Source organism: Chionomys nivalis, chromosome 22, assembly GCF_950005125.1.
Source record: "Chionomys nivalis chromosome 22, mChiNiv1.1, whole genome shotgun sequence".
Classification (NCBI taxonomy): Eukaryota; Metazoa; Chordata; class Mammalia; order Rodentia; family Cricetidae; genus Chionomys; species Chionomys nivalis.
In genome coordinates, this window is record NC_080107.1 from 1,000,385 (window position 1) to 1,281,446 (window position 281,062).

General features: G+C 45.8%; 12 protein-coding genes and 2 non-coding genes across 30 annotated transcripts; 8 read left to right on the top strand and 6 right to left on the bottom strand.

Annotated features, from left to right (window-relative positions):
• Positions 1-9,382: 9,382 nt before the first annotated feature.
• Positions 9,383-12,517, bottom strand: Timm10 (translocase of inner mitochondrial membrane 10). 2 transcript variants are annotated; one of them, XM_057755404.1, is made up of 3 exons: positions 12,384-12,517; positions 11,911-12,023; positions 9,383-9,810 (listed from the first exon to the last, which is right to left on the bottom strand). In XM_057755404.1, exons 2-3 carry the CDS (start codon positions 11,979-11,981, stop codon positions 9,609-9,611), a joined length of 273 nt encoding a protein of 90 aa, XP_057611387.1. In that variant the 5' UTR covers positions 11,982-12,023; positions 12,384-12,517; the 3' UTR covers positions 9,383-9,608. The 2 variants fall into 2 exon arrangements, with proteins under 2 accessions (XP_057611387.1, XP_057611388.1); XM_057755405.1 differs by lacking the exon at positions 12,384-12,517 and adding an exon at positions 12,143-12,309.
• Positions 12,518-18,613: 6,096 nt separating this feature from the next.
• Smtnl1 (smoothelin like 1) lies at positions 18,614-30,326 on the top strand. Of its 2 annotated transcripts, none has more exons than XM_057755526.1 (8): positions 18,614-18,692; positions 22,676-23,301; positions 24,390-24,522; positions 24,625-24,676; positions 25,496-25,651; positions 25,815-25,929; positions 26,095-26,246; positions 30,115-30,326. In XM_057755526.1, the coding sequence occupies exons 2-8, from the start codon at positions 22,678-22,680 to the stop codon at positions 30,257-30,259; spliced, it is 1,377 nt and encodes a 458-aa protein (XP_057611509.1). In that variant the 5' UTR covers positions 18,614-18,692; positions 22,676-22,677; the 3' UTR covers positions 30,260-30,326. The 2 variants fall into 2 exon arrangements, with proteins under 2 accessions (XP_057611509.1, XP_057611510.1); XM_057755527.1 differs by lacking the exon at positions 18,614-18,692 and adding an exon at positions 21,320-21,375.
• Positions 30,327-31,315: 989 nt separating this feature from the next.
• Ube2l6 (ubiquitin conjugating enzyme E2 L6) lies at positions 31,316-42,533 on the bottom strand. 3 transcript variants are annotated; one of them, XM_057755453.1, is made up of 5 exons: positions 42,443-42,533; positions 41,205-41,332; positions 38,633-38,728; positions 35,360-35,546; positions 31,316-32,117 (listed from the first exon to the last, which is right to left on the bottom strand). In XM_057755453.1, exons 2-5 carry the CDS (start codon positions 41,247-41,249, stop codon positions 31,966-31,968), a joined length of 480 nt encoding a protein of 159 aa, XP_057611436.1. In that variant the 5' UTR covers positions 41,250-41,332; positions 42,443-42,533; the 3' UTR covers positions 31,316-31,965. The 3 variants fall into 3 exon arrangements, with proteins under 3 accessions (XP_057611436.1, XP_057611437.1, XP_057611438.1); XM_057755454.1 differs by lacking the exon at positions 42,443-42,533 and adding an exon at positions 41,783-41,800; XM_057755455.1 differs by lacking the exon at positions 41,205-41,332.
• Positions 42,534-55,816: 13,283 nt separating this feature from the next.
• On the top strand, positions 55,817-55,923 carry LOC130864981 (U6 spliceosomal RNA). Its single transcript, XR_009056025.1, has one exon. It is a non-coding gene; the product is annotated as a U6 spliceosomal RNA (small nuclear RNA).
• A 3,167-nt stretch (positions 55,924-59,090) lies between these two features.
• Positions 59,091-71,139, top strand: Serping1 (serpin family G member 1). Of its 2 annotated transcripts, XM_057755191.1 has the most exons (8): positions 59,091-59,161; positions 59,653-59,727; positions 60,758-61,358; positions 62,867-63,001; positions 65,356-65,559; positions 65,720-65,856; positions 68,520-68,739; positions 70,658-71,139. In XM_057755191.1, the coding sequence occupies exons 2-8, from the start codon at positions 59,677-59,679 to the stop codon at positions 70,909-70,911; spliced, it is 1,602 nt and encodes a 533-aa protein (XP_057611174.1). In that variant the 5' UTR covers positions 59,091-59,161; positions 59,653-59,676; the 3' UTR covers positions 70,912-71,139. The 2 variants fall into 2 exon arrangements, with proteins under 2 accessions (XP_057611174.1, XP_057611173.1); XM_057755190.1 differs by lacking the exon at positions 59,091-59,161 and having other exon boundaries at positions 59,531-59,727.
• A 25,610-nt stretch (positions 71,140-96,749) lies between these two features.
• Ypel4 (yippee like 4) lies at positions 96,750-101,110 on the bottom strand. The gene is made up of 5 exons (XM_057755196.1): positions 100,882-101,110; positions 98,208-98,532; positions 98,014-98,057; positions 97,637-97,745; positions 96,750-97,452 (listed from the first exon to the last, which is right to left on the bottom strand). The coding sequence occupies exons 2-5, from the start codon at positions 98,346-98,348 to the stop codon at positions 97,363-97,365; spliced, it is 384 nt and encodes a 127-aa protein (XP_057611179.1). The 5' UTR covers positions 98,349-98,532; positions 100,882-101,110; the 3' UTR covers positions 96,750-97,362.
• Positions 101,111-106,354: 5,244 nt separating this feature from the next.
• Positions 106,355-110,963, top strand: Clp1 (cleavage factor polyribonucleotide kinase subunit 1). 2 transcript variants are annotated; one of them, XM_057755335.1, is made up of 4 exons: positions 106,355-106,454; positions 107,347-107,488; positions 107,991-108,615; positions 109,902-110,963. In XM_057755335.1, exons 3-4 carry the CDS (start codon positions 108,010-108,012, stop codon positions 110,571-110,573), a joined length of 1,278 nt encoding a protein of 425 aa, XP_057611318.1. In that variant the 5' UTR covers positions 106,355-106,454; positions 107,347-107,488; positions 107,991-108,009; the 3' UTR covers positions 110,574-110,963. The 2 variants fall into 2 exon arrangements, with proteins under 2 accessions (XP_057611318.1, XP_057611317.1); XM_057755334.1 differs by lacking the exon at positions 107,347-107,488.
• A 6,252-nt stretch (positions 110,964-117,215) lies between these two features.
• Positions 117,216-142,944, top strand: Zdhhc5 (zinc finger DHHC-type palmitoyltransferase 5). Of its 3 annotated transcripts, none has more exons than XM_057754850.1 (12): positions 117,216-117,539; positions 120,848-121,956; positions 129,818-129,939; positions 133,970-134,127; positions 135,744-135,916; positions 136,064-136,166; positions 137,205-137,296; positions 137,881-138,013; positions 138,328-138,451; positions 139,515-139,627; positions 140,213-141,072; positions 141,461-142,944. In XM_057754850.1, exons 2-12 carry the CDS (start codon positions 121,853-121,855, stop codon positions 141,624-141,626), a joined length of 2,148 nt encoding a protein of 715 aa, XP_057610833.1. In that variant the 5' UTR covers positions 117,216-117,539; positions 120,848-121,852; the 3' UTR covers positions 141,627-142,944. The 3 variants fall into 3 exon arrangements, with proteins under 3 accessions (XP_057610833.1, XP_057610832.1, XP_057610834.1); XM_057754849.1 differs by having other exon boundaries at positions 117,216-117,528; XM_057754851.1 differs by lacking the exon at positions 117,216-117,539 and adding an exon at positions 117,564-117,581.
• Positions 129,095-129,197, bottom strand: LOC130864990 (U6 spliceosomal RNA). The gene has a single exon (XR_009056034.1). It is a non-coding gene; the product is annotated as a U6 spliceosomal RNA (small nuclear RNA).
• Positions 142,945-143,086: 142 nt separating the features above from the next.
• On the bottom strand, positions 143,087-151,331 carry Med19 (mediator complex subunit 19). The gene is made up of 5 exons (XM_057754852.1): positions 151,103-151,331; positions 145,658-145,914; positions 145,474-145,570; positions 145,156-145,250; positions 143,087-144,292 (listed from the first exon to the last, which is right to left on the bottom strand). The coding sequence occupies exons 1-5, from the start codon at positions 151,317-151,319 to the stop codon at positions 144,224-144,226; spliced, it is 735 nt and encodes a 244-aa protein (XP_057610835.1). The 5' UTR covers positions 151,320-151,331; the 3' UTR covers positions 143,087-144,223.
• Positions 151,332-151,678: 347 nt separating this feature from the next.
• Tmx2 (thioredoxin related transmembrane protein 2) lies at positions 151,679-159,001 on the top strand. 2 transcript variants are annotated; one of them, XM_057755461.1, is made up of 8 exons: positions 151,679-151,914; positions 154,852-154,912; positions 155,150-155,263; positions 155,578-155,654; positions 156,940-157,046; positions 157,221-157,286; positions 157,373-157,502; positions 157,968-159,001. In XM_057755461.1, the coding sequence occupies exons 1-8, from the start codon at positions 151,726-151,728 to the stop codon at positions 158,112-158,114; spliced, it is 891 nt and encodes a 296-aa protein (XP_057611444.1). In that variant the 5' UTR covers positions 151,679-151,725; the 3' UTR covers positions 158,115-159,001. The 2 variants fall into 2 exon arrangements, with proteins under 2 accessions (XP_057611444.1, XP_057611446.1); XM_057755463.1 differs by lacking the exon at positions 157,968-159,001 and having other exon boundaries at positions 157,221-157,275; positions 157,373-157,465.
• A 114-nt stretch (positions 159,002-159,115) lies between these two features.
• On the top strand, positions 159,116-161,675 carry Selenoh (selenoprotein H). Its single transcript, XM_057755464.1, has 4 exons — positions 159,116-159,873; positions 159,962-160,107; positions 160,221-160,351; positions 160,812-161,675. Exons 1-3 carry the CDS (start codon positions 159,776-159,778, stop codon positions 160,319-160,321), a joined length of 345 nt encoding a protein of 114 aa, XP_057611447.1. The 5' UTR covers positions 159,116-159,775; the 3' UTR covers positions 160,322-160,351; positions 160,812-161,675.
• A 16-nt stretch (positions 161,676-161,691) lies between these two features.
• Btbd18 (BTB domain containing 18) lies at positions 161,692-169,132 on the bottom strand. The gene is made up of 2 exons (XM_057755460.1): positions 169,009-169,132; positions 161,692-163,990 (listed from the first exon to the last, which is right to left on the bottom strand). Exons 1-2 carry the CDS (start codon positions 169,130-169,132, stop codon positions 161,976-161,978), a joined length of 2,139 nt encoding a protein of 712 aa, XP_057611443.1. The 3' UTR covers positions 161,692-161,975.
• Positions 169,133-180,275: 11,143 nt separating this feature from the next.
• Positions 180,276-230,405, top strand: Ctnnd1 (catenin delta 1). Of its 8 annotated transcripts, none has more exons than XM_057754589.1 (20): positions 180,276-180,463; positions 203,862-203,979; positions 205,212-205,501; positions 207,846-207,917; positions 208,975-209,127; positions 209,423-209,955; positions 213,778-214,241; positions 215,671-215,854; positions 217,220-217,337; positions 217,952-218,105; positions 218,463-218,480; positions 218,886-218,954; positions 220,039-220,166; positions 220,256-220,406; positions 221,341-221,533; positions 222,086-222,200; positions 222,747-222,834; positions 225,722-225,784; positions 227,307-227,410; positions 228,265-230,405. In XM_057754589.1, exons 3-20 carry the CDS (start codon positions 205,307-205,309, stop codon positions 228,274-228,276), a joined length of 2,814 nt encoding a protein of 937 aa, XP_057610572.1. In that variant the 5' UTR covers positions 180,276-180,463; positions 203,862-203,979; positions 205,212-205,306; the 3' UTR covers positions 228,277-230,405. The 8 variants fall into 8 exon arrangements, with proteins under 8 accessions (XP_057610572.1, XP_057610575.1, XP_057610580.1 ...); XM_057754592.1 differs by having other exon boundaries at positions 228,268-230,405; XM_057754597.1 differs by lacking the exon at positions 228,265-230,405 and adding an exon at positions 227,890-228,246.
• The last annotated feature ends 50,657 nt before the right edge of the window (positions 230,406-281,062 follow it).

The window sequence follows — 281,062 nt, forward strand, 5'->3', positions numbered from 1 at the left end:
CCTGAACTTGGGAGGCAGAAGTCTCTGAGTTCCTGACCAGACAGCCTGCTCTGCAGAGCCAGTTTCAGGATGGCCAAGCCTATGTAGAGAAACCCTGTCTCCAGAAAAAGAAAAAAAGAGAGAGACAAAGTGTAGGGCTGGGGACATGGCTCACTTGGTAAAGTGCTTGCTTAGTATGCCTGAGCCTCGAGGGTCCATCCAAAGCACAACATTCACCAGGTGCAGTCTCTAATCCTAACAAAGGAGACGTGGAGGCGGAAGGGATCAGAAGTTCAAGGTCATCTTCAAACTGCAGGTAGGGCCAGCCTGGGTTACCAGCCTGGGTTACGTGGAGCCCTGTCTCAAAACACAAACAAGTGAAGACTGCTGTGGTTGCTATTCACAGAGCTCTGAAGGAGCATGGAAAACTGCTGAGTTCCACAAAGGTAGGTGATGGGGAGTCCCTGAACCCCTGAGCAGCTGGACCGTGGCACCAAGAGAGGAGCTAACATCCCAAGCGACCACGATGGGCTGGGCTCATCTGTTACTAACCATTCAGCTCATCCCAGTGTGCTTCAAACCTCACAAGTTTTTACACAGAGAGTAGGCAAGGTTTGCAGCTAGACCGCAGTGGTTGGAGGCAGGCCTGGCTGGCTGGTACTTTTTTCTGATGTTTTCATTCCTGCGAGCCAGGTGAAGGAACAACTAAGCAAAAGCTTGGCAGCCGAAAGGCACAGGGAGTTCTCTGGCAACAGCACATGGCGGCTTTGATGGTGGTTTTACTTCTTAAAATGCCTTGCTGGCTGCAGGGTGGGAAGTATGGCTGAGCAGTAGAGCTCTTGTGTATGTATGTGTTTCAGTCCAGAAAGACGCACACGTGCACACACACATATACACATATGCACATGTGTGCATGTGCACGTGTACATGTGGACACACACATATGCACACACGTGCACACGTGTGCGTGGACACATGTAGACACACACATACACACGTGCACACGTGTGCACGCACGCACACGTGCACACACACATGCACACGTGCACACACACGTGGGCACACACATACACACACGTGCACACACACATGCTTCCAGACCTTTTACCTCAGGCTCAAATTCCTTAGCTCAGTACAAGGAGCCCCACAGGAAAGGTTCTAACTCAAGAGCATCGTGGTTCCTCTTGAGACTACAATGAAATATGAATCCATTATCTAGGAAAACGTTTCATGAAGTGAGCACAGACATGCACACTGAAGTCACAATGGGGTTGTGAGCCCCATCCTTGAGACTTTAGTGTCCATGAACTCCTGTATCTGGAAAGCCTGCTGCTCCTCATCCTCTCCGATGTTCCCATCTTCCTCTTGGGGTCTCTGAGCTCTGTGAAGTCAGGAGCCTTTGCTGTGTTCACCCAGGAGGAGCTCCTTGAGCAGATGTGCAGTGAAGAGCCCGGCCAGCTGGCTTCGCACCTTCCTGTCTCCGTACCAGTTCTTGTGGTGGGAGTGGCAGATTCACGTCTTCATTTTGGATTCACGCGTCCTAACAGCGCTGCTCAAGCCTCACCTTTGTGTGGAAGCTGCCCACGTCTATTCCCAAACTCTCTGCCGACCTCTTCAGAAGCCCCCTGCTCATCTCAAATGATCAGTTTCCTTCCTCCTTCCCCACTCTGTGGGCTGGAAGCCTATTGTGGATACAAGAACAACCGTGTTGTAGGTAATTTTTACGGCTGCTGCCTATCACAGACCTGGCATACAGTAAACTGCTAGTCAACATTTGCTGAAGGGATGAGAAGGGAGTGGCAGGAAATAACGCTGGGAAGGAAGGATAGGATGACTTTGAACTATAAAATATCCTGGGTTTTACTGTTTTCTTTGATTTTGTTTGAAGGGAACAGACATGGTTAAGCTTGTATGGTTTTTTTTTTTTTAAGATTTATTTACTTATTATTCATACAATGTTCTGCTAACATGTGTACACACCAGAAGAGGGCACCGGATCTCATTACAGATGGTTGTGAGCCACCATGTGGGTGCTGGAACTTGAACTCAGGAGTTAAGTCTGTGCCCTTAACTGCTGAGCCATTTCTCCAGTCCTGTATATTTAATGAAAAGAGGGTATGTTGGGAAGGAAAGCTAAGTAGGAAGCCTCTGTAACAGTTCAGACTGTGAGGGGTGGAAAGGCCTGTAAGCCCAGCACTTGGGAAGCAGAGATGAGGCAGGATGACAGGTCCAACTGCAAGGCCAGTTCTAGGCTAAGGCGACAGAGAAAGGCTAAGACCAGAGAATGGGGGCTCTGGAGACATGACTCAGACATTAGGAGTACTGGTTGCTCTTGCAGGGGACCTGAGCTGCATTCCCAGTCATCCACATGGTGGCTCCCGGTCAGGTACGTTAATTCAGCGGAACTCGGTGCCCTCTTCTGGCAGCCACAGGCACTGCACATACATGGTGCACTTGGATGACTTTTGGCGAAACACTCAAAACACATAAGATAAAAACAAACAAATCTTAAAGATTCTACTCCAGAAGCACACGTGAGTCTCAGGAAACTGAACAGGGTATGAGCACAGTGTATGATATGCCACTATGGGAATGTATAATAGGGGAGAGTTGGATCTAGTCAGGAGCTCAGGGAATGATCTTTAAGGGGGATGGGTAAACTGAGATCTGAGATAGCTTTAGGGGACAGAATCAGCAGGATCTGTCAGTCCCCAGGAGAAAGAAACCTTACATGAAAGGTCAGTTCCTAGAGCTGGAGAGAAACATACAGAGGAAGGGATCGCAGCACAGGTTGCTTCTGAAAACTGCTCTTCAGGCCTGTCCTGTTGGGTCTTCTAAGACTGTGGGTCACTCAGCAATTTAAAGTGACCATTCTCTAACCTCTCTTGCCTATGTCAACAGCGGCACCAACTCCTCCCTGGGCTTAAGTGACAGAACTGGAGACACCGGATTCTGCTCCCTGCCTCCGTCTTCACGTGCAGCCTGCCAGCAGCCTGTAGTTCCCACTCTAAAGACTCCTTGTCTGCATGCACCGGCCTTCCCAGCTCCTACTGCTCACAGAACTCAGGGTGGACCCCTGCAGCCTGGCCTTCCCAATCCCACTCCACTTAACCCCACATATAACCAGCGTAAGCTACCGGAAAAGGAGCTTTATCTCTTGAAATGTTGTCTGTGTCCTTTTGTTACTGGCATTGGGGTCAGTGGTTATGCTTTGATAATCCAGGCTCAGCCTCCCGTCTACAACAAGTCAATCAGAAGAACCAAATTCACAGTGAAACACAGAAGCAATTTATTTTTTTAAATATTTATTTATTTATTTATTATGTATACAATATATGCCTGCAGGCCAGAAGAGGGCACCAGACCTCATTACAGATGGTTGTGAGCCACCATGTGGTTGCTGGGAATTGAACTCAGGACCTTTGGAATAGCAAGCAATGCTCTTAACTGCTGAGCCATCTCTCCAGCCCCAGAAGCAATTTCTTTAATGTGGCCACATAGAGAAAAGGAATAAAGAGATGTAGTGACCCCTGTGGGAGTCCCCTCTGTGTGCTGTGATTACCATAGCAAGGCAGAACTTAGGTAGGCAGGGAAAGCTAGGCTGAATGCTGGGAGAAAGAAAGGCGGAGTCAGGGAGATGCCATGGATCCACCAAAACTTTGCTGGTAAGCCACAACCTCATGGTGATGCACAGATTAATGGAGATGGGTTAAATTAATATGTAAGAGTCAGCCAATAAGAAGCTAGAGCTAATGGGCCAAGAAGTGATTTAATTAATACAGTTTCTGTGTGATTATTTCGGGTCTAAGCTAGCCGGGCAGCTGGGAGCCAAACAAGCAAGCCCCTCCTACAGACCCCTGTGTCTCAAGTCCATCTTTGGGGTCCTGGCATAAGGTTTAGGCTTAAGTAGAGAACTAGAAGGATGCAAAGCTAGGCAGTTCTGGTCAGGGTGTGGTTCTGCCCATCACTGACCCATCATTGCTTGGACAAGGTGGTCTGACCAGTTGTCAGAAGCCTGTGGTCACCTTCCAAGAGACAAGGTTCCCCTCCAGCTGGCACTCATTTTCTCTCCCCCAGCGTGAGGGTACTGAAGAAATTCCAGTTTGTTGTTGGCTGTGTTGGAAGTTATTTTAATACTATCCCAACAAGGAGCTTTAGGGTACCTCTATTCCTTTTTGGGGGAGGGGTCCCTCTTGCTTGGGCTTGAACAATGACTCTGTGTCATCTGTGCCTCTGTGTGGCTTTCAGCCCCTCTTCCTCCCTTCTCCTGTCTCTGTGACTTGGCCCTGATAACCTCCCTCACACTGTTAACACTTCATGCTTTCACTTCAAGTTCTTCTTGGGCCTAGAACATTCTTCTGACCTGGCACAGTAAACTAATCCTTCAAATCCGAATTAAAGGTGATTTCCTAAGTGCCCTGTTCTTTGCAATAACTTGCCGGACCCAATTGTAAATCCCTTTGCTGTGTGGCCTATATAACACTTGACTTTTCTTATGGTAAACTCATCACAGTGTGCCTGTTTCCTCTGATGGAGTGTGTGCCTCTCAGGACAGGTGCCTGCATGTGCCTTCCCTCTGGATGCCCACCCTCCGGGCCTACTGTCTGGCAAATCCTACTCTTCCTCTGAACCTTGCTAGTCTACCACTTTTACCTGATGCCCAGACCATGAGCACATTCCTTCCTGGAACCACATAGCTCCTTGGACACCTTTTATAACACTTATTGAAGGGTCTCTGGATTATAGTTCAAGGAGGGCACTGGACACAGACTGTCCTTCTGGGCAAGAGATATATTAGGAGAAATAGCAATGCCTTGAAAAGTGGCTTCTAGGGGTTCTGAGAAGAGCACAGACCCCAACACTGTAGACAGTCAGCAGTAAGGGGTCCCTTCTTACAGGTTTCAGAGGAAAAGGAAAATTCCATGCACCATTAATTGAAAAGTGTCCACAGCACAGGCCTGCCTCTGATTCCCAGGGATTGTGGGTAGAGGGTATTGCATAAAGCAAGCAAGAAAGGAATCTTGCTAGTGTGTGACTTAAGAGGATATGGGGGGAACTGGGGAGGAGGGGCATGTTTACTTACGGTGAACCCATTACCTAGGTGGGTATGGGGTGCCACTGGTACCCTCTGATATCTTGGGAATCTAGTAGCCTCGATCTATCCTTGAGGAAGTAAGAATAAGGGTGCCAGGAACAGTGAGATGGCTCAGCAGATAGATGCTTGTCACCAATCCTGTGTTCGAGCCCTGGAACCCACATGGCGAAAACTGATGCTTGCATGTTTCTCCCTGACCTCTGACATATGTGCGCATACGTATCCACTAGATAATTCTTTTTAATTAGGGCACTTCTAGCCCTGCCCTTCACTGGCTGGGGGAGAGCTGCCCCGCCCCCCCAGAGCTGCCCCTACCCCATTGGCATGGGAGAGCTGGCTTCACCCCTCTCCTGAGGGGGGTGGTCCCAGCTACCACGATCAGACCAACTCAGCCACCACCCAGGCACACATCTAGGGCCTGGATGGTGAGTGGGTGCTCCCCAACATCCACCCCATCTATGACCTGCTGGAGCACGTGAAGGGACCAGTCCTGTAGAACCCGGCTGCAGGATCTCCATGACTCAGGACAGCAGCAGGATACCCCAGAGAAAATTTGGTGAGGGTCCAGTATTGATGGTGTACCAGAAGCCAGAGGGCTTGAACCTGGCCAACAACACATTACACAATGCACGTTTGCAAGTGAAGCTGTGTGGACCAGAGTCTACAGCAGAGCACACAGCAGTTCCCAGTGCCACCAAGACAAATGAAGAGGGGATAGAGAGGCAGGAATGATGGAGGAGCCAAGTGGGGTATTTTTGTTTGTTTTGGTTTTTGTTTAATTAATATTTTATTTACATTTTTTATTTTTATTATTTCTTTTCAAGTTTCACTGGGTGGTGCAGATGCTCCAAGGGTGAAGGGTGGGTATGGAGGGACTGGGAAATGAGTAGCATTGGGGTGCATGATGTGAAATTTCCAAAATCTCAATTTAAAAAAAAATATATGTTTAAAATTAATAAATTAGGGCACCTGCTATTCTTCTGGAGTCCAGGCACCTGGGGAACCTGCTAGAGGGGAAAGAGAGGCTAGAGGAGGGGCAGGCTTGCCATTTCCTTTACAACAGCTGTGGAAAAGAGGCTGCTACACATGGGTGTGACTTGCTCAGCTCCTAGTTCAAAATCTGAAGATTTTCACAACTACAAAACCACCTGGTTTTCGTGTTTGTCCCGCCAACTAGCTTCCAGACCCTCATTCCACCGTGTCCTACCACCTAAGATGATGCTCAGACAAGACCCTCTCAGCTTAGCACTCCTGTGCACATCGAGAAAGCAGCTCTTAGCTTTTGGCAGAGCCTAAGAACCTTCCCTAGATGGTGAAGGGTCTGCCTGCCCTTCAGAACAGCGTCCCCCACTGCAATAGATGCTCTGAAAGGGCAAGTGTCTTCTGTCTGATCTGATGTATCCCAAGGGCCTAGAATGGTACCCAACGCAGTCTCGCATAGGTCCAGAATAACCAAGAGTCTCAGACAACTTCTTGAGGTACATAGATACCATGAGTATGAGTTGCCTGTGGCTGAGTTACCCCCAAAATATAATGCTTAAAGCAAACATTTATTATCTCAGCTTCTCCAGGTTAACAGGAGATAAAGAGTGGCTTGGCTGGGTCCTGACCTCCAATATCTCTCCCAGGCCGCAAAGTATGGCTCAGCGATGCTCTCAAAGCTAAGCAAGGGCAGACTCACTCACATGGAGGGGCAGAGGGGCGTTCACCATGTGAGGGTGAGGGTGGATTACCTCAGGGGTCTCTTCATAGGTCAGCTCACAGCATGGGTGCTGGCTTCATCAGAGTTAGCCAGGAAGAGAAGTAGAGTGTGCAGTCCTTCCTAACCACAGCCTTAGCTAGGGCCTTTTTATAAGAAGTCTCGTGATCTTGTGCACTTGTGCACACTGCACACAGGAGGTGACCCATCTAAGAGCACAAAAACCAGGTGGTATCCCGAGGCCCCAGTAATCTTAGAAGTTGCCTGCCACAGGATGCGCTAACAGCAGAAGGCATAGGCCAGAGCCCACCGAGTCAGGCCAGTGAGGAGGAGGCAGAAACTAGAGGTGAGAGATTTGGGGAGAGCTGAGGCTTTGACTGCCTTCCAATAGGCTGCGATCAACCTGTAGCGCAGATTTACAGATATTCTGACTTTTAAAAAGTAGCCAAAGCCTAGAATTTTGTGAGGTGTTTCCTGATTTTTGAAACTGGGAAAAATCAAACCAAACCACATCTGGGCTTATACTTCCTCCCGGAACAGGAAGAATCTAATTCAGTCATTTTCCCCACTCTTTGAATATGTCTACTGTCTCTCCAACCTTCCATTCCACCCCACTTGTTCACCGGCAGCAAGAACCTAACCAAGGCATTCTGTGCCCGGCCCACAGAAAATACTCTGAAAATGCAGACTTGCTGCAATCTTATCTCCTTAGGGAATTGCCCTTAAGCCAAGAACAGCAGCTTGAGCAGCCTTGGGTCGGTAACTTAGAATCTCAGCTCTGCTTTGAACAAGTGATTAACTCTTGAGGGCCTCAGCCTCTTCATCCATAACATGGAGCACCTGTACCTGTTTCCGAGTAGTTCCGACACTGAGTAGTCCATGTGAGGAGAGTTTAGCTAAGGCAACTCAACTGCAGGAGTCTTCTCCCAGCAGCCCTCTCTCCTCGCTGTCTGCACCGCGCCCCTCCTGGATCCACTATCTTCTGTCATCTAACACTATCTGGCTGGGAAAGTGAGCCTTTGAAAAGCAGAGCTGTCGCTGACACTGAAAAGTTTAAATCCTCTAAGTCTGTTGATGCCCTTAGCAGGTGAAAATCCACATGGTTTAACACAGCCCACTCCCTAGGCTGTTCTGGAGCTGAGCCTGCCCAGGCTTCTGGGCTCATCGCTCAGCTTTTCTCTTCACACTCGGTGTTGCCACCACACTGTGACTGTTTCCCAGCGCTCCACACTTCCCTGCCGCATTGAAGCCTGAGCGTCATCCCGAGCTGGAACCTCTTCTCCGTCTGAGCACCAGGCCTCGTTTGTTCCAGCTGTGCACTATCAAGAGAATACTCTTGTCCCTTTTAGCCCTGATGGCAGATACAGTATCTCTTTTCCTCACAGTGACTTCTCTCTTCCTAGCAATGGGCATTGCTGGCAGAGCACAAGAAAATGCAGTAACTTTGTGGCGCTGGCCCCAGCAGTTCGGACCTGAGGGCTGACGGCGCCATCTGCTGGCCTAAATTTGTACTTCGGCATTTAGAAAGCCTTCAGTGTCTTCCCACCCAAGAGACAAGTTTTGAAATTTTACATTAGTCCATCCAGAACAGTGGTTCTCACACAGGACTGTATTAAGCGGTGCTGTGACCCTTTAATACAGTTCCACATGTTGTGGTGACCCCCAGTCATAAAATTATCTCGTTGCTACTTTATAACTGTAATTTTGATACTGTTATGAATTGTAATATAAGTATCTCATATGAAGGTATTCAATATACGACAGAGGCCACGACCCACTGGTTGAGAACCACTTACAGTGTCTCCACTTCCCATAAAACTTAGCAGATTATTTAGTACTTGATGTATTTTAGATACTTTTCTAAGCGTTTGAGTTATTAGTTGTCAGAGGCAGTAGGACATTACTGAAACTTTTACAGTTAGGGTAACTGAAGCAGCCAAATGACTCTCAGGCTACGCAGCTAGAAAACCTCTGCCAAGACCCAAGCCCTGTTTGGACTGGTAAGCTCAGCAAAGCCCCCGCCTCTGTTGTCCTTTACTCCACACCAGACACCTGCCATGACCCACACCATGAAAGCTGCACTCCTCCGAGGACACAAGTCAGGCTGCCTCTCTGAGCCGGTTTTCTCTCAGACCACCAGTGTGGCTGAGTGGACGCTCTAGGACACGGAAGGGACTGAGGAGCGGTCTGAATCAGATGGACACAGATGGCGAGAGTCATCCAAACCACTTTCTGTGACGCTCGGCCAGCCTCATGCCTTGACACCACCATCCTGGGCTACTTCTTCCTAAATCCATCCACTGTCATGTCTTCTAAGCTATTTCATTTTAGTGTGTGCCATGGGGAGAAAGGACTGCTTGCCTCCACTTGATATCAAATTAAAATCAAATTTCTAGAGCTTCCTACCTGAGTCACCTGCTAAAGCGCAGAGATCTGTTACATTCAGGGCTGCACAGCAAACAGCACATCCTGAACAGAAACCCATTAACCTCACCAGTCTATGGTCCTACACAAAACCCCACCCCAAATCACACAGAAAGACCCAGAGCATCAAATGCCGTCTACTGCTGGATGTTTTAACTGAGCCATTACTCCAAATACTAAAGACACTGCTTTGCACAAATTTATTTAATACAGATATATACATATACACAACGTACACAGTCACAAACCAGCGTGACAAGTTCCCCTCTTGAGCCAGGAGGGCTCTCCACATCCAGGGGTTCTAGAGATGCTCTGGAGAGCCTAGTCTGACAGTTTTCACATAAACACCTACTAGGGACACTTTAATCAGATTAAATGGCAAGGTGTATCCAGGTGTGCACTGCCTGGGCCTCACGCCGGCCCAGAGCTCTGCTGGACCCTCTTCATCAGCTCTTCATCCTGCATTGACAACTCTGTCAACTTCTTGCCCATCCTCTCATGGATGTCCAAGTACTTGGATACACATCGGTCCAGGCACACAGACTCGCCTTTGGACAGCTCTGCTTCCTTGTAGTGGGGAGGCACACACTTCCGGTGGCAGGCACTGGTCATCCTGAGATTAGAGAGGGGCAAGGTTGTATCAGTACCTTTCTGTGATGTCCCAGGAACCTTCAACAACTCCAACCCCGCTGTACTGATTTTGCCTCACCCTCTCCCCCATGAAAACAGTGGAAATCCTGTTTTCACTTCAACCACCTTGGAAGGTTCTTCAGACTAAGAACCTTGTTTGAGTCATGTATAAGACTAGTTAAAGAGCAAAGACTTGCTGGATGCTGGCTGTGTGACAGGCATCATGCTAACTACTAACACAGACTGTTATGTAACTAACCCTCACAGCAGCTAAATGGGGTGTGCACAATCAAACCCCCATTTTACAGATGAGGACATTAAGACAAAAGTGCTCAGTAATTTGCTAAGGATCACACAAAGCCAAGTAGTCTGATTTCACACTGCATTTTAAAAACCATTCCAGCCAGGTAGTGGTGGTGCACACGCCTTTAATCCCAGCACTGGGCAGGCAGAGACAGGCAGAGCTCTGAGTTCAAGGCCAGCCTGGTCCACAGAAGGCATTACAGGACAGTCAGAGCTAGATAGAGAAACCCTGTCTTGGGGGGAGGGTTAGGGTGGGGGAGAGAAGAATTCTAATTTGTAGCCTCCAAGATAAATCAACCAATGAAAAGAGCTTCTGCTGACTCCAACCAGCAGGTGTCTCATTGGTTCCTGACAGGCATGCCTGATGCTAACGGCTTTCATGTTCAACACTGGCAACTCCTTCAGAGCAGTGTCACTATGCCAGTTTTACTGATGATACAATCAGTTAAGAAACAACTTCTCCAAAGATACTCAGCAGGTAACGGGTTTATTTCCAAACAGCTACAAGCAACAGTTGCGAAGTCAGTTCTAAGGATTGGCTCTGACCTTGCTACTCACCAGCTCTGAACATTACTAAGCCCCTTGATACCTCAATTCCCCTATGTTAAAATGGCACTAATAAAATTAACCCAGATTTTACTTACTTTCTTTCTTTTTCTAAACTGGTGTTACTTATCCCAGACTGGTCTCAAACTCCCTGTGCAGCCAAGGATGACCTTGAACTATTGACTCTCTGGCTCCACCTCTGGGCGCCGTGATTACAAGCACTTCAACGTCAAAACAAGGGCTTCCTGCATTTTAGACAAGCACCCTACCAGGGAAGTTATAGCCCCTTCACCCAGTGAGTTATTTAACATTAAAGATAAAAAAATGATAATGGGGGGTTAGAGAGACAGTTCGGTGGTTAAGAGAACTCACTGCTCTCGCAGAAGACCTGGGTTTGGTCAGCACCCACATGGTAGCTCCCGACTGTCTGTAACTCCAGTTCCAATGGCTGATACTCTCTTTGGCCTCTTCAGGCACACAGTGTACATACATACATATATACATGCAAGCAAAATATCCATACATGTAAAATAAAAACAAATAAAGACTATAAAATGACCATGTATATAAAATGCTATGCAGGTGTCTGACACGGAGTTAAAATTCAATGAAGACTATGTGTGCACACCTTTAATCTCCAGCACCCAAGAGGGAGAGGCACCTGGTGATCTCTGTGAATTCAAGGTCAGCCTGGTCTACACAGCATGATCCAGGCTAGCCAGGGTTACACCAGAGACCCCATCTCAAAAAAAAAAAAAAAAAAGTTTAATGAATATTAGGTACTATATGGTGTTAACCACTAACTGAATTTTCAGGCGGCTCAGAAGGCAAAGGCACTGGCTGCCAAGCCAGAACTGAGTCCAATCCCTGGGACCCCTGGTGGAAGGAGAGATGGACTCCTCGGACCTCGCTAGTGCGCGTTGTGGTGTGCACGCTGGCGCTCATAAACAAACACAAAATACAGAAACAAAATCAATTAAATGGGTTATTAAAAAAAGGTTAAAACTAGTTGATTTTAAAACTGGACAGGAGATCCTCCTTCACGTCCCTTTTACTCCTTTTCAATAGCCAAGTCCTACCAGTGACCTTAATTTACCCTAGCCAAGCACACGGTGAGGGTGGGGCACAAGGCGGGGGTGGGAAAGCAATTGTAGCAAGCCCTTCTCTCTGTCCCGGTAAGGATGGCTCGGGCTCAGTTTCCAAGACAAGGGTATCGTGGAGCGGTTCTCATTACCTGTTGTACATGTCAGCCATCATCTCCACCTCCAGCTCCGCAGCCAGCTGCTGGGCTCTAAGCGGATCCATGTCAGCCGAGCACGGTGGAGAACGGCCTCCGGGTCTTCGGTCCTAGGAGCAGACACGATCGTCAGCACCGACCCCTCCCGCTTCGCCCTAGCATTCGGGGGCTGCAGGTTTCAGACCAGGACCACTGCCCCCAGCAAACGGAAGTGGAAGCGAGGCCCTGCCAGGGGACGGTGCCAGCTCAAGGTCACCCAGGATGTCACCAGCAGAGCCCAGGGTCGGAAACCGAGGCCAGAGGATCTGCGGCAACCACGGGACACCCGAAACCGTGGGCCTGGCCGGCGCGGCCCTGAGGATCCGACCCTCAGCACCGCCGAGGCTGCTGTAGCCGGCGCGGAAGCCGCGCCCGCCACGGCGAGGGCATCATCGGGGTCACTCCGGGGTCCGACACCGCGGCTCACTCACCCCCGCCTGCGGCCGCTCACCAATCCCACGGCGCCCCCAGCTTCGGGTCAGCGGCGAGCAGCTGCCGGGTACCCAGCTAGGAACTGAGAAGCACGTGGGTCACTTCCGGGAGGGAAGTCCAGCCTCCTCTGTGATCCGGAAGAAAACACCCTCCGGGAGGCTCTGGGAAACCGGCTAACATAGAGACGGAGTCACCGCCGGGGGCTAGAGAGGACTCCGAGGGACCATCGAGGCTGGAGCGAGGGGCAGAGCGCCAGCAGCTCTGGAGGTCTCCGCGTGGTTGCAAATGTGCAAAGGGAGCTCACGCCTGAGCTCAAACAGTTCTTTCTCCAAGGGAGCCCGTCGGTTTTGCATGCTCACACCACCTGGAGCACTTTTTAGGAAAAAACCTCAATTCCCAGACGTTACCTCATACCCGTGAAGTCAGAATCGCTGGGAGTAGGACCCAGATATTAGAAAACAAACGAGCTGGGTGTGCGCCCTTAACTGGTGGGGTTTGAGAGAGAATACAAGATTGCTGCTCGCAAACCGGGTGGTGGTGGCGCACACCTTTAATCCTAGCACTCAGGAGGCAGAGGCAGGCGGATCTCTGGGAGTTCGAGGCCAGCCTGGTCTACAGAGCTAGTTCCAGGACAGGCTCCAAAGCTACAGAGAAACCCTGTCTCGAAAAAGAAAAAAAAAAAAAAAAAAAAAAGATTGCTGCTCGCAGGAAGAAGAAATGTGTACAGAGTTTTTTGCTTGCTTGGTTTTTTGAGACAGGATCTCAACCCAGGGTACGCTCTAATTTGTTGTGTGGTCGAAGATGAACTACAACTTATGATCCTCCTGTCTCTACCTCACTAGTACTGGGTTACAGATGTGCGCCTCTGTGCCTGATTTAACCTAGGACCACATGCAATATAGGCAAGAATTCTACCAGCTGAGCTGTTTTCCCAGCCCTAGAACGTGTCTTATTGTACTTCTCTATTAAACACACACATAAAACATGAACAATACAAATAAATAATAATAAAAGCATTGGTTTTTAGTCTTTTAAAATACTTTTATTAGGACGCATCTACAACACACAGAAAACACAGTCTGAAAATCACAATAACGGGGTGCAGGCACAAACACTGCCCCACTCCTAGCTCCTAACTGATGAGTTGTGGGCAACTGGTAGATTCTGGGAGAGGGAGAATCAGCTCTCCGAATTTCTAATATAAACGTTTAAAACTGTTTTTTAAGAAAGGAAGGAAAAGAAAACACAGTCTAATGAACATCAATATAGCTATCACCAGAATGTGTTTTCTTAATCTCTTGTTGTCTTTAACAATGAAGTCTTTTTTTCCGAAGTGCTGTTTCCACATCTTCAGTTAACAATGATTTTTTTTCTGTCTCTGGCAGTGCTGAAGGTTGAATCCAGGGTCTCATGCGTTCTAAACAAGCCCCCCACCCCTGGACTAAACCTCTCATTTGTTGTAATTTTAAACTTTCAAATTTATTCACAAAAGCACGGGTCATAGGCACGTGTTGAAGCCAAAGGACAACGTGTGGGTGTTGACTCTGTCCTTCCACTGTAAGGTCTGAACTTCCCCGTTTTACAACTAAGCCTGAGCTTCGGTTTCCTAAAAGAACAAGAGAGATAGCACGCACCCAGAGACAAGGAAGATAACACCTACCAGGCCTGAGCCAGTCCCACAGTATCTCAGCACAATGACCAAAAAGGACAGTTCCTATAATCTCCCTAAAACAAACCCTGTCTTGCCCAAGAATGCCCCCAAATGGTAAAACTATAACCACGGCCAATCAGGAACATACTAATGTAACCGATCCTTACTTAACCAATTACGTTTGGGATAACCTGTCTCTGAAAGCACATGAGCAGTGCTTAAAAGGAACCAGCGTGCTCCTCTCATGGTCACCATTTAGCCTTTGGGTTTGATGTGTGGCCCCAGCATGCTGGAATGTTTACTCTCGAGAGGATAAACACTCTTGCTGATTGCATATGTGTCTAGTGGTCTTTCGTGTGACTTCTCGAGGACCCTAACACCACCACATGGGTCCAGAGTCATCATACCAAAGCTATCAGGCATCATGGTAAGCACCCTCGCCCACCAAGCCATCTCAACAGCCTGCTTGTTTCTTAATGCAATCTATTGCAGATTTTAAAAATTAGTTTTCGGGCTGGAGAGATGGCTCAGTGGTTAAGAGCATTGACTGTTCTTCCAGAGGACCTGAGTTCAATTCCCAGCGACCACATGGTGGCTCACAACCATCTGTAATGAGATCTGGTGCCCTCTTCTGGCCTGCAGGCATACATGGAAGCAGAATGTTGTATACATAATAAATAAATAAAATATTAAAAAAAAAATTAGTTTTCTTTCTGTGTCTGTGTGTGGAGGTCAGAGGATAACCTCAGGTTTTCTTTTTTTTTTTTTTTTTTTTTTTTTTGGATTTTTCGAGACAGGGTTTCTCCGTAGCTTTTGGTTCCTGTCCTGGAACTAGCTCTCTTAGACCAGGTTGGCCTCGAACTCCCAGAGATCCGCCTGCCTCTGCCTCCCGAGTGCTGGGATTAAAGGTGTGCGCCACCACCGCCCGGCAACCTCAGGTTTTCATCCTTAACTTCCACTGTTTGGCACAAGGGCTCCTGTGTTTGCTGCTGCCTGTGCCTGGCTCGCTGGCCTGAAAACTCCCTTCCTGACTTACTGTAGGAGTCCTGGGATTGGGGAACCCATCCTAACACATCCGCTGTTACATGGGTCCTGGAGATCTTAGCTCAGGACGTTACTATTGCAAGCCATTTCCCCAGCCTTATTGCAAATATTTTCTCCAGAACCTCTCATAAGAGTCTTTTTAATTTAATTAGAACATTTAGCATAACGATATTTTCTTGTACAGTATAGTAGTGCTATTTATGTGCACTGTATTGCACAGAAGACCTCTAGAATATATTCATCTCTAGAATTATTCTTCAATACGTTTCAATCATCATAGAAAATTTCTGTATTTGCCACTCATTCTGGGACATTACTTCCTTGAATGGGACTCCAGGCCCAAAGAAAGGGATGCAGGATCTCATTGGGACCTGCCACCCATAAGAAACCCAGAGAACACAAAGATAGATGGCTCCCTGACTGTCCTGAGAGGAGCAGGAGGTGAGAGGAGGTGAAATATACCCAGATTTCACTGCTGTCCCTTCTATGGCTGTTCCTCATCCCTTTTCCTTGCCTCTATTGATGATTCTCTGGCCCAGGTCACCACAAACTGTACCGAATCACCAAGTCAGCCCCCCCCTCTAGGGCTGCCCTCCCCTCTCCTGCCGATACTTCATGTCTGACTGTTCTCAAAAGAGCAGCCAGAGTGATGTCAAAAACTAAAATTAGATCGCGTCACTCACCCCCTAAATACTGCAGTGGCTCCTCATCACAGAGCAAAAGTCAACGTCTACTCAATAGCTTGTAAAATCTTGTATTATTTTTCTCTGTGGTGTGAACCATTACCTGAGAACAGCAGCCTAAAGGAGGAAGGGTTGACCTCGGCTTTCAGTTCAGGAGAAACCTTCCATTGTGGCAGGAATGGGCAGCAGCTAATCACATCAATGACCACAGTCAAGACACACAGAGAGAAGGCCACTGATACTCAGCTCACGTTATTTTATATTCAGCCAGCTATTCCTGTCCAAGGGAAGTTGCTACAGACTTTCAGCATGGGTCTCCCACCTCGGTTAACCCCATATAGAATTAGCTTGTGGACATGCTAAAAGTTTATCTTCTGGGTGCTTCTAGGTCCTCTTAAGTAGATCACCAGTACGAGCTAGTACAAATCCCACACGATCTGCCAACCCTATCTTCTTCCTCTTCTCTCCAGCTGCTCTCCTGCCCCAGTACTTTGCCCAGCCATGCCAATATCCTCTCTTTTCATCATACACATAAATCATATCCCCTTCTTCCTAGTTACTATTCTATTTGCCAGGGATGCTGATGGTCCTCTCTGTCACAAACTTCAGTCCCAAACTTACTTGAGATCTTCATTCCTATATCATTTTCCTTATCTACAAATATATTCTCCTCCCTAAGAAACAAAGCAAAAACACAAAACTCTATCATTTGCCCTGATTCACCTTGTTTTATAGAACCTGTCGCATCCAATATATCACACATTTTACTTATTTTAAGGTGATCACTATCTCCCCATACTAAAGTCATCTTCTGCTAGATATTTTCTTTCATGCCCAATGTTGTTGTCTCCAGCATTTACTTGGTGTTCGCTAGCCACCGCGTCAAAGAATGAAAGGACTATCTGAGAGAAGTTGTGATGACTGATGCCACAATCTTCTGGGGTTTGTTGTTCTTATTGTCTTGTGACAGCAGGACAAGAAATGAGCTAAGGTAAGAAAAAAACCATCAAGCCAGAGAAATGTGGAAGAATTCATCTGTCTTTGGCAGATAATTTTTGGATGGATAAAGGAGACATAGTAGGGACAGATGTTACACTTTTGAACATCGGTCCCCAAACCTGGATTCATGCAATAACCTCTCTTTCCTATCATCCCAGACACTGACCCCAGCTTATTTTCTTTTTTCTGTTTTCCTTGATTGACTTCCCAACTCAATATGCATTTATCAAGAGCCTAATAAGACCCAGGCAAAGCTCTAGGTCTATATCTGTGAGCATGGAAAACTGATTCCCTGTCCTCATAGAGGAGGGGAGATTCACAATAAATGTTAAGATCTGCACTGTATGCATGCCTTTGGAGGTCGGATAAGGGCATTGGATCCCCTGAAACTGGAGTTCCGGAGGGTTGTGAGCCATTATGTGGGTGCTGAGAACTGAACTGCATACTAGGTACTCTGTAAGAAGAGTAAGCGCCGTGCTCTTCAACAACGAACTATTTCTCCAACCCTAAGAATGAAATTTATTGTGATTTATCAAAACAGCATTTCTCTGTGTAGTCCTGACTGTCCTGAAACTCATTCTGAAGACAGGCTAGCCTCAAACTCAGAGATGACCTACCTCTGCCTCCTAAGCGTTGGATTGAAGTGTACCCACCATGCTTGGGTAAGAATGTTTTGGTTTGAATTGGTTTTGTTTTTGTTTTTTTGTTTTTTTTTTTCAAGACAGGATTTTTCTATGTCCTGGAACTCGCTCTGTAGACCAGGCTGGCCTCAAACTCAAAGAGATCCGCCTGCCTCTGGCTCCTGGGTGCTGGGATTAAAGGCGTGCACCACCATACCTGGCTAAGAACGCAATTTCTGATTCCAGTGAACATTATGAAGTACATAAGCAGGCAGAAGTGATGGCAAGAGCTTGACAATCTCGGAGGACCTCGCTGAGGGAAAGAAATTTGAGCTGGGTCCAGAACACTGAGAAGGAGCCCGTCTCACAAAGAGCAGAGGGAAAACCCAGTCCTGAGTCCTGAAAGCGCTGGTTGGATTTATTTAAGGAACAGGAAGCAAACCAGTGTGACTGAGTGGAAGGGGCTGGGGGAGGGGAGTTGGAGGAGCCCACACTCTCCAAATGGTACCCTCCTTAAGTTGTGGGACACACAGCCAGGATAAGGATTTGTTTTGTTTTTCTGAGCAAAATTTCAATTCATTGCGCTCACACACACACACACACACACACACACACACACACACACACACACACAGAGCTGATCAACCAATCAATCCTGCTCAAAACAGAACCAATGAGTTATGTATGCTATAGATGCTAAGACCGGTGTTTCATTGGCTCTCTCCATTCCTCTCTCTTCTTGGCCCCTCCCCTTTCAAGTTTCCTAGTCCGGTGCAAGCCCACTGTTGGCAGCTGCCTCATTCGCCACCTCCTGAGCCCACCCCTCAGCAGCTGCTCTGTCTAGGCAGGAGTAAAGGAGGCAATTAGAGGAAGCCTGGCGGCAAGGGGCTGAGGGAGCCCAAAGGTCTAGCCTGGCTGTGAATGATCACAGGCGACCAGAGACCGTGTTCTAAACAGGCTGTTGCTTGTCCGGGTCTCCAGGGCCAGAGCACCTCAGGAAGGAAGGTGATCACAGAAGAGATGCTGTTAGGTTCAGGCCAGAGGGACGCGCATGATTGAAAGGCGCCACCTGTCAGATCTTCAGGGGAAATTCGAGCCTCCCAGTCTAAGAGAAAGTGTTGTACCAACAGGGCAGTAAACAATGCTCTTCCCGAAGCCCAGGCCTTGGGGGGGGGGGGGGAATGAAAGCAAGGAGGCGGGACTACAAGCTGGGGGCTCGAAGCCTCCAGAACTTAAAGGATGGTCAGAGTGAGGCCGGCCACTCAGATAGAACGAGGCAGGAGCTCCTAAACTGCAGGCAGAACCCCACAGGTAGGAAAAGCCCTGGGCCCCTTTCTTATTAATCCCGTATCTTCCAGCCCCTCCTCTTTCATCCAAGAGCCGGATCTTCTAACGGGGATCCTACAATGAGAAATTCAGACTGCTTCTTTATTCTCTCCCCTCTATCAACTGTTTTTAGCTGCCCAAAGGAGTTGAGAAGCTTGAGGTTGGGCATAGAGTAGCCTGCAAGCAGCCATTTATGAAGAGGGCTTAGCAGGACAAATAGAGATTTCCGGGGCTTAGGACGCAATGACCTCTCCGAGAAAAGGCTGAGGTGGTAAGGTAGGGAGGGGCCTCAGAGCTACCGGGAGAGGGATTAGGCGGCAGTGGGAGATAGAGGCATCACAGAAATAGCCAGCATCTCTCACACTGTTCAAGGCTCAGAACTTGGGTTCTCCTTCTGGACTGGGGCAGCTGAACCGAAGAGCTGAACTGGACACAAGATAAGGATAACGGTTGGGGTTCAGGGGGACAGGGAACAAGGAGTCAGGAGTAAAGCTGGGAAATGAAGCGTGTCTAGGATGCCCTGAGGGGAACTCTACTGATTCAGTGGCTCCTCCCCCAGGTGCTGGGACTACTCTTCTGATCTGGGACATTGAGAGGACACTGGGCTGAGGAAAGTGGGGAAAGTGCACTAACCCAGGACTCAGGAGACCTAGGTTCTGGATATGGTTTGGCCTATTTAATTCTCCAACGACGTTAGTCATAATTACCATAATCCCTAAGCCAGACCCCTAAACTATAAAATGGGGCTAGTCACCCCTTCTGAGGGGTCAGTCGAGGAACTAAGGTAAAACAGAGTGCTTCAGCATACTCTGTAAAGTGGGGGCAGAATCGTGAGTGCTGGGGCAGGGTGCTATCCTGCTCCTCAGTATTCAGGTCTTCTCTTCTCTTCCTATTTATGACAAGCCTAGAGGGCAAAGCGGAGGTGATGAACTGGCAAAGTAGCTGAGGTGTGCATGTTCCCATGCATACCGTTGCCTCCCCCCACCTCAAGGTAGCTGAGGTATATGCGCGTGTTCCCATGCATACCGTCTCCTCCCCCCACCTCAAGACAGCTGAGGTATATGCGTGTGTTCCCATATATCACATCGCCTCCCCCCACCTCAAGACAGTTGTGTGTGCATGTTCTCATACTGCCGTCACCTCCCCCTACCGCAAGTGTGTAGCCTGCAGCTACAGGGTGGTTTAAACAATCAGCCATGTCTTAGCCAAATATGCCTCACTTGGAGACATAAAAAAGGGTTTGCTGTCATCTTACTGACTTCAGTTCTCTCTGTCTGTGTCATTCGTAATGCCCTGGGAACCAGGTCAGATCATCACCCTGGCCCAGGAATGGCACAGTCAATCTTCAGCGGGCAAACTATGGGCTAAGGACTCTCCTTCCAAATCCTGCCCACGTGCTAGTGGCCTGAGCCTTCTGCCATCCATACGGGTGAATGGATATTTCTATTTCTATCCAGAAAAACGAAAAGACGGAGCAAGCATCGCACAGTGAGCAGTGGGAGCTGGCATCCTCCCATCACAGGACCACAATGCCGTTCACCACTGGCGCATGCTACCTTCCCCACAAGGGCAAAGAACAGAAAGAGAAGAGGGTGTGTGGCTCATTCAGATCTTGAGCTTGGTTTTGTCAAAGGGATCAATAGGACTGCCTCATGAAGGCATTCCAGTAAGAAAAGAGGGCAAAGAGAAAACCCGTGGACAGGTAGGCTTAGGGAAAGGTGAATTCAATGATTTTCGAGCTAAGTTTTCAGTATTTTTTTTAAACTCAGTGACACCTGACACCTCCTTAAGTGTGATACCTTAATGTAACACCTCCTTAATAATGATGCTGTATCTCTCTAGGAGAGTGAAAAGCTGGCTATATTTGGAACAACCTTGGTCAGTGAATAAATACATCTTCCTCTTACTGTCAAGAGAACCTTTGTTTTGTTTTTCTTTTTTCTTTTCTTTCTTTCCTTCCTTACTTCCTTCCTTTCCTTCTCCTTCCTTCCTTCCCTTTCCCTTCCTTCCTTCCTTCCTTCCTTCCTCTTCTCTCTCTTCTTCCTTCCTTCTTTCCTTTCCTTTCCTTTCCCCTCTCCTCTCCTCTCCTTTCCTCTCCTTCTTTCCTTTCCTTTCCTTTCTTTCCTTCTCTCCTTCCTTCCTTCCTTCCTTCCTTCCTTCCTTCCTTCCTTCTCTCTTTCTAGACATAGCCTCAGCTGGCCTCAGGTTCATCATGGGCTGAGACTGACCTCCCCCTCCTGCCTCACAGATGCTGGGTTTGCAGGCACATACACTACACCCACTTTATACCATGTTGGAGTTTGAGTTTAGGGCCTTGTATGTTTCAGGAAAGCACTCTGCCAGTGAGTACATCCCTTTTGTTTGTGCCACGCCTCCACAGACTATCGTCTAGAAACTCTGCTCTGAAGCTGGGACACGGAGGGAATGAGCTGAGTGACTGAAACGCCGGGGTCCCTATGCCACGACCTCCTGGCCATCACCCTTGCATGCTGCCACACAGGCACTTTCCTCTCTTGCTAGAAGATATGGCTGGAGCTGCTGCACCACCAAGGGGCTGTGGTGGTGAACGGTCTTCGTATCTTTACGAAATCCTGTCTGCTTCCTAGAAAGTGAAGGGCACCAAATCCAGAGACCCTAGGACTTTTGTCTGGAGGAACAGAAGACTGAGGTGGGTGGCTGTCTTCATGCCGCCTGAGCTCTGTCCCAGTTTACCAAGGTGTCCTAGGTGCTCTCACCAAGAAAGAAAGTACTGCCAAGAGCAGGCGGTATTTTTAGCCAGTGACAGGAGCGTCCGCTTTTCTTACGGTCTGAGTCATGCCCTGAACCCTATCTGGGAACTGTTTTCCTTGTAAACAGACCCCCCCCAACAAGAGCAGGTAGTAAAGGAATTGGCCCTGTCCCCAACACCAAAACTATACAGACTCAAAGAGGAATCTCCAAGTTAAGGAAGGATCTTCTCCACATATATCCCAGAGCAGGTGGAGGCCAGCTTTGCAGACCAGGGAGGGTGTGATTCTAGTCTCTCACCAGAGCAAACTCTTCTCATTGACTTTCTCAAGAACTGCGCAGGTTCAGAAACGAGCCTGCCCGGGGCTGTCGAGTCTGGAGAGTTTTTACAACACCTCTGCCATGTGACATCTGTACTTGCTTTGCTCAAATGTCCGCGATGCCCATCTTGTTTTGAATTAAGTTATTTTTAAATCCAATAATGCATTTTTAAAAGACATTTCAGATCACTGCTGGAGATGGAAGCTCAATATCACTCACCAGAAATAGAAGATAACTGAGAATCCATGTCAGGGAAGTGAAGCAGGGTTGTTCAGTTCTAAAGGCTGGCCTGCTTTAGGCTCTAGGGGGTGAGCAGCGATTGTTCCTTCCTTTTTCTGGAACAATGGCAAAAAATTGTGACCACTTCATTGAGCTAATCAAAACGAGGCAAAATCATTGAAAAGGCAGTATGTGAGCCTGGACACTTCATTCGGTGGTAAAGTGATGGCTTGCATGCATGAAGCCCTAGGTTTGATGATAATTAATAATAATAATAATAATAATAATAATAATAATAATAATAATGGTCAAGTGTAGTGGTGCGAGCCTGTAATTCCAGCACTCAGGAAACAGAGGCAGTGGGATCAGGAGTTCAGAGAAATCCTCTACTAAAAAGCAAGTTTGAGACCAACCTGGGCTACATGAGACCCTGCCTCACAATAATAATAATAAAGTCATAGCCTACAGAAGGGTATTGGATAAAAATCATCCAATATCAAGTCAATATGGCCCCACTTTAGCAAAAGAAGATCTGTATCCTTTATGTTACCACAGGGAACATGGGTATGTGATATCATGCTCAACTAGGAAGGGGAACAGGACAACAGATTTCTGACTCCTGGGCCAGCGCACTCAGAGGGCAAGGTCTGCATCTCATGCTGGGTAATGTGTGACCAAGTCTTCATGTCTTCCCTTTCTAGACATGGAACAGACAGAAGGGAGTCCCTCTGAGGACGGGACCACTGTCTCTCCAACTGCAGGGAATCTTGGGCCACCAGGAAGCACTACAGAGGAGGTGGCCGAAGGCACAGCTGGGACAAGTGTGCAAGAAGGGTCTCCAGGTGAGGCAGGACAGCAGTGTGAAGCCACATCTGAGGGTACCGTGTCAGGGCGGCACCCCGAGGACAGAAACAGATCAGATGAGCTCATGGTAGATGCTCAAGAGGAGGCCAGTAGGAAGGAGGGAGCCAAGGCTGATCTTGCAGAGGAGGAGGAGGGTGGGAAGGAAGAGACCACCATAGCTTCTGAGGGAGAGACTGGCAAGAAAGAAGAGATAACACCAGAACCCAGCGAGGTTAAAGAGAAAGAGGAGACCACGCCGACCTCCGAGGCACAGAAGGCGGATGGAAAGGAGGCCGATCTGGACATTAAGGACAAATCAGATGTGAATGATAAAGTCAAACCTGAAGCCAAGGAGGGTGTTGGGGCAGAGGCTACTGTCGAAAAGGCTGAGACAGAATCTCAGCAGAAGGCTGACGTGAAAGACCAGGCTGAACTTGAGGCAGCTGATGGGACAGAGACCGGAAGTGACGCAAAGGAGCTGCAGGTGAGCAGGAATGAACGAGGGTCTCAAGTCTCCTCTTCCCCGGAATCAAAGCCTCCCTGATTCCCTTGTTTGTCTGAGGTGTTGTTGTTGTTACTAAACAGCCAAGTAAATCCATTTAAAGAGGGGGGATTATTTTGGCTCATGGTTTCAGAGGTTTCAGTCCTGGCTTCATTGCTTTGAGGTTTATGCTAAGGCAGAAAGACGGTGAAAGGGCACCAGGACAGAGAAAAACTGTTTTCCCCATGGCAGTCAAGGAACAGGAGACAGGGAAAAGAAATCTCAGATCATAAGATATTCCCCTTGCTGGGGAGATGGTTCCTTGGGTAAAAACTCTTGCTAAGTGAGCAAAAGCACCTGGGTTCAAATCCTCAGAACTCATGGATGAGCCAGGCACAGGGGCACACATCTGAAATCCCAGGGTGCCTGATGGGAGGCAAAGATAGAAGAATCCTATTATGCACTGCCCAAGAACAAAGAGAACTTGTCTCAAAGAAGAGGAAGAAAGGATTACACCTGAGGTTCTCCTCTGACCTATGCACGCATGTGCATGCACACACTGTGGCTTGAGTGTGCCCATATTCACACATGTAAATGCATTTACACACACACACACACACACACACTGTGGCATGCCCATGCCCATACTTACACACATAAATGCATTCACATACACACACACACACACACTGGCATGCCCTTGCCCATACTCAGACACATAAATGCATTCACACACACATACACATCACAAACACACATGCATCACATGAAAGATATGCCCTCCAAAAGCACACCCCTTGTGGATAGATCCTTCTCACTAGGTCCCTACCCCCTGTAGTAGCTCATTCAATTACGAACTTGTTGCCAATATGATAGTCTATTGGTGAGATTAGCACCCTCATGACTCAAGTACCCCTCAGTACTTTCTATCCAAACAATACCTCGGGAAAGCACAGTCTTCCTCCAGCAGGTACCAAGATCCTGGGAGTGGGACTGGGGGAAGGAGACTGTGGCTCAGACTGCCTTCCGAATCTTTCTGAAGTTCTTAGAAAGCCTTGGGTAGCTGCCCACACAGATCCCGTTCATCCCAGGAGCCGGAGAGTCCCATGGATGAGCAGGAGCAGGGAAAGGAGAAAGAATCAGAAGAGAGGGCAGTGGTGATTCCCAGCTCCCCCGAGGAGTGGCCTGAGAGCCCCACAGACAAGGGACCCAGCCTCAGCCCAGGTAAGGGAGATCCCAGCATGCCTCACAGCTGACCTGAGGAAGGAAGCTGCAGGGAGCCATGACAGAGCCTCAGCTACCTCCTGCTCTGTTCCATCCCTCCAGATGACTTGGGTCCAGACTCCACAGCATCTGGAGAGACCAGTCCTTCGGCCAGGTAATGCCAAGCCCCAGAACTCTGACCCCTCCTATCTCCTGCTGCCACTTCTCTCTGGGCCTCCCCAGAACCTGATTTCCAGATATTCCAGGATTCCTGGCCCTCAGCCTTGTATCCCAAACAGATCCCAGGAAACAAAGAGTGAGAGGCATGGGAGACATCTGGTCCACCTCCTACTCCATGGCTGAAGCCTCTTCAGGCCCCATGACTTCAGCTCTCTCAGTGTTAGCCAAAGGAATGACCAGAAAGCCTGAGTTTGGATGAGGGCTCTGCCACTTACCAGTCATGTGACCTTGGCTGTGTCACTAAGCCTCTTCTCATCTGTGAAGGGGACATGACAATTGTAAGGACCTCCCAGGGCTATTGTAGCTCCAGTGATGTGTGAGCAGAAAGCCCCTGATGTCCAGGAAGTGCTAGACAGCCAGGCTTGTTCTCCCACGGCACCCAGTCTCTTCCTTGTCCCCATTTTACAGACGGGAAAGCCGAGGTTCAGAGAAGTAAGGGAACAGCCCCAAGATCACCCAGGAAATAAGAACAAAGCAAGGCTCCAAACTCAGGTCAGAGCCCAGGTGTACTCTAGTTCTGTCTCATGTGGGCTTGACAGACCACAAGCTCCCCAGAATTAGCCTGAGTCTGCTCGTTGCTTCTTGGACCATCCAGTGCTAGGCACAGGATGAGTGTGTGTACCAGTTAAGCACAGGTCTGTCCATAGCAGAGACCTCTGCCCGGTCAGCCAGCCAGCCCCCACCCCCAGAGCTGCTCTGGACTCGGTGGTGTAGGTTCAATTCCCGTTCGTGCTTCTGCAACCTCTCCACGTAGTGAGTCTTCGCCCAGTGATGTGCCCCAGAGCCCCACAGAGCCCCCACCCCCGGTGGAAAAGAAGGAGAGAGCACCAGAACGCAGGGTGTCGGCCCCTACTCGGCCCCGGGGACCCCGTGCACAGAATCGCAAAGCCATCGTGGACAAGTTTGGCGGGTAGGATGCAAACCAGGAGCCAGGGTGGGCTGAGATTTTCCCTGGGATCTGTGAATGGGGGCTAACGGAGGGAGGGAGGCCTGGGGGCCAGTGGAAACCATTACCTGTAGCCTGAGATTCCTCACAAAGGACTGTTTATGGTGCCTCACCTGTCCCCTCACAGGGCAGCCTCGGGCCCCACTGCACTGTTCCGGAACACAAAGGCAGCTGGGGCAGCCATTGGTGGTGTTAAGAACATGCTTTTGGAGTGGTGCCGGGCCATGACAAGAAACTATGAGGTGGGCACGGGCTGGGGATACAGAAGGGGCAGGGGACATTTTTCCCCAGGGCAAGTGTGCGGCTGAGAATCTGAGGGTCCAGATTCCAAAGGATGGGAGAGGCAAAGCCCAGGCTCTCCAGCCCAGGATCACTTAGGTCTTTCGTTCCCTGTCGGTCTATCTCAGCACGTGGACATCCAGAACTTCTCCTCCAGCTGGAGCAGCGGCATGGCCTTCTGCGCCCTCATCCACAAGTTTTTCCCAGACGCCTTCGACTATGCAGAGCTGGACCCAGCAAAGCGCAGGCACAACTTCATGCTAGCCTTCTCCACTGCAGAGTAAGCCCCAGTCCTGGGATGGCAGAGTCAGGAGGGAAGTGGGTGGCCTCAGAGGGGTCCAGGGGGCACACAGGATGCGTGGGGGTAATCAACCTTATATCTGAGGGGGTTTAAAGCGCCTTTAGGTCAATGGCTCAAACAAAGAAAACTATGCTCCGTTGTGACTTCTGTTCTAAATGAAGAGACAGGTCCTAAGAACATACATGCAGGTAACATATAATGACAGGCAGCTACAGGTGCACTGAAGAACATTCAGGGGTCCAGGGAGATATTTCAGTCTGTAAAATGCTTGCTGCACAACCTCGAGGACCTGAGTTCCACCCCAGGACCCGTGTAAAATGCCAAGTGTGCAGATCTCTGGAACTTGTTGACCGTACTAGCCTAATTGGTGAGCCTCGGGTTTTGTGACGGCCCAAGACTCAAATAGCTTGGTGGGTAGCTCCTGAGGTGCAACACTCAAGGCTGATTTCTGACTTCCACAAACCTGAACCCACATGTGCACACCAACACACACATTGACAGAAAATTTGAAATTCAAGCAGAATAAAAAAGAGAAGACAGGTAGGCCTTCTGGTTTTGGACAGGGGGATACAGAAACCTGGGGTCAGATTTTAACTCTGTGTAACCTTGGACATGTCCAAGGTCCCCCACATCCCATGATGTTTCCCCCTTGTATAGAGATAAGAACTCGGTAACATAATTAAGTTCCTGGAACCCGTAACAGGGCCAAACCCACAGCGAGCCCTTCAAAAGCTCCTGACTGCATTGCTATCATTATAATGAATGATAGGGTATCATGATAATCACCATTCACTTTGGGTCCTGGAGGGGTGTTATTGCCGAGGCTCGCAGAGCCACACCTCAAGGACAGTGTAAGGAAGCGTAAGACTGAAGGGGGAAATTGGGTCAAAGATAAGACTTTGAACAAGGGGTGTGGGGACACATGGCTATATTCCCCACACTCGGGAGGTGGAGGCAAGAGGACCTCAAGTTCCAGGCCCAAAACCAACCAACTAACCAACCAAACAAACATGGTTGCCAGAGTAGCAAAAAGGGGTTGGGGTCCCTGCCACCTTCAAACTCCCTCCAACCTGGGAAATGACCCAGAAAGAAACTTCTAAGTCACTGGTGGGGACAGGATTGTGTGTAAGGAAGTGTAGGGGTGGGTGTGTGTTCAACAAGGAGCAACTCAGGCCCCTGATAGACAGCCAGGGGCTTTTTCTAAAGCTCACTCACAGTGGTGTATGTCTGTAATTTCAGCACCCTAAGGCTGCAGCAGGATGGCTGAGAATTTGAGGCCAGCCTCATTTAAGGTTCAATCAATAAGGTTCAATCGATCTCAATCAGTCAATGTCTATGGGTGTTACTTCAGTTTACAGAGTGTGCGTTTCCCGTGCACAAACTCCTGTGTTTGATCACCAAATGTGAGGGCGCACTCAGGAGCTGGGGGCATGTGAATCCCAAGTTTAAGGTCATCCTTGACTATCACACAGAGTTAGTTGGAGATATACAAGAACCTGTTTCAAATAAATAAACAAATAATCCCTAGGGATGGGAGTGCTAAATTATCTGGCCTGGGAAGCCAGCCCCTCGAGTCTAGCCCAGGCCTGGCCCCCCACCAATGGGGAAGAATGTGTTTTCTTTTTTTTTTTAATATTTATTCATTTATTATGTATACAATATTCTGTCTCTGTGTATGCCTGCAGGCCAGAAGAGGGCACCAGGCCTCATTACAATGGTTGTGAGCCACCATGTGGTTGCTGGGAATTGAACTCAGGACCTTTGGAAGAGCAGGCAATGCTCTTAACCTCTGAGCCATCTCTCCAGCCCAGAATGTGTTTTCATCAGGAAAATTAGAGTATGTTGATCCATAGTTCTCAACAACTTCTTTTACAACACATTTTCTCAGACACTGGTTGAACAAGCTATATACTATATATATATTAAGGGAAGACCTTCCTTCTGAGGGTCTCTGGGGCATGCATCTCCTTAGGGCTATGGGACACAGGGATGTCATTTAAAAGCCAGGGTGTGGTAGTTTGTGCCTTTAATCCCAACACTTGGAAGGCAGAGGCAAAGAATAACAACAAAATTCCAGCCAGACTCCGTATCCCTGGCGATCTTCCATTTTGATGTTTTGCTGTAGGATGAGATGGGTGGGTATCTTAGTTGGGGAGAAATGGACAGGAACATCGAGCTGCATTTCAGCTCAGCAGGAGGGACAGTTGTGTGAACCAAGTAAGCATCTGCCACGTGTTTGTCTGGACCCATTCATTTATTCCTCACGGGTGGAGGCGGGCAGAGGACTTAGGGTCTTTCCAGGTCCTGCAGGAGGCTTGCGGCAGGGTAGGGATTATAGACATTCCTGGTCTAGCTAAGCTTGGGGGCAGCAAAAGAGCAGACAGGTCTGCCCCAGCCACACATCATCACTAACCTAGAGAGTGCAAGCCTGGTTTCAAGCGAGGCAGAGCCACAGAGAGGCAGAGGATGAGCCGAGGATGACCACTGGCCTCGGGAGGCACCAGGCAACTAAACTGGAACAAGGCTAAGGAGAATAACGGAAATGGAGTGTGGAAAATCATACGCGAGGGGCCAGGGTTTGGATCCCTAGCCTTTTTCCTAGCTCCGAGGCCTCTCTGGAAGCCAGAGGTGAAGGGGGAGGGGGGGGCGGAGATATGTGATTCCCTGATTCAGAACTCTCCTCTAGTTCTCAAAGTTTTGGAAGAAATGATCTGTCCACAGCCCCGGTGGAGCCTCTTGAGTTACACTGTTGGAGGAGCCCTGCTGTTCCAGGCTCCGTTGCTATGAAGGGTTTGCCAGTGTTGATAGGATAGCACTGGTCCGTGGGACTGAGGTCGAAGCCTTGGATGCAGTGAGCTTGCTTGTCCCATTCTTCAAACCCTCCGATCTGTGTCCCTCCCCCAGTTCCCAACCCAGTGGCTTGCGCTTCGGCCCAGCTGTGGCAGTCCCAAGAGAGGATTCCCACTGGGGCCTTCTCGCTCCCACTGCCAGCATCCCCGGTTGGCTGGTTCTGGCAGCCCAGACTGCTGAGAGCCAAGGTGCCAGAAGCACTGGGTAGCTTGGGGCTGAGTTCCAGCTGTTACACCTTGGGCAAAGCACCAAACCCTCTGAGCTCAGTTCCTCCTCTGCTTGTTAGAGATAAAGAGGAGTAACCGAGACCATCTCCCAGGGTCACCCGATAAGACACTTGGCACCGGGCAGGGAGGCCCCAGCCGTGATTAACCCGGCTTATCAGCCCCAGCAGAGCCAGGGCTATCAAGTAGCCTCCAAATGCAGCCGAGATGTTAGAAAATGAGGACTTGCTGGGTCCCCTGCCGCCTAGACACACACCGAGAGGTCACACAAATGTTCTCTGTCGACTGCTACTGAGCACCCTATTAAAAACGATCGGGGGTCCTCTCTAGCGTGGAGTAGCCCTTTTCTGCTCTCGCCGATCTGATAGAGCTTCTGTTTCGTGGGCTTGGTTACTGTTGGCCCCGTGAGAGCAGAGTTTTGGCTGACAAACAGAAGACTGTTAGCACACAGTAGGTGCTTACAAAATAGGTGACCTCACTGATGGGAGCTGTTACGGTCGCTGCAAGCCAGCACTCTAGGGAGGACTCATGCTCTGTCCCTAATCCACAGCGCAGCTGTGCTCATGTTCAAGAAGGAAGATAATACAGACTAGAAAACGTGAGGGTCTGGAATCCCAGGCCCATTGAAACTGTAGGTTCCCTGCAGGGATCTCAGGTACCACACTCAACGCACACTGGGCTGGCTGACCCGGTGGCCTTTACTTGCCTGGACCCGTCTCCTGGGCTCCCTCTTCACCTTTGACCCTATGCCCCTCCTTCTGCCCTCTCCTCAGGAAACTGGCCGACTGTGCCCAGCTGCTGGAAGTGGATGACATGGTGCGGCTGGCCGTGCCCGACTCCAAGTGTGTCTACACCTACATCCAGGAGCTGTACCGTAGCCTCGTGCAGAAAGGGCTGGTGAAGACGAAAAAGAAATGAAGGGCAAAGCCGTGCGGGTGGAGGAAGTGGGGGGCCCAGCCGACAGCCATGGCCTTGAGGTGCTTTTGAGGTGCTTCACGCCGCCAGGCACGAAACAGGTGGCACCAGTCCCAGTGTCATTAAAAGTGCTTTTGTAAAGTTCCTCTCGTTCCTTGATGCTCCCCGCACCCCAACCAGCCACACGTGTGTGCAATAGGCAGTGGCCAAAAATAAAAAGAAGTCTGCATTTGGAACTGTGGGTGGCAGTTTGCTAGTCTCTGTCTCTGTCTCTGTCTCTCTGTCTCTCTCTGTCTCTGTCTCTCTCTCTCCCTCTCCTCCTCTCTCCCTCTCCCCCTCTCTCCCTCTCTCCCCACTTCTCCCCCACAGTGAGGGTATTTCTAGACAGGAAGTAGACCATCTCTAGAAATCTCACCCAACTGGGCTGCCGCAGTCGGCCAGTAGGTGGCGCTCTTAAGATGGACGGCAATTCTAACTCGAAGGTTTTCAAATGAAACAAATCCCTCCCAGTGTGGCTTAAGTTTCGCCTTTTGTCAACTCCACTGTATTGAAGCTCAGTGGGTGAGAGAGCACTGGTCTGGCATCTATGAAGCTGTGGATTCATTCCCTAGCACCAGGGAGGGGAAATCAGACATGCTGCCCAGGCTATAGGAAGAAATGGGATCTCCGCTGATTGACATGTCCATTGGAAGGCATCCTGAGGATGGTCCACTCAGGGCCAGCATTCCTGATCGTGCATGGAGAATAGCCACTAGAAGCAGAATCATACTCTTTGTCAGGCCCCAGCCAGCCCTCTTTCTAATGAACACTTAACCCATGCAGCTCAGAAGGTAAAAGGCACAGGCCACCAAGCCAGATGGGTGGCCTTGGTTGAATCCTCAGGACCTACATAGTGAAGGAGAAAACTCTCTCCCAAGAATTGTTCTTGTACCTCTGCTCCCAGGCCTTGGTGTGCTCACCCACCATATACAAACACTCAAAATAAAAATGCAACAAAAGTTTAAAAAAAAAACAAAAAAACAAAAACAAAACCTTTCCTCTCATAGAAAACTTAGCTGAACTCTGGGATTCATCTGTGAAGTCAATGGCAGACAAGCACACACATTTTGTGGAGTCCCTGGACTAGAGGTTAGAGGTAAACAAACCCCTTCTTGAGGCCTAGCCCCCAGAAACATAGCCAGTCAGAGAGCAAGCCATCTAGAACCCTGAAGTCTGATTCCTGGATGGAGTTTAAATTCTTCATTTTGAGATTCATCACCACAAACACAAAATGATTAACACTTAAGTCGGGGCATGCTTATAACAAGTATGGCTGATTCCAATCACTCAGCAGTGAATTTGGCTCCTTCTGTCTGCCCAGCCTTCTAGCCATAGTCCTGTTTTCCTTCCTCCTTGGTGCCTGGGCCCTGAGGCATTCAGTTTTCCGCCAGATGGAGAACGGGAAAGCAGGCCCAAAACTGTGCGGACCTAACTTGCACTGGCGTTGGGAGCGGCCAAGCATGTGGGAATGGCACCTCTACCACCAAATGACTTGGGGAAGGAGCACACACCACACAGGCCCCCCCCCACACACACACACACTAGGCACATTTACTCATAATTAGCAGCCACGAAGGAAAATGTGATCAGAGGATAGGCCTCCAAAGGCCTCTGGTGCCAGTCCTGGTACACACTAAGCAGATCTAGGCAGAGAGGCCTGAGAAGGAGAACTAAGAGGGTCGGTCCTCTCCAAACTGAAGGGTGAAGTCTTCTGCATTTCTCTTGAACATCTCTGGGTTCTGAGTCAGGAGCTCGGCAAGTTCCAGCCTCACAGGCTCTTCTAGATTGGGTTTACCCACCAGCACAATGAGGGCCTCCAAGACTGGGGAGAGAGAACGGGGGGGAGGGTCAGTACCAAGGAGGAGCATGGAAGAAGGTCAGGGGTGCTCATACCCAGATTCTCCTGAAGCCCTACAGACATTACTCAGGGGACCCCAAGAGGTTTCCATCATTTAGGATGGCTCCACAGCCAAAGATGATGTCTCTCATTTTATACCTGCCCTGAAACCAGAGCTCCTCCTTCTCCCGGGTACCATGACTACTAACACGCACCACACCTGACTCTAGATCTGTAATTTCAAAACATTTATTTGTCATGACTTCAAAGAAGTTTCTCACAAGATAAGTGAGATTTCTGGTCTTCATCTCACTCCTTTCCCCCCTTTTTATTTATTCTTCTTTCATACGACACATCCTGACTACAGCCCCCCTCCACTCCTCTCAGTCCCCACCCCATACCTACCCTCTCCCCCAGATCCACTCCTCCTCCCTTTCCCTTCAGAAAAGAGCAGGCTGCCCTGGGATACCAACTGAACGTGGAATAACAAGATGCAATATGATTGGGCGCAAACCCTCCCTCATATCAAGGCCGGACAAGGCAACCCAGTTGAAGGAAAAGTGTCCCACAAGTAGTCAAAAAAGTCAGAGACAGCCCACTCCCACAGTTAAGAGGAGTCTCACAGAAACCCAAGTTAAACATATCCAGCATGTACGTTGGCAAAGGACCTGGCATGGACCCATGCAGGCCCAGTGATTGTCACCTCAGTCTCTGTGAGCCCCTGTGAGCCCCCTCAGACTCTACAATCCTTCCCCCTGCCTTCCACAGGGTTCCTCAAGCTCTGCCTAATGTTTGGCTGTGGATCTCTGCCTCTGCTCCATGGAGGCCCAAAACGGGAGCCAATTGCCACCCTGTCTGATAGAGAGTTTGCAGGTTCCTCTAAATATGACAAGTGTAGCTACAGGTCCAGACTCAGGATGTGACTACTTGGTTCTTTTGACATTAAGATGGCTCATACAGGTAGATCCACTCCATCCTGACAGATGGTCAGGATATGCAAGTGTACTCCTGCTCCTTCTTTTGTAATATGAAGTTACCTGGGTAACGGCTGCCTTCACGATACTTGGTCTAGGGTGGCTTCACTGCCTAAATAACAGAATGCTAATAATTTGATGTCTTAAAGTGTTAAAACAAGTAACAGTTCGAGCTGTCATTTCTATCATGTTAAAGAAATCTTTTGTTGCCTTCTTCCCCTTTTGTATTGGGTATAAATGTGTATGAGAAACTAAGTACGCAGGCTATTTCAGTACTCACTGGAAAATCCTCCCAGTACTATTCTATGGTTTCTGTTTTATTATTTTTCACACATCTTCGTATTCTTTACTAATTTTTCTAAATCCCCACGCCCCTACCCTGGCAAGAGGTGTTTTCATGGAGCTCGTCCTGACACTGCTCCCTTCAGCTACAGGAGGGAGCATCTCCGAGGACAGTTGGGTTAGGCTCTAATTTCTAGGTCTCAATCTCAGTCTTCGTAAGGGTTCCTGATTTTCTGCAGCGCACGGCGCCCCCGTGTCTGTGCTCTGTGCGCTGGCACCCAGTTACCGAGCTTCGGACAAGAGACTGGAGGTTAAAATACACAGACACACACAGACAGAGAGACAGCGACATGGGTCATCCTTGAATTCCCCATGAATGCCCTTTTATTGTGTTCAGGGGCAAATTGTATAGAGATAGCCACGCCCCAGCCAAACCCACCAGAAACCACTCTCCTGCCATCAGGAACTCCTGCAGGTCTCATGCTCAGAGCAGCTGTAGGCACTCAGATCAGGGGATTACAAGAAATTCAGGATCTGGGGTCTCACTGCTCCCAACAATTTTCTGTTTTGTTTTTTAGGTCTCTCTGTGTGTGTGTGTGTCTGTCTGTCTGTCTCTGTCTCTGTCTCTCTCTCTGTGTGCCCATACATGTGCAGATGGTCTTGGAGATCAGAACGGGGAGTTGGATACCCTCGGGCTGGAGTTACAGGGCGTCGTGAGGGGCCCAATGTGGGTGCTGGGAACTGAACTGTCATCAGCAAGAACAGCAATCGTTCTTAACTGAAGAGCCACGTCTCAAACACCCTGGTTTTCTGTTAGGTTGGAATTTTAAAGAAACTTTTATTTGAGGTGAAGGAGTTCTAAACTAAAGACTGAAAACCATTCCCACCCGAGTGGCTTTAAATCTTTCTCAGCTGCGCACGAACCATGGCTCAGTTTCTCGGTCACACCTGAAGAGCAGAATCTTGGGGAGCATCCCTTCATCCCACAGGCTCACCTAGACTTTATTCACCTTTAAAATGTGCTTGCGTGGGAGAGGTGGCTCATCAGATAAGAGCATTAACTGCTCTTCTAAAAGTCCTGAGTTCAATTCCCAACACCCACATGGTGACTCAACTCTCTTCAACTGTAGTTCCACGGATCCAATGCCCTCTTTTGATGCGCATACACGCAGACAAAATATCCACATATATAAAATACATAAGTAAATAAATGTATTTATTTGGACCGTGTTGGTGACTTGGCAGTTAAGAGCACTACACTTGATCCCCAGCCTTCACATGGCACCTCACAACTGTCTGTCGCTCCAGTCCCAGGGTTCCAATACCCTCTTCTGGCCTTCACGGGCACCAGACATGCATATGGTGCAGAGACATACATGTAGACAAAGTATACATACATATTAAATAAATAAATGGTTAAACATTTTTATTTATACAGTCTTAAGTTTCTACGCATGAGTATCTTGCCTCTGTGTGCATGTGTGCCACATGCATGCAGTACCCGTGACGGCCAGAAGAGGGCACTGGACCGCCTGGAACCGGAATGACGGATGGCTGGGAGCCACCGCCTGAGATCCAGAACCAAACCCAGGTCTTCTGCAGAGGCAGCACACCCTGCGCTTTGGAGTCCCCTCTCCAGCATCTATTTATTTCCTTTTGACTCAGGGGCTAATGTTGTCCAAGTAGACCTCAAATTTGTTATGCAATTAAGAATGAGCTTTTGAAGTTAACTTATTTGTGTGTAGGTGACATGTGGGAATTTGACACACACACACGCCACAGAGTTTGTGTAGAAGCTTATGTGGCATGGAAGACTGACCCTAAGACCTTAAAGACAAGCACTCCACCAACCGACTTACACCCCTCTCCCTATCTCTTCTCTATAAGCCTTTAACTCAAACTAAGTCCCAAACATCCCCACTCAATGGCTCCCATCTACACTAACCCTCTTCTGGGCAAGGCCAGCCCTACCTTGGTAGGTCTTGGTGTAAGGCTTCCAGTTCCCGATGCTGATGAGGGGCAGACACACCAGCCCATCCTCGCTGACGTTGGGGTGGTAGATCTTGGTGATGAATTTCAAAGTGGGAGGCTTTAATGGATACTCCCTGGGGAAATCAATCCGTAGACGGAAAGCCTTGAGGTTATAGGGAGGTTGGTCCTGGTCAAAGAGAAGACATTGAGTTCTGTTCTGATGATGCAACCCCCTGAAAGATGGATTTTCTCCAAGGGCTTTGATCTGCTTCCCTCCCTTTCCCATCCCAGGATCCTGGGTGTTCTCTGTTCTGCTCCCAGGAAGATATGAGCGTTTGGCAACTACCTTATAAATGAGAGGAAGGATAGACTTACACAAGACCATTGGACAGAAAAATCTGACCCTGGGTTTCACCCTGATGTCCTGTGTGAGCCACCTCCCATCCTGAACCTCAGTTTCCTCAAATAAAGAATGGGGCAGAAGCCCAGAAGGTCACACAGACAGACCTGGCTAAGCTCAACGGGTCACAAGAGAAAACAGGCAGACACATGGGAAGGAAATGCCCAGGGCAGAGAAGAGGCAGCCATGAGAGCAGAATGCGTGAGTGTGTGTATGTGTGAAATGGTCGAAGAGCAAAGTTATCAATTGAAAATGGTGCAGATGCTACGGAAAACCAGAAAGAAGTTCTCCAAAAATCAAAATGTGATCCATCAATTCCACTTTGGGAGATATTCCTCAAAGAATTTTTTTTTTATAAGATTTACTTATTTTATGTGTGTGAGTGCCCGCATGGAAGTCAGAAAGTGTTGACTCTCCCGAGATTGGAGTTATAGACAGTTGTGGGCCACCGTGTGGGTAAAGTCAGGTCCCCTGCAAGAGCAACCACTGCTCTTAGCAGTGCTCTTAACTTCTGAACCATTTCTCCAGGGCTCCCCAAAGATTTTTTTTTTTTTTTTTTTTTTTTTGGTTTTTCAAGACAGGCTCTCTCTGTGAAGTTGTGGCTGTACTGCAACTCACTATGTAGCCTCGAACTCACAGAGATCTGCCTGCCTCTGCCTTCTGAGTACTGGGACTAAAGGCTTGTGTCACCACTGCCCAGAGGCTGAAGCAAACAGGGATTAGGCAATAGCCAAAAGCTAGCACAAGAAGAATTCAGATCAAGTGACCTGAAGATTCTCCTGGGCACCTACACTGGGCCACCTGTGCCTAGGAATGGCCTATTCACTAAAGACCCTGAAGCTACAGGATCAGTCTTGACTCTTTCCGTTGCTAGCAGTGTCTCTTAGGCAAGTAACCAGACCTGTCTAGCTTTCCCCACAGGGACAACAGTAGATGAGGATTAAATAAGCCGGTTTATTTCAAAGGCATAGGACTGGGTGTGGCAGCACACATGTGTGCCAGGTACTGGTAAGTGTGAAGGCCATGCCTCTCAGCATAAGGAAACTGTAGTTCCGTGTGTATATGCAATGTTCAGGCCACGGGGACTCTGTGGAAGTGGAAACTCAGCATTAGATTCTACAATCCATGTATGACCACTACTCCAGTTTTCTGAAGAAATTTCAGGGGCTGGGAATGTAGCTCAGTAGGTAGAGCATTTACCTAGCATGGACAAGACCCTGGGACCAGTTCCCAGCACCACATAAAACAGGCTGTGATGGGGCACACCTGGAATCCCAGCGCTTGGGCAGCAGATAAGAAGTCCCACGTCTTTTTCCGCTATATAGGGAGTTTGAAGCTAGCCTGGGATACATGAGACCCTGTACCCCAGGCAAAGGGACTGGAAGGGAGACCAGGATGGTCCCAGCACAGAGCTCAGGGTCCTTCATGCTGGCGCCCAAGCTCCAAATCCTTCCAGAAGTTGCATTATTGAAAACACAAGGCTAAGAGAGCTATGACCACAGCAGTGGCTGGTAGCAGAGTCAAGTGTTGGGTTTTGTTTTGTTCTCTTCTGAGACTTGAGATGGACACTGAGGCCTCCTCACTCACACTAGGCTCAGCCACTATTACTGAGCCTGTCTGCAGCCCAGAGTCAAGATTCTGCCTGATAGCCTGTCCCCAACAGATGCAGAACGGAAACTGGGCTTGACTGTGCTGAACTGTGGCAGGGAGCAACTCCTGGGCAGATAAAGACCATGCCCAGCTCATGGTCTTGATGACCAGGAAAGCCTGGGCCTGGAAAGCAGAGATAAGACTGATGCAGGACCCTCAGGGCAGAACTGGGTCTCTTTGCATCCTGTCTCCTGTAGACTTCTTTTTGCTGAGCTCCCAGGTCTTACTTAGCAATGGATGAATGTTACAAACAGCTGAGGCCTTGGGCCTTCTACAGCCTCATGCTGCTGTGTAGCTCTGAGCTCCTCCAGGACTTGATGTCTCCTCTGGAAAGAAGGTGGACCCGACGAAGGATTTCACACCGCATCTCATGCTGGTGGAAAGACTGTCACTGCTTTTCAAACTCTGGGTTAAATAAAATTTTTGACTGAAGACCATCGATGCAGTGGAAATGTAGCTCAGTAGCAAAATGCATGCTTTGCGCGTGTGCTCTGGGTTCAAATCCTAGCACGGCAAACAAAACAAACACGTGAGAGTCCAAGGCAGAAGAATTGCCATGAGCTCAAGGCCAGCCTGAGCTACACAGTGAGGACCTGTCTCAACTGAAGGAAAACTGAAGGAAAAAGGGGTGGGGGGTCAGGAGGATAGTTGAGTCCGAAAAGTGTTTGCCTTGCAAGTGTAAAGACCTGACTTGGGTCCCCAAAATCCCTGTATGAAAAAAAAAGGTGGACATGATGTCACCCCTTTATTACCCTGATGCCCAAACAGGCAGATCCCTAGGGGCTGGCTCCTTAGCCTACCTAGGCTACTTAGAAAGTTCCAGACTAAAGTCTAAAAAGCAATAACAACAACAACAACAAAAGGAGACAGCGCTTAAACAGGCCTCTTGCTTCCACAGGTTCATAAAGGCAAACATAGAGGAGAAGGGACAGACGCAGGAGATGAAATGAAGCTCTAGATCCAGATGAACTCCTGCCATGCTTTCCACCTTACTCTGTGGAACTATGGGCACATTCCTTGCCTTCCTGGCTTCCCAAATCCCCATCTGTAAAAAAAAGATGTCTTTCCTTAAGGTGTGAGGGCTCTCAGGGTAACCTCAGGCCGTGTTCTTCAGACCACAACATCCAGAAAGAGATCTCAGGTCAAAGGACGGTCTCACCTAGGCCTGACCCTCCCTGCCCATGCTAGCCTACATCACCCCCCACCTAAGAGGGGACACTCACAGGCAGCAGGAGCATGTTCCACACCAGCACATTGTCATCATCGCCAGACAGGTCCCGCACGTACGGTGGAAGTTGTTCCAAAAGATCCTCCAACTCCTGTAGGGGTTACATGGGGGACAGTGGGCCAAGTGCCCATAACCCCAGCCCCCCACCGGCAGCCATGCAGCAAGCCCAAACAGGATATCCCAAGACAGAAAGCAAAAGGTCAGAGCCTGTTGTGAAATAGTTGTTTACACTGTGTGAAGATGTGTCACTGTGATTGGTTTAATAAAGAACTAACTGGCCAATAGCTAGGGGGGAGAGAATAGGCGGGATTTCTGGACAGAGAGAGGAACTCAGGATGAAGCTAGGCGTGCAATAGACACCAGTTAGACATTGAAGAAGTCAGACATCCAATACAGAAGAGAGGTAACCAAGCCACATGGCAAAACGTAGATTAATAAAAACAGGTTAATTTAAGTCATATGAGATAGATGGGAAATGCCTAAGCTAAGGCCAAGCTTTCATAATTAATAAGTCTTCATGCTGTTTGTGAGCTGGTGGCCCAAAGGAAAACCCAACTTCGAGAGCAACCACTTAGGGAGCACGTGGTGTGATCAGTCAGCACAGCTGATTTCGGCCTCACCCCAGCCCCGGAGGCCCCAGTATGAGAATCAGCTGATCACTGCTCTCAAATATTGAGAACTTGGGAGTAAACTCTCCTAGAAACCTTCCTTTCTGAAAGAAAGGTACCTAACTCTGTCCTCTTGCCCGCTTCCTGGAAAGTCATGGAGTCCCATTTCCTCTCTCCATCTTAAGTGATATCTGCTGAGTTTCCAGGACCATATGCACTGGCAGAACAAAGACAAGGACATCACTCATCCATGCCCTCCACCACACCACTGCAGGGGAAAGGAACTGACCCAGGCTGCCCCTAATAAGGACCTCTGCGTGACACATGGTAACCAGGGGTTCTCAGAAATGTGGCTCAGTCAATCGAGCATCCCTGATTCTCCCAGAAGCAGTATCCTGAGTATCCCCTGTGGACCCTTGATGAAGACAGGGTGCAGCCCCAGGAACATCTTTGGGGTAATGAAGGGAACTCAGATTGGAGGGTGTGGATGGACACACGATCAGGAAGGAGGGAAGGGGGGGAACAGGAGCGCTTCAAAGAGGTCGCCTGCCGTGACATGGGCCTTGAGGAGCAGATAGGAGCCCACCAGGTGGAAAAGCAGACCACCAAAGCCGAGGGCCCAGACAGAACAAGGTGTGAAGGTGCCCCTGGAATATTAATAGTTATTACAGCAAAAGGGCTTCATGGCTAAGTACATTTGGGAAAGTTGAGCTAAACAGCTTCATCACTACAGAACAACCCGAAGTTTTTGGGTTTGGTTTGGTTAGTGCTGTACTGGGGATGGAACAAAGTGCCTTGAATATACTAGGTGGTACCCTACCACTGAACCACACCCCCCAACATGCCCAGAGTCTCCAGTTACCAGAGTGCATGTGACCAAGGAACCTCACCCACGGAACTCCAGAGCTTCTCATTTTATGTGTGTGTAGGGAGGGGATGATGACACACGGGATGTTGTAAAACACACATTCAAGGCAGCTCAGTCCTCTGGGACAATGAATAGATACGAACTGGTGGTTCTCGTGCAGGGTTGCCTTTACCCACTAGGGCACATTTGCCAATATCTAGACACATCTTCCCTTCTCCCGAATGGCAGGTTAGCAGGTAAAGTCCAGAGATACTGAGGAAACTTCCTGCGAAGAATTATCTGGTCCCAAGAGTCAACAGAGATAAGGTTGGGAAATGCTTGTGTAAACACAGGCAAAGAGAAAGTTCCCCTGCCCAGGGGGTTGGAGGTGGGGTCCTTCCCTGAGGTAAGCCTTCTGTGCTCCTGCTCCCACACACACAACTTCCCACACTCCCTTCTATCTCTCAGCCTCTCTGCCATGTCTAGTCACACCAACAATTTGCTTCCTGTGCCTCCTACTTAGAACCATGACCATGCATTTGCCTCTTCTACCTAACTATAACTGTCTTCTAGAGCTTGGGCAAGAAGAGAGGCTTACGTAGAGCACAGATCTTGAGCAGACATGTTCTGGGCTGGAGATGCAGCTTAGTTGGTAGAGTGTTTGCTTGGCAAGTGTGAAGCCCTGGGTTCAATTCCCAGCCCTGCATAAAACTTGATCGTGTTACACATCACTGATCCCAGGACTTGAGAGGTGGAGGCAGAAAAATCAAGAAATTAAAGGTTCAGCAGTTAGGTGCCACTTATTGCTCTAACCCAGAAGACCTGGGTTCAATTCCCAGCACCCATGGTGACTAACAACTATCTCTGTAACACCCAGTTACAGGGGATCTGATATTCTCTTTTGCCTCTGCTAGCACCAGGCATGCAAGTGATTCGCAGACATACATGCAGGCAGAACACCCATACACATAAAATAAAAGCAATAATTTAAAAAAGAAATTAAAGCTCATTGTCAGCTATATATCAAGTTTGAGACCAACCCAGACTACATAAAACCTATCTCAAAAAAAAAAAAAAAAAAAAAAAAACCGAAGGGGAATTTTCTCTCTTACCACTGGGAATACTTTGATCTCATGTGTTTTGGTGAATTCTGCCATGCCTTTCCCATAATTGCTGAAATCCAAGCTGGGGCACACAGCTCCTCCCAAAGCCTGCTAGTAAGTCACCTGACTTAGAGGAACTGAAAGTGAAAACACAAGGCCATTAAAAGCCCTTTGAGTTAGAGTCTCTTCAGTCTGGGCTCAAATTCCAGCCCAGTCACTCCTGCTGAATACCTGAACAGCACTATTCAGCCACATTCTCTCTGATATCTCAGTTTCCTCCTCTGAAATGGCAAGACACAATTATCTCACAGAGCCGCTATAAAAACTAGATTAAAAAAACTGCCTGGCTCTCAGGGTTCTGAAGCACTGAGGTAGCAAAGACCCTCTGCCCCATTTTGCGCCAGCCTTCAAATTTTAGTTCTGGAATGAGCCTGCTCTGGACTTCTCCAACTTAAAGAATTTCCCTTTGTAGAGCTGACGACAACGGCCACCCTTTTTCTCTCGTGAAACAGCCTTTCCCTAAATTCGGCGGACTGGAGGGGCGGTTGGGGAAGACGTAAAGCCTGAGTGTGCCAGCCCCAGCTCACCAGCGTTTCTCCTCTGCGATCTCCAACCGCCGCTCCCTTCAGCCCTCTAGACAGTCCTAAGGAAACTACCCCCTTCCCATTCTTCCAGATCGTACTCAAACAGTGTCCCAGAAAGAAACGAAAGCTCAAGGGGAATACGATTTTTGTTCGTTTTCTGCCCCCTGCCGCCTGACTGGGCTTGTACAAAATAGGCATTTAGCATCTGTAGCGAACTGCGTGCGAACCTAACAGGGCATAAATTGGAATTTCTCGTCCAGGGACTATTCTGGATACATTCTTTCCAGGGACAGCCCATCCCGTCTGCATCTCTAACAGTAGGTGGCGCGACAGAACCCTTCTGTGCCTGAGATAACGCCCCACTAATAAATTTCTAGCAGAATTGAAACTAAAACCACTTTGGGGAGCTAGTTCATTCTCACCCTAGTACAACTCGGAAAGCTAGTGACAGCTCTTGTCTTGTGTGTCCATCCTAGCGCGCGCACACACAGATACACACACACACCTACCACCTCCTCTCACTCCTTCATTGGGAAAGGGTGCAGATGCCTGGGTTTCAGCCCACCCTAATAAGCAAAAGCGCTCAGAGGTCAGCCGGAGGAAACGGAAGGCTCAGAGCGTGAGGCGAGGGCACTAGAAAGGAGTCGTCTTCAATGCGCCTACCTTCGCTACTCGCTTGCTGGCTGTCATCTCGAGTCCGAATGTGGGGCACCAGCAGACTCTCGCAGGTCCCCGCTCTCTGAATCACAGGTCCCGAGCCACACCCACGCCCCGCTCCACCCACACTACCCTAGCTGCTCCCCACCCCTTCGGGAGATACCTGGAGGGCACGTGGTCGAGTGCCCAGATCTGTGGCCTTGAATCCCAGGAACTCAGCCCTCGCAGGGGGAGACTAAGTCCTCGGAGCACACGGCTTTCCCTTGGTTCCTGAGTCCCACGAGGAACGTCGCGCAGGAGCAGGGATGGAGTTCATCCCGAGCCTTCACCAGCCCCCTCCACGCCGAGAATACTCGCCGTGCAAACTTAGCTCTGCTGCAGGGTTCTCTGTGACCTCTGCAATGGGATAGCCGGCCTAACCCCCACCTCAGAGCCCTGGGCCACGTCACTTTGCCTTTTGGGGCCCAGTGCCCCATCCTAAAGGCGAGTAGGGGACCAGTGTAAACTGATGCCCTCCAAGGAACGCTCCCTTCGCTGTGTGGGATCCCAGTGCAGCCCAGCAGTTGGGCCTAGACGTCACAGCAGAGGCTTCTTTTAGGTTGCTTGGTGCTGAGCACTGCATGCGGTGCTGTTGGACCGATTCGCTTTTAGTTTGGGGTACTCTGTCGCCCTGCAGTCCTTTACTCCGCAGAACACCTAGTAGGTCGCTGCTGGATGCGGTTTGGAAAACGGATGGTGGGAGAAGGTTCAAGATAGATTTCAGGAGCCTATTATATTTTATTACCAGCCGATCACAAACTATGTACCTACTGTGTGTTCTCACAAACAGTCGAGAGTTCCCGCCCCTCTGCGCAAGGGCAGAGATTCTTGTACTAGCCCAAGTTGAGCCATGGTGGATTAGCAGCAGCACCACCACCACCACCAAAAAAATATTGAACAACATCTGGAAGAAATTTTGCTGCTGTGATGGGCTGGTGAGGAGCCCACTCTCCCCACTTCACCCAGACATTAGTATATTTTGAACCCCAAGTTTTGACCCAGTATGCCACATAATTTTTTATTAATCTGTCTGGGAACCAAATGTCTGCTTTGCTTCGCTTGCAGATAATTCTGCTATTAATTCAGTAGCTTTTACCAGGTACCTCCTAAATGATGACAATAAATAGGTCACCATCAGCAATCCCTCAGTATAGGTAGGGGATGAGGAAGCAGGGCATTTGTACCCATTTCTAGTCAGTCTTAGTTAACAAGCACTTACTACTGAGTGCCAGGGACTGTCTAGGGAACACAGCAGGCTGAGAAAGTGTGGTGTCTGTCCCCAAAGAAGCTCTCAGGCAGTTGAAACACAGAGAATCCAGACTCTGAATTTTTGTGTGTTTGTAGTTTTTGGTTTTGTGTTTTGTTTTGTTTGTTTGTTTTTGTTTTTTGAGATAGTCTTTTCACTTTGTAGTCCTGACTGGCCTGAAACTTGGAACTTGCCGTGGACCAGGCTGCCCTAGAACTCAGAGATCTGCCCACCTCTGCCTCCTGAATGCTGGGTTTAAAGGCCTGCACCTCCACACCCAGCTAAGTCTCTGAATTTTTATTAATAATAACATTAAGAATCACTCAGTCCTCTGGAGGTAGGAGGAGACTCACTTGATCTCCTGTGGAGGGGGCAGAGGCTTTCTGGATGACAGAAACTAGTTAGCTAGTAATTAATATTCGCATGACAAACATTCTCATTTTTTTTTGTGTTTGGGTCCTAGGGACTCTTCTATTTCCTTATGAAATAATAATGAATCATTGTTAATGAAAATTTCCCTACCGTGCTACAGAATGTAAAGACCCAGGGCTTCTGGGAGCCAGGAGAGGCGGCCCAGCAATTAAGGGCATGTGTTGCCCTCCCTCCCAGCAACCTTAGTCCAGTTCCTAGGATCCACATGGCGGTTCACAGACCATCCATAATTCCTGGAGATCAGACATCCTCTTGTGGTGCACAGATATGCAGGCAAAACAATCATGCATATAAAATAAAAAAAAAACTTTTAAGAAAACATAAAAGAGAAAAGAAAACTCAGGGTTGGAGGGATGACAGAGCAAGAAAAGTTGTTGGCTGCCAAACCTGGCTTCCCGGAATCCACATGGCAGAAGGGGAAAGGAGAGAGCTGAATGCTTTGGGTTGTTTTCTGACCTCCACAAACAAACACCACAGTATGTTCACGAACATACACACACTAAAGAAAACCTAAGTAGGAAAGCACACTCGAGTGCCTCCATTTTTATCTAACCATATTTTGTATCCATTACCCATCTCCCTCCGTCCTTCCTGTCTGCTAGTCTTGCTCATTATTTCCTAGTAATATCTATTCTGTTCTCTGCTTCCGCGGGAACTCCTTCAAGCTTCCACACAGGGAGCGAGCTGAAGGTGGTGGCTCACACCCTACTGCTCAAGATATGGAGACAGGAGAATCAGGGGTTTAAGGCCAGTTTGGGCTAATATGAAAGTTGGAAGCTAGCTTGGGTTACATGAGACCCTGTCTCAAACACACAAACAGATCAGAAACCCCACATTTGAGTTACAATATGTAGTGTTTGTCTTTCTGTGTCTGACTTATTGCATTATGACACCCAACACCCGTGGGATAAAATTTAAGTAGAAATTTTGAATAAAATAGTTACCCATTCAGAACTATGCACTAATACTCATTTTGAACAGTTACAGATGAACATTTAAATTTTTAAACTCCATTGTATTTCACGTGCATGAGTGCATTTTATGTGACTGTATGTGTGAGTACCATATATTGCCTGATGCTGGAGGAGTCAGTGTAGAGCATTGGATCCCCTAGAAAGGTTGTGAGGCTCCTGGGTCCTCTGTGAGAGCAGTACATGCTCTTAATTGCTGTGCCATCTCTCCAGCTCCTAAATATGCTCTTCCAAAGAAAATTGTTTTTAAAAGAGGAAAATTTAAAAAAATAGAAAATAGACATAAGTAATTGATAACGTATGCTTTAAAGCTCTGACATTATGGACTATCTCATTAGCGCCCCTGAGCTCTCTTAGGAGTTGGTACATGAGATCATAATAACTTGCTTAAATACAAACCTTTTAACCCAGGGCCTGATATAACAAACGTAGACCACAACAATATAAAACTCAACATGTTGTCGGGGGTGATGTTTTATTCCAGCACTCGGGAGGCAGAGGCAGGTGGATCTCTGTGTTCGAGGCCAGCCTGGTCTACAGAGTGAGTTCCAGGACAGCCAGGACTACACAGAGAAACCCTGTGAAGGGAGGGGGAGAAAGAAAGAAAATAAATCAACATTGTCATTGTTGTTTTCTTTATTATCATCATTCAGTTCGGTGACTTCCAGTGCGGGTGAATCCCCCAAAGGGATGCCAAACATCTTTAAAGGGTTTAAGTAACAAAGCAAAACTGGAATAGCAGTTCAGTAAATAAGTAGAGAGCTCATTTAATAGGAATAAGGCTGGGCTTCCATCTCCAAGGCTCCAGAATGCACAATCATGGATTGAAAAGGCATTTTCTGCTTTTGATTTGCTCAATCTTGGTATGTGATGTTTATTATTTAAAAAAAAAACCCTTCAAGTATTTTTTTAAACAATAAAGGTTTGTTTTGGTTATTGGGGTTCAGTTATGGGTTTTCTTTGGTTTTTTCTTTTCTTTTCTTTTTTTTTTTTTTGCATTCTCTGGGGCTAGAGAGATGGTCCAGTGGTTAGGATCACAACCACCTGCAACTCCAGCTCCAGGGCATCTGATGACCTCATCCAGCCTCCACAGGCAACTCTGCTCACATGGATATACACACTATTAAAAATAAAGTACAGGAGCCGGGCGGTGGTGGCGCACGCCTTTAATCCCAGCACTCGGGAGGCAGAGGCAGGTGAATCTCTGTGAGTTCGAGACCAGCCTGGTCTACAGAGCTAGTTCCAGGACAGGCTCCAAACCACAGAGAAACCCTGTCTCGAATAACCAAAAATAAATAAATAAATAAATAAAATAAATAAATAAATAAATAAAGTACAGGGGGCTGGAGAGATGGCTCAGCGGTTAAGAACATGGACTGTTCTTACAGAGGTCCTGAGTTCAATTCCCAGCAACCACATAGTGGCTCACAACCATCTGTAATGAGATCTGATGCCCTCTTCTGGGGTGCAGGTATGCACACAGGCAGAACACTGTATACATAATAAATAAATAAATCTTTTTTTTTAAATATTTATTTATTATGTATACAATATTCTGTCTGTGTGCATATCTGCAGGCCAGAAGAGGGCACCAGACCTCTTTACAGATGGTTGTGAGCCACCATGTGGTTGCCGGGAATTGAACTCAGGACCTTTGGAAGAGCAGGCAATGCTCTTAACCTCTGAGCCATCTCTCCAGCCCCTAAATAAATAAATCTTAAAAAAAATAAAAATAAAATAAAATAAAGCTTTTGATTACAAAAGCCTTTTGTGTTCTCAAGTTCTTTTGTTTCTCTTTGATTTCTCAGAGATAAATAATCAGCCTAATGCTCACCATCTTTGTTTGTTTTCTGTTTTTTTGAGACGGAGTTTCACATCCTTGACTGTGCTGGCACTGCTCTTTGCATCAGGCTGGCCTCAAACTCACAGCGGTCCTCCTGCCTCTGCTTCCCAAGTGCTGGGATTAGAGGTGTGCGCCGCCGCCACCACCCGACAGTCTTTAGTATCTCACACATGCAAATTTCCTTTATTTTATTTATTTTATTTTTTTTTGAGGCAGGGTCTCCTATAACTTGATATTTAGGTAAGGCCGTGATCCTTTGGCCTCAGCCTCCTGTATGCTGAGATCCCAGGCATATGTCATCATGCTACTATGCTGTCTCTACTTCCCATTTTTAACAAGGAGGGCAGAAAGGCTTCACTGCACATTTCGCAGGGAGACTTTAGTGACGCCGTTTTGCATTCTTTATGTTGGTTTTGACAACATTCCCTTTAGGGCTGCGTTTTGATTTTCATGGCTGTTTTTTGTCTTGTTTCCCTTCCTCCTTTAAAAAAAAAAAATCTAAATTGGCTGAGTGGTAGTGGCACACACTTTTAATCCCAGCACTCAGGAGACAGGGGCAGGAACATTTGTGAGTTTGAGGCCATCCTGGTCTATGAAATGAGTTTCAGCATAGCAAGGCTGTTACATAGAGAAACCCTGTCTTGAAAAACCAAAACCCAAACAAACAAGAAATCTTCAGTTTAAAAAAATTATTGAATCAAAATAAACAAGAATACAATCTATGCCTGGGCATGATGGTTTAGTGGGTAAACACGTGCCGTGCAGACGTGAGAACCATAGAGTGACCACCTAGAACTCCAGGGCTCCTATGGGGGTGGGGAGTAGAAATGGGGATGCAGGATGTTCCTCTGAGGCTCAGGCCAGATAACTTCCTGGGAAGTGGAAAAGAAGAAACCTCACGGGGCTGGAGAGATGGCTCAGAGGTTAAGAGCATTGCCTGCTCTTCCAAAGGTCCTGAGTTCAATTCCCAGCAACCACATGGTGGCTCACAACCATCTGTAAAATGGGGTCTGGTGCCCTCTTCTGGCCTGAAAGCATAAACACAGACAGAATATTGTATACATAATAAATAAATAAAAAATAAAAAAAGAAGAAGAAACCTCACTCATATATATGAGGTTGTCCTCTAATCTCCACACAAGCTTGCAAACACACACGCACACATGCACACATACACACACACATGCACAGGTACACACACACACATGCACACAAGCACACTAATCCAATCCAGGCAAGGGGTATGAGTAACAATACTGACTGTTACTGTCTTTAATTCTTCTATTTTTGAAAGAAATGAAAGTTAAAGCATATTCATAGGCCCCTAAAAGTATCATGGGCTAAAGGCCCTGAGCCTCACTGGCCCGGATTCATTCTATTTGTGGTGAGTGCTATTGATTTTCCATTTACAGAGACAAAGCCCTGCTCTGTTCTCATATCAGGGTAGCCAGTAAAGAAAATGAACCCATCAAACAATATGAAAGCAAATAACCCTGCGGAACTGGGCAGATGAGAATACGGCCGAATCAGAGACCTCTGTATCCTAGAAGGGAAGACTGAGGTCTAGAGACCCGCATCCTCACGGGGCTGAGGCAAGAATTCCAGAGCTGGGCCGTCCCAACCCTCCAGACACCCTTGTGTGATGAGGTAGCTCAACTGCCCCAGAACATTCCGGGAAGGGCTGACCGGTCCCCAGTGGCTCATTTTCACGGGATTCGGGAAGTTCCTGAATTACCCCATAGCCTGCTCTTGCCAAGCCCTGGGGCCTGGGGCCTGGAGAGTCATCTTCCCAGAGGACTCCGTGAGGAAACTGTTCCAGAAGGCCTTTGTTTCCAGAGGACAGCAGTTTGTAAACTGCTCAGAGGCAACAAGCCGGAGACTGAGTGTCTTTATATTCACACGGTCACGTTTTGTTGAAGAAGAGAAGAAGGGGGAGGGTTAGGGAGGAGCAAACTAATGGGGCTGCAGTGAAGGCTCAACATTTTTTTTTAGATTATGTATTTATTATGAATAAAGTATTTTGTCTGCATGTATGCCTGCAGGCCAGAAGAGGGTACCAGGTCTCATTATGGATGGTTGTGAGCCACCGTATGGTTGCTGGGAATTGAACTCAGGACCTCTGGAAGAACAGCCAGTGTTCTTAGCCTCTGTGAAGACTCAACACTTTTTAAGAGTGCTCACTGCTCTCTTAGAGGCTCAGGGTTGCATTCCCAATACCTCTTGCCCACATATGAAATGTAAAAGGGTAAAATGAACTAGCTGCCCTGCCTTGGAGGAAGGGAGACCGACTTCTGTCACCCAGGTAACCAATGCTGGCCAGAGGACCCACCCACAGGGAGGAAGATTGATCATCCCGTGCCCTGAGAATTTTGTTCCCTCCTGTTTTCTTTTCCTTTTTGGTTTTTCGAGACAGGGTTTCTCTGTAGCTTTGGAGCCTGTCCTGGAACTAGCTTTGTAGACCAGGCTGGCCTCAAACTCACAGAGATCCGCCTGCCTCTGCCTTCCGAGTGCTGGGATCAAAGGTGTGTACCAGCACAGCCTGGCCTACTTGTATGGACACGAGGAAAAGGAAACAACCACAATGAGCAGTAAAACCGACAAACAAAACAGTCAATAAACACAAATGATTGCCTGACTCATTTGTTAGCAAGGAATTAAAAATTAAGACCACAATGAGATATCAATAGATTGGCTAAGAGTATTCATTATGGCACTAGCAGAAGTTAGTGAGAATTTAAAGAAACAGTAACTTTTTTATTTTTCACTTACCAATCCCAGTTCCCCATTCACTCCTCTTCTTCCTCTCCTTCATCGCCTCCCCTTTCCCCTGCACCCCCATCTGTTCCCTGGAAACTCAACTAAGCCAGTTCCATCACATCACATTTTTTGTTTTTGTTTTTGTTTTTTTTGGGGGGGGGGTTGAAGTTTTTTGTTTTGTTTTGTTTTTGGTTTTTCAAGAGAGGGTTACTCTGTGTAACAGTCCTAGCTGTCCTGGAACTAGCTCTTGCACACCAGGCTGACCTCGAACTCAAAGAGATCCACCAGCCTCTGTCTGCTGAGTACTGGGACTAAACCACCCGGCTCACCTCACTTTTAAAAAAAAAATATTTAAATCGGGCGGTGGTGGCACAGGCCCCTTTAATCCCAGCACTCGGAAGGCAGAGGCAGGTGGATCTCTGTGAGTTTGAGGCCAGCCTGATCTACAAAAGCTAGTTTCAGAACAGGACCCAAAGCTACAGAAAAACCCTGTCTCAAACAACGAAAATACATATATTATTTATATGTGTGTGAAAGAAAATTCCTGAAAAGAAGCTGTGTCTGGTTGTGAGCAGCAGCCAATAAAAACCTCCTAGAAGGAAACTGTGTCTGCAGAGATGGATTGGAATTCAGTAAATTCAGAAGCTAATTACCTTATCTGGAGATAGTCTTAGCCTTTCAGAACAGCCAGTCCTTGCCCCACTCTGTGGCTGAACTAACGTCTTGTGATAATAAACGAAAACACGGGCTTCCAGCAGTCCCCGAGCGAAGGACGCCATCCGATCACACCTTAGGCCTGTGAAAACAGCTTCCCCGTTCTCCACGTGTCTGCCGCTCTGGTGTGTGTAAGTGTTGGCGTATTCGATCGGTACACTAAATAACCAGACCAGCTCAAAACAACAGATATAATTTAATAATTGAAAACGGGCAAACTCACGCTATCTTAGTAGAAGGTCCAAAGTCCAAAAGCACTCGCACCTACCTACCCCCTTTTATCTACCTGGCTCCAGGCGGCCACACCCTAGCCAGATGTGATTGGCTGAGCTTCCCCATCAGATGTGCTCACCAGGGCAGCTTGATTGACGACCTTCTCTGCTCTGTAAAACTATAAAGAACTTTGTGAAACTACTTCCACGTTAGAACATGTAATTTGCAGTATTTTAAATCTGCATTCCAGGGCCGGAGAGATGGCTCAGAGGTTAAGAGCACAGGCAGCTCTTCCAGAGGTCCCGAGTTCAATTCCCAGCAACCACGTGGTGGCTCACAACCATCTGTAGTGAGATCTGGTGCCTTCTTCTGGCCTGCAAGCATACAGGGAAACAGAATGTTGTGTATATAATGAATAAATAAATCTGTATTCCACTCAAAATGGCACCAGAATAAGCTATCTCTGAGGTGTGGTTTTTATGCCGACATGTGTGTCTTACGTGTGCACATGAGCACTGGTGCCTATGGAGGCCCAAGGAGAGCACTGGAACCCTGGAGCTGGAGTTACAGGTGGTCATGAGCACCTAAAGTGAGTGCAGGAAACTGAGTTCAGCAAGTGCTTTAACCACAGAGCCGTCTCTCCAGCCCCAAGAAAGAGCAGCTTTTGGCCCAGTCATTTCTTGTTCACCCTGGGGATGAGAGATTCTCACCCTATACTTAGAGGGTGCTCTAACAAACACTACCAGACACCGGACGAATAAGATGAGCAGTGGCTGATCAGCTACAAATAGGCTGTTCCCAAGGATGAGACTAACACACATCACAGTGGACCACACAGGGGCAGGGCTCTCGGGAACAGAATAAATGTGAGGGGCAGTGGGATTCAGACATCATAACAGGAGTCTGGGATGGTTCTTATTTGACTGATTCTGCAGGCTGCCAGGGAACTGAAATCCAGCGCTCAGTGATAGGCAGGAATGTACCTGGTACCTTTGACAAGGAAGGTTATCAGCTAAGGCCTTACCCGAGGGGGCAGAAGGGAGGGGATCTTGCCACAAGCTCTCTGATAGTCTCCAGCTGTCGGGGCAGCACATAATATTGAGCCTGAGTGTTTGGCCTGTATTAGTCATGTTTCTCCAGAGAAACAGAGCTAACAGGATGTGTATATATAGAAAAGAATTTTATTTTAAAGAATTGGCTCACGTGACTGTGGAAGCTAACCCAAAAGCAGTCTCCTGGCAAAATTCCTCTTTGCTGGAGAGGTGGGGGTGCAGGAATTGTTAGTACCTTTGCAGACCGGATGAGACGGTCTCACATCATGGAGGGGCAACTCAATGTCCTCCAATGCGACGCTTATCTCAAAACCACCTGGACTGGATGGCTCAGTGGGTGAAGTTCCATCCCTGTGATCCACATTTTTTGCATGCTTTCTTCTGGCTTATACGTGTACACATGAATAAATAAATAGTAGGGCCGGGCGGTGGTGGCGCACGCCTTTAATCCCAGCACTCGGGAGGCAGAGGCAGGCGGATCTCTGTGAGTTCGAGACCAGCCTGGTCTACAAGAGCTAGTTCCAGGACAGGCTCCAAAACCACAGAGAAACCCTGACTCGAAAAACCAAATAAATAAATAAATAAATAAATAAATAAATAAATAGTAGGGGCTGGAGAGATGGTTCGGAGGTTAAGAGCACTGACTGCCCTTCTAGAGGTCCTGAGTTCAATTCCCAGCAACCACATGGTGGCTCACAACCATCTGTAGTGAGATCTAGTGCCTTCTTCTGGCCTGCAGGCATACATGCAGACAGAAAACTGACATGATAAATAAATAAAAGTCTTTTAAAAGAATAAAAAATAAAAATAGTAAAAAAAAAATTAAGAGGCTGGAGAGGTGGCTCCGCAGTTCAAAGAACTTTGTGTTTTCCAGAAGTCTGGATTCCACTCCTAGGACCCACATGGGGCAGCTGACTGCCTCTGCAGCTCCAGGTCTGGGGCGATTAGGATCCTCTTCTGCTCTCTGTGGGCACCTGCACACACACACACACACACACACACACACACACACACGTGCATAATTAAAAATAAATAAATAATCCTGGCATGATGGTGCACACCTTTAGTTCAAGCATTGTGAAGCAGAGGCAGGTGGAACTCTGTGAGTTTGAGGCCACTTTACTATACATAGCAAGTTCCAGCCAATTAGTGCTCCACAGTGAGACACTGCCTCAAAATAAATAAATAAATAAATAAATAAATATAATTTTTTTAAATCACCCTGATAGACTCCTCTAGAATGCTTGACCAAATAGCAGAACACGGTCACAACCAAGTGAATATATAAAATGCACCATCGCTAACAACAGCTGTAGTGGCAGACAGCGGTAAGCCCAATACTGGAAAGGCTGGAGCAGGAAATTCTCCATTTGAGAGTAGCTTGACACCCAGGGCTCCACAGAGAAATCCTGCCTTGAAAGAGAACTCAAACTACGAACAAATTTAGCTGGGAGTCGTGATAGACTACAAATATTGTAGCACTTGGTGAGCAGGGGCAGGAAAATCAAGGGTTCAAGGCTGGCCTGAGACAATACATAAAAGAAGGGAGGGAAAAAATAAAAAGAATGGTCACACGACTTTTAAACTGGGAGGACCCTCACTGGTAGACACGTTGGAAATGTCAGTGGAGCTGATGCTACATACCATCTCTTAGCCGTGATGCTCCTGTGGGTAAGCCCCAAAGAAACAGACTGAAGACAGTAATGTCCTGAGTAACATTGCACAAAACAGGCTGCACCTGCCAGCAACCCAAATATCTGTCAACGGTAGAAGAGATAAAATTGCAGAGCGCTGAGATAACTGAAAACTAACAAGGTGTAGGCGTGCATCCACAGCCCAGCTCCGAGGTAGTTTCATCCCGGTGAGCCACAGGAAGATGAAGCAGGCAGACTGACTGAGCTCAGAAGCTGAGGGCCAGCCTGAGGAACATAGTGAGACTCCACTTTTTCAAAGCTAAAAAGAAGAAATGTAACTGCAAACTATGCAGAAATGAAAATAAACTGCGGCCACATGCCGTAATCGCTGATTTTTTTTTTTTTTTTAAGACAGCCAGGCTAGGGAGATGGCTCAGTTGGTAAAGTGCTTGCCTCGCAAACATGAGGGCCTGACTTTTTAAAAGACAGGCATGGGGCCAATTATGGATCACTGGGGTAAAGGAACTTGCTGCCAAGACTGATGACCAGAGTTTGATCCCCAAGATCTGCCTGGAAGAAGAGAATTAACTCCCTCAAGCTGTCCTCAGCACCCAAGTCCCAAATTTGGTCCCCAGCATTCATGTTGGGCAACTCATCCCTGTAGCTTCAGTCCCAGGAGATGCTGGTGCACTTTTCACATCTCTGCAGGTGCATGCATGCACACGTGTTTTTTTTAATTATTTTTTAAAAAGAAAAGTTAGAAAACAATTTAAGAGCAAACCCCGTTTGGAGGCACATGCACTAGGGAGGAAGAGTCGAGGCGGTCACAGGGCTCACTGGCCAGGCGGCTTAGCTAGAGAGCTACAGGCTGGCAGGGAAGGGAGCATGGTTCCTTAGGAACACGACCTGAAGTTGTCCTATGGCCTCAATGTGTCCACCCACACACATATATGCACATGAACATGCATGTACTAATGTGTAGTTTTCGGTAAAAGAAGTCAGATATTTGGAATGTACTTTGTGGTACAAACCTCAAAGCAGAGGCTGGGAGTATAACTCAGTGGACAGTACTTGTTTAGCATTTATAGAGCCCTGAATTTGGTTCCTGGCACTGCATAAACTGGGTACGATGGTGCAGTCCTGTAAGTCCAACATTTAGGAGTCAGAGCAGGAGGCTTGAGAAGTTGAGGCCAGCCTGCCTACATAGGGAGATCCTGTCTGAAAAAACTCAAGGGCCAAACCATGCATAGTGGTGTCTACCTGTACTCTCGGTGTGGGGGAGTGGAAGAGAATCAGCTCAAGGTCAACCTGAGTTGAAAGTCAGTCAGTCTGAGGACCAACCAGGGTTACTGACGATGACTTTGCCACAAACATCCAAGGGCTGGGAATGTAAATCAGTGGTGGCATGCTTGTCTACCACACAGGCCCTGGATTTAATCTCCATCACCATGCAGGGGGAGGGGGGAGAAGAGAGAAAGAGGAGAGAGGCGGGAAAGAAGGAGGAAGATATTCACAATAGCATTAGGATGGTAGTGGCCTACAGCACTGGACACGGTGACTGACAGGAACTGTTGGAGTGTGGATGACATCCTGCTCGTTAGTCAGAGTAAGGGCTCACGATGTCACCTTTATCGTTTTGATTAAACCGTATGTTCATTCCATGGAATTTTCTTTCTGAACGTATTTCCCCGTAAGTAGTTTTAAATGATGGAAGTTGAAGGCTCTAGACAGCCATCGCAGCACTGTTTCTGCCAGGGCCCTCAGATGTGAGTCTGCTCCACATTGACTAAAGGTAGGAGAGTTTGAGCTTACTCTTGCTCAAAGTTGTTCCCAACAGGTGTGGCTACAAACAAGACAACCTGACCGAGGGTGTGGTTGATTAGTATTTGGGGTATAGAAGTGGATTCGCTCTACCTTGACCTAGGGCTGGAGAAATCAAGTCTGTTGTGCTAGTGAGGCCTGTTGCCCCTCCCCCCCCACCCCGCCCGTCCGGTTTTGGAGTGGAGTGTATAAGCATGTGGAAGATAAACAAACTCAGTATTCACTGAATTCCCTCCCGATGTTGTTCTGTGCTTCTGTCTCTTATTTCTCTCCTATCTCTGTTCCTTTTGCTTAATAATTCTAATCCTCACACTCCTATCCTGGACCGTGAGAATTCTGTCCAGGCTGGACCCCAACAGATGTTACCTTAACATGTGACCTATGACACAATTCACCAGAAAACAAAACAATTTCTAAGTGATTCCACAAACATGCTTAGTTTCAAAAATAAGCTCATGAGTCAGGCAAGGAGGTATACAACTATAAATTGAATTGATTGTTGGGTTTTATCACAACTATAGAAAATAAATACAAAGTATAGTCAGACTTTCTTTGGACCACCAGCTCCCAAATAATGACACAAAGACTTGTTATTAAGTATAAAGGTTTGTCCTTAGCTTAGGCTTGTTCCTGACTAGCTCTTAAAGCTTAAATTAGTGTGCTTGCTTCGGCAGCACATGCACTAAGGTTTGAACGATACAGAGAAGATGAGCATGACCCCTGCACAAGGAGCACACGCAAATCTGTGACGCATTCCATATTTTTTATAAACTTTTATTAGCCTGTTTCCATTAATCTGCATTCTGCCACATGCCCAGTTACCTCTCCTTAGTATTGTACAACGACTTCAGCATATCTCACTGGCAAATTCCCCACCTCTCAGATTCTTCCCCAGAGTTCCTCCCACCTATCTCTCCTCTCTTACCTAGCTATGGGTTGTTCAGCTCTTTATTAAACTATCAGAAGGTACACATCTTCACAGTGTACAAAAACGTTATTCTACAACAAAGACTAAAACAATGGTATTCACAGCATACAGAGGGGAATCCCACATTAAGAAATCCTGGAAGAATACACTTGAAGTGGTTAAAAGGCATCTGCAATGACTTAATTTTGTAAATGTCTGGCTTGTTTAAAGTTTTACAAGGCACATACATACATGATACCATGCTGATAACTTTGAAAGACTAAAGTATCCTTAGAAAAATGAATGGGCCAATGCAAAATGTCTACACAGGGAGTCGTCAAAGGCTTCTCTTCTACTCTGAAAAGTTTTGTGCTACAAACGAGGTCCTTTGGGGCTTTCAATATTGGAAAGCTTGTGTCTCCACAAATATTTGGGTCTAATTTCCAGTCTTCACTCCTCATCTCTGTCCACCTCCTGGTACCAGTTGGAGACTGCCAGGAAGAAAAGAATAGGAGTTTAGCAGGAGGGTTGTGGATGAGCACTCAAGGGTAAGGGTTCCAGGCTCAGTCTCTGTGGAGCTAAGGAGGAAAACACCCATGTGCGGAGAGAGTGGTACATGAAAGTATTAAGTGCCGATATCATCTGTGGTAACAGTGACACCAGGAACCCACATCAGACTTTTACTTGTGGCTGTCAACACCACGGCTTCCACAGAAAGAAGCGTGTGGTAGGAAATCAGAGACAAAGCTCCACCATACAAAGCACAGACAAGTACGGAAGGCATAAACACCTGCCTCTTGTAGGGAAGGACTGAAGTCACAACTTTACACCAGCTGGATAAATGCTCATCCACACTAGGAAGAAATTCCGTAAACATGGTGACTTAGCGGCAGCTCCTGCTTCATCAGACAAGAACACGGTTGCAATGCAGAAACCCTGTGAACGCCCAGGGTACACAGACAGTGGTGGCCAAAATATTCCAGCAAAGAGATCTGCAACCAGAGAAAACCTCTCTGCTTCTCCACTGTAACTTCAGCCTGAAAGTGTTGGGGCATCAGAACTGACCCCAGGATCTGATGGCTGCTATAGACAGGCCCTAGCATGGGCTAGTAACTCCAACGATTTCACCAGCCAGATGTGGCTGACACATGCCTTTGACTCTTACTAGCTGCGTATATCTGTTACTTTTACTTAATAGTGACCAAATTCAACAAGACAAAACGACAGCCTACAGAATGGGAAAAGATCCTCACTAACCCTACATCAGACAGGGGTCTGATCTCCAAAATCTACAAAGAACTCAAGAAATTGGACACCAAAAGATCACATAATTCAATAAAAAAAAAATGGAGTACAGACCTAAACAGAGAAAGCTCAACAGAGGAATCTAAAATGGCTGAAAGACACTTAAGAAAATGTTCAAAATCCTTAGTCATCAGAGAAATGCAAATCAAAACAACTCTGAGTTCCATCTTACACCTGTAAGAATGGCCAAGGTCAAAAACACTGATAACAACTTATGCTGGAGAGGTTGTGGGGTAAAGGGAAAATGGCTACATTGCTGGTGGTAATGCAAGCTGGTACAACCCCTTTGATGTCAATGTGGCGATTTCTCAGAAAATTAGGAAACAACTTTCCTCAAGACCTAGCAATACCACTTTTGGATATATATCCAAAGGATGCTCAATCGTGCCACAAGGACATGTGCTTAACTATGTTCATAGCATCTTTGTTTGTCATAGTCAGAACCTGGAAACAACCTAAATACTTCTCGATCGAAGAATGGATAAGAAAAATGTGGTACATTTACACAATGAAGTACTACACAGCAGAAAAAATAACGACAGCTTGAATTTTGCAGGAATCTGTTCAAAGGATGGCACTTATATTATAGAACTTCTTTAAGGTTTAGGAGCTCCCCAAGAAAATGAAGCGCAGAGCCAGGTCAAACTTGGGGTCTTTTCTAAGGTCCCCTGGGAGCCATACAAGCCACACGAGCCACTCTCCTGTTCCTGTCTTTCGAGTTTCTGCGAGCAACAGATCTGGTGCCCACCACAGACTTTCCTAAAGAAGGCAAACCCAGGTAGGGGTCAGGCCTGTAGTTAGATGATCACAGAACTTCATATCTATATCATGTTACCAGAGAGAACAGCCCTGCTTTGCAGAGGACATAGGACTGCCAGATTCAGCATATGAAATACAGTCAAATTTAAATTTTAGATACACAACAATGGAAAAAAGTTTTATCTTAAGCATATTCCAAGATTGCATAGGATTTAGTTAGAATTCATATTTAACTGGGTTCCTCCTTGCCAGGGTCTCACAAAACTGGCTTATTGTGACAACCCAACCATAAATACATACAGGTCAGGATTTGAGTTTTGTTTGCTGGTTCGGGATTGTTGCTGTGTTTGAGTTGTCGGTTTCTGTGATTGTTTCGCTTTGTTGTGGTGATAGGGACAGAAACCCGGGCTCAGCTAGGAGCCTCAGACTCCTAGCTCTCAAACTTGGAAGGACTCATGATGTATATGGATAGGGTGGAGGCCAGAGCCGGGACTTTAGGACACTTAAGCCCAAGCCTGGCATATCTCCAAATGACGGCAATGGAAAGGTCAGACATTAACTGCTTCTAAGACTTGATGTCTTAACTATCAAATGGCCTATTTCCAGAGTTACTTTGTCCATTTATCCAAAAAAAAAAAAAAAAAAGCTCATTTCTTGTAAAATGCGGGGCAAGTTTTGCATTTCTTCTGCTTTTTTATCTTGCTCCATGAAACACAGGAGCACGGTTGGTTTTGCACCCCTGTGAGCTGCGTCCCATCGCATCCTATCCCCACTTCCACCCCACTCCGAGAGGGGAGATCAGGCTAAACTACTAGCTGGCCCACAGTGCCAGACCCAGACTGTCCCAGGCCTTTCCCATCCTGATTTACGGGAACTCGCACTAGTGATCAATCATCCTTAATTTTTAACGGGGCAGTGTCCTGAACCAGCCAATAGCTGAGACTGCCCCCCGACACCCCACCCTCACTGACCTTCTGCGACTGTCCACTCAGTCTGCCCTGAAGCTGCCTAGCGACCAAGAAGTTGAACCAGGTTTTGTAACGGGACCTTTGGGGGAAGAACACAAAGTCAAGAGGGCTTGGCAGGGTGGTCTCCAGCCTCCCTCTCCCCTACTTTCTAGCCCCCTGTTTGTTATCGCTGCAATTTCCATAGGCTTGCTTCCCCTTGAGCCTTCTGCCTCCTCTTCCCTCAAAGCTGTGCTGCCCAGCTCGCCCTGGCCCTCCTCTCGGCTGCCCCTGGCTTATTGTTTAGTTAAGCGGGACCCGGGACCCTGGAGATTGAACAGATGGGCCGAGACCTGGGCGTGATGGGAGAAAAGGGCCAGCCGGTGCCGGGAAAGGGAAACGGTTTGGGGAAAACAAAACAGAGGGCGGAGCCAGGGAGAAGGTGGCCCCAAAGGGAGGAGGCGGGAGCACACCAAGAAGGGTCGAGGCCTGGAACGGAATGGGGGCGGGCCTGGAGATGGGTTGGACCCCCTGAGCTCCTAGGCTCACGGCTGCCTCTGAGGCTAACTGGCTTCACAGGTCGCAGCTGACGTCGCTGCCCAGATGGCCTCCAGGCTGACCCCGCTGACCCTCCTGCTGCTGCTGCTGGCTGGGGTAAGTGGTCCCTCCGAGGGGGAGTAACCCCCTTTGGGCCCTGGGGAGGGAGGGAAGCTCCTCCTGGGATTAAGTTCGAGCCTAGCCCTACCGTAGGAGGAGGGACTTGAATTCTATATTAGAAGATACACTAGCTGAATGACCTTAGGCCGGATCTCCAAGCTTCCTTAACCCAATGTATAAAAAGCAGAATACATAGACTCCACCCAGCTCACCATCCAAGCTTGGTGGGGTCATAGGAAGCAAGACAAGACCCAAGTTACAACCTGCCCCCTCTTTGATGCTGTGACAGGCTCTTCCAGGTCTGGGTCTGTAGAAAGTGGGGTGCAAGAAGAAGGCTGGTAGACAGACGTGGGCCGGCGCCGAGGTTAAGAGCACCGTGGCCCACGTGGTCTAGGAGGACAGGGATAAAAAGTAAACTCATGAAAAGAGTGAGTGCTTGCTTCCCGTAGATACAGGACGTTATTCTGGAAGCTGGCATCCTAGGTGACCTTGGGGAGTCACCACCTGACGTCCGATTGAGCAAGGGATCTGGATTTTGCAGACTTTCCTTCCCACTTCTGAAAACACTGTCACATAAGGAGATCCTCCTGGCGTACCTCTCAAATGCCTAGATGCCCAGGGTTACAGGTCGCACCGTTGCACCTAATTCCCACAATTCTTCCTTTCCTTTTGGTATACTAATTGTTTTCAATACTCACTGGTATACCACACCCACTCTGAATATCCACAGTCCTAAAATAAGGTTCACAAATGCAAATGTCTATACTACCCTGGCAAGTGAGTCAAAATGAGAAAACAGCTTCTTGCATGGTGGTCGCTGAACACAAATACTTGATAACCAAATTGGAATCACCCTATGTTTCCTGCAGAGAATTCCCCTGGCATTGCCTATTTCTGAAAGAATAACCCTTCACCTGCCAGGCTACACCAAAAGCAACTGGTACAGTGTGCTCACAGTCTTCAGACCTGGAGTGGTTTAGGGAACTGTGGCTCACTAAGAAATGAGACCCTGTTTCTTGAACCACAGGATAGAGCCTTCTCAGATTCAGAAGCTGCCAGCCAGAGCATCCAGGACCCATTGGTCACTCAAGAGGAAAACGAAGACATCGTCCCTGAGAGAGATGGCCCCTGGAGTTCGAGTAAACATACAGTACAGTCTACCTGGCCAACGACCAATGCACCAACCAAAACCACAACTGACACCACCCAGAACACCCAACCGATGGCACAACTACCCACGGATTCTCCCAGCCAGCCCCCCATGAATGCTTCTGGCCAGCCCCCCATGAATCCTTCTGGCCAGCCCCCCATGAATGCTTCTGGTCAGCCCCCCATGAATGCTTCCAGCCAGCACCCCATGAATGCTTCCGGCTCCCCCATGGATCCCTCCAGTCAACCGTGTACAACCACAGATTCTCCTACCCAGGCTCCCACCAAACCCTTCTGCTCAGAGCTGCTTGCTCAGTGCTCTGATTCAGACAGAAAGTCCTCAGAGGCTACACTGGCGGAGGCTTTGACAGAGTTTTCCATGAAGCTCTACCGCGCCTTCTCATCCACCAAAAAGGCTGAGACCAACATGGCCTTCTCCCCATTCAGCATCGCCAGCCTCCTGACGCAGGTCCTTCTCGGTAAGACTCTGGCTTCCATCCAGGCTGTACGGGGGGACCCTCCCACCCCTCTGCGAAGCTGTGTCTCTGAGAAGAAGCTGTAAAATGGGCTACGTGACAGGGATGGTAGGTCTTCATTCTTGAATGCTGCTTTATTTAACAATGATTTAATAAGGTCCTCTTGCTTATAAAAGCCCGTGGACTCATTAACAACATATAAAGTAAGGTCCCAATCGTGGTTCAAAGCAATGGAAGCTGATAAGGGAGATGAAGTCATCGGAGGCAGACCTGAGAGAGAGTCGTGGTCATGCATTTTCTGGCTGTGCAGCCATGGGCAGTTCACTTAAGCGCTCTTTTTTTTTTCTTTTTTTGGTTTTTCGAGACGGGGTTTCTCTGTGGCTTTGGAGCCTGTCCTGGAACTAGCTCTTGTAGACCAGGCTGGTCTCGAACTCACAGAGATCCGCCTACCTCTGCCTCCCAAGTGCTGGGATTAAAGGCGTGCGCCACCACCGCCCGGCACTTAAGCGCTCTTGAGTGTGAGTTCTTGACTTAAGTAGAGATTGTAAGATCTCCCTTCAAAGACCAAGACTCAGACGATGTGGTGCCTTGACTCCCTGGGAGATTAAAAAAATAAAACTTCTACAACCATGAGAGTGATTTCCCTAGGAGAGAGAGAAAGGTGACACCCCTCACACCCCAGCATAGAAAATTCCAGTAATGCTCATAGAGATTGCACATACAAGATCCCTCCTCCTGACTTCTCCAAATCCTAACATCTCAGCATAGTTGGTAAGATGCTGGTAGCACCTGGCTCTCCAGGTATGACAGCAAGACTGTCCTGAGACATCCTCAGAGTCTCCTGGGGGTCCTTTCTAGTCTGTTGGTTCCACTTTGTTCATTTCAGTTCCAGTACTGCATCCATCTTATTATTAGCTCTGGGACCTTAAATGCATTAATAACACTATCTCTGAGAGTTCACGCCCCCTTTATATACTAGGAAAGTGAGTATACTATGTAAAAAGGCTTGGTGGTAACTTAATAAGATAACATAGCAGAAGCATTAGAATGCCTGGACTAGACGCAATGCTCTTGACAAGTTTTGGCTGTTGCCGTGGAGAAGATACGCACGGTGTTTAATAATGAAGAACACCCACCTCTTTTACAACAGGGGTGTAAGGCCTCTACTTATAGGATGATTCTGTAAACCCAAACCGTCTAAGTCAGGATTAGTGTGGAGCAGTGCTCAGAAAGATACGTGCGTGCAACTTACAGAGGTGGAGACCAGTGGAGGAGAATGTTTGAAGCCGGGGGTGGGGGGTGGGGGGGGAGAGCCTAGCAGGACGATTCAGCACTGCCTGCCACCCTCTTCCTGACACACAGCTGTCTTCCAGAGTTCTGTTCGATGCTCTGAAGCCCCACCATGGCGGGACACACCCTCCATTCTAGCCAGCCCACAGCCCTAGTCCCAAGTAGTGGGTCTCTCGTTCCTCCCCCAAAGAGCTCTTATCTCTCCCTGTCCTCTGGTGTAGGGGCTGGAGACAGCACCAGGAGCAACCTAGAGGAGGTCCTTTCCTACCCCAAGGACTTCGCCTGTGTCCACCAGGCTCTGAAGGCCTTTTCCTCCAAAGGTGTCACTTCTGTGTCGCAGATCTTCCACAGCCCAGGTGAGTGTGCTGGAGTCTGGAAGAGGGGAAGGAGGGACGGTACTGAGGATGGGTAAGAGCGCATGGGGAAGCAGCAGGAGTTTCAGGTGGCTCCAGGGGCGGGACCCTCCTCCTTGTGAGACTCGACTAAGAAATACTGTGTATCTGTTAACAACAGGGCTAGAGGTTAGAGGTTAGAAGCTGAAAGTCACCAAAAGATACTTTTTGCTAAGTTTTAGGTCAAGTGAGTCTTCTGATTCATCCTTAGTACTTTCGTACTATATGAATTTGTTATCATTTACATGTTTATGGTAGGTGTATAATACCAGTGAATAATATAATAAGAATAAATAATCAAAGCAGTAGATGATAAGAAGGAACCTCACAAATGATCTGACGCAGTTGTTCGTATCCCTCAAGCTGGCGATTTCTGCAGAATTGCTCAGGAGTGGGTGGGGATGGAGCATCAGAATGGCTGGTGGGGGTGGGAGGCACCCTTCACTTCCAAAGGTTAAAAATCACAGAATTCGTCTAACGCCTCCCTTTTAGGTTTTTTGTTTTGTTTTGGTTTTGGTTTTTGTTTTTCAAGACAGGGTTTCTCTGTGGTTTTGGAGCCTGTCCTGGAACTAGCTCTTGTAGACCAGGCTGGTCTCGAACTCACAGAGATCCGCCTTCCTCTGCCTCCCAAGTGCTGGAATTAAAGGCGTGCGCCACCACCGCCCGGCCCCTTTTAGGTTTTTGTTTGTCTGGTTCGTGTTGGTTGTTTGAAATAGGGTCTCGCTATGTCACCCAGGCTGGCTTCAAACTCCGGTTCTCCTCCGGCCTCAGTCTCTTGAGTGCTGGAATTCTGCACTACCATACGTGACTTCATCCCTATGCCCACTTTCTCTCGCATGCTTTTCCCTTCTTTCTTTTGTAAGAAAGCGTTTTCTCCCATTTTCCCCTTCTCCTTTGTGGTACCAGCGCCACCACTGGGCTGCATTTCCAGTCCTCCTCCTCTGCTTATTTATTTCCTGAGATTGCCCTCTCTGAAGCCTCAGGTTTTGGTTTTTGTTTTTGTTTTTCCAAGACAGGATTTCTCTGTGCAACAGTCCTGGCTGTCCTGGAACTCGCTCTGTAGACCAGGCTGGCCTCAAACTCACAGAGATTAGCCTGTCTCTCTGCCCCTGAGTGATGGGATTAAAGACTAGGGTTTTGGCAATCTTCTGGTCTAGGTTGCCGAGATTATAGCCATATGATATTGTGCTTGGCTTTTCTTCTCCCCGCCCCCCACCACAATGAAAGCTATAGTTATAGAAAACTGAGAAAATACAGGGAAGGAAAATAAAATAAAGAAAAAAGGAAAAGAGGTTGCCTCAAATCTCAATTTCCTCTCCTGTCTCTTTCTCTCTCTCAACAAGATCTCACTCTGTGGTCATAGCTAGCTGGACCTCCCATGTGAACTATGCTGGCCTTGACATCACAGAGATCCTCATACCTCTGCCTCCCAAGTTTCTGGGTTAAGGGCATGCTCCACCATGGTATTAAAATGTATCTTTTTGATATGAAAAAAATATGATTCAGAGGTTTTGCTACATACTGCATTCCTTACCTACTTCCAACCAGTGGTGTCTTTTGTCCCATTCAGCTATGGACTGTTCCACTACATTCAGTATTTTAGTGCTGCCTGTATCCTGTCCACCAATATCCATAGTTCTGCTAAGGTTCTGGGTCTTAGGCTGCGTGAAGCACCAGCCAAGCCTGGGGAAATGCTTTGATCTGTTTAGTCCAGTGCAACAGTCTATTCTTCCAAGCACTCTTATTTTCTCCAGTGGACTTGGGCGGGTGAGAGCAAGAGTCAGAAGTCTCATCATGAACTTCCCCTGAGGCTTGAAAGTAGGGTCTATTCCAGCATACAGAAAGGACAGAGGTGCAAGTCAGGTGCAGGCTACTTCACAGGGGGCTGCCTAGCCAAGCTCTCCTCACCAGCAAGCGGAAGCAGCAGGGGTGCCTAGGAATAGTTTTGCTGTTCTTAGTGCAGGTGTTCTCTTAAATCTGATTTGCATAGAATACATTTGCATACAGTAGAGGCATGGGCTGGTCCCTGGGACAGTAAAATGCTGGAGTGTTCATTGGAATGAGCAGGAAGAACCATGGGAACTCCACCAGATGTGCAGATTAAAATCCCTGTGCCCAGAAGGCAGAGGCAGGCAAATCTCTATTAGTTCCAGTCTGGTCTACCTGAGTTCTGGGCTAGCCAGAGCTCCGTAACAAGACCCTGTCTCCAAAAACACAAACAAAGTGAAAACACATGAGAAGTGTGTCCACTCTCAGACTGGCTCTTTGAAGGTGGGTGGGATTGTTCGGGCAACTCACACTTCCGTCCTGCCCCTCAGACCTACCCATCAGGGACACCTATGTGAATGCCTCTCAGACCCTGTATGGAAGCAGCCCCAGAGTCCTGAGCCCGGAGAGTGATGCTAACTTAGAACTCATCAACACCTGGGTGGCCGAGAACACCAACCACAAGATCAGCCAGCTGCTGGACAGCCTGCCCTCTGACACCCGCCTTGTCCTGCTGAATGCTGTCTACTTGAGCGGTAAGGCAGGCAGTGGGCTTCATGGGGTTCTACCTCCCATCTCATCCTGTCTTTATATCCCACCAGCTCAGAGTTGTGTGACTGTCCTACCCTGCCCTAGCAGGGTCTTTAGCGCCTTTTTTGTTGCTACCTGCATTACAGCCACCCTTTCTTCCTTTAGCCAAATGGAAGAAACCATTTGAGCAAAAAAGTCAGAAGTCACCTTTCCTCTACAAAAACTCTGTGATTAAAGTGCCCATGATGAGCAGCAAAAAGTACCCTATGGCCCACTTCAGTGACCAGACTCTGAAGGCCAGGGTAAGTTCCTGACTCCTCCCATCCCGGACTTCCTTTCTGCAATGGCCCTGTCATGGTGGAGTGCCTGCTTGCAAAATCCCCATTTCTATTTCTATTTCTCCCACCCTCTTTTCTCCTCCTCCTCTCTCTCGTTTTTTGGAGGCAGGGAAGTTTAGGCTGGAAGACATGAGTCTAGACATGGTTCTAAAGTCTCTTCATTCATCTCTACTGCACCAAATGGCAAAAAGTAAGTCTTTTAAAAATTCTGTGCATCTCTCTCTTAACCCCCTTCTGGGTACACTGGTAGCTTGCTGTGTCCTTTGTGTGTGTACACTTTTGTGCGGTATGCATAATCATGAGTATGCTTATAGAGGTATTGCTCTGTGTGTGCAGATATGTGTTAAGTATGTGTATACACAGGTGTTGAATTTTTTTTTTGTTCTGTTTTTTGGTTTTTTGGAGACAGTATTTCTCTGTGTAGCTACTGGCTGTCCTGGAACTCAGAGGTCCTCTTGCTTCTGCCTCCCAAGTGCTGGGATTAAAGGTATATGTCACCACGACAGGCTAAATTAAGTTCTTTAGCAGAAATTGAACAATATAATTCTAGTGGGTAGGGAAAGAGAAGGGACAGAATATGGAGCCCAAGCAGGGCTTGATGGTTCATACCTTTAACCCTAGCTCTCTGGAGGAAAAGACAGATAGTTTCTGTGAGTTCCAGGCCAGCCTACTCTATATATAGAATTCCAGGACAGCCAGAGCTATATAACAGAAAGATACTGTCACCAACAGAAGAAAAATATGGAGCCATAAGATTCTAGGCAGTAAATTCTCCCATGCCCAGTACCTAAGCATTCCTGTATCTCTATGTCTTGGGGTTTTCTGAGACAGCATCTCATATCCATGGTACATCCATGGACAGAAAACAGTTGAGGAAAAAAATTATACTGAACATGCACAAAGTTTTTTCTTGTCATTATTCCCTAAACAATATGGTATAGCATCTATGGGGCCTGATTATACAGGCCAATATTCCTAATGGTATGGTAGTCAAAATTCTGAGCAACCTGCAAGGCACACTTTGCATCTTCCACACAGAAGGTGGTCACCTAGCCTTTAATAGTGAGACAAACTAACACCACCCTAAACAAATGGTCAGGATATGCTAAAGTCATTCTGCTCCTTCTACTGTAACTTAGGAGGTTGCCTGGGGAAGAGGTGTTTCTTAGTCTGTGTGACAGAGCGGGCATAGTTAGTTATGGACGTGACCTAAGTTATTCTTCCCCACTCCCCAGGAAACAGAATGCTAATGAACTTCTCCCTCAGTTTACCTTTTGATATAAAAGTTGTTTGGATGATAAAAGCAGGTGATTTTCAGAATGTAAATTCAGGACTTCATAAAGGATCCCTAAAATTATAATAGTTGTGTGAGTTGTGTTTTTATTCCCATACCTCCACCCTGGTACAAGAAATAATTTAGGGGGGCCTGGAGAGATGGCTCAGCGGTTAAGAGCAGTGACTGTTCTTCCGGAGGACCTGAGTTCAATTCCCAGCAACCACATGGTGGCTCACAACCATCTGTAATGAGATCTGGAGCCCTCTGGCCTGCAGGCATCCATGGAGGCAGAATGTTGTATACATAATAAATAAATAAAATCTTAAAAAAAAAAAAAAAGAAATAATTTAGGTCCAGGCTGGTCCCGGACTCTGACATCATATTAGAAACAAGCTAGAGATAATTTGAAGTATAAAAGAAACAGGACTTAAATAAACTGCATCTCAAGCACAGTTGGTAGAGCGCTTTGCCAGGCTATGGGTTTGATTCTCAGCACCTCATAGAACTAACTGTGGTGGTATAGAACTGTGATCCTAGCTTGTAGGAGGTGAAAACAGAAAGATCCAAAGTTTAGGGTCAGCTGGGCGGTGGCAGTGCATGCTTTTAATCCCAGCACTCGGGACACAGAGGCAGATGGAAGTCTGTGAGTTCAAGGCCAGCCTGGTCTACAATGCATGTTCCAGGGCAGCCAGGGCTGTTATACAGAGAAACCCTGTCTGGAAAAATGAGGGGGTAGAGAGAGAGGAGGAGGATGAAGAAGATATTTCAGGATCATCTTCTGTTAATTTTTTAAATATTTATTTATTTATTTATTACGTATACAATGTTCTGTCTGTGTGTATTCCTGAAGGCCAGAAGAGGGCACCAGACCTCATTACAGATGGTTGTGAGCCACCATGTGGTTGCTGGGAATTGAACTCAGGATCTTTGGAAGAGCAGGCAATGCTCTTAACCACTGAGCCATCTCTCCAGCCCCATCTTCTGTTAATTTAAACCCATTCAGGATTACATAAGACTCTATTGAAGGAAGGGAGGGAGGGAGGAAGGAAGGGAGGGAGAGAGGGAGGGAGGGAGGGAGGGAGGGAGGGAGGGAGGGAGGGAGGGAGGGAGGGAGGAAGAGAGGAGTTGGGAACCAAATCCTACTCTGTTATTACATAGATAGTCAGGGTATGATCCAAAACTTGTGCTCATCCCTCGGGCTCTCACCAGGACTGGTGCACTTTAGTCTGACTGACTGGCATCCCCACTTGATGGCACATCATGGCAGTCAGGTTTGGCTGGTGCTTGTTGAAACAGTCTTGAGAAAGAGCTGGGGCGGGAGAACTCATACAACATATCTCATTCTCTCCAGGTGGGACAGCTGCAGCTCTCTCACAACCTGACATTTGTCATCATGGTGCCCCAGAGCCAGAAGCACAAACTTGAAGACATGGAGGAGGCTCTCACCCCCACTGTCTTTAAGGCAGTCATGAAGAAGCTGGAGCTGTCCAGGTACCAGCCCACCTATCTAGTGATGCCTCGGATCAAAGTGAAGAGCAACCAAGACATGCTGTCAATCATGGAGAAGATGGGTGAGTCCTGGCCAGAAGCAGGGGGAGACGGTGCTACAATGTTGCCATCATGCTAGAGTGTTTCTTCTTCACTTGTATCAGAAACTTACTCAGTAACTTACTCCTGGGGAGACGGTGCTACAATGTTGCCATCATGCTAGAGCGGTTCTTTTCACTTGTATCAGAAAGTTACTTCGGGGGAGACGGTGTTACAATGTTGCCATCATACTAGACATTCTTCTTCACTTGTATCAGAAACTTACTCCTGGGGAGACAGTGCTACAATGTTGCCATCATGCTAGAGAGTTTCTTTTCACTTGTATCAGAAACTTACTTCCGGGGAGACGGTGCTACAAAGTTGCCATCATGCTAGACGTTCTTCTTCACTTGTATCAGAAACTTACTCCTCAACCACGTGAGCTAAAGGACCAGGCTTTATTCCATGAGGTCACTGAGAAAACTGAAGCTCAGAAACTATCTGTGACTTACCTAAAGTGTGTATGTCTCACCTGTGAACTAATTGGAGTCAAGCCCAAATAGCAGTCCAGATCTCTAGCTCTCTGGGATATTTCTACTAGGTTTCACTGGGACAGGTGACCCAGATGGACTGTGGACATTCACTTCTTGGTCACATTCACTAATTTGTTTGTTTTTCGAGACAGGGTTTCTCTGTGAAACAGTCGTAGCTGTCCTAGAACTCACTCTGTAGACCAGGCTGGCCTTGAACTCACAGAGTTCTGCCTGCCTCTGTCTCCCAGAGGATTAAAGCTGTGCACCACCACTGTCTGGCCACATTCACTAATCAGTCACTTCACAGAAGAAACTCAGATTCATCAAGATATGTATGAGTCTGGGGTTTCTGAGTTTAGGGGAGACTTTAGAAACACCCCTTTCTAACCTTTGACGTCATCCCTAGCTAGATCTGTCGCTTATTTCTTGTTTTGACAACTTCATCAACTAATATATAACCTGATTTCCTAAAACCAGCATCAGAAGCCAAATAACAGACTGACAAAGATGCCTGTTGCTCCTGCTTCTGAGAAATTGCGAGGGCTTTAGAACAGAAATCAAAAACCAAATATCAGCTGGGTGGTGGTAATCCACACCTTAACCCCAGCACTTGGACAGAGGCGGGAGAAACCCTGTCTCAAAAAAACAAAATTAACAAACAAACAAACAAAAACCTTAAATATTAAGACAAAATGTGCTGCCAGCACGTCCATTGCTAAGGAACTGTTAGGGTTCTAGGAGTTCTTTGTCAGGAATTTAGGGCAGTATATATTTCTGTCAGTATATATTTCAGATCAGTATATAATTCTGTCAGTATATATTTCAGTATATAGCATTTCTGTCCGTATATATTTCTTTTTGTCAGTATATATTTCAGTATACAGCATTTCTGTCAGTATATATTTCCATCAGTATATATTTCAGTGTATAGCATTATACCCTCACATGATCTAATTTTATAGCATATTATCCATCTCTATTTCTCAAAATCCTTGGAGACAAGGAAGCAATATGCCATTTTTTCAGGGGAGAGTTGGTGGGGGGCAGAGAGTGAGGCATCTTGACTCTTGAGAGTGGTTAATGGTTGGGCCTGATAACAGGGGTTCCCGCTTAAAAGACCAGGAAGCAATGACTTAGAGACTGAGAAGATGCTGGAGGAATTTGAGACTAACCCAGGAAATTTAAGAACAGAATTTCCACCGACCAAGAGTTCCCTGCTTATCCCCAGTTTGTTTGTTTTGTTGTTGTTATTCCGAGACAAGGTTTCTCTGTGTAGCACTGGCTGTTCTGGAACTAACTCTTGTAGACCAGGCTGGCCTTGAACTCACAGAGATCCACCCTCCTCTGCCTCTCTGGGATTAAAACTGTGTGCCACCACCTCCAGGCTCCTACTGACCTCTGATTTTGCTTTTCTCTTGTTTCATCCTAGAATTCTTTGACTTCTCTGACGATCTCAACCTGTGTGGGCTGACCGACGACCCAAATCTTCAGGTGTCTTCCATGAAGCACCAGACGGTGCTAGAGCTGACAGAGACGGGCGTGGAGGCCGCTGCCGCCTCAGCGGTCTCTGTAGCCCGAAACTTACTCATCTTTGAGGTTCGGCAGCCCTTCCTCTTCCTGCTCTGGGACCAGCAACACAAGTTCCCGGTCTTCATGGGCCGGGTGTACGACCCCACGGCCTGAGACAGGCAGGAGTCGGGCTGGAGTCAGCCAGCCGGGCCACCCGGGCTTCCACTTACCCCGTGATTGCCTCGCCACTGCCTTCCCCAGCCACTTCCGCCTTAGGACCGGGCAGAGGGAACTGTTTTCATCCACAGCCCACGGCACCGACATGCTCTCTAAACCACTTTTTGCAGCTTTATGGATCGAGTTTACCAGACTCTACAAATAAAACTTGCAGACATTTCTTGCCTCTGGGTATTTAGTCGCCTGATATCAGCGCACAGGAATCACCATGCTTCTTGCATCGCCTACTTGCTACTGTGTAATAACCCACTCTACACTTAGGGCTTAAAACCGGGGACCATTTCTTACGTCTCCCGAGTCTCAGGATTGCCCAGGGACCTTGCAGATCTGGCTAGATTAGTTTCCCTGGGCATATGGGTGCATCTCCCATAGTTAGCAGGTTAGTTGGGGAATGACTGGTTTTGATGGTCTTCAATGACACTTTTTGGCACGTGTCTCTTATGTCCTGCCACCAGGATGACTTCTGTTGTAAGAGCACAGTCTCTTTCTCTCATGTCTGCCTGCACCAAGCTTAGTATTTTCCTGTCCGCAGTTGGCATGGTGAAATCTCAGATTTAGAGTGAAAAACCATTATGAAATTATGGGATAGACAGCTGTTAATTGAGGACCACAAATGCAGTTTGTCCGCCATAATCCTTATCTTGATTAGTTGTCTGCCAAAAAAAAAAGGTGCTGGAGAGATGACTCAGCAGTAAAGAGCAATGACTGCTTTTCCAGAGGACCTGGGTTCAATTCCCAGCAACCACAGAAATTTCAGTTCCAGGATGCCTGTGACACCTTTCTTCTCCACAAGCAATGGGGGTACGTACCTGGAGTACAGACTTACCTGCAGGGAAGCCACCAACACACTAAACAGAAAATTAAAATGTAAGATGTGACAATAGCAACAGCAATGAACAAGGTGGGGGAATGATCGTAGGATTCTGCCAGGAGTTTTACAGACATGTAATTGCTCCAGCAACTTGGCGTGGCTTACTGGGGCTGTTCAAAGTCTTTGTGAAAAGTTTTCTCCTGGGCATGGTGGCACAGACCTCTAATTCCAACACTCCCTAGGCTATCCTGGGCTACATAACAAGACTGTCTAAAACAAAAGCACAACAAAAACATTTCCCCTCTCTGCCTCCAAATTTGGTCTCATTTGTTTTGTAGGCTGTACACATCAACTCCTTGATGTCTCAGTTCTCACCTCTTCATGTGTTCCCCTCCCACATCCTTCCTCATTGCTTCCTCTTTCTACCTCTGTGTCTCTCCACCCCTCAGTATGTCTCACATTCTCTCCTCCCTGTCTCTCCCTTCTCTCCTACATGCAGACCTTAACTCCGGGATTGAGCTCATTAGCTTCCCTGGCTGATGAGGTGAAGGACCCAGACATCAGCCTGGTCACAGCCCCTCTCCCCAGCTCTGTCCACACACACCTTCGACTTCAGGTTCCGATCCATTAACAGCCCAGAGGTCATGTATTTCCTGGCGTCTCTGCACGAAGCTGTCACTCCACAGACATGGATTGAGCATCTTCCACACATGGTGAAGATTTAACCCTAAGGTTAAGCCAGGCTTCTTGAGATAGTTCTAGGTATGGAACCGTAGCAGATAGCCAGGACACACACACACACACACACACACCGCTGTTGCCCCACATTCCAGAAACTTCTGCCATCTGCAAAATCCATCTTCCCCATTTCCCCCCTTCCAGAAAATCTTCTGTAAGAAGCTGAGACACTTGGGAAGGAGCTGGCAGGATAGCATGTCACCTAACCTAACGGTGCTGTACTCAAGCTTGAAGCTCTTATCCTTTGGGCTTGTCCCTTTCTCCATGGTGCTGAGCGGGGATGCCAAGCTCATGGCTAAATGCAGGACATAAGGTCGCCTAAGCTTCTAGTAACCCTTGGCAAGTTAAGTTTAGCATGGGTTTTGGTAGCTGTCTTTGATTTTTGATTAGTTTGTTTTGCTTTCCCAGATAGGGTTTCTCTGAAATCATTGTATAAACCAGATTAGTCTCAGACTCTGAGACCTGCCTGCATTGCTGGAACTAAAGGTGTATGCCACCACCAGCTTTCAAGGCCTCTTGAGTATGAAGTCAGGAAGAAAAGTAGCAAACTCCTGCTTAATTCCACTGATCAGCTGGTCGACAGGCCAGCTCAAATTCATGGAATAAGGACAGAATCTCTGCCTCTTAAAAGCAAGACCCCTAAAGTCACTCTGCAAAGAGTGTGGATATAAGAACACATAAATCATTCTCCCACATTTCCTAAATTCAATCCCCCAATTCCATTGTAGAAAGAGAGAACCAACTTTCAAAAGTTGTTTCATAACCTGCCCACACCACACACATACACATACCATATATACACATACATACACACTATACATATACACATATACACACACAATACATACATGCACACGCATGCCATACATACATACACATAAACATACCATGCATGTGCACACACCATACACACGCTATACATATATACATACACACGCCATACATACACACACACACACTCCACATATACACACATACACCAATGATGATAATAACAGAAAGAATAGCAATAATATATTTTTAAAAGCACCAAGGAGAAATCTAGGCTTGGTAGCATGTCTATAATAACAGTACGGAAGGGGTTGAAAGAGGAGAATTATTGAGAGTTTAAGGCCTATATGGTCAAGTGTAGGCCAACCTAGGCTATAGTGGGACCCTGTCTCAAAAACACAAAACAGCCCTCAGGAAGCAGGTGCAGATGATCTCTATGAGTTCAAGACCAGCCTGGTCTACAAAGGATGTTCCAGGACAGTTGGGGCTACACAGAAATTTCCTGTCTCAAAAACAATAAGTAAATAAATAAAATCTAAAATATTTGTCTATATCATAATACTAGGAACAAATTTATTGCAAGCTGCTGCAGGATGATTTGCATTTAACTTTATTTTTCTCCTTTTGCTGACTCTGTGGCACCCTTAACCCCAGTTACTCTAACACACATATCTCTTGAAAAAGACAGAGGGCTGCAGAGAATGACAGACACGAAATCTGCCTGAAGCCCTGCTCTAGGGCAAACCTCCTTTCTCTATTCCTCCTCCTATGGCTCCACCTGTGTGAAATTCTAGTGACCATCAGGGATCATGGTTCTCCTACAATTAGCATTTTGACCACATGGGGGCGCTATTGAAGCTTTGTCTCGCATAGCCACATGGACATTGTCCTTGAATTTTTGGTGGTCCAGACTTTCTTCCCTCTCTCTCTCCTTCCTAATGAAACATCTCAGAAATTTGCATGCAGCCTTTGCATGGAGCCGTGACAATCTTCACCATGCAGTTTGATATTTTTTAAAATGTGCGTGGGTATTTTACCTGCATGCATGTATGTCTGTATAACCACTTGCCTGCCTGGTGTCCACAGAGGCCAAAAGAGGGTCCTCAATTGAATAACCAGCCTGCCTCCATCTTAGGATTAAAAGTCATCATATAGTAAAGACAAATTAAGCTCATTACTGTTTATGATTAAACCTCTGTTTCTCAAGGATTGGGCTAGGCCCTACCTGTAACTTTAACTACATATGGTTTTGTACTGCCTGTTCCAGGAATGACAACCATGTCTTTGTTTCAGGAGGTCATTATGACTGACTTGTTAGCTTAGGTTCTGCTTCTGTAACCCCACCTCTTTTGCTTGCCAAATCCCCCATTTGGAAACCGGCTGCCCCTGAGATAGAAAAACCTTCTCTTTCTCCACAGCCAATGCTGACCCTCTCAGACCTCACCTTAGTAGGAGGCAGCCTGTGTAATCAAGAGGGGAAAAAAACTAAAATAAATAAATAGTTGGCTTTAATTAATTGTTCGTCTTAATTTGATTTGGGTGGTGGTCTTGATGATTTAGGTCAGTGGTCTTTATCCTCCCATCTTTGATCTTAACAGGATCCCCTGGGACTAGAGTCACGAAGGTGTGAGCTGCCCTGTGGGTGCTGGGAGTCAATCCTGAGTCCTATGGAAAAGCAATCAGTGGTTTCAACCACTAAGTCATCTCTCTAGCCCCTACTTCTGATATTTCTATAGGTTACTGAAAATAACAGTGATCCAATATCATAAGTTGCCCGATTATGGATTTAAACTTTGATTCCTGGACAAGGTATGGCTCAGTAGCAGAGCGCTTTTCTAGAACACAAACACAAAAAGCTAGGGCTGGAGAGATGGCTCAGAGGTTAAGAGCACTGGCTGCTGTTCCAGAGGCCCTGAATTCAATTCCCAGGAACCACAGGTGACTCACAACCATCTGTAAGGAGAACTGGTGCCCTCTTCTGGCCTGAGGCATACAGGCAGGCAGAACGTTGTATATTGTGTATATAATAAATAAATAATTTTTTAAAGGTAAAGGGAGGGACTGGAGAGACGGCTTAGTGGTTAAGAGCACTGACTGTCCTTGCAGAGGTGCTGGCTTTGATTCCCAGCACCCACATGGTGTCTGTCATTGCCTATAACTCCAGTTCCTGGGGATCTGGTGCCTTCTTCTGGCCTCTATGGGTACTTCAAATGCATGCAGTTGCACATACATGCAAGCAAACAAAATTACAACCACACACTGGACCAATGAGGTTGTTGGGTTGGGAGAGCACCTGCTACCAAACCTGAGGACCTGTGTTCAATCCTCCAGACCTACAAAGTGGAAGAAGAGAACCAAACTCTTCCCATCTCTGACACCACACTAGTGTCATAGCACACATGCCTACACATAGGCATAGTAAATGAATATGTAATGTAATAACAATTTTTAAGACACCTACACTCATGAATATAAATAGAAATTGTCAAAAAATTTAGGTAAAGGAAATGAATGTAGTCACTCTTTTTTCTAGAGCTGGGACACACTTCTATTGCTGGTCATCAGAATGCTAGATTTTCTGGAATTTAGAGTCCATTACTTTTACTGGCAATTCCCAGTTCTCAGACCTTTGACCTTTGATGATTACACCACAAGCTTCCTTGATTCTGAGACCTTTGAACTTAGACTGTGCTGTATCACCAGTTTTCCTGATTGTCCAGTTGATTAATGGCCTGCATGGGCCTTCTCAGCCTCCGTCATCGTGAGAGCCAATCCTTTAGTAAGTACCCTCTTGGCACAGTGTGGTAGCAGATGCCTCCAGTTCCAGTCCTTGGGAGGCAAAGGCAAGAAGACCAGGAGTTAAAGGATGTAGTTCAGCTACGTAGCAAGTTCCAGGATACTCTGAACCCTGTCTCAGAAAAACCACCTACCAACCAGAAAAACAAAAACGAAACAATAACAAAAAACAAGCAAAAAGCCGGGCGGTGGTGGCGCACGCCTTTAATCCCAGCACTCGGGAGGCAGAGGCAGGCGGATCTCTGTGAGTTCGAGACCAGCCTGGTCTACAGAGCTAGTTCCAGGACAGGCTCCAAAACCACAGAGAAACCCTGTCTCGAAAAACCAAAAAAAAAAAAAAAAAAAACAAGCAAAAATAAAAACCTGAATCAGTTGTGGCGGTGGTACATGCCTTTAATCCCTGCACTCAGGAAGCAGGGGCAGGAGCAGGTAGATCTCTATGTGTTCCAGGCCAGACAAGGCAACATAGGGAGACCCTGTCTCAAAAGATCAAAACAAACAAACCTTATTGATTTCTCTCTGTTTCCCCCTCCTCCTCTCCCTCCTGGTGCTGGGAGTCATACCTTGGGCCTCACACATGCCAGGCTAGTTCTCCACCGCTGAGCTCCAACCACAGTCCTGGTTCTATTTCTCAGGAAAGTCCAAATTCAGGTTATGCCATTTCCGTAACAGGAGACCACACTCATGAAAAGAGAACATTGAGCCGGGTAGTGGTGGCACACACCTTTAATCCCAGCACTCGGGAGGCAGAGGTAGGCAAATCTTTGTGAGTTCGAGACCAGCCTGGTCTACTACAAGAACTAGTTCCACGACAGGCTCCAAAGCTACAGAGAAACCCTGTCGAAAGAAAGAAAGAAAGAAAGAAAGAAAGAAAGAAAGAAAGAAAGAAAGAAGAAAGAAAGAAAGAAAGAAAGAAAGAAAGAAAGAAAGAAAGAAAGAAAAGGAGGAGGAGGAGGGAGGGAGGGAGGGAGGGAGGGAGGGAGGAAGGAAGGAAGGAAGGAAGGAAGGAAGGAAGGAAGAAAGAAAGAAAGAAAGAAAGAAAGAAAGAAAGAAAGAAGGAGAAAAGAGAACATTGCTGTGATTTTGGATAATTCAAAACCTATGTGATTTAACAATATAATTTCCAGAATAATAACTGGAGAGGAAGTGGAACAAACCTTCCACCCCTGTTGGAAGGTTTTACTACATTTTGTTCTTTAATCTATTAAATGCTAAATTTGCTATTAGTTTGTACAGTGGGCATTGCAAAATTCACTTCTTGGCATTACTACTATTTCAGCCAGGCTTTTTGGTGTCATTGTTTTCAGTGTGTGTGTATGTGTGTGTCTACCAACACAAACCAGAGCGGGCCTTGTTTGTACAAGCAGAAAGCTCTCTGAGCTCCTGAGCCACCTCCTGACTCTATTTCGGTTTTTTTGTAGCTTTTAAAAATGATCATCTCTAATTTCCATCACAAAGTTATTGATTTTGGAGGTGGATTTTTTTGGAACTGACACTTTCACTGAATGAGCTGAGATAACATCAACCCAGGATGCGGAAGATCTCTTCAATGGTTTCTCTGGGTGGTAAAATCACACACCACATCATCATTAATGCCACCGTCAGAAGTTATGACATTCTCAAACAACAGCTCAATCCCACGTAAGACGAGTGTTGGTGGAAGTTATTTACTGTTGCCAGCCCAAGTAGCCCTGTCATCAGCAATAACTGTAAGTACAATTTACAACCCCTCAGCCGACAGCTTTGAAATTATGCAATCCTTGATGATTTTTATAATTGTGGGAGATTTGCAGTCTTTCAAATTTGTATCACTAAAATTTACATAATATACAAGGAACACCAGTCCTTATTATCTACTTTCTATAGATGAAAAAAACGAAGCTTTTATTAAACTAATGTACTTATTCAAAGTGTCTCAGCTGACAAACAGTGGGGTCAGGAGTAGACGCCGGTGTCTAATTCCAGTACTTGGTGCTCAATACACCAGATCCCTTCTTTCCCAAGGTAGGTGTCTCTTCTAGAAGAAACTGCCATTCCTTCTCCTAAGCTGTAGCTACAAACACACCCAGAAGCTCGGCATGATTTTGGATCTTAGAAAGAAATGCTGTGGAAAAATATGAGATTCCCTATTTTCTATAACACGGACCTCAGGTGCCACCCCCATGGTGGGGACATATGGGGATTGGGGACGCAGGACGGATAGACTACCATCTGTATCACTGAGACAGACCAGACTACTCTAAATCTCTTCATGCGACACAGATGTCTAATGTTTCAGCGACTCCTCTCATGTCAGATCATGTCTTTGACTTGCAATTTGACATGCATTCCCGCTTACACACATGTAAGCATGTGCCACTCGTGTTTACCTACATGCACACACATCCATGGATGGATAGGTACAGATGTTCTCATTCACACGCTTGTACCATATGCGCATGCGTACACACTGTCATCTGGAAAGGGGAAAACTTTACAATCGAGCCCCAACCCCTGAGGGTCTCTTGAGGGAGAAGGGTGCATCCATGCCCCATGAGCTTCTTGTCACTAATTACAAACCTTGAATTATCCTCATCCATCATTCTGAAGTGACAGGCAGGCCCCACAGCTCCCTCCCCCGTTGCACTCGGCTTCTCCTTGAGTGACCGCAGATCTGTTCCACAAAGCAAAAAGCATTTTAGCCCGATATTCAATCCTTTCCAAAAGCATAAATGTGGGCACGTTCAAGGCTCAAACCTTAGTCTTCTGCTCCTCTCCCCGCCACCTAGAGAACTCACAGCAGACTCTCCTGCCCCACCGCCAATGCCAAACTCCCTTTCAGCTGGTTCGTACGTGTACCTGTATTTCATTGCCACTGTCCTGAGACTTCAAATTGATTTTCACCACATATAAAAATAAGCTTTTAAGAAATAATTTGTGCAGGGTCAACCAGTAGGGAAGACTAGAAATGTCACTCATACCAGGGTCCTAACTGCTTCTGTCGAAGCCCAACTCTCTGCCCAACACACAAGCTCAGACTTGAGAACTAGTAGAGGTGTCTGTGGCTCAACGTTTGCGCGTGGAAGTCCTACAGGGACCTATCTCTTCTATCGCAGCTTAAAATCCCAAAGCTGTATTGACCCCACAAGGAAAGACCAGATACGAGCTTTCAGGGTGCCAGATCAGCGCCTGAGCAGAAAGTGCACAAGCGGAGCCCGTGGGCCAAGGGTTCTTCCAATGAGCTGCAGTCACTGCTCTTTTGACTGACTCCAGGCTTGACCAGAGTCAAGTCTCGGACTCTGCTGTCTCAACCAGACGTCCAGCCCTGCAACCCCAATCCCTTAGCCAAGAAATTCTGCTTTGTGGGAGCAGGCTGGTTTCCTAGAGCATCCCAGTGGCTCCTTTGCAGAGTGAAGTTAGGACTGGCCACATGAGGGAAACTTGCACTGATGCTGATGCTGAAATGATGTTGTAAACCTCCCAGAAGGCACATATATCTTTTACCATTGTCCTTAGCTCTAAGCACAATGTCTGCCACTTTCCAAGTGGCACTGGGAGCATATTGCTTAAAGCAAAGCAAAGAGAGGAAATCCTTTCTGTACACTTAAATGTTTCTGCTTCTGCATCTAGTGCAAACCTCCTCCCACAACGTATTCTTGCCTTCCTCCAAAGAGAACCCTTCCTACACTGCAGACACTGTCTTATCAAATTGGTAGCATGCTCAGGAATATTTGAGTCTTTTCATTTGCAGCCAGTATTAAGTTCATTGGTTTGGGTTTTTTGTTTGTTTGTTTGTTGTTTTTTGTTTTCTAGCGCTGGGGGCTGAGCCTAGGACTTCATTCTAGGTAACTGCTATCCCAACATTAAGAACCCCTTTGTGAACCTAATTCAAACTCTACGTCATTACTTTGGTGCTACTTACTCTTTCTTCTTCTTCTTCTTCTTCTTCTTCTTCTTCTTCTTCTTCTTCTTCTTCTTCTTCTTCTTCTTCTTCTTCTTCTTCTTCTCCTCCTCCTCCTTCTTCTTCTCCTCCTTCTCCTCCTCCCCTTCCCTTCTCCCCCTCCCCTCCCCCTCTTCTTCTTCTTCTTCTTCTTCTTCTTCTTCTTCTTCTTCTTCTTCTTCTTCCTTCTTCCTTCTTCCTTCTTCCTTCTCTGTTGTGGGAACTCCTTTCGCTCCTTCAGCCAGTAGCTGCTGAGATACCAGCCCACTGGGGCGTGGTCTCCCTTCTTGATTGACCAGAGGGCTGTTGTCTGGGACGGTGACCTGTAAGTTTTTCCCCTTTAAATAAATAGCTTCTCTATTGGTCAATTCCAAACTGGTGTGGGATTGTTTGTGACTTACGCCTTCACTTCTCCTCCTTCATTTTGGCTTGTTTGCTTCTCTGAGTCAGGGTTTCTCTATGTAGATCTGGTTGCCCTGGAGCTTGCTCTGTAGATCTTTCTGCCTCTCCTCCCCAGTGCTGTCTGTCACCATGCCTGGTGGCGCCACTCATTCTTATGAAGATTTAGTAAGGTAGCCCAGAGTGTGCTCACCTGTAATCCCAACATGTGTCTGGGGTATTTATTTAGGAAGACTGCAAGTTTGAGACCTAGCTAAGCTAAGAGTGAATTTGAGGTCAGTCAGGGTAAATAATAAGACCCCGTCTCAATACACCAAAGCCAATTACAAAATAAAAAAAAAAAAACAAAACAAAAAAACGAAAAACAAAAAAACAAGGCCTTAATCATTAGAAGCACAACTCTTATTCTATAATTACATCAACCAGGAGAGTTCAAGGGAGAACTGAGAGAGTGGAGTAGGAGGATCAGCAGTTCAAAGACAGTTTCATCTATGTAGTGAGTCATAGGCCAGCTTACGTCTCTCAAGACTCTGTTTCAAACACACAAACAACAGACCAAAAAAAAAAAAAAAAAACAGACTTGGTGAAAGTGATTGACATTTTAGAGTAAAGTGGAGAGGTGACTGAGAATATCACTCTGGAGGGAAAAAATGGACCGAGTCAGTCATGGTGGTGCATGCTTGCAATCTCAACACTTAGGGATACTGAGGCAGGAGTGCTGTGAACTTGAGGCCAACCTGAGGTACATTAGAAGACCTCATCTCAAACAAACAAGATTCATATTGGCCCTGAGCAGTGAGTCATCAAATCGGTGGCTGAATGAGCTGCTGCTATAAAGCATGCTCACCCAGCTTTGGTGGCATGCACCTTTAGTCCCAGCACCCCGGAGGCAGAGGAAGGGAGATCTCCAAATTTGAGACCAGCTGCTGCTATAAAGCAAGCTCACCCAGCCTTGGTGGCACGCGCCTTAGTCCCAGGACTTCCGAGGCAGAGGAAGGGAGATCTTCAAATTCGAGACCAGCCGGGTCTGTAGATCAAGTTCCAGGATGGCCAGGGCTACACAGAGAAACCCTGTCTTGACAAACCAACAAAAAGAGCAAGCTTGGGACTGGAGAGATGGCTCAGAGGTTAGGAGCCCAGGCTGTTCTTCCAAAGGTCCTGAGTTCAATGCCCAGCAACCGCATGGTGGCTCACAACTAGCTGGTGCCTTCATCTGGTGTGCAAGCATACACACAGGCAGAACACTATTACAAAATAAATAAATTAATTAATTAAAAAACCCATCAGGTCCAAAAGCAACTTGAGGTAGACAAGGTTTTATTTCAGGTTATACTTCCAGAGAACGGTCTATCACTGAGGGAAGTCAGGGCAGGAATCTGGAGGCAGGAATTGAAGCAGAAGCCATGGAGACACAACGCTTATTGGATTGCTCCTTCTGGGTTGTTCACTTTCTTTCCTTCTTTCCTTCTCTGTCTTTGTCTCTGTCTCTCTCTCTTCTTTCCTTTTTGGTTTTTCAAGACAGGGTTTCTTTGTTTAACAGCCCTGACTGTCCTCAAACTTGCTTTGTAGATCATTCTGGCCTCAAACTCTCTAAGATCCACCTGCCTCTGCCTCCCACGTGCTGGGATTGAAGGCGTGCGCCACCATCATCAGGACTCTTTTTTTTTAATATTGTATATATTTCTTTTATTTTACATGTGAGTATCTTCCTTGTAGGTATGTGTATCAAATGCATGATTGACAACACAGGACCCCCGGGACTGGAGTTACAGATGGTTGTGCAACACAACGGAGGTGCTGGGAATCACACCCAGGTCCTCTCCAGCCTCTGTGGAAGTACATGCCTGTTATGTCAGCATTAGGTAGGCAGAGGTAGGAGAAGCAGAAGTTCAAAGTCATCTCCAGTTACATAGCAAGTTTGGAGTCACTTTGAGCTACATGAGACCTTGCCCCAAATGTGAGCTGCAGGAGTGGTTTAATCGTGTTCCTCTCCATCACTCGCCTCTGGTATTCTCCACAACTTTGTCACTTTTTTCAGTTTCCCACACGTGACGGCAGCCATAACCAGCAGTAGCTTCAAGTCTGCCTTCTACCAACCGACTGACCCTAGCTCTGTGGCTTTCCCAAAGATTCATGTCAAACCTCTCAAGCCAAAACTATTGCTAACTCTGATTGGATACTCATCCTTCAATCAATCGTTATGATTTGACTAGGCTAAGACTTGCGTGATTGACAACCTTTGGGATGGCCCCCAGTGATCCCATCTCCTGGCATTCAGACTCTTGTGTAATTCCCTTCTCTTGAGTAACTGGTTTCTGACCAATAGGCTGTCAGTGTCGAGGGGCTGTCCCTTCCACGATTAGGTTACCAAAGCCTGTGACCTTCATCTTGCCAGCAGGCTCTCTTTCTTGTTGGCACGGATGATGCAAAGCTACTGAGTTGGAGAGCCCCACGTTACAAAGAGCTTAGCAACATGGTGAAACGGAGGCTCTCAGTCCATTTGCCCTGGAGGAATTGAATCTTGAAACAAGGGTGACAGTGTGCATGGAAACAGATCCTTCCTTTATGGAATCCCAACCGGAAAAGACACTTTGATTATGGCCTCATGAGAAACCCCATCAGAGGACCCAGCTGAGCCTCACGACGCCCGAGCCACAAAACCTGTGAGGGGAAGAAATGCTGCTCTAAGCCATCAAGTCTGGACTAATTTGTTACTTAGCAATGGACAACGAATGCTTTGCAGCTAGCTATGGAGCTGCCCAAAGGGGCGGATGGGTCCAGTCTCCTATGAATCATATTGACGAAAAGTAAAGAGTAGGTTCTCAGGCTGGAGAGATGACTCAGTAGTTAAGGACACTGGCTGCTCTTCCCAAGGACCACGGTTCAATTCCCAGCACCCATATGGCAGCTTACAACTGTCCCTAACCTCAGTTCCAGGGGATCTGACACACTCACACCAACGCACATGTAGGCAAAACAAAGCAAAACACCCAATGCATATAAAAATAAATAAATCTCTCTAAAAAAAATAATAGGTATCTCAGCACTCGGGAGGTAGAGAGGCAGGTGGATCTCTGAGCTTGAGGTCAGCCTGGTCTACAGAGTTCCAGGACAGTCAGGGTTACACAGAGAAACCCTCTCTTGGGGTCGGGGAGGAACTTCCTGAAAACAAAATGAAAATGCCGTTCGTGGCCAGAGGCGTGGTGGAATCCACTCAGCTGTTCACCTCCCACATCTGTTGGCAGTGTAAGGAGACAACTGGTAACACATGCAGAGATGTAGATTTGGCAATGATTGTTGAAGTTAAGACTAGATAAAATCACCACTAAAGATGGAGGAGTCAAGAGCAGCTCCCTTGGGAATAGCAACAATTAAACGGCAGATGGAAAAGGAGCCCAAAGGGATAGAGACAAAGGCAGAAGTGCAGAAAGACATGGGCTTGATGTGAAACCAATTGAGGTTGTTTGGCAGGTGAGACGTGTCTAAGGAGTTGTAGTCCGCTGTTGTAAATCTGAACCTACAACTCAGAAGTTACATGTTTGCAACTGTTGTTACAGAAGTGACTGGAGGACTGGGCATGGTTCTGCACTGCTGTGACTTTATTAGCATTTGAGAGGTTGAGGCAACCTGATGGTGAGAGCAAGACCAGCCTGAGCAACACTGCAAGACCTTGTCTCAAAAAACCAAAACAAAGCCAGGCTGTGGTGGCATGTGCCTTTAATTCCAGCGCTTGGGAAGCAGAGGCAGGCGGATTTCTGTGAGGTCCAGGCCAGACTGGTCTACAGAGTGAGTTCTAGGACAGCTAGGGCTTTACACTGTGAAATTCTGTCTCAAATAAACAAACAAACAAAAATTACACACAAAAGTGAAATTAGGCACATGATGGTCTTACCCAGTGAAAGTATGGGAAAGCGGGCTAAAGATAAATTCCTGCAGTGTCTGCAAGAATCAGTGTGCTGGACTGGAGAGATGGCTCAGTGGTTAAGAGCATTGCCTGCTCTTCCAAAGGTCCTGAGTTCAATTCCCAGCAACCACATGGTGGCTCACAACCATCTGTAATGAGGTCTGGTGCCCTCTTCTGGCCTGCAGGCATACACACAAACAGAACATTGTATACATAATAAATAATAAACAAATATTAAAAAAAAAAAAGAATCAGTGTGCTTAGGTGCGAGAGAAGAAAGGCAGACCTGCAGAAAGGGAGTTGAGCAACAGCTGGAGATAAGAAACAATTTGGGAGGGACTGACCTCCCAGATACCACGGACATTTCAAGACGCGTGCAGTTAACACGGAGAGTGAAAAAAAAAAAAGGCCCTGCGTGCTGGGAACTGAAATGAGAAGAGAGGACCAATAGCAAGGAGGTCTTGGGAAGTAATGTTTGTGTTAGTGGAACTCTTTCAGCAGGAGTTGGGGCTGGAAGCAGACCACATGGATTTCAAAATGGTCACACACGGCTGGTAAGATGGCTCAGTGCCTAAAAATACCTGCTGCCAAGTCTGGAGACCTGAATCCGATGCCTGGGACCCACGGGGAAGAAGGAGAGAACTTCCAAAATGTTTCCTCTGACCTCTGCTAGAAGACCATGGCATGTGTGCACACATGCACAGATATACATAAACAATAATATATAATTTAGAACATTTAAGATAGTGCCTCTATATATCTCTGGCTGTCCTGGAACTCACTATGAAGAGCAAGGCTGGCCTTGAACTCTAGGGGTTCTGCCCGCCGCTGTCTCCCAGATACTGGGATTAAAGACGAGCGCCACCACACCTGACTGTAAAAAGTCTGATAATTTCAATGAGCGAGCAGGGCTGGAGAGATGGTTCAGGGCTTAAAGGTGTATTTAAGGACCTGAGTTTGATTCCCAGCACTCACATCAGATAGCTCACGTCTGTTTGTCTCTTCAGCTCCAGGGAATCTGATGCCTCCAGTCTCCTACATACCTGCATCCATGTGTCCATACCCACTCCCCACATGCACAGAAGTTCTGAAAAATATATATTTTTAAAATGGGTAGGTAAATAACTCTTGCCTGACATACTGAAATAGATGCCATGCATTCTTTGAATGTAGGTGAAATTCATGTGTGGAAACTGAGAAGCTTGGTCTCAGAGTAGAAGGAAGTAGAATAATGATAGCTAGATGATAGGAAGGCTGGGGGTGTCCACAGAGAAAAACACAGGGTGGATAAATAACGGACACTGAGAGGCTTATCTAGAAGGGAGAAGTCCTAGTGTCCTACAGCATGACAAGGGCCTACGGGTCATAGCCACTGGCATAGCGTGTGGAAAACTAGAGAAGAAGGAGATGAGCATGTTAACTATCCCAATTTGACCATATATACACTATAAACCATGTGACTGACTGGCATCCCACACAGAAAAATTATGCGTTTGTTTGAAGTAAAAATAAATGAGCTGGACACAAAGGAGAGATAGAGAGTAAAGATGATGGTACTACAGAACGTAAGGTCTGGGGACAGGTTGGGAAAGATCTGAGTGTAATGTATCTAGGCTGAGCTGAACAGTGTGTGCTCTGCCATCCCTTCCACCGACATTCCCAGACATCTGTTGCCTGTTGGTGTTCCCTTCCTTTCCTCTTCTCCTGTTCTTTGCCTTTGCTCCTTCTCCTTCAGTTTTGTTGTGTTGTTTGAGACAGGGTATTCCTGTGATGTGGTTCAGGCTGGCCTGGAACTCATTATGTAGATCAGGATGGCCTCAAACTCATGACAAGCAATCAACCCTGCCCTCCGAAGTGCTGGGATGACAGGCGTGGCCATCTTTCCGGGTCCTTCTTAGTTGCCTGTCTTACGTTCTAGTGCCTTTTTCTAAAATAAACAAAGTCTAACACTTCTCAAGAGATAGGTATATGGCAAACAGTTTACTGTAAATTGCCAGGCGGTAAATATGCTAGACTTTTGCCAGCCACGTTTTCTGCTGTAATCACCCAGCTTGGCGATGCCACGGCTGTAGAAAGTAGCCAGGGGCAGTACAGTTGCATTCCAATGAGCTTTATGTACACAAAGACAGGCAGACACAGGAGTAGGGCTGTGAACCAGACCCGGCTGACCCTTCCCCTAGCTTAGGGAAAGGGCTTGAAGATAGATTGCATCCCTAGGGATTGATCACTATTGCTGAAAAGCAAGGATGGCATCAAGACCTCAAAGAAAGGAATGTACCTCGGAACGAAGACTCTCCTGTCTATTTGAACGCATCCCTCTCGCATGCCTGCTATGTGTGTCTCTACTCTGCACGCCTACGCACCAGTGACCTTGCTGAGGTCATGATTCCAAAGCCTTTCATACAGTCAGTTGCCAGGCACAAATGCACCGAAGAGAAGCAAGACCGTGAAGGTGAAAAGGCACCTTATTTAAGGAGGACCTCAATAAGCAACTCTGCCCATTTTCAAGTGAAGAGGCTTCTACCAACAAGCCTCCTTCAGTGAGTCCAGAACCATGGTAATAACAGCCAGCTCGTTACCTCTGCCTATATTTAAGCAGTGAGGTGGCTCTCATTCCAAGATTTCTCCTTCCAGAAGGCAGAGGGCTGGCACACATAGCATATTATTGTGTCACATTGAGAGGTTTGATTTGTTGTTACTGTTGTTTTGAGATGCCCAAATCCTGATAGGGTGATGGGGACTAGGGGCCAAAGGAAGAGAGAGCACGCAGCCAGGTGTATTCTGAAACTCCTATGGGAGAGAGACTGGAGATGGTGTAAGGTGGCTAGGAGCCAAGCGACTCCAGGATACATTGCTTTTGTTGCTGTCTACACTTCCATAATAAGTAGGGCCGGTCTCTTTTCTGAGGCTGGACGTGGCCAAGCAGGCTTTGGAAGGCTGCAAATGGAACAGGAAGCCCTTCACGCACATTAAACCTGGGCACTGGGCATGCAGAGCAAAGAAAAGCAGTCCTCTAACGAGGAACGAGAGACTCCCGTGTCTGCAGGGAGAACTTCTTATTCAACTTCTTGTTGAACAGGGAACTTTCAGACCAAGACAAATGCACTTGAGAGCTAAGGACAGAGGTGCTAGGCCAGGGAGATGGGCAGATGGGCAGAGTTGCTTGGTAAGGGGAAGGGAAAGAGAACTTTCAAGGAAAATGATGTCATTGCAACCGAGCAGTGGCTACAAAGACATACTCTAGGGTCTGCTTTTAGCTTGCTTTTCCGCTGCTCCTGCTCTGGGTTTTTTGAGTAATATCCATACAGTCCAGAGCACACACTACCATATACAGTCCAGAACACACACCACCATATACAGTCCAAAGCACACACCACCATATACAGGCCAGAGCACACACCGCCATATCCCCACTGCTCGGCTTTTATGCTGTCCCTTCTCCTTTGGGGTGCTCTGGGCTTCCTTGGTCATCATCTTCTGACTAAATGCTTTGGATGGTCAAGTCTCAGGTGCTACTTCCAGGCAGCCTTCCTTTTTTTCTTTCTTTCTTTTTTGATTTTTCAAGACAGGGTTTTTCTGTAGCTTTGGAGCCTGTTCTGGAACCTAGCTCCTGTAGACCAGGGTGACCTTGAACTCACAGAGATCCACCTGCCTCTGCCTCCTGAGTGCTGGGTTAAAGCCGTGCACCATCACCACCACCACCCGACAAGGCAGTCCTCTTAAATTGTGTTCCAAGTCTTCCCTTCTTTGCAGCTGTCTGCCTTTCATCAAAGGAATCCAATAGCAATCTCGCCTGGGAGCAAAGGAATGTTGAAGACAGAGCCATTTCCTAGGTATCTCTTTGATTTCTGACACACAGTGTATTATCCGGGAAGAACCCTCTAGAAACAGAAATTGGACAAATAATCTACAAATTCAGACTGGTGTAACTCTCTTCTTTATGTGTAGTGGTCCTAGCTTATAGCTATGTGAATACTTGGCATCCTATACATAATGGTCTGTCCTGTTCCATCCCGTTAAGAGAGAAGCCCCACTCACTCCCTTCCCCAGTCCACCGCTAAAGCAGGCCGACCTTCCTTCTTCTTCCAGCCTGAGCTCTCTTCCTTTTCAGTCTCTCTCCCTTCTCCCCACTTCTTCCCTTCCCCCTCCCCCCTCTATTTCTCTCTATTTTTTTCTCTCTCTCTCACTCTCTCTCCTCTTTCCCATTTTTCCCTTCTCCCCTTCCATAACCCACAAAATAAACATCCAACCTCACTCTGCATGGCGTGCCTATCCGTCTGTCTCTCACCAGCCTCGGCTGCAGCTCTTCGTGGGACCCAGCTGCTGCTCTTCATGGGACCCGGCTGCCTTCATGGCCCACCATGGTCTTGTGCCCACTACCCACTGCCGCCACTCAGGGAACGGCACCCTTTTATTTTTACCATAATGCTATCTCCCCACTTCTCCACAAGTCCCAGCCAGTCTTATTTCTGCATCAGCTCAAGAATGAATGAATTCAGTCATTCCTTCATTCCCTCAGAAGCTTCTCCTCATGGTAGGAGATGCCATGAGATCTTTCACTAACATTAATGGAGGAAGCAACTGCTGAACTCTTTCCTTCCTTTCTTCTCTCTTCTTCATCCTTCTTTTTCATCCTTCTTTTTCTTCTTCTTCTTCTTCTTCTTCTTCTTCTTCTTCTTCTTCTTCTTCTTCTTCTTCCTCCTCCTCCTCCTCCTCCTCCTCCTCCTCCTCCTCCTCTTCCTCCTCCTCCTCCTCCTTCTTCTTTTGGTTTTTTGAGACAGGGTTTCTCTGTAGCTTTGGAACCTGCCCTGGAACTAGCTCTTATAGACCAGGCTGGCCTGAACTCACAGAGATCCTCCTGCCTCCCGAGTGCTGGGATTAAAGGCGTGTGCTGGCTGTCCCTCTTCTTCTTTAATAGTCTTGCTGTGTAGCCCAGATTGATCTCAAACTTTTGACCATTCTCAGGTCTCAGCCTTTCCAGTACTGGTATCGCAGGTAGACACCACCATATGCCGCCTTTTTTCTCGTAGCTCTGGCAGGACCTGGAACTCGGGGATTTCATATGCTGGGTAAAGGAACTATTGCATTTTCCCACAACCGACTGCCCTTGAACATCAGCCACTGTGGTTAACACCAGCTCCCACATGGCCTGGGTTTAAAAGCACATATTGAAAAACTTAATGGTGTGTGTGTGTGTGTGTGCTGTGTATGTACTGAGAAAGGTAGGCTTGATTTGGTGGATGTTAACTCATGAACAACCAATCATCCTCATTGCCTGTGCCCTTACCTTCAAGTGACAGGCTCCATCTCCATCCCTAACAATGTCTTACTTTTTAGCTGTTGAAAACGATTCTCACATAGCCCAGGCTGGCCTCAAACTCATTATGTAGCCAAGAATGACCTGAAACCTCTGATCTTCAGGACTTTGTCTCTTAAGTGCTGAAATCCCAGGCTTGTTTCAACCATACCCAGCAACATCTTCATCTTTAGAATTGTAAAGAACAACAATCAGTCCCTACATGACGGGAGGACAAAACCAATCTCAGTAAATTCTCTTCTGACCTCCATGCCTGCCCCCCATATATATTTCATAGTAGACAACATTAAAAAAAAAAAAAAGTATCCATACAGAATCAGCTTTCGACAAGGATTTTGAACTTCTTTTCCTATGCATTGACGTCCTTGGTGATCTGTAACGTAAGTCTGGAAAACTGCACAACTTTTGACAAAATAAAAGGATTTCTTTAATGCGCAGGGGGGGTGGGTGAGGGGAGAGGGGATGGGAGGTGCGGGGGGAGGGGTGGCACCTAGTGGGTGTAACCACAGCATTCAGAAGGCTGAGCAAAAAGGACTGCCAGAAATTTGGGGTGGATCTGAACCACACAGAAAGACTGTCTCAAAAACCACCCAAACAACACACACGCACAAAGAAGCAAACATCCAAGAATATTCTGTTATTCACCAGGACAAAGATTCTAGACACCTACTATGCTGTCAAATAAAGTTGCCACTGTATGGAAGCAAAGGGCTAGCCTCAGGTTTTCATAGCAAACCTGAGGTTACCACACACGGTCTCAAAAAGAAACCGAACAAAAATACGCATAATACAAACGTAAATAGCAAAAAGTCGTAAAGAGACTCGTCTTACAATGACTATATTCTGATGAAATTTAGAGTGATATTAAACTAAATTTAAAAGCCAGGTCCTCTACTCTAGCCAGACTTCAAGTGTTCAGTAGCTGTGTAGGTCAGGGTGGCTACCATCTTGGATGACACACGTGTAGAACCATTTCCGGTTTTACCCAGAAAATTCCATATAACCGCTCTGCTCAGGATCACTCTTTTACAAAATGCAGAGACTGAGGCCCAGGAAAGTAATGCAAGCTTGTTACGGGAAAGTATGGGTCTAGACCCAAGCTAGCCTACTTCGTGATATATCCCCTTTCTCCCGAAACTAGGATCCCCCTCCCAGCTCAAAGATTCTAACTGGTGCTGGGGGGGGGGGGGGGGGGCGGGGAGGGGAGGAGGGATAGGGTGGGGGCAACGCTGGTTCAGAGAGAGGTTTGTGACTGACCAGGGCTTCAGATGCTGCGCATTCCTGATCGGGTCAGGCCTGCCCTGCGGCACTAGGCACTCGGGATTAGCTCTTCTGAACAGCCCCACCTCTTCGTTCTGGAGTTGCCAGCTTCCTGCCCAGCCCAGGGGCGCGTATATCAGGAGGCTCCCTCACTGCTTTGGGTGAAGCTAAAACGAGAAAAAAAATCCCGCTAGGGAAGAACTTCTGGTCAGAGGGGGCGTTGAAGGTAGGCAGGAAATTGACCCAGAGGTCTCCAAGTCCAGCACCAGGGGCATCTGGGAACCGGGCTTCTGCCAGCCCACCAGAGAGTTGCATTTGGCGGGAATTGCATTTGCCTTCACCTGCACACCTGCAGTGTGTGTGTGTGTGTGTGTGTGTGTTTATGTGTGTGGAGGTGCTCAAGGAATTGGGTTGGAATAGGGATCAGGAGGCGAGAGGCCAGGGGAGGGGGCGCCCGGGAGCGCCCTGACCTCGAGGGCTGTCGAGAGGCGGGGAGAATGGGGGTTGGGGGGGGGGGGGAGAAGAGGGGAGCCTGGCAGCCAATAGGAGGGAGGATCTCGTTTCAAAAGGGTTAACCCACAGCCAATGAGCGCCTGGGGGAGCGGATCCTGCTCACTCCATTCAAGAATCCCAAGTATTCAAGATGGACGGCAGGGAGTGTGGAAGGAGAAAGGGGGCGCGGGGGGGAAGAACCCGATCTCTAAAGGAGCGGAGCGCCGCGGCCAGCCCATCCCGGAGCCCCGGTCCCGGCCGGCGGGTGGAGGGGCAGCTGGCGGGGGCTCGAGTCCGGCGGGGACGGAGAGAGGCTGGCGGGGTACGAGAGGGCGTGAGAAGGGGAGCGAGGCCAGGAAGGGGAGCCAAAAGGGAGGGAAAGGCAGAGAAAGAGCCCGGGAAGAAGGAGGTGGCGGGCAGAGGAACCTAAGAAGAGCGATGTGTAGGTATTGAGAGCTCGGCGCTTTCCGGTTTTCTCTCGGTGAGGGGAGGGGGTGCTCCGGCCTTTTTCTCTCCTCCTGCTTTTTCCTCCCCTCCTCATTCTCCACTCGGAGGCATGGTCTCTATTTTTCCTTTCGAAACACTATCTGGGGAGCACCAGGCGTGTCTTACCGAGGTGGCCTCACTGTCATTTTCCAATGGGGGCGTGGTGGGAAAGGGTGGGGGGCTCTAAGCCTGAGCCATCTGCCTGTCCCTGGGCTTGGGAGGGTGTGGGGACGCGGGGGGAACTTGGCGTGTGTGTTCCGAGAGCAGCCAGAGCATTGCAGGGAATTCTTCACCTCTAGAACTTGTAGGGTGAGCCCCACTTGCTGTAGGGGTATAGGGCTGGCTTTAGCTAGTAGCGGTGGCGTGTGAGGATGTGGGTATCTGTGCCCCCACCCTCCAGTAGGGGTGAGTGTCGGCTGAGGGGCGAGTTGTATGGCAAGTATGGCTGAGAGTTTGCGTGTGCGTGCAAGCGCGTGTGGTCCAGCCTCGAGGTGTGGCAGGGGCACAGTTGGGTGTCGAGGGGAAAGCGCCCCTCACCCCACACTTCCCAGCTGCCTCTCTCATCCCATTCACAGAACAGGGCTTTCAGGACCCTCCTGGTCTCCTCCTCCCGTCGCCATGGTTGCGGGAGGAGGTGGGGGGATTGCAGGAGGAGACAGTTAGAGCCAGCCCCTTGCCCCTGCTGCTCCAGCTAACCCCCCACCTGCCCTTTCTCTCCTTTCCACAGGCTGGGCCCCATCCCTGCTGCTCTGGCGGGCAGGGGCCGGAAGATGGTGGCCAATGAGGAGGGGGAGTGGAGAGAACTTGAGCCAGGGCCTCCCCTCCCCCATTTCCTCCTCTGTTTCTACACCCGCTTCTGGAAGGAGCTGGGGGGGGGCTCCTAGGCCCAAGGTGGGGGAGGGGTCCTGCTGGCTGTTGTATCGCTGGTCTCCTCTCTCAGGAATGAGTTGGGCACGTGAGTTCCTAGGGACTCAGTATCCCTGCTGCCTCTCCCCTCACTCCTTTAAGGAAAGATCTGGGGACTGCTTGATGAAGAATCTTTGGCTACCCTGAAGCTTACTGGTTAGTCTTGTCTTTGTCCTTTTGCCCCATGTTGGCCTGGTCCAGTTCCCAACTGGCTTGCCCAACTCCAGGAGCAGAGAGGCCTGGCGACTGACCCAAGCGGGGCCTTGGTTTCCGTCCATTGGAACTGTGCAAACTGGGGCAGGGCCCCCGTGTTTGCAGATTATAAGAACAAACTCTGTCTGGGAAGGCGGGAAAGAACCTCTCCTGCTTCCTGAGGGGGTGGGAGGAGGCTGGAGGGGGAAGCCCAGAGCTCCCAATGGAATTCAGTCCTCCATTTTTTCCCTGCTTGTTGCAGTGGAAAGTGGGGGGTCTCCCTGAGGCTGCTCCACCATCTGAATGGATCCACAGAGGAGTCGCCTCTCAGTCTCTGTCCCTTTGGTCCAAACTAGCTGGTTTCTGGTCAGTAGCTCTGGCTGGCTCCCTAGTCCTGGGATTGAGTGTGAAGACACCCTGAATGTGGAGGTAACAGGAAATTTGTCTTCTAATCCCACCATCAAGGAAAGCTTGTCCTTAACTCAAGAGCCAAATCACTGACCATTTGGCTTAACACCATAGATTAGCTTAACATCCATAGATTGAAGACCTCGGAAAGGAAACGGTGCTTGCACCCCCAGATCTGGGAGTTTCTCCTGCCTCGGTACCTGTAGCTGTAATCCCATTCCTCTGGTCCTGGAGGTCCACCACCTGAGACATCACCTTGAGACCTCCAGGGCTTCTTTGTCGAAAATTAAGAAGTTAACTTTAGACTGGAGACGACTCGGAAGGTGCTGTGCTTCTGGGTGGCAGGCGTCCGACAGGCAGACTGCTATGGTCATCTGGACTACTTAGAAAACAAGCCAGTTTTTTCCTTTGAGGAAGAGAGGAAGGCGGAGCCAAGGGGCAAGGGGCCCGGAGGAGGCAGGGGCCGGCATGCCTTCGCTGCTGGCCGGAGCTCTTTTCACATTGTGCTACTGTCCTCACCTGTAACGAGCAGTGCAATGTTAAAAGGGCATCGGCCTTGTAGTGCTACCCAGTGCCGGCAGCCTCCTCCACATCGCTGTCTTCTCTCCCGTCTGGGCACCAGTCAGCTACCCTGGTGAAAACTTGGGTTAACGAGCCATTTACATGTGCGATCCCTTGGCTAGACATGGCAGGTGTACCCGTAGCAAGGGCGCTAGAGAAGTTTAAGCTGTCTGACTAAGGCTATTGCGCTCATAAGTTAGGACTCTGTCCAGAGCCCAAGAAGAAGGTACCCATCTATTTTGTCAGGAGAGATTTGAACTGAGGGGGTGAAAGATTTTGATGCCACCTGCTGGTTGTGTGACGGTGTCCTCCAAAGTCTTCCGCTTTAAGGATAAGCCTGGGAGCAGCTCCTTAAGTGAAGAAGGTCTGAGTTTTCAGATAAAGCTTAGGGTGGACAGTTGGTGAACTAGGGGGAAGTGTCATGAGGCCCACAGAAGACCTCTGGGAATGAGGGGTACACAGGAAAGGAAAGGACCAAGAAGAAAGGAGAGTTGCCTAGGCAGAGGCTTCAGTATCCTTAGTGTCCTCTGCCTCTTGTTATGGGAAGGAGGTCTCTGCATCTGAAGTTTTCAGCATGACCTCTGGACCATATCACTTGATGGTGATGACTCTTGGGGGCAGACCTGCCTGGGCACCCAAGATCTGGACAGCATTAGTTAGGTCTTAAAAGATTAATCTCCTGAGCCAGGCCCAGAGTCTTCACATGCTCCACAACCATGCCATTTACTTTTCTGTCTTTCACAGGACTCTTCAGCAGTTTTGAGCTTGCTCTGGTGCAGGAAATGCAACCAAGAGACGGAATTGAGTCTCTACTCATGTTTAAGGACAGAAGATAATTGGTATCAGTGAAACCGCACAATGGGTCAGACAAGCTTTCTTTGGCCCCAGCACTCAGATGTTTCTGGCTTGTGTTTGTCCAGTTCTTTGTCCTGCCCACGGTCTCTCCAGTCTGTTAACAGTATTTAAGATAGTATAGGTAACTCTGAATCCATGAGTTCAAGCTGTTAAAGTTATCTGAGTCTTCCTGGGCATAGTGGTACATGCCCTTAATACCAGCACTTGGGAAGCAGGTAAAACCAAGTGAGCCAGAGACTAGCTTGCTCTAAAAAGGAAATTCCAGGCAAGCCAGAGCTATATAGTGAGACCATTTGCCTGTAGGCCCTTCCCCCAAACAACAGCTTCTTGTCTGGCACAAAACAAACAGCTATTTGGCAGTATCTACTTTTTAAGTTTTGGGGTACAGGTGTGGCTCAGTAGAGAGAAAGCTTGTCGAGCATGCACAACATAAAGCCAGATATGGTAGAGCAAACTTGTAATCCCAACACTATCAAGGTGGAGGCAGGAGGATCCCATGTTCAAAGTCACATAGCAAGTTAGAAGGCCAGCCTAGACTATAGAAGACAGTCATTTGTCCGTGCTTCCGTGGTGTCCTTCATCAGCCTGTGGACCGTGAGCCCCTTGGCAAACCTATCTTCAAAAAATACATTATCGTTCATAACAGCAAAATTACAGTTATGAAGTAGTAACGAAAGTAATGGTCGGGGTCACCACAACATGAGGAACTGCATTAAGACTTTGAGAACAACTGATACAAGGTTGCGGTTCTCCCATTTTGAACTTTTAGGTATCGTTCTCTTGCACTTCTAGCCATGTAGAAACACAGTTTCCTCAGAGTAGCCAAGTGTGTGCCACATCACATGGTTCTGTCTGAATCTCCCTGGTCTTGTCCTTTGCCTGCCCATCTTTCCATCATGGTCTCTACAGCAAAGCTATCCCTGACCCTTCAAATCTAGGCGAAGTTCCTCCTCAGCTTCCTCTGTACTACAGTCCTTATCTTCTGTTGAGGTCACCTAGCTTCCTTCTAACCACTAACCAAAAAAGAAGTTGTCAGGCCATGGTTAGCTTTCTTGTGCAACCCTGGAGATCAACACAATGCCTGGCAATTAATACGTACCTATAAGTATTTGCAATACCCATGGGGTGATCTGGAAATAAGGATGCAACTTAAGATCTTTACCACACATATATAGTCTTCCCTGTGGGGGCTGAGCGCCTCCAAATCAACATTTCACTTTAGTGCACGCCAACCACGTTCCTTAGATCACACTTCTGTGTTGATGGTATAGTTTTGAGCTATATCCCACTCCTGTTCCACTACCAGCCGAGTCTCAGCCCATAGATTTTCATTTTAGCCTCAAGGGTATCCATGAGTTGATTAAAACATTCTAGGACTAGGCATAACAAAACAAGGAGATGCAAGAAACTGGAACCCACCAAGTTGTGGAATAAGTTTGCACTAGCTGCTTATCCTGAGTCCAGATTAAAAAGTAGCCTCGTTAGGGGGAAGTCTGGGGATCCGGAAACAGGTGCTACCCATGGACAAGCTCACCAAAACCATGCCTCATGATGCCCTGCTTGTGAAACAGGTGGAGAATCTTGACACAAAGTAACTACTGCCTCCTAGGGGGTGTTTTAAAAAAAAGAGACCCTTGCTGGTGCCTGCTGGGACAGGACAGGGCCCACACCTACGGAAGGAAAGCCAGCACAGCACCTCAGTTGCTTTTCCCCTTTTTATTAAAAATAGACCCAAACACTTTATGTATCATACAAAAGTTTCGTTCGCTGGTGGCAGTCACTGGAAAGACTGGTCCCGCAGCGCCGATGATCCACTTCCTCCAAGGGACTGGGTCCCAGGGAGCAGTGGCTGAGCCTTGGGGAATTCCCGTAAAGACTGCTCTCTCTGGCAACAGCCAGCCGGGGGTGGGGGCTGTTCTTGGGGCAGCTTTCCCCACCCCACCCAATGGCAAAGATTAGATACTTAAAAGTGCCTCTGTAGTGCCAAGGTAAACAGCGGAGTGAAATGGGAACCCCTGCAACTGATTTCCCAGGGTCTAGGGTTTGTGTTTTTCCTTCTATTGGCCCCATCTCTAGTCTTTTTTTTTTTTTTTTTTTTGACCAAGAATGGGGTTGAGTAAACTACCCTCAGACTCTGGGGCCCTGATATCTGAGACCAAAATTTCACTCCAACCTAAGTCTTTGCTATTCTGTGGTCTAGCCCCACCACCAGGGGTTTGTCCTGGTTATTCAAAAAAAGGCGGATCAAAGTTTGATAACTCCTAGTCCTATCTGCCTGAGTTCACACCCTGCCATCACTGTTTTCAGTGCCACAAGCATTTCCTCTCCCCAGTTTCGTATTTCCCTGACTGCTACCCACTCCTGAGCCTTCACTACCCCTGGGGTATCGCAGGCTCCTGTTCCAAGGGGACCTGGTACTGCTGCGGTGGGGGGAGGGAGGCGGTGGTCATTTGGAGCCAGGTTTCCCCAGGGGTGGGCAGTACTCATGCTGGTGTGGACTGCTCACGGGGCCAGGGGACTGGTGTGAGGAAGGTGGGGCATGCGGAGGAGGGTCCCAGCCTGCTGAGCCCCCCTCAGTCCCAGCCGTTGTCCTTCACCATGTGTGACATCTCAATGATGTATTTCCCTTCTTTGTATTTCTGGCTGGTCTCAAAGGCTTGTTCCTGGTGGGGAGTAAAATGGTGAGCATGGGGAAAGGGTGTCTTGCACCTCCAGGCTCCTCTTCCCACACCTAGGCCAACCCGGTTCCAAGCTCCCTCTGTGGACCATACAAAAGCCTGGTGTCTGCGCACTGGGTCTGGAGAGCCGTGGGGACAATCTAGGAAGCGGCTCTCCTCAAATACTTACATATTTCCAGCCCAGTGTGGTCTTGCAGCTTTCGCAGAAAATGTCAGCTACCGAGTGGAGTCCTGTGAGCAGGAGGCGCTGTTCAGCTGGCCCACAACCCACGTTGACCCTGTCTCGGGAAACAAGGACCCAGCACACAGTAGGGTTGCTCTGTCAGTCCCAACCTACCCAGAAGGGTTTCTACCTGGAGGGGGGGACGGGACTAGAGCATCCACCCCTTTAGGATCAGGGCTTGGGCCTTCTTTGACCCCGCACAACTTAAGACCGCTTTTCTGATCTTTTTGAAGGCATACCCCCATTTTGCAAAGAGAAAAGCTGCTGTAGCATAAGCAAACACACGCGCGCACACACACACACAAAGAAAGAGGTAGACTCACACGGAGTTAAACAGGTAGGCCCGGCCATGGCTCCCTTGGAAGGACTGTGGAAACAGGACAGACAGTGACCACTGGGTATGCCTCAACCCCACTGCCTAGATCCCGCTGAAGTGGCGGGAGACCTCAGGTGCTCCCATTGTCTCGGAGGGAAAGCCCGGGGAGGCAGGCGGCGGGCCCTCGCTTCGGCCCGTTACCTTGGAAATAAGCTCATCGTGTTTGGCCAGATGTGCTCGACAGTGGACACAACTGTAAGTACGGTGGCAGCGGGGAAGGTAGCTGCGGAAAGTCTTGGTGGGTAGACAGGCAGGGGCCGGGCCAGGGTCACAGCTGGGCATGACGGGCTGGAGGACAATGCCCTGGCGGGCTGGAGGGGCTGGTGCCGTGCAGCCCCCGCAGAGACGGTCGCAGGTAAAGCAGCGGAGCAGGTTGGCTAGAGCCGTGTTTCAGGACGGTAGAAGTGTGGGGGGGCTGCCCGGCCAGGGCCCCCCCAGACGAGAACCAGATAGAAATGGAAATCACCTGGTAAGAAACGAAGGTTCGTCAGGGGGGAGATGTGACCTCGTGAGGAGCCGCTCTTGAGCGGCTAAAGAAGATGGGGCTCAGCTCACCTGGACCCTCCCATCTTCCCCATCGCCATCAGCCCTCAGCTTCCCATTGCACTTTCTGTCCCCTAGAGTCCCATTCTGTTCTGGCAGCGGTTCCAGGCGTCTTGTGCCATGGCCAGGGAGTTGGTACCTCTTGCTCTCAAGAGGCAGCAGCAGCCTCCAGCATTTTCCACTGAGAGCAGCCTGCTGGCACAGACACTGCCTTAGGAGCAACATCACCTGCAGAGACTCCCCTGTGTCCAGTTCTGTGAGAAACTGCCCCCTCACCTGGGCTCAGAACCTTATCAAAGTGAAGTGCTCCTGAGTTGAGGTTGTTGGTTTTGTTTTTGTTTTTTCTCTCTCAGGGCCTCTGTTGGCAATACAATTGGCCCACATTTTGGGAAAGAAGGGAGGAGGAACAGGGAGATGGGTACACACACCCCACTTAGCCCTCTCCTGGAATTATCCTGAGCCCTGGAACTCCACACAGCGTGGTAGCTTCTTCAGTATCCCAGACCTTACACGTGGCTGTTCCTCAGTCCTGCATCCTGAGCTACACATCCCAGGCTAGAGGGAGCACTTACTGTCTTCCTAGCCTCTGGCCCTCGGTCAGGTCTCACCACTGTTTACTTACTGTTAGCTTAGCTCTGAGTTAAAGACAGGCATCTAGCCCTAGGAGAAAACTTATCTTTCTTCCATCAAGCCTGACAGCTGGACCCGTGGAAGATGGGCAGCACATCAGACCAGACTCCTGGGCTAAGCCAGCCAGTGTGGCATCGTGTGAGAGCAACATTAATGGGAAACAACCGGGTAAGGGGACTCCTTATTTTTAAGAGCTGGGCTTTGGGGCACAAGGCAGAAAATGGCAAACACTGGTGACGGGGCAGCAGCACGTGAAATAATTGCAGGGTTCTGATTAAGAATCTTGAGACGCTGGTATCTGCTCACCCTCCAGTCCCGATGTGGCTGAGGGTACTGCAGGCAGGGGATAAGGAGGGAGGTGTCCTCTGGTAACTCCGATAAGCAGGTGAGGTGCCCTATCCTGCAGCTGTGGGTGGGGTAGCCTGTGTCTCCTTCGGAGATGCCCGCTAACTGCTCTAGTGATGCTGGACCACCAAGCAGAAGAGGCAGTCATCACTCCAGTTGCCAGGACAAACGGGCTGATCTCCTGTCATTTGTGGTGGCCATAAGCACCCTGACTGTTCTGTTCTCTTCAAGGGCTTGCCATGCAGTCTTTCCACAAATCCCCTTGAGTGAGACCATCTATCTTCAGTTTCTGGTTCTCAACCATTGGCTGGGTCCCAGGAAGACACCGTGGGCCAAATTCAGGGTGACATTGTGTTCTGGCCCTCCTTACTGTACAGTTCAGTGTCACTTTCTTGATCTGCCTTCAACTTTGCCTTTGAGTTCCCCTCAAGTTTCCACCTTTAAACATCTCCTTCAAGGGACTAGGAGAAGCCAGGTTTGCCCTCTCCCTCTATCTTCTGCTCCTTCCCCAGCCCTGTCCTTCCGTCATTGTCACGCCTCCCTCCCTGTCCCCTGCTTCTCAGTCCAGCAGAGGAGAAGCTGCAAAAAAGGCACAAAAAAAAAAAAAAAAAAGGCAAAAAAAAAAAATCCCAAGGAGGAGAGTTGGGGTCCTTTCTTCTCCCATCCCTGCCATCTCTCGTCATAGGGTGACGCTAATCAGACAAATGACTGGGGGCAGAAAAAAAAACAACAAAGGTGAGCGCTGGGAAGAGGACGATCTGTGATGCTGAGCTGGGGCTGGACTGTAGGAGGTAGGGGGAGCAGAAGGGCTCGCAACTGGGAAAACTGGCAGCGGACGGCAGAAGTGATGAAGCAGAGGCCGATGGGACCAGGTGCGAATCCAGTGCCTCCCGGGAATTAAAAAAGGGGAGGGGGACTTGCGCGCACAATGGGTATATTCAATCGCTTTGAGGTTCTACCTCCCCCTGGGCCAGCATTTTCAGTATGGTATGGTCCGAATGATGAGCAGAGCAGCCAGCTCCCACGGCGGGCTTTGGGGGTCTGCACCAGCAGCAAAAACAATCAACAGTGATGTCTGAAGCTTGGAGCCGAAGTTGCCGGGAAATAAGTGCGAGAGAATCGTCAGAGCTTGGGGAAGGATGGAGAAGCTCCGAGAGGAGCGGAGGCGCCAGGGAGGGGGAAGGGAGGACAAAGGGTGCATGAATAATGCTTTTGCAATGGGGAGAAAGCAACACGCAGCAGGAAGAGAAGATTGGCAAAGGGGAAAAATTGATTTGGAGAAGAGCTGTCCCCTCACCTTGAGGTCTGCTCCAGAGATCTCCGTCTATCTCTCTCAATCCCTCTGCTCTCTCTTCTCTCTTCTCTTTCCGCTCCTTCAGTTGGGAAGGGTATGGGATTGGGTCGTTGGGGGTTTGAGGACTGGGACTGCAGGCTGGACAGCTGCTGGGGGCCAGAGGTGGCCTCTTGTTCTGTACCTCGGTCTGTGGGTAAATGTGGCTGTGTGTTGTGGAACTGCATCATAACACTGTGACTCATCCAACCCCCCACCCCCCTCACCTCCCACGTCAGAGCAGGGCTGGGAGACACAGGAGGCGGGTTGGGAGGGAGGGGGGGAGGAGGGAGGGAGAGAGGGGGCAGGCATCTAGGGACCGGGCTAGTGGAGGCAGAGGGATGGCTGGTTTTGGGGTGTGGAAGCTGGTGGTAGGCAAAAGGAGAGATGGGTTGTTAAGGAGCACGGCCCTGTGACCAAGGAAACAGAACCTGAGGGAAGGGCAGGGATGGAGTTAGGGAGGCAGGGCTGGGGAAGTGAGAGATAGAGAGCCAGAGCCAGGAAGTACACACACACACAAACACACACACTCGACAGGATACATTTTTTCCACTTCAACTCTGACATCAGCTCTGATGCAGGCTAAAGGAGGATATACTAATTGTCATGGATGACAAACTGGGCTCTCCAGTGTGTTCAGTACTGAGCACTTGGAAGCTTTAGCATCTTAGTGTAATGCCTCCCAAAGAAGCCATAGGTCAAATATGACATCTTGCACCCAGGAAGCTCTTACCAACTACTGCCCCCAAAATAACGTGTGCTGCGAATGGAGATGTCTATGGGACATAGGGTCTTGACTGGACTGTAGACTTTCGGAGGAAGGTCTCAGGGAAACCTCTCTGCACCCCAAGACCGCATCATCTAGTGTAAAACCCTGCACGTAGGAGAGACTTACAGAACAGAGCTTGCTTGCATCTTCAGGTAATGGCCAAGTGTCTGGCTTTGATCTCAAAGACTCCTGAGTCGAAATCTTAGCTCTGCCAATTATTCACCAGGAACCACGGGCAAGTGACTAATCCTCCTGCACCACACAGCTCTTTGGCTCCGTGAAACTAATGATATTTTACCTCACAGAGAAGTGACTGAGAGAGATAGCACGTACATTTCCAAAGGAGTGCCTCACACACAATAGGCACTAAGTAAAGAGTGATGTGATTTTCTTTTGTTCCCTTTTTGGTTAACTTTTTAAGCTAGTGTCCAAATTGGAGAGTTTTGTTAGGAATGAGTTAGTGTTACTTCGGAACAGCATTCTCCATGTGGGCAAAGAGGCAGGCAGAAGGACTGTCAGTTCCAGGCCAGCCTGGGCTTCATGGTGACATCAGCAATAGAGAGCCCCAAACCAATACAAACAAAAACATTCTCAATTCATAACCCCTAAGCCTAGAGAATATGTACTATTAAATTTTTGATCTTTCAAGAGACATAATGCCAAATTTTTGCCTTGTAGAAAGATTACATTTTTCAAAATCAGCTTTCAGTTAAAATTCATCTGACTTAGAATACTTCCCATGTAGTACAGAATGTGTCACTAAAACATGGATCCAGGATATGTCCCCAACACAAGACAACCTCCCCCGCTTTTTTTTTTGGTTTGATTTGTTTTTCACAGAGGATACCTTTCTGAATATGAAAACTGTGGGTTGAGGCAGGGACTATGGGCAATGAAGAGATGCTGCTAGCTGGCTAAGGAGAGAGGGGGGGGGTTCTGGATATTCAATCGGAAACAAGTCTGGGGGCAGTTAATTTTGAAAAGACAATGCATGTATCATGAGGGTAGTACTAGGGGCCTGGATGTGAGAAGAACTGGCTAAAGAAAGACAAGAAGCTGAGGTGAGAGGATCCCAGTAAGAGGCCATTCTGAACTACACAGTGAGTTTCAGGCCATTCTGGGCTAGAGTGTGAGACTTTGTCTCAGACAGACAGGTTGAAGGTGCATGCCTATAATCCCAGCATTTCATAGGTAGAGATAGGAGGAGCAGGCATTCAAGGCTCTCAGAAAAATAAAATCCAGAGGGAAAGGTGGAGAGGGGCAGGGGAAGTTTTGTCTAGGCAACAGAAATTAAAGGAAATACGGGAGCTGTAGAGAGGCTCAGCAGGTAAATGCTGCCAACGCCTGCCTGAAAACCAAATTCAATCTCCAGACAGAATCTATGAAGTAGAAGGACAGAGCTGGGCGGTGGTGGTGCACGCCTTTAATCCCAGCACTCGGGAGGCAGAGGCAGGTGGATCTCTGTGAGTTCGAGGCCAGCCTGGTCTACAAAGGGAGTTCCAGGACAGGCTCCAATGCTATGGAGAAACCCTGTCTCGAAAAACCAAGAAAAAAAAAAAAAGAAAGAAATAGAAGGACAGAGCACATTGTGGCCACTGCCACCCCTGACATCATCGCCAGCGTCACACACAACATTAGATAGATCAGACAAAGGAGAAAGGAAAACTAGGGGGAGGACTAGTGTGAGGAATCAGCCTTGAGAGAAAAAGGAAGGTCCTTAGGGCATGGACTTTAAAGCTGGTAGCCAAAAGGATATCCATCAATTTAAATCAACAGAAGAACAAAATGATCAAAGATTTATCTGGAGAGGAGAAGGAGTGGGACACAGACAGGATGGGTTGGTGGTGGGGTGGAGATGGCAGGAGTGTCTAGTGAGACTGGAAATGACAAGAGAATGGGCAGGCACTGATGATTGGTACGCTCTGTCCTTTTTCTGTAGTAGCGAAATGGAGAGCGATCTCAAAGGGAGGAGAGGGCTCTTCCTAAAGTCAGCTTGAGGTGGTTAGGCAATATCCATATAAAGATGACCTTCAGGTAGCTGGGAGACATCACCTTGAGGGAGTGTGTGGAGGCAAAGAAGACTCAGGAGAATGTGTTCCAAAGAAAGGATGAGCTCCTTCGGGAAGCTATAAGTTTGCTAATGAAGTCTAGTGCTAAAATTCTGAAGAATGGTAAAGGATCAGCGTATGTCTAATAGTTCATTAAAAAGCTAATGTCTGGAGCAGAGAAAAATGTAGACCTCAATAAAAATCAATACAATGTAAAAAAAAAAAAAAAAGCTAATGTCTGCATGGTGAATAAATGAAACAACTAAAGCAAATCCCCAAAGAAAACGGTGAGAAGTGACAATTTACCTGCCTGAAAACTGAGTGCTACATAGGGCCAGGAAGAGAAAGGTAGACCAGAAAGCCTTTAATCCCAGGACTCAAGAGGCAGAAGCAGGCAGATCTCTGTGGGTTCGAGGCCAGCCAGGTATACAGAGCGAGTTCCAGGACAGCCAAGGCTACACAAGAAATCCTATTTCGAAAACCAAACCAAAACAATGAGAGAGAGAGAGAGAGAGAGAGAGAGAGAGAGAGAGAATAAAGAGAATGAAGCAGTACCTGTAATGACAGTTACCATAACTACCGCACAGGTTCTAGCTGGAATTAAACGAACATGTACCCTCTGTACCTGTGCAGTCATGGAACAACAATACCTAACAGCTAACACCAAGCAATTGTTTGCCCATTATTATAAATGGATTCAACTCCCTAAGTTCTTGGTTTAAATCTGTTTTAGTTACATTTCTCATTTCTCGTTGCTATGACGAAATACTTGACACAAAAGCAACTGAAAGGAATTTCTATTTTGACACATGGTTTAGGAGGCAGAGTCCATCTGCACAGGGAAGCCGCAGCAATGGGAACAGCTACTAGCTGTGGTGTTGGGACCTTGCACACATCTGGTCAGATGAGGAAGCAGACAGAGAGGAACGCTGGGGCTTATGTGACTTTTTCCTCTTCCTCTTCCTATTCAGCCCAGGACCCCAGCCCCCAGAACAGTGCTGCCCACCTTCAGAGTGAATATTCCCTTTTCAGTCTCACACCTTTCTGAAATCCTTTCACAGACACACCCAAAAGAGCGCCTCACTGGTGTTGCTCACAGGGTTTACTAATCCAATCAAGCTGGAAAGCGAAGTTAACCACCAAAAAGCCAACCTCTAAGCCTCATAGTGATGCACACTTTAAACCCAGCACTCTGGAGGCAGAAGCAGGTGGATCTTTGTTGAGGCTAGCCTGGTCTATGTAGTGAGTTCCAGGACAGCGAGACACTGTCCGGAAAAACAAAACAAAACAAAAACAACAAAACAAAAACCCTACATTTACTAATAACTGAATGTTTGGGCAAATGCCTCCGATTATCTTCGTTTCCTCCCCAAAGGAAACTGGAGACAATATACCTACCTGGGTTTGAGTGTGTTGTGTGACATAAGACACTTCAAAAAACTTGGGAAACACTGTATGAATAAGTGAGACTTTTATAGTCTCTCCAGCCTACAAAAAAAAAAAAAAAACTTAAAAGGTGCCAGGCGGTGGTGGCGCACACCTTTAATCTCGGGAGGCCAAAGCAGGTGAACCTCAATGTGTTCAAGGCCATCCTGGTCTACAAGAGCTAGTTCCAGGACAGCAAAGACTGTTACACAGAGAAACCTAATTAAAAGGCTAACTCAGGTACATTATAGGCAATGTGCTTAGTGCTTTACATATATCTCATCCAATCTTCAAAACAACTTTAAGAGGTCGAATACTATTATTCCCATTTTACAGACAAGAGACATCTCAGGGAAAGGAAGCCTGTGATTTATCCAGTCAAGCAGTGAGCCAACAAGATTCCAAAGGCCCGTGCTCGTGAAAAGTGGATTGTAGACGTGGGGGAACCGGTTAGCAGTGGTATAAATGACTGACCTTGTATAACTGTCGGATTTACCTACAGAACAGTACAGACCCTGGCAGAGGTTGATGGATAATGACTGATTAATAAGGTAAATGGAGGATATCACTGGGCTTTTATTCTACGTTTATTAAAGTAAACAAGGAAGCAAGCAAACAAAAACAACCATCCTGGCTTGGTGGCTCAAGTCTCTAAATTCCAGCATTCTGAAGGCCCGAGGCAGGAGACATAACCGCGAGTCCACGTTGGCTAGCCTGGGCTACAGTTAGACCAGAAAAGAAATTTACACTTGGTTCCTTCTACACGACAGGAACCAACAGGCGGAGGCTTTCAGCTCTGCGCAGCCTCAAAGGGGTGTGATTACTGCCAATGTCCCTCCGCCTGGGTCTCCAGCTGAAGCAGGGTTTTGCTAACTTTCCGACTCGTGGTCTAGGCGAGCCGAGGATCCAGCCCGTTAGGCGTCTCCCTTTCTGGTCGCCCTTCGCTTTCCTGGACAGCAGATGGGGACGGACCACGTACCCGCCTCCGGCGCGTGGGCGTATACGCAGCGCCTCCTCCCCGCCTCCTGCACCAAGTGACGACCCTGCCCCGCCCACCTCGCGCATCACGGCACAATCCTTGAACTACGACTCCCAGAGGGCCGAGCGGCGGCGCGAGCTCGCCCCTCCATTTAACTACATGTCCCAAGAGGCTTTACGCGACTGCGCCTTCTCCCACCGCGCAAGAACGGAACCGTGTTTGCTTTCCGGCTGGTCTCTAAGTGAGCGTTGTGCGTGGTTGTGCTTCGGTTCTGTCCGGACGCTTCTGTCACGTTCATTTAGGTTCTGTGGTTGTGCAGGTAAGGCTTAATTAAGGACTTCAGGTCACTTCTGCGAGACCTGGGCAGATTTCGTTGCTGGAGATAACTGCCACAAATGCTGAACCTGGAAGTGCGGTTCAGAATCAGAACTAGTAACTTACGTTTCTTTGGTAGATTGTAATTTACGGTGTTTTTTGTTTTGTTTTTCCTACTGTGATCGCTGTTACGCGAGGACCTGTAAGTTCCCACCGTATGATAGCTGAAGAGTTGGTTCGGGTGTAGATTGGACTATAGTAGCTACGAGGAGTCCCAGAGCCGGACATGCAAATGTTTTCTTAATTAGAACCCTGTGTCCTGTTCTTTGCACACTATTCAGAGTCTAATTTCTTCTTGGCTAAGAGAGTTGGAGAGCGGGCATCTGTTATTTCTTTTCCAATGGCATGATGGAGTCGGGTGATGGTGGCACAAGCCTTTAATACCAGCACTGGGGAGGCGGAGTTCAAGGCCAGCCTGGTCTTCCCAGCCAGTTCCAGAACAGGCTCCAGAGCTACGCAGAGGAACCCTGAGTCGAAAAAAAAAAAAAAAAAAGGAATGATGGAGAGAAACCAGTGCGATCAAGTCTCCTGTAAACAAAATTTAACAAACTCTGTAGGGAGTATTCTCTGTATAACCTAGTCATTCATTCACTCAGTGTTTTCTGTCGAGATGCCCTACTATTCTATCTACTAGAGATAGGGTAGCAAACAAAAATACCTCTTCCTTCTAGCTGTGGGGAGACTGAATGAAAACAAATACCCAGTCGTAGTGGCATTTCATTTGTATTTTAATAAATAAAGCTTGCTTGAAGATCAGAGAGTAAAACAACTCCACTGGTTAGCCTTACAGACCAGGCAGTGGTGACACGGACCTTTAATACCATTAGCCACATTAGTTGCCATAGAAACTGGGCGGTGCACGCCTTAATCCCAGCCCTAGAAGGGAATATAAGACAGAAGGAGGCAGCTCACAGACACAGTCTCATTCTGAGATTCCTGGAGGCAGGATCAAGATCGCCATCTTGAACTGAGGTCGAGGTAAGAGCTAGTGGCTGACTGTTTTGCTTTTCGGATCTTCAGGTTGAACCTGGATTCTCTCTGAGTTTTTTTTATTAGTCGTTGCCTCACCCAATGAGTCGTAAGGTAATAAGAACTGTGCAGAAGAGATAAAGGGATGAAACTATTGGAAGATAATATTAATTATACATGCTTGGCCGATAGCTCAGGCTGTTACTAACTAGCTCTTACAACTTAACCTATTTCTATTAATCCATGTGCTGTCCCGGGGCTAGTAACATCTCTATTCCATTTTGTGTGTCCAACTCATTCTGCATCTGGCTAGGGACTGCTCTGACTCTGTCCTTCCTCTTCCCAGCATTCTCCCTCTGTCAGGCCGTCTTTCCCAATCTCTTTCTGCCCAACTATCGGCCAATCAGCTTTTTATTAACAATTATAGCAGTACATATTTACAGTGTAGAAAGATTATACCACAGCAGTCGCCCGATGTAATTAATGATCTGATGTTTAATTTGGGTTCTAGGCATAGCTACACAGAAAAGATGAGTGAGGAATCCAATGATGACAAGAAGCCAACGACTAAATTTGAACTGGAACGAGAAACAGAGCTTCGATTTGAGGTGGAGGCATCTCAGTCAGTTCAGCTCGAGTTGTTGGCTGGCATGGCAGAGATCTTTGGCACAGAGCTGACCAGAAACAAGAAATTCACCTTTGATGCTGGTGCCAAGGTGGCTGTTTTCACTTGGCATGGCTGTTCTCTGCAGTTGAGTGGCCGAACCGAGGTGGCTTATGTCTCTAAGGACACACCCATGTTGCTTTACCTCAACACGCATACTGCCTTGGAGCAGATGCGGAGGCAGGCGGAAAAGGAAGAAGAGCGAGGCCCCCGCGTGATGGTTGTGGGTCCTACTGATGTGGGCAAGTCCACGGTGTGCCGGCTGCTCCTCAACTACGCAGTGCGCTTGGGCCGCCGACCTACGTATGTGGAGCTGGATGTGGGCCAGGGCTCTGTGTCCATCCCTGGAACCATGGGGGCCCTCTACATCGAGCGGCCCGCAGACGTGGAGGAAGGTTTCTCCATCCAGGCCCCTCTTGTGTATCATTTTGGCTCCACCACTCCTGGCACCAACATTAAGCTTTATAATAAGGTCAGTGCTGGAGCTAAGATGGGGTGGAGGGAAAACTTGAATCAGGGTAGGAAGTAGGGCATTTTGTTACTTAAAATAGAAGAAATTAGCCGTGTGGTTGTGGCGCTCGCCTTTAATCCCAGCACTCGGAGGCAGAGGCAGGCAGGGCTCTGAGTTTAAGACCAGCCTGGTCTATAAGAGCTAGTTCCAGGATAGGCTCCAGAGCTACAGAGAAACAATAAATTTTTGCCCTCAAACTTAATCACTTTGGATTTAGAAGAAATCTAAACTTAAGTCAGCTTCAAATTGCTAAACATTTTGTGGTCGTATTCTTTTTTTTTTTTCCCCTTAGAAAACCAAGCATCATTTAATTAGTTTATTTATTTGTGTTTTTCTTTTTCTTTTCTTTTTTTTTGCTTTTTCGAGACAGGGTTTCTCTGTGGCTTTGGAGCCTGTCCTGGAACTAGCTCTTGTAGACCAGGCTGGTCTCCAACTCACAGAGATCCGCCTGCCTCAGCCTTCCAAGTGCTGGGATTAAAGGCGTGCGCCACCACGGCCCGGCTATTTGTGTTTTTCAAGGCAGGAAAGTAGCCTTATCTGTCCTGGAACTTGCTCTGTAGACCAGTCTGGCCTTGAACCCCGAGAATGAGTTGCCTCTGCCTCCGGAGTGCTGGGATTAAAGGCATTTGTCACCATCTACCGGCTTTATTTTATTTTTTTGGTTTTTCGCTAGAGTCTTCTACTGAGACCCTGTCTCATAAAAGAAAAAAAAGAGGCCCAGGCGCACGCCTTTAATCCCGGCACTCGGTAGGCAGAGGCAGGCGGATCTCTGGGAGTTCGACGCCAGCCTGGTCTACAAGAGCTAGTTCCAGGACAGGCTCCAAAGCTACAGAGAAACCCTGTCTCGAAAAACCAAAAAAAAAAAAAAAGAAAAAGAAAAGTGTTGGGGGGGAGGGGAGGGCTTAGGATGTATTTCCCTCACCACGCACATTTCAAGACTTGTGATTGGGTTCCCAGTCCTGTACACAGGTACCAATTTCTCTAAAAAGGAACTGAAATAGATGGATTTGGGAACTGGAGAGATGACTCAGTGAAGACGAGCCTTGGCTGCCCTTCCACAGGACCTGGGTTCAATTCCAGGGCCCAAGCACCCACATGACAGCCTGTAACTGTGTAACTCCAGTTCCAGGGAATCTGACACCCTCTGATGGACATTCATGCAGACAAAATACCAAATCAGTGCGTATAAATTTGTCTGTGTTATTTTTATTTTATCTGTCTTGTGTTCTCATTTTGATCTTTTCCAGATTACGTCTCGTTTAGCCGACGTGTTCAACCAGCGGTGTGAGGTGAACAGAAGGGCTTCCGTGAGCGGCTGCGTCATCAACACCTGCGGCTGGGTCAAGGGCTCTGGGTACCAGGCCCTGGTGCACGCAGCTTCAGCCTTCGAGGTGGACGTGGTGGTGGTTCTGGATCAAGAACGACTGTACAACGAACTGAAAAGGGACCTACCTCATTTTGTTCGAACTGTGTTGCTTCCAAAATCAGGGGGTGTGGTAGAACGCTCCAAGGACTTCCGGCGGGAATGTAGGGATGAGCGCATCCGTGAGTATTTCTATGGATTCCGAGGCTGTTTCTATCCCCATGCCTTCAATGTCAAATTTTCTGATGTGAAAATCTACAAAGTTGGGGCACCTACCATCCCAGACTCCTGTTTACCTCTGGGCATGTCTCAGGAAGACAATCAGCTCAAGTTAGTACCTGTCACCCCTGGCAGAGATATGGTGCACCATCTCCTGAGTGTCAGTACCGCTGAGGGGACAGAGGAGAACCTTTCTGAGACAAGTGTGGCTGGGTTCATTGTGGTGACCAGTGTGGATCTGGAACACCAGGTGTTTACTGTGCTGTCTCCAGCCCCCCGCCCGCTGCCTAAGAACTTTCTTCTCATCATGGACATCCGGTTCATGGATCTCAAGTAGTGTTAGCAAGAGCCTCACTTTCTGGACCATGGAAATCTGGCCATCACCCAAGGCAGATGGAATGAGATTTAGGGATCTTAAGGAGCCAATGAGGAACAACTCGTAGGAAGCACAGGCTCTGCCTCTGAAGACAACGGTAGGAGCCAGATCCCTGTACTCTGAACCAAAAGGAGAGACTATGAAAAGAAAATAACTATTTTTTTAAAGATCACCTAAGGTGCCACTTTAAATATTCCAAGACCCTGGATAATTCCATGTCTTCCACTGTGCTACCATGAGGGGATTTTTGTTACTGCTTTCTGGTCCGTATATAGTTCTTGTTATAACCAGATGAAAGTGAGATAAAGTTCAAAGTTGAAAATATTTATTTTAATAAATATCATTGCCATATTGTAAGTTGTTGTGATTCTTTTTTAATTTCATTTTTCTACTGAAGCATTATAGAAACTATAGGAAGGATTTATTGCTAAAGCGTTGTGAGGAGGAGAAACCCAAGAACCTACTTGTGAGCTGAGCATGTTTGTTTATTTATTTATTTTTTTGAGACAGAGTTTTCTTGTGTAACCTTGCTTGTCCTGAAACTCACTCTAGACCAGGCTGGCCTCAGACTCATAGAGATGGAGCCTGCCTCTACTTCCTGAGTGCTGGGTATAAAGGCGTGTGCCACCACGCCTACCTGCCAAGCATGTTTTTATGATGGTTCCCTCCTGCTTCACACTTAGATGGTAAACCTGTTTCCAGTGCTGGGTGTACTCTTGAGATTAGAGACTGGCAATAATCTTGGGATGGTTTCAGCTCTATTTCCTAGAGATAACCCAATGCCTTTAAAAAAATTATGTATGAGTGCTCTTTCTGCATGCCTACATGCTAGATGAGAGCATCAAGGCATCCGATTTTTGAAAATTTATTATTTATATATGCTGAGCTGTCTGCACGCCTACCTGCCAGAAGAGGGCATCAGACCCCATTTTAGTTGGTTGTGAGCTACAATGTAGGTACTGGAGATTGAACTCAGGAGCTCTGGAAGAGCAGAGTTTTTTTTGTTTTTTGTTTTTTTTCGAGACAGGGTTTCTCTGTGTTTTTGGAGCCTGTCCTGGAACTAGCTCTTGTAGACCAGGCTGGTCTCGAACTCACAGAGATCCGCCTGCCTCTGCCTCCCAGTGCTGGGATTAAAGGCGTGCGCCACCACCGCCCGGCTAACAGCAGAGTTCTTAACTGCTGAGCCATCTCTCCATCCCCCCCCCCCCCCCCCCCCCCCCCCCCCGGTCATTACCTTTTTGTTAAAGCTATCCTTCCTGTTGTCTGTTTTTCTAGAATCAAGTTCCTGTGTTCAAATGTACTAAAGATTTTGGTGATAAAGCTGGGCAATGCATACAATGTTCTGCCTGCATGTATGCTTGCAGGCCAGAAGAGGGCACCAGATCTCACTACTGACAGTTGTGAGCCACCGTGGGGTTGTTGTTAATTGAACTCAGGATCTCCGGAAGAACAATCAGAGCTCTTGATCTTTGAGCCTCTCTCCAGCCCTATCCCCCAATTCTTTACTGTGCACATACGTACGCATTAGAAACTTCTAAGTGGGGAACAAAATAAAGTTTTATGAAGCTTGCGGCAAAAGAATAAAAAGGCAAGTAGGATACAGAAGCTTAAATTTGGACATATGGGACAGTCAGGAAGGGCCCTTTCTGAGAGTACATCCCCAGAAGACCTGAAAAAGTTAAACGGCACTTATGCAAAAGTTTCCTCAGAGAGGAAACTACAAAATCCTAAAGAAAACTGAGCTTAGTGAAGGAGAAAGCAGTGTTGTTGGGTGTAATGAACCAAAGTAAAGGTGAGGCTGGAGGGAGCTGGAGAGACAGCGAAAGTGCTCATGAATCCGAGTCAAGCAGACTACCCATCCACAGCAGCGGGAGAGACACAGGACTAGGGCCGTTCAGCCGAGCAACAATGCAGGGTACTTCACACTCGATAGACTTCCTTCTGGCATCATCATATTTGGTTTGGGTTGATTTTCCTACTGCTTACTTCCCTGTCCTCTGTCCCTGTCTGCCTCCAGGATCACTCCAACACGTTTTTTTAACCCAGTTTTTATTTTGAAGATTGCCCTGTGGAGAATTGACTACAGGGGGCAGGTCTCTGGAGAAGCCAGGGACCAATAGGGTGTTTTCCTGTCAGTATCCGAGGTGTGACTTGGTGGGGGGGCAGAATGATGGCTGCAGATGAGGGGAGTGTGACCATCTGTGCTTGGGGATATTTGAACGTCCAATGGCTAGGACTTGCTAGTGAGAGTGATGATTAGAAAATGGGATGGAGGATGATGACTTGTGGTAGGGTCTGTGTGTGTGTGTGTTTTACATTTTATGTGTATGAATATTTTGCCTGTGAGGTGACTGGGGAGGTCAGAACAGGGTGTCAGATCCTGACCTGAAGTTTAGCCTGTGAGTGCTTTCTGGGTGCTGGGAATCTCTGTAACAGCTCTGCCGGTCCTGGAACTCATTCTGTAGACCAGGCTGGCCTCGAACTCAGAAATCCACCTGTCTCTGTCTTCTAAGTGTTGGGATTAAACATATGCCACCAAACCTGACCATTTACTGCTCTTGACTGCTGAATGCGTGTGTGCACTGTTGAGACAAGGATCACTCTCAGACTCAGTGTGCAGCCTACAGAATTCCTCCACAGTACATGTGCTGGAGTTACTACATCTGCCACCATACCTGGCTTAGATAAGTTTTTAAACAATTTATGTCTTATGTATGAATGCCTTGTAAGTATACTTGCATGCCAGAAGAGGGCATCAGATCCTATTATAGATGGTTGTGAGCTACCATGTGGTGGCTAGGAATTGAACTCAGACTCTCTGGAAAAGCAGTCAGTGCTCTTAACTGCTGAGCCATCTCAAGCTCCATAAAAAATTTTTAATTTTTTAACTATTTTTTTATATTTATTATGTATGTATTTATTTATTTATTTTTGAGACAGGGTTTCTCTGTGTAACAGTCCAGGCTGTCCTGGAACTCTTTGTAGACCAGGCAGGCCTCCAACTCACTGAGATCTGCTTGCTAACTCAGCCTCCTGACTCAAGGTTAATTTTATTAGCACAAATGTAAACTCGGGGTTCACAGTGTGATCGAATATCTCCCAACATACAGAAAGTATTTTAAGCACTATAATTTAGTAATTTACATGCTGTGAAGATGGAAATGAGGAACAAGAGATGGAGGTAAGAGGCCAAAAAGGGCTGGGATGCAGTTCTAGGGGCACAGCTTCTGCTCAGCAGCATAAGGCTTTGGATTCCACTCTCAGCACTGGAAAAAGAAACAGGCTGGTGTGTGGGTTGGGGCAGAACGTGAAGCATACTGGGAACCAACCAAAGAAACCTCCCTATGGATCCGGAAGCACTGATGTGGATCAAAACTGGCCTTGGAAAGCAGTCTTGGCATGGTGGGGGATAAACTTTCAAGGTACTGCACATGGAGGATGTTAGGTACAGACTTATCTTTTAAGAGTTGGCAAGACGGTTTAGCAGATAAAGGCACGGCTGCTAAACCTGACAGCCTGAAGAGAACTGACTCCCACAAGTTGTCCTCTGACCTCCATACCTGTTCTGTGTCACATGTGTGCCTCTTCTACCTCATGAAAATAAGGAAGAAAGTATGCAGTGAAGGGAAAAGGATCCAGAGAACAAAGAGAAGGACTGTCTTTTTGTTGGAGTGAGGCTGCTTGCTGGTTCCCAGCTGCTCTCCGCTTGTTCCCTCCAGCCGCCCAGAACTGAAATAATCACACAGAAACTGTATTAACTAAATCACTGCTTGGCCCATTAGCTCTAGCTTCTTATTGACTAACTCTTACATATTAATTTAATCCATTTTTATTGATTTGTGTATCGCCACGTGGCTGTGGTTTACCAGGTAAAGTTTGGGCATCTGTCTCCAGTGGGGCTCCATTGCTTCTCTCTGACTCCACCTTCTCTCTCATTCAGCTTAATTCAGCTTAGTTTTCCCTGCCTAGCTCTGTTCCTGTACAGCTCTGCTATAGGCCCAAAGCAGTTCCTTTATTTATCAATGGTAATCACAGCATACAGAGGGAAATCCCACATCATCGTTTGAAAGAAGCTTACGTTTGGCAACTATGCCAAGCATCCAACTCAGGGCCTTGCAAATGCTAAGCCCAAATTCTGTCAGTGAGCTTCACCCCCAGCTCCAAAAAGATTATTTCAAGAGGACAAGGAGCGAAGATAGGATTTTAACATGAAAAAGTTAAAAAATGCAATCATTTTTACACTGCTGAAGGAAGGCATTCTTTGGAGCCTGTCCTGGAACTAGCTCTTTCTTGTAGACCAGGCTGGCTTTGAACTCAGAGATCTGCCTGCCTCCAGAGTGCTGGGATTAAGGCATGCACCGTTACCACACAAGGTGAAGGAAGACATTCTTTTTGCTAAGTTAACCCTGGCACTGGCTTGCCATATACAGACATACGAAAACTCAGGTGAAGGGCATTTTGAAAAAGCATAGATACGCGGCACGAGAGAAAGCACCAGGTATTTCTTAACATACTTGTCAAAAAATAATTTATTTCAAATGTGATGATCTGGGTAATATATTGTTTTGGTCTTCTTCTTTTCCTCCTTCTCCTTTTGAGACAGGGTTTCTTTGTGTAGCCTTGTCTGTCTGGAACTTGCCTATAGACCAGGCTGGCCTTGAACACACAGTTTTTGTGTTACACCCTATGAAACTTTTCTGGGGTGCACATTTTGCGATCTTAAGGAAAGGAGAATGGAATCTCTGTTAATCTTTGGGACAGAGATTATGCTTTGCTAGTGCTCGTCAGCTGAAACTGAGCTTAACAACCCAGCAGTCTAACGTCTCTAGAGATGCTAAGGCATTCAGTACCTCTGGCTGGATGGTGGGATGCTTTTTCCATTTGGTGTGGCCTGGCCAACAGACATGATTGTTTGCCCAGGTTCTGAGTAGAAAAACCGAGCTGCAGATGGGCCAGTGGGTGACAGTGCCTGCCGGGCAAGCCTGACTACTTTAGCGGCACATCTGGAAGCCAAGAGAGCCAACACCTGAAAGGTGTCTCACCCCACCTGCCTCTTTCATATAGCTGAGGATCTGAAGAGTAGTCAACATGAACTGGAATCGGTTGTAATAAATGCTGGATTGAGAACAGTAGTAAAGGGGCTGGAGAGATGGCTCAGAGGTTAAGAGCACTGGCTGCTCTTCCAGAGGTCCTGAGTTCAATTCCCAGCGACCACATGGTGGCTCACAAACATCTGTGCTGAGATCTGGCGCCCTCCTCTGGCGTGCGGGCATACATCGAGGCAGAATGTTGTATACATAAATAAATAAATAAATAAATAAATCTTTAAAAAAAAAGAGAGAGAACAGTAGTAAAAACGGAGTACAAATGATAATATATACCATGTCTCAGAGAAGGAGACAGGCTCGACTCTAAAGAACAAAGGGTAGATTTGTGCATTAACTTGCGGCCTAAGGCTAAAATGTCAAAGTTAAATCTGCAACATTTAAAGTCAACCCAGGGAGACAATGACAGAACTTGGAAACCACACTTGGACACACGAGAGACCTTGGCTTCAGGGAAGTGGCGGGTGGGACTCCTTTTCCAAGGGCTGTTATGTAACAGAACGACGGCCTGGAGCTGTAAGAGGAGAGCCCTATGGCAAAGCTACAGGGTCCGCAGCTGTCTCGGGCTAATTAGGGCAAAATGTAGTGCCGTGAGAGTCGGCCAGCAGCTCGCCAGGGACGAGAGCTGTTCTAGAAAGCCTTGCCTTTTCAGCCTGCTTTCTCAAAGTGGGTGAGGTCAAGGCGCCCACCCCTTGTGTAGCTGTGGAGGTGTCTACGGCTCGCACAGCGCGCTCTCCTCTCCTAGGGCTTCACTCCATCGCTAGGCACTATGGCTCCAGGGCCGGCAGCGGCGCTCCTTCATCTACCCTAGCCAAGCGGGCAGGACTCACGCCTTACATTGCTCTACTAACCCTGCCGCCTCCTCCCTCCACGTGCGAGCCTTGGCCCACGCCAGGCCATCACTCAGACATTCTGCCGGGGTGTGGGAATTGGCCACGCTGAAGACTTTTCGCCCACGGATTGTTTTAAATAAAGTTTTTCTCCAAAGAAAAAAAAGAAAAAAAGGTGGTTGTGGTGGCCGTGATGGTATCCTATCGAGGCCTCACACGATTGACCAATGAACGAAGAGGCAAGTCAGGAAGCCGGAAAGGCCTACCGCTGACTGGCTGGTGTAGATGCTTGTCAGGACTGTACCATGCTAGCTCGGAGGAGGCTGATGAACTAAGAAAGGGCAGCGGCTTGTTCTTTTGAGTATTTTCGGGACGTACGAAGAACTCTTTTCTTAGGAGATCTCCTTGGATACACTAGAATAGGAAGGCAGACAACAGAAGAGAGAGCGCTCGCCCGCCCGGCTCCCAGGTCCCCATCGGCCAGACACGACGGCCTCCCGGGCGCGCTCCCGTGTCCCTACGTGCTGGCGGCGCCGTGCCCCGGCAGCCAATCAGGAGGCGAGGTCGCCGCGGTCGCCCGCGGTCGCGCGCACGCCGTCGGGCGGCGTCGGGGGCGGGGGGAGTTGGCGGGGGGGGGAGTGGTGAATGGGAGAGTGGACGGGGGCGGGCGCGGCGGCGCGAGCCGCATGAATGAGAAGAACGTGCCCCGCGAGAGACGTCGCCCGCGCCCGCGCCGGGGAGCCAATGGGAACGCCGCGAGGCCCGGCGCCCCGAAGCTGAGGGCCACGGTCGCGCGCCGGCTCGGAGGCGAGCGGCGGCCGTCGGGAGCGCGCGGCGGCGGGGCGGGCGTGGAGCGTGCGGGGGCCGCGCGCTGCCTCTCAGAGGCCAGACGGCAGTGCTGGGAGGCGGCGGCGACGACGACGGTGGCGGCGACGGCGGTGGCGACCACGACGGCGGCCGGTGACGGGCACAGCGCCGGGGGTGAGTCCCGGGTACGCTGGCCCCTGCGGAACCGGAAGTGCCGGGCTAGTGAGGTGGGAGGGGAGAGTGACCTCTAGGGAAGGGGGGACCACGGAGGGGAGGAGGTTAAGGCCCTCGCCCTCCTCGGGCTCCGTGGGCTCCCGAAACGGACGGCCGCGGAGTCCGGAGAGCCGCGGCCACCGGGGCTCGGAACCGGTTGGTGCCGTGGTGCCGGGCTGCCCGGTTGCGGAGCCGCCGCCCCTTCCGTCCCCGGCCCGCGATTCTCTCCGGGCCGGCGGGCCCTGCCTGGTTTTCTGGCCCAGGGGTTTGTCAGCTCGGCTGCCGAGTGGGGACCGGGTGCCGGTCCCCTTTCGCCGCTCCATAGCTCAGGCCCCTGGGCCCACACTCGGCTGATACTTATTTTGGTCAGAGCTTCGTCCAGTGGTTACCTGTTCTTTCTTCCGTCCACCCGCTGCTTCTCCCTACCCCCCATCGGCCAGGTGCTCCATGTCTCAAGTACTTTGTACTTTTTACAAGTGGGAGCTTAAATGTGTTTGACAGTATTTTATCTGTAGGAGTCTTATTCATAGACAGGTCTAAAGTTCCTCAACCACTTGGCCAAATGAAACCACTGAAATGAGAAGCTAGGAAGTGACTAAAGTTATTAGAAGCAGTCGTAGAATCACAGACACGATCCATTGCAGGCCAGTTTTGGCCTCTTGGGTTTGCTTCCTGGTTAATGTCATCTTGTCCTGGGTAATCTGAGGTTTGCATCTCCATCCTTCGATCCCAGTACGTGTCTGCTCTATATCAGACATCTCTTCTGTCTTGTGACAGCGTATAAATTCACCTAATGTGTGTAAGAATCTGTCGACAGGTGCTTGGGTACCTGCCTCAGCCCGTGATGGCAAAACTCTTAAACTTGGGCTGTGGTATTTACCTCATAGCTTATGTGCCTTCTTCTGTATGGCCGCTCCATTGCAGTAGATCCAAGTTTACTGTACTGTGCTATAATGCTTAGTTATTAGAACAGATAATACGTATGCTGTCAGTGGCACTGCTCCTCAGGAACTGCTTGTATTGAACCTTAACTAAAGCCTTCAAACTGCATATCCTAAGTTGTTTGTTTTATAAGATTTTTGTTGTTTTGGCTGGCCTGGAACTCACTTTGTAGACCAAGCTGGCCTCGAACTCACAGAGGGCTGCCCGCTTTTGCCTCCTGAGTGCTGGGATTGAAGGTGTGGGCTACCACACCCGGCTCCGTATTTGTTTTACACATACGTATTTTCACTCTGCGATCCCCCCACCCAGTCAGCGTGTGTCATACACATTCTTGTGCTCTTGACTGAGCCCGCTGTGGATCCACAGAGCGTGACTGATGAACCACACTCACCCTTCCGGTTTCATGCCTTCTCTTTCTGCACCACATCCCTTTGCTGGAACTTGGTGTGCTCTTATTTATACCTAACCCATTATTTTATCTTGTCCCTTCTAATATCTTAACATTTCAGATGACGGTCTCATTCATATCTCAGTATGTGGTTCCAAAACTGCATGGCCTTCCATGACTGCTGTACCATGACAGTATTGGTCTGTGTGGCTTTTATTGTGTAGTGGTATCTGCAGCAGTACAGGGTTCAAACCGATGAACTAACTTTACATAAAATTTAAGTAATGTAATTTTCCTTTGGAGTTTTGAGGAAAACATTTTAATAGTACTGTACAGATCAAGAATTTTTCTTGTTCCAGTTAATTATGATACCTGGGCCTAAGTTCAGCAAACAGAAATAATCATAAAATCAGGACTAAATAGGATCTGGTTTTAGGACCAGGAGAACTTATTATAATCTTTGGGTTTTCATTCTAATGTTGCTTGCCTGCTCCCCCCCTCCTTTTTTTTTTTTTTAACTAAGCCTTACTATGTAGCCCTGGCTGGCTTGGAAGCTATACATACCAGAGTGGTTTGGATACTCAGAGCAATCCACCTGCCTCTGCCTTCTGAGTACTGAGATTAATGGTGTTCACCACCATTCCTGAGTGGTAACTGTAGCAGGCTCCATTGCCTTCTGTGTTCTAGGTAAGAGAAGGAGTTATAAATCTCAGGACATGATGTTTTTAATAGCTGCTGTTGGTATCAAGTAGTATAATACTTGAGCAATAGCACTGCTTTTTTCACTTAAAGTTTTTTTGTTTTATTTTGTTTTGTTTTTCGAGACAGGGTTTTTCTGTAGTTATCAAGCCTGTCCTGGAACTAGCTCTAGTAGACCATGCTGGCCTCGAACTCAGAGATCCGCCTGCCTCTGCCTCCTCAGTGCTGTGGTTAAAGGCCTGAGCCACCACCGCCTGGCTAAAATTCTGACTTAAGCAAAAATCTTGCTCTGTCGATCCTAAGTTATCATTAGGCATATGGTGTGGTAGAAAGGGTTTATGTCAGCATAACCCTTATGTCTTGGGTTCTGAACCTGGCTACCCAGGTGATTCAGTGGAATGGCTTCAGGCCTTCTCTAGCCTTCAATTTTACAGAATAGGATAAGGTACTCTGTCACCAGATAATGCGGGTAAAGTACTTTGAGATCACAGATGAAAGCATCCTGTAGAATTAAGGTGCTGGTGTTGTGTTGTTACTGTGACCAACAGAAATAATTGCTACTCTAATCATACTGGATTATGAGCAGCTTAGTTTGCCTCCTAATAGGCCTGTGTTAGGAGTTAAAAACTAGTGAATTTGGAAGAAAATGACCAATCCCTTTGTTGCATTGAGTTTCTCATAGAGAATATTTCGTCTCTTGGTGCGAGATCGTTTCTTACCCAGGACCCATAGATGATTACAAAAGGCCAAAAATTGAACTTCTGCTTATGTGGTGTTGTCGCTAAAAGGCATAAGCATAGAGAGACACAAAAAGGAAATGATAGTTGCTGTCCTATTTTTAAGCTTCCTTTCTTCATTGTGGGAATAAATATTCTCTTTGTCCAAGAGAATATCTGTTTTAGTAGTGCCCTTCACTTCTGTGCCCTTGTTTGTTTTTAGACTTTATGTTCTTGGTATGCAATGTTACTGTACTTTAGTCAGGAGAGATGGGCTTATAAGAGCGAGGAGTCCTTGGATGACCTTAGGTCAGATAAAACTAAGTTCTCCTCCTTCCAAACAGAGTAGCCCTTAAAAAGGTGAAGGACTCTGAATATATTTTCTTTCCATTTAGAGTTCCTATCCACATACATAGAAGTGAAGTCTTTCTTACAAACGGCACTTTTTAGTAGTTGCTTGTGGGGCTTTAGCCTTGGGGATCTTAAGAAATACCATGAAAGAATTTCTTTGATAAAAATATTTGGTTTTCTCCAGGTAAAGCACCATATCCCAGTTAAATTCTGCATCAAGGAAGCCCAAGATTGAAGACAAAGATCAGAGGCACTGACTGGAAACAGGGACATCTTTGGAACTTTCTCTACAGTAATCTTTTAAACTATCACCAGGCGAAATCGATTTCATCTTACTTTGCTTATTGAAAGAACATGGCTTCAAGGATTTTAAATTTCCTTTTAGTTTTTCATGAGCTCTCTGGGAAAAGAAGCCCTTAAAGGGCTTGGGAATAAGAAGAAGAGATTGAAAACGGACAATACCGCTGTCTGTTTTTCTCCCCCTTCAAAGAAAAGGATTTACAAGTCAACCCTGTAACAGCTGTTGTCCAGCTTTGGCCACCAGGAGAGAAGTAAATAAAATACAATCACCATTGCCAGACAGCGCTGGTGAAGCCAGGTGTGAGAGTGGTGCCGAGGAGACTACCCAAAGGGACAAGGACTGCAGCGAAAGATCGGCTTTCTTCAAAGCTGAAGGGACCCCAAGTTCCTTCTGGGATTAAAATAGAATCGTAGTGCACGCCTCTTAGGTGGACGTGTGGTGTTGTGGAGGGGCTCTCGCATCTCCCCAGAAGAACTAAAGCTTCCTGCCCCCTTCTTTTTGAAGACCTGCCTCCATCCATGAGCTTCACCTTGATCTGCTTGGCTCTCCATGTTTTCCACCTGCAGCTGTTTGCCTGCATACGGCCTACTGTTTGTCTTCACGTTTTAAGTTGTACAAGTTGTGCTTCTTAGTCTCCTTTTCTGCTTTATTCTGGGGAGGTGGTTATTGATCATTTGAAATCACCTTTCCCCCTCCCATGTGCTTTCCTTCATTTGAGATCTTTTGACCTTTATTTTTGTTTGGGAGGGGGAAGGGTGATAATTTTGCATTTTTCTGTTTTCCCCAGTTTCTTTCCTCTCTGTTCCCCTCATCCCATTTTCTTGTCTGTTCTGCCGCTGTGTGGGCCTGGGCTATGCGGCAGGGCACATCTTTCATCAGAGCTCCAACATGCCCGCAGAGTCTGGAAAGAGGTTCAAACCCAGCAAGTATGTACCGGTCTCAGCAGCCGCCATATTCCTAGTGGGAGCTACAACACTCTTCTTTGCCTTTACGTGAGTTTTCTCCAGCAGTGGCACGTGGGCGTGGGAGGGCCATGCCATGGAAAGTGAAGACTGTTTTCTCTTAGTTTCATAGTTATTCGGAAGGCCAGTACTCTGTTGGTGTTTCCTACTTCCCTCTCATTCCTGTCCTTTGGACTCATAGATGTTTTCATGATTTCCTATCTAGTTCCATCAGAAGTGATTTAAACTAGGAGGGAAGACGGAAAACACCTTCAGAGAGGCTTGAAGTTTAAATGAGAGAAAGAGAATTGGATTATACTTAAATCTTTTTTCCCTTCTTTGTTTTTTTGAGTCAGAGTCTCTCTACAGAGCCCTGGCTATCCTAGAACTTGCTATGTAGAACAGACTGGCCTTCAACTCAAATAGAACCTCCTGTCTCTGCCTCTCAAGTGCAGGGATCACCGGGCTGTGTTGACTTAAGTCTTTTCTTTTTTTTTTTTTTTTAAATATTTATTTATTATGTATACAATATTCTGTCTGTGTGTATGCCTGCAGGCCAGAAGAGGGCGCCAGACCTCTTTACAGATGGTTATGAGCCACCATGTGGTTGCTGGGAATTGAACTCAGGACCTTTGAAAGAGCAGGCAATGCTCTTAACCACTGAGCCATCTCTCCAGCCCCCGACTTAAGTCTTTTCAAATAGTCAGTCATACCTAGGATGTCTGAGCCACATACTAGAGATTGTGGAACCTGAGTACCTCAGAGAGGTTTTTCTTTTTCTTTTTCTTTTCTTTTCTTTTCTTTTGAGACAATATCACCGTGTTGCCCTTGCTGGCCTGGAATTCCCTAAGTAGATCAGTTGACTTCAAATTTGTGTTAATATTTCCTCTGCCTCCTGAATTCTGTCTGGGGTTTTAGACTTTTCTTTTAATTTTATTTATTTATTGGGTTTTTAAATTTTTTTTTTATTTTATTTTTATTTTTTTGGCTGGCCTTGAATTCCACCTGGGTGGTGTGCCACCACCGCCTGGCCTGTAAACGTGTTTTTACCATGCTATGCCGTAATTGGTTTTGAGATTTGAGAATTGCCTTCGGAGCACTGTGAGAATTGATTTAAGTTATGCTAATGAGATAGTTTTGGTTTATAGTGTAACCAGGATGCTTTTCTCTTTACTTCTAAGAGCTAAGGCCTGGAGACAGGAAAGACTGTGCTTTATTTAGAAGAAAGTACTAGGAGAGTCGTTTGCATTAGTTTCCACTGAAAGGAATTGGAGTTTTTGTGCTCATTAGTTCTGATGGGAAAGGTAGTTGACATTCAAAGATACCTACCTCACTTAGAGCAAATACACTTGTTTTACCGGAAGAGACTGATTTTCCCCTTTTCCTGTCCCCAGTGTGGTAGCTGTGGCCACCTAGCCAGTCTATTTTCTGTTAGGAATTTGTAATGAGCCTATACTAGCCTTCTGAGCTTTATACTGTTGAGTCACCTCTTGGAGTGGTCAGGGAACCAAGATCTTCATTTTCATTCTCTTTTCCTGTGTAACTTGTTTGCTGCCTTTCATATGTTGAGTAGCAAAAGGAGGGATGCTTCTTTGGTATCAGAACGTGCTCTGATTTTTGCTGTTTTGGTGTAAGCAGACTCAAACCTGTAGCCTACCTTTGTGCTTTAGTAGCAGTTGTGCTGGGTCAGGAGAGGTCTGTGACTGGATCAGGCTCATACCTTTAGGCCTACCTAATGGGAATGCCCGTTTCCCTTTTGGAGTCAAGCTCTTGGAGTAGCTAAAGTATTCAGCGGAGTAGGTGGTTTTTCTCTTTCAAACTATTGTTGAGATCAGACATGCAGAATCCTTATTTTTAATTTGTTAATCTGGAACCATTGAAGTGCTTGGCTTGTTATACCAGTTTGTCCACAAAGAATTGTCCTGACAGGCATTGTCTTACTGATAGTTGAAGCTATTTAACCTACTTTTTCATCCCTTGGTGCCTGTTGAGTTGGGTCCCTCTTTATTTCATGTTGTCAGCTGCAGCAAAAGTTGTTTGTGGTGCTCCAGGGTCTTGTGCATGGTAGCTGGGTGTTTTGAACACTAAACTCCATCCTTAGCTTGGGGAAAAAGTAGAAGATGTTATTAACTCTATTTGGAATTTCTGTTTCTAAAACAAATTTAAGAAAGCCTTAAATTGTAGATGAGAGCCCTCATTATTAATCTCTACAGAGTAAGTTAATGGGCTCCTGTTTCTCACCAAAGTCTCACATGTTCACCCTGTAGAGTCGTAAGCACTCTATTGATTGTACTTTTATCACCTAACTGGATTTGTTTGTTTTTGGTGCCCTCAGAAACCAGAAAGGGTGTTGGATACCTAGGAGCTGGAGTTACATAGGTTTATGAGTGCCATGTGGATGATGGGAATCCACAGTTATGGAAGACCAATAGCTTTAATCACCGGACTGTCTGTATCCCCACCACCTAGCTCTTGCTACCTCTGAAAGTCTTCGCTCTTTTCCCTCTAACTCAGATGTCTCCTCTGTAAGCTCACTTTTGAACCATTCTTTGTTTTTGTTTTTGTTTTTCTTTGTTTTTTTTTTCCAAGACGGGGTTTTGCTGATTTTGGAACCTGTCCTGGAACTAGCTCTTGTAGACCAGGCTGACTTCAAACTCACAGAGATCTGCTTGCCTCTGCCTCCCGAGTGCTGGGATTAAAGGTGTGCACCACCCCTGCCCGTCTGAGGCACCATTCTTAAGAATGGGCTTTTTTGCATTCCCCCTTTGAGATTCAGTTCCTTGGATAGTTTTAAAACTATGTGCCATGTGCAAAAGAGTTCATGGCTTCGAATGGAGAGGTAAAGAAGGCTCTTTTTGAGCGCACTTCCGTGGGGTCATAAGTCTGTAACTGCTCTGTCACCCGCCTGTTCTTTTCACTAGGTTACAAGTGGCTCTTACATCAGTCCAGGTCCCAGGTGATAATTACTCTGGGACCTGGAGGACTGGGAGCAGGAGGAAGAGTTCCTTTCAGCTGGCAGACATAATTAGTGGAGGCATGTAGGCTTCAGCTAATTAGGAACAATTTACCCTCCGTGCTGCTTTGTTAAGTAGGGACAGCTATGAACAGAAATTACCAGTTAGGTCTGGTCATCAAAGAAATAATGATGCTTTTCTGCCCCAGAGAAGTCTGCAAAGAGTAGTTGAGGTTCTATGTAGAGCTGATCCTCTGACTTCATTTGTTCAGACAGGAGTGGCAAATATCCTGCCTTAATTCATTTCTCTCTTTGCTGTTTGAGTAGGAGAGTATCTGCTTAAGTAAACACACCCTTTCCTGGTTAGGTACTAGAATTTGCATCTAAGATAACGCATCTGGGTCCCATCTGTCGTAGTTTAGTACTTTTTGTTGTTTATCGAGACAGGGTTTCTCTGTAACCCTGATTGTCCTGGAACTCACTCTGTAGACCAGGCTGGCCTCAAACTCAGAGATTCACCTTCCTCTGCCTTCAGAGTGCTGTGACTAAAGGCATATACCACCACCGGCCAGCTGTTTTTTTGTTTGTTTGTTTGTTTTCTAAGACAAATTCTCACCATGTAGCCCTGTTTGGTTTGGAACTCATTGTGTAGACTAGGCTGACCTCAGATTTATAGACATCTGCCTGCCTTTGCTTTCTGAGTATTGGGATTAAAGGTGGGTGTCAACCATGCCTGGCTTTGGAGGTCAGGAGACTGAGTTTGATACTTTGTTAACGTTTCTGGATCTCAGTTTTTCCTTCTGTCTATAAAGAAGTTGAACTGGAGCAGTTTATCTCAGCTGTAAACTTTCCTGGATGGTATCTAACATGGACTTTCAGTACATAAAACAAACAGTAGGAATGCTGTGATTCAGATGAGACGAATTTAATGAATCTTTATCATCCCCGGGTGCCACAGAGCTCCTGGCAGCACTATGGGTATCACTACATCGATCTTCTCTAAAGTGTCCTTTGGTGTAAGCAAAAAAACTTTCTGTTTCTTAAGTTGGGGAGAAGAGGTAGGGGATTTCTGTTTTTGGTAAAATAAAAAGCAGGTTAGAAATCCAGACACTTTCCAGTATCCTATCCATGGCACAGCTCACTTTCTTTTAGTTCCAGCCTCAGGTCCCTTCCTACTTTTCTGTCTACAGATTTAGGCAGCCTCTGTGGCTTTTTTCTTCTCTTCCCTTTCGTTCCTGTGGAGGTGTCAGCACCTGATTTTAGTGGGAACAGTCTTGTGATCTGCGGAGGCTCATTGAGCAGTGGTTGCTCCTTTCCTTCCTACACGGTTTTCCTCTAGGAGTAAGTGCCCAGGTCCTGCAGCACACATGGCTCAGCTGGAAATCAGAGGGTCTAGAAGTACAAAAGAGCACAGGTTTTAAGAGATACCTGTGAACCTGTCTGAGGACAAAATATTTTCCCATGGGATCTTGAAGAAAGCATTCCTTGATGAAATTCTCAGCAGGAAATGGGACGTTCATTCCAGTCTTCTCATCAAGAAACACTGACGGTCAAGCAGTGAGCTAGGCTTGGGTGGAATGCATGGGCCTTGGCTGTAAGTGTGCTTGACTCTCTAGTGGCTCAGCTGGGGATGGGGTGATATTGAGCTTGCAAGTGGAGCTGGAGTGACAGCTGATGACAGTGATAATGGTTTCCCGTGTCTTCTGTTTGGTGAATCCTCAATGTTGTATATGCTAGTTCAAGACTCGTAGCAGAGCATGCCATGTGTCTGTCTCAACCTTTTGGGTGGGAAAGAGAACAACCTGTCCCAAACAAAGACAAAAAGAGCAGAATTTAGCATCTTTTCAGACATTCCCCTTCATTTTCATGTGTGTATTATGCAATCAAAGCAGCAAGCTTAAGAGTTTCTTGTGAACAGAGACAGGATTAAAATCTACAACCTGACTGGCTTTTTCCTTCTAGGAACTTAGCTTTTTCTTTTGTGTAGTAGAAAGGGCTAGAAAGGCTAGGGAAACAGGGTTTCAGGAGCGTGTACGTTGAAGCCCCCACTTCCCTTTTTACTTGGCATTGAAAATAGGCATAATGAATGGGTGGGCAGAAGAACCTGTTCTACCTGGGGTGGTTTATGTCTGGGAATCCCATCAGTGAGTCAGCCTTCTGGGCTGCAGCCACTCCCTAAGCTCTGCGCTCTGTGATTATTACTTACAGAGTTAAGGACAAGTCCTGACTTCTCTCCTTAGCTCTGGCTGCACCTCTCTCCATCAGAGGCAGTCGATTCAAACAGACAATTGTGGTGGTCATCTTGGAATCTGGCGTAGTGCTAAGGCAGTGGAAAAGCTTTTTCTCAAGACAAGGAGAATATAGGCTGTGGCTGGAACAGTCTGCTTACAGAGGTTGAGGTGGATTGTCTCCAGCTACAGTCCTGGGGCTAGAAGCAGTAGGTTTGTGAGTGTGGAAGATACTGTTCATGAAGGGGAATGATTCGAATCTCTCAGACATGCTGCCAGTGTGGGAACGGTCTTTATTTGGCAGTCCATACACTCAGTTCCACGATTATACATTCACTGAGATGTGCTGTTAGAGATTGAGAGGTGAAGTTTGGCAGGATACAAGGAATTAGGTGATTTAAGTTGGTAATGAAACTGAAGAAGAGGAGGGATCTAGAAGACCGAGAGTTGAGGTAGGTATGGTGGCGCAGCCTGTAACTCAGGCACAGCCGGTCACTCAGGAGGCTGAGCCAGGCAGGGATGCTAAGAGTTGTAAAGTTAGCGTCAAGGTGCATAGTAAGTTCTAGGCTAGAATAGGCCGCACAAAGAGGCCCTCTGTCAAAAAAAATGGACTGACTGGCTGGGGAGAAGAGACAGACTCACTGGACTCAGATAAGGGCTGTGGTGGTCGGTTCTAAGGACCTCGGTGCCCTACAGTTCTTGTTCTCCTCTAATTATCTTCCAGGCTGGAGGAGTGAAGTGAGTCACCTTTCTCTTCCTCCTCAGGCGGAAACTGAAGGGGCAGCTATGTGCCAGGGAGGGGCCTGACCTGGGTGACTGGTTTTCAGTTTCTCTCCTTCCCTCCTAAGAAACCTAGGAAATAGGCTTTGCAGTAGGGTCCTGCAGGGACTCTTCCTTCTTAAACTCTGTTCCAACTCATGCCAAGATATGATAAATCTTTTCTCAACCAAGAGTTCAGAGGAAGAAGCCTTATAGAGGACTTTGCGTGTTAATAGTGTGGGATTCTGGCTGAAGGGATGTTTTCACTTTGATATCTGTCTATTATTTTGGTTTCCAATTCTGTGTAGCCCAATAAAGAGATGTAATGATTTTATTGATGTTTACTATCTGCAAAGCCTGGCACATAAATAGTATTTACTTTAAATTTTTAAATGGATGGCTGAATTTGAAAAACTAGATAGTGGAGAAAAAAAAATGTGTCTCATTGGTTTATGTCTTACTACAAAGCTCACTGCTTCTGAATAATCTTGGGTCACTACTTACAGTTGTGTTTTTAGTTTGAATGGGGACTGACCACCTTTCTTGACTTTTTTTTTTTTTTTTTTTTTTGGTTTTTCGAGACAGGGTTTCTCTGTGGTTTTGGAGCCTGTCCTGGAACTAGTTCTTGTAGACCAGGCTGGTCTCGAACTCACAGAGATCCGCCTGCCTCTGCCTCCCGAGTGCTGGGATTAAAGGCGTGCGCCACCACCGCCCGGCTCTTTCTTGACTCTTGTGAATTAGTATTCCAGACTTGAATGTTTAATATCCTAGGCCTGTCTTTTTCTTCATCAAACTCTTCCTATCTTCTGACTGTCCGGGTAAAAGGGACAAGGACAGATGCTGTCCTGATTCTGGAGATTAAATTCTCTGCCACAAAGCAGATTAGGGTATTTAGCCACTGTCTTGTAGTGCACAGGAAGTTCTCTCTGAGCTGAAATGGAAATAAGACCAAGCAGATAAAGTAAGGTTCACAGCCAAAGTCTGAGCTCCTGGGGCACCAGCAGAGAAGGGCAGCCCTTCTATTAAGAGTTGGGTCCTGAAAGAACATGAACTCAGACTTACATGAGCACTCCTCTTTTTTCCTTGGTATCTAAAGCATGTCTCTTGATTTGAATGCCATGAATACTAGACATGTATGCCCAGTTTTTCCCCCTGAGTTAGGATTTCTTTGATCTGAAGTTCTCTAATTTTTCCTCTCTTGTTCTTTGCTCCATTTGAGATATCAGAAGTCTAGTTCTTTGTCCTTTATTATTTTATGGAATGCTTCACAAATTTGCGTGTCATTCTTGCATAGAGGCCATAATAATCTAATATTATTTTAATTTTAGCACATGTGCTGCCAAAGTGAACACAGTTTTTGTCTGTAGAGCCTACGCTGACCTTGAACTGGCAGTTGTATGTTGTGTTCAGGTGTGCACTAAGTGTGCCTGACTTAATTTTTGTGTTCTGATAGACATTTTCATGTGTGTTATTATTACTATTATTTTGGTTTTTCAAGACAGGGTTTCTCTGTGTAACAAGCCTGACTATCCTGGAATTCACTTTGTCAACCAGGCTGGCCTCGAACTTAGAGACCTACCTGCCTCAGCCTCCTGAGTGCTGGAACTAAAGGCATGTGCCACCACACCCAGCATTATATTATATTTTCAATTCTCAACCATTATAATTAGCCTCTAGATAGCTGACAGTGGAGAAACCTAACGTAGTTGAGATTGTTCCAAAGTTAACTGAAGATGGACGGGGAGCTTGAGAGGCAGGTGGAATCCACATTCTTTGGGCTATTGTGCAGGTCAGTGGGACATAGATCCAGAAACCGTAGGTTGCTCCAGAGACAGGAGTATAGCTGATATTTATTTTACAGTCAATCCCTAGTTCTTGTGTCTGGTTTGTGAGGAGATAAGGGTACATTGTAAAGTCTGTCCAGTTCATATTTCTGCTGGCATCAGAATGTCATTTTCTTTATTGTCTGCAGGTGTCCAGGACTGAGCCTGAATGTGTCACCTGCAGTGCCCATCTACAATGCAATTATGTTCCTCTTCGTGCTGGCCAACTTCAGCATGGCCACCTTTATGGACCCAGGAATTTTTCCCCGAGGTAAATCTTCCTATGTCCTCATGTGAACTCCCTGTTATCGTTAACAATAGTTATTTGGGTAGATCTTGGGTTGGAGGGTCTTAGGATTCTGGGATACTGTTAAGAGGAATATGTATCACACAATATTTAGTCATTTGGTTTACTTTGGGTCAGACCTTTTTTATTTAAATTTTATTTAAGGTTTTTTAGTTTGATCATTATTCTTTCTCCTCCCCTAATTCCAAGATGTTCCTCATTTCCCTCCCTACCCAACTTCATTTTCTTTCCCTCTCAGAAACAAACAACAACAACAAAGGAAAATCAATACAAACAAAATTTAACCTAAACAAAACTCACACAAAACAGAATCTGTATTGTGTTGGTCTACTGCTGCTTCTGGACTTGATGCCCAGTGCCACTCCATTGGAGAAACTGATTTTTTTCTTTCTCAGCAGGCATCAGTTGGTTTTTATTACTTTATTTATTTACTTAGTTATTTTTCACATACCGGTTCCAGTTTCCCCTCCTTCCTCTTCTGCTCCTTCCCTTTCCCCCACCCCTGCAGGAATCAATTGTAAATAGCATCTTTTTTTTTTTAATAAAAAAAAAAAGTCTTTATTATGTACTTACACTCCAGAAGAGGTCCCCGATCTCATTATAGATAGTTGTGAGCCACCATGTGGTTGTTAGGAATTGAACTCAGAACCTCTGGAAGAACAGTCAGTGCTCTTAACCGCTGAGTCATCTCTCCAGCCCCTGTAAATAGCATCTTGATTAAGGGTGGGACTTAGGTCTGCTTCTTTGATTTTTTGTTATTCAGAAATTTACTCAGAGTTTGTAGGTTGAATGGTGTTAAGTCCAGTAATATTTACTATAAATTAAACAGTTCTGACAGTGTGGTACAAAGTACAGTGGAAGTATGGGTAAGGTTCTCTTGAGAAAATTGACAGCAGTGCAGTTATTGTCTAGAGAAGTACTGCTAAGAATGGGTGAGAAGACTTTACCAACCAGAAGCCTGAGGAAGAGGAGGACAGTTTCAGACAGAGGAAGCATACACAGAAGCTTGTGCCCATGGAATGGTGATGTCATCAGGTTGGAGGATACAGTATATGGTCAGACCAGAAAAGAAACCCAGAGCCAAATTGTGAAGGACTTCATTTGCTACATGAGGCCTTTGGAAAATGTGCAGCATCTGATCCCAAGGGGGTCTTTAATTTACAATAAAATAATTCTTTTGTGAGTGTACAGATAGCTCTTGGCTTTGGCCAAAAAGTAGATTAAACAGAATCATTTATGACAGCTTAATGGGGCAGAGCAAAGAGTGAAAAAACCTGCTGCTCCATTGCCCTGGGCATACTTGATCCCGTCTGAGCTCAGAAGCTAAGTGTGGCTAGGCCCGTGCAGTACCTAGACAGCAGAGGATACTTCTGTTGTGGCAGTTTCAAGGGTCAGACCTTGGGAGATAAATTTAATGCTGAGTTTTATAAACTGAATGTTAAATAGGCTGTATATTTGCTTTTGATTTTTTCCATGCTAGGGATTGAGCCCAGGCCCTGGACAAATCCCAAACTCTAGATGTAGATAATGAGTCTGATACTCCCCTCTACAGTTATCCAGCAGGCAGGAGTTAAATACTGTGCTTTGGGAGTGTGCAGCTGTGGCATGTGAAGTGGTAGGAGTAAGATAATGTAGAGTGAGGTTAGGAAAGACATGAAGTAAGACCTGGTTAGTTCTGCCATTTTATTGTGGGTAAAGGAGAAAGAGGAGCCATTGAGGAGGGACTGAACAAGGAGGAGGAGAAAAGTGAAAGCTAAGGAGAATTTGTCAGGTAACTGACTTCCTGGTATAGTCACTCAGAATCTCCCGTTTGGTTACTAAGAATTGATTCTTTAAATAATTACTTTTATTTTTAAACAGAGTCTCACTCTGTAGCCCAGGTAGGCCTCCTGAGTGCTGGAATTATAGGTGTAAGCCACTATAATAACCAGCTGAAAAATTGATCTTAACAGTAGCTAAGTAGTGTGTTTATGTATGTCTAAGAAAAGGGTACAGCTGAATTACTGTTGTTTTAAGGCAGTGAATGGAAAATGAGGAAGCAGAGTCAACAAATACTAGATTTCCTCTTTTAAGAAGTAAGCAAAGAAGGCTGAAGATGGTTTCATATTTTAAGAGAAAAGCAAACTTTTTATAAGACAAAAGACTACCATGTGGGTAAGATAGAGCCAGAGAAGAGCAGGAAAAGCTGGAAGCATACTTTCCAGGTCACGTCGGAAGTCTCGTGGAGGGAGGACTAAAACAAGAACTGTCGTGATCAAGTTCATGAGCAAGAAAGACCATGAGCTGACAAAAATTGTTACTAATGACATCTGATTTTCCTCACAAGTGCAAATTATTTTTCCAAGTGGTCTTGGGTTAGCAAGTGAGATGCGGTTTTCCTGAACTCGCTGTGCTCTGAAAGCTTGCCTCAGTGTTACTGATCATTTTTAGATTTTTGTGGGATAAGGCACTTTGAGTCTCCAAAACCAAGGAAGGATGTTTTTATTGAGTCATTAGTGTTCGTTTGTCAGATAGTCAGTGGCCTGCTATACAGAAAGCTCTGATGACCATATGTGATAATCCTCTCCTCCCTCTTTCTGAGACAGGGTTTCTTTGTATAGCCCTGGCTGTACTTGAACTTCCTCTGTAGAGGAGGTCTGCTTCTGCCTTCCAAGTGCTAGGATTAAAGTCTTACGCCACCAATGCCCAGCTCAGAGAGAACTCTTACATTTTGGCATATTCCCTTTATTTTAAAAGTTTTTTGTTTTGTTTTCCTACATTGCTGAGGATCAAACCCAGGGACTTGCATATGTTAGGCAACAGCTGTGTCACAGAGCTACATCCTTGAAGATTTTGCATATGAGCTGGGCATGATTGTACACCTTTAATCCCAGCTCTTGGGAGGCAGAGGCAGGCAGATTCCTATAGTTTCAGCCCCAGGGCTGTGTAGTGAGACCATATGTCAAACAAACTCCAAACTATGTGTGTGTGTGTGTGTTTGTGTGTGTCTGTATGTTTGTTTATATATAGCATGTATCTACCAAAGTAGTAGGATGTCTTTCCATTCTGGGAATTGAGCCCAATACCTTGTGTAGATTTACCTGCTTTGGGATTAAAGCTATTCATCACCATGGCTGGCCGAAAACTTCATCTTTATTTTTTCCCCTTGAGACAGAGCTTTTTTGTGTAACAGCAGCCTTGGCTGTCCTAGAACTTGCTTAGTAGACCAGACTGGCCTTGAAGTCACAGGGATCCACATGCCTACAGAAAATTTCTCTCTCTCTCTCTCTCTTTTTTTTTTTTTTTGGAGACAGGGTTTCTCTGGGTAGCCTCAGCTATCCTGGACCTCACTATGTAGACCAGACTGGCCTTGAACTCAGAGATCCACCTGCCTCTGTCTCCCAAGTGCTGGGATTAAAGGAATGAACCACAATGCGTGGCAAAATATTTTAGTATAGGAGAATGTTTTTTTCTTGCTAATCCTGATATTAGAAAAAACCTTTTGCTCTTAACCATGCAGTATGTGAACTGTGGACTTACAAAATATGACATTCTATCTAGGTACTTAAGAATTTAGGCTAGGGGCTGGAGAGATGGCTCAGTGGTTAAGAGCATTGCCTGCTCTTCCAAAGGTCCTGAGTTCAATTCCCAGCATCCACATGGTGGCTCACAACCATCTGTAATGATGTATGGTGCCCTCTTCTGGCCTGTAGGCATACATGCAGAAAGAATATTGTATACATAATAAATAAATATTAAAAAAAAAAAAGAATTTAGGCTAGAGAAGTCGCTCGGTGGTTTTAAGTCTCTGCTCTGGCAGAGACCCTGACTGATTCCAGCACCCACAGCCCACAATTGTTCATGACTCTAGCACCGAGGATCTAATAACACCCTCGTTTGGCACATGCACACACACAATAAGTCTTAAGGAGTTATGTTTTAAACATCCTTATGTTCCTAGTACTTAATAGTCTGGGCACAGTTGTTTTTAAGTTGATTTTTCCCTCTTTTCAAGCTGAAGAGGATGAAGACAAAGAAGATGATTTCCGAGCTCCTCTTTACAAAACGGTGGAGATCAAGGGCATCCAAGTGCGCATGAAATGGTGTGCCACCTGCCGCTTCTACCGCCCTCCTAGATGTTCCCACTGCAGTGTCTGTGACAACTGTGTGGAGGTAAGAGCACCTACTGTAGAATTATGCACAGTGTTCTGCCTGTATGCATGCCTGCAGGCCAGAGAGGGCACCAGCTCTCATTACTGATGGTTGTGAGCCACCATGTGATTGCTGGGAATTAACTCAGAACCTCTGAAAGAGCAGCCAGTGCTCTTAACCTCTGAGCCATCTGTCCAATCCCTCTTTTTTCTTTTTTAATTAAAATTTCTATTTATATGTATGGGTATTTTTGCTTGAATGCATGTCTGTGTACTACGTGCATATTGGAGGCCAGAAGAGGACGTCAGAACCATGGAAATGGAGTTATAGAAAGCTGTGAGTCTTCATGTGGGGGATTGAGCCTGGATCCTCTGGAAGATCCCTCCAGCTTTCTTCTTTAAAAAGATTGGTTCTTGTGTATGTGTGTACCTGGTGCCTGAGGAGGTGGCATTAGATCCTGAGGAACTAGAGTAAATGGATTTTTTCTTTGGGTTCCCCACTACGAAAAACAACAGAGAGATTTACTATTATGAAAACTTGGCCTTAGTTTAGGCTTGTTTCTAACTAGCTCATAACTAAAATTAATACATTTCTATTCATCTTTGTGCTGCCACATGGTTCTTAACCTCTCCTGAATGTCATGCTTCTCTGTGTCCAACTGGCTACTCTCCAGCTCTCCCTTTCTTCTTCCCAGAGCTCTCTCTGTCCCCAGAAGTCCTGCCTGTACCTCCTGTCTATCTATTGGCCATTTAGTTTTTTTTTCTTTTAAACCAATCACAATTATATATCTTTACACAGTGTAATCAGTTATCTCACAAAACACTAGCGTTACTGTTGGTTGATTGTGAGCCACATGTGGGTGCTAGGACCCAAACTCAGGTCCTACAAGAGCAGTAAGTGCTTTTAACTGGGCCATCATTGGACCCCTTAGAACACATTATTTTGCCTACAAAGATTTATTTATTTATTTGTTTATTTATTTGAGACAGGGTTTCTCTGTAGCTTTGGAGCCTGTGCTGGCCACAAACTTGTGGCTGTCTTCCTGTGTCCCAAGTACTTGAGTTGTAGACTTATGGGCACCGTGCCAAACAATTTGTTGATCAATTTGGGTTCTGGCCAACCTCTGGAAGGACTCTTTCAGTTAACAGAGCAAGAGGAACTGCTTGCTTTATTTTTTTATTTGTCTGGGTTTTTGAGACAGGGTTTTTCTGTGTAGCCCTGGCTGTCCTGGAACTCGCTCTGTAGATAAGGCTGGCCTTAAACTCAAAAAGATCTGCCTGTCACTGCCTCCTGAGCACTGGAATTAAAGGCATGTGCTGCAATCACCTGACTTTAAATTTAATCTTTTAAAACTTTAAATTTTTGTGACTAAGTGGTGAATATGAATACAAAAAGTAAAGCTTACGTTCTGTTATTTTGTTCCTGTTTTCAGCAGAAGGAATCTAATGCTTTCTTGTGTGTGTGTGTGTGTGTGTGTGTGTTTGTGTGTGTGTCCGTCCCTGGAGTACATGTGAAGGTCAGAGGACAACTTGCAGGGATTGATTGTCTCGTTCTGTCATGTGAGTCTCAGGGATTGAACCCAGGTTATTGCTATGTTTTTAAGGACACCTTTTATTCTGTCTCTTTTTTGCTCCTAGGAATTTGATCATCACTGCCCCTGGGTGAACAACTGTATTGGTCGCAGGAACTACAGATATTTCTTCCTTTTCCTCCTTTCCCTGACAGCCCACATAATGGGTGTGTTTGGCTTTGGCCTCCTTTATGTCCTCTATCACTTAGAGGAACTCTCAGGGGTCCGCACTGCTGTCACGTATCCTTGGAGGCCTTTGGCTTGTGGGATGGGGCTGGGAGGGCAAGTTAAGTCCTTGAGTCAAGATATTTAAAGGGGAAGTAGTTGTAATAGAACTGGGGAAAATAAGGTAACATTGCCCTGTTTTCCTTGACTACTTGGAATCAGAATGGCAGTGATGTGTGTGGCTGGCTTGTTTTTCATCCCTGTAGCTGGCCTCACAGGATTTCATGTGGTGCTGGTGGCTAGGGGACGAACAACGAATGAACAGGTACTAGGAGAACTGGCAGGAGACTGAGAGCGTAGCGCTTAGATAAACAGAACCTCAGTGAGTAATTATGATGTAGAGTGGTGAAGTGGGCCTAGGTCCTCAGTAAGTAGAATTAAAGGTGGTGATGGAGTCTTACTTAGGAGGCTGAGGCACTAGGTTTGACCGGGTAAGAAATGGCCTTGTAGCCGGGAGGTGGTGCATGCCTTTAATCCCAGCACTTGGGAGGCTGAGGCAGGCGGATCTCCTTGAGTTCGAGGCCAGCCTGGTCTACAAGAGCTAGTTCCAGGACAGGTTCCAAAGCTACAAAGAAACCCTGTCTCAAAAAAAAAAAAAAAAAGAAAAAAGAAAAAGAAAAAAAAAAAGAATGGCTTTGTTATCATTCTTTTTAACAAATATTTAGTCTGTGACTTTATAGAAACTAGTTGGCACAGGCTTTAGTACTATGATGGAAAGATAAATTAGTGTATATAACGTGTACATAGGCTATATGCAAATACTGTGCCACTTGATGTAAAGGAATCTGGATTATCTTAGTCAATATTCAGAAAATTACTTAAACCCATCTTAATACAGGAATCTGATGTTGAAGGTTGATTTTTATAAGGTATACTTAGAATTTTAACTGAGAACCTCCGACTCTATAATCCCTGTGTTTTTGTTTTCTGAGACAGGGTTTCTCTTTATAACAGTCCTGGATGTCCTAAAATTCACTTTGTAAACCAGGCTGGCCTCAAACTCACAGAGATCCAGTTGCCTCTGCCTCCTGAGGACTGGGATAAAAGGTGTGCGCCATCACTACCTGGTGAATCCTTGATCTTAATCTTTACAAGTGTCACTTTTGTACCTGAAAGAATGGCTGCACAGCCAGGTGGTGGTGCACGGGAAGCAGCCTGGTCTACAAGAGCAAGTTCTAGAACAGGCTCCACAGCTACATAAAGAAACCCTGTCTTAAAAAACACGCAAGCAAGCAAACAAAAAGAATGGCTGCACAGTCATTTGCCTCCGGCATAATCTGACCTGGTTCTTTCTATTTCCTAGGTTACAGGTAAATTCCGGGGAGGTGTGAATCCCTTCACCAATGGCTGCTGTAACAACGTTAGCCGTGTCCTCTGCAGCTCTCCAGCACCCAGGTACACCTTTGTCTTCCTTGGCTTGTCCTGAATAAGGGAAGTCTGATGGAAAATGTCTTTTAGAAAGGGCTTTGCTCTTAGAATGGTGAGTGGTACAAGGATAAGACATGCTGATCTTTTGGTGAACTTTTGAATTCAGCTGATACTGTTTAGGTGTGGCTCATTGCCTTTGAGAATTGAGGATGTATAAAATTTAACTGTAGTGCTTGACATTTGCTTATAAAGGCCCATTCTTGCTGAAGATGTGCACCGAATCCAATCACTAACTTTACACTAGACTGCTGCCGAAGATTAAACTGAGAGTCTTACTGTATATTCAGAAAGCTTCCTTCATACTTTGTATACAAGTAGAAATTTTGGTTTTTTTTTTTGTTTTTGTTTTTGGAGACAGGGTTTCTCTGTAGCTTTGGTGCCTGTCCCGGAACTAGCTCTTGTAGACCAGGCTGGCCTCGAACTCCCAGAGATCCGCCTGCCTCTGCCTCCCGAGTGCTGGGATTAAAGGCGTGCACCACCACCGCCCAGCTCTACAAGTAGAAATTTTGAATGAAATAGTAAATGAAAGCCTTCTCACTCTTGCTACACAGGTATCTGGGGAGACCAAAGAAAGAGAAGACAATTGTAATCAGACCTCCTTTCCTTCGACCAGACGTCTCAGATGGGCAGATCACTGTGAAGATCATGGATAATGGCATCCAGGGAGAGCTGAGGAGGACTAAGGTGAGAACAGGGAAGTAAAGCTAGGTAAACCATGGCAACGAGATCGAAACTTGAATTGAGTATACATCTTTGTGTTAAAGTCACTTAAATACAGATCTTTTCTCCATTAGATTTCAAGTTCAGTGACAGATACTGAGACCATTTCTTTGTGTGTCTTCATAAGACATAACATCTTTAGATGATAGATGCCCAACTCTTCTTTGTCCTTTTTATCCCCAAACTGACTCTAACTGGTTCTCCAGTACTTTTCTTATGCCGACTTAATGTTACCTTACTGTGGTTTCTCAGTCTGATTTCCCTCCCTTCCTTTAAAGTCTAAGGGAAGCCTAGAGATAACAGAGAGTCAGTCTGCGGATGCGGAGCCTCCACCTCCTCCTAAGCCAGACCTGAGCCGATACACCGGGCTGCGAACGCACCTTGGCCTGGCTACTAATGAGGGTAAGGGCTGCTTTGATGTGTGAGACAGACAAGGTACCGTGTAAGCTGTAGAAAAGATGAGCAAGGGCCGGGAGGTAATGCTTGAATTAGGGCTTACAACACCCAGAGGATAGAGCTTTCTTTGGGTAGCTAAAAGGAGTGCTGCCGGTTAGTAATAGACAGTGATTTGGACGGACTTTCCAGAGAATTACTTTTTACAATTTTATATTGTGTATGTGCATGGTGTGTGTGGCGGGAGGGTGTTAGGTAGAACAAAAGATAACCTCCAGTAACTGGTTCCTTCCTTCCACTATGAATTCTGGGGATTCAAATTCAGGTTATCAGGCTTTTGTAGCAAGTTTTACTTGCTGTGAGTTTCCTGAATCTCAATTTCTTAGTACTTTTGGTGCATTTGCTCGCCACAAATTATAAAGATCCTTGGTCTTTAAAAAATATTCTCCCTTCCCCCGGGTGGTGGCGCACGCCTTTAATACCAGCTCTCAGGAGGCAGAAACAGGTGGATCTCTGAGTTCAAGCTCAGCCTGATCTACAGAATGAGTTCCAGGGTAGCCAGGGCTACACTGAGAAACCCTGCCTCCAAAAACAAAACAAACAAAAAAAGAAAAACTAAACAGGAAGGGAGGGAGGGAGGGAGGGAGGGAGGGAGGGAGGGAGGGAGGGAGGGAGGGAGGGAGGAAGGAAGGAAGGAAGGAAGGAAGGAAGGAAGGAAGGAAGGAAGGAAGGAAGGAAGGAACAAGGACTTTGTAGACCAGACTGTCGCTGATCTCACAGAAGTCTGCCTTTCTCTGTCTTCCGAGTGCTGGGATTAAAGATGTGCACTATCACACCTAGCCTTACCATTATTTTTATTATGTGTGTGTGCGTGTTTAGTCTGCGTGTGTTTGTCTGCTCACCACTTGTAGTCCTATAGCCAAAGACCAGGTCCAGCTGAGTCTTGAGACTTAATTTCAGCAAAGTCTTGTTTCCTAGACTTTGCTTTTATTGGGTATACTTGATTCTGCTGTGCCCTTTTCCTCTACTTTGAGAAACTCCATGACAGTTGTGCTCTGGGTTTCCCGTGTAGATAGCAGTCTCCTGGGCAAGGATAGCCCCCCTACACCTACCATGTACAAGTACCGACCGGGTTACAGCAGCAGCAGCACGTCAGCTGCCATGCCTCACTCCTCCAGCGCCAAGGTACTGTGTACTCTGAGAAGTGGGCCCATAACCTTTCTTGAGGAAAGCGTGGGGGAAATAAAAATCAAGGGCATCTTACTGATGATTATTGGCATTAATGGAATTGAATTTCCTTGATGTGTTCATCAAAAAAGGAGCAATGACAAATACTAGAGAAAAACACTAATTAGTGGGCACTGGAGAGATGGCTCAGAGGCTAAGGGCACTGGCTGCTCTTCCAGAGGTCCTGAGTTCAATTCCCGGCAACCACATGGTGGCTCACAACCATCAGTAATGAGATCTGGTGCCCTCTTCTGGCCTGCAGACTTAGGTGCAAACAGAGTGCTTGTATTAAAAAAAAAAAAAAAAAAAAAACTAGTGTCAAAACTGATTTTAGAAACCAAGTTACTTAGTCTCTATAAGCCTCATTTCCAGCATCTTAAAATGAGGCATTTGTTCCCAGCCTTGTGTTAAAGGCCAACCATATGACGTCCATGTTTGAAGTGTGCCACTGGCATGTAATTCTCTTCTTCAGTGTCTCTTTGGGCTCAGGTGTCTGGCAGCTGTCAAAAGGAACGCTAAGACTATTTTACTCTTTTTCTACAGTTGAGTCGTGGAGACAGCTTGAAGGAACCAACCTCAATTGCAGATAGTAGCCGCCACCCCAGCTACCGCTCAGAGCCCAGTTTGGAGCCAGAGAGCTTCCGGTCTCCCACTTTTGGAAAAAGCTTTCATTTTGATCCATTGTCCAGTGGCTCACGATCCTCCAGCCTCAAGTCAGCCCAGGGCACAGGCTTTGAGCTGGGCCAGTTGCAGTCCATTCGTTCAGAGGGTACCACTTCCACCTCCTATAAGAGCCTGGCCAATCAGACACGCAATGGAAGTCTCTCCTATGACAGTCTGCTCACTCCTTCAGACAGCCCTGATTTTGAGTCAGTACAGGCAGGGCCTGAGCCAGACCCACCTTTAGGCTACACCTCTCCCTTCCTGTCAGCCCGGCTGGCCCAACAGCGGGAAGCCGAGAGGCACCCACGTTTGGTGCCAACCGGCCCGCCACACCGAGAGCCTTCGCCAGTCCGATATGACAATCTGTCTCGCCACATCGTGGCCTCCCTCCAGGAACGAGAGAAGCTGCTACGACAGTCACCTCCACTTGCAGGCCGTGAGGAAGAGCCAGGCTTGGGAGACTCAGGCATTCAGTCAACACCAGGCTCAGGCCATGCCCCTCGTACTAGTTCTTCTTCAGATGATTCAAAGAGGTCACCCTTGAGCAAGACTCCACTGGGACGCCCAGCTATCCCCCGTTTTGGCAAACCAGATGGGCTAAGGGGCCGGGGAGTAGGGTCCCCTGAACCAGGCCCAACTGCCCCCTACCCGGGCCGATCAATGTCTTATAGCAGCCAAAAAGCCCCATCTGGTGTCTCTGAGACAGAGGAAGTGGCATTGCAGCCATTACTGACACCCAAGTAAGTATGTCTTTTCCTCCCTCATGTGATGTCAGTCTGTTGTACATGATTCTAGTATAGGTGGAGCCTGGGGACCCTGAGAACTCTTTCATAATTTGATAGCCTTATGGACAACTCTTTAGAGACTGAAGATTGATAATAGTCCCTTAATACTATCTTCCTGAGAGTTACTTGCCAGAATAAGTATATGAGAACTGAGGTTAGAAATAAATGGGGAAAAAAGAGAATCCGTTTTAAGCATGTCAGTGAAGTCAAAAGGACTGGATTGCTTAGGTAAGGAGATACATGGAAAAGATTCCCCCTCCATATTAGACCCTTTTTGTGTATGATTGTATTGTATATGCATTGTGCATCTTTTCCTGATGTCTGTTTCTTCTTTTTCCCCCAGAGATGAAGTACAGCTCAAGACCACCTACATCAAATCCAATGGGCAGCCCAAGAGTATAGGCTCAGCTTCCCCTGGCCCAGGCCAGCCAACTCTCAGTAGTCCCACAAGGGGAGGAGTCAAGAAGGTGTCAGGGGTGGGTGGTACCACTTATGAGATTTCTGTGTGAATCTTGGCGCCTCCCCTCCCCCACCTACACCAAAGGGCCTCAGGTGGCCACCTTCCTTCCCTCAAGGGGCTCCCCTACTTTGCATGGACATTTTTAAACCACCGATTCCAAGAGGATGAGGCTTGTTTTACAAAATGCCATGGGGTTGAGGAGAGTTGGGGCCCTGAGACAGGGGTGGCACCCCTCCCCCTTTTGCTCTTTTAAGACCTTCCTTCCCTTTGATCCCTGGACCAGACTCAGTGGACATTTGTGCAATTGCTCGCCCTGGAGGGAACCAGATCATTTTTAAACCAGAAATAATTTTTTTTATTATTGTTACGGATTCTATTTTTTTCCTCTTCTCCGTTACCAGGTGTGTGTGTACATATATATATATATATATATATTATAAATATCAAAGAAATTATATATCTATCCTGGGATGGCAAAACAAGGGAGGGATATATAGATATATATATATATAAGGAAGGGGATTTTATTCTTCCCTTTCCTTAGACCAGCAGGAAAAGAGACAGTACAGTCTTCCTTTTCCCCATGGTTCCCTCTCTTTTGTCCCAGTTATCAACTAAGGAAATGGCACCCTCTGCTGGTGCTAAGTGATTGGGAAAGAAACCTCAGTTAAGTCTGGGGTTCTTGGGTCAGAAAAAGGGACTTGCAGAGTTTCCAAGGCTCACTGACATCTAGTTTCCCAGGAAAGGGGTCACAGTTCCACGACGGTGGTGGGAGATCAGGAAAAGAGCTTGGCATAGTTTACAAAAACATCAGGCAATCTCCCTCCCCCCCATTCTTGGGAGTCAGGGATTGTGGTTGGCTTAGCCCATTCAATGCTTCCCTATAACTTAGTTAAAATGATCTTCAAACCCAAGGCCAGAAGAGAAGAATCCAAAAAGCAATATTTTTCATCATATGCCAAAAATGGGATAGAGAGAAGGAGTGGCAGGCCTAGGCCCCTCCGATTGTCCCCTGGGGTTTACCCCTTAGCCCACCTCAATATGGTGCTGGGTAGAGGGGGTAGCTGGGGTCTAACCTTTAACAGGGAAGAGCCCAGCCTCTATACAGAGACCCTATAATTTTTTATTCTGATTAGCCATTTTAAACCAACAAGGAATAAAATAAATCCTGATCTAACCAGCTCCCCCTGACTTGTGTTTTATCTGGCTAAGGCAAGGTGAATGGTCTTGTGGGAAGTCAAAAGAGAAGCCCCATTCTCTGGTCTGCTTTTATTCTGGCTAACAAATGTCCTGCTGGATGAGAGAAACCTAACTTTTCATAACAAAAACTTCCTCTCTTTTGAAATCTTAGAACTCTTGTGTCATTTCTTAATTTACTCTTAGAAAGTAAAACGGGTTGGAGAGATGGCTCAGCCATAAAAGCACTGACTCCTCTTCCAGAGGACCCAGGTTGGCAGCTCACAACTGTCTGATACTCCCACACAGAGAGACATGCACACGAAACACCAATACTCGTAAAAGTAAATAAATTATTATTATTTCTCCTCTCCCGAGACAGGGTTTCTCTGTAGCTTTGGAGCCTGTCCTGGAAGTAGCGCATGTAGATCAGGCTGGCCTCAAACTCACAGAGATTCACCTCCCTCTGGAGTGCTGGGATTAAAGGCATGTACAACCACTGCCTGGCTAATAAATTATATTTTTTAAGAAAATAAAAAGCTAGACGTGGCGGTGTATGCCTTTGATCCCAGAACTTGGGAAGTAAATAAAGGCAGGTAGGTCTCCTAAGCTTGAGGTCTTTATAGCCTGCCGGGTTACAAAGCGAGACACCGTCTCAAAAACCACAACCCAAAACTTTGTTTTTCTCAAACAACCAAATCCATTTTTTAAAACTAAAGAATAGAGAAGCATTATACTTCTTGCCAGAGGTTCACCTAGCACACACAAGGCTTAAGCTGGCACACAGGAAAGAGTGGGAGCATAATGAAACCCCAGTATTTTTCCCTGCTAAAATATACTGGTGATTCTGGGTGTTTCTTTGTAGTTCCCTGTTGTGTATCAGCACAGACATACGCCTTATTTGGGCCACCTTTCCTGAAGGGCTGCAAATCAACCAGGCACTTGGTTGGCTCTGAACATTATAGGCAAAATACTAGTAATCAGTGTTGCTTTCCAACCATGTTCTCTTTTCTCATCTTGATTTCCCAGCCTAAGGAAATAATGTGATGGCAAGATTTCTATCTTAGCAGTGCCTTTTCTTAAACTTTGACTCATACAAAATGGCACTTGCCTCTCAAAAGATAGCCATACTAGCTAGTCTGGTAAACACACCGTTTTCTTTTTTTTAAAAAAAAAAAAAAAAAAAAAAAAAAACCCTAACGAAGTCCTAAAACTAAATTGCACAAAAGGAGAGGAGAAAAAAAAAAGCGCTTCTTGTGAGAAGGATGTCCATGAAAAAAAGCCAACTGGACTAAGCTATTAAAAAAAGCACAGCCCTTTTAAAAAGTGTATTCGTCATAAGCGCAGCAGGAGCTGGCTTCTGTCTAGCTGTTGATGCCCCAAGGCAATGCCCAAGTGCCTGGAAGACAGTTTTTGTCAGCAGGTTCAATATAACATGAAAGCCATCCTTGGCAGAGTTCAGTGGTCCTGTTAGCGGAGGCTGCTGCTGCTGCTGGCCTGGGAGCTGCCCATACCGGGGTGATCTGGACTATGTCGGTTCTGGAGGAGACAGGAAAGGGGGAAAGAACGTTTAGAAATGCAAAGACAGACCTGGCTGGACACAGTACACGCCTTTAATCCCAGGGCTTTGGAGAGAGCCAGAGGCAAGCCTATCTCTCTGAGAAGCCACACTGGTCTATATAGTGAGTTCAAGGCCAGTTAAGCATGCCTATATCTCAAGGCTGTCTTAAAACAACAAAAAAATTTAAAGATTAAAGGTAGTGGTGGTGCACGCCTTTAATCCCAGCACTCGGGAGGCAGAGGCAGGTGGATCTCTGTGAGTTTGAGGCCAGTCTGGTCTACAAGAGCTAGTTCCAGGAAAGGTTCCAAAGCTACAGAGAAACCCTGTCTTGAATAAACAAAAACAAAACAAAAAAAAAAAAACTTAATACAAGATGAGCCTGCTTAGCATAGACTTGTAACCTCTTGCAACTGCTTAGGAGGCAGAGGTAGGAGGATTGCAATAATTTTAAAAGACTGGATCTGGCTCAGTGTGTAGGGCACTGCCTCAAAGAGAAAAAGAACAAGAGAACTAGCCTTGGCCAGTACTGAAAAAGACAAATGTCTGCCCTAGGTTTTCAATCTTGGGTCTAACTTGAGGCAAAGGGTTCTATGAGAAGGAAGCTGGAAGGCTGAGAAGGAAGCTGGAGAGATGGCTCCAGTTATGAGCATGTACTGTCTTGTGGAAAACCCAAGTTCAGTTCCCAGCACCCCCACAGGATGGTGACTCCAACTCCAGGGCTGCCCTCTCCTGGTCTCTGTGGGCACTGTACTTGTGTAAAGAAACACCTGTATACGTAAATTAAACACAAAACAAAAATGGCTACATGGAAAACTCAACAGGCGCTACGACAGCCCTCTACCTTCTTCTTCTTCTTCTCTTTCTTTTTCCTTTTCCGTTCAGGATCCTCTTCTTTTTTCTTTTTCTTCTTTTTGTGATCTGAATCAGATGGTGTTTCTGTAGGAGACATTAAGAGCCTGTTGAGCATAAGATCTATTGCTATGAACTCTTAAGGCTGCAGGAAACTGAGCACCAGGGGCACTGCTTTTTTTCCTGATATAGAGGTCCTGGTAGAGCAGCTGCCAAGTCACTGCTTGTCCAAAAAACTTCAAGACATGAGCTTCTTAAGGAAAGCTTCTTAAGGAAATCTGGGCGTCCCGAGGAACTAAGTGCTTCTCACCTGGGGGGACAGGATCCTGGGTGCGGCTCTGTTTATGCTTGTGCTTGTTCTTCTTCTTGGGGGGCTGGATGTGCATCAGACGGCACTGCTCTGGCAACTGGGGACGAGAGAGTCCAGGTGAATAGAGGAAACTGGACAGAAAACTTCCGCTCTGCCTTTTAGGCCTCCCCAAGACGGGACTCACCGGGCCAGTATGGAGGCGGAAACCAGACAGCATGGTCCCTGTGATTGGATTAAAGGAGCTACTAAGAATAGGAGGCTTCTCGATGAGGGAGCGGAGGCTGCTGTTGTCATGGGAGCCAGGGAGGTCGATCATCCCTGGCAGGTCAGGCAGGAAGTTACTTAGCTTCTCCTTCACCTTCTTCCCACAGAACTTATTATAGGCCTGTTCCAGGTTGTAGTGTGTTATTAAATTGGTGCTGCCTGTCAGCTCTGTGCTGCCTAGAAAACAGCAATAATGAACTTATATACCAAAAGCAGATGATAGGGTTTGGTTTGTTTGTTTTTTTGTTGCCACTAACCCAGAAAGTCTAAAACTTTAAGACAATTCTGAAGCCATTTATGACAATTCTGAGCCATCTCAGTCTCAGCAGTAATGCTCCCCATTCCCCTATCGGAACCAAGGACCTAACAATTGCCCACACACGTACTGAAATGTTGGGAACTTTCCATCATCTCTCTGAGTTCTTGTGAATGTTCTCCAAATAGAACTCAGTTATTGAACAGGGGCAAGATAACCCTTAGGTGTTGGACTCAAGTCATTGATGTTTTTTTGACTTAGTCCCTGGGAAAGGGGCAAAGTGACCCTCAGATGTTTTTCTCTTACCTCATCTGATCTGGCAACCACTCTCCAGCCAATTATTGGTAATAGCCCTTTTGAATAAGCCAATCATAGTAGTTAAAGAACAACCCCCAGACACCCCTTCCTTCTGTGGTTTTTCCCTTTAAAAATAACCTGTACCAGCCATTTGGGGTCTTTCTAGCCTCCCAAATGCTGAAGACCCTGTCATGACAGAATTAATAAAATCCTCATGCTTTTACATCAGCTGTGGTGTGAGAGATGGTCTCTGGGGGCGACTCCTTCTCGGTGATTGGACTCTAGGGTCCAACAAAGGAACTAAAGGAAAAAATAATTTTTAGTTTTACTTTATGTATATGTTTATTTTGCCTATATGTATACATGTGTACCATGTGTGTGTCTGGTGCCTACAGAGGTCAGAAGAGGGGTTAGCACTCGGGAGGCAGAAGCAGGCGGATCTCTGTGAGTTCGAGGCCAGCCTGGTCTACAAGAGCTAGTTCCAGGACAGGCTCCAAAACCACAGAGACCAGCACTGGCAGGAACCGGTCATTGCAGGTAAAAAAAAAAAAATTTCTTTGGCTGGGCGGTGGTGGCGCACGCCTTTAATCCCAGCACTTGGGAGGCAGAGGCAGGCGGATCTCTGTGAGTTCGAGACCAGCCTGGTCTACAAGAGCTAGTTCCAGGACAGGCTCCAAAGCCACAGAGAAACCCTGTCTCGAAAAACCAAAAAAAAAAAAAAAGAAAGAAGAGGGGTTAGATCTTAGTACAGATGGTTGTGAGCTGCCCTAGGAACTGAACCTGGGTCTTTTACAAGGGCAGCCCATACTCCTAATTGTTGAGCCATCTCTCCAGCCCCTGAAGGACTATATTTCAATACTAATGAGGAATCTATTAAAAAACAAAAACTATTGTCTTAGTCAATGTTGTATTGCTATGAAGAGACATGATCATGGCAACTCTTAAAACTGAGAAAGCACTTAATTGGGGTCTTGCTTACAGTTTTGGAGGCTTAATTCATTATCATGGTGGGCAGGACAATAGCAACATGGTGCTGAAGGAGCTGAGAGATTCCTACTGATCCGCAGGCAGAAAGAGTCTAGACCTGGCATGTCACCCCCAGTGACAGACTTCAACAAGGCCACATCTCCTAACCCTTCTAATCTATTCAAGGAGTTGCACTCCTTGATGACTAAACATTAAAATATATGAGCCTATGGGGGCTATTATTCAAAACACAATTTTAGAATTCCAATACTTAGAATTTCAGATTTGAGCATTCCAGACTTCACATTTCTGGATTTGGGATGTGTAACTAGTAAAATCTATGCAAATATTCTGAAAAACTTGAAACATTTTAGATAATAGACACTAAGGCTATAAAAACTTAACAGTCAGATGCAGTGGGCACACACCCGTAAGCCTGGAATGCCAGCACTCAGGAGGCAGAGGCAAGACAGCTCCATTCAAGGCCAGCTTGAGCTGTGTAGTGATCCCATCTCAAACACCCCCAACTCGGGAACATACAATAAACACAAATATTAAACTGTGGGCTAGAGGAATGGAACAAATGGAGCAAAGTAGGATAGAGATGGAACCCAGCTTTAATAGGAAGAAGACTAGTCACCATAGGAAAACAGATTTTGTGGCTGTGACTACCTTGTGACCAATACGTTTATTCTTCATGATACCAAGTATTACTTAGGAAGAGCTACGCAATGAAAATATGAGCAACCAGAATTCTAATACTAGCTGTCCTCTCTGTTGCTCTTTCCTTTTATCTATGTAATGGGATAATAGCTTTGTGTTTCACTGCTTTTTTAAAGATTTATTTATTATGTATGCAGTGTTCTGTTTGCATGTATGCTTGCAGGCCAGAAGAGGGAACCAGATCTCATTATAGATGGTTGTGAGCCACCATGTGGTTGCTAGAAATTGCCTCTCACAACTGGCACTGCCTTCTGCTTGCCAGGGTGTCTCCTTCCAGATGAGAAGGAACTTAGTGCTTTTCATAATCTCTAAACAAGCTGATCAAAGTGGCACACACCAGTAAACCCAGCATCCAGGAGGAGGAGGTAGGAAGCTCAGGAGCTGATGCTTATCCTTGGCTACACTAGTCTGAGGCCATCCCGGGTGACACGAGACTGCATCAAAGGGGGAATTAAGAAAGTAAGTATCAGGGGCTGGCTAGCTGGTTCAGCACATGACCCAGATTCCATGCCCAACACCCACACAGCCGATAAGCATTTGTATGTCATTCCAGTTCCAGGGAATCTGATGCCTTCTCTGACTTCCATGGGTACCAGGCACACACATATCACATACACACATGAAGAAAAACATTCATACATACAAAATAAACACAAAAAAATACAGACATGAGTTTAACTTCTATTTAAACTGCTAGTTCTCTGAAAATGACTTATAAACTTCTTTCAAAAGCCATGGCTCCTGAAAACAAATCTTAAAATGTCAATCCTATGCAGATTCATTTTTTTTTCTCTCCTTGAAATTCTAAATCCTGCTCACATCACTATGGCCTCTTCCAGTTATTGGACCTCAACATTCTGTAATACATTCTATAAGTGTAGAAAACAATAATTTTTTGTTGTTATTTTGAGACAGGGTTTCTCTGTAGCTTTGGAACCTGTCTTGGAATGTCAAACCAGGTTGGCCTTGAACTCAAGGAGATCCGCCTGCCTCTGCCCCCCACCCCCACCCCCAGTGCTGGGATTAAAGCCTTAAAAGCTGGGATTGAAACAATACTTCTTAGTTAAAACAAAGTTTAAAACAGTGGTAGAGTGCTTGTGTAGCAATGTGGAAGGCCTTGACTGATTCTCAGTCCTGAGAGTCGGGAAAGGAAACTGCTACTTAAATTCCCATAATACATGGTGGTGCATGCTTTTAATTTTAATTTCAGTACTCGGAGGCATAGGCAGGCGAGTCTGGTTTACAAAACGAGTTCCAGGACAGCCATAGCTACACAGAGAAACCCTACTTTGAAAAACAAACAAACAAATTGTGGTACTTGAGCCTAATACTATTTTTTAATTGATTTTCTAAAGATTTACTTTATTTTTTATTTTATTTTTTGTTTTTTTGAGACAGGGTTTCTCTGTAGCTTTGGAGCCTGTCCTGGAACTAGCTCTTGTAGACCAGGCTGGCCCCTCCTCTGCCTCCCGAGTGCTGGGATTAAGCTGGGATTAAAGGCATGAGCCACCACCGCCTGGTTTAAGATTTACTTTATTTTGTATGTATGAGTATTTTCCTACATGCATGCCTGTTTGCCACATGCATGCTTGATGCCTATGGAAGTGATGAGCCTGTGAGCACATGAAAGAACAAGGGCTCCTAACCACTGAGCCAGCTCCAGCTTTTTAAAAATTGATTTTTAAATATATATATATTTTTTTTTGAGACAGAGCCTCTCTTGTCTTGGATGACTTGTAACTCACTATGCAGACCAAGTTGGCCTCAAACTCGGAGAGATCCACCCTGTTTCTGCCTCCCAAGTGCTGGAATTAAACATATGAACTCAGACTGAAAGGTTTATTTTTACCATATCTGTGTGTATATGTGTCTGTGCTGTGTGAATGTATTCCACATACCATTTGAGCACCTGTGGAGGCCCAGCAGAGGGTGCTGGGTTCCCAGGAGCAGGAGCAAAGGAGAACCGTGAGGCTCCCCACGTGGGTTCTGGGAACCTCATAACCTCGGAGCCGTCTCTTCAGCTCCCCTGTAGCCAAGACTGGCCTTGAACTTTTGATGGAGCCAAGGATGCCCTTGGATTCCTGATCTTTCTGCCTACACCTCCCAAGGCTCTGAGATTATAGACTTGTACCACCATGCCTGGTCTCCAGAACTCCTAAGCATGAACTCTACCAGCTGAGGTACATCTCCAGCCTTCCAATTCATAGTTTTATTCCAACTTAGCTTTGGAGCCTCATCAACCATTACTCTTCCATGCAAAATTAATCTCTCTCTCTCCTTCCTTCGTTTTTCCTTTTTAAGGTTTTTTTTTGAGACAAGGTTTGTCTGTGTTAACAGCCCTGGCTGTCCTGGAACTCTGTAGACCAGACTGGCCTCGAACTCAGAGATCTGTCTGCCTCTGCCTCCTGAGTGCTGGGATTAGAGGTGTGCACTACCTCTGGCCTGGCTTGACATCTTATTCTTGATGTCATTTTTGGCTAACAGCACATTTTGAAAACCTAAGATGTGTGAAGCGTAACTACAAAGTAATAAGACTGACTGACACAAGAATACAAGCACAATCCTTAAACCATATACTTTAAATCTCAAAAAAAAAAAGGTACCTAAAGACTAAGTTTACCAGTCTCCACTTCTCACACTCATCCCTCCCAGCATTTGCCTCTAATGGAAATTCAGTATTTGTCAACTGATTTACAGAAACAGGTACAATCAGAATAGATAACGCAAAAGATAAAGAAACCACTGGAGGAAGCTGGGCCTGGTGGTACAGAGGGAGGTGGATCTTAGTGAGTTCAAGACCGACCAGTCAGGACTACAGTGAATTCCAGGAAAGCCTGAGCCACACAGTGAGACCCTGTCTCAACAAAACAAAACAAAACAGTCACAACTAAAATAAAACTGTTGCAAGACACCTGTCACTAAAGCACAGTCTTTATGCTGCAGTTTCTCAATTACAAAATACAATACAAACAAGAATACAGACGATACCTATCTAAAAGGGCTATAATAAATACTACACATTGCTACACACGCCTCCCGAGTTCCAAACAACGGCTCAGGCTGTGACCGAGTCACGGACGGCGGACAGCGCCCAGACCCACCCCACGAAGGCGAGCCCCTCACCAGGCAACTCCCGCATCAGGTAGAAGGGGCCGCTCCCAGCAGCCGACTTGTCTGCGCCCGCGGGGGCCGAGCTCGCGGGCGGCGGCGGAGCCGCGCCTGGACCCCCTCCCGGAGGAGGTGGAGGCGGCGGGGGCGGCTTCCCGGGCCCGAAGCCCAGGGCGCTCGGGGGCGGTGGGGGATCGGCTTGGGCTCCGAACAGCGCCGTGAAGTTCTCCATGGCACCCTCGGCTCCCGGGTTACCCAGGATCCGGAGTCAGCGACGTTTATTGGACAGCGCTCTCGCACGGTCCCACCCTCGTCCTCTAAGGGCTTCCCGTCATTGGCTATAATAGGCCACGCTTACCGACTTCCGGCGACCACTTCCGTCGCTCTAAGTGACGGTTCGGGAGGTGGGTCCCGGTCCTATAGCCAATAAAATGACTCAGGTGGAAAAGCGATAACCCTACGGACCAATAGACTACCTAACTCACTTTCTGGTTTATCGCAGCGCCCAATAAGACATCTACATCCGGGTCTGAAGGCGTTGCCTCTGCTCTCCCGCCCAATAGAAGCCTCGCTGTCGAGGGGCGGCGGAGGGGCGAGCTGGAGGCGGGACGGAGCCGGCAAGGGACCCGGCCGGGAAGATGGCTGTCCTCGCGCCTCTGATCGCCCTGGTGTACTCGGTGCCGCGGCTTTCTCGATGGCTGGCCCGGCCCTATTGCCTGCTGTCCGCGCTGCTGTCCGCCGCGTTCCTCCTCGTGAGGAAACTGCCGCCGATCTGCAGCGGTCTCCCCACGCAGCGCGAGGATGGCAACCCGTGTGACTTTGACTGGGTGAGCGCCCCCTGCCTCGGTAGCTCCCGACCTTGACCATCTCCGCGCCGGCGGGTGCACGGGAAAGTGTGGGGGGACATTTCGGGAACCTCCTGGCTTAAGATGGAGAAACAGAACCCAGGGTTTCCTCCACGCAGGAACGGTGTTCTACAGGGTTGCCAGGCTTCCCGGGCCGCCGGCGAGGAAGACAGACCAGCAGAAATACCGTTTTTCTATCTATCTGTCTATCATCTGTCTGTCTGTCTGTCTGTCTATCTATATCTATCATGTGTCTGTCATCTATCTATCTGTCTGTCTGTCTGTCTATCTGTCTATCCGTCTATCTGTCATCTGTCTGTCTGTTTGGCAAATTGATCTCAGTGTAGTTAGACAACTTTCCCAAGATCACACAGCACTCAGAAAGTGCTGCCTTACCTCGTTCAATTCTGATAGGCCGGCCCACTTAGGTCGCTAACTCAAAATGACTCACGTGGAAAAGCAACTGCACGACTGCCCAGAACACTGTAACTGCACACCCTATCATCTTCAGGGGGATAGAGAAACAGGGAAGGCTACAAAAACACGAGGCATGGAGGGGAGCAATAATTTCAGAACAATTAACATTGCTGTGAAGGTAGTGGACATAGAGCTAATATTCCTTTCCTGTACAAATATTTATTTTAGAATGGCAGTGACCCAGACTCAAGGCCAGAAGGTATTACTATAACCTTGGGTAGGCCACGCTTCTTTCTTCAGACACTTCTGGGACTCTCAAACAAGATTATTAACTTTGTTTACATTAAAGATACCATATTTTTGCCAGGATTTGTGTTGTACCCCATTGGTCCTAGCACTCTGGAGACAGAGGCAGGTGGATCTCTGTGAGATTGATGTAAGCTCTCCTGGTCTGTATCACACATTCCAGGTCAGACTACATAGTGAGACCCTGTCTCAAAACGACACCACACCAAAACCCTACTTTCCGTTGTACCTTATAAGTTGTAACACTGCCAGGTGCCTCTTAAGAATCGCCTTATGAAACTGGGTGGTGGTGGCGCATGTCTTTAATGCCAGCACTTGGAAGGCAGAAACAGGTGGATCTCTGTGAATTTGAGGCCAGCCTGGTCTACAGAGTGAGTTCCAGGACAGCCAGGGCTACACAGTGAAACCCTGTCTCAAAAAAACAAAAACAAACTAGCACAATTAATAAAAACCCAGAGACAGAAGCTGGAGTTCAACCTGAAGGTCAGAAAATCAAAACAGCCAGCCACTCTTACCTCTACCACAGTCGGAATGGTGATCCTGCCTTCAGGGAATCTAGAAGGAGACCGCATCTGAGAACTGTCTTATATCCCTCTCTCAGGCTAGAATTAAAGGTGTGTGTCACCACTGCCTGGTCTGTAAGGCTGATCAATGCCACTGTTTTACTTTCTGATCTTTAGGCAAGCTTTATTTATCACAATACAAATGAAATATCACTACAACAAACCTCACATACACTTCTGATAATCCAAATTGGGTTCCCAGTGCCCACATAAGGAGTCTCATGGCTGCCTGTAACTCCAGGTTTAGAGGTCTTTTTCAGGCACCTACATTCAATTGCACATACCCGAACATACCACCCTGCTTTTGAAATAGTTTTCAGAAGACCTCAACTTGGCTGGGTGCTGGTGGCACAGGGAGCAGAGACAGGTGGACCTCTGTAAGTTCAAGGACAATCTGGTTTACAGAGCTCCAGGACAGACTCTAAAGCTACAGCGAAATCCTGCCTGGAAAACAAAACACAAGTAAACAAAAAAGAAGACCTTAACTCTTGGGGCTTGATAGATGGCTGAATGGTTTAGAGCACTGGCTACTCTTCTAGAGGACTTGGGTGAGGTTCCTCACACTGACATGTCTGGTCACAGCTATCTGGAATCCAGTTCCAGCACTCACCTCTGTTCTGAGTACTAGACACGCAGTGCACTTATATACATTCATGTAAACCACTAATTCACGTAAAATAAAGATAATTCTTTAAAAACAAACACACATCAAACTCGCCATACTGGCCAGCTGTGAAACTTTCTTAATGAACTATGAGTCCCAGTTTGGCGTGAGTAGACTCCTGAAAGATTAAAGGAGCCAGGCTATGCCCACAAAAGTGGAGCTGTGCCTGTAGTCCTCACTGGTCTGGAACTGACATCAACTAAGACAGTTTTGGGCTTTAGGCTTTTCTCCTGCTCTACCCTCCAGAATGCAGGGTTCACATGTGTGCAGTACTCCCTGTGGGCTCACTCTGTGTATCCTGAAGGTGCAAAACAATAAAAGTTTGAGATTCACTGGTACTGCACATCTGTACTGTCAGCATCTGGAAGGCGGGGCCAAGGAGATCACAAGTTTAAAGTAGACCAACATAGGGGGCTGGGCGCCACCCTGACCTACAAAACTTTCTTGAAAACAAAATTAAAAACATATAACCTAAACTATATAGCAAGCTCCTTTCTCAAAACCAAATGATGAAAAAGAATCCAGCCCTTGAGAGGCTGAGGGGGGAGGAGCATAGTGAGTTTGAAACCGCCCTGGACGACACAGTGAGACAGAAGGAAGAAGTGAGTCTGGCATGTTGTCTAACCTCCACACGGTGCTGTGGCTCGGGTGGTGATGTACCACGACAATCCTGGTGCCTTAGAGGCTGAGGCAGAATTGCCTGGGCAAGATAGTGAGAGCAAGTCTCAAGGACAGAAGTGGGGACGGAGAAAAAAGGAAACCCAAAGGTCAGGGATTCGCTCAAAGACATGCAGTTGCCAAGGGTGGACTCTGAACCTGGCTCTTTTGACTTGTTGGTCCCACACCTCAGCCAGCTCCAGTTATCTCTTTATTACCAGCCCAAGCTGGATTTCTTGCTTTGCATTTTGCATTCTGCCCTCTGTCCCATCAGCCTCATTCACCACGTGGCTGTCACTGATTGTCTTCCAGAGAGAAGTGGAGATTCTGATGTTCCTCAGTGCCATCGTGATGATGAAGAACCGCAGATCCAGTAAGCCGACTTGCTTTGCACTGCTGGGGGTTAGGACTCGGGCCCTGCAGAAGCTCCCTTCTAGTGGTAGAGGAGAGGAGCCTTATTTAATGAACTAGTTCCACATTTCCTGCCTGGGGTTAGTTTGACCTTGGACTTCTGTGTCCTCTCACCCCGTTCCCACTTGTAAGTGCCCCAGGAGGAGGGACAAATAGTGGGAGCCCTGCGCCCAGCCTGACTCTGGTCTCTCTGTCCCAGTCACCGTGGAGCAGCATGTAGGTAACATCTTCATGTTTAGTAAAGTGGCCAATGCGATCCTTTTCTTCCGCCTGGATATTCGAATGGGTCTACTGTACCTCACACTCTGCATAGGTGAGAAACTGCATTTATTATGTTAAGGTTCTATAATTAATAATTTGGAATAGTAAAGATCTTTGATAAAGGCTTGATTTTTTTTTTTTGAGAACCAGGTTCCAATCCTTATCTTATACCTAATGAATTATATTTGTAGCTTTTAATTATATATATGCGATAAGTATTTACTTGGACAGTACTTTAAGAAGAATGTATGCTGGTGATCTATGTAGACATGTGTATTCTTTGGTGTCTGAAATACTAAGTGGGTTTGCAAATCTGTAAGAGACCCTGTATGTTATCTCTGACATGCATGTTAACTCTGTGCTCAGTGTTCCTGATGACCTGCAAGCCCCCCCTGTACATGGGTCCTGAGTACATCAAGTACTTCAGCGATAAAACCATTGATGTGAGTATCCTGCTTCTGTCGCTTGGCTTCTGCTGTGTGGGTTGTGCTCGCTGTTCATAAAGATGTTGCTTGAGGACAGCAGTCAGTACCTGGGCTTGGCGGTGCATGTCTGATACACTGGTAGCCGAGAGGCTGGGGTAGAGCTGCTGCAGGAACTGTTTCCTGCTTGTTTGTTTGCTCATTTTTGTTTTTTAGACAGAATTTCTCTATATAGCCTTGCCTGTCCTGGAACTCTCTCCATAGAGCAGACTGGCCTCGAATGAAGAGATCCGCCTTGCTCTGCCTCCCAGATGCTGGGATTAAAGGTGTATGCCCCCCTCACCCAGTGGATGGCTGCAAGTTTCAGGCCAGTGCAGGCTTCTAGTGAGTGCCAAGGCAGCGCCAGCTACATAGTAAGAGTCTGTCTCAAAGGAAAGGCTGGTAGGCAGGTGAGATGGCTCATCAGGTGAAAGTGTTTGCCACATAAGCCTGACAACTTGAGCTGGGTCCCTGGAACCCATGGAAAGGTAGAGGAGGGAACCCACTCCCCAGAGTTGTCCTCAATAGATAGATAGATGATAGATAGACTGATAGACAGATAGATAGATAGATAGATAGATAGATAGATAGATAGATGATAGATTGATAGATAGGTGGGTAGATAGATAGATGGAAAGGTAGAGGAGGGAACCCACTCCCCAGAGTTGTCCTCGATAGATAGATGATAAATAGATAGATGATAGATCAATGATAGATAGATAGACTTTTTTTTTTTGTTTTTTGTTTTTTGTTTTTTTTTCGAGACAGGGTTTCTCTGTGGCTTTGGAGCCTGTCCTGGAACTAGCTCTGTAGACCAGGCTGGTCTCGAACTCACAGAGATCTGCCTGCCTCTGCCTCCCGAGTTCTGGGATTAAAGGCGTGTGCCACCATCGCCCGGCTAGGTAGGTAAACTTTTAAAAGAAAAAGTTTAGTGGATAAAAAGAAGGTCCTTGCTGCCAAACCTCTGTCTTCAGTCTGGAAAGAGAAAACTAAGTGGGCGGTGGCCTGTGTGCCTATACCCACATAAGAAATGTAATTTAAAAATTTTTAGATTATTTAAAAAAATGGCCATTTTGCTTATGGTAGAGTGCGTGCCTCACATGTGTGAGGCACTGGATTCAGTCTTTGGTACAACAAACCTGGGAAGATGGTCAGGGTACTGGTTTGTTACGGGGAAGGGGAAGCCTAGGGTAAGGCGTTAGCCACAGGTCTGAACCTTCTCATGCCCAGCTGTTTGAGCCTAGTCTCTCTTCCCTCTGTGTGGCAGGAGGAGCTGGAAAGGGACAAGAGGGTCACTTGGATCGTGGAGTTCTTTGCCAATTGGTCTAATGATTGTCAGTCATTTGCTCCCATCTATGCTGACCTTTCCCTCAAGTGAGTATGCAGGGTGAAGCATGTCATAAATGGAAGCGCGGTGCCTGCCTTCCTTTGCTCTAATTTAGCACATCCACAGTTCTTTCCCCCTTTCTTACCTAGTTATCTGTATTTCCAGTTCCCTTGATCCATCCCAGTATTTTTCAGCATGTTAAATAGTATATGTTTTTGCAGGTACAACTGTCCAGGGCTCAATTTTGGGAAGGTAGATGTTGGACGCTATACCGACGTTAGCACACGGTTTGTAGATACCTGGGAAGAGGGTCGGAGCTGAGACTTTCTTAAAGTGATGTAAGTGATGTACAAAGTCCTCTCTGGCCTTGTAGGTACAAAGTGAGCACATCACCCCTCACCAAACAACTCCCTACCCTGATCCTGTTCCAAGGTGGCAAGGAGGTTATGCGGAGGCCACAGATTGACAAGAAAGGACGAGCTGTCTCATGGACCTTTTCTGAGGTACATAAAATAAATGGGCAGTGGTTTGGAGAAGGATACAGCAGTGAATGGGCTCTGTAGTTAGTCTGGGTTTAATCCTGAATTCTGCCCTTGCCCACCAGTTTTGAGGGTGTCAATCAGTTACTGGATGTCACCTAGTAAGTCGCTTGTTGCTTGCTGCTAATACTGAGGACAACCATAAAGACATGTTCTGTGAGGCGCCTGTGGTCTGTAGGCGATGAGGTCCTCATCAGTACACTGGAGGCAGTAACAGCTGGCTCATGGGCTTGCTTCACAGTTGCATGTGTGTACATACAATATTGGCACAAAAAATGACGGCTAATAGACACATAAATGCCAAAGAAAAGTTAGGGCAGATTTCTGCCCTCTGGTTTCTAGACTGTGCTTAGCTAAATACTTCCTACTCCCCAGCTCTGAACTTTACCTTCCCACCTAGTATCTGATGTTTTCATCACTTTTGCATAGGAGAATGTGATTCGAGAATTCAATCTGAACGAGCTCTACCAACGAGCCAAGAAGCTGTCAAAGGGTGGAGACAGTGTGTCGGAAGAGAAGCCTGTGGTCCCTGCTCCCGCTGCTGTGCCAGCCGGGGAAAACAAGAAGGACAAATAGGACCCTGCTTTGTTCTTGCTGCCTCTGGACTTCTGGCACCTTTAAGGCCCAATTCCAGCTGTAACCACAATCCATGCCTGAGGCTGTGGCCGTTTGTTTTCTCCTGTTTGGCTGTGCCTGGGTTGGGGCAGGGTGCCTGCTTCTGGTTTTTAAAGAAGCTTTTAGGGAACCATGAAGCAATGAAGGGCTGTTCTACCCTGGCCAAGTGTTTCTGGAAGGGAGAGATGATCTCATAGAAGTAGAAAAGGTTTCCCTCCAAGGTTGGATCAGTGTGTAAACTGCTTTTCAACGCTTGGATATCACCAGGCTGTGGTTTCATTATCCCTCCTAGTGAGCATGCAAAGCATCGACTAAATTAAATTCTAATATTAGATGTCAGAGTATGAAGCACTAAGAATTCTTCCTCAAGGAGCCGTTCTTCCTTTAGGCCTTTCTGGTTTGATCTGTAGCATTCATAAAACAGTTAATCTTAAGGGATTGGTGAGATGGCCCAGTGGTTAAGGGCACTGGCTCTCCTGGAGGATGCCTAGCAGTCGCATGGGGGCCTGGACTGTCCGCATCCAGGGATCCAACGGCACCTCCTGGCCTTGGCTGGCCCTGTATGCATGTGGTGCACGATCATCCATGAAGGCAGAACACAGAAAAGGGGTGTGTGTTGTAATTTAATCTTTAAGTGTCGCTGATCCCGATGAAAAACCTTCAACCAGAATTTCCATCGTTGGAAATAGAATTGAATGATCCGCCTGTATTGGGAACCGAGAGGAAGGGCAATGTAAGCTTAAGAGTTTCTTTTGCGTGTTGGGACCAGAAGAAAGCGCCAAGGCTGGGGCAGCAGTTTTCTCCTACTGTCTACACAGCTTTCCCTAATAAAGGGATTGTTATTTTGATTGCCTTGATGTTTCTCCTTTATTAGAAAGTGGGCAGCTGCAAAGGGACTGCTCCGATTTTTGTTGTTGCTGTTTTTTGAATCTAAGATTGAACATTGAACTCAGGTACTCTAAGCCAAACACACCTCAAGAGCCTAATTAACTTTTTTTTTTTTAAGTTTGTGGGTGAGGGTCTTGATCTGTTGGAGGGATTAACCTCTGAATCACCATCCCCTGAGAGTTACCTGAGACTAAAGGAGCCAGCTACTGCGCCTGCGTCGTAAATGGGCTGGGGTTCAAAATCACTTAACATAAAAGGCCACACCCTTTGGTTTCACCACGTGAGGACTTTGATCTCCAAGTTCGGTGCAAGTTAGCGAGTTTCTGTAGTCTATACAAATGGCACGGAAATGCAGTGTAAACACGTGGAATTGGTCCACACATCTGGAGTAGACGGTTTAGGTACAGAGAGTCCCTACCTGGCGCCAAGCCTTGTTTTGTTTTGTTTTTGCTTTTTTTCTCCCTGAGTCCCTCGTGCACGTCCCCTAGGCAGCACAGGGTGGTTTGATCCGGTCCTCTGCACCGCCCCCACCCCCTTCTGATAGGCAGCGTGGTCGTGCTTGAAGGTCCCGCCTTCAGGTCACGTGGGTGCCTTTACCCGCGCTTCCTTCCTCGAGAGGTTTGTACTTGGAAGCTGGGATTTGGGGCTGCAGCTTTGTCCTTCGGGTTTGCTTCGTCACCCTATCCTACCAGCGCCCCAGCCCCACATTGCATCTGCCGCCGGAGGTCCCCACCATGGCTCCTATCGGAAGAAAGCGGAAGGCCGCGCCGGCAGAGACTGTGGACAAGCGCGAGAAACTGGCGGAGGGCCCGGCGGTGGTCATTGAGCACTGGTGAGGGGCCGGGGAGTCGGGGGGGGGGGGGAGCGTAGACCCGGGCCGCTGGGACCATAGGCCCCGTCTGCAATCCCTGTGTCCGCAGCACGAGCTGACGCATCTACGGGCGCCACGCTGCTGCCCTGAGCCAGGCTCTGCAGCTGGAGGCCCCAGAGCTGCCTGTGCAGGTGAACCCCTCCAAGCCGCGGAGGGGCAGCTTCGAGGTGACGCTGCTGCGCACGGACAACAGCCGTGAGTGGAGGCCGCGATGGGGTTACGGGCGGGAAACGAAACACGAGCACCTATGACTGAGGGGATGGGGTAGTGGGTGCCATCATGATTTAGTTTTATCCGATCCTTCTCAGGTGCTGAACTCTGGACCGGTATAAAGAAGGGCCCGCCACGAAAGCTCAAATTTCCTGAGCCTCAAGAGGTGGTTAAGGAATTGAAGAAGTACCTTTCCTAAGGTCGTTGGGCAGGGAGCCCCCATGCTGAGGTTTGCATCATGAAGCAGGGACGCACATTGGGCAGACTGTGAAAGTCTTACCCTTACAGCTATCTCACAGAATAATCACCCATCTTTGGTGACTATTTTAATTCCATGACTCTTGCAAATGTTACTGGTTCGACAGTGTGACATGTCAGTTTCTGTAGTTAAGGTCTCTCCAGAATCTTTGCTGTTACTTAGCTTTACATGCACTTTTCTGGTTTTTGTAATAGTCTGTGTGATAAGATAGCATCCCCCACACACACACACACGACTCCCTTTATTAGCTACGTGGACTTATTTTGTCCCTAGTGCTTCCTACAGTGCTTTGGCATGTTTTCTGCACTTGCATGTTGGGTGCGCTCTAGATTTTGGGTTTTTGTGTGGCTAACCATAGCTGGGACTGCGCATGTCTCTCTTGGTCCTTGTGATTTCTGGAACCTACTCATGTTCCCTTATCTATTTGCAGCCTTCATTCCCTGGAGATGTTGAAGCATTTATGACAGTGCATGGCCAAACTTAAGCTGTGTACCTGAAGCCACAGTTTCTTCACCAGAAATGATGGTTCCGTTGTGAGGCAGCCCTTGTAAAAGTTATTTGGATTGGTTTAATAAAAGTTAAAATTAAAGTGTCTGCGAGCATGGGTCAAATTTAAATTTAGTCTTAAAAGGACGGACACAACCAGCTTCTGTGTGGAAACTGTAGGGTCTACGGTAAAACGTGAGATGCTTTTAAAAAAAAACATGGATGTTGCTGTGTTTGGTGCTGTATGCCTGCAATCTCAGCACCTGGGAGACTGACAGGAAGACTGAAAATTCATGGCTAACCTGGTCTACAAGACCAGATTGTTTTTTTGTAAAACAAAACAAAACTATAAAAATTTATTTATTATGTATACAGTATTGTCTGCACGTATGCCTGCAGGCCAGAAGAGGGCACCAGATCTCATTACAGATGGTTGTGAGCCACCATGTAGTTGCCAGAAATTGAACTCAGGACTTCTGGAAGAGCAGACAGTGCTCTTAACCACTGAGCCATCTCTGCATCCCCCAAAGTAAAATTTTTAAAGCAACTACTTTTAATCTACTTCTTGGAAGTGGTTATGGAGAGAACATCTTCTAGGCCCATCGAGGCTTTTGCTAGGCTTGTCATACTGGCAGTGAGTAAGCCCCATGGCTGGGCTTCGTGGCTGACTGTGACACCAGACACAGGGGCTGAGGCAGTTCAGTGCCAGCCTGGGCATTTGAGATCCCACTCATTCTGGTGCTCTATGTAAGATAGCTTCATTCCTTCGCAGACATTCTTTAAGGAGAACACAAACTGTCCCTGAATTTTCAGTGACTGTCAGATCTCTTGAACTGTGAAAGGCCTAGTCTTAACTATTCCTATATCTTAACTAGAGTTGAGGACCACAATTATTTTGTCACTGAAAAATGGATTACAAAGAAATAGCTCAGGTTCATAATTTTCTACCCATGGTATTGCTATTTATTTAACTTGTGCCTGGCGCACAAACCTGGGGAAGGGAGATCAGTGCTGAGGAGGGGACATGTGCTTGCTTTTCTCCCAAGAAAGCCTCTGCTGATCAACAGTTGTCATCCTCCTAGGAGTCCTGCCCCGCCCTGCCTGTCCACTACGTTAGTATATCAATCTCTGTTTCTGACTCTGAGGAAGGGTCAGGCCAGACAGAGGGAACACCAGGCCCTAGCCTATCCTCCTCTGCCCAGTTCACCACGTCAATCTCTTCGTCTTCAGAACTGACAGGACATGGGTCCCGCAGTTCAGGGTTAGCAGACACTTCCCTGACTGCCTTGGGCGCGGGATACAATACCTCATCCAGCCCTGTCTCTACCCAGTTTGAGCATGGAAGTGAGAGATCCCTGTAAGACCTTTGGGAAGAGTCAGGGGAGTCAAGGTGGAGAAGTTTTTCTCCCTGACCATCCAGTGGCTGGGAGCTGGTAATTTCAAGGTCTGGAGTCCAAGAGCTTCTCAGGGAAAGTGCCTCTCTGTTCACCTCAGAGGGCATGACAAGGGGGCTAAGGGGCTCAGCTGATTCTGTGTTCTCAGAGGGCATGACAAGGGGGCTAAGCGGCTCAACTGGCTCTTTGTTTTCACCAACCAGTTCCTTTTCCAATCCTGTGAGGTCTCTGGGCCAGAGTTCAATGTCTGGCAAACACCATTCTTCCCCTTCAATCCAATTCTTTCCTGTTTCTGACAGGTGATAACTTGGGGTTCTGCAGCCTTCAGCCCCAGGACTCTCCAGAGATCCTACTGGTGGTTCAGCATCTGAGCCACATAGCATGAAGTCCAGAATCTCTTCCAGCTCACTGGTGGCTGCAGCACTTGTGATCCGGTACTGCTCAGCTTCACAGGGCTGGCCCAACAGGGCTGTGTCAAACGTGTAGGGCTCGCTGCAGTCGAGGTTCAGCACAGGCTCCTTCCCTATCAGCATCGGGCTGGACCCAAACTCTGACTTCACCACAGGGTGGTCTGGGGAGTGGCTAGCACAGAGCAAAATGTCCTGTAGCTCCGGGCTCTCTGGGGAGTCCTGACCCAGCTGGGATCCAGCAGGTATTTCCTGCACGCTGACTGAGGCCAGCCGAGTTCCTGAAGGCTCTTCTACCTGGGGGCTGTCTTGGGTGTTTCTGAGGGGAGGCTCCTGCACCACCTCCCAGCAGGTACCATTGACAATCTTCCTAAGCTTTACTCTCCCAACCTGCCCCTCCTCTACAGAGCTGGAGGCAAGGGCTCGGAATTCGGGGCTCTGCTTCTTGGCGCCACCCGTCTTCCTAACATCTGATGGGTCTGGAGTGCTCTCCAGAGGACTGACGTCCCCTAGCTTCTGTTTGTCCACAGCCTGTGCTGCTCCACTTACATTTCTCTGCCTCCAAAGACGCCGGCCAGGAGCTGTGGGCACTGAACTGGGACCACTTAGAACGCTAGAAGGCCCAGATGTACAGACATGGGCTGATGGCTTTGAGCGACTCAGCCTGATCTTGCGGGGCAACAGCTGTTCATCCACAGAAGGGTACAAGGTGGGATGGCAATGTGCCGTAGGGCCTAGAGCAGGGTCACTCTTCTCCGTAGGCCCTTCTCTCTGGCTCGATGGAGACGAGCTTCTTTGAGTCGAGCAAACCCTGGCCTTCTTGAGTAAAAGGGTCTCTGGCAAGCTATCCACAGTTGTTAAACTGCTCTTTTTGTGAGGCCCCTCTTCTTCCCCTGAGGACTTCAACCTCACTGCTCCAAGAGGACCAGGAGTCTGGGGGGCAGGCAGTGGAGCTCGAGGGCGGCGGCTGGGTGTGACCACTCTGGCAGAGATTGGTGCGGCACTGGGTGGTTGTAAGCACTCTCTGTTTAGTCTTCGGCCCTGGGGAGCCTTTACTAACTTTCCACCCTCCAGCTGAAGGGTTTCCAGCTCGGAGACTCGGAGCTGACGGGCAGCAGAAAGCACATCCTGGGCTTCTTCCTGAGATACTTCCATCTCTGAAGTATACAGGAAATCCACCAGCTTCCTGAGTGTCCTGATCTTTAGGCCTCCCAGTTCCAGCACCACCTTCCGACCCTGAACTGGCCTTTCTTGCTCCAGACGTTCTGTGAAGAAGGGACTACAGGCAGACAGGATGCAGCAGTGGGCTGGGACAGCCTCACCTGGGGGGAAAATACACACTTGTTATGCTTTTTCTTTGGTCTGTTTTTAGTTCCAATAACAAAAATCACTAATTTGAAAACAAAAAAACAGTATCATATAATGTAGGGTGATGTGGGATTCCCCTCTGTATGTTATGAATATGTTTTATTGACATTGGTTAATAAAAAAACTGCTTTCAGCCAATGGCTTAATATAGCCAGGCATATATATATAGTTGCCATGTAGCTACTGCAGGAGTCAGACACTGGATGTGACCTTACCCATAGACCACAACCACATGGTGATACACAGATTAATAGAAATGGGCTAATTTAAGATATAAGCTAGTCAATAAAAAGCATGAGCTAATAGGCCAAGCAATGTTGTAATAATACAGTTTATGTATTGTTATTTTGGGTCTGGGTGACGAATGAGCAGCCTCCAACTATAGTAGATGCTTAGGGCTTTAAAAACCATATTCTATGCCAGGCGGTGGTGGCGCACGCCTTTAATCCCAGCACTCGGGAGGCAGAAGCAGGCGGATCTTTGTGAGTTTGAGACCAGCCTGGTCTACAAGAACTAGTTCCAGGACAGGCTCCAAAGCTATAGAGAAACCCTGTCTCAAAAAACCAAGAAAAAAAAAAACATATCCAAGTGAGGTTTAGAGGTGCATGCCTGTAACCCTCAAATCTTGGAAGGTAGAAACATCAGCAGTTCACAGTCAATTCTCAAGGCCAATATGAGCTATAGGAGTGAAGTGGGAGGTCCTTCTGTGTATGTGTTGCTTTTATTGGTTGATGAATAAAGCTGTTTTGGCCAATGGCTTAGCAGAGTACAACCAAGTGAGAAATCCAAACAGGGATTTTTAGAGGGAGGAGGTGGGAGTCAGGGAGTTGCCATGTAGCTGCCAAAGGAAACATGCCGGAACCTTACAGGTAGGCCATAGCTTCATAGTGATACACAGATTAAAAGAAATGGGTAAATTTACGATATAAGAACTAGGTAGGAGGGTCTGGAGAGATGGCTCAGAGGTTAAGAGCATTGCCTGCTCTTCCAAAGGTCCTGAGTTCAATTCCCAGCAACCACATGGTGGCTCACAACCATCTGTAATGAGGTCTGGTGCCCTCTTCTGGCCTGCAGGCATACACACAGACAGAATACTGTATACATAATAAAATAAATAAACATTTAAAAAAAAAAAAAACTAGGTAGGAATACACATAAACTATTGACCAAACAGTGTTGTAATTAATACAGTTTACGTGTGATTATTTGAGTCTGGGTGGTCAGAAAACAAAGGTGCAGTCTGTTTACATAGGATAAATTAATTTTGTTTTCTTTTCCTTTTGGTTTTTTTCTTCTTTTTTTTTTTTTAAAGATTTTTATTTATTAATTATGTATACAGCATTTTCCCTACATATATGCTGCAGACCAGAAGAGGGCAACAGATCTCATTACAGATGGTTATGAGCCACCATGTGGTTGCTGGGAATTGAACTCAGGACATCTGGAAGTCAGTGCTCTTAACCTCTGAGCCATCTCTCCAGCCTTCCTTTTGGTTTTTCAAGATAGGGTTTCTCTGTGTAGTCCTGACTCTCCTGGAACTCGCTCTGTAGACCAGGCTGGCCTCAGACTCAGAGATCTGTCTGCCTCTGCTCCCAAGTGCTGGGATTAAAGGCGTGAGCAATCACTGCCCAGCAAGAAATCTTGTTTTCAAAAGACCCAACTAAACAAAAAATTCTTAAGTGCTTGACATATCTTAAACTTTTGCAACTATCCCATTAGGCTATTATGTGCATTTTATAGATTTTCTATGCCCATAAAACTTGCAATTTGTTTTTCTTTGCTTATTTTCAGACAAGGCCTGGTTATATAGCCCAGACTTAGCTCAAATCCATGAGCCATTTGGCAATAGTGATTAAAGATGTACATCACTACATCAGGCTCTCGTCTCCTTTGTGCGTGTGCATACGTGTCTCTGAAGGGGTGATGTCTTCAAGCGACTGTGTGCACGTGGAAGTAAAAGGACAACCTCAAGTGTCATCCCCACCTTTCGCCTTATTGACATAGGGTCTCTTTGCTGTCCTCCAAAAGGCCAGGCTAGCTGGTCTATAAGCTTTCAAGGATTTTCATGCCTCTGCCTGCCACCTAGGCAAAGGAGCACTGAGACTGTACTGGCTTTACCTGGGGTCTGAGGATTCAAACTCAGGTTATTCTGTTTCCAAATCCCTAGCATTGGAATTACAGGAACATATCAAGGCACTCAGCTTTTTATATGGGTGCCTACAAGCCAAACTTAGATTCTAATGCTTGAAAGACAAGCACTTTACCAACTGAGCCATCTCCCTAGCTCCTATTTGTGTGTCTGAGGGCACAGGTGTGTGTGATAGCACATACATATAGATCAGGGGATACCCTGGGATATCTGTCTTCACTTTTCACTTTCTTTGACACAGGATCTGTTTGTTTCTACCTGCTGTATTTGAGATTCCAGGGTTCTGTCTTTGGCTTCCCATCTCCTTGTATGGGGCATTCAAGGCACAGACTTGTCTTGGGTTTTAGGGATTTGAGCTCAGGTCCTCATGCTTGCACACCTAGTACTTTTAGTCAATGAGCCATCTCACTACCTTCTTACTTAGTTATTTTTAGGCCAAATATCATGTGATCGAGGCTGGCTTAAAATTCCCTCTGAGGTAAAGTATGAGCTGAACTTCTGATCCTGCTTCTACAGGCATGCACCGATGTGCCTGGTGTAATCTATTCTGGGGAATTGAACCTAGAGCTTCATGAAACTATACTAAGGCTCTGTCAACTGAGCTATATGCCCGATTTTTTTTTAAATATTTATTTATTTTATATATAGTCTTCTGCCTATACATATGCACCATATCTCATTACAGACAGCTGTAAGCCACCATGTGGTTGCTGGAAATTGAATTCAGCCCCAACTTTTTTTTTTTGGTTTTTCGAGACAGGGTTTCTCTGTGGTTTTGGAGCCTGTCCTGGAACTAGCTCTTGTAGACCAGACTGGTCTCGAACTCACAGAGATCCGCCTGCCTCTGCCTTCCGAGTGCTGGGATTAAAGGCGTGCGCCACCACCGCCCGGCCAGCCCCAACTTTTTAAAATTTTATATATTTTTATTTTATTTGTATAAATATTTTGCTTTCAGCGATGCCTGAGGCCAAAAGAGGGCACTAGCTTTCTTGGAACTGGATAACCACTAAGCTGCCATGTAGGTGCTGGGAACGGAACCAAGGTTCTCTGCAAAACACAAGTACTGCCGGGCGATGGTGGCGCACGCCTTTAATCCCAGCACTTGGGAGGCAGAGGCAGGCGGATCTCTGTGAGTTCGAGACCAGCCTGGTCTACAGAGCTAGTTCCAGGACAGGCTCCAAAGCCACAGAGAAACCCTGTCTCGGAAAACCAAAAAAAAAAAAAAAAAAAAACACACAAGTACTTTTAACTGACGAGCCCACTCTCCAGTCAGCACCTCCTACCCCAGCTTCCCAGCTTTGTATTTTGTTTGGGGTTTTTGTGGTTTTTTTTTTTTTTTTTTTTTTTTTTGGTTTTTCTCTGTAAATAGCCCTGGCTGTCCTGGAATTATCTCTAGCCTTGAACTCAGAAATTTTCATGCCTCTGTCTCCTGAGTGTTGGGATTACAGGTGTGTGCCACCACTGACAGATTATGTTTGTTATTTGTTTTGAGACAGGGTCTCGTAAGGTGCCTTATCATGGAAAGTGCTAGCAGCTGACCACGCCTACAGATTTGAGTTCAGCCCTTAAACCCAGACGATAAAAGGAGAAAACTGACCTTCACCTAGGGACTGCAGCAACACCTCCCAGCTCACAAAATAAACGTGTATAGTGTATATGTGTGTGACCGAGCCTAAGTACACACAGGAGTAGCATCCATGAGTATGACTCACTCTGTAGCCTGGTGATCTCCTTGAATTGGTGATCCTTTAACTTCCTAATTTTATGTTTTAAATTCATATTTCTGTTGCTGACAGGGCATTGGATCCCCTGAGTTATGACTGGTTGTAAGCTGGTACAAAAATCAGCAGATGTTCTTAGCTAATGAATTCTCTTTCTCTCCCCATTCTAGTTTAATTGTAGGAAAAAGCATAGTAACAGTTTAACTGTTTAAAATTTTCCTTATTATTTTATGTGCTTTACATGCATGTATATATCTGTGCACAACATGTGTGAGTTACAGACAGCAATAAACTGAAATGTGGGTGCTGGGAACTGAACCAGTGCTCGTAGCCATCACTAGCTTTCCGGTCCCCAACAATTTTCCTTCTAAGAAGAGTTTTAGAGGGGCTGGGGAGAAAGCTCATTTGGTAGAATGACTGCCTAGCATGCAAAAAAAAAAAAAAAAAAAAAAAAAAGCCGGGCAATGGTGGTGCACGCCTTTAATCCCAGCACTTGGGAGGCAGAGGCAGGCAGATCTCTGTGAGTTCGAGACCAGCCTGGTCTACAGAGCTAGTTCCAGGACAGGCTCCAAAGCGACAGAGAAACCTTGTCTCGAAAAACCAAAAAAAAAAAAAAAAACAAAAAAACAAAACAAAACAAAAAAAAACAACCCAGGATTGATCCTCAGCTCTGCATCATGTTATGATGGTGGTACAATCAGGAGGCAGGAAAATTAGAAGTCCCAGGCCCTTTTCAGCTACATGGAGTTTAAGGAAAGCCTAGGCTGAATGAGTCCCTGTCTCAAAAAACAAAAACAAGACTTACCCTAAACCAGGTGTGATGGTGAAAGAAAGCCTTTAATCCCTGCCCTGGGGAGGCAGAGGCCAGCCTGGTCTATATAGTGAGTTCTACAGAGTGGCACAGTGAGACCCCACCTTAACAAAACAACACCCTATCTCCTCCCAACACTGATTATCCTGGAAACAAAACAACTTTCCACCAAAGAGTTTACAATATTTATAGGCAAGAACATTCTCCTGGGTTTATTATTTACCTCTGGCCTTGGACTCATTTTACCTTGTTCTACAGTGATTTTCAGCTGAACCTCCTTTATTTTCTTACCCTCTGCCTGCAGAAGGGCATCACAAAACACACCGCTCTGCTGCTGGTGACGAAGCTGCAGAAAAGCTACCCGGAGGAACCGGGGATTCCTGTAGAGGATTTTGGAACTGGCAGGAGAGCACATGTTGTATCTGGTCAATAAATCTTCTAAGTTTTCACGGCTCAGATTCCTGTGGGTGAGATAATATATTTCAGAGGTATAATTAAACCTAATTTATTTTTTGTCTTTGAAATGGTGGAGAAATTTGAGCGACAACAAGTTGAAGAAACATCAGCTGAGAAGGTATGCTGAGGATAATCTCAGAAAAGACTATTGCAACAGTGGTTTCAGGCAGAAGCTGCAAGATAAGTCTACATTTGAAACTTGGCTCTGCTCCTAACTAGCCTAGCTGTCAACATCACGCAGGTGACCTAACTTCTCAGAGACTCCCTTTTCCTATGCATGAAACAGAAATAACACTACTTATCATGCAGGGCTTTTAAAAACCTTTAAACAAGCCAGACATGGTGGAGCATGTCTGTAGTCCAGTCCTTGGGAGGCAGAGTGTAAGATCAGGAATTCAAGGATACCCATCCTCCCAATATAAGCAGTTCAAGGCCAGCCTAGGCTACGTGAGACCTTGTCTCAAACAAAACAGAACACAACAAATGTGGACAATGATGGTACATGTCTGTAACTCAAACAACTGAGCGGAAAAGGTGGGAGGACTGAGTTTGAGGCCAGCCTGGACTGCACAGAAAGACTCGGACTCAAAAGAAAATTCAATACTTCAGCCTTTCTCATTTGCTCCTATAGTGTGAACGCTCTGGGCACCACATCTCAGCACACTTTCGATTTCACACTTGGAAAGACAATACTGCTGACTATAAAACTGACTCTGGGAAGCCATGTGCACCTTTCTTTAAGCTCACTTATCACACTAACCAGCAGAGGGTGCACAATCAAGAAAAGAGGATTTGGAAGGCCTGTTGAAGCCTGGCGGTGGTAGCCCACGCCTTTAATCCCAGCAATCGGGAGGCAGCGGCAGGAGGATCTCTGTGAGTTCGAGGCCAGGCTGGCCTACAAGAACTAGTTCCAGAACAGGCATCAATGCTACAGAGAAACCCTGTCTCGAGAAAAACCAAAATAATAATAATAATAATAATAATAAATAAAAATTTTTAAAAATCACTGTTGATTGATCAAAGTGAACCAGAACGATCTCGTCAGTTTGCAAATGTATGGACTTCGTGAGCTTGGTTAATTGCCTGATTAACAGCAGAGCAAACAGAGGTATGCATTTGACCCTCCTTTCCCACCCAAACAAAATGGATATTCTGACTTAAATTTCTAGATATGTGTTTGTGTGTGTGTTTGTGTCCCCGCCCACCAGGCCCACTACCCCAACCCCACTTACTGTTCTTTTTCTGGTATGATTATGGAGTTTTCTCTCAGGTAGCACTGAAGAGTCCGAATAGTTCACGTCAAAGCTATCAGGAAAGAAAACAGCGAATAGGAAAATTAAGAAAAGAGAAGCATCAGCTGGGCTTGGTGTTCCCACGTCTGTAATCCTAGCTATTATTCAGGAGGCCAAGCAGGAGTATTATATGCTTCAGACTAGTATGAGCAATTTAGTGAATTCAGTTCTCAAAACATAATTTTAAAAGGTGAAAAGGTGAGGCCTTAAAACAAGAAGGGATTGGGGGCACGGGGGGGGGGGGGGGGCGTGAGACTAATTCTCACCCCAGCCAGAGGAAATGTGGATGAACAAGGAAGCTTTCCAAAGTACCAATACCTAGCCTTGTCCTCAGACCCAACCTGGAACGGTTCTGCAGTAAATTCGGTCCTGCTGTCCTGTGTTTCCTCTGCTCCAGTTGTTTCTAGCAGGGAGGTTGCGCAAAGCAGCCCAGGTGGGCTCACCGTCTCAGTGATGGCTCTGGCTCACAATCCCGAAACCAGGGAGCGAGGGTTAGGCGGAGGCAACGGCGTCACAGAAGGTCCTGCAAAGCAGATGGCTTCGCACGCCTCGGCCCCGGGGCCCAACTCCTCGGAAGAGGGATCTCGGGCGCGAGGGTTTCTGGGAATGGAGCATGGAGCCAGTGCAGGCCCGAGGTCGGGGCTGCCCCCCCACGGCCACCGCTGGCTCGGCCCACACGGGTCCTGCAGTCTCCCCGGGTCGCCAGCAGCCACATGCACCGGGCAGTGATGACGGACGAGGGCCTGAGGCCACGCGGCCCGGGCTACACACCGCGTGCTGCCATCCTCGCGCTCTGTGCGACCAGGCGTCGAGGGCTCCGACGACTTCCTTCCTCCGCCCGGCGCTCCCGACGTGCGCGAAGACGTCATCCCCATTGGACGGCGGCTCCCGGGAGAGCCAATCAGAGGGCAAGGAGCGCTTCGGCGGGAGCGGAAGCCCAGGGAAGATGACTGGGCTGCGCGCGCGAGAGGCAGGGGGGTACAGATGGTGCGGGAGGGCTCCTTCTGAAGCCTGACTCGGCCTGCAGCACAGCGAGGGCCGGGCCACGACTCCCGGCTCACTAGGGCAGGCTCCCGGGACATCGAGGTACAGTTCTTTGGTCTCCTTGAAAGGCGACAAATATGGCCCTGCCTACGTTCGTCTAGGCCTCATTTGTTGGGGAGAAAAAAGACAGCATGTGTTTCTGCTTGCAATGAGGTCAATCAAGATAGATATTTTCTAGGGCTAAAAAAGGTTCAAGGGGAAAACAAAAGGTCATGGGACTGGATTATGACATTCCCACCCCCATCCCTGAGGATGTCATTCCAGCCCTGAATCTTGTAGAACTGGTGACCCAAGGGAATTGTGGGAACACCTACTTGAAGTGAGTTCTGCACCCTTGTTTTTGTTTTGTTTCGTTTTTCAAGATAAGGTTTCCTTGTAGCTTTGGAGCCTGTCCTGGAACTTGCTCTGTAGACCAGGATGGCCTCGAAGTCACAGAGATCGCCTGCCTCTACCTTGGAAGGGCTGGGATTAAAGGCGTGCGCCACCACCACCGGCTGAGTTCCTGCAGCTTTTTTTCGAGACAGGGTTTCTCTGTGTTTTTTTTTTTTTTTTTTTTTTTTGGTTTTTCGAGACAGGGTTTCTCTGTGGTTTTTGGAGCCTGTCCTGGAACTAGCTCTTGTAGACCAGGCTGGTCTCGAACTCACAGAGATCCGCCTGCCTCTGCCTCCCGAGTGCTGGGATTAAAGGCGTGCGCCACCACCGCCCGGCTATTCCTGCAGCTTTTTACAGACAATTTAACTCAGTTTCTGACAGGAAATAGCTGTTTTTACGGATGGTATTAAAAAGAATGATTTCAAACTTAAAAAAAAAAAGAATTACAGAGAATGAAGCCAGGAATGGTGGCATGCTCTTGGAAGGCAGAGGCAGTTGATCTCTGTAGGTTCCAGGCCAGCCTAGTCTACATAGTGGGTCCAGGACAGTGAGAAGCTATATAGAGTCCCCACCTCAAAACACCAAATCAAGCCGGGTGTTGGTGGCACACGCCTTTAATCCCAGCACTCGGGAGGCAGAGGCAGGTGAATCTCTGTGAGTTCAAGTCCAGCCTGGTCTACAAGAGCTAGTTCCAGGACAGGCTCCAAAACCACAGAGAAACCCTGTCTCGAAAAACCAAAACAAAAAACAAAACAAAAAAAAACACCAAATCAAGCAAACAAAGCACAACAACAAAGACCCACAACAACAACAAGAAAAAGCTCATCAGAGAGAGAAAGAGAATGTCAACCCATACTATAAATCTGTAAAGTCTTTACCAGTGTGCATTGGGACCATGATTTAGTTTGGATTGCTGACCCTGACCCTCAGTAGATACCTGATGATGTCTTGCTCTGGGTAAAAATGATCCAATTCAAAGTTACCTATTATAAAATGTGGTTAAGGAAATGTAATAGCCAAGAGGATGTAGTAAAAGAAGAACCTGCAGAAACAAAACATTTGTGGGTGAGTAAGACAGTGTGTTCAAATGTGTCCTTAATGAGATTTATCACATTTTCCCAAAGGATCTGGGGGCTTCGTGTGTAACTTAATAGTAGAATGCTTTACTAGCATGTAGGAGGCCCTGGATTCTATTCCTAACACTGTTTTCTTTTTAAAAATTTCTTCCTTCCTTCCTTCCTTCCTTCCTTCCTTCCTTCCTTCCTTCCTTCCTTCCTTCCTTCCTTCCTTTCTTTCTTTCTTTCTTCCTAGACAGGGTTTCCCTGTAGCTTTGGAGCCCGTCCTGGAACTAGCTCTTGTAGACCATACTGGCCTCAAACTCACAGAGATCCGCCTGCCTCTGCCTCCTAAGCACTGGGATTAAAGGTGTGTACCACCACCACCCAGCTTTATTTCTGTATATATTATGTACGAGTATTCTGCGTGTATACCTGCATACCAGAAGATGGCATGGGATCCTATTTTAGATGGTTGTGAGCTGTCTTGTGGCTGCTGGGAATTGAATTTAGGACCTCTGGAAGAGCATCTCTCTGAGACAACTCTCCAGTCATTATTTTTTCCTTTTTTTAAGAAAAGGATTTGAGTCAGTTGTGGTGGCACATTGGTGTGGGAGGTTCATCTGTCTATGTGTTGCTTTTATTGGTTAATGAATAAAGAAACTGTCTTGAACTCATGATAGGGTAGAGCAGAACTAAACTGAATGCTGGGAGAAAGGAGGCAGAATGGGAGAGAAGCCATGGAGACGCACTGGAGCCAGACAGAACTTTATCTGGTAAGCCACAGCCACATAGCGATACACAGATTAATGGAGATGGGTTAAATTACTATGTAAGAGTTAGCCAATAAGAAGCTAGAGCTAATGGGCCAAGCAGTGATTTAATTAATACAGTTTCTGTGTGATAATTTCAGTTTGGGGTGGCTGGGATGAACAAGCGGCCTTCTCCAACAAATTGGCGCCCAACGTGGTATGCTAAATCCACGTAAAACTTGAGAGGGCTTGTAAAATTCTAAACACTTTTAATACCAGCACTCGGGAGGCAGAGGCAGGCGGATCTCTGAGTTTGAGACCAGCCTGGTCTATAAGAGCTAGTTCCAGGACAGGCTCCAAAGCTACAAAGAAACTCTTTCTTGAAAAAACAAAACAAAAGAAAAAGGATGAAAATAGAAAGAAGAAGCAGGACATTTTCAGTTGCAGTTGTCACATCCTGAAGGGGAAGCAGTTTGTGAAGACACACACTATAGCTGAAAGAGAGTCCAGATACTAGCATCAGCAGCACCATAGCTGAAAGAGAGTCCAGATACTAGCATCAGCAGCACCATAGCTGAAAGAGTCCAGATACTAGCGGCAGCAGCAGCAGAAGCAAGCAAGGAAGGGAACAGAACAAAACTTGTGTATGCCGCCTCTGACTGTAGAATTAAGATTTGATTGAGCAGGTACAATACCCTTGTGGGTTATTCTGTGGAGGTATAAGGAAAATGTGTTATCCACTTATTAATACATTTTTATCAAGGTTAAATTAATTTTCATAAATAGAGATGACCTCTTGGTTGGCTTTTTTTTTTTAATCAAGTAGCTTTTTTTGGTAGTAAAATTTGTTATCCTTGCTCTCTCTTTTTTCTTTTTTTGTTTGTTTTGTGTTTTTGAGACAGGATTTCTCTGTATAACAGCCCTGGCTGTCCTGGAACCTGATACTTAAACTAGGTTGGGCTCGAACTCACAGAGATCTCCCTGCCTCTGCCTCTACTGCCCTAATGCTGGGATTAAAGGTAGGCACCACCACACCCGGCTTGTGGTAGTAAAATTTGTAAAGGGAATGAATGATATATGCCCATCCTCCCCAGGACTTCAAAATGACTCACTCCGGGTACATAGCCACCAGATGGTAGGAACAAAAATACTCTGCTTTTCCTTATACAGATAGCCAGTGTTTTGAAAGATGAACATTTTTTCATTTCATCATGTCATTTATAGTTTTGTTCTGTTTCAGAACTAGAATCAAGGCTAGATAAGGGATTAGAGCTGTATAGCAGTAGAGTGCTTAGTTAGTTTATGTGAATCCCTGTGTTTGATTCTCACACCCTATAAACACTGGGTGAGGCACATACTTGTAATCCAACACTTGGGAGGTGGAGGCAGAAGGATTAAAATTCAAGGTTGTCCTTAGCTACAGAGGCAGTATGAGACCACCTAGGAGCTACATGAGACCCTGTCTTAAAAACCTAAAATAATGATGATCAGACCCTGTCTTTTTTTTTTTTTTTTTAAGGTTTATTTACTTGTTATGTATACAGTGTTTTGCCTGCATGTATGCCTGCAGGCCAGAAGAGGGCACCAGATCACATTACTGATAGTTGTGAGCCACCATGTAGGTGCTGGGAATTGAACTCAGGATCTCTGGAAGAGCAGCCAGTGCTCTTAACCTCTAAGCCATTTCTCTAGCCCCGAGGCCCTGTCTTAAAAAACTACAATAATGATGATGATGATGATGATGATAATCAATTTGCCTGCTAAGATGGTTTAGCAGGTAAGGTTGCTTGCTGCTAAGCTTGCTGACCTGGTCTTTATCCCAGGGACCCACATGGTAGAAAGAGAGAACAGATCCTGGAAAGTTGCCCTCTGACTTCCACTGGCACACTGTTCATAAATAAATAAATGTAATACATTTAAAAATGAATAAAAATAGGCCAGATGGTGATGACGGCACTTGGAGAGGCAGAGGCAGGTGGATCTCTGTGAGTTTGAGGCCAGTGTGGTCTACAAGAGCTAGTTCTAGGACAGCTAGGGCTCTTACACAAAGAAACCCAGTCTTGAAAAACCAAAAAATAAAGAAGAAGAAAGATAAGTAGATTCATTATAATGCACAGCACTCTATCCTGTACTCTGTCTGCTGATTTGAATGTTGCTAAGTATTGAAATCCAGGCCTTCTTTGTATATGCTGAGCGTGTACTTTAACACACTGAGCCATTTAAATCTCAGCCCAACAGAACTTCTCTTTTCACTTTTTATTTAAAGAAAAAACAGGATGTTCCCACAGTGTTGCCTAGGCCTGCCTCAGATCTACAGTCCTTTTGCCTCAGCTTCCCTAATAGGCTTGGTTATAGGTGTTTACCACCATGCCCAACTTCTTCTTTTTTTTTTCTTACTCTGTAGACCAGGCTGGACTGGAACTCACAGAGATCTGCCTGCCTTTGTCTCTGAGTGCTTGTGGTTAAAGGTGTGCGCCACCAGGCCCAGTTCCTATTTCTTTTTAGACATACTTTTATTTTCTTCCTCCCAGCTTTTTCCTAATCTTTCATCATTTTATGGTATCTTTTTTTTTTTTGGTTTTTCGAGACAGGGTTTCTCTGTGGTTTTGGAGCCTGTCCTGGAACTAGCTCTTGTAGACCAGGCTGTTCTCGAACTCACAGAGATCCGCCTGCCTCTGCCTCCCGAGTGCTGGGATTAAAGGCGTGCGCCACCACCGCCCGGCCATTTTATGGTATCTTGCTTTTCGGTGATGGTTGTGTGTGGGGAAGTTAAACTTTTGAAGGTTATTGAACACTGAATATAATGTTCCATGCATAAAAAAAGAGAAACAGGAAAAGAGAAAAACAGCCATGCATGTCTAAAATATACTTCAATTCATTAACTTATATTCATTTTTATTTTTTGTTTTTTGAGATAGTCTTTTTGGTTATTTAGTCCTAGCTAGACTTGATATGGTCCAGGCTGTGTCTCCTGTTTCTGCCTCACTAATATTGATTGCCTCTAGCAATTGTCTTTGGCTGTTGAACTTGGCAGGGATGAAGTTTGGCTATAGAAGATATCCTAAGTAATGAGAGAAGATTCTTAGATAATGAGGTAGTTCTTACTATTACCTTCTTGACAATGTATTTCTTTCTCATTCCACTTTGGCTAAAAACTAGATCAAACAAATGTTATAATGCCTGTATGGTCTTTGAGTACAATAGACTAAATAAATGAGGGTTTTCAAAACAGTAGTATAAATACCAGGTGTTAGATCGTGGCTAATGACCAGGAATGTTGGGCTACATAGATAAGAAGTGTGATGATGGGTGACGGCTGTTCTGTCAGACATAGAGCGAATAAACCGAACCTTGGTGACCTTCCACTTTACATCTATAAAACGGCAGGATTCTGTCCATAGTGGTGCTGTGGAAGGGAAAGGTAGTAGCTGAGCAGTGGTGGCACATGCCTTTAATGCCTTTAATCCTGGCACTCAGGGGCAGAGGCAGGTGGATTTTTTGAGTTCAAGGCCAATCTGGTCTACAGACTACATTCCAGGACAGCCAGGGCTGTCACAAAGAGAAATCCTGTCTCGAAAAACCAAAAACAAAACAAAACAAAAAAAAAAAAAAAAAGGAAAGAAAGGAAAGAAAACAAAAAAAGAAAAAAGTAGAAAAATAAGCTGAGAGCATTGTCTCACTGGCAGAGCACACACTTAAAAAGAAAAAAAGAAAAGAGAGAAAGAAGAAGACAGAGGTAGTAATGAGTTCAAAGTGTATTTCATTTAGCAGATGCTCCATTGGTTGCTATTACTGGGCAGTGGTGAGCTATTATTATTGAGACAGGGCTTCTTTTTTATGATTTATTTAACTTTATTTTATGTGAATTGGTCTGAATGTGTCAGATCTTGTGGAACTGCGTTTTCAGACAGTTGTGAGCTGCCATGTGGGTGCTGGGAATTGAATCCGGGTCCTCTGGAAGAGCAGTTAGTGTTCTTAACTGCTGAGCCATCTCTCCAGCCCCAACAGGGCTTCTCTGTGTAACAGTTATGACTGTCCTGGGACTCAACTTTGTAGACCAGGCTGGCCTCAAACTCACCCACTGAGATCCACCTGCCTCTGCCTTCTGAGTACTGGGATTACAGGTGTGTGCCTCCACCACCAGACAATAGTTTATTCTTAATGAGTTTATACTATATGCCAGACACTTTTAGACATTTATGTTACCAGACTTGTCTGTAATCGTGGTACTTTGTAGACTGAAGCAGTAGGATTACTTGAAGTTTAAGGCCACCTTGGGCTATATAGTGAGTTTTAGGCCAGTAGGAACTATATAGCAAGGTCTGGCTAAAAAAAACAAAAATTACTTTTATGTGTATTTTTATTCTTCCAACAGATTTGTCTGTGATGAGGGCGATGTGTGCCCATGCAAAGGCTAGAGAAGGATATCCAGGATTCTGTCGAGCACTCTGTGGTTTATGTCTTTGAGCCTGGAGCTGGGCTGGTGACCAGCAAACTCTAGTGATCTTATTGGCTCTGTCCTACCCATAGGCATGCATATGACCATGTCTGGCTTTTTACATAGGTGCTGGTATCTGAATTCAGGTTCTCACGTTTGAGCAGCAAGTGAGCTGTTATCCCCTGAGCCATCTCTCCAATGAGAGATAGTTGGTTCCATTTTATTGTTAAGAAAAGAGGTTCGGGCCGGGCGGTGGTGGCGCACGCCTTTAATCCCAGCACTTGGGAGGCAGAGGTAGGCGGATCTCTGTGAGTTCGAGACCAGCCTGGTCTACAAGAGCTAGTTCCAGGACAGGCTCCAAAGCTACAGAGAAACCCTGTCTCGAAAAACCAAAAAAAAAAAAAAAAAAAGAAAAGAGGTTCGGAAATTACATAATTTGGCCAAGGGCACATGGAGGTGCTGGAATACTTACGAAGGAGTAGCTAGAAGACAGCAGTTTGACTGCAGTCTCTTTTTTTTGCCCTTGTATTACCATTATAGATTATGAAAGCTTTATGAAGATTAATTTTGCAGCAGCCAGTAGGAACACGCACCTATTATCCAGCACTCAGGAAGCAGAGGCAGGGGCATCGCCATGAGTTCAAGGCCAGCCTGTGTACACATAGAATTCCAGAACAGCCGTGGCTACATAGTGAGACCCTGTCTAAAAAATAAAAGTAAAAAGTAAATAAGAAATAGCATCAGCAGGCGGTCTTAGGGGCAGAAGTGCTCGCTGCCAAGCTTCCTGACCTACGTTATCATGATCTCCTAAGGAGAGGATGGATCCCTACAGATTGTCCTCCGACCTGAACATGAGTGCTGTGGTACATGTGTGCCTGTGCACATGTGCAAGCATAGATAAACACAGATACATTTTAAAACAGAAAGAGAACCCTTTTAATTCATCATCTTGGCTTAGTAATTAGTGAATAAATAATAACAGTCTTACCAGGTGGTAATATGCCAGCATTCCCATCACCGAGAAGGTAGAGGGATTTTGAGTTTGAGGTAAGCCAATGGTCCAATGAAACCTTATCTCAAGCAAAACAAAGCAACCTCCCCACCGAAGAAAAAAAAAAACAAAACCCAACAATACCCCTCCCTAACCTTAAATGAATTCAAAGAAAAATCCTGGTAATGTTGTATTTAGGTCAAATAAAAAAGCCAGGTAGTTTTGAGTTCACAAAGAAATAGCATTCTCTTATTTTAACGATATTTTTTATCTATTCTAAACTCTTTGTTTGTGGATCCTGCCTGACACTCCGGGCAAGCCCACATTATTTTGATGGAAAGACAGAGGTTTTCCTCTACAGCTCCGTGCATTCTGCTTCCTTTTGGTTAGAGCAAAAGAGGCTAACAAGCTGTGAACAAGCCTAAGCGTTTATTTTTCCTCATTAGCTTTAATGCAATTAAATCAAAACAATGAAATTGAGAGTTTGCCTCAGATATTTCCTACCATTCCAATCAACACACAGCCCTGTTTCTGGGATTTCTCTCTCCTTCCCTCCTGGCTTCCTTTGGGAAAATGCTTTGGGGAAGAAAGCAACAAACCAAACAGCAGCAGGCAAATAAAGTAAGCTCTCTTCTGTTTTCCCACCCTGCTAGGTAGGGAAAGGGAGCAAGACCCTCATCAAAGAGGAACTGAGGCTTAGGCGTGCCGCTCTAAAAAGCTTTGTTATTTCGCACCTCCCACCTCCCCGCCGAGCTCTGCAGTAATTCCTCAGAGACTGTATAGTCTCTGCTTTAAATATAAATATATATATATAATATATATATAAAACTTCCTCGTCTTTCTCTCCTCTTTTTTTTTTTAATTTCCTATAATAAAGTTTCCTATTGGATAAGGTCAGCTCCCTGATTTATGCCTGGCTCCTATTGGAAGCTCGCAGGGGCTGACATCACTTAGGAAAGCTAGGGTAGGGCTGCCAGATCGGTTTGTCACCACCCAGGCTTCCTTGCCTCTGGCTGGGTGCAACTTCCATTTTAGGTGTTGGATCTGAGGGAAAGGGAGAGAGAGAGGGAGAGAGAGAGAAAGAGAAGGCGAGAGAGAGAGAGAGAGAGAGAGAGAGAGAGAGAGAGAGAGAGAGAGAGAGAGAGAGAGAGAGAGAGAGAGGGGGGAGAGAGAGAAGGGGGGTCGAGCAGAAGGAAGGGAGGGAGAGACAGACGCGGAGGGAGAGGGAAAGAGGCAGGAAAGATCCTGAAACGAGGAAGAGGGCGAACCTCGTTGGATTTTCTTAGCACACTGCTGAAGCTTTGGGTTTACTCTTAAAGGATCGGCTTTAGAAGTCCACATCTGAGGTGTGTGCTCTTTTCATTTTTTTTCTTTTCTAAAAATGTGTGTATAACCAGTTGGGGAAAGGCTAACCCAAGTGGAATTTTTGTCTTAATGGTAACTGGGGGGAAATTAAAAAAGGCAAGAGAGCCTGTTAATGCTGACGGTGAATTTCTAATCAATTATGTTTTTCTACTTTTAATAGTTTGGACGTATTTTGGTATTTTATTTATATTAAGGCAAAGGTAAATGTACTAGGTGTAATACCGGAAGCTGGTTAGAACCAGAGGTAGAAGTTGTGTAGATTACATTTTTGTGTGTATTTTTATTTTATTTTTCTGGGTTAAGCTAACATACTTCTGTTTTCATAACTCAAAAAGTTAGTTTTTGGCATGTTGTGTGTGGGTTGTGAAAGGGATTTGTCCTGGTCGGGAGAGCTGTACAGATGGCTCTTACCATGTTTAAAAACTTCCAGCCCCCTCACCTTCAAATCTGTGGCAGTGGAAAGTTGTAGGGAGCTTTAGAGCTTAAATAGTATTGTTGTTTCCTCCTGAGAGTTTGAACGGCCTGGATGGTTGCAGCTCTGCTCTTCCTGGGTGGATCCCTTACTTCTCCAGGTGTGGTGGGTGGGAGCCTCGCCTGTTTGAAGGAGCCTCTTTGCTTTGCCTTGGAAAACAAGTGGATCTCTGTTAACTGAATTGCCACAGCTTTTTTTTTTTTTTTTTTTAAACCTAAAGTTACTTTGGATGGCAGAGATTTGTGAAGGTGTTGTATGTTAAACCTGCAAATATGATAATGGTGCTTTCTGGGGTAAGGAATTGTAATCGTGCTTTCTGTTGGCGGTAGTAAAGCGGCAGAACACCTGAAAGTCTTCAGCCCTTTCGGTTTCTGAGAGGGCCCTAGGTTGTGAAGGGTTGGGCGAAGAGAAACCACTTAATGAAAACATGAGTTTGCAAAACCCACTTGAGAAAGCACAAAGGGAATTTCATTTTTAAGCAACTGGAAAGGTGCTTTTTAGAGTTGTCTTTTGTTTGTGTGTTTGCTTGGCTAACTTAGCAGTAAGTTAGAGCACTGTTAAAGGCCTGTGACTCTGCTTCATGTTTTAGGATTGGTCTTCTGATTTGCTTGGTTTTGCTTTTTGCACATACATTCTTGCAAATGTACTGATCCCAGATAATTATATAGCCAACTCATCAGTAGCTGCAAAATAGGGTACTCTTTTTTTAAAATGGGAATCAGTATGGGAATTAGGGCTGGAACAGATACTGCTCTAATTGTAGTAAGATGGGTCTTAATGTATAAGCTGCTCATTACCTTTAAATTGTTATGAATCTTTTATTTTCTGGTTTTGTAGTCCCTGCCCCCATTCTTTTTAGACTGGAACACTTCCTTGAGGTTTTTTCTTCTGTGAAGACATTCCTTGCAAGATGATTTTATCCTTGTGAGGTTGTGGCTTCTGGAGGAAACAACTTTTGTTCCTCTTTCCCTTTCCATATCGTCTGGGCGAGGGTTACAGGAAAGAATTTGACGACTGCGCCTCAGAATAAAGAGAAGTAGTTGGAAAAAAAGAAAAAAGACAACGTGTACAGTCAGTTGGGCTATAGTTCTCATTTCTAGTTTTTTCAATTTTCCTTTGAAATTCTTTTTCTTTGGAGGTTTCTTGGTGGGTCTGTGGAGGGTTGGTCTGGTGCTGCCAGAGTGTCGGTTTCTCGCTCAGCCCTTAGGGGGAGGGATGAGCGTCTGAAGGAGGAGTACAAAGGCAGTTTGAAAATCGGTTCTGGATGACTGCTGGTGATCCGGGTCTGGGTCCGGCTCCGAAACTGGGCTTTGTGTAGCTGGGCTGAACAGCGCTGGGGTCCAGGACTATTGTTACAAACTAAGCCGTTGTTTGGCCTGCAGTGAAGTCTAGAGCGTCTGGAGATGATAAGATGGAAGATTATTGTCTTTTACTTCACCTCTGTTGGTTCTTTCAGGAATCATAGGAAAGGGTACAGATAAGTAATCTTTTATTTTGCTATTATTACTATTTGCTGTGCTTTTTATATTGATTTTGGGTGAAAATGATGACAGATAAGTATGCATTGTACAGATGTCTTTCCTTGTCTGCTTTTTATATAAATTGCTTAGTGTCTTTGTTAGGTGAGTGAGGTGGTGGTCTGTTTCAGGTGTGTGGGGTCTCATGGCTGGTTAGAGCTCTAGCGCCTTTCTGAGGACTCTGGTATGGACACGTTCTGTGCTGCTCTGAAATAGAAGGAAAGCTTCCTATAATTACATCCCAGCCTTAGGTTTATTAAATAGTTGGCTTCTTAGGGATGGAGGAGACAAGATTCAGCTTAGATCACTATCTATTGCACTAGCAAACTATTTAGCTCTGTATGATTTCTTTTTCTGTTATGGTAGGTGCTGGTCCCTGTTAGTGCCTCTAGGTTCTCCTGTCCCCCACCCTCTCTCATTGTTTTATTTTATTGTGTGCTAAGCGTTTTGCATAGACTACCTAATTTTTAATAACAATTTTTTGAAAAGGAATTTGGTACTCAGAAGCTGAGATTTTCTGAATATCTCACTATCTAAATGGATTATCCTGGTCTGATTGACCACAAAGTCAATGGATTTAACCAGAGATACACTGCCATTACCCGGAGAGAATGGGCATAACAGCTGGAACTAAAATAAACGAAGCCTTGCTACAGGAGGAGTGCTTTAGTCCTTACCTAAAGAGACGAAATTGGAGTAAAAGACCAGTGTCCTTAGTGCGAGTGGAGCTGGATATGCTGTGCAGGTGCCGTGTGAACTCTGACCAAGCTGGGGCTAGAACTCGGCGACTAACACAGGCCAGGCAAGTGCCCTGCCCCTGAGCTCATCACCAGACCTCTTATATTCATTAGTTATTTTGAGACAGTTCTGGTTGTCCTTGAACTCTCTGCAGGCTTGACCTTAGAGGCCTGCCCGCCTCTGCCCCAGTGCTGGGACTAAAGGTGCGCACCACCACTGCTGGCTGCTTTGTTCATTTTTAACTTCTGGAAATTGGCTTCCACCTTCATTTGCTCATTAGTGAAATTAGAGAATTTTCAGCCCTTTGGATTGAATGATACCACCTTCCAGTGACAGGCTTGTAGGAGGTAGTTCTAATAAATGTATTATCATGTATCTAATAAATACATCATACTATATTAAAGATTATGTCTTTCACCCAGACTGAGCTGCTTGTGAGTGGGTACTGTCTTGTCTCTATCCCCGTATCACCTGTCTCAGTGTCTGCTAACTGAGGTGCTCAGTTAGTCTTCTCTAGTTAAGGAACTTGATGGGATTGAGAAGGCTCCAGGTGAGACATGAATTAGATTCCCATGTAATTTTGACATTTTCACTAGCCTGCTAGTTTAGAACTTTTTTTTAAATTTTATTAATTTACATTTATTTCCTTGTGGGAGTTGGGGAGGGGCGTGCACCTGTTCCAGCTAAGTTGGCAGGTGTTGGAAGTCAGGGAGAGTCTGGTTTTTCCTACGTGTGGATTCTCGGGATTGAACTCCAGTCCTTACAGTTGGTGGTACGTGCCTTTATCCACTGAGACATTTCACCAACCCTATCTTTGGGAATCTCATTTGGCTGAGGTTGGCCCAAACTTGAGAACGTAGTGAGGACCTGCCCTGTGTTTGTGATTCCTTCTGACCCTTCTGTCACATCCTTATGTTGCTGGTACTGTAGACATGTGTCATCACAGCTAGCTTCAGAACAAAGTTTCTGGAAATAATGGAAGATTCTAAGGTTTAGCTTTTCTTAGCAATCAGTCTAAAGAACAGTGTAAGAGGTAAGGTGTCTTTGGTAGCTTAGGCAGCTGTTGCTGGGGGAAAACGTGGGCATCAGCGAGAACCTGATCAGTCCTGCTTGGATCACTGGTTTTTATACCACTACTAACAAAAACACGAAGAGCTTGGGATGATAATTCTACACATGAGTGCTTCAAAGAAAATGTGTTTGGCAACATTTTCTCCTTCCTCCAGGTCTCATTTTGAGACAGGGACTCCTGTCCTGATCTTTTTTTTTTTTTCCTTTTTTTTAATTAATTTATTTATTTATTGTGTATACAATATTCTTTCTGCGTATATGCCTGCAGACCAGAAGAGGGCACCAGACCTCATTACAGATGGTTGTGAGCCACCATGTGGTTGCTGGGAATTGAACTCAGGACCTTTGGAAGAGCAGGCAATGCTCTTAACCACTGAGCCATCTCTCCAGCCTCCTGTCCTGATCTTTCTGTCTCTTCCTCCCAAGTGCTGGAATTATAGGAGTATCTACCACACCTGGCCTGATACCAATTGTTTTTTTTGTTTGTTTGTTTGTTTGTTTTTTGTTTTTTGTTTTCTTTTTGGTTTTTCGAGACAGGGTTTTTCTCTGTGGCTTTGGAGCCTGTCCTGGAACTAGTTCTTGTAGACCAGGCTGGCCTCGAACTCAGAGATCTGCCTGTCTCTGCTTCCTGAGTGCTGGGATTAAAGGCGTGCGACACCACTGCCCGGCTCTTTTCTATTCTTTCTTTATTTCTTTATTCCTTTATTCCTTTATTTTTTTTTCCTTTGATAGGGTCTCTCTGGTTTGGAGCTGTCCTGGAACTTGCTATATAGGCCAGGTAGGCCCCAAACTCAGAGAGGTCCTCTTGTCTCTGCCTTTGTGTTGGGATTAACGACAAGTACCACTACCACCGCATCCTACATCCTAGACCACATCTAGTCTTAAAGAGTTTTTCTTCAAGTATTCTGTGATGACCAGTGGTAGGTAATTTGGTTGATGTTTTCATAAGTCTCATACAATGGGGAAAGTGGTGTTTAAAGTTTTTATTTTAAATATGCAGAATTTTTGCTGGGTGGTAGTGGTGGCACACGCCTTTAATCCCAGCTCTCGGGAGGCAGAGACAGGCAGACATCTGAGTTCGAGGCCAGCCTGGTTTACAGAGCTAGTTCAGGACAGCCAGGACTGCATAGAAAAATCCTGACAGGGGAGGGGTGGGAGGAGGCATTTTATTTTGTAGTAGGCAGCAACTTTGGGGAGTTGTGGGGTTTGTCTCTTCCTAAGGAAGGTGTTGATGGGGAGACAAAACAGGTAGCACTGCTTGAATGTTTTCATAATTTCATCAAAGACTTTAGAAAAAAGCAAGTTACTCCCTTCTTTGTGTTTAGCAGAAACAGAACTTTGTGTAAATGTAATTTAATCGGAGTGAACTGAGACAGTTTGGGTTTATTATCATCAACTCTTGAACCAGATTTCCGTTTGAAGCCGCCCTCAAATTTGCTAAGAGCCTCCTCTCTGCCTCCTCAGTTTCTTGGTATGTACTACCATACCTCCTTTTTTCTTTTTACATGCCATTTTGAGTCAGATTCTTCACCTCAAGCCTTCCAGCCAGAATTTGCTAAGCTAATGTCAGGTTATAAATGCTTGTACAGAAATGAAGGCAGGGTTTTGCTATCTTTTTTACTGAACCGAGCTCCCTCTTGGGAAACATCCCACTTGCAGCCCGTATTTATGGACATTTGAAAAACTATACCATGTAGAAATTTTGATTTCATGAGTGCTTCCTGTGAAAAGTTGACTTTTTCCTGAGGAAAAGTCTGGCTGGGCTTAGGATGCATATCTTAGACGAAGCCCTGTTTGGAAGGAAACTTGTAACTTTTCTTCTCTCCACCGAAGCCCTCACCTTTCAGAGACAGGTTCTTGCTGTGTAGTTTCTTCTATTATGTAACCCATGCAACCAGGGTTCTGATAGTGTGTTTTTTTTTTTTTTTTTTTAATTTTTTTTGGATTTTTCAAGACAGGGTTTCTCCGTAGCTTTTGGTTCCTGTCCTGGAACTAGCTCTTGTAGACCAGGCTGGCCTTGAACTCACAGAGATCCGCCTGCCTCAGCCTCCCGAGTGCTGGGATTAAAGGCGTGCGCCACCACCGCCCGGCTCTGATAGGGTTTATTTGGTACTCTTTAGCCTCTGTGATGGCTAGTTACCCAAATTCCTCGACTTCTAGTCTATATTATTTACGGTTTCTCCTGGTTCTTCCCCTGGTGTTCGCTTTCAGGTTCTCTGCACCATATTCCTAAGCTAATGGTCTTCTCAAGATTTTGATTTTGTCCTTAGTTAGTTGTATTGGTGCAAAAGACAAGTGTAGAATACTGCTTCTGGTTTACTTGCCTTAGATTGACATGAAGGTACCATCTAGGGAGTCAATAGTGCCTGTCACTGTTGCCCCCAGGTTTCTCTGTGTCGCCCTGTCTGCCCTGGAACTCTGTAGACCAGGCTGTCCTCGGACCCAAAGAGATCTATCTTCTTCTGCCTCCCTAATTCTGGGACTAAAGGATTGGACACCACTCCCAGGCCCTTAGTTAGTTTTTATGTTTGATATTTTCTTTTAGATCTCATCTGTCTAATTAATTACCCATTCTAGCCTAGCCAATAGTAGAGCAAAAGAAGTGTGCTTTTCTCAGAATAAATGACCATGTTTGTATGCGTGACCAATGTTGTGTTTTGTATTGGAGTGGAGAAGCATGTTTCTTACTGTAGAATGAAAAGGTACTTGTTTGAAGAAGTTTATATTTTAAGAGACCAAAATTTATTCTGATGTCTGAGGACATAGACATTGTTACAGAAAGTAGGTCGACTTTTCAGTACCTTTATCAAAGCAGCTGCAGTTCCCATCTCATGGCAATCAAGTCAGTCTGTTGAATGAAGTTGCTGTATATTCACTCCACTTTCAAATAGAGGAGTCGATTTTAAAAGGGAAATTGATGCCAATCTGATTTCTTTCCTGCTTCTTTGTTGGGATGGGGAAACTGTAATCCTCTGCTGGTCCCTCCATGGCTGGCTTTGCAAACTAGGACACAGTTGGGCCCTAGAGTGTTCACCCTGCTGCAGGGCGGCCAAGGAGCAGGCATGGCTGTAGGTGTGTAGAAGCCCCCAAATCATAGACATACCTGAGGATCACAGTTAGAAAAAATGTAGAGAACCTGGTATGCCACGTGCCAGTAATCCTAGTATTTGGGCAGCTGGACAGGAAGATCTGGAGAGTGAGGCCAGCCTGTGCCACATAGTGGACCTTGCTAAAAACTACGGATAAATAGAACTGGCTAGATGGCGTGAGTAAGGTGCTTGCTGCCAAACTCGATGACTTCTGCATGTGTGCCTCATGGCATAGGTTCCACACATATACATATGCAAAATAATAATAATAAAAAGACCTAGTCAGGTGGTGCATGCTAGTTCAAGACTAACCTGAACACATGAGAAGTAGAGGGCTCAGGAATGAAGTTTTCCTTGGGTAGGTAGTGAGTTTGAGGTTAGCATGGGGAACTTGAGACCCTGTCTCAAAAGGAACACAAATGCAACCAACTAAACAAAAAAATATTAAAATAAAAACAAAATCAAGCTAACTTATTTTCTAAAGTTTAACTACCTGTAGTTAAACTTATTTTCTAAAGTTTAACTACCTGTAGTTCTTGAACTTGGCAGGTGTACACTTAAGGCTAATGTAGGAGAGGAGATGGGAACTAGCTGGGCTAGATATCAGCATTCTTTCCTAAAAGCAAATCAGAAAAGGCAAAATAGAACAGAAGAGAAAGAAAGGAAGAAAGAAAGAAAGAAAGAAAGAAAGAAAGAAAGAAAGAAAGACACACAACAAACCTAGGGCTGAGGAGGTAGCTCAGTAGTAGAACATTTATCTGGTATAAACAAATCCCTGGGTTTGATCCCTAGCACACACAAAAATCTGCTGCATGCCGTGCTCTAGTGTATAATAATAATGTGTATTATTATATACCAGATATACTTAATAAGTAATGAGCATATAAGTACATATGTTACAATCTGTTGAAAAAGTATAATACGTAGAGTGGTGCCAAGAGGAGAAAATTTGTGTGTGTGTGTTGCTGCCATCTATCCATCTGTCCGTCCGTTCGTCCGTCAGTCTGTCTGTCTTTATTTGAGACAGAGTTTCATGGATCCTAGGCTGGCCCAATGAACTCCCTCCTGTTCCTTTTGCCTCCACTTTTCAAATGCTGAGGATTATGTTTTACAAGACTAGAGACCAAAATAAGTGAGTGGTCATATAGGTGAGAGGAATAGAAAGGGCACATTGCCTAGACTGGTTGTTACCCCGGTCAGAAGAGATGGTGGGGGTGAGTATGAGACCTGTCTGGGCTGGTGTGTACTGGCACAGGATCCTGTTTGGCACTATCACGTACAAAGGGAAATTACCTTTAGGTTCTAGAGACAACAGCTGTGACTAGTGTTCCCCTACTAACTTGAGGCAGCAGCAGGCCCAATCTTTTTCTCCCAGTGAGAGTAATTTTCATAATAGTGATTTGTATAGGTTGATGATCCTTGTCTCGGAGATCAAGCAGGAAAACTGTTCCAAGTCCAAGACTAACCTGAACTATGCTGTTAATACTAGTGCTGTTAGTTAGAATAAGTTTGTCTGTATTTGTAAAGATATTTTTTTCTTATCTACATAGTAGCCTAGGAAAAGGAGAAATTTAGCAAACATCTGCTACAGTTTCCTTTTGTCCACATTTGTTGGTTTTGCTTAGGTGTGTTAGACCTCACCTGCTGCTGCTTCTTATGCTCAGAGACAAGATCTTTCTACATAGCCCTTGAAACTCACTATGTAGACCGAGCTGGCCTGAAAACTAACCGAGGTCTGCCTGTCTCTGCCAGGATTAAAGATTTGGGCTACCAAGCCTGGTTAGAAGTTCCTCCCTTCTTTAATGTTGGATTTGATGGTTTCTGGAATCCCCTCCCTAAGACTGGGGATCACAGTCACTTTATAAGCTACCATACCCATCCATATTTTTATCTTGCATATCAGAGTTGATAATCCTTGTTAAGTAATCGAAGGACTCAATTTTCGCTTTCCAGATATGTAAATTTAATTTATTGCTGATTATCAAAGCATATTCTGAACTACTCTGCTTGTTGATTTTGATGGGACTGAAAAAGAATAACCAACTATTTGGTGATTTGGTGTTTTTTGGCAACCTTTATAGGAAAGTTAGATAATACCCAATCACCAGACACCCTGTGTCTTGAATCACCCATACTTATTTTCCCTCTCACGATTTCTGACTTAGCAAATCTGTTATTTAGTTAAAGATATCTGTCCCCCTCCCCTGTGTGTATGTGGCTATTCAAGATGACAGCATAGTTCAGGTTAGTCTTGGACTTGGAACAGTTTTCCTGCTTGAACCTCCCCAGGCTGGGTTTACCCTGTCCTGGCTACTACACCCATCTTTCCCTTTACTTTTGTTAGAGGCTTTAGTCCTGGTCCTTGCCGTGGTTACTCCTTCTTCTTCCCTCTATTTTTAATTATCTGGTTGTCCTCCTGTTACTTAATACCATCTCTGAGGGATGACTAAGGACTGCCTCCCGATTCCCATCTCCTACCTGTATCATTTTAGGTGGGCAGTACTCCAGGTAATCACAGATTTCTACAAGATTTTCAGGTTGCTTTAAGTAACTGGTTGATTCTTATTTCTCCAGAATGTGTAGATAGTGAAGGTTTATAATTGTCATGACTATCGTGTAATGCTGTTCATGTTTTTTAACCAAGTCTTCACTTAAAGTATCTCATAGGAATACTTTTCTCCGTAGCTCTTAAGGACATTTTGCTACTTTTTAAAATTTTTTTTTATTTATATATTTTTATCTCAAACCAGAAGTTAAAGTGACTTGGCTTGGAAAAATGTCAGCAGTAGTGCTCGATGTCTGAGTTTCTGGTTATCCCTCATCTGTTATCAAGTAGCCTGGGAATATCTAGGGGTCACGAATGCTTGAAAGATTTAGGACTTGGCCTTTTTGCAGTAGAATATGGAACCAGTCTTGGGAATTTGTATAGATTTGTATGCAGGAAATGAAAACATTGAAAATGTTCTGTCTGCAGTGTAAATAGGCATGTTCCCAGAGAGCAGCTCAGGGGTCTACAGATGGCTTGGCTGCTAAGTAAAATAGTATGTCTCTAATCCCAGCAATCCGGAGGGTGAGGCAGGAAGAGACCAGCAGACAGCAAACTGTGAGACTTTGACTTAAGTTCTTGCTTTCACAGAGCTTCTAGGTCAATCCAAGATGCCTAGTGGGCAGCAAAGCATGCCCAAGTGTATTTTCTAACTTCTGCCCCTTCGTCAAAGGAATGTTGTGGTTAGATTGGCAGGAGCAGGCCACATGGTTTTCTACAGCTGTGAGAATCACTGTGTAGCCTTTTTTTTTTTTTTTTTTTGTGTGTGTGTAGCCTTTTTGAAAATGTTAATTTCCAAATGATTGTGGCCTCCAGGTTGAAGTCTCAGGTGGATGGATATTTAGTTGGCATGAGGAGACTACTAAGAGTAGGAGCTGGTTAATTCGAGTTTATCGATGTTATTTATTTGTGTTACCCAGTATTGTTTTATGATTGCATGTTAATGCTGATTTGAATGTTATGCCAATATGTGGTGTGGAAAACTCAAGTTGCCTGTTAAAGGAAACTTAGACCATGGCTCCGTTCCCCCTCCCCTTGCAATTTTGAAATTGTGGAACAAATGCAAGAGAGGATGTTAGCATTGAAACCCCAGCTGTACAGTTTGTTTAAAACTCACAGGAAGGGCTAATTTACTTCCTGTCTGAAAGGGAAATGCTAGCTTCCTTAACTTCCTTCTTGGCCAACTCTGGCCAACTTGGAATATGGGTTGGGGAGGAGGGGAGGAGCTTGGTCATGTAGTCTTTTTTTCCTTTTTCTTCTTCAGTGTTGCAAATTGGCTTAGCACTTCATACATGCTGGGAGTTACATTCATTCAGGACGCGCTATTGATCTCACCTGTTACCCAAGCCTTAAGAAATAGTTACTATAATGTTTATATTGAGTTGTGTGTTCTCCCTTTGCCTCTGTGCTTTTTTTTTTTTTTTTTTGGTGTGTGTGTGGGAAGCCTGTACTGAAGTTGTTTCTGCAGTTCAGGAAACCTTCCCACCCCTCAGACATTATTTTACATCCAGCCTGTTTATGTGCACTCCCCTGTGTTCTCTGACCAAGGAGTTGTGGGGAAAACTTAACTCATTGGACACTGAAAGGCAGATTGTAGAGAGAACTGGAAAGAAGGAGTGGATGACAAAAGTTCCTTATTTTTAAACTGAGCCAAGCAAGAATTCCAAGTGGGGCCAGTTGGCACTCTTCCTGCTATTTTAGTCCAGGCTCCTCCTTCCTACTGACCGGTCAATTGTATTCTCTGTTTGATGTGAGCTCGAGGAGGGGGAGAAAAAGTAGTGGGAACAGCTGGTGTCTTCATCAAACCCTCTTAATAATTCTTCTTGAAGACCGCTCTGGAGTAAGGAGCGTCCGGGAGCTGGAGCTGGGTAGTGGAGTGGCATAGCTTCCTAGGCACCCTTCATTCTTGGGATGCCGGCTGTTTGGAATCTAGCCTGACTCTATGAGACACATTCTATCTCCCCTTCTTCTGCCTTCCCAATGCTATGATGAAGTCTCATCACATTGTCCAGGCTAACTTGGACTTAGAGCATTCGTCCTGCCTTCATGTCCCAGCGCTGGGCTTATTTATGGATGTGAGCCTCCATTTACAGCTTTGGAGCTTGATGCAGGAAGCTAGATAGCAAACAGATTCATCCTTCACCTAAGGTCCTGAGCCTTCCAGGGATGTTCTCGTTAACTCATCCTTTAGTTGAGTTTTCCAAATATGTCTGAAAGAGCCAGAGATAGTTCAACTCAGGATCTCTAGTGAAGTTAAGTTAAATTGTAGTTGATGGACTGTACTTTGCTGGCTCACACTCCAGGGTGATGGCAACCCTGAGTCAACGCTGCTTCCCTAGTTCACCTGTTTAGTCTGACGCAGACCTGCCCGACACCTTGGAGCAGCAGCAGCATGAATAGGGGTGTTTAGTGCTGTCGTGCGGATGTCTTTTACAACTAGTTTTTTCTTGCTTTATTTCAGAAAACTTCCTTAGATGCTTTTAAGAATTCATTTTGTAGCCGGGCGGTGGTGGCGCACGCCTTTAATCCCAGCACTTGGGAGGCAGAGGTAGGCGGATCTCTGTGAGTTCGAGACCAGCCTGGTCTACAAGAGCTAGTTCCAGGACAGGCTCCAAAGCCACAGAGAAACCCTGTCTCGAAAAACCAAAAAAAAAAAAAAAGAATTCATTTTGTAGGTCCATCTCCTAGTATTTGATCGACTCTCATTTATTTGGTTTGGGCCATGAGCAAGGGAAACTGTAGCTTCATTTTCAAAATTCTTGAGAAAAAGAGAATGAACTTTGGGGCTAGATAACACTTTTGTTTGTGTGTGTCAGTGGGGTTTGTAATGGCTAGGTCCTGCTGCTCTCCAACAGAATTGCTAAGTACTGCTTTCTGTCGACTGGAATAGCTGGCTTGTGTATGCTCTTGCCAGGCCTCTCATCTGACTGTGTCAGGTCCAGATAAGGACGAAATTCCTCAAACTTGTGCCCCTTTGCTGTAGAGATCGTTTAGTCAGAGATTCAGGAGTTAGCTGATAGAGTTTCCAGCAGGTTTTGGGAGGGTGGCTAGGAGAAGGAAGGAGAGAAAAGATGAGAGAGATGGCATTTTACTAGTTCTTGGTTTGGAATGTTCTTCCGGTTAGAAGTATCTGCTGAGCTTGGCTGTTTTTTTTTTTTTTTTTCTGTTTTGTTTTGTTTTGCTTTTTTCGAGACAGGGTTTCTCTGTGGTTTTTGGAGCCTGTCCTGGAACTAGCTCTTGTAGACCAGGCTGGTCTCGAACTCACAGAGGTCCGCCTGCCTCTGCCTCCCAAGTGCTGGGATTAAAGGCGTGCGCCACCACCGCCCCGCGAGCTTGGCTGTTTATGCACAGTGAACAGAACCTTGGGCAAAGGGTGCTATTTCTTTGGATCTCAGGAATCTCTGATTGATGGAACTTGACCTCTGTCTAAAGTTTGCTTCTGGAGTTAGGATTACTTCCAATAGGCTGTACAGGATAATAGAAAATGTATAGTTTAGCCCATTCTCGGAGCCAGCCATTGCTTTCTTTTCTGACTAGGCTGTAAGAAAAGCTAAGGTTGCTGTCTCAACCTCTTTGCTGCCTGGGCTACAGTGCAATTCCTAGTGGCCCTCCTCTTGTTCTCTTGGGAAGTCGGGAACTTTGCCCTCAGAACTTGATAAACTGCCTTTCTGCAGGGTGGAGTCTGCTGCCTTTGTTTGTTCTCTGTGGGGCTGGCTTTAGGAATTAATTCCACATGTAGAGAAATTTGAAAGTTTTGAAAGTGACGAAAATGGGCGATAAAGAATGTGACGGGGGACCCAGTCTCCTGTTGGTGATCAGCTTGTCATTGGTGGTGCTTTCTGGGGCTGCGCCACTTGTGGCTGTGTCGACTGGAAGAGCAGCTCCAGCTTGCAGCACCCCACTTGGGGGTCTCCACAAGGAGACAATTGCCAGGTAGTTTTTAAAATCCTTTCCTGCCACCAGACTCTTACTTAGGTCTTTGCACATAGTGTCTTTCTGCTGATTCTTTAAGGCCCGAGCTTTGTCCTCTGTAGCGTTGGCTTGAGGCTAAGAGGAGGGTTGTTTTCCTGAACATGATAAGGAACTGAGCAGGGCAAAGCAGGAGCTCTAGCTGGTGATTGGTAGACAGGATGCCCTGGAATGTGGTTGGCCTGCAGCCCAGAATCCAGCACTTTGTATTTGTTTGTTTCTGGGAGACTGTGGTCTGGTGCTCCTGTGACAGGAAGTGAGAAAAGCTGGGAGTGGGGGACAGAGAGGGTGATGTCTTTGTCCCTGGAGAGCAGCTCTGCCACAGAGCCCTGCTGAGAAGAGAGCAGCCTTTGTGTGTCTAATGGGTCTCAGGGCATCTAGCTACTCTGAGGGATTAGAGTATGAGATCTGACTGTCGCCTTTTACATCTTAGCACTTGAGTTATATAAATGGCCTTGATCTCTTAGCATTGAGGAGCTTATTGAGTTTGTGTGTGCTTATTTATGAATCTTTAGGATTTAATTATGAATAGAATTCTAGAAGGGCATCGATGTTAGATAATGTTGATGTACTATGTATGTATGTTGCCGAAACCTTGTTGGGTCCAAAAGGGACAAAGAGACTGGTAATGCTGGAAACCTTCAGTTAGACACTTGCTACATACACACAGGTACCCGCCCATTCTGTTTCAGCGTCACCCATAACTGGGAGGGTAGGTGGTTTCCTGGGATTGTAGTACCTGCGACATTTTGTCCTCCTCAGCCCCTTTCTTCCTTGTTTTGTTTTCCTGCTTTTTATTACAGCTGGAAAACAGGCATCTTTTCTCATTTTGTGGATTGGGTGGCTGAGTCCTCTACTTGTTGCTAAACTGGCTAGCCCCTGAGCACACTCACACAGATCCGCCTTTGATTGCCCAGGAGGACAGCTGCCCTAGAGGCAGATTGCTAACATACCGCTGGAACAATTCCTCCCCTCTGTTCTGATGCTGGCCAACACAGTCTTCCCTGCTTCTAATTCCTTCTCTCCTCCACCCCAACCCTGATCTTTGCTTTTGACTTAGATGCCACATTAAAAATGAAAATATTTTAGTGAGATTTTTCTTTCTTGAGTAATGATAGGGTTGACTGTGGCTTTTTTTTGTTTTTTTTTGCCAGATTTCTAGGTGAGACTGTCAATGGAAAAGTCGGTGATAGGTCCAGAGAGTACTCTGTTTTTTTGTCCACTACCTTTCTTCTTATGTTTTTATTTTATGTTACCTTTCTTCTTTGAGTTCTTGTTCCTTATACAAAGAAACTTAATCTGATGCGGGGTGATGGTGAAAGCCTTTAGTCTGATGCTGGGTGGTGGTGAAAACCTTTAATCACAGCACTTGGGAGGCAGAGGCAGGTGGATCTCTGAGTTTGAGGCCAGCTTGGTCTACATAGTGAGTTCCAGGACAGACAAAGCTACTCAGACTATGTCTTGAAAAAAACAAACAAAAAACCCAAAACAAAAACAAAAGAAGAAACTTAGTCTGAAATAGAATACAAGCCCACTTGTCCCCAGAATTGAGGAATGTTTTGCCTTTTAAAGTGAACGTAAGCCCCACAGGTCTCTCTGGGTGGGTTCACTTCTTGCCCATGTTCACTCCCCACCTCCTTTCCTCAGACACATGCTCTGTGTCTGTCTGTGTGTGTGTGCGCGCGCGCACGCGCGCACACTCAGACTAGCCTTGAAATTCTCTTGGTTTAACCTAACCAGTATTTGGATTACAGGTGTATATGTGCTATCATATCCTGCTTAAAAAATAACAACAAAAACTCTTGTTTTAACTTCTGTGGACTTAGAATGACTCATAACCACAGGAAGCATAGAAAGCTCTTACTCTTTCTTCTGTATCAAGATGGAATATGGGTGTTTCTACTACTTATCAGCAATGCTACTTCTGAGTAGTTTACAGTAGGAGTAGTGCACATACCTACTGTGAGGCAAAGAACCACTTGAACCCACCTGGGATTTCAAAGAACCTAGGGAACACACTCGGAGATACTAGCTAGACCCCATCTCACAGGCAAGCAGACTGGTATTGCTTCAGAAGGTACTGAGAAGATGCTACTGATAATTTTTAGGTGGTGGTTGCTGTACTCTTTACTCTAGGTTCGTATTTTATCTTTCATTCATACGGGAAAAGCGTTTCATTTGTTACCTGCTAATCTAGGCAAAATAAACTTTCATGCTTCCTTCCACTCATTGCTTTCTTCCTAGGTTCAGTGTTTTGTTGGTTATAAAGACAAGTGTTTCCCTAAAGGGCTGTCTATTGTCTTCTCCTTAGACTTTGAGGAGTTGGAACTTGGCGAATGTGACTCAGTTGCGTGCTTCTACCTTTTCCGCGCTCTTTCCAAAAGATGAGCAAAAGACATGGGAGTGCTGTAGATAGGAAGTAAAAGGCTGGGTGAGATGCTGCTTTTGTAAAACAAAGAACGCGAGTTCAGACAGCTGGATGACCTCTCCTAAACCCAAAGGTTACGCTTTTCTCTGTATATTTTTTATTTTTTGCCTGGGGGTGTAAGGTGTCACAGTTAATTTTAGTGTTTCCCTTTAAATGAGGAGAGTTAAACAGTATCATGGAATTCTGGTTTTTTCACTTCCCATTGTAGACTGCCTTCCCTTTTTCTCCCTCCTTTTTCAGGAAGGAGAGAGGCATTTGGCCTCTCCCCTTCCTTTAGTCTGACACCTCCCCCACACCTCCCTTTTATCTTTGTTTCCTTATCGGCTTCTCCCTGAGCCCTGCTTTTTCCTTATAAGGCTTGGCAAGGTCCCTCAGCTAGAGTTGCAGAGGGATCTAGGTGTGTAGCTGTGTCAATGTCTCGAGAGAAAACTCGGTGTTGTCCCAGTGGGGGGGAGGGGGGGGAGAGCGCGCCTTGAGAGCGGCACCTGGCTAATGGGGGAGGAGAGCCGAGGGAGTTGGCCTGGCCTGAGCGATTAGAGGACTTGTTAGACCAGTCCTGTGTGTGTCAGACAACTCCAGAGAGAAGCAGGTTTTGTTTCTTTCCTTGCTACTCAGTCCTGGGCTCCTCAATAGGAGTCACACCTTTCCTTGACTTCAAAGCCGCCCAATTTTAGCCAAGGTTAATGTGCTAGGGTTTGGGGGTTCCTTAGGAAAGGGGGAAAAAACGGGAATGTTTTATATAGTGTCTGACCTTAGAAGGCCATGATGGTAGAAGTGATCTTTTTTTTTTCTTCCTTTTGAGATGATATCTTTCAGTATATGGTTTCCTAAACTCCTAGGCTTCAGTGATTGTCCTGCCTATGTAGCCAGGAGAGGGAATGCAGCACTTCTGCATCCTAGACAGCTTTGCAGCCTTGAACTGTATTCCCCAACTGCCATATACTTTTTGAAATTTTAAATTTACAGTAGGGACTGCAAATCTATCATCATGTATGATAGCCAATGTACGCAGGATTTGAGAGTTTGAAGACAGTTTGGACTATATAGAGTTACACACCAGCCTTGGACTGCAGAGTAGCACTGTCTCAAACAAGCAAAATGAAAAAGACCAAACATTAAGTTCTGAAATGGATGTATTGCATACTTGTAATCCCATCAGCAGGAAGCTGAGCAGAGGAGGGTTGCTGAGTTCTAAGCTAGCTTGGGTTGTCGTGCTAAGCCAGGTTCATCTCTCTGCTTGGCCACATGCTACCTAGAGCTGAGTCAGGCTAGGGTGGCCAAGCTTTGTTGCCTTGGCCAGTCTTTGGTCTATGTATTTGTGCCCTTCAGACCCTTCAGATGTCCCTAACCTGTTATCCTCAGTCTGGCTATATCCTCTTAGGTCCAAGAAGCATTTAGTACAGCACAGGTCCATTGCTCCAGAACACAGCCTGTGGCCGTGCCAGCCAGGGGAAGGTGGCTGGCTGTTTTTATTTACTTTTTTCAGGGGACAGGATCACACGGTGTAACCGATGCTGTCCTGGAGCTCATATAGCCCAGGCTGGCCTCACTTAGCAACTCCCAAGGATCGATTGCCCTGCCTCAGTCTCACCAATGTTTAGATTGCAGGTGTGAGCAACCACAGAAGCACAAGATAAACCTTTTATGTATTTTTTCTTTCTTTTTATTTTATCTTTTTTATTTTATTTTCGAGAGAGGGTTTCTCTGGCTGTCCTAGAACTAGCTCTGGCCTTGAATTCAGAGATTCACCTGCCTCTGCCGCCAGAGTCACTGCCTGACTCTTATTTTATTATATATACATGTGTACAGGTACCCTGAAAGCCAGAAGAACTAGAGTGGAACTAGAGTTACAGGCAGTTGGAAGCTGCTTCTTCTTCTTCTTCCTCTTCTTCTGTGTTCTGTCTGCACCTAAGCCTGCAGGCCAGAAGAAGATGCCATATCTCATTACAGATGGTTTTGAGCCACCGTGTGGTTGCTGGGAATTGAACTCAGGAACTCTGGAACAGGAGCCAGTGCTCTTAACCACTGAGTCATCTGTCCAGCAAAGATTCTTTTTTTTTTTTTTTAGTTTTTCGAGACAGGGTTTCTCTGTGGCTTTGGAGCCTGAACTGGAACTAGCTCTGTAGACCAGCCTGGCCTCGAACTCACAGAGATCCACCTGCCTCTGCCTCCCGAGTGCTGGGATTAAAGGCGTGCGCCACCACCGCCCGGCTCCAGCAAAGATTCTTGACTAGGGTGCTAGGAACCATGCTTGGTCTGTGGAAGAACAGCAGGCATTCTTAACTGTTGTGCCATCCTTCCAGCTCCACATGGAGAATAATTTAAGTTAGGGGCAAAAAAGCTCTCATGTGTTTTAAGTTCTTTTCCCTTGGCACTGCAATCAGATGTGTTCTTTTCCCCAGGGGAAGATGATAGGACCAGAGGGCCCGTTAGTTCCTTGAGTGAGCCTTAGGGTGGACACAGTAAGACACTATTGTTTAGCCTTTTCAGTAAAGTGGCTCCTTGGAGCCTTGGGAAAACTGCAGTTTCTGGGGTGTAAATCTTGTGACTCGGTGGTTTTCCGTTGAAATGAAATCGTGAAGTAAGCAGAGTCCCCTTTAGACTATTATTAATAAACTGTTATTGTCATTCTTTGTTGCCAAGGCTGAACTGGAACACTGCCGTGCTCTTCTGTCTTTGGGTCTTTGGTTTGTGTGTCATAGACTAGGGACTCAGAACCCCTAGGCAAGCACTGTCACTATTCAGTTAATATCCTCAGCCCTTGAAGTTTCTTTTTATTTTATTTTTTTATTTTGAGAGGTTGTTTGTAACCCAACTATGCCTTAAATTGTGGTCCTTATGTCTCACTCAGCTAACTATGATGACAGGCGTAGACCTTCCAGGGACTTGGGGTTAGTATGGATATGATCTTAACAGAGGAGTGAGAAATACTGTTAGTCTGACTGGATTTCAGAAGCTGGGAACTCATGAGGGTTGGGTTGGGAGCTGGGACTTGGGACTCTGGTGTTCAGTGTGAGGCTTGGTGCTTTAAAAAATCATTTTATAGCCCCAGAAGATAGCAAAGTGGGAGAACATAGATTTGTGGCATTAGTTTTGACTTATAATGTACTAACAGGAAGAAAAGAGGAGACTTTGGAACTAATTACAGAAGATCGTAATCTCTTTCCCCAGAGCCTGAAGATCGAAGCTCAGAGAGCTCCTCAGCTCAGGGAAAATTGGGGTTTCTTTCACAGTGCACACCCAAGGCTGACCATGTATGGATGTATCCACCTGAGTTTCATGGAAGGGCATGTGGGGTGTTGGGGGGGGGGGGATGTGGGTGTAGGTGTTTGGGGCCTGAAGAAGCTCCAGAAGGTATTGAAACTTTTTTTTTTTTTTTTGGTTTTTTGAGACAGGGTTTCTCTGTGGTTTTGGAGCCTGACCTGGAGCTAGCTCTTGTAGACCAGGCTGGTCTTGAACTCACAGAGATCCACCTGCCTCTGCCTCCCAAGTGCTGGGATTAAAGGTGTGCGCCACCACCGCCCGGCTGGTATTGAAACTTAAACAGAGTCATTGCTTCTCCCAGGTTTCCTAATTTTTTTTTTTTTTTTTTGGTTTTTCGAGACAGGGTTTCTCTGTGGCTTTTGGAGCCTGTCCTGGAACTAGCTCTGTAGACCAGGCTGGTCTCAAACTCACAGAGATCCGCCTGCCTCTGCCTCCCGAGTGCTGGGATTAAAGGCGTGCGCCACCAAGAAAATATTTATTTATTTATTTATTTATTTATTTATTTATTTATTTATTTATTTATTTATTTATTATGTATACAATACTCTTTCTGCGTGTATGCCTGAAGGCCAGAAGAGGGCACCAGACCTCATTACAGATGGTTGTGAGCCACCATGTGGTTGCTGGGAATTGAACTCAGGACCTTTGGAAGAGCAGGTAACCACTGAGCCATCTCTCCAGCCCCAAGATCCTAGATCTTTTGAAGTCAGGGATTTCATTTAATCTTTTCTGTTAAGAAAGTAAGGAATTCCAGTGGAGTGGTGGGAGCAAGGAAGGCATGTGGTTTCTTATGCTGCCGCACTGGTTGCTGTGTTCAAACTGGCCAATGGCTTCCCATATGCTCAGACTTTCTCTCAGTACTTCACATGGATTGTTTCATTTAGTTTCATACCTACCCTTATGTGGTTTATTTTTGTTTTCCACCTTAACAGAGAAGAAAACTGAGGTTTAGTGGCAAAATGTCATTTTGCCCAGTATCATGTAAATATTGGAATCTGGGACTTGAATATAGTCAAGATCTAAAAGTCTGTGTTCTTGGATGATGATGCTAATGATGATTTGTGCTATCAATTCTCCTGCCTCAGCCTCCTAGTGCTGAGGTTATAGATGTGAGCCACTATGTCCAAATTATATTCCTGTAAGGATGTTCTTAATTACACTTGTTTGTGCATGCACATGTCTGGGAACACGACTGCGGTATCTCCCGCGAGGAGGTCAGAGGGCAATTTGTAGGGAGCAGGTTGCTCTTTCTGCCATGTAGTCTCAAGAATCCAACTCAGGTCTTCAGGCTTGGTACATGACAGTCTTATCCCACGAACCATCTCACCAGCCCCCAAGTAGCTTTGTCTAGCCAGTTTACAGAAGAGCAGATCATTCCAGGGCTGTGCCGCTGATGATTGGTTTTATTGCTCTGTTATTTGGTTTGCCCTGTCCAGTTCTTTGGCCCTCCTGGACGTTTGATTTGATTTAACTTACCTTGAAGTTCTGACTGAAGAGACTGACTTTTTAATCATTGCCATTGCTTGAGTAAGTAACCTATAGGCTTAGAAGGTCTTTCTAGTATGGGTGACTTCCATACAGCAAAGGCCTGTGACTTACTAAAAGTAAAACAGCTATTCTCATAAAACATAATCTTAGGAGAATAACAATATTAAACACCCCCCTTTATGATTTTTTTTTTTTTTGAGAAAGTATCTGTTTGGCAACATTAATTGGTAAACTTGGAAAGACTTGGAGGACTTTTCTTGATACCAGCTAGTCAGTCAGTGGTTTGCAGAGTCTGGTCTGTGGCAGGAAGAGGTGATTCATCAAGTTATGAGACTTTCTGCTGTTGCGTGTCACGGTGTAGCTTCCCACTTGTGCTTTCCTTTTCTCTTTCCCTATAATCGGTCTAAGGGCCTTGGGCTGACCATTCATTGATTCTTTTTTGAAGGGTCTTGTTGTCATGTAGCCCCAGGCTGTGGTTCTTTTGTTGAACCTCGTAAGTGCTGGGAAAACAAGCATTTGCCAATGAGCCCTGCTTGGACTTGTGTTTGGACAGCATGACATAGAAGAGAATTTAGGCTTTAAAATTTTTCTGGACTGAGGTTTAAATTCTAAATTTGCTATGAACTCTAGAAATTTGGTTAATTTTTTTCACCTATGAGTCTGTTTTCACATTTGCAGTAAAACTTAACTTCCTTATGGTTTCTGTGATTTCCAGGGCAATAAATGTAAGCCATAATTTTTCATTTTTTCATGTTCTCTTCATTTACAACCTTGTAAGGCTCTGAGAAAGAAATAAGAATGAGTGTATTGGGCTGGAGAGATGGCTCAGTGGTTAAGAGCATTGCCTGCTATTCCAAAGGTCCTGAGTTCAATTCCCAGCAACCACATGGTGGCTCATAACCATCTGTAATGAGGTCTGGTGCCCTTTTCTGGCCTGCAGACACACACACAGACAGAATATTGTATACATAATAAATAAATAAAAGAAAAAAAAGAATGAGTGTATTAGATTTGTATGCTGCAGGGACTGTCAGGTACCAGAAAACACCGTCTGTCCCAGAAACACTGGTTAGGTTGGGACCTCCTACGTATAGAGTTGGAGTAGAGAAACCAGCTCATCTACTCTGTAGAATCCAGTTGTATTCTTGATCCGATTAATTTCATCTACTACTTCACAAAATAGTTTGGGGCTGAGACATCACCATGAAGTAATGTAACTCTTGAAACAACTCACTACCTCACCTTGTAGAGCACTGTCTCACAGTCTTCACAGCGGCTCTGACTTGGGGTGGAGTGGAGCTGCTGACACCAGGCATATGGGAGGAGCCCCACCCCCACCCCCAGAAGTCAGGACTGGGACCAGGCTTGTCTTGCCTCCTGCTTTCACAGCCACTGCTTCTCCCTTTTAAATAGAACATCTATATCCATGCAAAGAGCTAAGAATGCGACCTCATTTTCTACTTATCTCTTCTTTCCTCTCAGAGTCATTTGGTCAACTTGAAAGCCAGGATGCTGGAGAAGTTGGTGCTTCTCCAGACCCTGGTTTGTGACCTAGATCCCTCAGTGTTTTCCCTAACTTTCCTTCTAGCTCCCTGTATCGAATTAAACTTGGGGCAAAAAGTGACCATTTATGGCATGGTGACAAGCAACATCTCTCTGCGGCAGGGAGTGTTGTTTCTGTGTGCCCCATAGTAGTGGTCGCCTGGGCTTTTATTAGCAAGAAGATTACAGGGTGGAGGCTGCCACAGCGGTAACTACAGTGCAGTCACTGGACAGGCCCTGTAGAATCAGTAACTGGAAGAGGAGTCATAGGTCACTGCACACAGGAGGCCAGAACAAGTGTTTAAATGAATGGGGATGAAAGCAAACCAGGAATGGTGAGTTCTTATACTCCAGTACTTGGGAAGTAGAGACAGGAAGGAGGATCAAGAATTCAAGGCCAGCCAGCTTCAGCTGGAATAGTGAGTCTGAGGCCAGCCTGGGAGACTGTCACAAACAAAAAACAAAGCAAAAGAAAGAAGAAAAAAGAGTACTTACTAAAGACCTTTGGGTGGCCTGTTGGAATGTGGGGTAGGAGTATGAGGAAGTAGCACTGGGCTTTAGTCTGAATGAAAACAGTAGTTGATAAGTGATTGTGGGAGCCCAGGGCTGGGTAGGAGGGATTTAGGAACAGTTCGGCATGTTCTCTAGTGACTGAATTAATTCAGTTCACTGGGCACCTGTTTATCAGTTTCCTCTGGGTTCCCTTGCTTGCTGAGTGCTGGATACTTTCTAAGGCAAATAGGCCCAAGCTTTTGTGTTTGGTGGGGCTCTGGGAGCGTGGGAAAGCGCCTAAGCAGAAGGCCCAGCCTAGGCTAGTCTCCACACGTCTTCCCCACCATGACTGTTGCATTGGTTTCTCAATGTCTTTGTGGGCATGCCGGGACTGGGCTTTGAGGTTTCTGCCTTAAGGGTGGCAAGGAGGGGGAAGGGCATTCCAACAACAAATTTCACCCCCAAATTGGTTGCCTGGAACAGAGGATATGTGGGTTTTTATCTACATTATAACCTGGTCTGGTTTTGCATGGAATTAAAAGTAGAGTCACTCTAGGTGACAGTACAATTTGTGCTTTACCTACATCCAAGGCCCAGATATCTGGACACAGCAAAGTTTAAAGGGTATTGTTACATTAAGCAATTCCAAATTATATCTTAAATGACTCCCTGTCATTTCTAATGCTCCCCCTTACCCTCTGGTACTTATGCATTGGGTATAGTTTATTTCCCCCATTCTCATGTTCCTCCACGTATTTCTGCAGCTCTCTCCTTCCTGCTTGCTGCTTGCTGAGGTGGCTGGGATGCTTCCATGACTTATGTGAATCTAGACTGGGCTGTTCTCTGTGCTAAACCAATCAATTACGACCCTTCTCTTAACAGGTGTGTATGGGATATATATTTGTTAAGAATTAAAAAGCAAAATTTTAGGTGTCTTCTCCTTAGGGGATTGGTAAGAGGAAAGGGAATACGGGAGGAGGAAAAAAATTCCTCCTAGTTTGCCATTGAACAATATACATTTTATTTACTAGTTTTGAGACAGCTATGTAGTTCTGGCTGTCCAGAAACTTGATATGTAGACGAGGTTTACTTCAAATTCATAGAGATCCATCTGCTTCTGCTTCCCGGGTGATGGGAGTAAAGCCATGAGCCACCATACCTGGCCACAAAAAAAAAAAAAAAAAAAACTTTTTTAGACAAGATTTTGCTGAGTTGCCCAAGCTGGCCACAAATTTCGGTAGCCCAATCAGGCCTTGGGTTGTGATCGTTTGCCTTCTGAAAAGGTAGGATTACAGGACACACCACAGACAGGGCTAGAGGCTGAACCTTTTTGTGCAGTGACGTGATTTCTGTCACTCTGCTGTTTCAGTTAACATATTTGCCCTCTATAATGCTATGTAGTTTTGGAAGATGGAAAGACCTACTTCAGAAGTGCAGGAAACGTAGTAGAGGCCTTATCTATTTTTTTTTCCTGTGGTCGGGGTTTCTCTGTAGCCTTGGCTGTCCTGGATGGAACTTGATATGTAGACCAGGCTGGTTTTGAAGTCACAGAGATCCTTCTGCCTCTGCCTTCTTAGTGCTGAGTGTGCACCACCACTGCTCGGCATATTTCCATTTCCTAACTGGCATTTTAATTTAGTATGGTTCTCCATTCCACTACCTTTGTAATGTTCAGGGTTGGGAGAGGTTGGATCTGCTGCCCTGTTATCTCGAGGAGCTTGTCCCTGCAGGGCGGTAAGTGCTTACCTGTACCAGGCAGTTAAGACTTTGATTAAAATAAAGCCTGCAAAATTTTCCAGGGAGAAATAATCTAATTTTAATCCCATGCCAAAGTCTCCCTGTCCTGCCAACAGTGTAGAGACTTTGGTGGGGCTGCCACCGTTTCTTCCAATAGGTGTTGATAGTGGAGTGTAGAAGAGGCTAGGCAAAGGACTTTTCTGTCTGAGAAGACGTTGGTGATGGGCTCTCAAGCTTGGTTGATGGTGTCTTGCTATCTGCACTGCAGTAAAACTACAGAGAGCATCTTTGGCACTGGGGATTAACAATTCATCTGTCTTCTCTGACCTGTGATCTTTTCTCTTCTCTCTCTCTTTCTCTTACCGCCCCCTCCCTAGTGTGAAGTGAGGGGGGCCTACTCCCTCCTTCCTACTCCCTCTGTGGTCCACCTCACTTTTTATCCTGCCCTGCGGCGGCTCCTCCCCTTACCTTCATGGACGACTCAGAGGTGGAGTCGACCGCCAGCATCTTGGCCTCTGTGAAGGAACAAGAGGCCCAGTTTGAGAAGCTGACCCGGGCGCTGGAGGAGGAACGGCGCCATGTCTCGGCGCAACTGGAACGCGTCCGGGTCTCACCACAAGATGCCAACACACTCATGGCCAACGGCACCCTCACCCGTCGGCATCAGGTAACCCTCTCTCCATCAGACCCGCAGGTAGGACTTTGGCATGGTCATAAGAGAAGCCTATGGATCCTTAATGAGATGCTGTTACTGGCCCTGGGCTGTCCAGTGTGTATACTTCTGATGAACTGTGCCATGGGTATGATAAACACTGAATAAGAGATAAGGGATTTGTTGTTCCTCTGAGCTGGGGGACTTTAGAAACCCGAGAGACTTCCTGTTTTGCTGAAGTGGGTTTTCTGGGCAGGGATGCAGGTCTAGTTATGGTAATGCAGTGGAGCTACACTCAAGTCACTTCTGTTTTCTTTGAGATATCCTTTTTCTTAAGGTCAAAAATTAGGGGAAGAATGTCTGCTTAGTGGTCGGAGAAGTTGAGCAGCTTGAGCTTCTAGCTCTGTTCAGTCTCATCCAGAGAACAGTTTGTTCTCAGAAAGCATTATAGTGTTGGTAGATTGTATATTCCTGGTCCAAATTTTACTTGTGTGTTTTTTATTGGGTGTGTAAAACATGTTTTGGAAGGAGGAGTCGTTGTTAATCTTTATTGATTGGAGTTGGAGAGGGAGTATTATGCTACTGTTTCCCAGGTAACTGCGGGAGCCATTGGTGGTCTCTGAGATAACTGACTGTGATGGGCTTGGGAGGGCTGGTATTAGAAACAAGAAGTATATTCTGTTTCCTGTGGCTTATGTCTGACTTTACAGTGTTGTACTCTATTTGAGGTTTTGTGTGTGTGTGTGTGTGTGTACACACACGCATGTGTGTGTGCAACTGCCTCTGAAGAGGTCTCTAAATGGAATTAGAGCAGAGCTTACGCTCAGCTCTGTTAACTGATTGTTTGTTTGTTTCGTGGTGCTAGGGACATTCTCTAGAGCTCTGACCATGCTAGGCAAGTGCTCTGCCACAGAGTTACATCCTAGACTATTCACTGACGTATGAGGAGGTGGGGATGGACCCAGGGTCTTTTGCGTGCCAGGCCACTAAACAATATTTCCAGACTTTTGAATTTTTGAAGACAAGATACTGGTATGTAGCTCAGGTTGACCTCAAAGTTGTGATCCTCTTGCCTCTGCCTTCTTAGTGCTAGGATTACAATCATGTCCAGCTGCTTGTTTAATCCTAAAAATTGGTGGTTTAATCTGAATGGTGAATGATCAGGATTTGAGAAGAGACTGTTTGCAATGTTACAGGAACTTGAGTAGAGAGTTAGGACTGAGGTAGACTGAAGGAAAGTGGGGCTGCTCAGGCTTAGAGGTGGGGAATCCCAGGCTTTAGTGGTGTCTCTCTTGTTCTTTTATTTTTAACTTCTGCTCAGCAATGAAACCACACCCTTCCTTCTTCCTGAAAGCCGTGTTTAACTTCCTACCCCTGCAGCATTGTCGTCTATGTAAAGGGGGAATGGGTGGAGGAAGAGTCTCCTGAGCTGTTGGGTCTCACTGTGTTCTGCTGGGAAAGGAGCAAGAAATAGGCTTTTGTGTATATAGTGTCATTAGGTTATGTCTTCTTGATGCTTAAGACAGAGCAATTTAAGAACATTTTAGGATATGTTCTTTGACTGTAACTTGATAAAGATATCTTTTTTTTTTTTTTTTTTTTTTTTTTTTTTTTGGTTTTTCGAGACAGGGTTTCTCTGTGGTTTTGGAGCCTGTCCTGGAACTAGCTCTTGTAGACCAGGCTGGTCTCGAACTCAGAGATCCGCCTGCCTTTGCCTCCCAAGTGCTGGGATTAAAGGCGTGCGCCACCACCGCCCGGCTAAGATTTTTCTTGAAGGGGACCGCCGAGTACTTTCCTTCATATTTGGAAATGGAGAATTAACTCTTCTTTCTTTAAAAAGCTTCCTGGAATGGGGGCTTCCCATGGTAGCAGTGCATGAAGATTTCTAGAACAATAAAGAAAGCTTTTTGGTATTACCCCCCCCCCCAACGTAGCTTTTCTCACGTAGTCTTAGGGCTTTCCAAAAAGGTTGTGTGTAGGAGACTCTCTGCTGTTTATTTAGCACATGGTTTTTCAGTGCTTCTCATGTGCCAAGCACTGCTTTAAGACTTTAGGGATACATCCTTGAAACTACTGACCTCAAACCCTGTGTGCTCATGACATTTGGCATTGTTATGTTCCAGAGACCCAGTCTGCCAGAATTGTAGACCTGACCTCAATGTTGAGAATGTGGTAAAATTAAGATTAAGAAGTGTTATGGGTCTTTTATGAATACCGATGCAAGGATTTGAGGCCACAAACACCTTCTTGAAAGCCTTTTCTTTTCTTTTTTCTTTTTTCTGTTTGGAGAGAAAGATGTTTGTGTTTGAAAGAACAAAGGAAGGCCAGAAAATGAATTGTCTTGTGGGCTATGTTTCAGAACGGCCGGTTTATGGGCGATGCTGACCTTGAGAGACAGAAATTTTCAGATTTGAAACTCAACGGACCCCAGGTAATTGTTTGACTCAAGGTCTGGATGGCTTCATTTTTATCTTTTTACTTCTCCAGTCTTTGTGATCATATCGGTGTGCTGGAGTGCTTATTGTAAATACTCATTAATTAGTTCTTTAATTTAGGAACATAAAAAGGTGCTGTTCTAAATTATATATAGTTTTGTTTATTTAAAAAAAAATCATTGGCTTTTGTCATTGTACTCCTATATCCTCATTTGATGCTTAGGTACTCCAGTTGCTTTCTTGGTAGGAGTGTGGTGTGTGTGTGTGTGTGTGTGTGTGTGTGTGCGCGCGCGCGCTTACCTGAAATCTGACTGAAGAGTATCTGATGAATGACATATTAAAACAAATTGAAATATAACTCTTGCTGGGCCTGATGGTGCAAATCTAATCCCAGTCTCTTTGGAGGTTGAGGCAGGAGGATCAAAAGTTGAAGGTCTGCCTGGGAAATTCCTGGAACTTTGTCCCAGAGTAAAAGTCAGAAGAGGGCTCTAGATTGTTCAATGTTAGGCAGAGTGCTTGCCTAGCCTGTACCAGGTCAGCTATTGGTGGTGCCTATAGCACAGTAAAACCCTCTTGATTATTTTTATTCTCTTTTTAAATCTTAAAAGATCTTTATTAAGTGTTACTTAATAAAGTGTTACTCAGATGAAGATGTAACAGTTAACACAGTTTGTATTCAAGTAAGTGACCAGAATGGAAGTTAAATCTGCTGTTTCTGCTACTAGGATGGTTTGTCCTCTTTCCATGTCTCGAAATACAAGTTACTACTTTATTGTGATAGGACTCACTATGTAGTCCTGGCTGGCTATAAGTTAGGCTGGCCTTAAACTCACTGATACTCTTGCCTTGGCCTCTTGAGTACAGTGATTAAAGGTGTGTACTACCATGCCCTGTCGTTTACAAGTTTGGAAGAGGACAACCAGTCTTTCTGAAAACCCTGAGGCCAGTGCGAGATGCGTGAAGACGTTCTGTCTCTAGAGCGCTAACGTTTCTTATTAGGATGGATTGTTATTACATAGATTTAGTTGTTTCTAAGTCACTTCTCTCTCGTAGGATCACAACCACCTTCTGTATAGCACTATCCCCAGGATGCAGGAGCCAGGGCAGATTGTGGAAACCTACACAGAGGAGGACCCTGAAGGAGCCATGTCTGTTGTTTCTGTGGAGACCTCAGACGATGGGACCACTAGGCGAACGGAGACTACCGTAAGCTGGGACTCGTGTGTCATAGAGTGATGGGCCATCTGTGGTCTTTAGTGGAGAGTTAACCAGGTGGGTGGGTTCAGGTCGGTGACTGCAGGGCATGTGATGGAGGAGAAGAGAGTGTCGTATGACAGCTGGATCAATTTCCCACGTGGGTGTTTGTGGGGTGAGAGAGATGTGTAGGTAAAGATAGGAGGTAGAGGTTTCTCTTTTTCTTCTTAGGATAGTATGGAATTTAAACTTAGATTCTTCATTTCCTTCAATAGTTGGTTTTCCTTTTCTCATTCCTTATCTGAAGGTTAAGAAAGTTGTGAAGACGGTGACAACGCGGACGGTACAGCCAGTCCCCATGGGACCAGACGGACTACCTGTGGACGCCTCGGTCTCCAACAGCTATATCCAGACTCTGGGCCGTGACTTCAGAAAGAATGGCAATGGGGGGCCTGGTCCCTATGTGGGGCAGGCAGGCACGGCAACTCTTCCTAGGAATTTCCACTACCCCCCAGATGGGTATGGCCGGCACTATGAAGATGGCTATCCGGGCGGAAGTGACAACTATGGCAGTCTGTCCCGGGTGACCCGCATTGAGGAGCGGTATAGACCCAGCATGGAAGGCTACCGGGCACCAAGTAGACAAGATGTCTATGGTCCCCAGCCCCAGGTTCGAGTAGGGGGGAGCAGTGTGGATCTGCATCGCTTTCATCCAGAGCCTTACGGGCTGGAGGATGATCAGCGCAGCATGGGCTATGACGACCTAGATTACGGCATGATGTCTGATTACGGCACTGCTCGTCGGACAGGAACACCGTCAGACCCTCGCCGACGCCTCAGGTGGGCAGGAAGAGGGGAACAAAGGCTCCTTTGTCCAGATGGGGAAGGGTAGCGTTGTCCTCTGAGCTTTCGGGGTCAGTGAGCCTGTGGACACCACTTCCTTTCTCTCCTCCATGGAAGCTCATCACATGTAGACTTGCTGTCTTTCCTTTGTTGTTCTTAGAGCCATTTTAGTTACACTAAGTGTTTTTTTGTTTTTATTTGTTTGCCATTGCTTTTTGAGACAGGGTCTCAGTCTGTCCTCCAGTCTGGCTACCGTAGTAAAGGATGACCTTGAACTCTTGCCTTCTTCCTCCACCTTCTAAGTCTTGGGACTACGAGTGTGTGTCACCACAGTTGGTGAGAAAGTGATCTGTGGCCAGGTGTGATGACTTACGCTTGTAATTCCACTGCTGAGGAGGCTGAGCTGGGACGATTGCAGCCAAGTTCAAGGCCAGTTTGGACTATCCTGTGGACATTTCTAAATCCCAAAAGTGATTAGTTATTGTTCTATGCCCTAAAGAAGAGACTTGGTTGCTATGCTATAATTTTTGCCTGAGATCTCTCTCTTTTGGTGATAGAGAATGGAGCACCACAGAGTGTGTGGCAGTGCTCACAGTCCTGATTCTGAGAACTTTTTGAGCTACTTTTTTGGTGTTAGAACACAGTTAAGATTGGTATTAGAACATAATTAAGATTGTTTAAGGACTGTCCTTGTAGTTCTAATCCTGATATTTATAAACAGTCACTCTTGACCTCACAGAAGCCCTGGCACTTTGTATTTAGTTAGGGTTTTATGAGGTAATGAGTAGGGAATGGTCCCTGGTCCGTTAGTAATACTCCCAAAGGTCACTAAGCAGCTAGCTGTCTATGCTGAGGGGACTTACTCCTTGGCACCCCATCATCTTTGGGACATGAAGGGTGACTGTTTGGATGAGCAGTAGTTGCTTTGGAAGCGCATTTTAGAATGTGATTGATAGACGCACCCTCCCTCCCACCCTCCATTGTTCCTTCCCTTTATTTCTGTTGTTGACACAGGGTATTACTGTGTAACTCTGTAGCCAGTGTCACACAGAGAGAGTGCTGGGATGAGAGGCGTGTGCCAATCTACCTGGCTGAGGGGCCTTTCTTTTGTGTTCTCTCTCTCCCTCCCTCCCTCCCTCCCTCCCTCCCTCCCTCCCTCCCTCCCTCCCTCCCTCCCCCCGCCCCCCCAAAGGACCCAGTTCAGGCTTTGTGTGCTATGCATTAGTACCTCTGTCATATCTCTTATTTGATTTTCATATTTATAAAAGGTTATTTTAAAAATTCTTAATTCTTGTGTACAAAAAGCATGCTTGGTCTTGGGCTGAAAACATTAGTTTAGAATAAATCAGGGTCTATATTTTCCAAGCCAAGAATTAAGGCAAGATGTATAGTTATCTTGATATAGTGAGGGTACCCTGGCAGCTGTTGCTCAATTTCTGTATGTAGGTTCATGACCTTTCAAAGCAAAGGTCTTGGCACTTACTTTTTGAATATATTAGGTAGTATTGGCTAGCCATAAACTGAATTAGTCTGGGGACAGGAGTAGAGGCCCTATTATCTAAGCCTGAGTCACTGACAGTCTTCAGACGGCGTGGTTAGCAAATTCAACTCCCATGTGACTCACCTTTTATGTCTGATGGGGCACCAGCTCTCAGCTGGTGTTAGCTAGCCTGGGGTAGATAGCAGCTATCAATCCCTGGAATAGTCTGCCCAGGGAGTGGGGCCAGAGTGCAGGTCTGCTTGCTCGGACTTCCTCATTAGCAGAGAGATTAGACACAGTTGGGTGTGGGTGGCCCATTCCCTGTTGTCCCTTGAAGTGGCAGTTCACATAGACAGGGTTTGGGGCTTGGTTCTTGGGTTTGTTCCAGGGTGGCATTGGGCTTAGAAACCTGCTTGATTAGCAAAAACATCTTCTACTTCCTGTTCGGGCCGACAAGATCGGTTGCAAGGTCAAACTTAGACAGTGAGGCAGTAATTAGTGGGAAAGCTACTGAACTTGAAAACTCTGCTTCTAGCTGTTTCTCTGCCATTATCTATGTAGCCTTAAGCAAGTTATCTGATCATTTGGGCAGTTTTGTTATTTGTAAAAGGAAAGAATTTTTAAAAATATTTTTTAAATTATTATTTATTTTTGTTTTATGTGTGTTGGTGTTTTGCCTACATGTGTGTCTGTGTGAGGATGTCAGATCTAAACAAGAAAAGTAAAATCTGTTCAACACACACAGCCTGAAACACTGTTCTCTCGTGAAGAACAGATTGGTTTTTCTTACATGTGTCCTATTTTCTCTTACTCAAAGGAAGCCTTCTTTCAGAGAATATTTAGTAATCTGCTTTTAAAACAATTTCCTTTATTTTCTTTCAGTGACATTTTAAATTTTAAAGTGACTTAAGTTTTATTTATTTTTTTGTCTAAATGATTTGTCCCACTAAGTTCCTCATTATTTAATGGTCAGTTTTGGTACCTGTTGGGCAGGCCATCTGATGAGGCTAGCTTTCAGTGTTTGCTGACCACAGGGAGGAGTTCTGTGGAACAAACAGCAGTCTTTGGAGAGCCCCACACAATAGATTCTCTTCTCCCTTGTGGCTCCCACACGGTGAGATGACACAGATAATGGGGCTCTTCCTTCCTGGGCCTTATAAATGAAGGCGAGTATGGAAGGCTCCCCCTCTAGTGGTTGATGGTGGTACTGAAGCAGGAAAAGCTGCGGAACATACTAGTCTGGGATGAATTGTGTGTGAAATGTAATGCTTAAGTTTATACCTCATTAGTGCTAAAGCCAAGTCCTCAACAGTGTAGCAAGAAGCCCTTCGTTTTTCCTGATCAATTTCTCCTTTATAATTTCCAAAATAGGGCAGCTTAATATGAAATATGTTTAATGGTCTTGTTCTACTAGCTGTTTCCTGTGCATACTGCCTTGTTTCCTGTGCAGCTAGGATTTAAGAGCGGTCCTCAGAGCTTTTTCCTTCCTTCCTTCCTTCCTTCCTTCCTTCCTTCCTTCCTTCCTTCCTTCCTTCCTTCCTTCCTCCTCCTCCTCCTCCTTCTTCTGCTTCTTCTTCTTCTTATTATTTTTTGGAGGGTGGAGGTGGGAGGAGACCGTATAGAATCTTGGTTTGTAGCCCTAGATTGCCAGGAACTTACTATATAGACCCATCTGGCCTCAGGTTTGTGATCCTGTCTTTGCCTCCCCAGTGGTGGACTCAGAAGCCTTGCTTGTTCTCAGGCTTTGTTGGCTTACTTAGGTGACATGGAATCAGTCGCCTTGCTTAATTCTTCTGTCCTGGATTTATTTCATTCCTTACAGAGAAGTTAATAGCTGTCACATGTCATTCAAGTAAATGCTAAGGTCTTAGGACTTTAGCGGTTAACGTTTTCAAGTACTTGGCTTTCTCAGCCAGAAAACTGCACAGGAAAAAAGGGAGAGAGAGTTTTAGTCTAAATACAGACTACTTTTAAATTAAAATTGTGACCAGGAAGATGTTTCAGTTGGTAGAATGCTTTCCTCACCAGCACGGGGACTGAAGTTTGAGTTTCATTGCCGAAATACCTCTGTGATGGCTCACACTGTGACCCCAGCATGGGATGGCAGACAGGAGGGTCCTGGGTCTGCAGGGCCTTCAGTCCAGCTTATCGCGAGGGCCATCAAGGATGCTTAACATTCACACACAAAATTACTACAATTGACACAATATCTTACTACAGAAGAGATATATTATCTCTGTGTAGTCTGGGGTTAATCATGCCTTAAAGATGATGGGTAACAGGAATGTCCCAGAAACCTGATTTTAACTGCTTGGTTCTTGGTTCTTTCAAAACTGCAGGAGCTATGAAGACATGATTGGTGAGGAGGTGCCACCAGATCAGTACTACTGGGCTCCTTTGGCTCAGCATGAGCGGGGAAGTTTAGCAAGCTTGGATAGTCTGCGAAAGGGAATGCCACCACCTTCAAACTGGAGGCAGCCTGAGCTGCCAGAGGTGATTGCCATGCTAGGCTTCCGCTTGGATGCTGTGAAGTCCAATGCTGCTGCATATCTGCAGCACCTGTGCTATCGCAATGACAAGGTGAAGACTGACGTGCGCAAGCTCAAGGGTATCCCAGTGTTGGTGGGATTGTTAGACCATCCCAAAAAGGAAGTGCACCTTGGAGCCTGTGGAGCTCTCAAGAATATCTCTTTTGGACGTGACCAAGATAACAAGATTGCCATAAAAAACTGTGATGGTGTTCCTGCCCTGGTCCGATTGCTGCGAAAAGCTCGTGATATGGACCTGACTGAAGTCATTACTGGTGAGTGCTGGGTTGGGGGGTCACTTTTTAGAGAGGCAGGGATCTAGAGGTTCCCAGTCTATTACCTTTCAATTAATTAATTGATTAATTTTGAGACAGGGTCTCACTTTGTAGCTCTGGCTGGCCTAGAACTCACTATGTAGAGCAGGCAAGACTTGAACTTGAAAACATTTGCCTGTCTCTGTCTCCCAAGTGCCCCACTATGCATGGCCAGTCCATTAACTTTTGGTTATAGGTTCTGGAGTAGTGGCCTTTGGGTCAAATCTGCTTCACAGATTTGATTGGATGTCACATGATACATGCAGTAATCTCTGACACATTCTGCATGCTTGTGTGTTTTCTCTTGTTTTTGTTTTTTTAATTTTGTATTTATGTGCATTGGTGTTTTGGCTGCATGTGTGCTTGTATGAGGAAGTTGGGTACCCTTGAGCTGGAGTTAGAGTGAGCTGCCATGTGAGTGCTGGAATTGAACGTGTGTCCTCTGGAAGAGCAGCAAATGCCCTTAATTGCTGAGTCATCTATCTCTCCAGCCACTTTCTCTTGGATTTTTGAGACAGGGTCTTGCCTGGCTGTCTTGGAACTATTATGTAGAGCAGACTGTACTCAACCCACAGAGATCCACTAGTCTCTGCCTCCTGTGTTCTGGGATTAAAGGCATGCACCACCAAGTCTGGCACATTCTGTTATTTTTGACCAACTATAGTAGTAGAGGAGCTTGTTTTCTAAACACAGAAGCTGAATGTCAGTTGCCATTTATTCACAGTCTTATAATTTGTTTTAAATATGTGCCTGTCTTGACTCAACCTGCCTGTTCCATTTAGAAATTTGAGCTTGTAGTCCTTTAATTAGAATGATATTTTCCAGATTGTATAGGGGGTGATCCATTAGTGTGAACTGAGCACCTTGGTGTGGGCCTAATGATAATTATAGGAAGAAGAAAGAAAGATAATACTGATTCTTGATTGGCAAAATATTTTGGCCCCCAGAGGACATCTCCAATGTTGGAGTTGCTTTGGCTATTATAATTTGGGGTGGGGTAGAGAATCCTTGGCATGTAATGAATAAAGGCTAAGGATACTAGTTAGCTGGTAAGCATCCCGCAATAGACAGACAACATCAGCGCCCACAACAAAGAATTCTGTGGACCACAGTGACAAGTGACAGTGTTGCTGAGGTAGAGAAGCTGGAATAGACTGTTGAGCATGCATTATGGTAAATACTGTTTTGTAAACCTTTATTTCATGCCTGTGTGTCTGTATTGAACTACAGAATAAAATATATCTTACTGTGGGTCATAAGCAGAAAGAAGCCTAGCTAACACTCCATGGAGTCACGTAGATTCTGTAATGGGCATATAAGAAGGAATAGAACACTGTTCAGACTCCTGTCTTGGGTGCTGGAGAGCCCTCTGATGACTTGTCCCTGCCAGGAACCCTGTGGAATCTCTCATCCCATGACTCAATCAAGATGGAGATTGTGGACCATGCGCTGCACGCCTTGACGGACGAAGTGATCATTCCACACTCTGGCTGGGAGAGAGAACCCAATGAGGACTGTAAGCCGCGGCACATTGAATGGGAGTCGGTGCTCACTAACACAGCCGGCTGCCTTAGGTAAGTGAAGGGTTTGTTTTTGAGATTATAAAAATTGAGTGCTTGCTGGGCTTGGTAGTACAGGCTTGTAAACCTCTCTGAGACTGAGTTAGTAGCCTGCCTATGTTAGAGTGAGCCCAAAACCAGCTGGGTACTTTGTAACCCTGTCTCAAAAAGGGAGTAGTCTGGCGGCAGGTAAATTGTAGCTTAGTGTAAAGTGTAGCCTGGGTGCGCACACATGCATCCCAGTGTGGACTTTTGTGGAATGATAGAATGTCTTTTTTTTTTTTTTTAATTAGAAGTTGAAGGTTTGCTTTTTGTTTGCTCCTTTTATTTTTTATTATTTTGTTGTACTGAGGACCAAATTCAGGGCATTGCATTTGCTAGGCAAGCTTTTACTCTACTTGAGGCTTCCACTCTGAGCTGTGTTTGACCTCAGCCTACCTGCCTTTGCTGCTTTCTTAAGTGCACCCCGCTTACCTACTCCTGTGTTTACTCCCGCCCTCTTCCTCCCGCTCTGGTCACTTTTGTTTCTATCTAATTAGGTAAATGCTCGTGTAGAACCTCCCACATCTAAGGTTCTTACTTGTGTGTGCCTTAGTCCCTGTCTCAGTTATCTGCATTTCAAGTCAGGCACCTTGTCACTCCTAGATGTGTACTTCTATGGAATAAGTGACTCTTCTGTCTGGGTTTACTGACGTTTACATTGGTATTCCCTCCCCGCAAACCCCCATTTTGTGGTGCTGGGTATGCTGGGTATTGGACCCGCTGCCTTGTATGTACTTGGGCAAGCATATACCACATAGCTGTATTCCTACCCCTGATTTTTACTCACATGTGAGTGCACACAAGCACATGCCTGCATGCACACACTTGTGTGTGGTGGTGGAGGAGGTGGATAGGGTTTGCTTTGTAATAAGTCCAATCTGGCGTCAGAGTCTCTTCCTGCTGCTGCCTCCCAAGTGCTAGGATCACAGGTGTGGACTACCATTTGGGGCTGTGGTATACAATTTTTAATTAACTATTTAATGTGTATGGGTGTTTTGTATACATATTTTCTATGCACCACCTGTGTGTCTGGTGTCTGATGATGCCTGAAGAGAGGGTGTCAGGTCCTCTGGGGCTAGAACCACCGTGGGGTTCTGGGGATTGACTGCCCTTTCCAGCCCTTGGTATACATTTTTCAACCTGACTGCAAGCTTTAAAAGTTTAGAAGACAGACTAGCAGTCAATTTCCAACTGCAGTGCCTTGCTTTTAATAAGTACGAACTGTTTATTGTACGAAATAGAAAAGGTATTAAGGAAGCTTTAGAATAGATGGAGAAAGATATCAAAGGATGACTTCAGGGACGTGAGTCATCTTCAGAACTGTGTGTTTTCCCTTAGAAATGTAAGCTCAGAGAGGAGTGAAGCTCGCCGGAAGCTTCGGGAATGCGATGGCTTAGTTGATGCCCTCATTTTCATTGTTCAGGCAGAAATTGGGCAGAAGGATTCAGACAGCAAGGTAAGTTAATGACTGGGTGAATGTTGTTCACAAGGTAACTGTGGTTTAGGTCTACCGCTTCAGGCTGTCAGATAGTATAAAATACTCATGCCAACCCTCCTCCTTAACATGGCATTTAGTTTAGAAGAAGAAAAGATTGTGTGTGTGCAGGTCCACAGGAGCGACCAGGAGAACATTGGTGTCCTTTTCACCCAGGCATTCTCCGCCTTATTCTTTGGAGGCAAGATCTCACTTTGAGGTTGTATTCTCTGGCTACAAATACTCTCCAGCAATCCTGTCTCTGTTCCTATGGCACTGGGTTTACGGGTACATTCAGGACCATGCCTGGCTTGTTGTCCAGCAAGTGCTGTTAAAGAGTAACCGGATGGTCACAAAGATAGTTTCTTTAGCCCCTCCCCTTAAGTAGGAGAACATCACTAGATGCCGCGTCACTAAATTGCTGCAGAAGCCATTGTGTCTGTAGTTGGACCTTCTGAAGATGGCAGGAGTTTTGAGGAGCCTGGGGCGCCTTTTAGAATTGCTATTTTAATATTCAAATTATGGAGCCAGAATTTCTTGGAAGTCATTGCAGGCATTCTCTCTTTCAACTGAACCTTTCGTTTGGTATCTCTCAGCTTGTGGAGAACTGTGTTTGCCTGCTTCGGAACTTATCGTATCAAGTTCACCGTGAAATCCCACAGGCAGAACGCTACCAAGAGGCACTCCCCAGTGTGGCTAACAATACCGGGCCACATGCTGCCAGTTGCTTTGGGGCCAAGAAGGGCAAAGGTGAGTCGTAGTTCCTGTTCTTTAATATGGGACAAGGAGGAACACTTAGCTTTAAGGCACTTATAAATTGTCCGGAAGTCTACCTGGTGAAGACACGTCCTTTTGCTTTGCTGCTCCCCTTGTTCTGTATGCTTTGGTGGTGATGGTGATGGCGGTGGTGATGGCGGTGGTGATGGTTGTTAGTGAATTGGTATATGGGGCAGTGAAGGACAAGAACTCAACTAATCTGGGGCTTTCCTCCTTATTCCTCCTCCTTTGCTTTCTTGTGTTCTCGCCCACGATCCTGTTGACATCTTTCTCCTGCGTTTTCTTCCTTCCCTTCTCTCCTCGCTTTCCACCTTGGTGATGCGTTGGAAGATGAGTGGTTCTCCAGAGGTGAGTGCAGTCTTTTAAGGCGCTTGTCTCCTTCTAATCTGCATGTTTGGGTTTTTTCCTTCCCTAATATTTCCTTGTATAACCTTCCCTGTGATGCACGCAGGAAAAGCACTGGAACAAGTGTAGTTCTCCTGGGCTGTGGTCTCGACATGCTGGTCTAGACAGCAGTCTCTGTTGGCAGAACTCAGTTAATGCAGCAAGAGTGGCTATCCTTTTTGTACCAGTCTACTGCCTGGTTTGGGTCCTGTTCGGGCAGGTGTGTGTGGGGTTCCCTTTGGCTCTTTTGATGCTGCATCTCTGAGATGAAGATTCTGACTGAAGAATGAAAAACTGTTTGAGATGAACTCTTTCCTTTCTTTAAAAGTTTCTTACCAGATTCTCTCTGCCCTTCCCCCATTTTTATAGGGAAAAAGCCCACAGAGGATCCAGCAAATGATACCGTGGATTTCCCTAAAAGAACTAGTCCTGCTCGAGGTAAGTTGTCCTTTTTCTCAGTCTGCAGAGATCTGAGATAAGGCTTTTGTGCATGGTAACATGTTTTATGCACTATATTAACAATTCTCTCTCTTGTTGGATTTGAAGTGATATTGAAGGTATTGGGAAAACTCACAATATTTAATTTCAAGTCAGAAGCTAGGCTGGGTGTAATGGTGGTACATGCCTGCAAACTTAGTACTTGGGCAATTAAGGCAGGAGGATTGCTGTGACTTCAAAACCAGGGTGGCATAGAGGGTGAGAGAATGCCTCAAAAAAGAAAAGACAGACTTAGCTAGCTAAGTGGCAAGTGCAGTTTTTTGATCTTGAATCTTACTATTAGAAGAAATCTCTTTATCACAGCTTAGATTTTTGGACCCACTGTATTGATGAAATAAACTTGCTAGCTTTCCATAAATACAAAGATGTTAATTATTAAATCTCAGGTTGTTCCTTTCATTTAGGTGTTTTCATGGTGGGGAGAATTACTGAGTTAAATCAGAAGTAATTTGTTTGACAGGTTGAATCATTAAGCCTGATTGCTCAAGGTGAAAACAAGGCTTAAGTTAGTCATGAGTACAAGTCAAGGAGGAAGGAGAGAGGATTTAATGTGATGGAATTGATGTCTATTTTGTTTTCACCATAGGGTTTGGTTTTGTTTTTTGAGATAGGGTCACTGTAGCGCTGACTGTCTGAAAACTATAGATTAAGTTGACTTCAAACTCACAGAGATTCACCTGCCTCTGCCTTCCAAATGCTAAGATTAAGTGTGTATCTACTGCTTCGGGCAGCTGGGCATGGTGGTCCGTGCTTGTAGTCCCAGCACTGGAGAGGCTACTCCAGTGCTTGAGAAATAAGACAGGAAGATGATGAGTTTGAGGCCAATCTATGTGACATTCATTACAAGACCCTGTTTCAAAAGACAAAATGAAAACTTGAGAAGAAAGAGATGTGGGATGAAGCCTCCGAGTTTGCTCTTGAGTTGATAGGGATGTGGAAGTGTTGGAAATGCAGGACTCTAGGCAGCCACAGTCTGGTTTGTAAGCATTGATCAGCATTTTCTGTCTTGCCCTTTCTTGTACAGGCTATGAACTCTTATTTCAGCCAGAAGTGGTGCGGATATACATTTCACTCCTTAAGGAGAGCAAGACGCCTGCCATCCTAGAAGCCTCTGCTGGAGCCATCCAGAATTTGTGTGCTGGGCGCTGGACAGTGAGTACCTCTGAGAGAACAGATTTGGAGATAGGGAACTAGGTCAGTTGTTTGCTGCCATTTGTAATCTTTTCACCGCTTGCTCCTAGTATGGCCGATACATCCGCTCTGCTCTGCGTCAGGAGAAGGCTCTCTCTGCCATAGCCGACCTCCTGACCAGCGAACATGAGCGAGTAGTGAAAGCTGCATCCGGGGCGCTGAGAAACCTGGCTGTGGATGCTCGGAACAAAGAGTTAATTGGTAAGGATTTGAATCAGTGCTAGCACAGCAAAATGTTTAGTTATTTGTTGATGTCACCCAAGAGAAGGATTCTTTTCTTTCTTTTTCTTTTTTTTTTTTTTTTCTTTTTCCCGAGACAGGGTTTCTCTGTAGCTTTGGAACCTGTCCTGGAACTAAGCTTTGTAGACCAGGCTGACGTTGAACTCACAGATATCCACCTGCCTCTGCTTCCTGACTGCTGGAAAGTGCTCAGCCTGACTGAGGAGGATTCTTTAATCTTCCTTTATGTATCAGAGTGTTGGTGAAAGTTCATGGTTTAGTGGTTCTTTTTTTTTTTTTTAATTGAAAAAAAAAATTTCTGCTTCCTCCCCGCCTCCCATTTCCCTCTCCTCCTCCCCCCACTCCTCTTCTCCTCCCTCTCCAGTGGTTTAGTGGTTCTTAAAAGAGCACAAGGGGGGGATGTTTCTTCAAAAACATTATAGCATGGTTATTTGTTGACTCTCTGCTTTTTTCTTTCTCTCTAGATATTATTAAGAATTTTTCTATTTTTTTTTTTTCATTTACCCAGGTACAGTTAGGTAGTGGCAGAACCCAAGTTATTGATATTTTTAAATTCATAAAGACTCTGTCCCATTGAATTATCATATAATAATACTGGATGTACTGTTTTCATTAGTATATATGCAGAGACCAGACAGTATATTTTAATGGCCAGTATCACATTGTCTTAGTGTACTTGAGGAAGAAGGAAGAACAGTTGAGTTCATGGCTATCTTATATTCTTTGCCCCTTTGATATAATCTTACTTAATAATGAAGTTGATTTGTATGGCTGGAAATTGCACTTGACCTGATTTCTGTAAAGGGTATTTTAAGGCTCCTCCTAACTATTGTATGGCCCCTTCTGGCCTGACTGTCTTTTCTCCCTCCTGGGTTACTTTTGTCTTCTGCTATAGGCAAACATGCCATTCCTAACTTGGTAAAGAATCTGCCAGGAGGTCAGCAGAACTCCTCCTGGAATTTCTCTGAAGACACTGTGGTTTCTATTTTGAACACCATCAATGAAGTTATTGCGGAGAACTTGGAAGCTGCCAAAAAGCTTCGAGAGACCCAGGGCATTGAGAAGCTGGTGTTGATCAACAAATCAGGGTGAGTTTATACTCGATCAGAGCTGGGAAAATCTGAGTACGAGAGAAGAGGTTGCTTCCCTTACATTATCCTGTGACAATTTTCATTCTTAATGTTGATCTCTACATTGCTAATGGACGCGTACATCCATTATCCAAAACTATGTCAGTGTTTCAGACAGAATATACAATTTGGCGAAAACTTTGATTTCACCCATTTTTACATTTTTATATTCTTGTGCTGTTAGAGTAGTGGTTCTCAACCTGTGGGTCATGACCCCTTTGGGGTTGTGAAATGAGCCTTCACAGGGCTCACCTAAGACTATCAGAAAACACAGATATTTACAATATGATACATAACAGTAGCAAAATTATAGTTATGAAATGTAACGAAAATAATTTTATGATTGGGGCATCATCAGGACATGAATGGTATTAAAGGGCTGTGTATTAGGAAGGTACAAAGTAGAAACTACTATTTTGGAACTATTAGGAACTACTGTGTTAGAGAGTACAGGTTCAAGATTCCCTGGTCTTGGAGCCAAGCTGTGTATGGTTTTACTTTCCTCCATAGGAATCGCTCAGAAAAAGAAGTTCGGGCAGCAGCTCTTGTCTTGCAGACGATCTGGGGCTACAAGGAGCTTCGGAAGCCATTGGAAAAAGAAGGGTGGAAGAAATCAGACTTCCAGGTCCAACACTCTTGGCCAGAACTTTGGCTTTTCTTCTCCTTGGTCTTCGGCTAGTGCCTCTGTCTTTGGTGTCTTCTAAACCCAAGTCTTTCTGATAGTGAAGACTTTATTGGTACACTATCTTCGTCCAGTGGTGCCCAGTTCACTTTTGCTTATGTAGTTCCGCTCTCTTGATGTTGAACACGCAGTAGATACAGGAGGTGGTGATATATGGCCATTGTGACCCCTCCCCATACACTCTGACCCTTCCATGTGCTTACCATTCCCTGATTCTTCTGCCTCTGTCCCCCAAGTACCAGCATTATAGATAAGTGCCACTGCCTACCCTCAGATTCTTTTGAAGAGTTATAGTTGTCAGTAGGAACCTGGAAATTTAAGTCTGTCAGAGGAAGAATGTGAGTGAGGGCTTGGGCAGGCGATCACGGAGAAGGAAATCACTAGTCTTTAAGAGCTTCTGAAGCAGAAGGTGCATGGTTAGGAGGAGGGGGCAGAGAGATATGGGTATATTCAGGTTTCTATGACATTGGGTTTTATGTCTGCCTCCAGGTGAATCTAAACAATGCATCAAGAAGCCAGAGCAGCCATTCATATGATGATAGCACTCTCCCTCTCATTGACCGGAACCAGAAATCAGGTACAGTAACCGAGAGTGTACCCTTACCTTTTCAGTGTTCCCGCCATTGCTTAATGCCTTGTTGACTAAGAAGTGGGATGTGTGTTTATTTCTACATGAGCTAGACCCTGAAAAGGGGAGCAATGCTTTGCCTCGGGATTCTAATATGAAAGAGAAGAGGTTTGCACTTATAAATTAAAACAGGCAGGGAAGGGTGCGGTGGTGAGCACCTGTAATCCCAGTCCAGGACTCTGAGGTGGAGGAGGGAGGATCAGTATGTCAAGGCTAGACTTGACTGAGTGAAACTTTGTCTCAAAAGAAAACAACCAAAATCAAAGTAGTCAGTGAGCTTGAGTGTGGCTCCTCTCTTTCCCTGTGGACTCAGAGAGCGAGGCGTAGTTTTTCTGTTTAATTCTTTCCCTTTTAAATTTCTGTGTCCTATTGACTAAAGTGCTAGGGTAATTATTAGTGTTTTTCCAGTTGAAAAACTAAACACTCCTGACAACCAGAAAGTCTATTACTTCTAGTACACCACTATTACTACTTTAGGTTATAGCACTGTGTGTGTGCTTGTGTTTCTAGGCAAGTGTTCTATGTCCCTAACTGACTTAGAGCTTGTAAACCACTTTGCCATACATGAATTATATTTTTTGTGTTGTATAAATACATACACACACACACGCGTATTTCTCTTTCACTGAAAGTATGTGTTGTAACTCTTCTTAATGATTTTGGCTTTTGATTTGACCCATGGCTTTAGTGTGGTGTCTTTTTTTTTTTTAAGATTTATTTATTTATTGTGTATGTCATATTCTGCTTCCATGTATGCCCGCATGCCAGAAGAGGGTGCCACATCTCACTACAGATGGTTATGAGCCACCATGTGGTTGCTGGGAACTGAACTCATGACTTCTGGAAAAGCAGCCAGAACTCTTAGCCACTGAGCCATCTTTCCAGCCCCTGGAGTGTGGTGTCTTGGACATATGTACAGATGGCATACAAGCAGTGGTGCTTGCTGCTGGTTGCTCGGCATGAATAAGGATAGCAGCAAATTACTGCACAAATTACTTTCATTACCATATACTGTATAAAAAGCTATCTTCACTCAAGAGCATCCTCGATGGAGCTGTAGGTACTAGTGCCCCCAAGTGCACATCATTTTGATATGTAGTGCGAATGAGGACGTGTGCAGCACCTGTGCTGTGTGGGAGCCACTGTGGCTGTCTAGAGGCAGACTGTAGGTCTACTTATTAGACTGGCTGCTATTTTATTAAAGAGTGCTGCTTTACTTTATGGCGCAGCTGAGACACAATTATTCGGCAAGCATTTCCCAAAAATAAATGTGGAAATCTTATCACTTTGGTTAAGAAAGTAGGACCAGCTGGGCATTGGTGACACACGCCTTTAATCCCAGCACTTGGGAGGCAGAGACAGGCGGATCTCTGTGAGTTTGAGGCCAGCCTAGTCTACAAGAGCTAGTTCCAGGACAGGCTCCAAACTACAGAGAAACCGTGTCTTGAAAAACCCTTCCCAGTAGCTAAACAGGTAAACTCACTCCTTCCACGCCTGACAACCTGACTTCCTCCCTGAGAGAGAGCTGACTCCTGGAAGTTGTCCTGACCTCCAGATCCATGTCTTAGTATGGATGGACACACACAAGACGTAATAATAGAAAAATTAAAAAATAAAGTGTTTTTATGATTATAAAGTAATGATATGATATAAATGTTTTAAAAATATACATGCATATTTAAATGTGTTAATTTTATTATATTTGCATAGTTCTGTAAACCATTTTCTTGCAGGGAGACAGTGCCATGACATTCAAAATCTTCTATGAGTAAATGTTTTATTTAAGGGCAAGACAGGGTAACCCATCTATTTGTTCAGGTTTTCTTTTGGTCTTGCCATGAGCCCCACAGTTACCTGGAACTCCTGTAGAACCAGGCTGGTCTGGAACTTGCATTGATCCCCTGCCTCTGCCTTCTAAATATGGGAGGGTGATACTAAAAGTTAAAATAGGCATATAAAAATATTAAACAGTGCTCTCCCCACTTTGGTTTTTGGTTTTTGTCTTTTTGCCTTTGAAATGTGGTATTATTATTATTGTATACATGATATGTATTGTGGCTTTTATGTGGAGCTCAGAGGACAGCTCTTTGCAGCTGGTTCTTGCAGGTTTGCATGGCTTCTGGGTGTCAGCCTCAGACTGTCAGGCCTGCACAGCAAGTGCTTGGTCTGCTGAGCCACCTTGCCTGTCCATACACAATGCTTTTTAAATTGAAGATGTTTATGATTATGTAATAAATTAATTTCTAAGTGGAATAGATGTTTACATTTCTGAATATAATAATATGTACTTATTCCACACTGATAAAAGTCCTTTGCACCCTAATTTATTTCCTCTGTGTGTGTGTGTGTGTGAGTGATTGGGACTGAATCTAAGGTTTTATTTCTGGTGCCTAACGCTTTATCTACTTTTGGGCCACATTTCCAGTCTAGACTGTCATAAGTTTTAAGACTAAATGAGCTTTGAGATATACCAGCTCAGGTTACTGAAGAGCTTTTTGTTTGAGCGTAGGTCCATCTGTGGAGGTCGGGACAGCTTGTGTGAGTCAGTTGCTTCCACAAGTTTTTTCAGGAACTGAACTCAGGCCGTCAGTCTTGGTAGCCATCTTTTGGCCTCTGCAACGTTTTCTGTGTTTGGGTTTCTTTAGGAAAGAGATCAAATCTGTGAGGGCTTTCCTGTAACAACTGTAGTTGTGGTTAGGACTTGGCACAGTGTATGTGCTGAGTAAAGCTTTATTTGAATAGAGCTAGGGAAGGATGGCATGCCAGGGAGAAATGTCGTTTATATAGATTGTGGTGTATTGGATTTTCATTTGGATAACTTTCTAATTCCATGTAGATAAGAAACCTGACCGGGAAGAAATTCCAATGAGCAATATGGGGTCAAACACAAAGTCATTAGGTAGGTGATGAATTCCTGTCAAATGTTGCAGAATAGTGTTTAATTGGGGTGAGTAGGTGTTTTCTGTGTTCCTTTCTCTTTTGAGACAGGGTTTCACTTCACATTGTCTGCTCTTGAACTCAGTGCACTTGAGGCTGATCTTGAGCTCCTGATCCCCCTACCTTTACCTCCCAAGTGCTGGGATTACAGATAGGATCTCCCCTGCCTGTTGTTAATATCCTTCTGAACACCCTCACCATTTGCCATCCCTGAAGGACCATGATTAATAATCTTCATTTGAGAGGCTATCTGAAAATATAATAAAAATCTGATCAATCTGGTCTTTTCTACATTTTTACATGTTGCTGTGAATGAAATGACCTTAAATTTTCTTAAATTTTTTTTTTTTAAAAAAAAAAAACATCTTTTTATTTTTTGAGACACGATCTCTTTGTGTGTTCCTGGCTGTCCTGAAATTTACTTTGTACATCAGGCTGACTTTGAACGCACAGGCATCTACCTACTTCTGCCTCCCCTGTGCTGGGATTAAAGACCTGTGCTACCACGCCTGGCGTATTTTCTTTATTTTAGTATATGAGTATTTTGCTGGCGTGTCTGTTTACCATGTGCCGTGCTTCATGCCCTCAAAGGTCAGACCCTGGGACTGGATAGGGGTGGTTGTGAGCCCCCGTGTGAGTGAAGGGAGCTGCATCCAGAGCCTTGCAAGAGCAAGTGCGCTTGGCTGCTGAGTCATCGCTCCAGCCCTGACCTTGCACTCTTGGTGCCCCTCTTCCAACACATGTTCTCAGAAAGTCTGGATGTATTCATATAATCTGCCCTGATCTCTCTCTGTTCTTTCTCCCTACCTTCAGTTTAGCTGATATATATATATGCAGGGTCTCATTGCCCAGGTTAGCTCTGGACTTACAATATAGCTAAGGATGACCTTGAACTCTTGGGCCTCCTGTGTTTTCGCTCTATTGTTCTTAGGGTCTGCCATAGCTCAGACTGTAGTTGAACTCACTGTGTAGCTAAGGGTGGCCTTGAGCATCTGTGGATTCACCCTTCACCTAACACTGTGCATTATTTAAAAGCCTTGGGTGTATTAAGCTTTCCCCTTTGCTCTTCTAACTTCTTTTCATTCCCCAAGGCTGAACTCGCCTTGTGCTTGCTTTGTCAGTTCCTTGCAGTTGCAGCTCATTTCTGTGTCTTCTCCTCATTTCAGGGCTCTCATAAGCAGCCTGATCCCTGATGTCATCCACCATGACACCTGGTGTCCTGCACTGTTTTCCTTTTCTTGCTTTTGCAGTGGTGGGAATTGAATCTAGGCCAACCACTCTACCACTGAACTCATCCCTAGTACTGGGTGTGCCCACCGCATACATTATCTTTCCCATTATATTCAAGTCATGTTTAAATATTAAAGCATCAGTCTTTAATGCTGTGGAGCATGGGAACAGCTGACTTCTCTACTGAGGTGCCTAATTCATATACATTGTATGCTACGGGGAATATATTGTCTCTGTTTACCTTTTCCCTCTAGATAACAACTATTCCACACTGAATGAAAGAGGAGACCACAACAGAACACTGGATCGATCTGGGGATCTGGGTGATGTGGAGCCATTGAAGGGAGCACCCCTGATGGTAAATCCTTGTTATACACAGCTATGTTTGTGAGGCTGATAGTATTTTAAAACTATGTGGTACTTGAAATTGGGAAAGAAAAGAGAAAGGTAATATCTTTCTTTGGTAGGTGTTTTCAGGAAAAAAGTAGAGATTTGATACATCTTGAAGTTTCTTTCTTTTTTTTTTTTTTATTGAAAAAAAATTTTCTGCCTCCTCCCCGCCTCCCATTTCCCTCCCCCTCCTCCCGCCCCTCTCCCATCTTGAAGTTTCTTAGGGTGTTGTTCATTGACTGTGTTGGAGGACGTCTTTGCATTAAATTAAGACTAACATTAACTAATCTGTTCTGCCATACATTACCCGGTTCTCTCACTTACCTCGAGGGGTCTCACCCTTCTACTTCTAGCAGTGTTTGTTTACAAACGAGGAGAATTCCTAACTGGCACACAGTTAGAGTTCTTATCTTGGCTCTCTTACTAACAAATTGCATGTGTTCACAGCAGGACGAGGGGCAGGAATCTTTGGAGGAAGAGATGGATGTGTTGGTTTTGGATGATGAGGGGGACCAAGTGTCTTACTCCCCCATGGTATGTCCTCCAGTCACCCCTAAAATGGTCCTCAAGAAGGAGGCCTCTGTGTGCCTACTCTTTCCAATCATGCTGACCTGATCAGGCCTGAGACACTGTCTGAGCCACATGGGGCCCAAGGATGTCTGCTTCTGTGATCCTGACCTCTTCAAAGGCTGGGATGCAGCGGGTGATCTGGTTCTCTGCTGTGTGCTGCTTTCCTGCCTCCAGATTTGCTCAGCTGCCTTGTTTTTCTGCAGGTCTTCTGTTCTCCGCCTTATTAACAACCTTCTCTTTCTTTCCCTACAGCAGAAGATTTAGCACCACTCTGCTGCTCCATCTGGGCTTATAATATATTACTTTTATTTTTTGGTGGTGAAATGGACTGATGATTTTTTCCTTTCTTCGCTGGACTATTGTGCCAACTGCCAGGCTGCCTCCTACCCGTACAGCCCAGAGTGGCTGCCTTCATTCCACCAGTTCCCGACATCTTCCACTGAAGTTTAATTGTCCTGTCCTTTCATCCCCTACCTCGTTTCCCCAAGAAACCTGACTCAGCTATTTGCGTATCTTGAGATACTGCTACAGATTAGCTCTTTCGCCAGCTCTCCCCGGAATCTTGGCCTGTGTGGAGGGAGGGGAGAGTGGAACTCTTCACTGGAAGCCATGGGAAGAACTGAAAATTGCACGCTGTATATGCAGCATTCAGCACTCTGACAAACTGATGACTTCTAATCAAGACTATCTTTCTGGTTGGGAGGGAACTTTTAATTTTGTTTTGGATAATGGGAAGTGTGAGTTCTTCCCTTATCCAGTGGCTGTTTTTGAAGCCAAGAAGGCTGGAAACATTGGCACATTCCACCTGGCAAGGGCCCTCAAGTAAGTGAGGCACTCCTCAAACTGGGATTAGGAATTCCTGTTCCTCCTGTCCGAGGCAGGGACCACAAAGGACCTACAGACTCCATCTCCTCTGTCAGCTTCAGGCCAACCTTGGGGTGCTGCCCTGACCAAGGCTGTCCTCAACCCTCCTCTCTTACCCTGTGATGAATCTGCTAATGACCTGGCTGTTTGCAAGGCTATGTGAAAAAAGAATGCCATGGACCACTTTTGGTCGAGAAGAAACAGAGCGATTGTCTGTTGGGGAGAAGATGAGCTTCCAGGAGGAAGTAGAAGGAATGTACATGAAGCGGTTAGTCTGGAGCTGGCAGGAAGCTTCAAGCTGGCCTTCCCCTCCTTCCCCTCCCCATCTCTCTTCTCTCTAGGCTTGTCCCTCCTTCTCCCCTCTCCCCTCCCTGGATTTGTTGGCCAACTACAAGACTTGTACATAACTCCTGTCCCCTTTGCCCTGCTAAGGTAGGAGTTGCCCTGGCTTTGCCTCTTCTTCGTGCCTTTGGCCTGGGGTGCATCTCCTTCCTCTCTTTCACGTGCCTTTCTTTGCCTCTGCAGTCTCATTTCTCATGATTTTGCAAGTTAGATTTTGTTACTTTCTTACCCACTGTTGACCCTTGGTAGCTGAAGGAAAGGAGTGTTGACCTAAGGAACCTCAAGTCCCCATTGGAGGTTGTTGTAGCCCCTGATTTACCCACAGCAGGCTTCTGCTTAACAATGTACAGTTGGGACTGAATATCCCATCCCGATAAGTCTCAAAGTGAGGCGAGTAGTAGGGAGTGCCATGACTCCTACTCCTTGGTTGTCCTCAGTTCCCATCATCTCTGGAAGGTTTTAGGGAACCAAGGGTTTCTCTCCAGTTCTTTACCCTTTGTTATACCCTTTCCAATTGTAGGGACTATTACAACTTGGAATCTGCTACTATGTGGGTTTTTTTTTTTTTTTGTAAACTTTTTTTTTTCCTGATTTGCCTTCAATTCCTTAATCTAAAAGCTCTATTCAATGCAACTGGAATTCTTTATCCCTCTTGTCCTGTTCCTTAATATATTGAGGCTATGGGGTAGGAGAAAAGTGCACAGCCCACCAACCCCTTTCCCTATGCATTACAACTTTTTTTTTTTAACCTTTTGCTTCCCTCCCAGATCTTCTTACCCCCATCCCTCCCATGTCTTCCCTTTCTGGCAAGCAGAGCCTCTCCTCCCATGGCCCTCAGAGGACACTGCACAGGGAGCCTCCCCGACACAGTCTGGCTCTATTCTTGGTTTCTCTTGTCCTCCGCGCTCTTCCTGGTGCTCTTTCTCTCGGTGGGGTGTGGGTAATAGAATAGCCATGGGCTTTTGGGGACCTTTAACTGTTTTTTGTTTGTTTGTTTTGTTTTTTTTCCGCTTTCATTTATAAAAACACTAAACATTCAATTTCAGCAAACCAAAAATCCTACCTTCCCACCGAACACTACTAAGGGGCATGTCTTCTGCTCTGTATCTTCTCTCTCTTTCTTTCTCTCTTGTTAATGCTTTTAAAAACAAATGAGTTTTTTATATAAATAAAGTTTTTAAAGTGTGTATGTGGGAGGTCTGTGTCGTTTCTTCACTTTCAGCTGTATCTCTTCCCTCCTTTTCATCTTGGTTATTTTGGTGTCAGTGTTCTTTTTCTTTTCAGAGCTGCAGGAAAAAGGTTGTCTCAGGATGGGCTTACTTACAATTTGGTCCCAGCTCTTATCAAGGAACATTCTTTGGAACACTCCCCACCCAGAGTCTTAAAACAGATTACTCAGTGGCTGAAGTAGAGCAGGAGAACTTAGTGCTAATAGAGAAAGAAACTGCAGCGTGCAGACTGATGGCTCCTCATTCTCTGGGGGTTTCTCACGTCATTTGACAAGGCCCTCTGAATACATGGCTCTTTGGAACAGAACACACCGAATCTTGAGGGTTAGAAGCTAGCAATCCCAACTGCCACCTTAGTAAATGCTCCTCTGCACAGGCGCACTAATCACAGACCATGTGGAGTTGGTCAGGCTATTTGATAAGATATCCTGCCAAATTGTGTACAGCTGGATAACAGAAACCAGATCAAGGGGAGTTATCTTGATGGCAGATGCCAAAGATCCAGAGTCATGGGAAGACCCTTCTCCAGCCCCTCAATATGCTGACATTCGATCTAAGAGCTCAAGAGGGTTTGTGTAAAATACTTTCTGTGTGCTCACATCTTCAGTTAAAATCGTTTGGCTGGGGCTGGAGAGATGGCTCAGAGGTTAAGAGCACTGATTATTCTTCCGGAGGTCCTGAGTTCAATTCCCAGCAACCACATGGTGGCTCACAACCACCTGTAATGAAATCTGGTGCCCTCTTCTGGCCTGCAAGCATACATGCAGACAGAACACTGTAAACAAAATAAATATTAAAAAAAAAAAAAATCGTAGCCGGGCGGTGGTGGCGCACGCCTTTAATCCCAGCGCTCGGGAGGCAGAGGCAGGCGGATCTCTGTGAGTTCGAAACCAGCCTGGTCTACAAGAGCTAGTTCCAGGACAGGCTCCAAAACCACAGAAAAGCCCTGTCTCGGAAAAAAAAAAAAAAAAAAGTCGTTTGGCTGGCCAGGATCACCACATTATACTAGATTTAAGTCTGAGAATTGGGCTTATGAAACCAGGCAACCCCATTATGGTAGCTATGTACATTAAGGCTTAATTTTCACTTATACCTATAGTCTTAGATCTGAAGAATAAAATAATACAAAGTCGAAACCATAAAGTTTGCTCTGCAGCAAGGTTTGATTTTTACCCTGGCCGTTGGTATTGCGGTAAATAGAAACCCTACTGCAGGCCAGCCCTAAGCTTGTGGTCCTCCTGCCTGTGTCCTCAATGCTGGGATTACAGGCACATATCACCATGGTCAGCTACACACGTATTTTTCAAAGATCTAGGTCGTAGAGTCTTGGTGGTGCGTACTGCTAATCCCAGTACTCTTGTGGCAAACACCAGCCTGGGCTACATTGCAAGATGGCCAGCCAATCCTTCAGTTTATTCATGCCCATACCTAAAATGAAGTGTTGAAGTGACCGGTCTCTAAGAGCCCTATAAAAGTTTCTTTTGGTTTGTTTGGCTTTTATAGACAAAGCCTCACTGTAGCCCTGGCTGACTTAGAACTCATTATGTAGATGAGTTTGATCTCGAATTTGTGGCAGTCCTTCAGCCTTTGGCTCCCAGGTGTTTGTACCATGACATCTGATGTTCTGGTAAGTTTCTTGACAGGCTTAAAGTGCTTTTGAGGCCTCTTAATACTTCTTGCTCATACTAACATTTGGAATTTGTTCCTTTGTGGCTCTTCTTAATAGTTTTGTTAGCTTTTATTTTTATTTTATGGGCATGAGTGTTTTGCCTACATGAATGTCTTTTGTATCACATGCCTGCAGTGTCCAAAGAGACCAGAAAAAGGTGTTGGATCTTCTGGAACTGAAGTTAACAGTAGATGGTTGTGAGCTACATGTGGATGCTGGGAACAGAACCTGGGTGCCCTGGAAGAGCAGCCAGTGCTCTTAACTGCTGCCCTTCTTAGTACTTTTTAAGACATATTTTTCATACATATATATGTTTGTGTATGTGTGTGTGTGTGTGTCTGTATGAGTGTATCCTAGTTGTGTGGGTGCCCTAGGGAGCCAGAGAGGGTACCAGATCCCCTCAGAGCTAGAATCACAGGCATCTGTGAGCTGCTAGCTGTGGTCGTTTGGAATGGAACTTTAGTCTTCTGGACACAGAACAGTTAAGTGTTCTTAACTGTTAATCATCTCTCTGTTCGCCTTAGTGTTGTTTTAGCATTGTAGAATCGGTAGCTCTAGTTTCCCAGCCCTAAGCAAGTACATGAGAATTACCTGGCCTATTGGTTGGCAATGTAGATTCCAGAACTGACTATGGTGAAATATAACCTCTGATTCTAGCGTTTGGGAAGCTGAAGCACACCTGCTATAAGTTTGATTGAGGCCGTCCTGGGCTATCTTGCCAGAGACTTACCTCAGAAAATAAAACAGGCTACCTTTCCCACTCACCCCCAGGCTTGCTGAAAGATGAACCTATAGCTCTGAGATAGAGTGCCTGCCGGCCGGCACAAAAACCATGGGTACTATGCCAGCACCATGATATTCCCACATTCCACTTTGGAAATTGATTCATAGTTTGGTCTTGGAAATCCGAACCTTGTAAAGTGACCTAGGTTATGTGATAGATGTTTACTTTGAAACCTTGGTCTAACACACTTGCTTATTTTCCATGGGAACCTGGGATGACGGACTCACTCTTGGCAATAGTAGTGAGAATGGATAGTGTGGTGATGACCACAGGAAGATTATCTGTAACAGGAAGCATTTGTTTCCAAGGAAGTGCAGAGGCTGTGAGTCCTAGTACTTCTCTGTCCTGCAAATCATCCAGGTATTAATTCCCAGGCTGCCAAAGGCAGGCTGGCCCTGAATATGGTGCCCTTTAAGGCAGAAAGAGTGTCCTGGATTATGAATTAATGAACTACTTCTGTCTACAAAAAGGTCCTTCAACTAGAGAGCAAGTGGCTCTATTATCCAAAGTCATAGAGGTCAGGTATGAAAATGAATCATTCCAGAGATAGGGCCTAGTTCAAGAAAACAAACATGAAAGAAATAAGATACTGCCTGGAGCAAACTTCTTTTCATGGAACAGGCTTTTTAACTTTCCTGCTATGTAACTCTCCCTTTAAAACATTAGTTCTTCAGCTATTCCAACCAGGATTTCTGCCAGATAGAAAGAAAGCTGGAGAAACAAGGTAGATAATTGCCCCTGAGAACATCTGGGGTCCGTTTGCTTTGTGACAGCTGTGAGTTTTTGTTTTGTGTAGTGTGCAGTGGCCAGGGCCAGTGAGCCACAAGTGAACCTTTCACCTGTGCTGCTGTGACTGTAGGAATTTCAAGTATTTTTATGAGCCTATGACAAGTGGTCTCTTTCTAGTACTTGAGAGTACTGTGCTTGTCTCTATTTCTGGTTTTGTTGCAGCAAAGGCCAGCCACTTCCACCTTTGAAGACACAAAAGCTGTCTTGCTGACATTCCTGGGTATCTCTAGTGCTACTGGACAAGCAGTCCGAATGCTGTGATGTGCCTGAGGAAAAGGGGGTGGGTGGACCCTCATTGTGTTCCAGTCACTTTCTATGCACTTCCTTTCTTCATCTTTTTGTTGTTGTTATGACATTTTCAAACAAATAGGTGATGGTCTTCACCTATCTTTGCCGACCCTGTGACCCTCTTCCTTGTCTTCATCTTAATCCTTTTAGGATTGGTGTTGCTCCTGTTTTGCTATTCAGGCTTTTGAAGTATGGTGAATTAGGATTCCCTGAGACTCCTTTGAGCAGAGGGAAGTAGTATGCTAGATAAACATTAAAAAAAAAAATAACCCTGACTTGTTAGGATTGAATTCTGGGCTTCACATGTTAGGCAAATACTCTTAACACCGAGCTACATCTAGCTGTGTATTTAAAAAACAAAAACTTTTAACAAACTGCTGAAGAGGCACAAAAGAAAGCTGATCTTCAAAACAAAGCTAAGAGTGAGATCCTTGCAAGGATCAGATAAAACTATCTTTACTCAGTTATTGCCAAGCACAGCATATTTTGAACTTCTAAGGAATGTGGGAAAGTTGATAAGAAGGATTCCACTAAAGCTGAATACCCTTAGCACAGAGATGAATAAATACTCATGGTCATATGGTTTGCTATGCAAACCTTGTGACCCGAATTCAATGTCTGGAACCCATATAAATGTGGAAGGAGAAAACTGCCCGCACAAAGTACGTGCACACAATGCACAGCAATAAATAACCCATGAGGGAGACAACAAATAATGTGTCCTGATCATGATCATAGGTAGGACGGTTTGCAGTATGACTTTCAAGTAGTACCTCATTGACCATAATTCTAGATGGTTTCCAGAAGTCTGTATGTTTCCTTCAGGGTTCAGAAACAACTTTCATAGACTTCAGCCATGTGTTCAAAAGCTACACATAGCAGTAAAGAGCAGTGAAAAGGAGGAAGGAAGATGCATATGCCAGTACTTCAGTTTCGCTAGCACTAGCATGGATTAAGGCTAATGAGTTCCGGTGCAATGCAGATCCAAGATAGAATGTTCAAAGCCCTGGTAAGTGATGTAAATGTAAGCTTTACATAAAGGTGACATGTAATTAGGAACTGAACAGAATGATATCAGAGTGCTGGGCAATGCCATGCATGTTGAAGGGGGGTTAGAGCAGAATTCTTGGATTCTTTTCTTTGGGAGAAAAGTAAAGATACTGATCAAAACTTGTGAAACTAAGTGAGCTTTAACTGTTGAAAGGATAGAGATAGAACATATAACTTCCAAAGGGAAGCAAAAGGACCGAGGTGTAGTTAAAGCTGGTACCTCAGCTGATGGAATGAGCTAGGCTGAAAAGCTGCAGCAAACAAGGAAATGTGTGTGTGTCATCCCATGCTGAGGTTGCCATGCAACAGGGGAGTAGATGTGTGCAGTGGAGAGCAAGTGTGGAGACGGGGAAGACATCGGAACGTTTCCAGAAAGGCAAAGTTACCTGAAGTTTCAATAGCTGCCATGTGAGTTGGTCATATAAACTCAAAGACAAGGGCAGGACAAAAGACTTCATTCGAGTCTTGCTGCCTCGTTTTTTTAAACTGCTGACAGTACAAAAATCTAGCCTTCCAAATTCTAAGAGGGCTCAACTTAATTAAGACTGTAGGCTGCCTTTGACAGGATGAAGTTGTACTTCTTTAAACTTTGCTTGTGTTTATGTGTGTGCTCTATGTGCACACAAGGAGGCCGGAGTTCAACTTCTGGTGTCTTCTATTGCTCTCTACTTTATTTTGGGGCACAGTCTCTCCCTGGCTGGCAGGTGAGCTCCTGGGATGTACCCACCTACATTTCTAGTGCTGGGGAGATACATGGAATGTCACATGGGTGTGAGAGTCTGGACTCCTGTCTTTATGCTTGCCTAACCAGCACTTTCCCGCAGTCATGTGATGTACCCTCTCTCAGAGACTGCTGGCTTTTAGGAGAACTAATGAAGAGCTTTTGTTCGTCGTTTTCTAGGCTCCATGGTCTTTCTTAGGGCCTTTAATTTAAATTTTGGAATGCCGGTGCTTCATCCCATGAGACGCATTTGTAATAGACACTGTCCTACTTAGAACCTTTCCATGGTGCTTAGCTTAGGTTCTACTTGAGCCCAAGATGTGCCTATTCAAATGCTGGTTGTTAAATCCCCTTTTGTCTTTGTTGAGGCTAGTGTCTGAGATCTAGCTCATGGACTTTTGAGATCATTCAGAGTGATAAGATGTATAGAACTACTCAGCCCCAGTTCAGGCTCTGGTGCCCTGGCTTCCTGAGTTCAAATTCTCACTGTCATAGCTGTACAATCCCTTGTGTGTTTCTTTATATTTCTTTTACTCGGTGCTAGGAATTGAACCTAGAGCCTTGCACATGCCAGGCAGCCACACTTACCAAGCGATCACATGCCAAAGCCCCTTCGGTAGATTTCTTAATCGCTTGTACCTCTCATCGTGGAACTGAATAGAATGTATGATGAAAATAAAATGAGGTTATGAGTGAAATTGCACTTGGTACAGACCAAGTATGCTATTATTATTATGTATTTGTTTATACTAGTTAGATGATTATTTTGCTAAGTTATGTCCAGCTACGCAAAGGATGATTTCAAGGGTAACCCACAGTGACAAGTAGTGTGCATGTTCAGCCCCTGGTTTAGGATAAGATGACAATTATTTGATGGATAGTTTTACTCCTTTTTTAAATTCTTATTTTGTTTTTTTAAAAAAATTTTATTTTACATACCAATCCCAGTTCCTCCTCCCCCAACTTCCCCCACCTTTCCCCCACCTCACTCCCCTCAACTCCTCAGAGAGAGTAAGGCATCTCATGGGGAGTCAACAGGGTCTGCACATCACTTGAGGCAGGACTAAGGCCCTCGCCCCTGTATCTCGGCTCCAAAAAGCCAGTTCATGCGCTAGGGATAAATACTGGTTCCACTACCAGTGACCCCACAGACTTCCCAAGCCACACATGTGGAGGGCCTAGTTTGGTCTTTTTCAAGTACCCCAGCTGTCAGTCTGGAGTCCGTGAGTTCCCACTAGCTCAGGTTAGCTGTTTCTGTGGGTATCCCCATTATGGTCTTGACCTTTTTGCTCATATTATCGCTCCTCCCTCTCTATGACTGGACTCTAGGAGCTTAGGCCAGTGCTTAGCTGTGGATCTCTGCCTCTGCTTCCATCAGTTACTGGATGAAGGTTCTATGATGACAATTCAGGTAGTCATCAATGTGCTTACTTAAGGCACCCTCTCCACTATTGCTTAGATTCTTAGCTGAGGTCATCTTGTGGATTCCTGGAGATTTCCCTAGTGCCAGGTTTCTCGCTAACCCCATAATGACTCCCTCTGTCAAGATAGCTCTTTCCTTGCTCTCCCTCTTTGATGTTTCCCAACTAGACCTCCCTAATCCCTCATGTTCTTCTCCCCCTTCCCTTCTCCTCTCCCCACTCCTCCACTCCACCCTACCCTCCATGCTCCCTGTTTACTCGGAGATCATGTCTGTTTCCCCTTCCCAGGGTGATCCATGAGTTATCCTCCTTCCATCCAGGTCCTATTCTAAAAGTTAAGGTTTAGAGATTACTTTGTGGCAAGGCATCTTGCCACAGGTGGAAGCATCTATTAAGTCTTGTAGTAGTACTTTTTTTGAACAGACTAGAAAAAGACTTTTTTTTTTTTTTTTTTTGGATGTCTGAATCCTTGGAAGGTAACCCAAATGCAGAGCCTATGAGAGCTTTGAAAAGATTTAGTTGCATGAAGTAACATAAAAGGCTACATATATTTGTGAAGTACATTGCTGTATGCTAGAACTTATTCCTGTTATAAAGGTTGTCGTGAGCACAGACCCTCTTCCTTATGACACCTTAAGAAGAAGAATTTGAGACAGTAATGCTTCTCTGATCACTGTTACAGAGAAGAGTAGTGTGGGAAAGATTGTGTGATCAACTACAGGAAGCTGTATAATTTGGTCAAGAAGTAATGATAGGTTAGACCACTGGGGCATATCATTACAAAAAGATTACCAATGCAAGGTGTATGCAATAATGATAGTAATAGCTAATGTTCCCCCTGCTTTCTCTTCTTCTTCCTTCCCTGTCTCTGTCGGCCTCTTTCTTCTCTCCCTCTGGACTTGAATTTGAGGCTTTCGAGGGATCTAAGCAACCTCTGGACCATCGAGTTGTATCCATAGCCCAGTTTTACTTTTGAGATGGAGTATCACTAAGTTGCAGGCTATCCTTGCAGCTGTGACCTTCCTACTGAGTCCTGCCCCGTATCTGGGCTACAGACCTGCACCCACACACTCTGCTGGTTCTGTGTAAGACACTGTTTGAAATCTTTTGTATATAGAAGGCAATGACATGAACATGCAATATGCAATACTCCTAAGTCTAGGCTTTGCATTACAGGCTTTATTCCTGCTCAGTATTCACTGCAGCTTGATTATTCGTGTCTTAGAGATAAGTGAGATTTGAAGTGGTTAGCTCACTTGCATGAGGTCACATTTTCATTGGGTCTCATGTGCCCCAGACCTTCCTGGGACTCACAGTGTACCCTAGGCTGAGTCATCACCTCCGAGAAATGGGATTATAAGTGTGTGCTATCATGACTGGCTTGGGGTGCTAGGAATTGGGTAAGAGGGCTTCATGCCTGCTAGGCAAGTGCTCTACCAACAGAGAGAGCCACATCTTAGTGCCATGCTTGGTCTCTTTTGAGAGGCTATCTTGCTGCCCTGCAACTTGGTTTAGACCTTGAACTTGAGGTGTAGTTCTCATTCCTCTACCTAACAGATTCTAGGAACCACCATGTCCTGTACTAAATCCTTTGTCTTTTAAAGCTACCATTGCTTGAGATCCTTATAAGGCGAATTGATGGAACACAAGGCGAGGCACTGAGGATGTGTTAAGGATGGTGTTCGCCATGCATGAACTGAAACTCGAAATGGTGTTGAGTACAGGTGACTAGAAAAGGTTTATGTGCAAGTAGAGTGTGACGCTTAGTATGTACGTCTCTAATCCCAGGCAGAGACCAGAGAATTTTAGAGTTTGAGTCCAGCCTGGGCTACCTAGCAAGATCTCATCACCAACCAAACACTAAAAAAAATAGTTGGAGGTGCCCAAGACACTGAGGCGGGAGTGTGCAGTTAGTTGGGTATGTGTAGCGCTTGAGAAGGCTGAATCTAGACAGAGATTTGTCGAGCAGCCTTTTGTGGCGCTGTATGAGTTCCCTAAGAGCGGAGGTTTAGATTTAAACTCTGGTTCTCTCTATATTCAAGTGGATGAGATCCTGAAAATGGGAGCTAGTCTTTATCCTGCAGAACAGTGAGGTTCAAGCTTCGGGATGATGATCTGTTTCACCGTCATCTGAATGCAATGCCTTCCCCTAGTCTTATTCTACTATATTGATCCTGGTCTGTGGTCTAGAATCCCAGAGGGAATGATTTTAATCTCTGTTTAACTCTCTTTCCCTTGTATATAAACTGGAGTTTAGAGTTCTGAAAGATGAAAATAGGGACAGCCATGTACCATTAGATACAGTGTCCTGCTGGGCTGTCCTCTCTCTTCCTGTTCTCTCGCTTGCTCTGTGATCTCCACCTATCTTTTCATTTCTCTACCACTTTCTCTCCAGTGAAGGCTGGTGTGGGACTCTGACCTCTGCTTCATCTGAATCCCAGCAGACTTGCTGCCGCAGTTCAAATGTACAGGGCTCAAATGGGACCAGTGTAACTGTAGCTCTGCCCTTACCCTGTAGCTCGCCACTGCAACACCTCACACAAGGTGGGACAGCTCCAAACATGGCAGCACCTGGTAACCGCCAGTGATGACCGAGACAACCTAAGGGTGCCCTCTGATGCCAGGGCCCATCACCAGCTGAGTCCTGGCCTCCCGCTGAGGGCATGCATCTTCAGAACTGTCATCCCAAGTCCACACTACTTTATATATCGATTATTTTTGCAGAATTTTGGCGTAGGAGCTAATGTAGCTTTGTGTTATAGAGCAAAAGCCTGTCTATCATGCATAGTCTCTTGAGTCTAATCCCCAGGTCAGACACAAATTCTTTCTTGTAAGGATTTACAAAAGTTAACATGGCAGACGGTGCCACTCTTGTCCTTTGCTGTCTGCTTTCAGGCACCTCTCAGTGTTCTCATGGTGTAGACCTGCTTAGAGCAGGGGCTGCACGCACACTACATATCCCATAGCCTGTTTTTCTCATAAAATATGCTGTGGACATCTGCACATGTGATTGCATGTGCTCTTCGTGTTCTGTTAGTCTGTGTCACACTTATGTAGGCCTGTTAGCCTCCTGCTTCTGAAGCACCTTTTGTGGAATCTATGGGAACTGCACCCTCGGGAGACTGTTCTCCTGCAGTCTGGGACCCATGCTCCTCTGGCTAGGATGAGCTGGTTGTGACCATTCTTGCTCTCCTTTTTACGGTCCACCTTGCTAGCCCTTTTCCTTCCCTGCCCAGAAGATTGGAGAGGAAACCTGCTTCTGTCCTACGTCCCCAGCCAGAGATATTAAACATCCTTCCTTCCCTTCTTTCAGAACATACCAAAGGGAAATTTTTTTTAAATGTTTATTTTTATGTGTATAGGTGTTTTGTTTGCATGCATATGTCTGTACCACAGAATCCAGAAGAGACTTTGGATCGGTTATAACTGTAGTTATCCCATCTAAGCTGCCACATGGGTGCTGGGAATCGAACCCAGGTTCTTTGGAAGAACTATCAGTGCTCTTAACTAGTAAGCTGTCTCTGAATCTTAAAGAACAAGATACCTAAAATGTGCTACTGTCTACTTCTAACCTGTGTCCGATGGAATCCTTAGGAAGGACTGTGGCTCATCCCGGTTCCCATCAGTTTCCCGTGTAGTTTTGAGGTCTTGTGCTCTTCTTGCCTGGCATGGCTAGTGCCTGACCACATACTTTGGTAGCCTGATTCCAAATCTACTTTTTCTTCCCACAGTATCCTTTATGGTAAGTCATAGCTCAGTAATACTTATTCATTCCCAGCTGCTTCATAAATTGCATTATAATAGAACTATTTAAGAAAAATGACCTTGAACTGGGCTCCGTGGCACAGGCCTTAAATCCCAGCACTTGGGAGGCAGTGGCCAGCAGATCCTAGTGAATTTGTATCCAGCCAGGTCTACATGGTAAGTTCTAGAAGAGCCAGAATTACAGTGAGAGACCCTGTGTATAAAAAGAGAAAAAGGAAATGACCTCTTAAATGAAACCCGACTTCTTTTTTTAAAAAATACTTATTTTTATTTTGTGTGCATTGGTGTTTTGCCTGCATGTCTATCTGTGTGATGGTGTCTGATGCCCTGCAACTGAAGTTATAGACAATTGTGAGCTGCCATGTGGGTGCTGGGAATTGAACCTGGGACCTCTGGAAGAGCAGCCAGTATGTTCTTAACTGCTGAGCCATCTCTCCAGCTCCCCTTCTTTCATACTTCGTTTTCCTGCACACATCTCTCCAGTAACCACTTGATGCAGATGCTTGGGCTTAAGGCTCCTCCTGTTTCTAAGAATTCCAGTTCTGTGGTGGAGGCTGTAAATTAAGTCAGTAAGGTAAGTGCTATTGTAATGATAACCTTTGAAGGGCAGCCAGCCAGCCTTGAGGTATACTAAGATCATGCAAGGTAGCTAGAATTCTGTTCCTTGAAGATTTGAAGTCATTGAAGTCAGATGGAATACCGTGCAAAACTATAGAAATGTAAAAAGAATACAGTTCACGAGGCACCAAGTAGGCAAGAGGAGTTTCTCTTTGTAGAAACATTTCATCTAATAAATGAAGTTGTCAAAAACGAATGTCATTATTGTGGAGTCCCTAATAGCTGGATCTTTAGGCACTGAACATCAATGGTCTGTATCACGAAAGGAGATATCACCCATGAAGTTTAAAAAAATCTGAGGATGTGGCTCGGTGGTGGAGTTCTTGCCTCACATGTGTGGGATCCTTTGTTCAATACCCAAGCACAGCAAAGAAAAACTCTTCTCCTGAGTCTGATCAAGCCTCTAGGTCTATTTAACCAGAGATAAGATAAGGAAAATACTAAACTATGTTATCAAGATGACCCAATTTCTTTAATTAATTACGATAAGAAAAGAGTGTAGGGAGATCTATAGATTGTCAGATTGCAGTCTCAATGAATGCCTATAAACCCAGCACTTGGGAGAAAGGGAGGAGGGTCAGGAATTCACAGGCAGTCTCAGCTCCAAATCAAGTTCAAGGCCATCTTAGGCTACACAGCACCATATTTTAGCCACGTCCTTCTATCAAAAGAGGACAATTTATGAGATAACATTTACACATAAAGTGCTTGTTACAAAGGGGTGATTGTTATTCTTTAAGTGTGAATTTGTAGATTATAATCCCCCTTTGTTTTGTATTTTCTACTTTTTGAGATAGTATTGTTTACTGTTTTGGTTTTTTGTTTGTTTGGTTTTTATTTCTTTTCTTTTCTTGTTTGTTCTTTGAGACAGGGTTTCTCTGTGTAACAGCCCTAGCTGTCCTGGAACTAGCTCTGTAGACCAAGCTGACCTCGAAAAAGAGAGATCTGCCTGCCTCTGGCTCCTGTGTGCTGGAATTAAATACAGCTTTTTAAATGATTTATTTTTATTTTATTTTATGTGCATTGGCATTTTCCTGGCATGTGCATCTGTGAGGATGTCAGGTCCCCTGGAGCTGAAGTTGCAGACAGGTGTGAGCTCCCCTGTGCGTGCTGAGAATTGAACCTGGCTCCTCTGGAAGAGTGGCCAGTGCTCTGGTTCTTAATCACTGAGCCACCTTTCCAGCCCCTGTCTTATTGGTTTTGAGATACAGGATTATAAAACTTCAAAACAAAAACAACCCATACTGGTCTTGCTCTTGCTCTGTAGCTGAGGATAACTTTGAACTCTTGATGCTCTTGCCTCTAAACATAAAAATTGGGATTATAGGCATAAGCCACTATTGAGATAAAGTCCCAGGCTGGCCCTGAACTCAAGAACCTCCTGTCTCTGCCCGTCAAGTGCTGGGATTAGATATGTGTGCCACCACACCTGTCTAATTGCATCTGTGCAATTCCAGCAATGAACTGAAATGCTCATGGGTGAGAAGCCACGAGGGGGAAATTTGTAAGTACTGTGGTGGAGGAGTGGATGGGGTAGAAATGAAGTGTGACTGGCTATGAGCTCATCATTAGAGCTGTTATAATATGTGGAAGTAGTTTTTTGAATATATATAGTATTTCATTTACTTTTTATGTGGGTTTGAGATCCCTGTAATTATAGCGTGAATTTGACTGCTAGTGTCTCCACGCAGACATCAGGAAACAGAGTGAAAACAGGGGCAGCAACAGCAGAAGTGGGTCTGGGTTATATGTTTCTTTCCCTGTCAACTGTAGGCAGAGGGTAGGTTTCAGATTTCCATGGGACTGAGGGTCTGGGGTAAGGAATTCTGAAAGCTGTAAGGAGAGAGGCAGAACCAAGGAGACTCCCTGTCACATTTGAACAAGAACAGCCCTGCTTCTAAGTTTTGTTAAACTTGGCTTGTTGGTAACATTTCATTTATAAGCATGACTGTAGAAGACTTAAAAAATTTCTTTATGGTTATTGATGCATCATTTGGATATTTTAAAGACTGTTGCTTGAGCTATATACTGCTGAAAATTATAGTAGAGACTAGACAAAGTAGGAAAATTGGTCGCCAGACTATTACAGTATGACAAATGAATGAGAAGTTTGTCTTGAGGGAGAATTCACTAATCAAGGTTTGGCCCAGGAGGTAAATTTGTACCTAGTAATTTGTTTCTGGAAGGGCGAAGGAGGTGTGGAAATGTGCTCGGTCTCCAAACACCACAGTCTGAGCAGCCCCCTCCTGCTGTTGACAGAACTGTTTTCTGTGTCTCAGAGTCTGAGTCAGTAATCTTGAAGATGGGTTTCTGTGCACCGCTGACTGATCAGGTTGGAAGATTGGGAATGATGCCTGGTGAGCAGGCTTGCAGCAACTTCTCCACCATAATTGCTCCTCTTCCAGCTGTGGCTGCTTCTCATCCACACCACACCTTCTTAATAGCACTGTACCTTTATAAAAAGTAGTCCTCTGCGGATTTCCGTACAAGGTACAGTGTATCTTGTAACATTTACTCCACACCTCTTCCCTCTCCCCAAACCCACTATGAATTATAGTTGCTTACATTCCAGACTCCAAGACTCCAGCAGGTGACCGTCTTTTCCTTCTCATCAAACTTGAAATCTTTCCATCTTGGAAAAGCCGTGGCTGTGTTAATCTGTCCTGTCACTAAAGTCTCTTTGATCCCTGTGCCTTTTTTAAAGGCACACTCATGGGACAAGTTGCCTGTGTCTAGTGAGGATAAGCTGTCAACACTGTAGGCTTGCCTCTGTTCCACTCTGTCCCGTAACAGTGTGTATATTTTAATCTTTACTTTCCCTCCGACTTGATCCTTGAGAAAGAAGGGTCCCTCAGTTCTGAACTTCTGAGTTCATTAAGACAGTTCTTAGTATTCTCAAGTTACGGAACACCTTGAGAATCTGATTGACAATAGTTCTGCAACTTCTCTAGAAAAATGCAGACATGGTGTTTTACCTACAATTTGAGAGTTTAAATCTGTGCTTCATGCATCAGGAAAACCTGGGGGCTATGGGGTTGGTTGGTTAAAATACAGTATTCCCTTTTAAATATATTTTATTTATTCTTTGAGAACGTCTTAATTTATACAATATGTTTTGATCATATCTACCTGCTACTACCTCCTGTAACTTCTCTAGGGTTCAGTAGGGGTGAGGGGGGGCTGTATTCTTGATCTTACTCCAGATTGGTTAACAGAATTTCTGGTGATAGAAGCAGCAATTCAAGCGATAATTCTCAAGTACACCAAAGTGTCAGAAATTCTCCTCTAAAGACTCGGCTTGTCTTGATGCTATATCTTGTCTTTCCCTCCCAGCTACTTAACCCCAGCTGCAGGAGTTTAGTGTCTGAAGTCTTGGTCCTCCTCTGAAGGGAACACCATTTCCTTTAAGGCTAGGGTATGAAGTGTCTTCTCGAGAAAGCCTTCAAGTCTGACTGGTTCTGCATCTACACACAGCTTTGAATCTGGGAGCTGGCCCTGTTCTGGGTTGCTCCACTAAGTCTGCTACTTTTCATGGACTCTGTACACGCATCTTCCTCTCATCCCTACCGGTTCCTGCCCAAGCAGGATGTCTTGTGCCTCTGCACTTTTGACGCAGTTGTATTATTCCGTATGATAACCAGTATCTGGTTAAAGGACCCAGTAAATGGGATTAGAAGGGTGGAACAAAGGATCTTGCAGAAGGAAGCTGGTGCAGCATCATACCCCTGTAATCCCAGCACTTGGGAAGTGGAGGCATGAGGATTTCCAGCCATCCTTGGCTCCATGCTGAGTTGGACACCAAACTAGGCCACATGGAACCTGATCTCAAAACAAGCTTTGCTTTGCAGTTTGCCTAAGTCTTTTTTAAAATTAATTTCTTAAAAACGATCTTTTCTCATTTTACGTACCTATCCCAGTTCCCACTCCCTCCTTTCCTCCCCACCTCCCCCCTCCCATTGACTCCTCAAAGAGGGTAAGGCTTCCCATGGGGAGTCAACAAAGTCTAGCACATGACTTGAGGCAGGACCAAGCTCTGGCCCCCAATATTTAGGCTGAGTAAGGTTTCCCTCCAAAAAGACTAGGCTCCAAAAAGCTGGTTCAAGCACTAGGGATAAATCCTGGTCCCACTGCCAGTGACCCCAAGACTGCCCAAGCCACCAACAGTCACCCATATTCAGAGGGCCGACTTTGGTCCTATACAGGTTCCCTTGCTATCGGTCCATAGTCGGTGAGCTCCCACTAGCTCAGGTCAGCTGTTTCTGTGAGTGTCCCTATCATGGTCTTGACCCCTTTGCTCATATTATTGGCCTCTCCCTCTCTTGGACTGGTCTTCGGAAGCTCAGCCCAGTGCTTAGCTGTGGATCTTGGCATTTGCTTCCATCAGTTGCTGAATGAAGGTTCTATGATGACAAGGTGAAAGTCATCAGTCTGATTACAGGTGAAGGGCAGTTGAGGCACCCTCTCCACTATTGCTTAGGTTCTTAGCTGGGGTCATCCCTGTGGATATCCGGGAATTTCCCTGGTGGCAGGTTTCATGCTAGCCCCATAATGAGTTTGCCTAACTCTTAAGGGGTCATGCTTCTTTTGAGATTCGGAACTGATAACAGCAGAGAAAGTTGTACTGGCTAACTTTCTTCTAGTGTTTTTACTGGCTGTCCAATTTGAAGATTGCAATTGGAGGTAGTTTACAGAGTATTCAAGGGTGCAGGGTTTTTTAATCTTCGTATTTTGCTTTTTTTCCTCCTTAGCACAGGATAGGTATTATAATCTTTGATCTCTGAATCCAGAAGCAACTGCTACTAACATTCTGGTATTTTATCTCCTCCCTCCCATTTAAAAGTAATAAAGCTTATGCAATACAGGTGATACAATTACCTGCTTTTCCTGTCCAGTATTGTTTTAGACACTGTTTCTAAATTAATTCTTCAAAACCCATTATTTTCATGGCTGCATGAATATACCATTATTTATCTAATTTGTGTTCAGTTGTTGGATCCTTAAGTATTATAACTATGTATCATTTTATAAATATGCTACAATAAACTTATTTCTGTCTTGATTTTTGTTTTCCGGATTATTGTCTTAAAAGAGGAATGGCTGGGTCAAAAATTGTAGACCATTTTAAAAGCTCTGCTTATGTATTTCCAAGCGGTTCTCCAGAAAGCTTACCTCAGTGGAAATGTCCATCTTGACAAGGTTTAGAAGCTGAACTACTGAAATGCTCTAAAGGGGGCCGCATAAGCGAGGCATTAGGAGGAGGGATGGAGGTTGAGTATAAAGCTTTTCCTTTGAAGAGGACGGCTGATTCGTTTGTGCTGGCAGCCCAGAGCTGTCCTGGGCCGTGTTCCCTCAGAGGCCACTCAGGCTGGAGGGATTAGACAGGACTTTGGACTCCGCACTCCAAGTCAACTTGTCATCCATGTTCCATATTCTCTGAGATCTGCTCCCATGTCCTTGACTGCTTTGGTTATTTCCTCTCTGTTATCTTCCCCTCCCCCAACTCCTCTCAGATCCTCTCCACCACCTCATCCACCCAATTCCAAGTGCCCTCTCTCTTTAAAAAACAACAACGAGGGGCTGGAGAAATGGCTCAGTGGTTAAGAGCATTGCCTGCTCTTGCAAAGGTCCTGAGTTCAATTCCCACAACCACATGATGGCTCACAACCATCTGTAATGAGGTCTCGTGCCCTCTTCTGGCCTGCAGACACACAGACAGAATATTGTATACATAATAAATAAATATAAAAAAGAAAAACAATGAAAAGAAGCCACACAAACTCCACAAAAACACAAAAATGGAAACCAAAATAGACAAGCAAAAGATAGAAAAACAAAAAATGATCAAGCAGTGTGATATGACACAAAATCTACAAAAAAGCCATGGGATCTGTTGTGTGTTGGCCGGCTATTCCTGGGTGTGGTGCCCACCTGAAGTGTGATTAATACTCTCGGTGAGACGCCACTGGAGAAAATAAATTTCCCATTGCAAGCAAGTATCAGTGCAGATAGTTTGTTAGGGTTGGGAGCCCATGTTCACTTTCTCCTCTCAGTGCTGGGTCCCTATCTGGTCCCTCTGTGTTCAGTGAGGTATGTAAATGTCTTCAGCATCAGTCTGTGGAGAGCAACCAGCCTTGGTCATAGATAATAGATGTTTGGGGGCTCTCATGGGGCTCCTTTTGCCGACATTAACTCAACTAGATGTAACCCATTCCTGGCACTTTGCAGCATGGTCTCCCCCATTATGTGGTAACTCCATTTAGATTCCTTCATGTGTGTATAAATTTAGGAAGCTACTACTGTAGTAGATTTCCATATGATCTTCAAATGGCGTTAGCTGTCCCTTCCCTCATTCATTTCTCTATCCCCCTCTTTCATGGTCCTCTTTATTTAATCTGCTCCAGTCTCTCCCCATCTCTCCATAACTGTATATTCTAATTTTTGGAGGACTTCCCCCTCAGTTCCTTACTCTATATGTAGTAACCTCTGTGGTTATATGAATTCTTAAATACCTATCAAAGGCTTAAAAGCTAATATCCACAAATGAGAGAAAGCATACAATATTTGCCTTTTGGGATCTGAGTTACCTCACTCAGGATGGTTTTATTTTTCTAGTCCCATCCATTTACTTGCAATTTTCATGGTTTCTTTCTTGTTTCGTTTTTTTAAAATTAATTTATTTTTTAAAGATTTATTTTTATTTTATGTGCACTGGTGTTGGTGTCTCACCAGCATGTATGTCTAAGCGAGGGTGTCAAATCTTGTGTAACTAGAGTTACAGACAGTTGCAAACAGCCACAGGGGTGCTGGGAACCAAATCAGCTCCTCTGGAAGAGCAGCCAGTGCTCTAAACTGCTGAGCCATCCCTTTAGCCTCTCCTTTTCTTTTTTCTTTCATTTCATTTCTTTCCTTTCCTTTCCTTTTTTTTCTTATTCCTTTCTTTCTTTTTTTGAGACGTGGTTTCTCTGTGTAGCTCTGACTGTCTTGAAACTTGTTCTGTAGACCAGGCTGGTGTAGGTTTTTTCCCCCCTTCTCTCTTTACTTTTTGGGGGCCCGCCACCCAACTCCCAAATAAATACACAGAAACTTATTCTTACTTTGAATGCCCAGCCTTAGCTTGGCTTATTTCTAGCCAGCTTTTCTTAACTTAAATTGTTTCTACCTTTTGCCTCTTTTGTCTGTTCTATATACCTTTCCTTCCTTCTTGCTCTGTGGCTAGCTGTGTGGCTGTGTGCCTGGCCACTGGCGTCCTCTCCTCTCTCTTCTCCTGTTTATTCTCTCTGCCTGCCAGCCCCACCTATCCACTCGCTCCTGCCTTGCTATTGGCCATTTAGCTCGTTATTAGACCAATCAGGTGTCTTCGACAGATAAATAAAACAGTTTTACAGAGTCAAACAAATGCAACATAAAATAATGCAACATAAAATAACATAAAAACATAAAGACAAATCTTTGCCTCATTAAGCAAATATTCCACAACATAAACAAATGTAACACATATTAAACATATTCCACAATAGGCTGGCCCCCGACTCAAAGAGATACGATTACTTCTGTCTTCTGAATGTTGGGATTAAAGGTGTGCACCACCACTACTTGGCATGATTTCATCTTTTTAACAGCAGAATAATATTCCATTGTGTACGCGTACCACTTTTTCTGTGCCCATTCATCAGTGGATGGATATCTAGGCTGTTTCCAAATTCTGGTTATTATGAATAGAGCAGCAATGAACATGGTTGAGCAATTACCTCTATAGTAGGATGCAGAGTCTTTTGGGTATATGCCCAAGAGTAGTTATAGATCTTTAGGTCTATAGATCGTTCCCAGCTTCCTGGCGACGAGTCACAGTGGTTGTGCAAGTCTGCAGTCCCCTCAGCAACGGATGAGTGTTCCCCCTCCCCACATCCTTGTCATTTGTTTTATTGATTCTGGCAATTCTTTTTATTTTTATTTTTTTTTTATTTTTGAGACAGGGTTTCTCTGTAGCTTTTTGGTTCCTGTCCTGGAAACTAGCTCTTCTAGACCAGGCTGACCTCGAACTCACAGAGATCCGCCTGCCTCTGCCTCCCGAGTGCTGGGATTAAAGGCGTGCGCCACCATGGCCCGGCAATTCTGACAATTCTTACTGGTGTAAGATGGAGTCTTAAAGTAGGAGGCTGAAGAGATGGCGCAGCAGTTAAAAGCACAGAGGACTCGATTCAATTCCCAGAACCCACACGGCAGGTCACAACTGTCTGTAACTCTAGTTCCAGGGGATCTGACAATGTCACATAGATGCACATGCAGGCAAAACGCCAATGCACAGAAAAATAAGAGATTTTTTTAAAAAAGAAACCTCAAAGTAGTTTTAATTTCCAAGCCATTTGTGTTTATCATTTGAGAACTCTTTGCTTAGTTCTGTACCCCATTTTTAAATTGAGTTATTTTCTTGATGTCCATTTTTGGTTTTTAGTCCCTTCTATATTTTGGATATCCTTCCTCCATTTAATTGGCAAATATGTTTTCCCCTTCTGTAGCCTGCTTCCTTGGCCCGAATGACGGTGTCCTTTGCTATACTTTTATACTCACTAAGTTTTTCAGCTTAGTGAGATCCCATTTACTGATTGCTTTTCTTAGTGCCAGTATTATTGGTATTCTGTTCAGAAAGTCTTTTCCTGTGCCAGTGAAGACTATTCCCCATGTTCTCTTCCATCAGGTTCAGTGTCTCTGGTCTTAGTGCTGAGGTCTTTTTTGCATTGACTTTTGTACAGGGTAGGTATGGGTCTATTTGCATTCATCTGCATGCAGGCTTCCAGTTTTACCAGCACCATTTGTTAAAGACCTTATGTTTTTCCCGTGTGTATTTTTAGCTTCTTTGTCAAAAATCAGGTGTTCATAGGTGTGTGCACTTGCGCCTGGACCTTCCGTTCAACCCCCATTGATCACTGCAACTGTTTTGGAACTAATACCATGCTGTTTTTATTACCATGACAATTTGGCACAACTTGAAATCTGAGATGGTGGTGCCTCCTGCAGTTCTTTTGTTACTCAGGACTGTTTTAGCTTTCCTGGGTTTGTGTGTGTGTGTGTGTGTGTTTCCATATGACGCAGGAAATTGTCTTTTCCAATTTCTGTGAAGAATTGATGGGGATTGCATTGAATCTCTAGATTCCTTTGTAATACGATGGCCATTTTCATAATATTAATCTACCGAGTCTTTCCATCTTCTGATACCTTCTTCAATCCCTTTCTTCAATGTCTTAAAAGTTTTTATTATATAAGTCTTTCATTCACTTGGTTAGAGTTATCAGACATTTTTTGAGGCTCTTGTGAAAGGTTTTGTTTCTCTGTCCATTTTTCATTGAATATGGGAAGGGTACTGATTTTGTGTGTTAATTTTGCATCCTGCTACTTTGCTGAATGTGTTTATCAGCTGGAGAAATTTCTTGGTAGCGTTTTAGGCTCATTTATATATAAAATTATATCACCTGCAAATAAAGATACTTTGGCTTCTTCTTTTGCAATTTATATCCCCTCAATATCCATAAGTTGTCTTATTGCTCTAGCTCAGACTATATTGGATAGATATGGAGAGAGTGGACAACCTTGTTTTGTTCCTGATGTTAGTGGAAATGTGCACTGTATCTTAAAGGGTCTAGAAATCAACTGTATTTCTCCACATTTGCAATGGTCAGGCCTAAAGCAGAAATTAAGAAAACTGTTGGGCCAGCTGTGGCGATGACACAGTCCTTAATTCCAAACTCTGGAGGCTGATACAGGAGGGTTGTGAGTTCAGGATTAGTCTGTCTAAAATAGCCAGGGCATGGATTGCTAAGGCCGTGTGATGGATCATCAGGCAGAGACACTTGCTGTGCTGGCCTGTGGGCTAGAGTTGATTCCTAGAACTCATGTAAAGATGCAAGGAGATAACCGACTCCACAACGTTATCCTCCGACTGCTGCAAATGTCCCATGGCATATATGTGCGTGCACACGTGGGCATACACGTATATATACACACACAGCAATAGTAGATTACCTAGGGGTGTGAATCAATTCCCTTTACAACAGCATTAAAAATAATAAAGTAGGTTGGGCCATGGGGGCCCACTCCTTCAATCCCAGCACTCAGGAGGCAGAGGCAGGCAGATCTCTGTGACTTTGAGGTCAGCCCGGTCTGCATAATAAGCTCTTGGACAGCTAGTACTACATAAAGAGACCCTGTGTCAAATAAGATAAAATAGGAATAAAATTAATAAAGTATGCAAAATGTAGTCACTGAAAGTTATTCAGCATTTGAAATAAGATGAGCTATGTAAATCACTCCTAAGTCTGTCTATACACTTGTTTTGAAGGGGGCAGCTGCTCTATAGTCATCAGGTTCCCTGTCAAAGTCCAGTCTGGCAGAAGTTGAGAAAGTGGTCTTAAAATTCATAGGGACGTTCAAAGAAGCCAGAATAATCTCAAAAAAACGATAGCAAGGTTGAAGTGGTTTTCATCTTAAAACTTTCTACAAAGTCACAATAGCAAACATAGAATGGAGCTGATGGATGCATAAATGTAGAGATAACTGAGGTAGGATTGAGAGCCTGAAGTTATACTTACTCATCTGCAGTTAGCTGACCTTTCTACCCGCCCTGCCCCCACCCTCAAGGTCGGACCTTGGGTAGGCGGCTGTGTGCTCACGAGGGCTCCACCCTGTGACCTCATCTAAGACCCATGCTCTCCAAAGCTTCCACAGGTAGACTGTGTGCTCACAAGGGCTCCCCCATGACCTCATCTAAGACCAATGCTATTCCAAAGGTTCCATATGGTTTTTTTGCAGCAGGAGGAGAATAAAAATTTAGTCCACAACAATCAATAAATTGGATTTCCCCAAAATTCAAGTGTTTGGGGGCTGGACTAGTGATTCAATGGCTACCCGTGCTTTCTGCTTCCCTAGACAAGTTTAGTTCCCAACACCCACATGGTGACTCACAATCATCTTTAACTCCTGTTCCAGGGCATCTGAAGTCCTCTTCTGGCCTCTGTGGAATCTGCACGCATGTGGTACACATACAAATAAACTTCAAAAAATTGTTGTGTTATATTTAAGGACTATTAGGATGAGTGAGAGGTGAGCAAAATATAGAGAATCATTAACATCTCCGTAACTAGCGTTTTCAGGTACACACCAGACACAAACCTCTCCCTTTGGAGATGGGGCCTTCTGTAATCCATGCTGATGTTGAGATGACTCTGCACATAGCTAGGATATCCCTGGTCATCCTCGTTCTCATCCCTTCATCTCCCGAGTGCTGGATCTACAGGCTTGCAGCACCATGCGCCATGTTTGCACCAAACCCTTCTAAGCCTCTGTATTGAATTTTGACTTCCCCCGTTGTAAACAAACAGCTGTATCAAGTTCTCTCATGATGTGCCACCTGCCAGCCCTTGGCTTTCTTCAAGCAGCTTTGCCATCTAAATATGGCAATGTTTTGCAATTGCTGGGCATTTTGTAGCATAGTTGCCCTTATTTATAAAAGTTCATGGAAGATGGAAAAATAAAGTGCTGATGTCAATGATTTTACAACTGATGTGTTTACTATGCCAAGACAGTAAATTTGATCCTTTCTGAATTTAAGTGAGTCTAACAACTGCTTTCAATTACAGGTGGAAACAACCAAACCTGAAGCCCATGTACAAATGTTGTCTGTCAAAGCTGGTGGCCCCTAAGGAAGGCATGACCACAGAGCAAGTGTGTGGACCTTTGCCGTCCACTTTACTGGGCAGTGGCATACTGTAAGGCGCTGATTTTATCCCTGAAAAACAGATGTATTTGCTCGGTGTTCCTTCCTCATTCTAAGCTGACCTCCTGGAGACAGGCCCTAGGGTACAGTTGTTGGAGCATCGTGCAGATACCAAGAAAGTCAGTCTCTGGCCTTTGAGGTTTCAAATATGTTTTGGAAACTGAAGGCAGAGATGAAACCTTTGTGATTAAGGGCTTTTGAACTTCAAATGCTTGAACTATCAATAACCCAGGGCAGAAAGTCATGGCTTAACCACAAGTATATAAGAATATACGATCAGTCAGGGCCAGTTCCCCAGTGCCTGTCTTTGTCTCAGTGCCTCACTGAAAACGTCTCTAAGATTGGAAAGCAAAGAAAGTCAAAGAAGCGAGCTTCATTTCTGGCAAATCTCCAAAAAACCTTGAGGGGTGCGGGTCAGATAGATAAAGCCTGAGACAGCCCCTTGGAACCAGAGTAGCACCATGGAGTGGGTGGACACATCCAAATTCTCTGTGTGGGACATGGAAGTAGCTGAGTGCCTTCAGAGGTTTTGTTTGGAACAAGAAAGATTTTTTGCTTTTTTGTGTGATTTATAGTTGTAGCTTTGGCTGGTCTTGAACTTATATATAGCTGAGGACGACTTTGAACTCTTGATCTTTCTGTCTCTACCTCCCAAATACTGAGATTACCGTTGTATGCTGACCTGACTCCAATGTGGTGCTATGACTATAATCTTCATTGTTTGTCCATTGGGTACCAAACGGGAAGAAAGCTGTTGTGGCAGATGCCAACAGAGGCCGGCAACCAGGCAGGATTCTTTCCAGCCTTATTCCTTGCCACTGCACCAAGCGAAGAAGTGTATGAATGGCAGTGAGGGGTGGTATTGACTTAAATGAGATTGCCCTGAACTGAGTATGTTTTTGTCACAGGTCATGAGCTCAAAAAGAGAACTTGCAGGTATTAAAAATGAAAAATGGAGGCCCGAGAGATGGGTCAGGGGCTAAGATCACTTGCTATTCTTCCAGACCAGAATTGAGCAGTTCCCAGCACCCAAGCAGCTGATGCCCTCCTATAACTCCTGCTCCACTGAATCTGGTGCCCTCCCCTGGCCTCTGCAGGCACCTGCACACTTGGCTTACACAGAAGTAGACACACACACGTAAAAAAATGTTAGAAGATGAAAACAAAAACTAATGCTTCTTGTGCAGGGTAGCTGGGGCCTTAGATGAACTTACATAAGTTGAGACTTTGCATTAGTTAATGCTTTTTGTTGTTGTTGTTTGAATTTAGGGCTTCTGTGTGTAGCCCAGGCTGTCCTGGAACTCACTCTGTAGACTAGGCTGGCCTCGAACTCACAGAGATCCACCTGCCTCTGCCTCCTGAGTGCTGGCATTGAGGACCACACATTATTGATAATGATTTAACTTGTTTAGACTTCTTCGACCAAAGAAGAAAGACACTTAAACATTTAAGTTTTCTCTCTGAAAACAATTTCAGAATATTCTACTTCATCATGTATACAACTACTATATTTCTGTACATTGTTAAAATAAAAATTTTTCTACCAACTATTTCAAGTAAATTGAATAAATAGATATTTTTAGTCATAAGACTAATTAGAAAGTAAATGTCAATATTTAAAATATTTTAGTAGCTTGAATATTCACATGTACAGAGTATACTGTGTAGCTTTCAAATGTAAAATCAAACTAAACCTTTATATTATGTTTGAAGCCTCATGTTTTTTCTGTGTGGCGTTAAGGATCAAACTTAGGGCTTCACACATGGTAGGGGACACCGCAACACTGTTTCTCCCATAGTTTATTCTCTGTCTCTCTCATTTTCTGGATTGAATTCTCACCCTCCTTCCTTTTTAGTTTATCAAAACAAACACTTAAGCATAAAGTTAAAATACCAGGCATTTTATTCTAGGAAAAAAAATTCTGAGAACCATTGTGTGTTCTTGTTTGATTCTGGGTCTTACGATGTTACCAGGTTGGCCTCAAATTCTTGATCTTCTGCCTCAGCTTCCTGAATGCTGGGGTTGCAGGCGTGTGCCACCGTAGCCGGCTAGCATCATGTATTATGAGAGGAGGGCTTGGGAATCACAGCCACTCAGAAGAGCAGTTCCCATCCGCAAATGTCTTGGTAAAAGTGGTCCAGCTAGGGAAGCTTCTGCAAGTGCACCTGCTTTAATAGTGTCCGTGTCATCTGGTGGCAGCGTAATGGGAAGCGGATGACATCACTAACATCCATTCATTGCCTTGGGTTAGAGGTGAGGGCCACCGGGGATGCAACATGGTGGTGGTGGAGGCGAATCCGTCAGAGTAATAATCCATCATGTCCTAGATTAGATGTCTATAAATATCTGTTCTGTGTCTGTTTAGTTGTAACGGTAGCAACTTCAGATCCAAGAGGGTCTCAACTTGTAGCAAACTGGATTCTTTATCCATACACATTTTTTTTTTTTTTTTTTTTTTTTTTTGGTTTTTCGAGACAGGGTTTCTTTGTAGCTTTGGAGCCTGTCCTGGAACTAGCTCTGTAGACCAGGCTGGTCTCGAACTCACAGAGATCCGCCTGCCTCTGCCTCCCAAGTGCTGGGATTAAAGGCGTGTGCCACCACCGCCCGGCTCCATACACATTTTCACAGCTAATGAAAGACATTAGGCCTTGTTTGCTGAGAAACACACTTAGCAATGGAAATATACACTTTTTGGGGGGGGGTTGTGCAAGTGTGTGTGTGCGCATGGAGGTTAAAGGGCAGCCTCAGGTGCCGTTACTCAGGGGCTGCCTTCTTCTTCATTTTCTTTTTCTAGACGGGTGATAGGGAAGGATGACGGGGGAGAGAGGGGAGAGTGGTCTGTATGTAAGTGTAAGGCATACATGCACATGTGGAATTGTCTTTTTTTTTTTTTTTTTTGGTTTTTCGAGACAGGGTTTCTCTGTAGCTTTGGTGCCCGTCCCGGAACTAGCTCTTGTAGACCAGGCTGGCCTCGAACTCCCAGAGATCCACCTGCCTCTGCCTCCCGAGTGCTGGGATTAAAGGCGTGCGCCACCACCGCCCGGCTGGAATTGTCTTTTAAAAACATAGTTTATGGGCTGGAGAGATGGCTCAGTGGTTAAGAGTATTGCCTGATCTTCCAAAGGTCCTGAGTTCAATTCCCAGCAACCACATGGTGGGTCACAATCATCTGTAAAGAGGTCTGGCGCCCTCTTCTGGCTTTCAGGCATACACAGAGACAGAATATTGTATACATAATAAATAAATAAATAAATAAATAAATAAATATAAAAAAAACCACATAGTTTATAAATTAAAGGAATGTGAAACATACCAGGAACTGATTGTTTGCTAATGAAAAGAGATAGAAGAGAGAACTGTGGCGTCGGTGGTTAAATGTGCTGATTGTTCTTCTATAGGACCTGGGTACAGTTCCTAGTACTGACATGGCAGCTTACAACCAGCTGTAACTCCAGATTCTAGAGAATCTGAATAACTCCAGTTCTAGGGAATCTGATGCCCTCTTCTGGTATCCACGGGCTTCTGTGTGCCTAGAGCGCCTCTATTTAGAACAATATCTACTAGATCTGGAAAGACGATTAACAATAATCCAAACCTGCAGGGTGTAGCTATCTCAGTTCAAGTTAGACTTTGGGCAGACTTGGGAACCTGTCTCTGTTGTTTTGCTTCTTGAGACAGCCTCTCGCTATGTAGCCCTGGATGTCCTAAAACTCACTCTGTAGACCAGGATGGCCTCAAACACACAGAGATGCACCTGCTTCTGCCTCCCGAGTCCTGGGATGATTAAAGGTGTGTGTCACTAGGCCCAGCTAGGAGCATGCCTTTTATCCCGTGCTCAGCTCCCAACTAGATCTATGGCTTCAACTTGAGTGATTCTCTAAAACACAAATGCTCACCCATTATTTATATAAAGTGCTGACACCAAATACTTAAAAAGGCTTTGAGTCATCTTCCAAAGCCCAGTATGTTACATAATGCTGTCACTGCCCAAGCCCTATTCACACACCACCTACACAAGCCCCACATCCCACACCCTGGCAACTGTGAGACACGTGCAGACATCTCACCAGAAAAGAGAGATGCAAGATAAAGTCTCTTGGTACTGAAGCTTATTTATTTATTGTGGTGTTAGAAGTTGAACTGAGAGCTTCATGCACTCTAGGCAAGCAATGCCACTGAGCCCCACCGTGGGTGAACCCCTTTAGTTCTCTAAGGAAACAAATCCAGTGATGCAGGAACCCGAGGATGATGTGGCTTGGGCGGGTCAGGTCCTCACCTCGACTGCTTTTTTGTTATTTGTATCAATTTCCAGTCATTCCAGAAATGCTCCTCATGACTTACTGCTCAGTCCCAGTGAGAGATGCCGTTCACCTGACTGCACCCATTTGTGGCAAAGCCAGTTCTGGTGGGAGCCAGCCAGCAAGACGAATCCAGGAGCACCTTGGTTTCTGCAACTTGATGACCCCCAGGTTCTAATAAGATCTGTCAACAGAATACAGCTGCAGCAAGAAGTAAAAATACCTTTCTCCTGCCGTTTTTTTCTGAGCGGCCTGTTCTTTCTCCTCCTTCCCTAAGATGGTGGCGAGTTAGAAATGCTGGTAGGGTCCCCTGTCTGAAGTTTCCTGGGAGTTATGATGGAAAGATAATAAGGACTTAAAATGAGTTCTAGGACAACTCAAGCTAGAGGGACACTTTGGTCTCCAAAACAAAGCAAGCTGAAACAGTAACAACACATGATTCAATATAGCTGTGGTGTAACTGAAAACCCCTTGCTTGGCCGTGGAACACATGGTGTTGAGCACACACCCTCTAGCATATAAATATGCATCTTGCTCCTATATTATTTTTATTTATGAGTTTGTATGCGGGGCAGGGCACACAGATGATCAAAAGACAACTTTCCATACTTGGTTCTCCCCTTCACCCACGTGGGACCCAGAGATTAAATTTAGGTTATAATGTTGAGCAGCAAGTACCTGAACTCCCTAAGCCATCTTGCCAGTCCAAATACCCTCTTAATGAATTTAGCTAATTTATTTATTTTCCCAGACACGTATTCTTTGTTTGTAAAATGTGATTATTGTAACAATAGGTGCTAGTTATACGGTGGCCATGGTTCAGTATGATACTGGATAAGAACATGCTTCATGAATTAAATATGTGATGTTTGCTGGCCTCCTTACTGCCAAACGCATAGGAAGCAGCCACCAGCTGGAGACAGGTCTCTTTAGTCACGATGAAGGCCCTCAGGAAGCCCTCAGCAGTCACATGCACCACAAAGATGGTGAGCTAGACCATACGGGCCTTAAAGAGATGCACTTGTGCAAGGCCAGGGGCTCACCAAGAACTTGGATGTCACCACAGCAGAGTAACAGATATCAAGAAAATGGAGGACAGTGAGGGAGAAAGACATGGGGCTGTGGAATCGGTGAAGATGCGTGTCATCAATCCTAAATCGCCAGCCACCGTGTGACATAAGTACGCAGACAGATCCCAAAGAGGAGCTCCCGGAGAGCTGGGTAAGTGGGGAACCCCAGCGAGATGAATGAACTTGGTAACTGGGGTGTGGTTACCACTGTAATACCTAGTTCTTCAGGGATCATCTGCGGAGGCGACAATTGATGACCACACAGATATTATTTTTAAATTGTTTACCTTTGAATTTGTGTGTACTGTGTGTGTGTACTTGTTTGTGTCCCGTATACCTACAGTGCTAGAGGACACCAAGGAGTGCTCCGGGTGTTTCTGGGACTGAAGTTGCAGACAGTTATGAGGCGTCTAATGTGAGTGCTGAGAAGTGAGCCTGGGTCTTCTGTAAGAACAGCATGGGGTGTGGTTACCCCTGCCACTGCTGGGCCATCACATGGCATTTTCTGAGTGTCTTCCGTGCTGTGGACGGCACAGTGAGGGAGAACGCCCAAGAAGTACTCCATCTAATGGGAACCATCGTGCTGGGGTGGAAAATACAAGGCCCGTGAAGCCAAAGAGGCTTGGGCCTGTGTCTATATATAGACCTACGATCTCAGAACTAGATATGCAACTTAGCTATTGACATGCTTGCGTTGAATGCACACAGCACTTGATCTGAGCCCAAATACACAAGACCCTGTCTCGAAAAGCAGAACAAAACCAAAAACCATGTGTCCCAGGCTGGTTCGGAAGTTGCTGAGGCTGGTATCCGTCCGTGATCCTCCTGCCTCAGCCTTCCAGGTACTAGGATTAAAGGCATGTGCCCCCATGCACAGGAGACTTGGTTTCTAATTGTGCCGTGGCATTAGCTAGTTATGTACTCTTGGCTAAACTATACCCGTAAGCCTTGGTTTCTTCATCTGTGAAACAAGGGGAATATGCCTAGTTCTCAAGGTTGCTCTGTGCCCTAAGTGAGAAAGTTGTGAAAGAATCGCATGTCTAGGGTACAGCAGGTAAGCAAGAAATGAATGTCAGGTGTCTTCCCCAGTCTCCTGCCCCCTGTGCATACACATCCATAGATAACTTTGACAACCATTCCATCCCATTTTTAATAAAGATGTAATTCATATACTGCTAAATTCATGATTTTAAAGTATTTAATTCAGTGGTTCTTAATATATTCACAGAGTTTGGCAAACATACTACTTCATTCCAAAGCTGTTTTCTCCCCTCTTCCCACCGCAAAATAAAACCTATCCCTGTGAGCCATCATTCACTCTGCCCTTTCTTCGATTCCCTATTAGCCATTAATCTATTTTTGTCTTTATGGATTTGCCTATTCTGGAAATGCCACATCAATGGATTTATATAATATGTGATCTTTTGTGTCTGGCTTTTTTCCACTTATACCAATGTCTTCAGGTCTCTGTGTTGTCGTATACACCAGAAGGCATTCTGTTGTATGTTCAGACATTCTCCAGGGCATTGCCCTCCTGTGTGTGACAGGGATCTTGTCCTTGGCAAGTCTGTGCATCCTCTATGAGGCCATCCTTTGGAAATGTCCTTCAGGGCTTGCCTGATGCTAACTCATGAAAGTAGCAGCAATGATCGGGCGTCCTCCTTCCCCTCACCCTCTCCACCCTCTCCACCCTCTCCACCCTCTCCTCTTGAGTGGCTGTGGCTGTGTCCTTGAATTTAGTTACAGGAAACCCTCACAAGCCTGCTCAGTCGTGTCAAGCAAGTTTCTGTTGGAGGAAAAAGGGGAAGTGGTGTTACCGTGCTGACCGAGGGAGAAGACCCTCCCCACTGTCTTAAATGGAATGGGGGAGGGGCAGAAACAGTCCTGGGCCAACAGATGGAGCTGCTTTTTAGGTTCAGTTCTGCAACTATTTGCTTTATTACCTTGGACAATTCTTCATCCCCACTGTCTTGTCCACTGTTCTATCACTGGGAAGAGGCACCACGATCAAGGCAATTATGACGAGAGAAAACATTTAGCTGGTGCTGGCTTACAGTTTTGAAATTTAGTCCATGATCATCATGGCAGGGAGCATCGCACAGGCAGGCATGGTGCTGGAGAGGTAGCTCAGAGTTCTACATCTGGATCTGCAGGCAGCAGGAAGAGAGAGGGACCCTGGGATGAGCTTGCGCTGCTTTTGAAACCTCAAAGCCCCCCCCCCCCCACCCAGTGACACGCTTCCTCCAACAATACCCAACAAAGCCACACTTCCTAATGTTTCTCAAGTCACGTCACTCCCAGATGACTAAGAGCTTATAGGGGGCATTCTTATTCAAACCACCCCACCCTCTAATCACCAAGTTGTTGTAAGGGTCAAAATGTGAACCTTGGAAAAGGCTCTTGATGGTGGAATGGTTGGATCCTACCCAGAATTAGTCCTGAGATTTAACCTAGCAAAGCCAGCTTCTTGCCCTGAACTCTGGTTTCTTCACCTGGGCATCCTTGTATCGTCTTTGTTTATTTTTATGTTACTGATTTTCTTGGGGGTTTTAGTTTTGTCCAAATCTCTCCATTTTTGAGTTTCTGAACTGTGATGAAAAGCATTGCTTTAATTTTTCTCTGTTAGGATAACAACCCAATTGTGTACACATACCGTACATAAAGTCATATGCAGCAATATTTTTAGATTGAGTTTCTGGATCCTGCTACCCAGAAAAATGAGTTTTTCTTATTCCCCTTCTTTCTTTCCCCTTTCTCATTCTCTTCTTACAGTTTCAGCCTCTGTCCCCACCCCCCCGCCAGTCCTGTCTAATCCCACCCCACTTTCAGATGGCCATTTGATTCCTTCAGGGACACACCTATGAGGACTTCTCAGTTTTGGTGCTCTTGGCTAACAGCCATACAGATGTACGCTGAGATTAAGCCTCAAAACACTCCCAATAATTTCTCCATAAATCCTGCCAGCCCCTCTGTCCTTCTAGCCAGACTTCCCTTACCCACTGGAATTCTTGTTTTACATGCTGCCGTGACCTGGCAGTTAATGTCTATCATTCAGATGTACTTCATACATACAGGATTTGTCAATATTTCTTAAGTCTTCCTTTTTTTCCCACCACTTTGTTTTATGCTTCCTTTCTCACAGTACAACTTTTAAAGAGGTTGTTTCAGTTTTATATTAAGCACTCAGCAAGTTATTGAACAACTATTGTTATTCAAAAGAATTTGAACAGTGGTAGACATTGTAAGGTGTTTAAACAACCACCATCCAAAATAGCCTAAGACACAGCTGTGAGTACTTGGCATATTGAAAGTTTTGGGGGGAGATAAGCTTGTTCCCATGAATCAAGTAGTGGAGTGGTACCCACTCTGCAGTGGGAACCCATAGATGACGGGTGATGGAGGCTTGGAGTAATCTGGGAAAGTTCAGAACAAGGAAGCATGCCGACTGGAATTAGAAGATTGAGCATCTGAGAAGGTGGAGAAGAAGAAAAGGGCCATACTTTGAAGTGGGAGTTGATCACCTTAGTATAGTTCAATGCTTCCCTAGCACACTGAAAGCCCTAGGTTTGATCCACAGTATCACAGAGAATGTATACGGTGAACACACCTGTAATCCCAGTGCCAGCAGACACAGAACTTTCCTGTCCTCATCGCCCAGTCCCAAATAATCACATTAAAGCTTATATTAATTACAAATTGGTTGGCCTATAGCTCAGGCTTATTACTAACTAGCCCTTATAACTTAAATTAGCCCATTTCTATTCTTCTACATTTTGCCACATGGCTTCTTGGCTTTACCTGTTCTCTACCATCTTGCTTCTCTGGCAACTGGCTCACATCTCCCTTGACTCCACCCTTCTCCTCTCTGTATTTTTAGTTTGGCTTTCCTGCCTAGCCTTATTCTGCCTTGCTGTAGGCCAAAGTAGCTTCTTTATTAACCAATGAGAGAAATGTACATTCACAGCAAATGGAAGGGATTATCCCACAGCATCCCAGTACGTGGGAGGTGGAGGCAAGAGGATCAGAAATTCAAGATCACTCTTGACTACTTAATGAGTTGCTGACCAGTCTGGATTATGTAAGACCCTGTCTCAAAAATAAAACAAAAAAGAAAAACAAAAGGTGGATCAGAAAGTCATGGATCTTTGTGAGATTATTCAACTTCTCTGAGCCTCAGTTTCCTTGGCTTCTGCAAAAACTGAAAGAATATGTTAAAATAGTGAATCCAATTCTGGATGTGAGAAGATGATGTATATTAACTTCTTTTTTTTTTAAATTAGTGATTTATTTAACTTTATGTTCATTGGTGTGAAGGTGTCAGATCTCATGGTACTGCATTTTCAGACAGTTGTGAGCTGCCATGTGGGTGCTGGGAATCGAACCCAGGTCCTCTGGAAGAGCAGTCACTGCTCTTAACTGCTGAGCAGTCTCTCCAGCCCTGTATATTAACTTCTATCTTGCTGCAAGATAAACTGTGAACACAGAGTGAGTGGTGAGCTGGAGAGGATGTTGCTTAATCTCTCTGATCCCTGAATGAGATGGCAAGAAGAGAAAAGGATGAGTCTGGGCAACAACTGGAACATTCTATAGGGTACAGATTCAGAGGGGCCAAAGGACGGATAGAGCCTCAAGGGATTGCTGTCCACAGAAGGCAGTGCTGAACGCCCCGAAGTGGCAGGCCTCCAGTCGCTACTGATTCTGCCCACCCGCTCTGCCTCAGGCCCACCTCTCCTTCTCCCTGATGCTTGAGTCTGTCTCATCAGCCTTCCACTTACATCTGCCTTTCTCACTCGAGCCTCCACATCCTACCTCATCTCTCCTCTAGCTGCCTGACTCTCTGACCTTTAGCAAATGATGGTGTTGAGTAGGGGAGTACAAGACTTTGGGGCCTGATGACGTCATACCATATCCCCCCTCAGTCAGAAACAGCCTCAGCCTCCAAGAATGAAGATGAAGAAACTTATTCCTTTTTTCTTTCTTTCTTTCTTTTTTGTTTTGTTTTGTTTTTCGAGACAGGGTTTCTCTGTGGTTTTGGAGCCTGTCCTGGAACTAGCTCTTGTAGATCAGGCTGGTCTTGAACTCACAGAAATCCGCCTGCCTCTGCCTCCCGAGTGCTGGGATTAAAGGCGTGTGCCACCACTGCCCGGCAGAAACTTATTTCTTAAGATTTACTTATTTGTTATGTACAGAGTGTTCTGCCTGCATGTATGCCTAGAGCACCAGATCTCATCACAGATGGCTGTGAGCCACCATATGGTTTCTGGGAACTGAACTCAGGACCTTCGGAAGAGCAGCCAGTGTTCTTAACCTCTGAGCCATCAGAAACTTTCTTTTAAATTGTGTTTGAAATCCTTCAGCTGGATCTTCACGGACTGGGCATGGACTGTCCCTGTGCTCATGACAGACAGACTCTTGCATGACAGACCTCTTTTGGTTTCTGTTTTTATTCCCCAAACCCACAATTTTTCTTTATAATCATAGTTTATTATTACCAGATTTAAATTTTTGATTAAAATTTCCCTTCTCCAGTCTACCCCAACTGAAAGAATTATTTCTTTCTTCTAAAATACTACTAGACTTTATCTTAGGTATGCCACTTAATTTTTGGTTATAAACACACTTTGAAAACAATCAAATGGCAGTTGCAAGGTTAGGGATGGGTAGGTTTTGGAAATACTACCCAGCAACATCTAAAGTATAGCCAGCTGCAGTACTTTTCAAAAGTTGGTCATGATTTTTGCCAAATTTACATGCTACTAGTAATATTTAGTGTTAAGGACTCATTTAAGGCTGGGCATGGTGACACATGCCTTTAAATCCCAGAAATTTAAATCAGAGAAAGAGGCAGGTCTTTCTCTGAGAATTTGAGGCTAGCCTGGTCTACATAGTGAGTTCCAGGTTAGCCAGGGCTCTGTAGAGGGATCTGCCTCAAAACCAAAACCAAACCAAACAACAACAAAAACCCAACGAACAAAAACAAAACAAAACAAAAAGAGCTCATTTAAAGATAAAATAAATCTAGTTTCACCTTATGAAGCGCTGTTCCTCAAGTGAACAGATTCAGCACAAGAGCTGTGTTTTCAATGCATGCTGAAAGAAACCTATAATTTTTAAAATGAACTTGACTCCTTGGGATCCTCCTAGGATCCTATGGTTGATCATGTTCGTGATCAGCCAAACTGTAGGCACCTTGAAGGAGGGACCAGAGTATTTTCATGAGCTGTATTTGATATATTTCCAAACAGATAGTGGGAAGCTAATGGTTTCCCAAATGTATTTATTGATTGAATAGTAGAAGGAAATGACTTTGGGGGAAATGGAGCCATCCAAAAAGCAAACTGAAAATTGCTCAAAGGTATCTCAGGGCAGACCCAAGAACAAAGACTTGAACAAACTGTTACCTTTTCTACATTAGGCACAAAAGGATCTTTGAGAATATGAGACAGGAAGAACAACCTAACAGATTGGAGCTGGTGCAGAATAGGAAGCAAGATGACCTCAAATACAGACGAATGTGAAAAAGTCTAAAACCGAGTTTCAGGGAATCCAATTCAATTTCATTTAATTAAGCTTTCATGGGCCTGGAAAGAATACTGAAAGTCACCCCCAAAAGGCATTTTTGTTTTTTTCTGGATCTGGGCACAGTGAGTCATGTAATCCCAGAATTTGGAAGGCTAAGGCAGGAGGGTTCTGACTTTGAGGTCAGCCTGGGCTATGTAATGAGACCCCATCTCAAACAACTCCACTACCACAAAATTAAAATAAAAACAAACATTTCTTCCAGGATGCCTGTGGTACCGGCCGCTTCACTGGGTAGAAAAGAATTCAGATGGAAAAGTTTCCCTTCGTCAGCTAAATATCTTGTAGTCTGATATATACGTGGCACCAGGTAAGACGTCAGGGAGACACAGGCAATATACAATTCTCTATCTCTGGGTTTTAGGAGGCTGTGGGGAGTCCCCAGCAACCTTGTACCGGGGAGATGTCTGTTTTTCTACTCTTGCCTACTCACTATGAATGTTATCTGTAGTTTTATTTTTTCTTTATCATTGCATGTTGTCGCCATGATTTGGATTTCCTAAGTGTTCCCTTTCTGAGGTTCATTTCTTGAAAATACTGGTGGCAAGGGAAATTATTGCTCTCTGCACCAAAAATGTATACGGAACCTAGAAGAACCCTCCAAGACTGTCTCCAGTTCCACCATATAAAGAGAAATACAAGGGGCCACAGCAGGGAGCTGCCTCACCGAGAGCCAAGGGAGAGGATCGCAACTGTGACTCACTTCTCAGCTCCAGGAGGTGTTCCCGATGACCCACACTTAAGTATGTAAACCAAAAGAACTGTAATAATTTGAGTCGGTGTGGATAGAATTTACATCCCATTTACATACACCCACGCCACCCGACCCCCAGCGGCATCTTCACAGTTTCGGCTCAAGTGAGAATGTACCGTTGCTCCTCCGGCTGTCATTTTTAGTTTTTCCATTTTCTCTCCTTTTTCACCCACTCACAGTCCTTGGCCCAGATCTTCTGCAGCCCGAGAGGGGGCGGGGAAGGATTCTCAGAATGTTAAAATTAAGCTCCAGACAACTGTGTCTCTGATCATATGCTTTCTGCTAAACCCGTCACTCCTCAAAGACGGGACCTCTTCGCTTCCGTACGGCAGACATCTAGTGCCTGGGAAAAAAGGCAGCCCCGCAGGAAAGCGAGGCTGTTTGGAGAGGCAGATGGGGACAGGCAGAACTACCATTAATTCAAGAAAACAACAACAAAATTACGTCTTGGGACAAACAGTGTTGATGCAAGACTGTACATTTCTTGAGGGCTGGGGCTTTCTTATTCACCATGCTGTTTCTGGAACACGAGGTGTGTAGCAGGTTCGTCTCCAAGTCTTCTTGCTGAATGATGCACACACGTCTATGCAGTTACAAGGAAGCTTTAGCTTCACGTAATTGTAGAAAATCAAATCCTCAGTATCTGCTGAACGCCAATCATCTCAAGGGCAAACCTTGGTATTCCACACACTGGCAAACTGTTAACTGCTCTCACGGTTCGTCTCCATGGCAGCTTCTGGAGCAGGTAAACAAGCTGGAGATAGCGTACAGGAGAAATGAGCTGCTAGTTCAGACACTTAATGACCCTCCCTCCCTCTCTTCGTTCCTCCTTCCTCTTTCCTTTTCTCCCTCTCTTTCTTCTTCTCTCCTTTTTTTTTTATATATATTTGAGACAGGGTCTTGATGTCTATCTTATATTGGCCTCAAACCACCATTTCTTTTGCCTCAACCTCCCAAGATTGAATGAATCATTTCTTGGTTTTTTTTTTTTTGTTTGTTTGTTTGTTTTGTTTTGTTTTTCGAGACAGGGTTTCTCTGTAACTTTGGAGTCTGTCCTGGAACTAGCTCTTGCAGACCAGGCTAGTTTTGAGACAGGGTTTTCCTGTGTAGTTTTGGCTGACACTCACTATGTAGACCAGGGTAACCTTGAACTCTCAGAGAACTGGAGTGTGCAACCACACCTGGCTTGAACGAATGGTTTCTTAAACTACCATTGCCAGTCCTGTGAAACATTCCTGACAGGAAGAGTCTCCCCCCCCACACGTACACACACACACACACACACACACAGTTGTGTTTGTTCTGAGACAGGGTCTCATGTAGCCCAGGTTGTCCAGGAACTCACTGTATAGCTAAGGCTGGTCTTGAACACCTGATTCTCCTACTTTTACCTCCCAGATCCTGTGATTACAGGCATGTGCCACCAGGCTCATCTTAAATGTATTTTAAATAAAAATCTTTGGGCACAAAACTCAGGAGTCAAGTTGAAATCAGCTTAAACAGAGGAGAATTCATTGTAAGCGTCCAGAGGGAACTCTGGCTCTGGTGGTGCTCTTAAACCACAGCCAGAAATTCTCTCATGCTCTCCCTTTCAAGGGATGGCCCCTCACTCTCTCTCTTTCCTTGAGCATGGGTGGATTTAGTGACTTACTGCAGTACACGGGGGCGTGATGCTGTGGTACTTTGGGGACTCGGTTGCTATGGCTCCTGTGGAGCCTCTGCCTGGGCAGCTCAGTCACAGTGGATACTCTTCTCCAATGCTAGGGCTGGAGATGTGAGGCCAGGGGTCTGCAGGCTTGGTTTCCTGCCTCTTCCTAGACTTGGACTTTTTCCGGGCAGCTGTGGGTCTTCTTTGAAGAGGCATCACTTAGAGCTCTGCCTTCATCTTTGTATAGTGTCACTGTGTGTCTGTGTCCCAATTCCCCTTTGCAGGAGGATGTAAGTCTAAGATTAGAATCCACCAACCTAGTCCTCTCACCAGTAAGTTTGCATGCCAGGTTGTGTTCTTTAGACTCTAAACTGAGGCAAATGGGAACTCATTGATGGATTTGGAACAGAGACCTGGTCATGAATTCACTAATTTATTAATTTTTGAGACTAGGTTTTGCTCTCTTGCCCAGGGTGGTCTTGAACTCCTGGATTCCAGTGATCCTCCTGCCTCAGTTTCCGAAGTACTGGGATGACAGAAGCACACCATGATACCTGACTAGGAGCAAGGCATTTAGATCAGTAAATTTATATTAGCATGTCAGTCTGACGATTTCAGTCCGTGGAAGACGTAGCAGAAATAGGGACTCATTCCGGCCTCAAATTCAGAAGTGCAGGAAAAGGTCAAGAAAATATTTTGAAAGACATGACTGACTCCAAAGCTAAATAAAGAAATCCCCAAGATCTAGACCAGAAGAAAATCCTAAAAGCTGTCAAATTAAGTGGATCCTGAGGCAGCGCTTCCAACAGGCAGGGACTACGGCTGTATTTCTTCTTTCATAGTCAGGTTTTAGTAGCTGTTCCGGGAGGGGAGACCACACTACAGGAATGGGCACAGGCAGAAGGCTGGAGCTGACTTCCTGGGCCATAAATCTGGCTGTTCAAGCAGCTCTCCTTGGACCCAAGGTTAGGGCCTGGGGAGCTGCAGATAAAAGGTCCATTCTTCCCCAACTCCAAATGTGGAGACCTTTCAAAGACTTCCTCCCACCCCATTACCAACCAACTCACACACACGTCTATTGGGTTGTTACTGTGTGTTAGGCATCATGGACCGGGTGTAAGGATTTAATTATGTGTATGTAGTATGTGTGTGTTTCTGTATGTCCACGCATGAAGATGCAGAGGGCAAAGGTATCATTTTTAGGGCACTGTCTACCTCTTTTTGAGACAGTTTCTCATTGTCCTTGAACTTGCCCAATAATCTAGGTTGGCTCGGAGATTACAAGTGAGCTCTCTCTAATGCCCGGAGTTTGTACACAGATTCTGGGGATCGAACCCAAGTCCCTGTGCTTGAGAGACCTTGCCTCAGAAAGGAAGGGGGGGAAAAAGGTATTTAACTCAACTCAAGTGAGCACCTTAGTTGTCAGTCAGAGATGGGTGAAAGGTTGGGGAATTGATGCTGGTCCAGGAAGCAGGGACCTCAGGGCTAGATGGATCCACCGCCTTGTGTTAGACCGGCAGTTAGCAAGGTTAACTTCAGGGAATGGAGCAGGGTGTGAAGGGCTGGCCTGAGGCACGTGACTCCCAGGAGATTGGTGTTGACATAGGTAGGGCTAGAAGCTTTCTTCCTGGGGGTTTGAAGCCACCTCCTCGAAAGGGACCAGAGAGCCTGCAGGTGATCTTGTTATTCTGCCTAGTAGAGGACACTGCTTTGAACGGGACAGAAGCCTCTGGAAATGGGTTGTTTTCTGAGTTATAAATACAGTCAGCTTTCTGGAGCCATGGATTTTACTGTCACAGATTTAACCAACTGTGACTGGAAAATACTGGGAAGAAAAATGGCCTGTGTCCCGAGGGTGGTCAGGGACACTTTCCCCTGTCCTTATTCCCTGAGCAGTAGATTGGTGACAACTCTTTCCATGGTATTTGCATCGTTAGGCATCATTCAGTGATCTACAGAGGATATGCATGGGAGGCTATGGGTAGGTTAATATGCAAATACTAAGCCGCTGCACAGAAGGGACTTAAATGCAGATTTTGTGATTCCTATGGGTCCCGGAACCAATACTCTGGAATACTAAGGGACAGACTGGATGCAGTTGACAGCATAGCTTCACTGGGTGGCTTAGTTCTGGAAGCCCCTGGTGTTGGGTGGGGGCAGGGGTGACCTTCAGTCTGTGAGGAGATTTTCATCCTTATGTTGTCCATCTTTATTAGTTACTGACTCTGTGAAGCTGCTGAGCACAGGAAATGTGTCTGGCCTAAATTGCCATAAATTGTAAATAAAAGGTGCATTAGAGCTGAAGGCCTGGTACTGATTTAAAAAAAAAAAAGAAAAGAAAAGAAAGAAAAAAAAAACGCAACAGTTTAAGAAAAGAGGCCATGAATTTTACAGAGAGTAAAGGGAATTGAAGTATGTGTGTGTGTGTGTGGGGGGGGGGGGTTTGAAGGATGGACAAGGAAGAGAGAATGATGTAATTATGCTATAATTTCAAAAACTAAAATGCATATATATATATATAAAGCAAAATACTGGATTACTGAATTTAAGATGCCGATTATATGCTATAATGGTTAGCCTCTACTGCCAACTTCATTGGATTTATTATCACCATAGAAACATGCCCCTGGATGTTCCCAGAAAGGCTTAGTGAGGTGGGAAGACCGATTCTGTATGTAGGTGGCCATCTCCTGGGCTAAGACCTTGGTCTGAAGAAAGAGGCACAGCTCCGCAGAAGAATCCCCTCCTCCTTCTCCCAAGGGCTTCTGTGGCATCGTTTGGCCTTGAATGCTAAGAGTCTTGCTTCTGGCTCCAGAGAACGGAGATGACCTGTACACATGCCACCGTGTTTGGCTCCTTTCTATTTGTTTTTTTTTTTTTTTTTTCCCTTTTTAATTTTTAAGAATGTAACCGCTAGGGTCTGGAAATGTAGCTTAGTTGGTAAAATGCTTTTCTGGTGTGCAGGAAGTCCCTAGAACCACACAAACCAGATGGGGCGGTGCCTGCCTGGATTCCTTGCACCCTGGAGGTAGAGCCGAGAGGATCAGAAGTTTAAACTCTTCTGCTACACCGCAAGCTTGAATCTAGCCTGGGATGTGAGACAAAAAGGAGGTACTAGAAAAAGAAGCGAACATATGTAGCCAGTGCTAGAGGCATCTTTAGCCCCCACAACTGAGTGGGGGTTCCGTCAGAATCTTGAGTAGAGCCTTGTGTGCTGTCCAGCATCCTGCAGCATACAGAAAGGCTTCCATGGCATGGAGGTACTCAGTCCTAGATACCAGCGTGTCAAGGTTGAGAGATGCTGGCCCAAGGACCTTAGGAGGGAGGCTCAGGATGCTGACACAGCAGGATACCTATTCACCTCTTCTACCCAGGATTTATCATCAGTGACTCATGGCCCTTCCCCTAGATTCGGTCTGTCAGAGAAAATAAAAGCCCATCATCCCCAGCTGTGAGTCACACACTTGTTACCCCGGGTGTGGCCCTGTGCCCGCTGGAGATAGACCGTCTGGGGAAGAGTCTTCGGTGGAGACTGATGGGTAGTAGTTCTCTTCCGCTTTTACTTTGACCAGCTACTTTTTTCTGGCTCTGGTACTGTGTGAAACCATCTGCATTCTCCTGAGGCTGCTGATCTCACCCACCCCGCCAGAACGGCTCCCTGCAGGAGGAGGCGGGTAGAAGGAAGCTGGTAGGCTTTTCCCAGAGGGAATAACAGCTAAGGCCTCACTTCTGAATTTCATACAAAGCTCCAGGTCAGGAGTGAGTAGCATAACGGATGTCTGTGTAGATTTGTTAAGTCCCTAAGTGGCTTTTGCTAACAGCTAATTGTAAATTCCGTCTCTAGAAGGCAAACTCCCCGCAGAATCCTTGCACTTAAACCCATTCTGGATGGGCTTTAAGAAGGACTTGGTGGTGGCACAGGCTTTAAAAAGCAGACAGCCAGGGCTCAGAGGATGACCACGGGTCTCCAGAACAGGAGAAAGAACCCAGGCCCCCCAGTCCCATGGCCTTTGTCCTTATCCGAATGTCTCTGTAGCACAGCTGCTCAGTCTTGTGACTTCCGTTAAATGAATACAACAATTGTTGACAGAGTTTTCTGTCCCACCTGCTCCGCAGCTGTTCAGTCTCAAAGAATTATAAACTGGTTGGCCTATTATCTCAGGCTTCTTATTAACTATCTCTTACATCTTAAATTAACCCATAATTCTTGTCTGTGACAGCCACATGACTTGGTATGTTTTATCAGTGAGGCATTCTCATTTTGCTTCCTCCGCATCTGGGTGACGACTGCAGACTGAGTCTTTCCTCTTCCCAGAATTCTCCTGTTCTGGTCGCCTACCTATACTTCCTGCCTGGCTACTTGCCAATCAGCGTTTTATTAAATCAATACAAGTGGCAAATCTTTACAGGGTACAGGAACATTGTCCCACAGTAAACAATAAAATACACAACCAGTGATACTCAGAGCTGCTGTCCACTCCCTCTGAGGGGATGTGGTTGTATGGGGCCAGTCCCAAGGACTGATGAGTATGAAAGGGTGGGTGTTTCCAGATGGCTGGATCCATGGGAAAAAGGCTTATGAGTACAACTTGGTGATTAGGAGGTGTATCAGTTCCTTATGGAATCATTTTCAGTGCTGTAACTTTGTGGCAGTTTGTTGGGCTTTATCTAGAGGCTGCCTCCTTGTTTCCAAGAGAAAGATTCCAGCCCACTAGTTGGATGGATGCTTTGTTCTTGTGCTGGGGACCAAACCTAGGGCCTTTCCTGCCTAGGCCAGCATCTTGCTGAGCCCCAGGGCTTCACTATTTGGCTGTGATTTGCCTAGCATCTATTCTGTGACGAATTCTCCAGTAGGCACTTTGTAATATTATTTCATTTAAGCCACATGGCTTACACTAATCTCAGTTGTTCATACTGGGGCTGGGGGGTGGAGAGACCGAGATAAATTAGTGAACATACACACACACACACTTAGGACACACACACACACACACACACACCCTGCTAACAAGGGAAACCAGAATGCTGGTTCTGTGTGGCTGGTGCTGGTCTGTGGAGTGAGGAGGTAGCCTGCCTAGCCTCCTGGTCTGCACTCCAGTGGCACACTGCAGATGAGCTGACTCCATGTTGCCTTTGTGGTGCCCTCAGAGGCAACTGGATGCCATGAGCCAGGAGCACGTGGACGACCACCCAAATCTACGAGAAATCTACGAGAAATTCGATTAAAACACAACACTGGCAGCCAGGAGCACCCAGGGATGTTGCTGTCCTAACTCAGGAGGGAGACAGTTTACCAGCTGCTGCTTTAGAAAACAAACTCATTTATCCTCCTGCATTCTTAGATCCAAAGCGTTCCTAGACTCTGTGGGGCTCCCTGCCTAGAAGTGACAAAAAGGATGGATGTACCCCATCTTTGATTTCTGATCATCTTTCCTTCCTTCCTTCCTCTCTTCCTCCTTCCCTCCCTTCCAGGCTTCCTGAGTCCCAGGCTAGCCTCAGATTTTCTGTGTAGCTGAGGATGACCTGTTCTTTTGATCCTCCAGCCGTTACTTCCCAAGTACTGGGAGTACAGTCATATGCTACCATGTCCTGTTTTTACGGCATTGGGGACAGAAGCCAGGGCTTTGTGAATGCCAGGCAAGCATTCTACCAACCAAAACAATTCCAGTCCTACATTATTTTCTTTAACAGAGGAAAACAAGAGCACAGTGGAAGGAGGGTTTCTATCTGTGGAGTTAGAAATCTCCCACAAGAGGTGATATTTATGCCAGGGCTAGAATGAGCACACAGCTTGTCAGCTGACAGAGAGATGGGAGAAACACATTCCAGCCCCGGGGAGGGATGACTAACTTCCCGGCTACGTGAGAATGCTCAGCAGCACGTCTAACAACTCCAGGACACACTGACTGCCCTCAGGGCAGACGATGGTAGGAAGTGTGCAGAGGTCCCTGGAAAGCTAGATCTGGACAGTCTCTCATAAAATAATGTTAAAAAGTCTAGAATCTTCTCCCCAGGGCCCAAAAGCTCACAAAGTAAAATCGCACACAAATCACTCCTGTACTTTAATTGTTATACATTTGGGGAGGGGGTGGCCAAGGGTACGGTCACTGCAAAGAGGTCCTGAGAGGCCATTCTGTGAGGCTGTCAAAGTGAAGCCCAAACCACAGTGGAGACGCCAGGACCATGGGAACGGTCACCAAGGAAAGCTGTGGATGTCGAGTCGGGCTACCTGAAGCCCAAGAGAGCAACTGTATTGTTTGCTGTCTGCGGGTGCAAGGGATGGAGAACTCGGGTGGCCCAAGTCTTTTGGAGCCCATTTGTTTAGGAGTGCCAGTTCCCAGCATGCAGCTGCAGGACATTGTTCTCTGCTGGATGTTTGGTTTTGGTTTGGTCACTCCTGGCTGTGCCATGAATTCTTCCACTTTGAGATGGGAGGTGTCTATTCTTTGTCACTGTGTGGTGAACTATGTGACCTTCTTGATTTTTGTGGAAGCTCACAATTAAGAGATTTTGAACTCAGTGCGCAGTGGTGGCACACGCCTTTAATCCCAGCACTCGGGAGGCAGAGGCAGGCGGATTTTAGAGATTGAGGCCAACCTGAAATAAAAGAAAACTGTTTTATCAAAACTTTGTTTTATCAAAGAGAGAGAGAGACAGAGAGAGAGATAGAGAGAGATACTTTTATTATTATTATTTATTGGGTTTTGTTTTTGTTTTTTATGAGACAAGGTTTTTCTGTAGTTTTGGAGCCTGTCCTGGAATCTGCTTTGTAGACCAGGCTGGCCTCAAATTCACTGTGATCTGCCTAACTCTGCCGTTCAAGGCATGCGCCACCACTGCCTGGCCTATTTATCATTTTTTTGTTTTGTTTTCGAGACAGAGTTTCTCTATGTCGTCCTGGATGTCCTGGAACTTATACTGTAGACCAGGCTGGCCTCTAACTCAGAGATCCACCTGCCTCTGCCTCCCAGGTGCTGGGATAAAAGGTGTGTGCCTGAGATTTTGGACTTTTAAAGTGTTGGAATTTTTAAAGATGTTGGGAACTTTAAAAACTGGATTACACTTTCCATTATCAAGTAAACATGAAACTTTAGGATGAAGAGGAGGAAGTAATGGCTTAAAAGGGATATGTTTGTAGTTCAGGTGGATGGGGTGGTGTTGTGGTGGTTGGCTTTAATTTTCAACTTGGGAAAACCTAGAATCCCCTGGGAAGGACATCTCAAGGAGGGGTTGTTTAGATCGGGTTGATCTTTGGTCACGTCTGTGGCCCTGTCTGCGTCTGTGCCCGTGGCTGCCGTGTCTTGATTTGTTGATTGCTGTGGGAAGACCCCAGATGAGGATGGAGCTCTTGCCTGACCTGGATCCAGGACTGGATGAAAATACAGTGTGCTCTGTTTATGCAATGCTAGGAAATTAACTCAGGGTTTTATGTATGCTAGGCAAGCACTCGGCCAATGGATCTACATCTGTGGATCCCAAACTTACTTATTTAAATAACGTGTGTGCGCATGGGCGTGGCGGTCAGAGGGCGATTGTGGGAGTCAGTTCTTTCTCTTTCCTTTTATTACGTGGGTCCTGAGGATTGAACTCAGGATCTCAGGCTTGGTGGCGAGAATCTTCACTAACTGCCGAGCTATCTCACTGGTCCACCAAAGGGTTTTTAATAACACTTTTTAGTTTTTGAAAAGTTATACAATGTATATTGATCATATCCATCTACCACTACTGCCTTTCAACTTCTCTAGGACCCCCACCCCGGCTTCATATTCTCTTCATGTGCATATCTACACACACACACACACACACACCGCACACACACACACACTCCTTCACAAAATGAATGGCACCAAAAGAGTGGAGAGGGGAGACTAACATGAACTGAATGCCTGTTGTTACCCATGTGTTAAGGCATTTCTTTACCACTTATTTGAATATCATACACGCATGCTGGGCTGGTGGGACTTGATTTTAATCCTAGCATTGGGGATATCAGGCTGGTCTACAGAGTGAGTTCCAGGACATCCAGGGCTACACAGAGAAAGCCTCTTTCACAAAACAAAAACAAAACCAAGCAAAACCACAACAAAACAAACATAATCCCCCCCAAAAGATGTCATACATGTCTTCTGATTTAAATATCATGCCTGTTGATCTTCAGTGAGATTATCAGCTATCCCAGAGTGAGAGAGCTGGTACCTAAGGAGAAAGGACTAAAGCCCAGTCCATTCCAGTAGTTTTATGGGTATTATATAGTCAAAGTTGTATTGTGTGCATGTGCGTGTGCGCATGCGCGTGTTTGTGTGTGTGTGTGTGTGTGTGTGTATACACATGGAAGCTAGAGGTCACTGTTCTCCCTTGGTTGGTCTCCACCCTATTTCTTGAGACCAGCTGAATGTGGAACTTACTGATTCCATTTGACTGGGTGGGTGGTGAGCTCCAGGGATACTCACGTCTCTGCCGACACAGCCCCAGGATGGCAAGAGCATGACACTGCACTTGAATTTTACTTAGGTTCTTGGGGGATCCGAACTCAGGTCCTCATGCTTGAACACTTTACTGACTGAGTCATCTCCTGTGGCTCCTGGAACAACGTTCTATCTTCAGATTTCCTGTTCTAAACTGAGTGAGCTGGCAGAGGCCTGTAGTCTTAGCCTTTGAGACGGAGGTGAGTCAGAAGGTCAAGTCTTAGCTCCACAGTAAGCTTGCCTCTCAGGGCCTGAGGGTGGAGTTTCATTGGTGGAGTACCTGCCTAGTATACAAGAAATCCTGGGTTCAATCTCTAGCACTGTTTTAACCAGGTGTGGGGACGGCTGCTTGTAACCCCAACACTTGGGAGGTAGAGGCAGGTAGATCAGAAGTTCAAGCTCATCCTTAGCTATTTGGCAAGTTCAAGGCTGACCTGGGCTACAAGAGACCCTGTTTCAAAACAAAAGTAAATGAACAAAAATATAGCAAACAAAGAAGACAACAGCAAAACTACATTAGCAGTTCTTTGAGGATCTGTGACCCAGTTTTTTGGGGATCTGTGACCCAGTTCTTTGGGGAGCTGTTACCTGGATTGGGTTTTGGAGGCATGTCAAATGACGGAAGCCTTGTCTGTTGGCCTAGAGAGAGAATTAGGTAAAGGATAAATTTGGACCACATTTAGGAGCAAAAAGTCCAACACTGAGTGTCCCTGAAGCAAGGGACACCGGAAACCAGACACCTTGTGCCAACAGAACACAAGATGACTCAACAGAGCCATCACTTTCTCGCTGCTGTGAACGTGTTTCCCCAAGGCACCTGTGACAGTGAGCTTATCTGCAAACAGGGTCTTTGCCGGCAGAATCGAGTGAAGAGCTAAGATGATAGCATTTGCAGTGAAGATGGAGGCTATTCCACTATGGCTGATGTTCTTATAGGAAAATAAACATCTAGGGAGGAGACTGCCATGTAAAACCACAGATTCAGAAAGAAGACACAGATTCAGGAGGAAGACGGGTAAACAACATGGAGACAGAGACAGACAGGAGCCTGGATCTTCCAGAAGTTCGAGGAATTCAGGAAGAGCCCACCATGGGAAGCTGAGGAGTGGGCAAGGCCCAGCCAGCATATTGACATTATGTTTTCAGCCTCAGGAGCTGTCAGACAATAATTTTCTCTTATTTTAAGTCAACAGTTTGTGGTGCTTTATTAAGTAGCATAGGGAATGAGGATACCCAATTATTGTGGTATATAAACAGAGGTTTCTCTGTCCCACGCTGTCCCGCAGTCATTTCTAAATAATATTTAGAGGATTAATGTGAATTACAGAATATTTGGCCTATGGTTCAGGCTTATTACTAACTAGCTCTTACATTTAAAGTTACCCATTTCTTTTCTCCCTCTCCCTCTCTCTCTCTCTCTCTCTCTCTCTGACTCCTTCCTGTAAGCTGTCCTCTGCCTCCCATGCACACAGTGGCTCTCTCATCCCGACACACGTGTGTGAGTACACACGCAGAACAAAGCATACAGTAAATAGAGAAATGCAAAAAGGAAGATGATTTTAAGAACTCTGGGAGACTAGGCAGCTCACCAATTACAACGGCCTCAGTGTGACAAAGAACTAGAGACTTGTCCAGCTATCATAGGGAGTAATAGCATGTTCCAGTGTGGGGTCTTGGGGTCCAGTGAGGTACCTTAGTCTCTAGACAGGACTGGAGATAAATTCTGACCAGAGAACAGAAGCTGAAGAATCAACATGGTTACCTCAGAGTCTCTGCACTAGGGCTTTCGGATGCATGACCTTTTTTTAATGTTTCATTATCCCAACACTTCAGTTCCCAGTGTCCTCATCATCGAGGTTTGCAGACAATCAAGGAGAGGGTAAAGTCTCGCAGAGCACAGCTGCCAGGATCTGTTCAGACCGGTCAAGCCTTTGTTTAGATTGTTCAGGCTTCAGCTGTGATGAGCTGGTGACCGTGGCATACCAACGGTTAAATGTTTGGGATTCCATATGCTTTGAACGAGGCAGAGCCTATTCAGAGCCCCTCAGTGTGCTAGACATAAATAGTGTCCTAACCTCAGGGTCTTAGAGACAACTTCTGGCCTCTTGAGAAAGCGTGTGGAATTCCTGGATGTGGAGATCACCGGAGAGAACGTTTCTCTGTGTTGTTTCCCTCCCTGTGGAGGGGTATTTATGGTGTGACACCCTGTCCCTCTTCTCTTGGAGGAAGACTGTTTTCTGTGACCAGTAGTGCAGGATAAAGGGTTGGATGTGTTTAGTTCTGCACTCTGTCTTAACTCACTGGGTATGTGGGCTCTGCTATACTCTATTTCTCTGCAGTATGGACCTTAAAATTGGGTTTATGTTTGTCTAATTCTGGGGCTCAGCTTAACTTTTTTACATTTATTTATTTATTTATTTATTTATTTATTTATTTATTTATTTATTTATTGTGTGTTTGTCTATGTGTGTTTACTTGTGCATTCTCCAGTGCTCAAAATGATATTTGGGGTGTGTGTGTGGAGAGGTCAGAGGACAAGAGTGAGTTCTCTTCTTCTACAGGGGGAGTCCTGGGATTGAATTTGGGTTTTCAGACTTGGCAGTGGGTACCTTTACCTATCCAGTAGTCTCACTGCCCTCTGGTGTTCAGTTTTAAGACCACTTACCCGCAGGTCTGAAACACGCTCAGCATTTCCAAGTCTGACAAGTGATGCAGGTGATATTGCCATCTATCTTCCTTGCTTCTACATCTTCTCTCTTATCTGGTTCAGAATGTGCGTAGTGAGGAAGGGTACGATTTGTTGTGGTCCTTTAAGACCTCAACAGTAAGAAGAAAGGCACTGGGAATTAATTGGCCTTCTGTTTGTTTTTTAGTTTTTTGTTTTTCCAGATAGAGTTTTTCTGTGTAGCCTTGGCTGTCTTGGAACTTGCTCTGTAGATCAGGCTAGCCTCAAACTCACAGAGATATGACCACCTCTACCCCCACCCCCACCTCCCAGCTTTATTTGGTCTTTTCTTCTGTTACTGGGAGCTGGGATTACAGTTTTCTAGCCAACTGATATGTCTGGGTCAGGGATGAGGTGACTGGACACAACCGTTGGAATGGTGTAGACTTGAGAACACTGGGTTGAGGAGAGAAGGGATTCCCCTGGTTCCCAGGCTGCCAGGATGGTGAAAATGCTCTTGAGTTGGATGTTAAAGTTCATGAGATTTTTGCTCTCAGAGAGAGGAAGTGTGGAGAAATGACAGAAGTGTGTAGGAGATAGGTCTGCCAGTTGTTTACCAAGTGGGCTGTGGGCAAAGTCATCAGAAATGGCTTCTCAACAACTGGTTTGGACAGGAGAGTGGCAATGTCAGACTTCAGTGCTTCTCTCTCTCACGCATGGTGGGGTGGGACACGGGCCAGAAGACAGGAAGTTCACAGAAGTGGAGATCTGTCTGAGAAGGGAAAGTCCTAAGACTCTCCGAAGACACCCCTCTCCCCATTCGTTTCCTGGCTGCCCAGACTTCTGAAATAACCACACAGAAACTGTATTGATTAAATCACTGCTTGGCCTATTAGCTCTAACTTCTTATTGGCTAGTTTTTGAATCTTAATTTAACCCATTTCCATTATTTTATATTTTACTGAGGCTTGTGGCTTACTGGGTAAAGTTCTGGCATCTGTCTCCGGTGGGGCTCCATGGCTTCTCTCTGACTCTGCCTCCTTTCTCACAGCATTCAGTTTAGTTTTACCCACCTAGCTCTACTCTACCCTATCACAGGCTCAAGACAGTTTCTTTATTCATTAATGGTATTCACAACATACAGAGGAGAATCCCACATCACCCTTCTGTATGCTTTAGGTCACCTCCAGATAACTTATAAGACCCAGTACAGTGTGATTATTATTGGAATAGTTGTCATGGTGTATTGTTTAGGAAATAATGTCAAGAAAATGTCTGCACATTATTCAGAACAGGCACAGTCTTTCCCCATAACATTTCTGATTCTCGGTTACTAGAATATATGGATGTGGGACACACAGATACACAGTGTTGAGCATGCACACACACGCACACATATACAATCACCTAACACTATTGAAAATATGTCTTTGGTTCTCAAAAAAGCAATATTCTTATCTTTTCTCAAATGTCCTTATTATCTTTATAAAAACAGTACATGCTGGCTGGAATTAAGCAACACAGGATTAAAAAAAACCCACAAAGAAAGTATGCCATCTGAAGTCCTTACTGCAGAGATGGGAGTTGATGATGACTGTTCTGTTTTATATAAATCTCTCCATGTGATCGTGACTGTATATTTCCATAGTCGTACTACACAAGTGATTCTGTTGCATATGTTCTTGCTCAAAAAATGTGACATTTTCCAAAACTATTAGTCTGTATTGTATTTAATGCCTGCATATGGTAATGATGGTGGTGCTGGTGGCAGCAGAGTGTGTGCACGCATGTGTGTGCACATGTGTTCATGTGTGTGCGTGTGTGCTGTCATCTACTTAACCCAACTTTACAGATTGGCGATAAGGAATTTCCGCCTTCCTTTGCACTTTTATGAACAATTCGCTGACCGAGAGGTGAGGCATGGGCCTGGAGCCCTGAGGAAGTGGTGTTGACAGCTGGTTTTCCCCAGGCAGACAGGAAGGACTTGCTCCCTCCTTGGGGTGTCTGGCTAGCTGCTGCCTTGAGTTTTCACAGTCTTAGGGAAATCACATCTATGACAAAGAACTTTGTTAGGCATATGACTTTTGTAAAAGAATTTCAGTCTGGAAGCTACTCAACCTGAAGGAAGTTTCACTACAAGAGGGACTACATTGCTCAGGTTTCCTGGGGGGTGGGGGATGGGGTGGGGGCAGGACTGCCAAAGGGTGTATTTGGGGAAAGCCCTGAGGTAATCTAACCACAGAGAGAAAACCAGGTATGACTT

Excerpts from the sequence above, each read along its gene's own strand:
- Timm10 (XM_057755404.1), bottom strand. The coding sequence starts at position 11,981 with ATGGATCCGCTTAGAGCCCAGCAGCTGGCTGCGGAGCTGGAGGTGGAG. Across the intron at positions 9,811-11,910 it reads ATGGCTGACATGTACAACAG|GATGACCAGTGCCTGCCACC; the intron begins GTAATGAGAACC and ends CTCTAATCTCAG.
- Smtnl1 (XM_057755526.1), top strand. The coding sequence starts at position 22,678 with ATGGAACAGACAGAAGGGAGTCCCTCTGAGGACGGGACCACTGTCTCT. Across the intron at positions 25,930-26,094 it reads CCATGACAAGAAACTATGAG|CACGTGGACATCCAGAACTT; the intron begins GTGGGCACGGGC and ends GGTCTATCTCAG. Across the intron at positions 26,247-30,114 it reads CTAGCCTTCTCCACTGCAGA|GAAACTGGCCGACTGTGCCC; the intron begins GTAAGCCCCAGT and ends CCCTCTCCTCAG.
- Ube2l6 (XM_057755453.1), bottom strand. The coding sequence starts at position 41,249 with ATGGCAGAATTCACCAAAACACATGAGATCAAAGTATTCCCAGTG. Across the intron at positions 35,547-38,632 it reads GGAACATGCTCCTGCTGCCT|GACCAACCTCCCTATAACCT; the intron begins GTGAGTGTCCCC and ends CTCTTTGACCAG. Across the intron at positions 32,118-35,359 it reads TTACACCAAGACCTACCAAG|TCTTGGAGGCCCTCATTGTG; the intron begins GTAGGGCTGGCC and ends CTCTCTCCCCAG.
- Serping1 (XM_057755191.1), top strand. The coding sequence starts at position 59,677 with ATGGCCTCCAGGCTGACCCCGCTGACCCTCCTGCTGCTGCTGCTGGCT. Across the intron at positions 65,560-65,719 it reads GAATGCTGTCTACTTGAGCG|CCAAATGGAAGAAACCATTT; the intron begins GTAAGGCAGGCA and ends TTCTTCCTTTAG. Across the intron at positions 65,857-68,519 it reads ACCAGACTCTGAAGGCCAGG|GTGGGACAGCTGCAGCTCTC; the intron begins GTAAGTTCCTGA and ends CATTCTCTCCAG.
- Ypel4 (XM_057755196.1), bottom strand. The coding sequence starts at position 98,348 with ATGCCCAGCTGTGACCCTGGCCCGGCCCCTGCCTGTCTACCCACCAAG. Across the intron at positions 98,058-98,207 it reads ACGATGAGCTTATTTCCAAG|TCCTTCCAAGGGAGCCATGG; the intron begins GTAACGGGCCGA and ends CTGTTTCCACAG. Across the intron at positions 97,453-97,636 it reads CCACACTGGGCTGGAAATAT|GAACAAGCCTTTGAGACCAG; the intron begins GTAAGTATTTGA and ends ACTCCCCACCAG.
- Clp1 (XM_057755335.1), top strand. The coding sequence starts at position 108,010 with ATGAGTGAGGAATCCAATGATGACAAGAAGCCAACGACTAAATTTGAA. Across the intron at positions 108,616-109,901 it reads ACATTAAGCTTTATAATAAG|ATTACGTCTCGTTTAGCCGA; the intron begins GTCAGTGCTGGA and ends GATCTTTTCCAG.
- Zdhhc5 (XM_057754850.1), top strand. The coding sequence starts at position 121,853 with ATGCCCGCAGAGTCTGGAAAGAGGTTCAAACCCAGCAAGTATGTACCG. Across the intron at positions 121,957-129,817 it reads ACACTCTTCTTTGCCTTTAC|GTGTCCAGGACTGAGCCTGA; the intron begins GTGAGTTTTCTC and ends TATTGTCTGCAG. Across the intron at positions 141,073-141,460 it reads CAGCCATTACTGACACCCAA|AGATGAAGTACAGCTCAAGA; the intron begins GTAAGTATGTCT and ends TTTTTCCCCCAG.
- Med19 (XM_057754852.1), bottom strand. The coding sequence starts at position 151,319 with ATGGAGAACTTCACGGCGCTGTTCGGAGCCCAAGCCGATCCCCCACCG. Across the intron at positions 145,571-145,657 it reads TCCGCCTCCATACTGGCCCG|TTGCCAGAGCAGTGCCGTCT; the intron begins GTGAGTCCCGTC and ends TCTCGTCCCCAG. Across the intron at positions 144,293-145,155 it reads AAGAGAAGAAGAAGAAGAAG|AACCGACATAGTCCAGATCA; the intron begins GTAGAGGGCTGT and ends TGTCTCCTCCAG.
- Tmx2 (XM_057755461.1), top strand. The coding sequence starts at position 151,726 with ATGGCTGTCCTCGCGCCTCTGATCGCCCTGGTGTACTCGGTGCCGCGG. Across the intron at positions 155,264-155,577 it reads GTACCTCACACTCTGCATAG|TGTTCCTGATGACCTGCAAG; the intron begins GTGAGAAACTGC and ends CTCTGTGCTCAG. Across the intron at positions 157,503-157,967 it reads TCTCATGGACCTTTTCTGAG|GAGAATGTGATTCGAGAATT; the intron begins GTACATAAAATA and ends ACTTTTGCATAG.
- Btbd18 (XM_057755460.1), bottom strand. The coding sequence starts at position 169,132 with ATGTGCTCTCCTGCCAGTTCCAAAATCCTCTACAGGAATCCCCGGTTC. Across the intron at positions 163,991-169,008 it reads TGCCCTTCTGCAGGCAGAGG|GTGAGGCTGTCCCAGCCCAC; the intron begins GTAAGAAAATAA and ends TTTTCCCCCCAG.
- Ctnnd1 (XM_057754597.1), top strand. The coding sequence starts at position 205,307 with ATGGACGACTCAGAGGTGGAGTCGACCGCCAGCATCTTGGCCTCTGTG. Across the intron at positions 205,502-207,845 it reads CCCTCACCCGTCGGCATCAG|AACGGCCGGTTTATGGGCGA; the intron begins GTAACCCTCTCT and ends GCTATGTTTCAG. Across the intron at positions 222,835-225,721 it reads TGACCGGAACCAGAAATCAG|ATAAGAAACCTGACCGGGAA; the intron begins GTACAGTAACCG and ends AATTCCATGTAG.